This window comes from Epinephelus fuscoguttatus, linkage group LG13 (genome assembly GCF_011397635.1).
Source record: "Epinephelus fuscoguttatus linkage group LG13, E.fuscoguttatus.final_Chr_v1".
Taxonomy (NCBI): Eukaryota; Metazoa; Chordata; class Actinopteri; order Perciformes; family Serranidae; genus Epinephelus; species Epinephelus fuscoguttatus.
The window spans coordinates 27,196,885-27,485,242 of NC_064764.1; the positions used below are offsets into that span (position 1 = coordinate 27,196,885).

At 41.4% G+C, this 288,358-nt stretch overlaps 5 protein-coding genes across 6 annotated transcripts; 2 read left to right on the top strand and 3 right to left on the bottom strand.

Moving 5' to 3' along the window:
- The first annotated feature begins 60,866 nt into the window (after nucleotides 1-60,866).
- On the top strand, nucleotides 60,867-137,849 carry LOC125899876 (beta-galactoside alpha-2,6-sialyltransferase 2-like). Its single transcript, XM_049594530.1, has 7 exons — nucleotides 60,867-61,088; nucleotides 95,124-95,180; nucleotides 95,268-96,314; nucleotides 110,562-110,659; nucleotides 115,390-115,491; nucleotides 121,858-122,032; nucleotides 135,575-137,849. The coding sequence occupies exons 3-7, from the start codon at nucleotides 95,351-95,353 to the stop codon at nucleotides 135,820-135,822; spliced, it is 1,587 nt and encodes a 528-aa protein (XP_049450487.1). The 5' UTR covers nucleotides 60,867-61,088; nucleotides 95,124-95,180; nucleotides 95,268-95,350; the 3' UTR covers nucleotides 135,823-137,849.
- On the bottom strand, nucleotides 127,935-180,903 carry tmtops2b (teleost multiple tissue opsin 2b). 2 transcript variants are annotated; one of them, XM_049594551.1, is made up of 4 exons: nucleotides 179,988-180,902; nucleotides 148,080-148,405; nucleotides 140,887-141,120; nucleotides 127,935-130,823 (listed from the first exon to the last, which is right to left on the bottom strand). In XM_049594551.1, the coding sequence occupies exons 1-4, from the start codon at nucleotides 180,352-180,354 to the stop codon at nucleotides 130,596-130,598; spliced, it is 1,155 nt and encodes a 384-aa protein (XP_049450508.1). In that variant the 5' UTR covers nucleotides 180,355-180,902; the 3' UTR covers nucleotides 127,935-130,595. The 2 variants fall into 2 exon arrangements, with proteins under 2 accessions (XP_049450508.1, XP_049450510.1); XM_049594553.1 differs by lacking the exon at nucleotides 127,935-130,823 and adding an exon at nucleotides 134,336-135,218 and having other exon boundaries at nucleotides 179,988-180,903.
- Nucleotides 180,904-209,754: 28,851 nt separating this feature from the next.
- Nucleotides 209,755-268,299, top strand: uxs1 (UDP-glucuronate decarboxylase 1). The gene is made up of 15 exons (XM_049594538.1): nucleotides 209,755-210,586; nucleotides 215,238-215,265; nucleotides 218,188-218,236; nucleotides 220,777-220,820; nucleotides 221,547-221,607; nucleotides 224,324-224,504; nucleotides 232,174-232,278; nucleotides 235,228-235,287; nucleotides 237,565-237,686; nucleotides 248,151-248,270; nucleotides 249,778-249,821; nucleotides 260,754-260,814; nucleotides 260,955-261,012; nucleotides 264,608-264,711; nucleotides 268,023-268,299. Exons 1-15 carry the CDS (start codon nucleotides 210,496-210,498, stop codon nucleotides 268,152-268,154), a joined length of 1,260 nt encoding a protein of 419 aa, XP_049450495.1. The 5' UTR covers nucleotides 209,755-210,495; the 3' UTR covers nucleotides 268,155-268,299.
- Nucleotides 268,300-268,924: 625 nt separating this feature from the next.
- Nucleotides 268,925-277,599, bottom strand: ecrg4a (ECRG4 augurin precursor a). Its single transcript, XM_049594588.1, has 4 exons — nucleotides 277,441-277,599; nucleotides 273,023-273,070; nucleotides 272,763-272,932; nucleotides 268,925-270,299 (listed from the first exon to the last, which is right to left on the bottom strand). The coding sequence occupies exons 1-4, from the start codon at nucleotides 277,508-277,510 to the stop codon at nucleotides 270,150-270,152; spliced, it is 438 nt and encodes a 145-aa protein (XP_049450545.1). The 5' UTR covers nucleotides 277,511-277,599; the 3' UTR covers nucleotides 268,925-270,149.
- A 9,012-nt stretch (nucleotides 277,600-286,611) lies between these two features.
- otos2 (otospiralin 2) lies at nucleotides 286,612-287,033 on the bottom strand. Its single transcript, XM_049594593.1, has 2 exons — nucleotides 286,970-287,033; nucleotides 286,612-286,833 (listed from the first exon to the last, which is right to left on the bottom strand). The coding sequence occupies exons 1-2, from the start codon at nucleotides 287,031-287,033 to the stop codon at nucleotides 286,613-286,615; spliced, it is 285 nt and encodes a 94-aa protein (XP_049450550.1). The 3' UTR covers nucleotide 286,612.
- Nucleotides 287,034-288,358: the final 1,325 nt, after the last annotated feature.

Sequence of the window (288,358 nt, forward strand, 5' to 3'; positions counted from 1 at the left end):
CAGAGGAGAGAGTGTGTGAAAATAAGTGAGAGAGAAGGAGAGGGAGCAATTGAGTGTGAGTGGGCGGTGGCTGTCAAACGAAATCTATGTCAGTACCACTGTTTTCTTAGATGTTAAATTAAGCCTCAAGCCAGGTTTCGTCCAAGATGTCTCCCTCCTCTGCTGCCTGGTACCAAATTGGCTGCACCGGAGCCTTACCCACAATGCTCTCTGTGTGCTCAGCTCCCCTGAAAACCTCCAGGAGCACTCCTCATCTCTGAACAGGTGGCACAGCGCTCGCAGCACATGGCACAACACCCTCAGGGATTAAGTTGCTTTTTCATATTTTACAACTCAAAAAAAAAATCTGTTTCTGGTAGGTTTTATTTGTAAGTTTCGTTTCTTTGTTTCTGGTGTTGCTCATGCGTTGCTCTCGGATTGTGGCACATTTGGAGCTCCTGTAGCTCTCCACATTAGCAGCTCGTGCGTTATGCAAAGCTTACATCATACAAACATTGATGTATTTATGCCTCGGGGAGATTGTGGTGGCAACGGGAGCAGAAGGAAGACCACTGACACAGGGATTACCACAGGAAACTCTCTCTTCCAACTGTAGCAGGAAGAAATAGCAACATTTAAACATTTAAACCCCACCAGACGACATCCCCTACAGTTTTATTAAATCTTTATACTGAGGTTCTCTTACAATGCTGTGCTGTGTTTGTGTGTGTGTGTGTGTGTGTGTGTGCATGTGTGCGTGGAGCTGAGATGGGGAGCAGGGAGGAAGTTTGCTATTTCTGCTCTCTGTCTTCTGTCTTCAGTCTGAATCGTGCTGTTATTTAGCATCGTTCACTGACAAGACTGTTATGTGTAATTACAGCAGAGTTGGAGGATGGAAATGGTTTTGCCACTACACACACACACACACACACACAGCGTCCTGTCCTCCTGCACAAGCAATCAGTCAGGACTTTAACTCCCACAGCCGCACTGTGCTTCTTATTTGAGCTCAGATAGGAACAGTGTAGGCTGGGTGTTATACAGATGAAATGTTTTGTCTGTGTATTTATGTTTAGGTGTGAGAGAGAGACTGTAATTTGAAAACATTTTACGTTATCTGTGCCCTGAATGCCAATTGGGTTTGTTAATAGTTGATGTATTCAAACAAAAGCATGATTAACAAGTCGGTAAACAAATCCAATCAACAGATCTGATTTTCAGTGGAGGCACAATTAAAGAAACATGTAACGTTAAACTTACAAAGTCTCTGAGAGAAATCAACGACACTGCCGACTTGCATTATTTTCATTATTGATTACAGTGCAGATTCATTTCTCAGTGAATCACTTGATCTTTAAAATGTCAGAAAAAATAGTGAAGAATAATAGTTCAGTCAGGAACACTTTATTTCCATTTGTAATATTACTTTTGGCAGTATGGCTCTGTTCTGGGGCCCCTGCCTTTCCTCAGGCCTACGCAGGAAGCGTCTTCCACACACCTATGTGGAAAGCCTTAAGGCAGAAAGAGCCCAACAATTTACCTACATGTCTTTGGACTGTGAGAGGAAGCCGGAGTACCCGGAGAGAACCCACCCTGACTCAGGGAGAACATGCAAACTCCACACAGAAGGGCTCCCCCAGGAACTCTCTTGCTTTGAGACGACAGTGCTAACCACTGCGCAGCCTAAAATGATTTATCCAAAATATTTCAGATACATTTTTTGCAACTCCACAATGCATATATTTAAGCCTGGGAAAAAGAGCTCATGCTTTATTTCCTTTTACATCTAGTCTGCTGCCTGTTCAAACAAATTTCCACTTGACCGGGCTCGCTTTGGGCCAGTCACAGCCATTTACCTCATATGGGGTTGGTTTGAAATGATGACTGACAACTTGCAAATGTTTGCACTGAACACAGAGTTTGTGATGACTCCAGTTTTTTCTCACACACCCTTGCACCGGGATAGCAAACATAAACCTAGCTTAGCAAAAAGAGCAACACTGCACACTAAGATACTGAAGGCATGACCCGCCCTACTCTCCCTCTTGTTGGGTGGGTTGGTTGGGTTTAAGCAAGAAGACTGAGACTGGATAGAGTTAGGGTAAGAATGTCAGGGTTAGCCAATCAGAGGCAGGCTAAGGCAAAGTAGAGCGAGTCATGCCTTTGCTGTCCTAGGAAATGCAAATGTGCATGTCTCAAAAACAACCCAGATGGCTGCAACTGATGCGGAACTTCCTGGTGAAGTACTGTTTTCAAATTCTGATGGAAAAAACGGCACTCAGCATTTTGATGCTTCACCATCGCAGCTCATCTCTGCACACTGTAGTCTGTGTACATTTGTCCGTCGCTCACGTTTTGTTGCTCTGAGTGGTTGTAGGCCTGTTGCTTCCAGAGGCGAATGCCCCTTGGAAATCAAAAATGAACTGAGAGGTTTCAGACTAACTTGTGAATTGGTCTGGCGATGTCAGGCTACGTAAATTTTGAAGACTGTTTTCATTTGAGAAGAGCAGCAATTCACAAATCTCTCATCGGTTGTTTAAAGCTGCTAGAAGCAATTCTTAACCACTATAGGGCAGAGAGATATCTGACACTCATTAACAAGTCGAGTCTGCAAGATGTTATATTGCATGATTCTGCCTCACAAGCCTTCTTCCACACGTCTGATTTGCTTCTTAAATCTTGTATTTGTTCAGTGACTCAAATATTAAAAAACAAATGAAGTCAGACGACTGTTGTACTTGATTTACATCCTGTGTGACCTTTAAGTTGCGAGGCAGAAAAATAAGTTCCATTTTCTTTTCGGCTCTTTTGATCTCCACCAGATTGTGAGAAAAATGTCTCTGTCTTTGCCTGCTTGTTGCTCCTCTTTTGTTTACTGTGTAATGATTTCATGATAGACAGGAAGCTTTCATTTGATTTGTCTATGAGCTGGTTTACAGTTTTTACACTGTGGGTTGTGAAAGCCATCACAATCACTCATACAGTTTATGTGCAGCCAGAAAACCAAAACAGTGAAATATTAAGCTGTTGAAAGCTTCTCAGAGCTGGTTTAAGCTCAATGAGTTCCTTGTTCTCGGTCCAGTTGACATGAAAATGTCTTAATGTAATTAGGTGCACATTTACAAGCAATAAGAATCCACACATAAAAATCTCGACAGCCTGAAACATAAGAGGAGACACAGTTTGCCAGTGATTACAATATGTTCTGAATATCCTGATAGCAGAATCAAAACCAAGCCTTGGATCGGTTATGTTGAAATTGCAGCGCAGCACCAAGAACAAAATGTTGGCATTGTACGTTTCTGCAAATCAGTGATAAGTTACATTTGTTTCAGAAGTATCATATCAACATTTCTATAATAACGAAGTTCCGATCACATGTATCTGAGCTGACTGGAGATGGAGGGGATGCTGGATGGTGTGACACCTAGGCGAGCCCACTTAGGCCAGGCTCAGACATCTGTTTGAGACCAACAAACAGCAAAAGTTCAGCGGCATTTACAATTGGGATTCTGACACCAAAAGTGGGTGTTTTCAAGCGAGACATGGTCAGCATTTCTAGCAGCAGTTTTCCACCAAAGTCGATGTTTTTGAGTGAGACATTGGTGGCATTCCCAGTGGTGATAAAGTCATGATGAAGAGGGAGCTGAGCCGGAAGGTGAAGCTTTCGATTTACTGGTCCATCCACGTCCCAGCCCTCACCTATGGTCATGAGCTCTGGGTAGTGACCCGAAGAATTAGATTGCGGATACAAGCAGCCAGAATGAGTTTCCTCCGCGGGGTGGCTGGGCTCAGCCTTAGAGATAGGGTAAGGAGCTCGGACATCCAGAGGGAGCTCGGAGTAGAGCCGCTTCTCCTTCGTGTTGAAAGGGGCTGAGGTGGTTTGGGCATCTGATCAGGATGACTCCTGGGCGCCTCCTGTTAGAGGTATTCTGGGTATGTCCTACTGGTAGGAGGCCCCGGGGCAGACCCAGAACATGCTGGAGGGATTACATTTCTCATCTGGCCTGGGAACACCTTGGGGTCCACCAGGAGGAGCTGGAAAGAGTTGCTGGGGAGAGGGACGTCTGGGGTCCTTTGCTTGGCCTGCTGCCGACCGTGACCTGGCCCCAGATAAACAGATGGAAATGGAAATGGAAAAAGTAAAGCAAGCGTTGTTTAGGAAGTTATCAGCGGCATTTATAGGTTTGGTTAGGTTAGGTAAGGTAAGGTGCAGTAAAGTAAGGTGCGGTAAGGTAAACTTTAATGTCTCCGGTGGGCAACCTGAGATACAGACAGTAGTCATGAGTACAACAGAACAGACAATACCATTGTGCCTTTGTAGTAGCTGCTTCAAAGCTTTGTAATAGCCATCTGCTCTCTATCAAATGCTCATGCTCCATTCAAACACAAGATTGTTTGAAGCGGTTTTAATATTTTAGTATTTTATAATCTTTTTTACGTGTCCTTACCGGTGTTATTCTGTTTTATATTTATGTACATTTATATTGCTATATATTTGTGCGTCTTTCTTTTAATTCATACAGCACTTTGGTCAACTGCGGTTGTTTTTAAATGTGCTACATAAATAAACTTGATTTGATTTGAATACATAACACACAGTATCCAGTATCACACACTGTCAGGGGTAAATCATTGACATTAGCGGTCACTGCTGGTTATGATAAGTGATAGCAGATGGGACAAAGGACGATTTGTAACGCTTAGTGCTGCATTTAGGGAGGCAAAACCTTGGCCCTGATGGAAGCATCTGAAAGTCAACATAGGGGGGATGTTGAGAGTCTGAGACAGTAGACCGAGATTTAGAGGTGACCCTCTCTTCATACGGATGCTGTAGGCTGTTAAACACCAGTGATCTTACAACACAACTTGACTTCTTTTTCCAACCTGATCTCGTTTTTGAGGCTCAGATTACCAAACCAACAGGCAATTTTAAAAGAAAGAACAGACTTGATAAAAGCAGAATAGAGGAGAATAGAATATAGGCATGATTGTACCACTGAAAACTGGCATTTTAAGCCAAATCATAATCTTTTTCTTATCAGACCCAGGTGGTTTTTCTGCCTAAACCTAACCACACATTAACCATAGTGCTGTTGAAATATAAAGCAACGTTTAGTTTCAGCATATCCACTACATAATAACGGCCAAATGTTACAAATCCGTGCTTTGCAGAAACGTATACTGCCAGCATTTATCCTGGCGACTGGGTTGAAAGTGGAGCATGTACACAGCATAAAGTATGCAGACTTGTCAGATGTCTGCTCTGCTTCTCACTGCCCATCAGTACCTCAGATCCTTTGCTGCATCGTGCTATTTGATAAGACTGTTTAGCATTCAAGAGGAATCCTCAGCACTCAAGTACTCCCAGTATTATGCTTTTAACTCATTCCCCCCAGAGGAGCAGAGGGATAGAGAAGAGAGGAGGGAGCGGAAGGAGAGGCAGAAACAGAAGGATCCTTATGGGAAGAGTGAAATTTCACAGGACAAAAGCCCGTTATTGAATTCCTGTCATGATTCTTTGGATAATAACCTCCACTATCCGACCCCCAAGACACATTTAAAGGCTTGCACAATCCCACTCCCATCTGATTTCACTGGGTGGAAGTGTGTGACTGCATACAAGCCGCTCCACTGTCCCACCACTTGCTGGATGCTACTGAACGCCTCTGTGTTGGATTAGACTTTCCGTCCCTTGAGCAGAGCTTAGAAAACATCACAGTGCATCCCATCAGTATGTGGAACGCCAAACAACCGTGGCTTTTCCCGGCTAATGGCTGGATAAAGTCACACCCTGTTAAGAAAAAACGGATGCGAGATGTACCTGAGTGTTAAGCCGGCACTGATCGCCTGGCCACAGGAGCCATGATGAGGCCTGATTGCTGTGCGATTTGAGCATCCTCCGACCCAAAGCTCATCAATATCCCTCACAGCTCAGCTCTGTAACACACTGCACTGCAGCAGGACGCAGGAATCAGCAAGATGAATATTTATCAAAGCCATGAAAAGGCGCAGGGAACAATTTATCCGTCACAGAAAACGGGCAGAGACCAAAACTCTCCTGGACACATTTTTGAAAACAATGCTGTAATTCAAACACGCAGGCTGCCAGGGGATTGTAACGATACAAGGTTGTTTGTACGCTCCCTGGTAGGACACATTTTCACCATGTGTTGCAGTTGATTGGTGAATAAAAAGAGCATCAGGTTTAGTTGAGTGTCCCCCGGAATAATTGTCTCTGCTAATCTGCTGGGATTCATTAAAATAGACGGATTTGACAGCCACCAGGATTATAAAGTGGAGGGTGAGTAGCCAGCAGAACGCTGCCTAAAATGCGAGCAAACACGAGGAGAGATGTCTGGTTTTATGTATCCTCCCTTCGTCCATCCTCACCCTGCTTTCAGTCTCATCCCCTCCCTCTTTTCTCCCTCAGCCCTCCTCAGCCCAGTGAGCTGTCTGAAGACAGGATGGAGGGAAAACAAAACCCCCAGCTTATTAAACCCCCGAGTCTACAGGAAGAACCTCTCATGCGGAAAAGATTTACGTAAGGAGGAATTTACTCAATTCTGTCCTCATTTCCGTATGCTGTACACACCAAATCCCCTTCTTCATACAGCATATTTGAATCTGGCTTTTCCACAGCATTGTTCTGGCATCCACCAACTTTTCTCTGTATTTCTTCGCTCTGATTAACTGAGAGGGCGTTTTCGCAACAGGCCATGTTTGATGTGCTGGCCCTGATTAGAACATGTTAAAAATACCACCATCCTGCACCCCTCCATCTTCTCGATCCTGCCTTCTGTCTGGTCTGTCTGTCCACCTCTCCCACTCTATTCTGTCTTCTTTCTTTTAATTTCTCATCCACGCAGCTCTCCTTTGTCCCTTCTCTCCCTGTATGATTAAAGGTTTTACTTCAGACTTTTTCTTTTTTTTTATGAAATTCCTCGCTTCCTCGCCGTGATTATGTTGTTCTTTCTTTTCTTTTGTCACGCTTTGTCTGTTTTCTGCCAGAGGTCTATGTTTGATTATAGCTTCGCTTTCTCTGATTACGACCTCTTGTCTCGGTGAGTGGTGTTGTCTTCCTCTCCCTCCCCATCAGCCAGAGTGACCTTGGCAGAATAATAGAGCCAGAGATAGTGACAAATTCAACAAAGTCTTATCTAGGTGCAAATGAAAACTGAGGAGGTTTCAAAGCATCTGAGAAAAACAATGCATTTATAAGGATTTTATTTAGTGACAGAAAAACATGCTCATGTGCTCATGATGATTTCATGCAGAATATATCATGAATTCTAGTTGCTCACTACTAAAAAATAATAAAGTCTGTGATCTATGTGATTAGCCAACATTTTGGGATAATCAGTTAATAAATCATAAAGGGATACTCTTCCAATTTTCAACCAGCTTTGTGTCATATCAGTGAGGGTCGTATGTGAAAATGAACTCTCCATCTTACCAGCACCCTGCTTATCTCTCAGCTCAAATCCGCCAGATGCAGAGTTTTGCTGCGTGGCTCTAGGGCTGTTACTTGAACCATAGATTGTAGGTCCTCATTTTCATGTGCCCGACACCACAGACACAAACAGTATGGAAGCGGATCAAGAGAGAGACAAAACAATGATATCAAACAATCGGGGTTGTCTTGCTTTGGTCCGAATCAGGGACTAATTTTTTTTTTTACAAAGCTGCATAATTGCCTAGGGTTGGTTCGTGTTCTCACGGAAGCATTTACAAGCAGACCAGATCAAATGCCTTGCACGAGAAAGCTGCTCATGATTGGTCACAATTTCCATGTGGGATAAATCCAGGAAGTAAAGCAAACGTTGAAGAAGAGTACACTTGCAAGATAAATGTGACACTTTCTAATGTCACAATGGAGGGACAACTACGCAGGTTGATTTTAGCGCTGCTCATCGTGGACTATATTGCTGTCATTGTTCATTTTAGTCAAACCATACAGTTTGAAAACGAGGCGCGGCTCCAACTAGAAAACAATGTTTTGATGCATTGGATGTGCTGAATGTGCATATTAAGGCAGTACAGGAGGAGGTGCACATTAATAATCCTCCAGGACTGTAACATGCTCATGTTTAACCCAAACAATGTGTCATGTGACTGCAGTTGGTTCAGATCCAGGTCGGAACACGTTCTCACCACAAATGAGCCGCACCAGAGTTTGTTTGTAACCGGACCAAGACCACCTCTTCAAGAAGGTTTTGTCCGGTTGTTTTGGTGCACACCTGAGTGTGATTGCTGTGTTCACACCTGCCCAAACGAACCACATTTAGAGGGCAAAAAAACTTGAGTTTGATTGAACCTAACCAAACAGGGCAGGTGTGAAAGCACCCCAAGACTCTGTTTCTGTGTTGCCTATTTCTCACCTAAAATGTCTAAAGAAACATATTTCAGCTTATTGTTTAGGTGTAATTCCAGATCATTTAGACTGCCATCACCATATAGACCGAATCACTGTGGCATCTGGCCATTGTTTTGAATTGCAGAGATTTTCTGTTATTTTCAGCCTTAACTGTAGTGCTTAAAGATATATAATTAACATGGTGGGCTGACCTGTCTGACCTTACTGTGTTCCTTTGCTAGCGTCTGATAAAACCAACTCTACCAGCACAGTAGCTGAGCAATGTACTACTGTGCATGGAGGACTGCAGCAAAATATATTTCAGCCACCTAAAAAGATCCACCCATGAAAATGAATATTGATTTAAATGTATGCCATGTTTGGAATATTTTCACCGCTTTACACACTAACTGATTGAGGCAGTGGTAGACGAGCCACTCCTGGCTTCTAAAATAACTTTTTGTCAGTGGAGTCTGGTGGCTTTGAGATAATGGCTTCAATTCCCTACAAGGAAAGGCTGTCTGACGACAAGGTAGAGACGTGAAAATATTCTAAATATAGCGTACACTTAAACTGCTATAGATTTTTTAAAAGGACTTTTTTAGGAAACTAAAAATGAAACAACTGAGGCAACATCTGCTCAGTTCTGTTTTATTTCATGTCTGTGATGTGAGGTTTCTACCTGGAAGTTACAGTAAACAAACAGTGTGGTTTGGTCTATTGCTTCCTGTGTCAAAACGACCAAGCTCAGCAGTCCTACCTCTTGAGCGTAAGTGAATGCTACAGCACCTTTTTCTCTGTTTTCTGTCATGTTGTACCAATTTCAAAAGTATTTTCATCTTTCTACTGTATAGGCATGAAAAGACCATCTTTCCAGCACTTAAATATTTCTTTAACCCACATTAAACTGCTATCACAGAGTTTTATTAAGATTCATGCATGTGGTTTGTACCCTAACTGTAAACAGAATCAACAACCAAATTTTCATGTCAAAAACTATTTTGATCCTATGAGACCCAAATTCTATATTCAGTCAACAGTCTGGTGTTTAAGTGGGGTTTGTGCTCCCTGAGACCGCATTTAATATTATTTCCAGCTTGTCGTGCATGCTCGTAGACCTTAACCCCTCCTCATGATATACGAGCATACGGGTAGAGAATAGATAGCTAGCCCTTGAGCATAGCATTTGGCACTGTCTTCAAGAATATCAGAGAGATTTGGTGCCTCTCTTCCCCTGTCTCTCCTGACTCTCCTGCTGATTGCACTTCCAGACTTATGATTCCGCTGCAGCACAGGCAGGGATCCATCCAACCAAGGACAATATCAGAACTGTGTGTTATGTCTACAAATTGTGTTACAGGCAGGAAGGAGAGCGAGAAAATTAATGTTTGCCCAGAGGAATTACATTCTTCCCTTTGCACTGTACCTGCTATTCACCCAGAGAAGGGGAAAAAAGTAATGAACGTGACACACTGAATCGCTGCACGTATGATGTTATCGGCTGCACGAGCTGCAAGCTGCTGATGAACTGCGACAGTGTGCCATTCATTAAAAAACACCAGAACCACAAACAATGTGTGATTGAATATATTATAGCAGAATGTGAGACAAAGAGACAGTGTGTGTGTGTGTGTGTAGAGGACGCTGTGCAGTGTGTCGTCAGGTAATAAAACTTCCTGTGTGTCAGTGTGCAAGTGCACTCTGCAGATTTGGGCAGAGCAGGCAGAAAAAAGATGGAGATGAAGAGAGTTCAGACTTGGTTGTTGAAAAGCTGTGCTGTTGATTGAGTGCAAAGGAAAGCACTCATCATTGATTGGTTGTTTTATCCCTCAAACAACCACCAGCCTTCTGTGGGTACTCCTTAAAACCCTTGCAATGAATTCACACATCAAGTTTTTGCAGACAATAGCTGTTGGACGACCAGACTCTGAAGGTTTGGACACTCCTTATATGTTTGTTTGTATACATCCATGGCCACTGACAGGTGAAGTTAATGACATTGTTCATCTTGTTACAGTTCAGTGTTCTGCTGGGAAACCTTGAGTCCGCACTCATGTGGATGCCACTTAACACACACCACCCACTGTAACACCGTTTAGGACCAATTACCCCCTTCAAGGCCACGGCACTCCCTAATGGCAGGCCTCCTTAGCAGAGCAGTGCACCATGCCACAGCACAAACACTGCTCAGGAATAACCTGAAGAATGAGACAAAGAGTTCAAGGTGTTGCCCTGAGTCTGATCTACACTGGGGCCTGCTTGGATCAGGCTTGGCTCTGACTTGATGAGGTATGGACACAGGACCTCTGGGTGTGTTCTGAGGTGTCTGGCACCAGGGCATTGGTAGCAGATGCCTTTAGTCCTGTAGGTTGAAAGGTGGGGTACTGACACGTCCCATGAATGTTTGATCAGATTGGGATGTGGGGAATTTGGAGGCCAGGTTGTCACCTTGAGCTGTCATGTTCCTTGGGTCATTCCTGAGCAGTTATTAAAGTGTGGCATGAGGCATTGCCCTGCTGGGGGAGTCAGTGACTTTGAGGAGCGCCATTGCCATGAGTGGTTGTACTTGACCCAAGGTTTCTCAGCAGAACATTGACTTGCACTGAGATGATCAGTGTTGTTCACTTCACCTGTCAGTGGTTTTAACGTTGTGGCTGATCAGTGCAATTAACTGTAGGCATTACTTTTACAACAGGAAATCAATACATATACAGTATCATCATGCATCTTTTATAATACTAGAAGTGTGTGAAATTCCTACACAGGCAAACAGAAGGAAAGGGGGAAAGAATAGTTTGACATTTTGGGAAATATGCTCATTTTCCATATAGGTGAGAGTTAAATAAGAAGATTACTACCACTCTCATGTTTGTCTGTTCAATATGAAGCTGTAGCCAGCAGCTAGTTAGCTAATCTTAGCACAGAGACGAGCAACAGGCAGAAACTTCGCCTGACTCTGTCCACAGGTAACAAAATCTGCCTCCCAGCACCTTTAAAGCTCATTAATTAACATGTTATATCTTATTTGTTTAATCCGTACAAGCCCCTGAGTTTAAAACCAGAGTGTTGAGGGGTAGCCTGACATCGCCTGATCAAATCACAAATGTGAATTAGTTTGGAGCTTCTCAGTAAATTATTATTTCTAAGGGTACAGAGATGAGCTTGTATATTATAAGTTGGTTTATTAAACTTTTGCCAAATGCTACAGCAAAAACATTTCTTCAGAAGAAAAACTTTAAAGGAGCAGCGTGGAGGGTTCATAGTATGTACTGGCATCTGAGGATTGCAACTTACAAACAGCTGAAACTTCTCATGTGCCAAGCGTGAACTCACGCTTAGGATTCCTTTAGTGTTAATTGTTCAGGGGTTTTTTATCGGGAGCCCTGTTATCCACAGAGGTGTCCTCATCTCCAAAATAACACTGTTTGGCTTGTTGCATACGAGCCACTAGCCCAGCAGTCTCTGATACCTTAAGATCTGGACGTTCAGGAGGTTTTAACCAGGTGCTGAATTATCTGCAGAGATCTGTTCCTCTCCAAAACAAATAGACCCACTAATTTAAACCGGTAAAAACACTGTATGAAGCAGTTCCTTGTCAGAAAGTGTTTTTCTGGAGCTTCTTACTATGGTGGCTGATGCAAAAACACTAATGACTTTAATTAGAGCCAGTGTTTGGTTTCTTTTGTAGCAGAACCACTTCACCAGTATTCTTCAGCTCGCACTCTTCGATCAAATACGCTACATTTGTTGTCTGTCGTTCAAACTCGCCTTACGACACATGGTGTTAGAGCTTTTGTGGCTGTAGCACTTAAATTTTGGAATGCTCTACCTGCTCCCTTCGATCTGCTGATTCTGTGGTTTCTTTTAAAAGCCAGCTAAAGACACAACTGTTTAGACAGGCGTGTGAATTATTCTCTTCTTTTGTTGTGTGTGTGCAAACAGTTTTGCTAGTTGTGCACTTCTCACGATGTGGCTCACGCAGTCTCTTTGTCTCTATGATTGCTTTCTTGTACATTGCCCCGGTGAAGCACTGTGTGACTTATGTCTGTGAGAAATTGTACTTACTTACTGATTTAACATACAAAGTTGTACATATCCCATGTATCTTATAAGCCTGTGATCATGTTACCAGCGTGCTGACAGAAGTAAACAAAGAAGTAATCTCCAGTGGTCTTTTAAGGAGGCAGGTTGGGGGGGTGGATGGGTCACAAAAATGCAGACTTCCTCTCTGGACATTCCCCTGGAGATGCATGTTTGTAACCATACATCCTGGTATATCCTCACTATGTTTCTTTTCCTGAACCAAACCACAGTAACTTAATTATTCAATAGTATGTTAAGGATGTAATCACTCATAGTGTGCTAATTAGTAGAATATTATAGGAACTGTTGTACGAGGATATATTGTATTCTAAGATAACTAAAACAATGACTCTTCTGTGCAGGGAATTGTATACTAAAGAAAACAGTCATTGTATTATAATCCACTTCTCCCGATACATCTCCCTAAACCCTACACACTGTATGGAGCTATATTTGTGTCTTTATTACATGGGAGAATGTAATGATATGAGAGGGAAAAAAATGTTTGAGAGAAAAAGAAAATATTTGAGAGAAAAAGTTTTCACACTGATAGCAAAAAATAATAATATTTGAGACTAAAAAAGGTTTTGAGAGAAAGTATTTCATCATAGAATATTCAAAAAAATAATTTGAGATTTAAAAAATGATTTCCAAGAAAAAACTCTCTCAAAAAACTTTTTTTTACTCTCAAATATTTGCTACCAGTGTGAAAACATTTTCTCTCAAAAAAAATTGTTTCTCTCAAAACCTAAGTCTTTGCTCTTGTGTCAGGATTTTGCTCTTACTGTGAAAATAATGCCATGGACGGGGCCACGTTCCTATTGGCCAGTCAGAGGTGCGGCCTCTCTGTTTTCCACTGCTGTTCTGCTGGTTTTCCACAGACTGATTAAAGCACACTGTAACGCGGCTGTGCATTCATGCGGCTTTGGACCTCTGTGTTATATTTGGAAGTCCGTCTCCTGTCCCCATATTTACCAGTGTATGAACCTGTGTGACTTTCTGTTGTTAAGAGTAGTCTACAGGTTTGAGTGTATTCCCTAGGGTGCAATTCCACAGGTGGAGTTGTCGGTTCATTTCCCTCTCCTCTCCATTTGGCGACACATGCATAACGTTAATGGATGCATATCCACTCCCAAATAACGCAGCGCATCTATGCCGTTGAATCCACCATGGTGGATGAATGATTCAGTTGAATTGGACTCCCAAGACGATGGAACGTGGCCCTGCCCATGACATTATTTTCATAGTGAGAGCAAAATCCTGACACGAGAGCAAAGACTTAGGTTTTGAGAGAGAGAAGAAAAATTTTGAGAGAAACAATTTTTTTTTTGAGAGAGAGAGAGAAAATGTTTTCACACTGATAGCAAAAAAATAATATATGAGAGTTAAAAAAAAGGTTTTTGAGAAAGTTTTTTTCTTGGAAATCATTTTTTAAATCTCAGATTATTTTTTTTTATATTCTATGACAAAATACTTTCTCTCAAAACTTTTTTTAGTCTCAAATATTATTATTTTTTGCTATCAGTGTGAAAACTTTTTCTCTCAAATATTTTTTTTTCACTCAAACATTTTTTTTCCCTCTCGTATCATTTATTTTCTCCCATGTAATAAAGACACAAATATAGGTCCATACACTGGACCTTTAAGTGCAGTTGATTGTTCTTCTTTAGGCAAAAATATACCATCCAATTTGTTCAATATAAAGTTCCACATGATGGAAATGGAAATATGTCCAAAATGAAGAGGGACCAGATGAGCCTAGTCTCACCCTCCGACTTTGTCGAAATCCGATGCTTGGGCAGTGACCTGCAGCGCCAGAAACTGACAAAAAAAAGGCATCCTTTAATATTGGCATGATACGCGGTTGGCGTCAGGGGCAAACGTGGTGAGACAAGGACGAAAGTTAAGGTGGCAAAAGTCTGAGTGGGGCAGGCAGGAGGGGTGGTGGATGGGTCCAACAAAAAGACTTTCACCTTGGAGGGCGGTGTTTGTGTCCCCTTAAGATTCTAAAGCCAAACCCTGATGTTTTTTCCCCAAACCCAACCATATGTGTGTTTGTTGTTGAAGGGAAAAAAACTTCAATATGCAACATCCAAGAACGTCAACAACCAACATACCCAGGGTACTTTGCACGTCGTATGTGCACGAGGAAAGTCCATGACCAAAACGTCAATATGTGACGAGGTTGGAGTGAGAATGTGTTGACCAGATGCAACATGAGCTCGCAGACTTGTGATTCCCAGGCATGTTCAGCAAGGTTATGTGCTAAACTGTTTCTTCTTTTCAATGTAAAATAAAACAAATTTCCTGAAATGTCAAACTATTCCTTTAATAAGGTTCACTTACATCAGCTGTCATCTTGTAGCTCTTAAGAAAAGATTTTTCACAAGAGTCTTCTCTTGCAGTCGCATAACAAGCAACCATAGCGTGACTTGAAACTAACAAGAAAATAAAGAGTCACTGTGATGCTTTACGTGTCTCAAGCTTGATTCAAGTCTCAGTCCTTTTCAAAGCATTTTCAAGTTAATGAATGACCGGAAGGTACATGGCCTATTTTGGAAAAGCCTTGGCAGTAATACAAAGTGTCTGACGTTTGTACTCAGCGGATTAAAAACCACTGGTAGTGTCCTTTAACAGACTGTAAAAAGAAGGATTGATAGAGGGACGGGCAGAGATCATGGGAGGACAGAGGAGATGGCCGCAGAGGCTCAGACCCACAGGGAGGCCATTCAGAAGGAAGTCTTGCTCCCACTGTAAATGGAAGCCATCTATCTTCCTTTCATTGCGGATGGGTCTGAGTTATCAAACATTCTCCTTTTTCTCCTCTCTCCATCTGTCATATCCGTCTCGCTACATCTATCACTCACTGTCACTGCCGGCTTCTGACTCCACATCTATCTGCTGTCCCACTTTTCCCTCCACAATATAGTGTGAGCTCTGTCTACACTCTGTATTAGTATTAGTAGTGGTAATAGTATTCATCTGTGTATTCAGTGTTGTTTTATTGTGTGTTTGAAATACTTTGATTCTAAGACATTAATGGATGAATGTGGCCCTTCTGCTGATGCTCAAACTCCATTGCGATTTAGGCAGGGCTGCAATGTTTATTTATTTATTATTAATTATTGATTAATATGTCCTTTTTTTAGTCTTACAGTCTGTAAAATGTTCTTAAATAGTAAACAAGATGACAGCTCTAGTAGCGGCTCTGTGAGGCTGTACCTAGGGACTGTATGGAGAGGTGGCGGAGGGTTATGTATTTTAACTTTTTCCTAAAGTTGGAAGATTTTTTAGGAGGTGTCATCAGGACAGGATGTTTCAACCTTTACTTATCCCAGAAATACTTTTTTCCCCCCACTCATTCTGGGGCCAAAATATTGCTGTGCTGCACCAACAGGCCAAGTTCACACATTTGATGGCTATAATGGGAGACTTAAACAGTTGTTAGAGTGGTTGCATTTTCACTATTATGTTATGTTTGACATGGAAATATTCTTTTAAGAATCTGGGAGGAAGGTAGCCTGGAAATCCAGACTCCAATCTAGAAAGATTTTGAGTCTGGCCCTCACCGATACACCCTTCCTACCCAAGGGGCAGCACTAACTGAGGCATTTCAAATGCCGCTGCATGCAATCGGATAGCACGATGGCCAATCAGAGCAAAAAACAAGCAAGGCTATTCAAGAGAAGGCTGAGACACGGGGTCAAACATGGGGGGATTGCACATGCGCAGTAAAATCTGGTCTGCACTTCCTCAAAGGCTCAGTAGATGGCGTGAGACCGCGGAATAAAGGGGATGTGCATGCATGTCATTTTCACAGCTTATTACTGGACTGTCACTGGTGGCCTGCGTTGTGGGTGAGAATGACAGAGATGCAATTCTGACAACTTCAGGCAGCCGCCGTCCAAAAGTCCAAGCAGACCGCACCAAGCGCACTCCTTGATTGCCTGAGCGGATCCTGCGCTTTTTATCTAGCGCCCCTGCTGTCACCCTCCAGCATCGCAGCTCAAGTTACACTGCGTATGTGCAATCCCCCCATGTTTGACCCCGTGTCTCAGCCTTCTCTTCAATAGCCTTGAAAACAAGGTGACATATTCATTGCACTAAGCCCCATTTGTTTGCCGAACAGTGGGGCTAACTGATATATTATGCTTTTGCTGTATCCCGTCGGCAAAACAGCAAAAACGTCCTTCCTGGAAGCGAAGACTTCTAGGGCAGTCTTCTGTTCCTCTCTCAAGGAAAAAGATAAGTTTAGTTGGCTTAGCATTTCTTCCAAAGCTAAATTGAATGGACGCGGTCCTTCGGCAGCTGCCATCTTGGCTGTTTACTTTTCGACTCCGAATCATGTTATGCCCGCCCAGAGCCCGCCTCTGTCAGATAGACTGATCTGATTGATCTGATGGCAATTCAGCGGGCTATGCTTGTCGGGGCCAGATCCTTGTGCAGTGCAAATTCAAATTTGCTAGGGGTGGGGCATCTGGATTTCCAGGTTAGGAGGAAGGTATATTTTTACAGTTCAGCTCTTTTTTCAATAGAATAAAAGATTCTGCTCTTCAACCCATTGACATTCTCAGAGCCCCCTGATGAGGGTGGGGCTGTGGAGGAGCGAGGGATGGATCTGACTCACAGACTGTAGCGACACCTCTCAGACAGCCTGCCAGACAAAGTTGTCTGCCCTTAGTTATGCGTAACTTTAAGCCCTAATAAAATGTAAGAGGGTGAGCCACCCTCAAGTGGCCATTAGAGGAACTGCAGTTTCATGTTGGCTTCATTTTTTTAGACCTGGAAGTTGCAGCTTGGTTTTGATGTGGACCAACGTAACGACTGACGTTGCCATCTCTGGAGCACCTGTAGCTGGCTAAAAATGTCTAAGAGTCCAAAATGATGTCTCTGAATTGCTTGATTTGTGAGACCAACAGCCGAAGACTCAAAATTATTTGATTGAAAATGATATATAACAGACAAAAGCACCAAATCGTCACATTTGAGAAGAAAAAAAACATCTCAGAATTGTTGATGAAGTTACTGCCGATGAACTAATAATTTCAACACTAGACCATCCCCCGTAAACTTCACACACTCACAAAAATACATACCCTTTATCTACCAAAATTACCTACATGTATACAGGTTTTTTAGTGGACTGCTTTCCCATTGCCCTGCAGTAGATGAGTATGCCTGCTTGTTTTTCCCCTGGCGTGTTACATTCGATGTCACAGATGTGCTGGAAAGCAGGTCAGTAGTAGAAAGCAGAATGGAGGCCAGTGTAAGTGTTACTGTAATTACTTTTATATTTTATTTATATCTGTACTGATTCATGCTGTCTATCAAACTCAGCGCAGACTACATTTTAAACGATGTTTGAGCGCTGCTTAAACAGAGACAAATGATATTTTATTGCAGCCCATTATTGCATTGCACCATCAAATGAACTAAAATTACTGTGTCCACCTGGGTGACATATTTCCATCACTGCCAATCGAAGCTGACCGGCACTGTAGCCGATAAATATCCGTGACCGCTGCAGAGCAGTTTGTCCTGGGAATGAATGCTGATTGTAACCTTTCCCATTAAATACAAAAGCCTGATATTCATGGTTGTTAGTGGGGTTTTTGTCCAGTGGGAAAAGAGCCACAGACACACATCCTCTCCTTACTTTCTCACCCCTTACATTCACCCTTTTGTTGTCTCTTTATTCAGGACTCTGACACCCCCCTTCTCTCCCTCACCCCATGTCTCCTTTAGTCTGCTCCACCCCCACTCCTCTCACCCATCACCCCACCTCACATTCAGATCTCTGTCTGGCGACCTCTGGCACTCCGTTGTTTTACTCACCCATACATCACAACTCACTCACCCCTGGCCGTTTACCACTTTCCGTTTCCCCATCTGCTTCACCCGCCCACCCCCCCAAATCCCTCTGCCCTCAGGCTTGAAGTCAGGACAAATCTGTAACCCCTGTCACTGGTTCTCCAGGCAGCCAGGAAGTCACACAGGAAGTGTACTTACAGATGCTTCAAACAGGAAACCGCAAAGACGAAAATTATGTTTGGGTAGGAAGACATGCCACATATGAGCCGACGTATGCGAACATGACGTCAATGGTACAGATCACAGATTACGATAATTGCAGTGATGTTAAATGGTGACATGGAACTTCAGTTTGAATCACTTTTATGCCTCAACTGATTCATCCAAAATTATCACTGCCCTCATATCAGCAGATACATTTTAGTTTCTGCTTTTAGCAAGATAGTTCTCTTCTCTTAACAAGATCCATTTCACATCTGTGGAACATAATAGCGTATACTTAAACAAGCGGGATTTGCTGAGTATTTTTGCATTTGGTGTTTTCTTTTATTTATTGGAGCCTTTTTGGTTCACTTTTATTGTGTTATGTTTTGTACTGTTATTTTAAAATGTTGGCAGACCCCAGGAAGAATAGCTGCAGCCTTGCTGTAGCTAATGGGGATCCTAATAAACAATAAACAATAAACAGTAAACATCATAATATAATATATTTGGGGGGCTTTTAATGGTTTTAACAATATTTTAAAGTTGTTCCTTATAATAACAGACCAACGTATCATGTTATAACCAAAAAAGTTTTCTGTTTTAATGAGATATGTTGACTTTGTGAAATAACAAGAACATTTCTTGAAATAAAATGTGATTTGTTTTTATAATAGAAGTTTAACGATGAAACTTAAAGTTCCAGTGTGCAGGATTTAGAGGGATATACTTGCAGAAATGGTGGATGAAATATATGTTTTCTTTAGTGTATAATCACCTGAAAATAATAATTGCTTTTTTATTTTCTACCTGAGCCATTAATATGTACATAGAGAACAGGTCCTAGTGGGTGGAGATTGCCATGTTGCACCGCCATGTTTCTACAGTAGCCCAGAACAGACAAACCAATCACTGGCTCAAGATAAGACATTTTTTTGTTTGTTTTTTGCATCAGCCACTGTTGTAAGAAACCCATTTGCAACAAATAGCGTTAAGAAAGCACTGATTTGTAACGTGAAACTGCAGGACCTCTGCAGATAATTGGGCTCCTGGTGAAAACCTCCTAAACGTCTAAATCTTAAGTTACACTGTGAGGGTCCAAGGACGGAGGGTTGTCGTATGCAAACTGTGATTTGTGATATTGGGCTCTATAAATAAAATTGAATTGAACTGAATCATCAGAGAAAAGGAGGGCAAGCTGCTCATCTCTGACATGCCAAATCGCACTGAAGAAACAGTGATTTGTAATGTAAAACTGCTTACAGTTAAAACTTCAATTAAAAACCTAGTCCCAATAAAACACCCAGTCCCTTTTACTAGCTGTCTCAATTTGCATTGTCTGGTTGTCAAGCAGTTTATTTTTTTAACATTCTTTGGATGTTAAGACCAGGTTGTTGGCTACTCACTGGAGCTAATGTTAGTTAGCTGCTTAGATCACACATACAGATTTAAATGTATAAGCTTTTGTCAATATGGAGATGCTACATATTGTTAGCTCAGTCAGATTCTCCACATTTCAATCAGTCAGTTAATTTAACTGAAACCATGAGCACCGAAGAAGATCGTAATTCATTCGGCTTTACCAACATGACGAAAAATAAAAGGTGACTCCCTTCCTCTGGAGCTGTGTCCATCCCTGGATTACCCTGTCAGTTATTCATATTCCTTTAGTCCGTAAGCGTCCACCAGTCAAAAGAACGAAAAGGGTTGTTCTATAAAAAATAAATCCAAGTTGTGATTATTTTTTTAACAAGATGAAGTGGTGTTGGGTTGATATGTTGGGTGCTGTAATCCTCAAGTGCTGCAAAAAGAGTGTCATAATTCTCTTTCTCTCAGATGCTCTGTCTGTCAGAGCAAGATTATATGAATGAATTGTAATTGATGTGTTATTCGAAGCCTAATTTTTATACAAGTAAAATTCATACTGGTTCAAATAAACAATTTGATCGTATTTCCCGATCTTTGCTGAGCAACAGTTTTGCGTAAAAGGAATTAAAAGCCTGTTCCATATAGACACCTGCTCTTACGGCAATACAGTGTTTTCACAGGTTTAAATCACCGGGTCTGTTTGTTTTGGTGAGGAGGAGACCTCTATGGATAATTCAGCTCACAATAAAAACCTCCTGAACAATGAAAAAATTCTCACTGGGAGAATTATTTTTTTTTAAAGATATTTTTTGCCTTTAATGGACAGGAGAGTTAAGTGTGAAAAGGGGGGAGAGAGAGGGAATGACATGCAGCAAAGGGCCACAGGCTGGACTCGAACCCAGGCCGCTGCGGCAACAGCCTTGTACATGGGGTGCCTGCTCTACCACTAAGCCACCGACACCCCGACTGGAAGAAATTTCAGCTGGTTGCAATCTGCATTTCTCACCACTAGATGCCACTAAATCCCCCTAAATCTTACACAAAAGACACAATGGCAGTTCTGTAGTGCTGAGACAGCTGTTATACTCTGATAACACACACACATACACACACACACACACACACACAAAACACAGCAGTTTTTTTGGTGAGCTATGCAAACTTTCTGCTGATCAGTGTCCTGTCGGAACAGGAACTTTCATATCTTTTGTTATGAAAAACATTCTTTCATTCTCAGATGAGAACGCGATACTGTAGGGAAATGTTTCGAAAAATACTCAAGGTGGATTATCTCGTAAATGAACTGTGAAAAGTACATGCACACATGCAAAGGAAGGAAAAAAAACGCACTGGGAGGGCGAATGACTGAAGGGAAATGTTTTAGAGTTAAAGCACACACAGGCAGTAGTGCACTGACTTGTGGTTGGGTGGGGTCACTGCTGCAGATGAGCTGGACCTTAAGGTCATGTTTTTCACCACGCTATAATGCTTATTCAGCCTTCTCCCTGTGGTGCGTCTGTAGGAGTATCAGAAGCGGCAGCCAGGCCTTGAGGGAATGTTCATTTCATCCAGCTGCTCTTTCATGTGACTGAACTCATCTCAGCAGCTACAGTCTCTGAATCCCCACAGAGTTCTGCTGTTTTTATCAAGGTTAAAGAACACAGACATAAAGTGCAGCTGAGTATCCAGGTCTTGAGTGTTGCAGTTGCGTATATTAGCCCAAGGAAAACCATGGGGAGCACTAATATAGTGCAGCGAGGAGACGTTCTCTTCTGATCGATACCAGTGAGCAAGAGCAGATTAAGTGAAATTTGCTATTGCTTTATTACCATCAGAAACCAAGTTGGTGAGTAACTTCAAATACCAATCTCAATACACTCCTTGTCCCTACCACTTAGCCTTTACCCCTATGTTCTGTGTGTTCACATTGAGAAGTAGGGTGCTCTGATTCTTGTTGGGATAGAGAGGTAGGGTGAAGTGTTAAGCAGGATTTAGACTTCTGTGTCAAAGCGGCAGAGCCTACGCCGTATCCTACACAGTAGCCTAACGTGCGCTTCCCCTGAAATGTAACTACACATTACGGCGGCACCGACCTCCTGTCTATTTCTGCAAGCTGAAACAATTTCTCTGGAAACAAAATTTTTATTTACTTGAATTTCACGGATGAGAAACAATAAATTGTGAAGACAATAAAGCCTCCACAGAAATAGCATTTAAGTCTTGTGTGTGTTTTATCCTGGCTTCATATGAGCAGAGGAAATCTCCGCTGGTCGCTAGGCTAATTTATACAATGCAAAATGCCATAGGCTTATGTAGGGGTAAATGAGAAATGGGATTGGGCCCATGTAGTTTCCCACTGTTCATGTGGTTTTGTATCCCCCCCCCCAAAAAACAGAACAGAGGTTACTTAAAGTCACCAGCATTTGTGGTTTTCCTATTTAAAACCTCACAGACACTTATGCAATATCGGCTCACAAAACATGGGCCTTGTGGATATTTTTGCAGAAAAAAAGTGAAGTGAAGGTGATGTCGCAAAGCTTAAAAAAAATTGCTCTGAGATAAGTCTGCTGTAAAAATATTTCAGTATCCTTTAGTACTTCAACAACTTCTGTTTCTCTGGATTCTAAAGTTTAAGTAACACAAGGTTAAACAGGGACTCATCTGAGTGATCCCAGCGCCTGCCTCGTCACGGATGGTTCTACACAGCTTTGCTTTTTGCTTAACGTAACAATGTCACTTAAATTCAACTCGTTTTAAGGTTAGCTCCATAAAGCCACTTGAGTGCACCCCGACCTCTCCTCTTTGTGTTAACTTTAAATGAATGCATGTGTAAGTGGCTTTCTGCCGCTCTCTGATACACAGATGCACATAAAACCAACACTGACCAGTCTGCTGAACCCTTGTTTCTTTCTCTAAATGGATGCTTGAATTATTTATAACACAGTTAACATCTTTAAGCTTCTTTTTTTATGAATCTCCTTAACCTATTACATGCAGTTGCCCAAGATAAAAAAAAGAAGAAGATATTTTTCCTCTTATCTGTTGTGCAATTGACCCTTTGCTATGTCCCGTCCCCGGACGCAGACTGGCCAATCAAAACGTAGCATCGGTCTGTCAAAAACTTTCAGATTTCCTTCATTTTCAGGCTGGTTTTGTGGATTTCGAGCTCAACATTGTGTCTGGGGCACGTTGTTTATTAATGATACTCGTTACCTGTAGAGGCTGGAAAAAGTGACACCTGCCGACTGCATGACTGTGCAGAAGGAAGCGTGCATTTGCCCACGGATGAGAGACTCGTGCTCGTGACAGCGTGAGATGTACATTAACGGCGTCCTCCTTGACTGAGCTGTAACGTTAGCTACCTCAGTGGTGCTAAGTGAGCTAGCAGTAGATGCACGCTTCTTTCTGTGCAGTGACAGTGTTGGCAGCTGTAGGTTATTACACTGTAGTAGAAAATAGTTGTAGCTTTATGAAACTGCTCACAACAAGCTCTGTGGATTATTTTGAGTAACCAGGTCATGATTTCTGGAAAGAGACACTGCTGTTGAGTTTTTCAAATGTTTGAGCACCAAGCTGAGTGCCATCTAGTTCCATTATATTGGAGGGAAGGCAGACATCCTAATGGCCGATATCTCCAACACTCTGCAACTCACACTAAAACAATCTAGATCAATTACTAGCACTACAGGTAAGAGGAACCATATGTATTTTTGATTTTGGGGTGACTGTCCCTTTAACCCTATGGGCCCTAGGCCTTTTTTGGGTATTTTTGCTGCCTTTACTTTTAAGCTCATATCACAGTCATTATAAAGGCTATATACACATGCTATATCCTGTTTTTTTTTTTCAGGACAATGTGGGCTATTCAGATTTGCCATCATTCCATGTCCTCCTATGTGCCTGTATTTTATATTAATTTTTATATCAATGAAAAAAAACAAATCTCTGTTACTAAATTCTTACATTTTTACATGTATCTCAGCATAGCAAGTTGGAAAATGACATATTCTGCCATATATGAAGAGGGGAGACTCTCTGGAATCTGGCAATATAAGAACCATGATGGTGGGACATTCTGTCACTTCACAGCTGTTCAAAACATGTGGTTTGTGCCAGGCAGACATGATTGCCAGTATTTTTTCATTATTGCAAGAAATTCCATTGACTCATTCACAAGTCAAAAATGTGTTTTATCTGAAGGAAACATGCAATATTTACATCTAAGATCATAGAAAAATAGTCAACCAAGTGCAATGATGTCCTCCAAGATAAAATTTGCCACTTTGTTTGCGGTAAACAAAGTCTGTTGTTGTTTTTCAGTTTCAGTTATATATTGGGGGGCATTTTAGGCATTGGGGGGGGACATGTCCCCCTCAATGTATATGGTGACTACGGCCCTGTTATGCATGCATACAAAGTTTATGGAGTGTCAACTGGACAATATGGAGATATTTGCATCTTGACAGCCGGACTACAAATGTGGATAGACAGGGAGAAACACACGCAAGCCTAAGACGTGGTAAGATACGATATTCCTCACTATATGAAGTGACTGACAACAAGATCTGTATAATGGATTGTAAAGAAATTCGTCAGGTTTTTATTTTGTAGACAATTAATCTGTATTTATAGCATGATGGGGTGTCACAGTGATGTGTGGTATCATTGGAAAGCTCTGCTCCTGCACTTTCATGTGATATGCATGGCATTTCTGTGCGAGCCTGCATTCGTGAGTAATCCATCCAAGAGTAATGTGTGTGCAAAGCTGTATGAAAGCTCTGTTATACATAATTTTAGTGTAACTTTATCATTGTTTTTCGCTGTGAAAACATTGGACTACCGACTACCTATGCGTTGTTGGGGCCCATAGGGTTAAAATGATACCACACTTTTTGAGGTGTAGCCTATATCAGCTCGTCCCATCTCGTTAGTGAGTGAAATATTAATTCCCAAGACTCTGTTTTTATGACTGCATCATTTCATCAAAGAAAAATCCTTGGGGATTATTTAACTCACTCCTACATATTTGTTATTCCTGGGATCTCCACTAGAATTTAAAAATAAGTTTGATGTGTTTGAACAGTGTTTGGCAGCAGAGCACTGAAATGACTGACCAACTGATGGGCTGCTGCCAACCCTGATTAATACGAAGAGTCTTAGATGGTCGTCTTAATCATAGTCACACCTGTGACTCAGTTTTCCTTTAACCCAGAAACATAATCTTGACAGTGAGGTCCTGAGTAATTGAAGGCCAACATCAAAGCTTTTATTTCAAAGCAATCCATTAATGTTTAAACAGCTTTCTGGGTAAAAAACAATAATCTGGAGGAGCTCCAGTCAGGCATTTAGACATACTACACCACAGAATCCACACACACCAAAACAATCACATTGTCAGTTCTGGTTGTCATTGATTATATTATGAATTCATGAAATGTTATGGTTAAGTGTCTCAGAAATATAACCCTTCTGTTGGTTCGGTCACACCAAGCTTCATACGTGGTTCCTACAGAGAGATACTTGTTTATATATTTCTGTGTACAATAAATCAATGTGCAAGTAATCACTGTCTAAAGATGAGACAGAAATACTTTTACTTGGCTTAGAGGCCAAAATAGATGCATTATCGACAATCTCGGTTTTCCTTTCATTTTTCAAATTGAAAACATTGGCACAGCCTCTTCTGTCATACCAAAAAGCTAAAATAATGACTGCCTCCATCCCAGCCACCATAATTATTCATCTTCCTCCCTTTTCTCTAAAAACTCTATTGCAATACAATCAATGGTGTGGCGCTGGACCAGGACCTACGCGGGTGCATATCACCTTTCATCTAAGCTTCACTGTTGCTTATAGAAATGACTTTAAAGGGCTAAATGGCAGAGCGCCAGTTTGCATTGCAGACGCCCTGTCGTTAAATGAGCCTGCGTGATCGCTCAGATCATCCACTGTGGGTTTGTTAGATGTTCACAAATTAGAAGTGCAGCTATTTTAAGCTCTGCTCCTAAACTGTAATATACAAGGCTATTAGGCAGGGATCCTCAGTGAGCAGCTTGATATTTCAAATAACTGTCAAATAGTCATTTACCTAGTCTTCCTGTGTCTGTATCTTTGTTTAGTATTTTATTTTAAAACTCTTACTGATGTTACACAGACGTTATGCTTCATTAATTTATCTCTAAAGCACACCGAATACACTATAAGATTCAAGGATCAAGGTTCAGTTTATTGTCATTCAAACATGTTAAAAGCATTCATCCATCCATCCATTTTCATCCACTTATCCAGGCCCAGGTCACGGGGCAGCAGGCCAAGCAAAACACCCCAGACGTCCCTCTCCCCAGCAACACTTTCCAGCTCCTCCTGAGGGACCTCAAGTCATTCCCAGGCCAGACGAGATATGTAATCTCTCCAGAGCATTCTGGGTCTGCCCTGGGGCCTCCTACCAGTGGGACATGCCCAGAACACCTCCAACAGGAGGCGCACAGGAGGCATCCTGATCAGATGCCTGAACTACCTCAACTGACTCCTTTTATATGAAGGAGGAGTGGCTCTACTCCCTCCGGATGTGCAAGCTCCTTACCCTATCTCTAAGGCTGAGCCCAGCCACCCCACAGAGGAAACTCATTTCAGCCACTTGTACCCGCGATTTCATTCTTTCGGTCACTAACCAGAGCTCATGACCATAGGTGAGGGTTGGGATGTAGATGGACCAGTAAATCAAAAGCTTCACCTTTCATCTCAGCTCCCTCTTCACCAAAACGGTCCGGAGCAGCACCTGCATCACTGCAGAAGCTGTACCAAACCGCCAATCCATCTCATGCTCCATACCCACTCTCGTGAAGAAGACCCCGAGATACTTGAACTTCCTTGCTGAAAGGAATTGCCACCTTAACGTGGTGGAGAGGTTAAGACTAAGGGCGATTCAAGAATACCTTGATGAAATGGAATGTTAGGACTTTGAGCACCTCGCCCGGTATGGGGACACCGAGACACCGACTATAATAAATACAACCCATAGTTAAAAAAAACGAATGCATGTGGCATCAATAGCTACATGCAGTTGCAGAAGTATAAAGTGCAGAAGACAGACTTTGAGTGTTCATAAGCCTCACAGCCTCTGGGAAGAAGCTGCACTGAAGCCTAGTTGTTCCGGCTTTGAGGCTGCGCAGCCTTCTGCCTGAGGAGAGGGGGGTGAACAGTTTATGTGTAGGGTGGGTGAAGTCCTTCATGACATTGACATATCTATCCCCTTACAACCCACCCTCATCCCCAGGCGTCAAATACAACACAGCTTGATCAGTAGCACTCAACATCCAACGCACAAAGCACCCTTTGGTGTCCATGTGAGACATGCTGGGCTTTCAACTAAGTTAGCGTAAACCTAGTCTGAGTGGGTGGAAGTTCGCTGCATAGATCAGCCTCTCATTGGGCGGAACGAGCCTCCCGCTGAAGTCCCGCCCTACCACCTCCAGTTGTGTAGCAGTTTTCAACCATTTTCAACACGTCCTTTACTAACTTTTGCAGTCTTTGGTCTTGCGGGGATGTAGCCATTTTTCTGCTATGGTTCGCGTCCTGTAGGCGATATTTTTGTGGGCATGTTACACCAAAACCTGTTTCCCCCCCGGCAATATTTTTTGCAAGCGCACCATTGCTGTGGTAACGCCCAGAACGATTGTGATTGGTTGAAAGAAATACAAGCAGCCGGGGAGTTTTTTTCTCCAATCTTAAAGTGAGAGTCAGCCTAGCCAGACCTTTCTTTTCTTGAGAAAGGTCTGGTGAGCGAGACTAGCGTAAACCCATCTACAGCAATGATGAAGCATAAACAGAGAAAGCGTGTAAAGGGTGTGAGAGAGGGGTGGAATGTTGATCAAACATACACAGGAATTTTACCCAGGAATTTGCAGTTTGTGTCCTTGGACCTTTTTTTTAATCTTGTTTCTTCTTTGTAAAGAACTTTGAAGTACATTCTTTGTATGGAGAGTCCTATGACAGAGAGAAAAAAACAATAATCTTTATTATACACAACACTACATTTGTTTCTTTTTATAATCCTTATCCCTTTGTTGGTATTATCAATGGACCAATCTCGACTCACAGTGTGTGAAAATATTGTAATAAAAGGTGAATCTCTAATCAGGCATAATCTTAGTCAAACACCATATTTATCTCCTGAGTAATCGTTGCAAACACCTCTCAAATTAACTGCACACAGTCTCCAACACAGGCAGTTTATCAGTGGAACAAACAACACTCCTCTGTGAAAATGGCTCAACAGCTGATTCAAACAGTGACAGTGTGTCCTTCTGTCTCTACACTCCTTCACTTCATACTTTCTCTCACCCTGGAGACTCTACGTACCAACTCCTGCTTTGTTGCTTCCTTCTTCTCGCATCCAAAGTAGTCCAGCCAAGCATGAGATGGTTGTATAAATGTTATCTCATGGACTGGTGACCTTTCAGGGGCATCATGCCAGGCGAACACTGCAGCTGAAAGCCCTGAATGGATCTGTGATGACCCATGTGTCCCCCACCGCAACTAGTCGTCACACTTGAGTGAGTGCGCAGAAAGACCTTCTCATTCCAGGCCTGTAATGGCCGCCTCTGGGCAGCCTGAAGCAGGAGGTCACAGAGATGCTGTGGGGAAAAAAAACGTCAAAGCGTGCTGGAGCTTTACTGTAGCTGTAAGTTTAAGGAATATATTTCCAAGTGTCAGTTTTCCACATTGCACAGTGTGTGCCACTGAAAGGCCTGAAATCAATCCTGAGAGAGAAAATGAGAAATCCAGGGGGCTGCAGAAAAACTCCCACATGGTTAAAAAATATAATCTCATACTGTAGGTAGGTGACGTGATTTTAGTCAGGAATGTCAGTACGTTATGGATGAATTCTATTATAAGACAGAAATAGTGAATTTAAATTACCAGAAGTGGCATTTGGAGTATTTCTGTTAAGTTGTAGAGTAGAGGTACATTTTTCTTATTTCTATTTCACAGCTTGGTGTCACGGCTGAACTGTAGGAGTGAGTGAAAAAAAAATCATTTTTGAAAAGCTTAAAAGGAACTCTTTTCAGGTGGGAAATAAACATGGTGTTGTAAAATACCTAAAGAACTTAAAGCTGAGGTAGGCAGATTAATTTTGGCATCATTGGGCAAAATTTCCATAATGAACTTTAAGCATGTTGTGATTTAAGTGGACGAAGAGTAAACCAGACTTATGCACCTCCTCTTGGCTCTGATTTCATTCTTTAGAAATGCTATCCCGTGATGGGAGACTTTGGCCAATCACAGATCATGGCGAAGAATCCCGCAGCGAAAGTTACTATTCCAAAAGGACAAGTCTGACCTCGTCACATATTGACGTTTGGTCATGGACCTTCTATATCCACATACGATGTGCAAGGTACTCTGGGTGTGTTGGTTGTTGACGTTATGGGATGCCGTGTCAACTCCTGCCTGTTACATGCATTGTCTTCTTTCAAACTACACTTCTGTTTTCACAGGAAATTTAGCGTTTACATACAGTCTCTTTCAAAATAAATACACTATGTCAGTATAGCATTGCAAAACTATGTTTTTTTTTCCTCCAGCAACTGACGTATGTGGTCGGGTCAAGGCAACAAAAACACATGGTTAGGTTTAGGAAAAAAAGAACAGGGTTTGGCCTTTTAATCTTATGGGACGTGAACACTAAGCATGGTGTCACTCCTAAGTCATTGAAAGCCAGTGCTTGGGCAGTGACATGCAGCGTCAGAAACCAACAAAGAAAGGTGTCTTTAACGCCGGCATGATATGCGACCGGGTGCTGTTATAGTTTAACGGCGCCTGCCGGCATCGGGAGCGTATCTATGTTTCCCAGGTTCTATGTTTCCTGGGTTCTATGTTCCCCACTTAACCCTGCAAAAAAGGTTCTATGTTCCCCGGGTTTTTTTAGTAAGTGGGAAACATAGAACCCTTTTTGGGTGGTAAGTGGGGAACATAGAACCCGGGAAACATAGAACCCGGGAAACATAGGGATGACCCCCTGGCATCAGGGGGAAACCTAGCAGGACAGGGACAAAAGTTAAGGTGGCAAAAGTCCAACTGGGGACAGTGGTAGGGGTGGTGGATGGGTCCAACAAACACCAACTTTCACCTGAAAGAGCGGTGTTCATGTCCCGTAAGATTCTGAAGCCAAACCCTGTTCTCTTTTTCCTAAATCTAACCACATGTGTTTGTTGTTGAAAAAAACGTAAATTTGTGGTGTTGTACTGACGTAGTGCATTCATTTTGAAAGAGACTATACGTAAACGTTAAGTTTCCTGTGAAAACAGAAGTACATTTTGACAGAAGACAATGCATGTAACAGGCTGAACTTGGCACGTTGTCCCAGAACGTCAACAACCAACGCACCCAGGGTACCTTTCACATCATATGTGGTCGTCGAAAGTCTATGACCAAAACGTCAATATCGAACCTACTTTGACTTTCATCTCCTTAGCTTGTGTTCTTGTCCTGCTGCGGTTCCTCCAGATGCCACTGTGCACCATTGAACTATAACAATGACTGGTCGCATATCGTGCTGACATTGTGGATGACTTTTTTCGTCAGTGTCACTGCCCAAGCGCAGGATTTTGACGACTTCAAGTGGGACCGGGTTGAAAAGGAAGACGAACTCATCAAAAAGAGAATCTGACTATATATTAAATAGACACGTGTCATTATTGGTGAAGCATTTGCTTCTAAATGTTGCTAATAATTTAGCCTTCTGCTAACCAGAGCCAGAGGCTCGCAGCTGCAGCTTCAAGTTCAAGTTTATGTGGCTAACGTTACCTAAAGCCTTGAATCACAGTGTGTCTCCGATGTACTGTAGAGCCTACGCCGTAGGTATGGCATTGATTCAACACATAAGTATAAATCCTTCTTTAGACCGAAGTAACCACAATGGTAGATCGAGCAGATTATTGTAAATTGTAAACATTTAACTGTGTAAGAAAAGCAAATGTGTTCAAATATATAGGAATTCCTCTCTAAACTTTACAGCAGTAATAAAAGTATAAAATTACAACAGGCTTGACCTTTAAAGGTCTGACGGTGGTCTGGGAATGCAATAAAGTTAAAAAAAAAAAAAAGAAAAAAGCAACTTAACATTAGGTTGTAAAGATTTGAAATATTAGTATGAAAAACACATTTAATATTTTAAGGTTGGCATGTTTTTTCCAGTGCTAGTCTCAGGCATTCCGAAAATAGGTATCAATAATTGGTATTAAGGTATTAGGCATTTAGCGTCCTGTTACTTCAGGTTAGTTTTGACTGATTATTTTTAGAAAGTTGTTTTGGAAAAGCATTGAAGTAGTTAACACTGTCAGAGGGTTAATGATCATTGTTGCAGGCATGTTATTAAAGACACCTTGCCACTCCCTGCCACACAGTGTTGCTCTGGCTGCTTCATCAACTCAGCCCCACATCACAGTTTTTTAATGCTATACACACCTTCATTCCTCACATCTCAGTGACACGAGCCTGTTGGGTGTTATTCTGTATATCCGAGAGAGACTCATCGTGCTCCCCGCTGAATCTGCTCCTGCTGCTGGATTTATTTGTGGATCGAGTTCCTATTTCACTGTAACTGTAGAATGTGTGCAATAAATGATGCAAATGTGTGATGTTTTTGCTCTAGATCTGTTGTGTAACAAGAAAAAAAAAGTTAAAACTGCAAATTTGTGTTACATAAGATTAATTCTGCGGCTCCATATTGTATAAATAACATTTGCCTCCTGGCTTTAGATGTGTTGTTATGAGATGGGTTGTGAAGACAGTGAAGACACTGAGATATCAGGTGACTTTTGACAAACGTCTGTGCCAGATTCAGACCCTGAAAGTCAATTAAATCAACCCAGTCACCAGAATAAATGGTGGCATTGTCATTCCTGCAAACCATAGATATGTTACAATTGTACGTTATTATTTAGACAATATGTTGAAGTTTATGTTTTAACAACATTGCATTTAATGTGTGTTTATGTTTAAGCACAAAACCACTTGGTTATGGCTCAGAAAAGATCATGTTTTTGTTTTTGCTTGATTGCACAAACTAGGTTTATTGTTTGTTGGTGTAAAACAGTGGTCTGCAGCCTGGCAGCCGACTCATTAAGGCATCACGCCATCCACTATTCCCTCCACCTCCCGATGGCAAAGTGAGCTTGTATACATGTAATCAGAACTATGTCACTTTAGAAATGCTGATATGACACATATGAAAGCATATCCATCGTCTGCAGAAATGAACAATGCCAACATTTTCCTTTGGTGACTGGGCTGGCTTCATGTCAGGTTTTTTGCTTCTGCTTGCATTTCATAATGATTAAAAAAGCTATTCTCTAATTTCAGCCAAATGAGCAGCATTGCTTTTGGGATGGCAGTGTCAGGTGGTTGTTCTGGCATGGCTGTAGACTCTGAACATTAAAGGTGGGCTATGCAGGATTGCTGACAGTTTGTAAATGTGCTCGGCAGTGAAAGTGAAAGTCAAAGCCAACCCTAAATTCATTCTCATTTGGCGTCTCACCTCATTACATTTGCATTTGTTTTGGCACTGTGTTGTTTTTGATGGGTGCTGCTTATGTTCTGGCACCTGTTCACTACCTTTTTAGTAAAAGCCCCGCCTTCACCTGAGCACTGTGGGGGTACATTGCCATAAATGTCTTGAGCGATATCCTCCTGAGACCCTGTGTCCCCCTGTGAGGACATCACACTTGGGTTTACTTAACCTTATACTTTATTGTGCTTAACTTAGACCTGTTGTCAGCCTGCAGCTGATCCTGACACAAAAGTGGACAAGGTCCAAAACCTGATCACATTTTATGGTTGAAACATTTTTTTTTTATTTATGATTAATAATGTTTGTAGTTTGATATGGCAACAAATGTGACCAATTTTAGCAACAGTAACAAGCTGTTAATTAGGAAGTACTCCTTTGAAGACATTGGGACTTTATTATCATCTTGTTTGAGGACAGTGGAATTCTATTATGGTCTCGTATGAGGACATTGGGAGTTCATTATCGTCTTCTTTGAGGACATTGGGACTTAACTATCATCTAGTTTGAGGACATTGGGACTTTATTATTGTCTCATTGGTTTTTGGGAAAATCCTTCATAATATATACGTTTGTCAGAGTACATTCAAGAACAGAACATGCGGTGCTTTTACAGACAAGCTGTTACCACTTGTTACAACACATAATACACAGTGATGGAGGTCTGTGAGGTTAGAGTGCACGATGGTGGCATATCAGTTCTTAACAGTCATATGAGCATCATGCATTTTCCATGCATTTAGAATTAATGTGTTCGAGGCGAGCCGACACTGGGATGCAATCTGTCGTGCATACTTTGCTAATTAGAGTGACAGCGGGAGAGAGACAATTAGCTGGAGAAAACATTCACATGGGCTTAAAGGCATCTTGTGAGGCTTTGTGCTATGAGCATGTGGCGAGGATGTTAGTTATGCTACTGATGACAGATCAAGCATGAAATTTTAAGATTTTGTGAAGCAGTGCGCCTGTGAAGTGTATGTTATTGTGCATTCTTCTCACATAGGACTGCTGAGCGATCCTAACTATGGGGCACGTCGTTGGAACAATCTGTTTTTCTGCAGCGTAATCTCGCAGAGTTGTAATTTTCTGTCGTGAAGAACTGTAGTTTAAGCTGTGCTAGCGTTTCGCTCCGGTATAAATAGACGTTAAAAAATCTAAACTCACTCCATCCCTTCTCTTGGGCACCACAGCTAAATATATGACTGCCATCTAAATGTGTCCTATTACTGTCTTCCAATCTCTAATTCTGCTGGGCTAAATCAGTCCTTCTGTCTCTTTTAGTAGCAGGGAGTCTTGCTCATTACCATTTCAAAACCTCTAGTTTGGCTTCCATGTTCCCTCATTATATCTGATGGGGAGTCGGGCCAGTTTGGGAAGAGGGAAGCAGGCGCTCAAAGCCTATACAGGGACGTGAAATTACACAGCGCTGCTCAAAACCGCACAGTCATAAAGCAACAATAGCGACTTTGGTGGTCAACACGGTGACACACACCGTGTCTACGGGATTTTATGTGTGCTTCTCAGTGCTCTGTGTCGTGTCGCATACATGTGGAGGATGTGAAACAAGCTGTCTCGCTGCAAAAATAATTACAACTGTGCTCTCCTGCAACCGTCAGCTACACCGGGGATGAATTATGTATTACTCACAGCTCTGACTACCAATCACATTGCACACGTCTGCCTGCCGCCGCTTTACCTGTTGTGCTTTTCATACTTCAGCATAGCACAATGAGCTCGTGCTGTGAAATTATGCAGGAGGCCGGGGCAATTTCATTCAGTCCTCCATTTTATCTTAATAGCATTTCACGATGTTTGTTTTGTCATGCAAATCCTCATGGCCTGAAACTTCTTGATGGATTAGACAGGTTCTTTGTCAACGAGGCTTACAGCACACAGCCGCATTATTCCAAGTAGGCTACCTGTGTCACAATAAGCCTGTGAGAGGATGTGCATTATTAACAGGGGTATTTTAATTGTGTGCCCAAATAGAAACACACTTTAACGTCAGGTGTACGCTGAGGAAATTACATTCACCATCTTAAATGCTTAATTTGGATTCATCAAGTATGTAGGTGTTGGTGAGTATGATCATGCAGCATAAAACTAGCTTCCTCTCTCGTGTGTGGGTGTGGGGGTCCTGCTCTTCTTGTGAATTGCTAACCAAGGCATATGGTGTCTGTGACCTGCAGGTGTTGAGTCGCAGGCGTGCTGAGAGTCCAACAGGAGGGGAAATCACACTGTCAAACATACACCCGCTCAGATGCTCAGATGCTGATGTATAATTACAGTTGGCTGCAGTCTTTTTTTTTTTTTTTTTTTTTTTTTTTTTAAAGATGAGGCTGTCATTGTTGAGTACAAAAGTGAACCGTCATTGGCTGTTTCCTAACAACCTATGGATAACGAGTGATAGTAACAATATGTATTTCATGCACCGTGCAGCCAGTTGAGAGAAGATGTAGGGAAAAGAAGTGAAAAATCTCATCCTACTCACACAGTAATCCTTTAAAGAGGGCTTTGCTGCCTCTCACTGCCAAACACTTTGATACATCCCTTTTGAAAATAACTGGGGGAAAAAAAGGCTGGAACAGAGTGATTTTAAGGGGATTCAGGAAGAGAGAGAGAGATTTGCAGTTATTTCACATTTCTTTTCAGCATGAAAAAAATCAAAATGGTCTATTTTAGAGGTAATGAAACTTGCAGGATATACAAGACTGCTCAGAGCAACTTACGCTGACGGACTTTAAAATCTTCCAGTGTCTCAATGTTGAAACCAAAGATGAGTAAACCTTTCTTAACTGTGTTGCATCAATGCCCATAATCTGACTGCATACATTAGTGTTTTTTTAACATTAACTATGGATGCATTAGAGTATTCAGATAATTTACCTAAGTATAAGTAGCAATACTACCATATAAAAGTACTTCACTGCAAGTAAAAGTCCTAAATTGAAATATCTGTTAAGTAAGAATTTGTAACGAATGACAAATTAAAGGAAAAACCTGAATACATGAGCATGAAAATGATGCTGTGGCCTTTGCAGTCACCAGATCTCAACCCAGCTGAACACTTATGGGAGATTTTGGATCGATTTCTTAAGGCCTTGACACACAAACCTGAAAACTAAGAGCTAGTAGAGATGAAGATGGACTGTTTCATCGCCTCAGGTTGCCTGTGTCTCGGCCAGAATGTTGTGCATGAACACACCGCAAAGACTACAGCCGCTGGCCAACTAGCGCAAATGTTCTGCACCTATGTGATAAGAAATAACTCTCCATACCAGCAGGTGGCAGTAGTCTGTATTTGTCATTAAAAAGGGAAACCAGGATGCTAGTTAGCCAGTTAGCATTAACAACTCGATCAAAAAGTAAAAGGATACTTGCTGTGCATTAGCGAACAGTAACACACACAAAAAATTACAAACCATTTCTGCTCAGTGGCTAAAAACATTTCTTACCTCACAAAACAAGTTTGTTTTGACCTCACAACCTCTTGACTTAAGTTGTTTGTCTGCTTTCCTCGCTTCTGTTTCTCTTCTCTGCCAATCAGAATGATTTTATTCAGCTCCACCATCTCCAGTGCTGAGTCAACACGCTGAATCAGCCAAAAAAAGCCGCTAAGGACCGATTAGTGCCAACTGTGCAGGACACACCACAAAAACTAGGGCAACAGACGCTAACCAACAGCTTGGCAATGACCAATGGCCAGCCATTGGCTTTGTCTGTCAGGACCCTTAGTGCTCCTCACCATCGTCATTAAAAACCAAATAAGGAAATGTCTTTTTGGAAGAGAGGTGTTTATCCCTCCAGTGGCGTTAAAAGACTGATTGATGCTGCTCTGTTGGCACATGGTCATCAAACACCTCAGTAAGACACTTAATGTTTGTCTTTTCCTTATTGTATCACATATTTTAGTACGTCAGTATCACTGGTAAAATGTACCTAAAGCAGTGTAGTTCTGACTGAGTTAAAAGAGATGGAGTAGGGGCCCCTCTACTATATATACTGTATTGAACTGCATTTTAAACTTAGTGAATGGAGGTTGTCAGGCAGAGGGCCGTATCAGCCTCGGGCTGCAGTCTTGACCTGTATTTGCTTTTCAGGTAGGCAAGGGAGGAAACTTCATTTTCACAGATAAGTTCATGTATATTTACAGACATGTAAATGTTTAAAACCCAGGACCTGGAGTATTAAAAGTAAGATCACTGATGGTCCCTGTGAATGTTACAATAGTCCCATTTCCACCAAACACTTTCAGTATGGTACCTTTGGAACCAACAGTAACCCTTCAGACATGGTACCTAGACCCTAGTGTTTCCACTGCAAACAGTGCTCTTAAATGTGGGCGGGGTTGTTGTCACTCACTGCTCTGTCCAGCACTCACTGTATTTCCTCCTTCATCAGTTTGCACCTCCTTTATCGTCCACAGAACACCAATATTTTCAGCACAAAATAAAACAGGCTGCAGTGAGAGTCTTTCTCCATGGGATGTTTAAAAATAGCGTGTTTGTGCATTTAGTCCTTCTCAGGCAAGCTCAGGGGTTTAGTGTTGGTGTAGCCCACAGGAACAACACTCACGCTTGTCACGTTTTTTTTTTTTCTCTGAGTGAGAATTTGGATATATGCCGTCCTGGAGGAAATTAATATATATTAACGCTTGAAGATCCACTCATTACTAAAAGTGTATGTATGTATACTCAAGTAAAGTACAAGTACCTCAAAATTGTACTTTACAGTAGTCCAGAACAGACAAACCAAACACTGACTCTAGATACGGCCATTCATGTTTTTATGTTATCGCTTCAGACACTGTGGTTCTCTTACACGCCAGGCACACAAAACTTTCAGTTCTGCAACCTCTCAACTAGATGCCACTAAATCCTATGCACTGGACCTTTAAATTAATTCATATCAAGGGACCATGTACAGAAATACATTAATGTCAAAAAACAAAAGAGCTAACTTGTACCAGATGCTTTGTTGCAGATTTAGCTCTGAGCTAATTTCCATCTGTAGTTCCTCGGCAGGTGAGAAGAAACAATGAAACACAGAGGAAAACCTATCATCACCACTACAACCCATTGATGCCCACGCAGGCATAGGCACACACACACACACACACACACACACACACACACACACACACACACACACACATAGAATAGACATATCAAAGTACCTGAGTAAATGTGGCCTATGAAGCTGTTTTTTTTCTCACCACTGAGCATCGAGTTGCTGGAGGGGATCTATCTTACCTCTTACTCAGTGATAACGTCACACAGAACATGAATATGCATTAGCACACTGCATGAGGAGACTCAGTGACATAACAGGTTGCCATGTTTTGAATCTGCAAGCTCGATGTTTGTTTATTTTCAGAGTGCTGTCCCATATGATGAAGCAAAATTTAGAGCATGAGCCAAATTTCACACGCCAGAGACTCAAAGTCCTTTGTATGTGCTGTACTGTGGCAGCGTGGGACCGGCTGTAAAAAAAAATATGAAGGCGTTTGTGCCTAAAAGTAGACGAGCTGAGTGTGGGGTATGAATGCGAGTGGTTTCTGCAGTGGCTCAACAGTGAAAGCGTCACAGTGCATGTACTGTATGCACATGCACATATGGAGGTACAGTCATGTTGAATCCTCAGCATCCCGTTTGGGTGACAGCAGAGGGTGGGAGCTCTCACAGCGGACCGACCATCATACACAGGCCTGTCCATCAAATACTTGGTCGCCATGGAAACAACCTAGTTCCAAGCTAGCGCGAGGCGGGTGCAGCGATATAATGGAGGACCAGACAGAGCCTGCCTGCCTAGGGATGTGTTGCTTTTAAAGCGACCACCCTCGTCCTCGTCTTTTCCAGTTAGACGAAATGAGACTGGGGAGAAACGGTGACAGTATCTGGCTGCTGTGCCCAAAATACACACAAAACAAGCTGATGTCTGCGCATTCACAAACACACAGCACCTTCATAAGTGGTTGTTTTTTACTGAAATAAACACTTAGGCCCAAAGCAGCATGACGTTTCTTTGGAAATGATATCATGGCTTTATAGAGGTTTATAGAAGAGTTTCACAGAGCTCACAAAGGCTTATCTTATTAACAACACGTAATCATTAAAGGTATTACATCCAGCTTACATCAGTCAGATAACGGGCAGATTACAAGCAGAGCCGGAAACTAAGAGAGACGGGGAACAGGGTGAAGGAAAGACAGAGTCAAAGGGAGGAAGATGGATCTGTCTTGCTAAGCTGCTGTTAAAAATGTAACACTAAAACAGACAGACTTGGTAAGCTTGCGATGGGACGACAGTAGAGTTTCTGAGGAACTGCAGAAACATGACATCAAACTGAAATCTTATCTCTGTGGTGACGATTGTGACCTCACACTGCCAGACATGTAGAAAGGAAACTAATTGCTTTATCGAAAAAGTGTGAAGCCTGTGAAGGGAATACACTGAGGGGAAAATAAATAAGAAAACAAGCGTGAAGCCCAGGAGACGGAAGGAGAGAGAGAGAGAGAGAGAGAGAGAGAGAGAGAGAGAGAGAGAACTAAAAGTGACAAAAGGTGAGCTGAAGGAGTCTGCCATTGCCGTATGGTGAGGCTGTGGGAACGGGGCTGCCTCTTCCACGAAGTGACAGGTACAGTGTGAAGAATCTCAGGGAAACCTCATGGGGTTCAACACTGCTGTGAAAACAGCAGCACAAATGAATATAGCTGCAAGTGACAGCATCTGGCAGGGTCCTAACACTCTGTGGATCAAGTGTAATAAATATCTGCATAAAAGTGTGCTGAAATCTAGAGTTTGAAACGCTTCCATCACATTGGCATTCTCACATCTGTTTTCAAAGGTTCCAAGTCATAAAAGAATCATACAAACTTCTTCAGTTATGAACTTTGGGAGTTCAGACGTGATAAAAGAGGACAACTTGCAGACACCAAACAAGAACTGAAGAGAGCAGATGATGACTAGGATGAGGCAGAGGGGAAAGTAGATGAAATGAAGACCATGTTTCAATCAACATCAACGCTATTTCAGTGGCTAATGCTCATCTGGAGGCCAGGCTAATAGACCAGGGAGGTCGAGCACAGAGAGATAAAATAAGGATTTACAGAATACCCACAGACAAAGAAGGCATCGACATGGCTGGATTTCTGGGTAACTTGTTAAAAACCACACGGACCTTCCTCATGACAAGGAGATCAGAATTGAGCGAGCACAACAAGCACTTGCACCGAAGCAGATTGGCCTGAAAACAAGGCCACGATCTGTAGTGGTCAAGTTCGGGAGTTACCAGATGAAGGAAGAGGTCCGCAGGAGTGCATGGCAGAAAAAAGAGGCGTTCTGCAACAACAACTACGCTTTTATGTTGACCATAATTCGCCTCCTGAAGTGCTGAAGAAATGCAGTGAATACACCAATATCAAGAAAGTGCTCAAACGGTATGTCCGGAAAGGATGACAAATGACGACAAATGACTAATGGTTTACAGTCGTATTGTAAATGCAGATGCAAGTTTGATACCTGAGTGATCCGCCCCATCTTGTTTACTTTCTGTCTAAAAGACCACCATGGAGCTTTCATACACTGGTATCTAGGCTTCCTACAGTTATATTTTCTACCCAGTTAAGCCTCTACTTCTAACTCCACACACAAGAAGAAATGTCTAACCAATAGAAAAATGACAATTATTTTGATCACAACTCACTTATTGAAGTCATTTATGAAGCATAGAGGTCAAACATTTCAACCCAACTGCCAGACAAAGGGTTGGCATTGAACATTTCTGCAAGCACAGATACAGTATGTTACATTTGCACCTTATTATATAGCAGATACACTGAAACTTTTGGTTTTAACAGTGCTTTAGTTACCATGTGGTTTAGGCACCAAAAAAAATTGGTTAGGAAAATATTGTGTTTTGGCTTAAAATATCCAGTTTGGGGCAGGAAAAGGAGTGATGTCTTGGCAAATAACAACCACATTTCAGGCCTAAAAAGTAGATGGAAAGACAGCGACGGGTTAATACAAAACACCCATGTTTGGTGTCTGACTAGTGACAATGGTGTGGGACACACCACATAAACTAGGGTGACAGATACTCATCGATGGCCGACCATCAGCTTGGCGTGTCAGGGTCCTACGTCTGCAGCCAATCACCCTCCATTCCCTGTGTGCATTAGGAAGGCATACCTGCTGGCAGTGCTAACATTAGCTGCTCAGAGCTGCTAACGAGAGTCTGTAGCTGCTTGGCAGCTTGTTCTGTGGCTCAGGGGTGTGTGTACGTTACTGTCCTACTGGGTTAGCTGCTTATAAGAGTCCGTAGCTTCGCAGCAGCTCGTTGATCAGGTCAGCTTCTTCAGCGGACACGCTACAAGTGTTTCAGAGTGTTTATCATTCAAATTTGACTGGGTGGTTGAGAACAGACCTTTCTGTGGTCGAACAAACTCAGAACACAGATTTATTTTTTGGTTTACTTGGACTTTTAACTGTTTATAAAGCGCAATAAAGCTGTAAAAATACCCATCACCATTACTAATATATCTTTGTTGTAGGATCTGTTGCAGGGTGGAGCAGCAGGGGAAGGCCAAGGCCAAGGGTTTCTCATAACTCTAAGCTTTATTGTGAAACATTTATTGCCCTTTATAAGCACAAAGCATGTTTAGTGCGTCACAACCAGGTAGGCGGTTAAAAAAAAAAAGGTTTGCAAGTCATAAATTATGATTTGATCAAGGCTCATAAATTGTACCTGATTGTTTTAAATGAGGGTTGGTTTATTAAACATGGCTGATCCAACAGTCTTGTCCACTGGCCACACTAAAGGAAAGTGTTCCTCTAACATCATATCGCTGCTTGTTGCCAAACGATCTTGAGCAGAGGGTCTAAATGTGGGACACGGCTCTTGTTTGAGAACACTGTGGAGGTCTTTGTCACATGCAGAGAGCATGCTGACGTGTCAGCAGTCTGCTCCTGGAACGATGACAGCTTTTTCCTATATTCTCCCCTCTTGGGTCATTGAGTTCATCCAGCACTGTTGAGCACTGGAGGAAACGTGAAAGCGAGCAGGTGGAGCCGGTGGCCCATCACATCCATCATCCGCTGGTCTTCCTAATGCACATGTAATATTTAAGTGGAGCCCAGTAGATGGTGGGGGGGGGGGGTGAAAGGACAGACAGCCATGAGTCTACCTTTCATTTATTCCTGCCTACATGATAAGTTACAGGGGCATGACTTCTTCCTTGCTCACTGCCACATTGGTCAGGTGGTCACAGGCTTTCAAAATATGTGGGATATGTAAGAATTTGGGTGCATTGTTTCTTGTAGGAAAACATGAAAAATGTCAGCCGTGTGTTCCAGTAGTGACATTTCAGGTTTATCTTCAACATTTTATTCCATGATCAGGGTGTGGTGCGCTGCTTGAGTAAACCTTGTGATTCTGCTGCTCTTCAGATGTGTTTAGTGTGCACAAATATATTCAAGCAGCAGAGGCAGATGAAGTGCTTGTAGATGCATTACATTGTTAAGTTAAGTAATTATTTGTTTTCAGGCTTATACACTTAAATCTTTGTTTGGACTTTGTTTGGTTGCAGTCAGCATGGTATCTGTCACATTGTGGTTGTGTTGGGCTCTTCAATGAAGCCTTCTGCTCAAGGCTTTACTTTCAACATTTTTTTCCCATCTCCTGGATGTCTTTGTGGAGTATGGGGAGGTTTAAGTGGTTCCTGTGGACTTAATTGACTGGTGTCTGCTTCTTCTATATTCTTTGATTCAAGTCCTTCTCAAGTTCTGCTCTCTCCTGTGTGTCTTTGTGTTTGTTTTTTTTTTGGTGTGGTAGTTGTGGAACGAGATCGAGCAAAGGTGTGTACAGCTAAAATAATAATGCTTTGTGTACTTTTATAATGATCACTTACGTGGAGGGTCACTGAGCGGGTCTACCGGGCGCAGGAGTAGGCTTGGGTTTAACCTTTGATGAGGTCATGAGAAGACTGTGGGCTCTAACAGAGTTTGGGCTGTTTTTGGAAGTTATTGCTATAATAGCTTGCAGGTGCTGGAAAGAGTTCTTCTCAACATGTCAATATTAACACTTGTGTTCTCTGGTGTGCTCTATTATTATACTGAAGGTCCCTCCTTTACACTGGTGACTCTCTGTACAGCTATCTGTTTCTTTTGCAGTCTCAATTACGCACGGCAGATATGCTGCCTATATTGTGTGCACCCGGCATGAGACTGTCATGAAATAACCACACATCCCCTGTGCTTATGGGCACATCAGACATGTTGTTTTGATAAATTACCCTGCACAGTTTCAACATGCATGTTGGAGATGGGACTCATTGAAAACAGTTCACACAGATCCACAAAAAAAATTTGAATCTCTGAACTGAGATGGTGGACGTAAACATGGCATCTGAACATCAGCATGCTAGCTTTGTCATTGATGATATCCTTTCTTGGCCTTTACTCAGAAAAAGATATTCCTACTTTGAGTGGAAGGTTATATTTCACTCATATGCATCTGTGCATACACCAATTAACGTGTTCTAACATGCTGTGTATCATGTCAAAATATAGAAAAGTGGAACGGCTTGAGCTGCTTATGCTATTTTGCTTTTTTGCGTCAAAAGTTTCTTTTCTTACATAGTTTTCCCCCAGTGGCAGCTGTGCCAACACAGCCTCCCTCGTTCATTCCTTCAAATACCCTCTTGAAAACCAGTGTTCCAAAATTTGCTCATGTAAAAAAAATCAGACTTTTAATAATGTTTAAAAGAAGGTATGTTTCTCCTTCCACAAAGAATTGTTGGCTTTTCTTTTGGGTATGCATCTCTGACTCAGCTTTGTCAGTGTACAGAGCTAACCATTAACAGGCAAGAGGCTGTGTGTTGCAAACTGTGGTACAAACCCAGTTAAGACGAATTCTGTATTCCCTGTAGATAGGTCCAAGGAACGCTCCTAAAAGCAGAATAATATCAGCATATCCATCCATCCATTTTCATCCGCTTATCCGGGGCCAGGTCGTGGGGGCAGCAGGCCAAGTGAAGCAGCCCAGATGTCCCTCTCACCAGCAAAGCTTTCCAGCTCCCCCTGGAGGACCCCAAGGCCTTTCCAGGCCAGATGAGATATGTAATCCCTCCAGCATGTCCTGGGTCTGCCCCGGGGCCTGCTACCAGTGGGACTTGCCGAAACACCTCCAACAGGAGGCGCCCAGGAGGAATCCTGATCAGATGCCCGGACCAGTTAACTGACCCCTTCTGACGTGAAGGAGCAGCGGCTCTACCCCAAGCTCTGTCTGGATGTCCGAGCTCCTTACCCTATCTCTAAGGCTGAGCCCAGCCACCCTACGGAGGAAACTTGGCCACTTTCGGTCACTACCAGAAACTACCACTACCAGAGCTCATGACTCACGTAGATGGACCAGTAAATCGAAAGCTTTGCCTTCCGGCTCAGCTCCCTCTTCACCACAATGGTCTGGTGCAGCTTCCACATCACCGCAGATGCTGCATCTCATGCTCCATTCTACACTCACTCATGAACAAGACCCCAAGACACTTGAAATCCTTCGCTTGAGGCAGTAACTTCCATACACAACCTGTATCAAATTCAGAATAATGTCATATTCTGAATAATCGTGAAAAGTGGCTTACATGGTGATAGACCTGATGATCTGGCTCTGTTGCCTCTCCGCACACAAATGAATAGTAGAACATCTTATCCACAGGTTCACACCTAAATCTACATTTCAAAAATAACAACCATGTGTTAAAATGAGATACAGAATTTGGTATTCTAGTCCTAACAACTCAACAGCCATTACCAGCAGATCATTTGGCTTCTCCTTCCTACATATTAACACCAGAGACAAGCTCATCAGACTCATTAAATGGCCACCAGACACAACTTTGTTCTGTCCAAAAAGAGCTAAGTTACCCCTCATTTCCCTACATCGTTTGCTGTTTACTTCCTTCTCTGTAGTTTTGAGAGAATTGAATATAAACCTGGCAAAATGCTCTCAGAAGCCCCATCCTTCACTCTGTCAGACCTTCATCAAACACCTCCACCAGCGTTTTGTTGATATGAACGAGCCCATTAAGTCAGCAAGGCGTCCGTGATGTGTTGACTCACATAATTTCCAAATCAGCCGAGATATAGCGATCAGGGGAAACAGATGGCATGAAATGACCAGGATATTTAAGGCTCGAAACACCCGAGCACATCAGTGTATTGCCATGGAAACCGTCACGCTCTCCCAGGTTTTTAATGGCCACAATTAGTTGAGGGGAACAGCAAAGTGGGGTAGATCAGAGAGATGGCCAGATGTTCGTATATGATTTTAGCGGTGGCAGAGAGCTTTGACTGCTCTGATTCATCTCAATCACACAGTTATGTGTCTCGATGATGATTACGCAGGTAGCGATGATGAGAGTACTGCTGGTGGTGTTTTGATTTTAACGCACAGGCAGAAGCCTGCATAGAAAACAGCACAGCAGAAGGAATGTCAGTGCTGGCTTTATGCACCGCTCTCCGTATGTTACAGCTTGCAGAAATGAGAGTGAAGACCTTCATTCTCATTAAAGGAGGAGTTCAGTCACAGACAGGTGACAAAGGAAAAGAACATGTGTCAAGTCACAATAGCTGAAAAGGAACATGGCAAAATGGTGTGTGTGTGTGTGTGTGTGTGTGTCATTATAAAGTTTGGTCATAGTGAATCTGTTTAGAAGTTATTCCAGTTGACCCTTTGCTAAGTCCCCCTAAATGCAGACTGGCCAATCATAGCAAAGGTCCGACAACAACACAGCTGTGCTCCATTGACTCTAATGCAGTCGGTTCAGATTTCCTTCATTTTCAGGCTGGTTTTGTGGATTTGGAGCTAAATGTTGTGCCTGGGGCACGTCGTGTATTAATGATACTCGTTACCTGGAGAGGTTGGAAAAAGATATACGTTTCTTCCCTGTTCCAAAACCAAAATCAAACCCTGAAAAGTGTAGGGTTAGCTAGCTAGCTACTGAAGATATAGCCTACTGAATTATAACAGCGGAAAAAAGACTGACCCTGCTGTACAGGATCCAGTGAATGGAAGCAGGGAAACTTTGCTGATATGCAACCAGCTGTGTGTCATCACAGTGTGTGCAGATGAACAGTGTTTGGCTTTAAAGTCATATTGCTCCCTTGCTTGCTTCCACTTGAGTTTCCACCCTAGTCTGTTGACACTCTCTGCCCCCGTCTTGCATTTGGTACCATGTTCGTTTCTTGATGGGCTAACATTACCTTCCCTTTATCATGGACAATTTCAAGATGGATGTTGCTTCACCATTTTTTCACTTCTGTTTTTCGCTGTCCTCTTCTGCCCTGTTCCTTTTTTGTTGTGGACATATATTTCCCACAAGCATGGGTGCTTTTGCCATTTGGATGCCCTAAGCATAATTGAATGAAGTATTATTTAATTTATTTTCATTATCAGTGTTACAAATAAGAAACTCTGAACTATATATACATACACATTACTACTTTTCAGTATCTTGTGCAATGTTTTTCTTCAACATCACTCATTCACTTGTCGGTGAGAAGTGATATGATTTTCTCAGTCATGTGCATACTACTTCTCATTTTATTTTTTTCCACCATTTTAGCTCACTCTAATAGGCACTGTTTGCTTCCGCTTCTTGAAAACACTTCTATCTTAACATAAATTGTCACTATATGCTGATGACGTGTTGCTCTTTTTGGCAGAACCAGAAACAACAATTCCACACCTTAAAAAATTGATCTCGCATTATGGCTTCATCTCAGGATATAAAGTTAATATTGAAAAAACCGAAGCTATCGACCTTAATGGTCAAATACCAGATCATATTAAAAATAAAAGCGGGTTTAAATGGAATAAAAGTATGGTGTATTTAGGCATCACTCTACCCCATTCCCTAGAACTATTATATGAGGCAAATTACCCCAAAATTATTAAAAGTATAAGCGAGGACCTGGAACGATGGACAACATTACCACTGACTATGCTTGGTCGCATCGAATCAGTACGTATGAACGTCTTACCTAGACTACTTTACCTGTTCCAAATGCTGCCTGTAGAGGTCCCAAAATTAGCGTTTGATAGATTAAATAAATTAATATCAAAATTCATATGGCAGGGGAAACGTCCTAGAATCCGATTTAAAATTATACAATTATCTAAATCCAGGGGGGGACTGGGACTCCCAAATTTACAATATTATTACTGGGCTGCCCAAGTGAGACCAGTGATCTCTTGGTTGGAGGATCAGGTACATACCAGGTGGATTAATATCGAAAAGAGCTTATGCTCAGTACCAATAAAGACTGTTCTCTTTTTAGATCTACCCTTGAAGAGTATCCAGATGGGTGTGTGGACAAAAATGACATTAAAAATTTGGAAAACTATACAAGTATTCTTTAATTTACCAAAGAAACTATCTACCGTATCTGAGTTAGGATATCTGGGGGACTTTATACCATCTCAAAGCGATATGGGTTTCAAAAACTGGTATCAATATGGTCTTAGGTATCTACACCAAATGTTTTCTAAAGGGGATCTTAAATCTTTTGAACAACTGAGAAATGATTTTAAACTTCCACAAACTAATTTTTATAGATACCTGCAATTGAGACATTTTCTAACAACACATCAAGAATATGAAAAGTTAAAAACCCTCTCAGCTTGAGCTGTTTCTCCAGGAAATACAATCAAATCACAATATTAAACGAGTAATTTCCAAAGTATATACTATATTTTCATCCATGGACCCAAATAATACTTTGCATATTAAAGATAAATGGGAGATCGAATTTGGTGCAATTATCCCAATTGAAACTTGGACACAGGGGTGTGAGGAAGCACATTCAGTGACCAGTTCTAATATTTGGAGAGAGTTTAGGTGGAAAATTATAACAAGGTATTTCCGAACCCCACATATAATAGCTAAATGGAATCAAACAGGATCAGATAAATGTTGGAGGCAATGTGGACAGCACATAGGGAACCATACTCATATAATGTGGTCATGTCCAAAACTAGAGGATTATTGGAAGGAGGTTTTTGACGCTTTAAAAGAAATTTTTCATCGTGACATACCTAAAGATCCCATGGTGGTTCTCCTAGGTATAATACCAGAAGGGGTTACTGGCCGAAATAATGTATATTTGTTACAAATCCTACTAGCCGCGGCCATTAAGTGTATCACATTTAGGTGGTTGAAAATTGAACCCCCTTCATATAATGATTGGATTTTGAAGGTATATGAAATCTATGAAATGGAAAAAATCACCTATGCTGTTCGACTTCAAAAAGAAAAATTTTTAAAGAGATGGATGCCTGTGTTGCCTCTGATATTGCAGTGATGTATTCCTGAGGTTTGATTTACGGATTCATGGATTTATGATTCACTCATTTTGGATATGGTATTTGGTATTTTTTTTTTTTTTTTTCTTTCTTTTTTTCTATTTATTTACATCTTATTTATATTTATTTATCCTTACCACCCCCCCCTCCCCTTTTTTTATTATTTCTAGCATTATTAGCTCTGATTGTGGAGTTTCTTATCTGAGCTAGGAGATGGCATTGATTGTATTTGTGAAGTGAGGCATATTTCCGTTTTTCAAACTATTATAACAAGGACTGGATTAAGGGAGGAGGGTGGGGGAGAGAGGAAGAAAAAGAAAAAAAAGGACATTTCAAATGAAAGGACTGATGAAGGGGAAAATGTGATGATTGTGGCAAGTTACTGGTGTATGTCTGTTGGTTGTTTAAATAAAAAATAAGTTAAAAAAAAACACTTCTATCTTGTATATTTGTATATTTTTTAGACATTTAATACTCTGGTATTCTAAAACTGGGCCCAATGAGTGACCCTGACCCAGGAAACCCACTGGTTGTCTGGTTGTTACTGGTTGTGAATTGTTAAAATTGTGGTTACTGTACTAACTGTTAATGTAATTTGATGCATTTTCTGGCACACATGCATGACATACCAAACGAAGTGCACACCATAAGGTTTATTTTCAGATGTGGAGGGAAGTCGCATCGCAACCAAACAGCGTAGAAAAACATTTAAAATTTGGGATGTTTATTCATTTGGTAATACTTCTGAAATTGCCAGAGCCCAGTAAAATTAAATAAGACAGTGGTGCCTTGACAAGATCTGTAGTAAAAATCTGGACCCATTCATGTTTTTATAACAGATGGTGCAGGGACTGGAAAGAGCCATTTAATTAGAGGGCTACTATATGAGGCGCAGAGGTTACTATTGACACTTTGTCATCACCCTGCAGATAAGTGTGTGCTGTTAACTGCTCTGACTGGCATTGCTACACACACTTTACCTGCGTCAACTATTTATTATTCATTCAGCAGTGGCACAGACATGAATATACCTACACACCTTTGGGTGTGGAAAAGATTAGAAGTTTTTGTGCCGTATACAATAAAATGCAAATTTTAATAGTTGATCAAATATATGTGGTTGAATTGATGGCATATATCAATTGCAGATTATACAACAGTTAATTATTTTCAGCACTCTGCCTATGGCCTTGTGCCTACAACCGGATCACAGCCATGCAGATATTCACTATAACAGTGTCATATTGCTTAATTATGTCAGATCAAATGAAGTGGTGATAATCCTCCATGTGGTAATGCAAGTGTGCTTTGCTGTTGGAGATTTCTCAAGTTACTTTCATTATAAAGGGAACCCACCGTATGTTGACGATATAGGTGTTAACCTGTGGTCGCATGCACTTGAAGATGTAGACTATTGTCAGGCTTAGAGACGCCTTGTTTGCAGTTATTACAAAGTATACACATTAATTAGGAGTACCAAAGTAAGCATGTGACGTAAATTTGTTAAAGAGGCGTGAAACGTGGTGAAGACACATCATCTTTGTAAACAAATGCTCAAGTTAGTAATTTGGAGCAATCATGAAAACATACAGAATATGGAGACATAAATGCTGTGGATTTTGGACATAATCAGAAAGCAGGGAAACATGAGGTAATGCAAGGACATCATATTAAAGTGTACGATACATGTTTGGCTGAAAAGCTAAAATGCATGTGTAATGTTGGCCAAAACTGGACAGAGGAGGAAACAATGTGCATATGCCTCAAGCCATTTAGTGACCTCGTAGTCTCTATATACAGACTCTACATTCAGTGAATGTAGAGCCCTGGTTTCCGGTGCTAGGCTGTTTGTAGTCCGCGTGATATTGACCAATCACGTTTGAGCCGGCTGCAGTCGTTGCCAGGTTAAACGCTCCATGCGGTGAACTAACAAGGTGGAACATAATTGGCGTCACTGCAAACTCTGAATCCATCGCAATGGGTCAGCGTATTTACTTAAATATAAACGAAAGTCGTAAATGGAAATTCGCCTTCTCAAACTGGAATGACAAAAAATCGGGGGTTTGCCCCCAGAGGCTGTATCGCAGTCTGCCGGAAGTCAGACGCCGAATACAGCCGATGGGTTTCCGAGAATGGTGACCTCGTGACCTCGCTGTGTCTTTGAACCGGCTTGGGCTTGTAAATTACATAAAGTAAAGAGAATTGCTGTAGATAGAGCTGTGGTGTCACTTTAAAAAATATTTGCTGCAAGACAGGCACATGTAGCACAAAGCTGTGTTACAGTGTATCAGGATGATAGTGCAGTTTGTTTGTGGTGAGAACGTGTTCCAACCTGGATCTGAACCAACTGCAGTCACATGACACATTGTTTGGGTTAAACATGAGCATGTTACAGTCCTGGAGGATTATTAATGTGCACCTCCTCCTGTACTGCCTTAATATGCACATTCAGCACATCCAATGCATCAAAACATTGTTTTCTAGTTGGAGCCACGCCTCGTTTTCAAACTGTATGCTTTGACTAAAATGAGCAATGACAGCAATATAGTCCACGATGAGCAGCGCTAAAATCAACCTGCGTAGTTGTCCCTCCATTGTGACATTAGAAAGTGTCACATTTATCTTGCAAGTGTACTCTTCTTCAATGATTTGTTTACTTCCTGGATTTTTCCCACATGGAAATTCTGACCAATCAAGAGCAGAAAGACGCCTGTAAATAGATCTGGTCCACTTGTAAATGCTGCTGTGAGAACATGAACCAACTCTAGGCAATTATACAACTTTATGACAAAATCAGTCCCTGATTCAGACCAAAGCAAGACAACTCTAGGTCTGAAAGTACCCAAAGTTTGACTCATGGCAGATTAGATCATGTGTACACAGCATTTGCAGCTTGACTGCATTGCTGCACAGAAACATAGCCACCTACTGCTTACTAATAGGAGTCTGTAAGTGGTTATACAGGAAACAGTTGTCCTCAACGTTCACCCTATAGCAGCAACAATCACACATTGGTTGCTTTGCAAGCCCAACAGCATGGTGGTGTTAGCATGTATAGTGCAGACAGTTTGACAAACAGCATTCTTTCAGTACCAGAAGGTAATATAGAATGTTTAGTCTATGTGTGTGACTTTGTGCCAAGGTCATCATAATGGCAGTGATTTACTGACCACCCTTTTATCCCTTGTCTTTGTTTAAAGCACATTTAGTTAGGTTAGGGATTGTTCATTATTTATGAGGGGATAAGGGGTGGTGCCAAAAGAGGGAGGCATGACAAATAATTTTTTGAGCACAGGGGAGGGACTTTTCATTCACAAATTTATTCACAAAAACAGATAAAGAAAAAGTACATGTACAATTCAAAGGAAATGATGAAGATGTGAAATGGAACACCATGATGGGCTTTCGAAAGCTTGAGAATAGGGGCCCAGACATGAAGCAAATTTTACTTTATAATGTGTTAATAAACACGTCTAGATTTAAGAAAAGACAGGGCATATAAGGACTCCTAAGACGAACATATTTTTGTTGTAATTGCTGTCTGAATCGCTTTTGAAAACAGAAACAGATAATGACATTTTTACACTGTTATCAATCTCATTCAATACCTGCAGACCTGCAAACCACACTAAACCTTGCACATTTAAGTTTACCTTTTTGCCCTTTATAAGATGTTTTTTCTACTCTTATATGTGTGACAGGATGACTTAATTGGAATAAGGTCACAGAGTCTGTTGTAGAGCTTAAATACTACCTGAAACATTATATAAGCATTGTGAAAGATGTGTGCTCTGAATTTATGAGCAGTCCAGTTTGTGCCAGTGTGCGCTCTGGCACCACTCGCAACATCTTGTATTGTCTAAAACAAGCCAGTAGAACTTGCTAGCTGTACTGTATTTGCTGAATTGTTTTGCCTCCAGCTAAGACCTGCCCACCTTTTTTTTTTTTTTTTTTCATAAGACTAGGGCTGTCTATGCAGTAAATAGCACATATACTTCTGCAACTGCTGCTACATGAGAGAGGTAGCAAACCAACAACTACCACAATTTACTGTGCTGAATCGGACCACAAAAAGCTCCTGCTGGTGGGTGACGTAATCGGAGCTGCCTGTCTGAAAACAATGCGGTGGCTGGCTGGTATCAAACACTATGCTGTATGCAGTATAGCTGTTAAACAGTTAGTTAAAATATGTTTCTAAAAACATTTCAGGCAAGACATAAGCAATGTATTAACAGAATATTGGTTGATATTTGTTCAGCACTTCTTGGTCTTATCATTTGATCTGAGTTTGGTCTCTTTGTGTCTGTGGTGGCAGCAGACACACAAAAATGAGGAAGTACAATCTGAAGTTACATATACTACCCACACATGGTTGAAGAAGTAACCATTTAAGAGCCTTGTATAGGTTTTAAAACAGATCAGCTGGAGAGGTCTCACAGAGGTCTTGGACTAGGAATGAGAGGCTGCTTTTGTCCCCCTCTGTCTGAAATCAAGGACACATTGTTTAAAAAATTACAACACATTTTAAAATCTGCCATCACTATTATTATAAATTGTATACATGCAATGCTAGAATGGGGAGCATGACAGACGGGTAGCCACCAGGGGAGCAGGACTCAGTGAAGGGTTAATTGGTCCCTTTGATCCTGGTCATCAGTCATTTTCAAGGGAAGCAGCTTTGCAGCTGGACTAAAAAGAGCAGGATTCACTTTCATGCACACATACACTACACACATGTACGCTCTTCTCCTGCCGTAACACACAAGCACACACTTTCACACACCTAGTTACACACCTCTTTCCCTCATTGTGAGATTCTTTTTCTTGGTGGACCACTACAAAGGCAGTGGTATAATGAAGTGTGGCTGACTGACATGCACCTGGAGAAAGACGATAAGAACCTGAGTCAGGTGTTCAACAAAGAGCTGCTGACCTGCTGGGGGGCGGCTGGGACGACTGTAGGAGACATTTCAGTACACAGGTCTTAACATATTGCTCTGGGCCAGAAACACAATTCCCACAGCCCACTCACACTCTCCATTTTTCAGTCACAGTCTCTGCGCACACCAGTGAGTTCGTGTGAGTCATCTGCCTCCAAACGCCCCGCTATTGAGCTTCACTTTGAAGAGAACAGCATGTGTGCAATGGAGCCAATAGCTCTGGTTGCATTATTTCGAGGCAACAGTTTGAGTATCCGTGCTAACTCCCTGATCCATATGCATGTGGATCTGGATCTTTGTGTGCGTGTGCTTAAGGGGAAAATTTCACGTGTTCCACCATTACAAGTGTCCGTCCTCCGTTCTCTAAGAGGCTATCTGAACATCCCCCAGAGTTTCAGTGGCTGGAGAGGTTGTTTCTAAACACCATGCATGTTTACTTTCCAGTTGGTCCGATGGTTCAAAGACAGCTGGTTAGATCTCTTTGTGTTGTGATTTATTATTCATTGGCACATTTGGCTGTGCAGCAGTAATTGCAGCATGCAGCAGCAGCGCCTGCATCTGATGGAGCACAAATGAATAAATAAATCTAGATGGTGGGGCCATTTGAACGTTTGACATTTACTGATGAGGTAATTAAGAAAGCAGCACAAAACGCACAGCCCGCATTACACTGGTTGATCCCTGCACAGCACAATAACACAATCTACGGACTGCTTTCTATATTTAACACACACACACACGCCCCTGGGAACAGCACCGAGCACCGAAGTCAATTTTACACTGCGGTCAAATGAGGAATTAGTCTGAGTTCATTGACTGATGTCATGTGGCCCAAAAACACTTTTCCCATTGACTTACATTATGAAAGAAAGTTAGCAGAGGGCTAAACTGGATGTTAGCTGCTCGGCTAGCGGCAGTCTCTGGAGCACTTGCTTTATTGTCTCCACAATGTGGAAGATTTGTGTAATTTCATGCTGCAGAAATCAAGCTTTTTTCATGCACCGCTGAGCAACTTTAACCAGAATGAACATCTGCCTTCAATGCAGTTATCTTTATACATCCACGCTCAGTGTCCATTAAGTAGCTTGACTGATCATATCATACCTATCACACGATCTTCACCATCAGATGGATGGTTTGCCCAGTTGTTCTGGAACTCTTTGAGCACTTTAAAGCAATAGTTCAACATTTTGGGAATATATTTATTTGCTTTGTTGCAAAGAAGTTAGATGAGAAGATTACTGTAAAACTTAAATTAAATGCCAAGGCCCTTTTACTAGGCCACTGTGGCTTCACATTTTGACACTTGTCACTTGAACACTTGTCTCAATTAGTCTGGTTGTTAGTCGGCTCTGATTGCATAGCAGTTCATTTTAATAGAAGTTCTTCGGATGTATAAAACCGGGTTGTTGGCTACCTCAAATTATGTGTCCATTCCTTGATTACCATGTAAGTTATTCATATTCCTTTAGTCCGTAAGGGTCCTCAGATCAAAAGAATCAAAGGGGATTTTCATAAAAATTAATCCAAGTTGCAAGTGTTGTTTTATCAGGATAACGTGGTGTTGTGTTGGTATGCTGGGTTTGGTAATCCTTAAGTGCCTTAACTCACTCCCTCTGTGATGCGCTGTCTCACATCTGTTTGGTAAATATAAGCAGCCAGCAGTTGGTTAGCTTAGCTTATCTTATCTTATCTCATCTTATCTTATCTTATCTTATCTTAGCTTAGCTTAGCTTAGCTTAGCTTGGCTGGGAGCAGTGACTTCCTGATGTGTCTGCTGGTTAACTGGCAACTGACAACAAGAAGCAGAGCGGTATGACCCACTGTAAAAGTTAACCTACTGCCAGCTGCTGCTTAACTTAGCATAAACACTTGAAACATAGAAAAAAAGCTAGCTGGGCTCTTTGTTGAGACTCCTTAATCATTTTATTAGCACCAGCATTTGCCTTTGGACTTGGTCTTGACTTGAACTTGACTGGATCTGGGACCATATCCTAAAACATTCTGACGAATACTCTCAAAGAGTAGCACCTAACTTAGCTTTGCGCAAGGACGGGACAGAAAGTTTATCTTAATTTTAGCTGCTGCGCAGCGATGGGTCGGGTCTGGGCATTTTCAGGCAATTCTGAGCAACAAGCAGAAGAATTGGAAGACATTTAGCAACACAATCTGCCCTTTGCATCAGCTGAGGCTTGAACTCACAACCTCTGAGACTAAGAATCAATTTCTATCTCACTGAGCTAATTAGTCAGTGACAATTCATGTGTAGCTTCACAAATTGACGAAGCCAGATGTGCAGGTTTAGCAGCCATTCAAGCATGGAAAAGCAGATTTCAAACCACTGTAAAAAATTCAGTTATTAAGACAAAACTCTGAAAATACACATATTGCATCTAGACAGCATGGAGATGTTGGTAATTTGTTTGTAACAATGATTGATTTACTCCATAAGTGAAAAACTGATGTTTAAAATTACCATTTTTACATTGACTCCAGTTGTTCACGAGAGCAAAATTTAAAATGCTGTCAAAAATTCAGTTTTTGAGATAAAATTCTGAAATTTGCCACACATCATCTACCATGACTCTAGAATTTTGTCATTTTTTTTATGAACATTGAAGATTTATTTAGCAAGAATTTGCATGTATATGTTTACAGTACCGTTTACAGTCAAACATTTTGATGCACTGTAGGCTCAATTTTTGATAAATCAAAAATCTGAGAAACGTAGTTTTTGTAGGACAGTCTGAAGATGCTCTGTAGCAAGTTTGGTGTCAACTGAGCAAAAATTGTGGGAGGAGATAGGTTTAAGAAGTTTTACAGTTTTTGAAAAAAACAGTGATGAACTTCATAATTTTTAATAGGTTTAAATGTACAAAACTTTCTTCAGTATTGGGGCTACAGTTTGATGAAAGTTGTGAAGTTGTAGCATGTATGCTTGATTTGTTATGAATTTTCAATATTTTGAACTTTAGACGCTTGCTGTGGCGCCACCATCAGGACTATTGACTTAAGTTTACAGCTGAGGATATCTGGCATGAGACTGGACCTTTGTGCAAAGTCTGGTGAGTTTTCACCCATGGGAAGTATGATTTCCTCGGAAGAAGAAAGAAGAAAGAAGAAGAATACCTAGGATTACAAAAGTGTCCTGACAGTTTAGCTGCCCAGACCCTAATGAGGATGTTTGTTTGACCCCGTTGCTAGGTATGATGCATTCTTTTGTGTGGTGTTACCGATATTTACAAACCTGGTCTTCTGTGAGCCTGCCAGGTGTTGTCATCCAATGGAAATGATACGCACTGAGTCACTATATGTGACCGGGCAAGTGCTGTAATTGTTAGATCATTGTGCTGATGGAATACTGTGACACACTCAAGTCACCACTGCTGCACTGACACATTGTTCCAGTTATCAGATATCAAAGTGTTGTGATCACTTTATTTCTGGCTGTGTATCGTTATTGCGTTGGGTGGGAGATGTGAGAGCATCTCTGATGATATCCAACACAAACATTATCCCTGCATGATCTAATCTGTATTGTTTCAGCATTATTTCTCCTACCTTTTTGTCTTCCTGCCATTTTCTTCTCTGCTTAGGAAACTCTTAATCACCTTAAAAGTTTAAGAGGAAATTCTAAAACTCTTTGTACCAGGAAGCTTAGTGAATACACCCCCACTTCCATTCTGATAAGCTGGAGCTAACTGAGCACATGACATGCTGTCTTTTCATTTAAAAGCAATTATGTTCAATATATCTTAAATCTCTATGGTTACTGACTTTTTTCCAGCCATCTTTTTTATAGATGTTGAAGTCAACATATGCACAATTTCCTTTCTGCACATTTCCTTTCAGTTTCCAAATCCATACTGTAAATGCCACTGTCAGTTGGCTCAAAACATTGCAGCAAGTTTTTTAACAAGACCAAAGGGACCATGTTAGACACCTCTTTTTGCCTCCCCATCTTTGGCTCCCTGTCAGAGTCGAAACTAAAATCTCTGTATTTGTTTATCAGAAACTGCACAGTCTAAAAACGGAAAAGCTTTCTGTCCTGATGCAACCCTGTCAGACACCTGAGGCCCTTTGAGACTCTGTTACTGTTTGGTGACAGAGGTTTCAGTTTCATCAGTAGCTGCACCGAAGTAATGAATCTCCCTCCCTCTGTTTGATGATTTCAACCCACTGACGATTTACAGTGGGAAACAACATTAAACACGCTTTTACTCATTATTTTTAATGGCATCTGACTTGTTCTAACTTGATTTATTTGCTTGCATGTGGGACTGGGACAGTAGGTGTGCTGCGTGAGTGAATCATGACTTTGTTCATCACTATCCTGCAATGCCCCGTGAATCAGCTAAGCAGTGATCTCCAACCTGAGCGTCAGACATCCCCTTGAAACGGTCACAAGATGAATCTGAGGGGTTGCAAGAAGATTAATGTGACAAGAAAAAAGAATAGAAAAAAATTTGCTCCTCAGTTTTGTTGTGTGTTGTTTTTTTCTTGTAAAATATTGGATAGTTTTGCCCTGTTTCCCTGAATGCACAGAATTCTGTGATGAGGGGTTGCAAGTAGAAACTCCTTTGTTGAAAGGGGTCACAGGCCAAAAATGTTGGAACTGGCTGAAAGCACTGAATAAATAAAACAAGGTGAACTTGACTTTTTTCTTTCCTTAAATTCTGGAAAAATAGCCTATGCTTAATTGCTTTCTTGCTGAGAGTTAAAGGAACAGATCAAACCCCCACTGTGTCTATCATAGCTCTAAATAAAAGGATATACTATGCTGTCAGACAACCCTTTGAGACAGGGAACTGAAGCTGCTATCTGAAAGCCACCTGATTTCATTGACAAAAACAATAATTTTACTTCCCACTACACAGGAGATACTGGTCAACTGCTGCCTCAATCAGTTAATGTGTAAGGTAAAGCCTCCTGTCCTCAGTAGAATAGTAGATTGTTTAGCTTCTGTGCCAGTAGATTTGGTTCATCAAAGATGCCAATAAAGGTACAACCAAAAAAGAGCAAAGCAGAAGCGTCCCATAAGCAGAGGAGTATCTTGGGGGCTTGTTCGTGAGTGAGGGTAGAATGGAGCGTGAGATGGATCTGGGGTTTGGTGCAGGCGCTGCGCCAGACCATCGTGGTGAAGAGGGAGATTTACTGGTCCATCTACGTCCCAACCCTCACTTATGGTCATGAGCTCTGGGTTGTGACCAAGAAAATGAGATCGCAGATACAAGCGGCCGAAATGAGTTTCCTCCGTGGAGTGGCTGGGCTCAGCCTTAGAGATAGGGTAAGGAGCTCGGACATCCGGAGGAAACGTCAGACAGTTCGGACCAGCATGTTTATTTCTTACAGTTACAGCTGAAAATGACAAAAGAAATAAAGAGTTTCCAGAGGAAAGCAGAATGGGAGCCAGTGAAAATGTCACAGTGGTAACTTCATTTTTATATCCATTACTTTTTTTCTATCTTTCAAACTGCAGACTAAACTTCAAACAATATTTGAGTGCTGCTTGGACAGACAGCATTTTGTGCCAGCGTGCCAGCAAAGGGGCTGATATTAGTGTGTCCACCTGGGTGTTGTATGATCCATTACTGTCAGACAGAGCCAATCAGAGCTGAAGCTGATAAATACCCACGACTACTGCAGAGTGATTTGACCCGGGACGGGAGTTTTCATTACGCTAACTTATGCTTCCTCGCCTCATATCTCCTCCTGTGACCTGGAAATCATTTCCCCTTGGCCATCAATAAGGATCTTCCAATCGCTGTAATGCACCTGGAGGAGACAAGGAGAGAGGAGGCAGGAGGCTCCTGGAGGAGCTCAGAGCGGGGAAACACCGCTGTATCCCACAGGTTTGCGTTCTGTGACATATGTGGCACCTCCTCATGATTCTTTATTCACACAGTTTATTTTCACATTGCTTACACTGTAGTGTCATGATGCAATGTTGCCTAATGCAGCATCAATTTGTGGAAGATATGGGATCATTTAATTAAATATAGCATCACACAAAGCAGCAGCTTGATTTTTGTTTGCTAATCAGTACAGTGGTTTGTTGACATGATGTTACAGAAGTGTATATTTAACGGATTCAGTGTGGACATGGGGCACTTACTTGCTGTTAGGACATGGTTTTAGGCCTACATATTTGCACAGGGCAGTATCTATACCCAACATTATGACAGGAGAGATTTAAATATGTTGAATTTAACAGATATTCGTGGTCAATGGCTGAATAACAGACAGCCTGACTGCAGCAGCGCTGATGATAAAGCTGCCTGTTGTGTGAGAGGGAGACAGAAAGGGAAGGAGAAAGAGAGAGAGGGAAGTGAAGGTGGAAGTTGGATAATTGCACAATGTTCCTTAAAATTATTAATGACTTAGGTTCCTCAGAATGCTTGCATCTATCTATCTATCTATCTATCTATCTATCTATCTATCTATCTATCTACAAGTTCTGGCTCCTTCATCCTCGTGTCTCGTCCTCGCCTCCTTCGCTCACATCTCCTGTGGGTAGGCCTAAGACGTGAGGAGAGGAAACGAGTGAGGGATGTGAGGAGACACGTTAGCATAAAGAAATGCACCCAGTGAATACCGATTGTAACCTTTCCCATTGAATACCAAAGCCAGATGTTAGCGGGTGTCACTGGGTTTTTTGTGCAGTGGGAAATGGGCTATAGACTGGAAACAGAGGGAATTGTCTGAAGTAACAAAATCTGCCTATTAGCACTGGTAGTGATCACTAATTACCATCTTCTGTTTGATTAATCTGTACAAAAAAACTAAACATAAAAGCAATAATTCACCCTTTCACCGGTGGTTATGCACCACACTATAGAGTCTGCCAGGGATGAGTGAACGAGTGAATGAATGAATAATATTCATACGGTTCAAATAAACTTTTTAGCCCCGTGTCCACCAAACACTTTCAGTATGGTTCCTTTGGAACCAACAGTAACCCTTCAGGCATGGTACCTAGACCCTAGTGTTTCCACCATAAACAGTCCCCTTAAATGTGGGTGGGGTTGTTGTCACTCACTGCTCTATCCAGCACTCACTGTATTTCCTCATTACCGGTGACACAGAAGGAAGTTTGCACCTTGTTTATCATCCACTGAACGAGGCATTTTCAATACAAAATAAAACAGGCTGCAGTGAGAGTCTCTCCATGGGATATTTAAAAGAAGCAAGTTTATGCATTTAGTCCTTCTCAGGCAAGCTCAGGGGTCTAGTGTTGACATAGCCCACAGGAACGACGCTCTGCAATGCTTTTTTTTTTCTCCAAGAGAGGATTAGAATATATGCAGTTCACATAACCTGGTCGAAATTGATACATATAAACACTAAAGATCCACTCATTACTAAAAGTGTCTGTCATATAAAAACTAAAGTAATGGTCAGCTCATGCATTGAGTAACATTACAAGTTAATGTTCCACCTTAAAACTCTCAGACAGTCGGCCTAGTGATTAAGTTATTCTTTCTCAGACTCCAGCTGCTGTGAGAGGCAGCAAAACATCCTTTCATTTTACAGTTACAGTCTACTATAAAACTCTCCACAGTATGAACAGTGGTTGAACATGAGCCTCAAAACCAGCCACAGCTCAGCCCTGAGCAGAGTGACCGTCCTCTCTTGACCAATCAACAGACTGCAGTGTTCACAGCTCCACCTTTTAGTACCAGATCTGTGTGCCAGGTACCCCAACAGAGGGGGGACCAATAATGGGGACGGTACACAACGGTTCCATTGGTACCATCCACAACTTTTCACAGTGGAAACGGAAAAAGAAGGCGTACCGAAGTGAACTGAACTGCTTGGTGGAAATGGGGCTTTCGATCTTACTTCCCATCTTTGCGGAGAGTTTTGCGTAAAAGGAATCAATGGCCTGTCCCATATAGACGCCTGTTGAGTTCAATGATTGAAGCAATTAATAGCCTGGGCTTTTTTTTTTTTTTTTTAAATACATAATGTTCCCAAAAGTCTCCTCTTTGAACTGGAACTGCTGTGAAGTCATCACATTTATGATAAACAATCCTTTCCTCCTCTGTCTCTTCCCTGCCTGCTGCTTCCAGGAAGGTATCAAATTCAATATCAATACACCTTTCCTCCCTCCCTTCCTTCCTCCTTTCCTTTCCTTCCCTCCAGGCCCCCCAAAAATCAGAGCCCTCTCTGACTCCGCCCCTCCAACTCAGTGGATGTGGATGCGAGAAAAAGGCCAGCAACAGAGTGACAGACAACACAGCCCCTGCCTCCGCGCCGCTCAGCGTAGTAGTGGATATCTCCTCTGTGAACGGGGAGCAGAGGCGAGCCAAACCGAGCCGCATGCTCGCTGTGCAACAAGGCGACCAGGAGCAAAATGGACCTCCGGACAGCAGCAGCAGTAGCAGCAGCATCCAGTGAGGACCGACACAGTTTTTAGGTAAGGCTTTGTTCGCTTTCCGCAGCATTTCCATACAGATCGACATTTGCTGCTTCAGCGCGCTTTGTGCAGGACACGGGGCTGCACGGGGGGGAGGATGTGCATGCACGATGTTTGCTTCAAACGATTGAATATTTGAGGATTCTCTGGGAGCGGAGCTGCAGATGAAACATGTAGCGGAAAAAAAGCCTTTGTCTGCTTACTTTACCGGATCGCGGTGATGATCGCGGGAAGCTCATTGAACAGCAGCTCGTTCGGCTCTGAAAGGTTGACACCAACGATTGCTTTAATACACATCAGGGGGGATAATTGACACATGCAGCAGAGTTCAGTGTGGATCAGTTAACGACGCTGCTGCCTCTGAGTCCTATTTAAGAAAATCGGGTTTCTCCAAACTGAAGAGTTCATTCACAGCTCACAGTGGAGGCAGGCCTGCACGTTGTTCTTCAACTTGAGGAGAAGATGCAGAGGGTTATTGTTCCCTGGACACCCAGGTTTATTTTCCCAAACTGCTCCATGCACATAGTGACACCCCATGCAAAACAGGAAACCCAGGCCAAGAGAGGAGCCCCAGCTGAAAGGGATATCACTAACATGCTTGCACCATAATTTCAGCCCACTGATTCATATAATATTACAGTGATAGTCTGTTTGATAAGAGCATGCATGCATGCATGGGTCTGTGATGGAAATAACCTGCTCCTGTGCCCCAAAAAGTTAATTTTAGTGGCAGTGTTGATGTCTTTATTTCACATGGCTGCACGTTTTATATCCACAGCTGCACCACTTCGCAACTGTAGCAGGCTTTTTTGTTTGGAGCAATTTAATTAGTGACAAAACCGATAACATCTCAGCTTTCGGACCAAGTGCTTTAAATTAAACACAAAGGCACTATGTTCCCTAATCGCCCTCACATCACACGATTGAGGCCAGTGAAAGCATTTAAAGGCAGAAGACAACACAGATGTGTCAAGGGCAATTAAGTGTCTTCTTTTTGTGTGGGGGGTGTTTGGAGTGTGTTGCCCTTTGAAGTGCCGTGAGTTGTCTGATATCAGCAACATCAGCAACAGGAAAGTGGAGTTTTAGCACTCAGAGCTGTCAGGACTTCTCTCAATGTCACCGAAACACATGATCACATCACCTTCAAGAACAGCAGCGGAGGTCGAGAGTAGACTGAAACTCATTACAATAAGACCACACACACACATTCACGCTTCACTGTAGTCCACTGGAATCAAAGGCACCAGTCTGTCCTTTGTAGTTTCTTCCCTGTGCAGCAAAACAGCACCGGGAAGAAAATACAAAGCCTCTCTCCAGGTTATAGTGACATTGCGTCAGAAAAGTGTCATTTTGTTTGTGTGTGCAGCTGCTGAATAACTATGTGCACCCTGGTTTTCAAAGCTTTTCAGAGGACGAAACTTGGCGGACGGTGTTTTTTAACCAGCAGAGTACAGCTGAGAGGACACATTATGTAAAACTAAAGCTAAATAATTTATCTTTTCGGTGCCAGGACGTTTTCTTTCATAGTGAGTGAACTATAGATGTTGCTACCCACTGCTCTTACGATGCATTATGAATGTGCTAATGGGTATCTGATAAATGCGCTCACCCACCACCAACGTGTGAAAAGAGTTGTGAGTCTCGCCGAACATCTGCATTATTGCTTTTACACAAAACTATGTAATCACCGCTACACATTGGCTGACACCTCTTTGTCTCTGCAGCTGGATATTTATTGTCTCAAAACGGGTTGGCCTTCCCGTAGCGTGTGCAGGCAAAGTACAGGTGTGTAGGAGACCGGGTTTCTTTGTATGCACTAACAATATGCCACTTTTATCTTACAATGGAGAGCCGCCATACAGCAGACCTGCAGCAATTTTCCATGCAGGCACTAGTTTGTCACTTTTTCCACTTAATCTATAAATTCCAAGCAAAATCTAAGACTTGCTTCACTCAGTATTGCCCCGTTAAGCAAAGAGATTCTCCAAAAATCCATGTGAACAGGCTATACAGACACAACAGGCGGCCCCATCTATATTAGGAGAGCACTTCATACAAGGTGACACCCATTTTTCTCAAAGAAAGTACTGTGCACTTAAATGACTCATAATGTACCAAAAAAATAACTGTCGGCACTAAGACCCACCCTGAGATGAGACAGTGTATGTTTGTGTTTAATTCTTCCCCAGACAACTCCCCGTTCTGATTAATTGAGGAATCGATGTACACATTGATGCATGCAGACATGCAGCTGCTGCCCGCTGAGAGGGGGTAAACAAGGATAAATTAAAGCAACACTGTGAGAATTTTTATTGTAAACCACAACTTCAGTCAGTGGCTTGAAAACAACTTCTCGAGGTTGCTTTTTTTAAAGCGACAAAAGAGAGAAGTGAGAGACTGCTGCTGTTCTAAAAATACCAATTGATAAAATGCATAAGTGCTGTCAGCAATGACCCAGTAACGGAGGTAACTAGTTAGTCAAAGATTGACTGCTCTGATTAACATGGCACCAGAGGAGGAGATTAATGTGCAAGAGTGTGCAGTGAAGAGACATTCTCTGTGGAGTTTAACATAAATCTCGGCAGGGTCGGGCTGATGGACGATGCCATTGTCAGTCAGCGACCACTGATACCACCAGAAGCCCCCCTCCCACCCACACACCAACACCAGGGCACAGGTTTGCGGTGGCGCTAATGGCATTCGTTGCAAGCTTAAGAAGTCACAATTTTATTTTATCTACCAGATGGACTGTGGGATGCCAGATAGGCACAGTGGTACCCGTTTTAGCAACCAAGTTTGTTGCTGCCATCATGAACATTTGCCATGTCACTGATCAGTATCTGCTCACGTCTGCTTGGATGAGTGCCTTTGTTTTAGTTCTGTGGCATATAAATATATTAGGGGTTCTGGCAGGTTGGTCAAAAAGTGACAAAAGAAGTGTTCTGAAATAACCTGCGCTCTGTTTCCACCATACTTTCGGTATGGTACCTTTGGAACCAAAAGTAACCCTTCAGACGTGGTACATAGACCCTAGAGTTTCCACCTCTCAGGCAAGCTTGGGGGTTTAGTCTTGCTGGAGCCCACAGGAACAACGCTCCATGACCATTTTTTTCCCTCCAAGTGAGCATTTGGATGTACGCTGTTCACATACTCTGCCAACTGCAGTGTTCACAGCTCCACCTTTTAGTACCAGATCTGTGTGCTAGGTAATCCAACAGAGGGAGGACCAATAATGGGGACGGCACAGAACAGTTCCATTGGTACCATCCACAACTTTTCACAGTGGAAACGGAAAAAAGGGTACGTAACTGAACTGTACCGTACTGCTCGGTGGAAACAGGTCATCTGTCACTCTATCTCTTAAGCACACACACTGGTGCTCAGTCTTTTTCTCTGCTCTTGTCTCAGTCCTGACAGTTGTGCTACTATAGATTGCTGCAGGGACCTGAAGTTAGCTTCACCCTGGTTCCCTCATCAAAAAGCCAATGGGATTTTTCCATTGAATTTTGGAAAATTGCAGAAAATAAGCCCTGTGGCAAACATACGTTTATGTTATCTACACGTTTTGTTCAGCAAAATAATCTTCACAAGCCTAAATGCAATTGTCTGAAGTGTGACGCTAACATTAGGCTATAAACAAACTACACTATGATCACATGGCTTAATGAGGCTGTAAAGCTGTGTTCAATGTGATAACGCCCTGTAGTTTCATTTAGCTACCAATTAGTGACCAGCTTTTTAAGACATCTGAAAGCCTAAGAAATCTCAAGGGGGGTATTTACTGTCATATTTTATGTCTTAGAACAAAACGTGAAAGTGTCCCAAGCTTGTCTTAACCACAGACTTTATATAAGGCATCTAACCAAAACCCACTTGACTTCAAGAGGAGGGAACTGAGAGTGCTAAAATGCTACTAGGTTTTAGAACTGATTCCTGTACCACTCTGTAATGCATAGAGTTAGCGGTGTGCAGGGTTAGGGTGGTTGATAAGCACATATTCTTGGGGTCACCGTTGGCCCCTAGCAATGATGATTGTTATCGATGTTTCACAGTGGACATCGTCACATGAAGCCAATGTCCACTGTTGTTTCAGATCACTGTATTTGGCTCTCCTCGATTGTTATGTATGTATGTATATTCTTATGTGTTCACTTGTGCCTTTTTATGTTTTTACTCACTGTACAACCAAGTGCCCTCCAGGGACAAATAGAGTTGAAGTTGAAATTGACATTGCCCAACCCTAAATCCCAGTGAAGTGAATTAGTTACATTCCTGCTCACATTAGTTAAATCAAAACCAAATCAAAGCAAAGACATTATGGGATATGGAAGTATTTTCTGAGAAATCACAGCACCTTGTGAAAGTGTGTTAGTGTTGAGGGGTGGGTTGTGTGACTGACTGACCTTACAGCATTGAAGGAAAAATGGAAAACAGATTCCAGGAGAGAAAAGGCAGGAGTTATGCCTCAAGGACACATCTCTTTACCGTCGGCACTCACACTGTAAAGACATACAGACTTCCTTTCTCTGAAAGACTGATACTGTATGCAGTGGTTGATCATCTCACCAGCAGCACAGTAATGCATCTTTTTTTAATATGGCACCATTGCAGATTTGAGGCTGCTCAGATTCTCAGTCTTATTGATTTAACCATAAGATGATATCGCCTGTCATAAGAATGAGTTTGGAAGCTGTCAGTTTAAATGTCTTAATAGCAGTTATTGATATTGACAGAAAATTGGGGTTTAAATATTTTAGGACTTGTTTTTGGCCACCTGGAGGCAGGGGTTAAGTTTTTAACACTGTATTGACATATCACCACTTTTTAAGTTGATGCAGTAGCCAATAGTTATTTACAGCATCATAATTTACATGTCTCTGGTCACCTGATGAATGTAAATAAAATAATGGATGGAGCCACAATGGTTTTGCTCATGTGGACTGCCGTTGTAAGCCTCAAGTTGGGCAATTTGGCCGTCGCCATTGTGGTTTTTTTTTTGGAGTTGTAATGGAGCTGAATTTTGTAACGTAACCTTTGTTAAATGTTGCTGTTGTTCCTGGCTTCATATGAGCAGAGGAAAAGTCTACTAGCTGTTAGGCTTATTTATACAATGTAAAATGCCATAGGCATGTGCTAAAAACATTAGCATGTTGTATTTGTGGGGAAAAAGTGTCCAGATAAAGACAAGTGCTTTGTCTGTGAATGCTGCGAGTTATAGTGAAGCTGATTTGAGTACTTGTGTTTGAAATTGTCTCTATTAAAATGTGTTTAATGTGTGTTTTGAATCAACTAAACTTTACAGCACTTCACAGAAACCCTGACGCCAACTAGTGTTTGGAGGTGTAACTGCAGAGTGACACAGACACACCACTGCACAAATATAAATGCTCACAACGGTGTAGGCCATGTGCGTAGGCTACGGTGTGGACTCTGCATAGAGCTGACGCAGTATAAAACCTGCTTCAGTCGACTGAGCTTGCTACAAGTCGAGCAGTCTTTTTTTAGTCAGTGTGCTGCACAGTGTACTTCTGGGGAAGTTTTGGCCCTCGGATTTTTCTGCAAAGTGAGCGCTCTTAACTCAGGTGTGGAAGTGATGTAGCAGTACAGAGGAGAGGAGAAGTTGCACCATAAAGCTCCAAGATAACATCTTCTCCCTTCTGCTTAGAAGTGGTGAATTTACAGTTCACAGCAACTTAATACAACACAGTCTCTGACTTTTGTTTGGTATCTGATGTTGGCATGAATTGTTGCACACTTCTGATCCGCCGTTCTTACAGTTAGCTTGTTTACTATATTACGTGAATGTCACTGAGCCTTGTTAAAACTTAAACACTTTGTATGGAAAAAAGAATTGTCTAATATTCTTATTGAACAGTCAAATTTTATTCAACTGATATAATTCTGAGTTGGGTACAGTCCTAGTTTTGTGTATGTTCGTTGCATCAATCAAACTTTATTTTGCAGAAACTGAACACGGTAGAATAGAAACCCCTCCACCAACTAATGTTTTGTAAGTGTAATTGCAGAGTGACGCAGACACACCAATGCAAAATTAACAATGCTCAAAATGGCGTGGGCTCTGCATAAAGCCTACATACAACTATAAAATAGCCTTGAGAACCTGAGGACACCACTGCACTAGCAACTTGTCAATCACAAGGTAGCCAAGGCCTAAAGCATACCCTGATTTAACATCTGTTTTACTCTAAATTGGACTCTTTACTAAATGAATTTTATGCCATATTGAGGAAGACTTGAAGCTAGTAACTGACATCATAAAGTCTTTACAAAAACGTTGTCTATACAATCTGACTTCTTTTTAGCTACTAGTGGAGTTGGCTTCACTTTTAAGACCCTGATATAACCCTTTGCCTAGAACAGAAAAAATTATGATTTTCCTGTCTTACTGCAAATCAAAATCCAGTGCTCAGTGGCCTACAGCTGCTCATGAAATTGCAAGGCCAAACTTTAAGGTCGAAACTGTAGCTCATTTTTACTTACTCCTAAAAATTCTCAATAATTTAATATTTTTACTGTCGGCCAAGGCTCGAGGTAGAGTTACATTTTTATCTGTTCCAGGCTGTATATTTGGTGATACAGTACAGAGAGGAGTGGAAGGATTGCATGGGCAGGGCACTCTGGGAAGGTGGAGGTGTAATTTCAGATGCGCGCTAACCGACCAGAGCAGCAGTTATCTGAGCTCAGCCTTCAAAAGCGGAGCGCTGGAGTCATCAAGACCAGCTGTGCCGCTCACTCCTGGCTGAGCGTTCAGAGGACAAGGCTCTCCACGAGAAACACATGGATGTCCGGGGTTATTAGCCATCTTCACGAGATTGTAAACATCCTGAGAGGAGCTGTTTGGGCGTTTGATGTATGGCGCTCGACTCCTTATGTTGAGTCTTCTTAAATGGCGACATGGGATGTTTGAGCAGCTTATTGCGGCACAGCTTTCATAGTTGCGCTATAAGTCCCTGATAGGCTGCTAATCTCAGTCTGTGTTTAGAAGTAAGTGTCCAGAGTTCAGGCAGATTATAGAGAGGTTAAGCTGTCTGAAAATGGCTGTAGAGCTGTAGATTAGTGGGCTTGTTCTCCGGCCTGGCAAACATGAATTTCTCCACAAATTCAAGTGTGGTGAACCCGATAGAAGCAAATCCTGTCAGCATTTATTTTGAAGCATTAGCATATGTGTTAACCTGTAAGATCTGCTCTGTCTGGATCAGAGAAATGTTGGTTTTAGCTCTTAAGAGTCGCATCATCTTCCTCAGCCCTGAGCAGGCAATTTAAAGTCTTGATTAATCTCTTCCTCAGTCAGACACAAATGGAGTGAGGGTCACTGTAGAGGGCAAGTAGTCATACAGTGTGATGGTACAAGCATTGTGATGTCCATTCAGCCTCCACAAGAAGGTGAACAGACAGTGAAATGAGCTTTAAGTGGACTTTCTCTACTTTCTCACATCAAACGCCCGCCTGCTGTGGGTGTCAGTGCTCCCAGCTGTATTTATGGGCCATAATGTGAGGTGTAGAGCTGCATTTCCTTCATAGGACCTTGCTGTTGGCAGGCTGTATTGGAGAGGGCTCTGTGCACCGTGAAAGCCTGTCATCAAGAACCACTGCCCTGTGTGATTTATCAGAATGGGATGTGCTTAGAAGGTCAGGATGATTCAACTCTTCCCGGCCCTGTGTTTTCGTCAGATGTCCTTTATTCTTAAAGTGGAGGTTACTTGTGTGACTCGGAGTGCTTTAAGTGCAGTGTTGTTGGATTCAAACTTTTAAGTCTTCCTCCTGTTTAGACGCGGAACAGCCAGTGGATGTCTGATGGCTGATGACTTTCTCTTGTCCGTTTCTCACTCGGAATGAGTCAGAGGCTTGTTTTCTCTCAGGGGCTGTGTCAGTAGTGCTGGTTTTAAATGAAACAACAAAACTGGTAATTACAAGGCGCATGAGCACTTCACATGGTGCTCTGATAGAAAGAGAGGGGCTAATTGGCAGTATAGACCTTGTCCAGGTGTGTGTGTATGTGTGTGTTGATGTGTCCAGGTGTCAGCTCGGTATTATGGATGTCTGCACTGCTCTCTGCAGAATGAAGGCCCATTGTGCGCACAAAGATGTAGCGTGTAGACCCAGCCGTATCCTCTCCGCATTGTGGATCAGGTGTGAATTTCCTACAGCAGATGGACTGTGACAGGTGTGTGTGAGAGACTTCCGCCGCCCAGCACCTCTTGGCCATTATTGGGTGCAGTCGCTTCTTCAGAGCAAGATTAATGAGTGTCTAAGCACGCCTTTGCAAAAATAGACATTTTTGCTTGGCTGATCTAATCGGCACTGTGGTTGAAGGAGGATAGCAGGGGACAGGACAGACCTAATCTGTCTCAGCGGGATCAGTCTTTAATGGAGTTAGTACTTTCTGCTTTGACCTTGCTGGACCTGGTATTACAACAGCATGAAGCCATCCCTCATGATTTCGCTACCACCAAGAGAGAATCGGGATGAAAGCTGTCTCGTTTTTCCTTTTGATCACTGACCAGGATTTGATTTTTCCTGTTTTATGCATCACATAGAGGGGAGGGTATGAAATATATATTTCCTCCTTTACCAGGGAGGCAGTGCAGCCAAGAAGAGTGAAACACACTGCTGAAAAGCTGATGTGTGACAGCTTTAAGGGCTACTTTTAAACTCCCACAAACCTATCAGACATCAGAGATCATCACTTCAAGGATCCAAAAACAAAAAAAAAAATGGGGCTTATGTGGAGTTTGTGTATTCTCCTTGCGTCAGCGTGGGTTTTCTCTGGGTTCTCCAGCTTCCTCATGCAGGTTAGGTCAAGTAGTTTCTTTAAATTCCCCATAAATGTGAATGTGAGTGTGAGTGGTTGTTTGTGTCCGCCCTCTGACAGTCTGGCAACGTGTCCAGGGTGCACCCCGCCTGTCAGCTGGGATCAGCTCTAGCCCCCCATAGAGCTCAAGCAGTTACAGAAAACTGATGGATGTTTTTGTTTATACATCCCGAAACTTCAGTGTTTTGATTCACTCTTGTCGCTCTCATCAGCCTGGCCAGCTGCTGTATTCAGCAAAAAATGCTTTCTCAAAGCCACTGTACACTACCTACTCAGCACCTGGTGGCAAACAGACCAGGTAATGACTAGCTGGTGAACATACTGGAGAGTTTAGCAGCTAAAGAGCAGCAGATTTCCCTCATGAGTTGATATAGATAAAGCTAGAGAGACAATATTGCACCTTTCCTTTGTCTTGAAGGATACAAACATGACTTTAGATGAATGATGATGTTGCTTCATGTCTGCTGGATGTTAACATACAAAACATATTAACTTTATCAGGTGATAATATGTCAATGTGCTTGTAGCTTGTGGCCGAACATTGTTAAATTTTGGCTGATTTAAAGCTTTGATAATATCAGATCTAACAGATTTAAGTTCATTTTATGTAAAATATTTCAATATCTGATCACATGATTTTGTTTTAGGACTATGAGTGATTAATTGACTGGGCCAAAACTTAGTGCAGATGTATCAGTATCTGTGTTAATGTATAAGTAAAGGTTAAGGTGTTTGGTTTTTTTTTTTGACAGCGAGCAGGTTGTTGCCGTGGCTGCCACCTGGAAATATTGGTGTTTTCTATTTCAAATCCCCGGCAGAAAACAATGTAGGTAGTGTCAAAATCAGCGTCACCATTACACAGTTGCAAAGAGCTCTGACAGTTTTGTTTTTGAACTGGAAAAAGTCGCAAAAAACAAGAACCAAAAACTCATTTAGGGGATTATCAAAAAATCTGTTTCTCAAACTCCAAATATTGACGTAGGTATGGGCCTTCAAAATCCAGTATTAGCTGTGATAAATTCTCAACAGTCAGTAATGTCTGTGAAGCTGGTTGACTTTAATCATTTTGTTAAGGGCTGCAACTTTATCTGTTAATCTGTTATTTTCTTGATCAATTGAGTAAATGTTTGGTCTGTATTACACTTGTGGGCATTCTCAGCATAGGATAGTTCATAAATTGGAAAGTAAATATAGTTACACATAGTTGGACATTCTGTCATATACATACGATAACACTTAACTGCACTTCATTTTCTATTGTTGGCTTTGCAATTAGCCAGTCCCTCTTGTCATTCACAGTGACAGGCTGTTTACAAAATCAACTGCCATTTCAAGAATACAGGATGTTTACACAGTAAACAATTTTACTATGGTAGAGAAATGAGCTGTGGTCATTCTTACAAACATAGTTGGTGTTTTAATCCGGCTGTGATGTTTCAATTCATTAAAAGTATCCAAAAAAGTGTCATGGTATTGGTAGAAACTGGCAGGGCTGCCCTCAACTAAGAATTTTCCTAGTCGACCAATAGTCGTCATTTAGGTCCATTGGTCGACAAGTTGCCTGCATGTTTATGATATTAATTTATTAAAGTATATATTTTGGGCGGGGCAACACAATGGTTTGAGTTGAAGGTGTGAGAAAGAATAGTATCAGTAACATTGTTAACACTGTGCTACATTACAGAGAAATACAAACCGTACTAATGAACCTTCATTAATATAGGCCTATATTTTATCTACAAGTGCACGTCACACACTGAGCGAGCCGCCTGTTAATGACGCTGTGGGCTAATGGGCATGTAGCTACTTCCATGTTTCAGATGATACGTCATGTTTGTAGTCGACCAATGAAGATGAGTTTACATATCACCTTGGGTTCGTCCTTCACCTTCTCAAAATGATCCCACACTTTGGATTTCCTGCCCGACATGTTATTAACTAGCCTGTGGAATAACTGCAGGTACCAGCCCTGGAAATTAGAGGCCGTACACATGGTGTGTCTTTAACCACTGCTGTTTATAAGTGTGTAGGCCTGTCGTCTGTGGGACAGATGTAAAGCTCTGGGTAGCCCTGCACAAAACAATCAACTTTTCTGTGATTATCAGGCTGAATAGTTACAGAAGAAGGGAAATATATCTGTCGGCTGTGATTGGTTTGTAACGTGACTCCTGTCTGACTGCTGAGTGTGGTCACTTCCTGTGTCTGTCCCTTCAAATCAGTCCAGAACCCACAGGTATTCAGTTCAGTGTCATAGACGATGATGAAAACCAGCAAATATGCACATTAGAGAAGTTGCAACTGGTACATTTTTGGCATGTTTGCTTTAAAAAAAGGACTTTAATGTTTGTTGTTTCTTTATTCTTTATGTGGGAAGTTAGATCATACCAACAGATCTGGATCTGGTAATTAACTGACTGAGTATCTTTGTTTATACATAAAAATACCACAGCTGACCTTTTATAGTGAACAAGCAAAAATGACTAACCATGGGTTTTTTTATGAATCATTCTTGAAAGCAGTGCCATCATACTGGTGGAGAGCAACACTGGTTGACCTGCATAACATTCAAGTCTGGGCATGCCTGGCTTTTTTTTTTTTTTAAAGGTTAGTGGCCTGCTCGGGGTTTCCTTTCAGCCTCTTTACTCATGAGGAGATGGATATTCCTTATTCCAAGTGCAGCATTTTCCAATGAAGACATGTGGGATACGCCAATATAAATCGAGTTTTAGGAACATGTATAAAGCGCATTTGGAATACGCAGTTTAAAACACACGACTTCTTGCTTGTTTACAGTCAGCTATGTGCATTTCCCACTTCCTGATGTACTGGAAACTACCAGATCCATACTGGAAACCCAGTTTGCAAGGCTGAGATAGAGCTGGCTGCCCAAAAGAAAAGCCCATATTTCTGGACTGAGAAACACACCTACTGTTAAACCTCATGAAAGACTTGGATATCAGCAGGTTTTTGGATATGCGGAAATATGTAGAATTTATTAGACGTACTTCAGGGGGGCCTTTTACATCAATCTGAGTAAGCACGGCTGCATGTGAACAAGAACATTGGTTGGAATATTCATTTTCATGAACCATGTAACCAGCTCAGTATGAATATTGTGGATTTTTTTGGAATAAGGACAGAAACCAGAATATTTTGTACATCTAAACATAGTCATTGCATCTGCGGCTACAGTCTGTGCTATGCTTTAGGTTCCAGAGCTGGTCTGTACTTAGCTGTACATCTATATGCATGTGTGCAGCCATGCGATTGCACGCTCTAGTGTATGTGATTGGCAGGCAGTTGGATGGCTGGAATGAGCTCTATTGCCTGCAGTGTGTTCTCGGCTCCACATGCTAGGTGCCAGTGGTGAGGAGCCGGTTGATCTACTGCTGGTAGTAAGTCACATTTCCACACAGAGACAGGCAGGCAGAGCAGTAGTACAGTAACTGCACACATGCACGTTTCCTCACGCCAACAGAGATGCAGCACGCATACAATATTCATATTTCTATTGCGCGGGGGAGACATAACGTTAAAATGACTGACTTCAGTACAAACACACGCAGATGCAAACAGTCAGTGGAGCGGTGTCTGCACTTACATCTGCATGCACAGCACCACAGTTAAATATAGGTCACAGAATAAGGCAGATGTGGGGGGAAGGAGAGAAGGTGAGCAGTGGAAGTGGAAGTGAAGGGAGGAGGAAGCCTTTCATTATGTCATCATGCTGGAGCAGTGGCAGGATTAGCTCTTGGCAGGATATATAGGAGAGTTTAACCCCTGAAATTTTAGCTTCTGCCTTGCAAGTTAAAAAGTAAAAATTCTTTCATCCATCAGGGAAAACAAAGATACTCTGTGTAAACAAAGACACTGTATATCACCAGCCCTGTCTTCTATTTGGCCTGGAAACCATGCTGCAGAAGTAGCATTAACGCTGTATTTAAAGCAAAAGACAAAACAGTTCTACTTGATTGTTTTAGACAACAAGACAGCACTTTAGCTCCGACATCGGCTTGTCTTCAGTTGCTCATTTATATAGGCTTAGGTAGCCAGCCATTCAGTCTGCAAGCTATTCTTAACAGCTGCACTTTGGGGTTTCAAGATGTGATGAAGTGCAGTGGACCCTTTGTTGAGCTCGGATGCTGGCAGTATAATTACACAGGCTGAAGTCTGATGTCCTGCTCGGTAATAACCTCATTGCCTCCTGAGGCTAAAGCAGGGTGGACCTGTAGCAGGGGGTTCATTAAGCGAGGAGAGAGAGAGAGAGAGGTCTCGGTTCATTTAGTTGCTGCATATGCTTCCTCTCTGTAGCTCAATTTTCTCACCTCAGTTCAAGACTTCAAGCGGCTCCTGATGTTCCCGTTTCAGTCATCCTTTGCTTGCGTCTGCTGCAGTGTCTAAGTTTTCTTGTCTGATCTGCAAGCGCACAAATTTTCATCTCATCGTGATATGAGAAAGCTCAGCGGTGCGTGTCGTACAGGGAAATATTATGCCTTGTATTGGCTGAGTTTGGGCGGTTCATATTACAGCGGTTCCTAAAAATGGTGCAAGATCAATACCTGTATAAGTGCCTGTGTGTTAATGACAGTTTTGTAACTGGAATTCCACTTGAGAAAAATTATTACTAGGATTAAATTGCAGATGGCAATTTTTCTATATCTGATGCAGCCCAGGAGTCTGGAGCATATAGATTTTTGACTTGTGAGACATCAGACTTAAGTGTGTAAGAAAGGTGTTGATCAGATGGCTAATTTACATCCATGTGATCTCCGTTTCATAAATTACATTTGACATGTTGCCGGTAATTCTGCGTAGCTGCTTCACAAGTTTACACCTTGTCGTCTTGCCTTGGGATTAATAGCTGATTTTTTTTCCTGTGTATGCAGCAGCTACACAGTCTCCCTGTTAGAATGATGAATTATTCAAATTCTGCTCAGCAAAGTCAAAGTTGGAATTTGCTCATTTAAATTTCAGAAGGTGTGGACTGTGTGGAATTCGGCAGATAGTACAGTCCTCCATTTTGACCAGGGGTATGTGAACACAGCATGAATCGGACACATCTTCATTGTCCGTGTCTTCACTTCTTGTACTCTTGAAACAAACTAAGTCGTACTGTGATGCTGCATTTTTACTTTATGGTACGGTTCGCTTGACCTTGACGTGGCTCACTTAAGTTACCAGGGGTCTTATTTATAAACATTGCGTACGCACAAAACAAGGCCTGAAAGAGGCGTACGCCACGTCCCACGCAAAAGTTGTGATGTATACAAACAGACTTGATGGGTGAAACTTTGACCCATGCTTACGAACACTTTGGAGACGTGAAATTAGCGACGCAGATGGTGAGGTCGAAGCCTGATTGTAGAAGTTGTGGAATATTTTTTGCCACACACCATTTTTGGCTTTTGTTGGTACGTACCTTTTTAGTATGGATCCTATGGATTTCGTTTTCCACTGTGGATAGTACCCCTCAGTGTAGGCGGGATTTTCAGCTGATCCCCATAGTCAACATGAAACTGCCGTGACATCACCTTCAACACGATATTCACTGAATCCTTTCATTGGCAGCCAAACAAAGAAATTTCTGCACTTTGTCAGTTGTACGCCGTAATGTCGGTACTTGACAGTTAAGATGAACTTTGGTTTGTACCCTTAAGGTACCGAGTTTGGTACCCAAACATAGTAGTGTATGGTGTAGTATCGCAGGCTGCCTTTTTTTTAATCTGCTTGGAGTGGATAAATGAATTATAGCTGCTATTGACTGTAGCTTTGCTATAAAAAAAAATGGCAGGTTTATGCAGGTTGTCTCGTGCTGTACAAGTGACGATCCTCTCTGACCAATCAGCAGTCTGCAGTGTTTTGACTCCACCATCTTTCAGCTCAGCTCGCTTGGAACGTCAATCAAGGGGGAACCAAAAAAGTACGAAGTGCCATCCAAAACTTCAGTAATGGACAACAAAAAAAGAGCAAGTAGACTTGAGCAGAGTTGTTCTGTATGCAGTGGGAGTGCAGCATTACTATGATTTGGTGGTGTTAACCCAAAAACACTCCACTCAAGCTCAAATTCATAAATAACCCTGGGCCCCAGTAGTGAAGATGCATACACCCACCCAGCGCCCACTTCTATTTCAAACTACAGCCTGTTTCTAAATGTGTCTCCCTCATGTAATGGCTTACTGGAAAATCAGTTTTTCTTACTTTTCATACATGGAGCACACACTGCATTAACATTCATTTCATGTTCTGTTCACATAATCCTGTGAGACTTGGCCTGGAATTTCAGACAAGTTCACAAATAAAGTCAGAAAACTAAAATATCTCTTGAACACACAGTTCATGCTTCTGTCTGTCCACAAATGCTTAGCGGAGCTCGTCTTGTTGGCTTTTTCCCCTCTAACCTCACAGTGATGTATTAGTGTGTAGCTGCTTGAACTGCTGCGAGGTAAATATTAAAGTAAAACGGCTTTATTTTTTAGATGGAGAACAACTCCACTCTTGTGTGTTCAATATTTTATGAGGAACAAGCCCTATGGTCAGTGTTGTATTTGAAAGAACGTGTACGCTTGCATCCTATTGCCATGCGGCGTGCAAAATAGAGAAGTACAGCTTGTTCTCTTGCAGAACCAGTCTGCTTTTGGGGACTGAATATCTCTCTGCCTTTATTTTATACGTCTCTTTAATTATTTTCTTTGTCTTTTGACGTGTTAAATGCCACAAATAATTTCTTTTACGCTAATTAGACTCTGCCCACTCATTGTGAATGACCATCAATTCTGTGCTCACGTACAAGCAAGCAGTGAGAACGTCCCTGTGAGTCAACCTCAAAGCATTTACTTTGGATTTTCTGTAAAGTTCATGTCTTGTGTTGATTTTCCTGTGCCAAGGTCAGAGCCTTCACTGTCAACAGAAACATCCGCCCCTTATCTAGGAATGTTTTTTTGTCAAGTATCATCTGATGAAAGTATTCATAACACAGCATCCCCAGCACGATCCCTCAGCAGAGCGTAGTAAAGTGGACTGAACTATTTTCAGTGAGCTGCTGTTCGGCTGCATTCCCTCAAGGGCTGTCCAAGCACTTACCTGGCAGTCAAATAGTAGAGTTCAGTACAGTCACCTCTGGCGATGCCTGGACTGTGGACACATTGAGAATATTACAGCAGGCAGCAGCAGGGCATGCTGGGACTCAGGAAATGTGATTACATAAAAGAAATAAATATATCCATAAATATAGTCTCTCTATTTTACTCTTCAGGTTCTGTTGTAGTTTTAGCTGCATTTGGCTGCCCTGAAGAAATCCAGAGCCATTATATTGTATTCATCAAGTATTTTTGTTAAAAGCAGTGTTAACTGTCGCATTTTGATTTTGTCAAAAATGTATTTTAGTTTAAGTCACATTTCAGTTATGTGATTTTTGTAGCAAAATTTTAGTCACATTTTTTTTTTGGTCATGCTTTTATTATTTTTATGTCCTCTAAGCATTTTTAGGCTTCAGCTGTTGCCATCTTTGTTGTGTACAGTTACCATGGTTACTTGGTAGACATGGGGTGGTATTGAAGTGTTAAGGTATACCAGGGTATTTAGAAGGTATGATTTTTCAGTACCATTAAAAATACAGCTGCTCCTTTTTCTTTTAAACTGATACAGAGATGCTGTATTGAGGTGATGTATTGTAGTACACAGCCAACACCACCAGAGGTCAGTCTCCACTGGTGGAACAGGCAGCCAAGCTGAGAAAGATGGTGACTGTGAGTGGTGGGGATAACGTTACAGGACTAGTAAAAAAAGAAAAATGGCCTTTGACTTGTTTGGGAGTATCGCCACCAGGGGAGGGTGATATGGCCTTAAAGTTTTATCACAATATTTCAGGGTATTTTTGTGATGATGATATTCTTGATAATATGGCAGAATACTGAAAATGTTTACTTATTTATTCTGTAAGAAAATACAATTGCAACAAAAAAGGTATTTATAGTTTTATACGTCAACATAAATGTTACAGTTTGCCTTCAGGTAGTCAGTAAAAATTAAACAGAAATTATCGAAATTTTTTATAAATGTTATTATGCTGCATGTTTTATTTTTTGTTCCAGCTGTTTTGTTGCAGCTGCTTCTTTAATTCTCAGTCAGTCGATGAATTTTTAGCCCACAAATCTGTTTCCTCCAAGAACTGCTCACCTCAGATGCCATTATTGACAGAACGTGCCAAAATGCGAGATGCTGTCTCAAGAGACATTTTTGGGCAGTGGAGGATACTGTTTTACTAATCAGGAGCTGTAGTGTGTGTGATTGCACAGATGCCCGCAGGCTGTTGAATAAGACTTTGCATTTAAATAGTAATTAGTGCTTTTGTCCATTCGCCTGTCTCTCACATTATCCTTTAGTTTTTATTCGTTGATATCCAGTGGTTACTTTTTAGTTTTTATACTGAAAAACTGATATTTTTCATAGTTTTTGTTGACAAAATTAGCACTGGTTTAGAGCAATACATACTGAAAGGAATTTACATCGGCTTGCTGCTGTTGACTGACAAGACAGACATGGAGGCATGTCAGATTATGTAACAGTCTGTACTCTGTATTTAAGATCAAATGTGCTGCAGGTTAAACATTTTGATAAAGATCTCCTAAAATGGATAATGCAAAAAAAAAAAAAAAAAAAAAAAAAGAATTTCCACCTACAAGAAGTGAAAGTTGATAATAAGGTCACAGGATGAAACCATTTTTCACTTTTGTTGTAGATTTTGTAAATCTACAAAGTACAACACGTTCAGAGAAGACCACAAACTATGCAGGAAAACCACCTCGGTTTGGTGCTCTCAGATGCTGCCTGAGAAAATGTTGGCCTGTGGGGCTTTTTGAAACTGTTAAGCGAGGGATTGATTTAACTTTATTGTAGTTTTGGAGGACATATTTTGTGGTGCCGTTGAATGGTATAGCATTATACTTGTTTAAGCTTTTTTTAATATTTTGAAAATGAGGCGCGGCTCCAACTAGAAAACAATGTTTTGATGCATTGGATGTGCTGAATGTGCATATTAAGGCAGTACAGGAGGAGGTGCACATTAATAATCCTCCAGGACTGTAACATGCTCATGTTTAACCCAAACAATGTGTCATGTGACTGCAGTTGGTTCAGATCCAGGTCGGAACACGTTCTCACCACAAACAAACTGCACCAGAGTTCGTTTGTAACCGGACCAAGACCACCTCTACAAGAAGGTCTCATTCCGGTTGTTTAGGTGCGCACCCGAGTGCGATAGCTGTGTTCACACCTGCCCAAATGAACCACACTTAAGGGACAAACGAACTTGATTTCGATTGAATTGTCATTTGTGATGTTGGGCTTTATAAATAAAATTGATTGAAATTGATTGATGAAAATATCAACGTCAAAGCATGATAAAGCAGCTTTCCAAGTAGGTTCCTAGGCTAATAACTTACAGAAACATTGCATGCAATAGTCCACCTTCCACCTTCTCTTCCCCCTTCTGTCACTCTCTCTGGCTCCCTCTCAAACAAATACACAGACACACACATACACACAAAAGTTAGAAATCATGTACTGCAGCTTGTCTCTGTCCTCAACCAATGCCTTGTGCTCTCATTGACTGTAGTCCCTGGCAGGCTGAGATTTTTAGCATGCTAGATATCAGGGGAGCGTCTGTGAGCTATCAGTGAACCTCTTGGCTTGCATCTTTGGATAAGTGTTTCCTCTATGCATTTAGCTGCGGCACTGCCCACACAGCCCACATGGTATCTTTATGTATACCAGTTCTTTCTCATCTGCATTTCTTCAGCATTTGAGTCGTTTTGTCTCTGTGTCTAGCAGCACAGGGTTGATCAGGGGAGGCCGGGGCAATTTTAGCAATTCTTGATTTTGATTTCATTACTCAAAACCAAATGGTGTTTCAGGCACGTCCCACTGGTAGGAGGCCCCAGGACACGCTGGAGGGATTACATATCTCATCTGGACTGGGAAAACCTCAGGGTCACCCAGGAAGAGCTGGAAAGCATTGCTGGGGAGGGGGACGTCTGGGGTGCTTTGCTAGGATTGCTGTCCTTGCGACCTGGCCCATCCCCCGACAAGTGGATGAAAATGGATCGATGGATGGATGCTCAAAACCTCTTGAAACTATTTTTTTATTTTATTTTTTTGTGGGTAACTTGTATCTGTGTTCTGTTGATTACAATCATCAGTTGTTATTAAAAGCAATGTTAGAATTACAATGATGGTTGAAACACAACACACTCTTTGCTGCTGCCCTCCCTGCCTTAGGCTTTCCAAGTAGACACATGGAGGGGCAGGGAGGTTTGCTCACTCTACCTTAAGGCTTTTGTCTTTTGCACTTTGGAGGGAAGAGAGGTGTGCTCTCCCCACCTTATGCTTTCCACGTGGGCACGTGGAAGGGGCTTTCTGCGTAGGCCCAAGGAAAGGCAGAGCGGCCCCGGAACAGAGCCATACCACCAAATATAATACTGCAAATAGAAATAAAGATTTCTTTGACTAAAGTGTTCCTGACTGAATTAGACTAAATTCAACATCTACAACTGTGTACAAATACGTGTCCAATGCCCTTCTCATGTTAGTGAACGCGCTAAATAGCTTCTTGCGCCACAAACTCAAACTTGTACTCTCCAGTGCAGCTGCTTTCCAAACCATAGGGGAAACGCTGAACACTTTACACATAACACTTTGCGAGCGCCAAGTCAAGGCCGATTCACCTCTGATCTGGGGCTTTTGTCAGGGAGCTCCCTAAACACAAGGCTCATGTTGTGTAGTGTGAACCTGGCATTAGCTGCATTTACATTGTTTCTTGTTCCTGTATTTTAGGTCAGTGGTAGTCAAAATTTTGTCCACGTACATGGTCGTTTTGTCAACTACCTTCCAACGACAGACACAAGGTGTACAACAGCTGAATTACCTTTCAGCCAATCTTCCTTGCATTATATCACTAATCCAATTACTTCCACCAGAGAATGATTTAGGCCGCTCATTTTAACCTGTACCATCATGCTCAAACGATCTGTATCCATTTAGAAGACGGAAAAGTAATTTTGACTGCTGAATGATAGTAGTACACAGTAGCATAGCCAGGAATTAGAGTGTGGGTAGGCAGACAAAGAGGAAACCAGGTGTGCGTCACCCGTCCAAGACAATTAGGCTCTGAAATGCTACTTTTGCCAAAAATAAGTACCTGGAGTTTAATCATACAAGTGAAATTACAGGCTCCAACATGCATTGCATCTGGTTGATAGCGCGGCAACATATAGCCTGGATTACACACCCACACCCACACACATACCCCCACGCACACAGCTGGCAGACACAAGAGCAGCATTAAATCACACAGAAAGAAGACTAATAGTAAAAAATCTACATGCCTACTGGGTGCACCAGCAGAACAGCCTGGCACAGCAGCCAAATTACAACACACAGACACACAGACGGCAGAAGCAGAAACACCCAGTGTTAGTATTCACTTGTGTTTTCAGATTTGCAAAAATTTGCATTAAAGGTTTAGCTTTATCCTTACAGTTTGGATTTCTACTACAATATGTTCGCTTGCATCAATGTTCAAAACCCATTCTTTCTGTCTGCCTGCATACATTGACCCTCTTTCTGAAGCGCTCTGTTTAAGCACCTGTCTCTTTAAGGCCCCCCTCCCAAAAAAGCCCAGTGTGGGCACGTTTCAGTCAAAAATAAAGTTAATCCACTGGGTCTGTGCATCTTTGGATGATGGGAGTACATGAGCACTTCTCTGTTTGGTCTTGCAGCCAATGAGGAGCTGCTTTGCTCCTGCCCCATTTACCATGTCCGATATGGAGTGGATATCACAATAGTGAGGTAGATTCAGCAGGTGGTGGGGATGGTCACCTAGCTGGCGGTGGTTCTATGGCACAGCAGTCCCATAAAGGTCATATCTAGCGTCCATTCTGACTCATTTTCTGATAGAAGGAGCAGGAAACAAAGAGAGTGGGTGGTCTTTTCTTGAGGGTCTCTCAAAACATCAGGAACACATCTATGTTGAGAAGCCATATAGTACTGTAGTCAGATGATTCAGTCACTTCTGTTTTAAGAAGTAAGGAGACACTTTTGTCCAGGAGTGTCAAACTAATTTGAGTTCATGGGCCACATACAGCACAGTTCGGTCTCAAATGGGTCAAACCACTAAAACCATTGTGTAATAACCAATAACCAAGACTCCAAAAATTTCCTTTGTCTCTTAGTGTGAAGACGTACATCTTGAGAACGTTAGTCCATTTACGAAACACTCCCATGTAGTTATATTGTCACCAGCACCCAAAACAAAAGTTGAAGCTGTTGAGGAAGCAGGTTAAGTCATTCCCTGCTGTACAAACCATTTACTATTCTAAAGTTTTGGTAGTGCCTTAGCAGCAAAGTTTCACCAATATTGTTTTAAAATAGAAGTCTGATACAGATTCTTTTGTACTGAAGCCGCTGACTGATAATATTTTGCACAATGTTCAATATCTTCAAATATGACCACAGTAAGTAGTCTTTGTTTTGTCAGAGAGCTGTATTCTGGTCAGGGTGGAAAAGCCTACGAAGCAGTATTTTAGCACATTCCTCTAACTTCCTCTGAAACCTGGCACCTCTTAACCTCCACAACTGACACAATATCAGGTGCAAAGTCACCCAGTGGGCCAGATTAGACCTTTGGCGGGCCGGCTTGGGGCTGTATGTTTGACACCCCTGCTTTAGTCTGTGACTTTAGCCATATATACTGCAACATGTTCCCTGTCATCGTATTGAGTCTGTGAGGATGCTTGGCCACAAGGGCAGGAAATGCACTGATTCTGGACTTCGAACCTTCGTCTTTTCCCTGACCCAATTGACAGTTTTTTTGAAAGGTTCTTAATGGTGCAGTCCTGACATCAGTGTTTACCCTATGAGCATTTAGCATAAAAATCTCCCCATGCAATTAACTCCCTATCTCTGTTTAAGGGGCCGTACACATGCCACGTCTTTAACCGCCTGGAAAACTTGGGGTCAGGCACAGGGATGCTACTTCTGTGCCTTTTGTGAGCCAGCTTTCAAGAGCATGTTGGCAGGTTGTGTCTGAGGTTGCCAAGCAACCTAAACAAGCACTGTATCATAGCCTATTTAGCTGAAATCCAGAGTGCAGAGCTGATCTTCTTCCAGGTGCTGTTTATAAGTGTGTAGGCCTATCGTCTGTGGGACAGATGTAAAGCTCTGGGTAGCCCTGCACTAACATGATCAACTTGGTCATATTACTGATACTGTCTGATAATTACGGAAGACGAGAAAGAGATCTGTTGGCTGTGATTGTTTTTTCCTTGTCACATGACACGCGGTGTGCGCTGCTGCAATCTAAAAGCTGAACTCTGTTTATCTCAGGGCGCAGCTGTCATGCCCTGAAAATACGCTGGAGTCACTCTGGTGTTTGAATGCACCTGCCGCACGTCTACATTGAAAACAATGAATTTAAGGGTGCAAAAAAAGGCAGCATGTGGATGGCGCCTTAAGCAGCCAGAGTAGGGATGAGCTAGGATTATAAATAGAACCCCTTACTACCCAGATAAGGGCGTTCTGATCGATCAGCCGCCAATTGTTAGTGGCAAATATTCATTCTAAATAGTTTGAAGGTCGATCAGAAAATCCCATCAGGTGACACAAAAGACACAAGTCAGTTTCTCTACACTGGTCTGGCAGTTTAACCTTAAGCTCACACTGAACACACACTGATACACTTGTGGTTAACTGCTGACCAGACGTCCAGCTCACCTTCCTGTCCCAGTGCAAACACATAGTCTCTCTGTGCTGGTGCTGAACGCTTCTGTAGAAGTTGTGATACACTCCGCTGTGACAGTGTTTACATTTAGCTTTGTTTTGCTCTGTTTTGTGCCCACACAACTGACATGGCATCTTTATTTAGCTTTATTCAGCTCCTTCTCATCTGCATTTCTCCAAGATCTGAGTTGTTTTGTCTCTGTGTCTGGAAACACAGGTTTGATTAGGGGAGACGGGGGCCAGCTGTAACAATTTTGGGGGTTTTGATGTCATAATTAAAAAACCTCTTGAACTATTTCGATACAGTTTTTCTGTAGGTAACTTGTATCTGTGTTCTACTTGTCAACAGTGATCAAAACACTAGATGTCATACACTGACATTGACATGATTGTAACAGCATATTGGAAGCATTTATTAAACATAAAACATCTTAACTCTCAAAATTCCTTCTTGTGTTAGTGGATGGGCTAAATATCTTTCAGCGGTGTAAAATAAATCTCACACACTGAGGCACTGCTGCTACAAAAAATCCTAGGAGAAACACTAGGGGTGGGAATCCAGAGGACCCACGGCATGATACGGTCACAATACAATATTATTGCAATATTGCGATATGCTGAGTATTGCGATACAGTATATTCCAAGATATTGCCATTTATTACCTTTACTTTCTGTGTTATTTTCAGAGTTGGATGGTAGTTTTAACAAGCTATGTGTGAGTTGATTTTTCGTTCCTTTTGTGTAGCATTAGCATGGCAGTCAGCTGCTAACGCTATCTCTTGACGGTGGAGTGTAAGATGAGCCCTAATGTTTGTAGTATTTGCAGTGTATTTGTATTTGATTGTATTATTCTAGTACCAAATGTTGTATTATTAAAATGTATTTGCAAAAATGAATAATGTATATAATAAACAATCGATATTTGGCACCCCTGTAAAATCGCAATACTATGCTGTATCAATTTTTTTTCTCCAACCCTAAGAAGCACTGGATATTGTCAAATTTTGCTGCGTGAAACAGAATAATAGAAATTGCATTTTCTTAATCAAACTATAAAATTACAGTGGTGGAAAAAAGTCTTTGGACACCCTTAAAATTTTACACAATCTCAAATATTGTCATGAAATATTTGTGGAAAAATCTTTTTTGTGTTTCAAAAGGTGTGGCTGCATTAGACAGATACAAACAAATACAAATTATATTGTTTTGTTTATTGTTTACAAGAAAAACTAACAAAACTAAATTCTTGACAGTTTCAATATGTCAGTTCTCAACATTGTCGCTATCAAAGTCAACAAATAACAGAGAATGTGTTCAAAACTGAACAAAAAATAAATAAACCATCACATCATCAAATTAATATTTAGTAGTCCTGCCATTGGCACGTAGTAGAGCTCTAATCCTGGCTGGCATGTTCCCCACGAGCCTTTCACACTGTTGAGGGGTAATCTTGTCCCATTCTTCTTGAATTACTGCTTTTAATTCTTCTAAATTCTTTGGTTTATGCTTTGAAACAGACCTTTTGATAATCCACCACAGATTTTCAATGGGGCCCATGTCCGGGGATTGAGCTGGCCACTCTAAGACCTGGATACTGTGCTCCTGCAGCCAAGTTCTACTGGCCTTGGATGTGTGGCAAGGGGCATTATCTTGTTGAAACATCCAGTTTTTACCTGATGGAACAGTGCACGCAGAAGGGAGCATGTGGGTTTGAGAATGGTACAATACTTGGTAGAGTTCAATGTGCCATCACAGACAGTGAGATGACCAACACCAGCAGCACTCATGCATCCCCAAACCATGATACTGCCTCCACCATGCTTGACAGTAGGTACTGTACATGCTGGAGATAATGCTTCGCCTGGCCTTCTGTGTACCCTCACATTAGTAGGAGGAAGATAAAGCTGGAAACTGGACTCATCTGACCACAAAATCTTCTTCCAATTCCTGGCTGTCCAGTTCTTGTGTGCCTGGGCCCAACGACGCCGGGCTAACCTCTGTCTCTCATTGATCAGGGCTTCTTGATAGCCTTGTAGGACCTTAAGCCATGATCTAAAAGTCGGCCACGTACAGTGCGGGTGGAACACTGGACACCAGTTTGGTTTGACCACTGCTGCTGAAGCTCCTGTGATGTCATTCGGCGGTTTTGCCTGCGCATGCGGATCAGGATGCGGTCATTTCTTGCTGAAGAAACCCTTGGACGCCCAGATCTTGGTTTGTCTTCCAAGCTGTTGGTTCGTCTGTATTTCTGCAGAGTGTATCCAACTGCTGAAGGACTGCATCTGCACTTCCTGGCTATCTGGTGGCAGCTGTACCCTTCCTGGCTGAGAATCTTTATCTTCAGGCGTGTTTCCTGCGTTAGGTTCCTCGTTTTAGCCATTTTTGTGTCTGAAGAACTTTGAAATGTGCTGGCTTTATGTAGACACGAAGCTCGGCAACAAAAATTGTGTCTTTTAATAAAAAGAACGACCTTCATCACTGGTACCAAAATGACCCAATACTCAAAATTTCTTATGTATTTTTATGGAACCAATCAATTTTAAGTTTTTACTGACTTTTTTAGGATTTATTTAGTATTTTGGCTGTGACTGTACTAAAAGAAATTGCACTTGAAGACTTAAGAGTGATTCTTAATGCAATATTTCACAAATGCATGGGGTGTCCGAAAACTTTTTTCCACCACTGTACATTCACATCAGACCATCACTTTGTCACAACAGTCAAATGCAAATTATTCAGCTGATGAATACTGCGATGTGCAATGTCAAACCTTGCCCAATCAGTAAACTTAACGTTTACATCAACAATGAAAATATCCTCGAAAATAAATGCTACAGTATTATCATTATTACTCTCTTTACATCGTCACATCCATGTTGCCATGAACTATAGTCTGCACCCCAACTGGACTGTCTGGAAGCCTGCAGAAAGTCTGCCTGAGGCCCCTTACAGACTTGATGAATTGCGGATTTGGACTGCCTGAAGCATTTGTGGAACTCTGGAAACTTGTCCGTTAAAGTCACAAGTCTGCAGTCCCCATGTTTGTATTCAGCCATAGACACCCTGTTTTTATCTCCCTGACAGTTGAGAAGAGTGATATCACTGTTGAGGTGATATCATGTGACAAAAGCCTACAGGATACAATTAATCTCGTAGCAAATATCCAGTGCCTCAACAAGTGATGGAAAGTCCCTCTCCAGTGAACTTTCTCTAAACAGCTGTACAAACACTGTATAGATTATACAGGTCTACACTGTGAAAGGAAAGTGTTTGCTGGCAGGTTGTTTCAGAGCTGAGTTAGCAGCCACTTTGGTTTACTTATTGGCTGATGGCACCTAATGAGGCGAGAATGGAGCCGGTCCTGAGCGTAGTTATTTTTGAGAATGTATTGAATTTAAACTTGGTGCTGCTTGTGTGCTTGACTGTTTCTTGGCCCGGAGCAGTGACTTCCCAGAGTCTTGTCATTACTGTTGGGTTGCCAGGCAACCAGCGGAGACTCCCAGCCAAGAAATATTACCACATGAAACCCCCTGTAAAACCACAACATGCTGGTTTCACACTTGGGCTTTTGTATGGATTTGAGATATAATGTGGAAAGCAGTAAACATAAAATGCTCGTAGATGTTTTTGGGGTTTTGTTTTTGTTGTTTTTAACCTTTAAACAAAGCCAGGGTAGTACTCCCCCCCCCCCCCACCCCCCCGGTTTGTGATTTTTACGCTAAGCTAAGCTAACCAGCTGCTCTTTAGCTTCTTATTCACTGCACAGGCATGATAGTGGTGTCAGTTGTTTTAGATCTAACTCTCAGCAAGAAAGTTAATATGTCTATTTGTGTTTTTGTGTCGGACACTATTATCAGCAGCCCCTCTGCAACAATCCGAACAGCATTGGAAATGTAATGTGAAATACCCTTATTAAGAGTTTACTGGTTTAAATCACTGACCTCTGCAGACCTCTGCAGATAATTGGACTCCTGGTAAAAACTTCCTAAAGGTCTGGATTTTAAGTTAAAGCTAAAGCTGAAAAGATGAGCACACATTAACAAATTGGAGAAACACTAATATGTAACATGAAACTCCTCTATTTAGTGTTGTAATGTGTAACCAGGTTTAATCACCTGTTATGTTGGTTGTGGAGAGGAACAGACCTCTCAGGATAATTTCGGTTCCTTGTAAAAACTAGTTTGGACCAGAAATTTAGGCTTGGAGCAGGGTAGAAGTTTTAGCTGGTTGCAATGTGCAGTCAGTTACAGCTAGATGCCACTAAATCCTACACACTGCTCCTTTAAACCTTCAGTTAAATTAGGGAGGACCCCTTGTTGAAGACAAGGACATAAACCAAACCGTAAATCATTTTAAGAATCATAAAGAAAATGTTTACTTTTAGCCCTGCAAGTCACAAAATCCAGACAAAATTTGTTTATTTTTTTAAGATTTGGGGGCTTTTTGCCTTTATTATACAGGACAGTGTGAAATGGGGAGACAGAGAGAGTCGGGGGGGGACGACATGCAGCAAAGGGTTGCAAGCCAGAGTCGAACTCACGACCGCTGCAGCGAGGCATCACCTCTATACATTGGGCGCCGGCACTATCCACTAAGCTACCGACGCCCCAGACAAAATTTGTTTTTAACTGACTGTAATGATCGTCAACAAAATTAGTGGTGTAAATCACCAGTTTCATCACGATACGATATTGTATCGATTCTTTGAACAACGATATATTTGCCAATATTATAAATTCTGTTACCATACGATTTCTTTTTAATGTGATTTAGGGGCCTACGATTGATATGAGACGATATTATCTGCCCAGAAAACACAGTCTTTTACAGAAGAGGCAGCCACCTCTTTCTTTTCTGCTTTTGGCCATAAAAGATAAAAACAACACATAAATGATGGAGATAAACTTTTCCCAACAGCCATAAAACACAGATTAACAACAACATTGTTCAACAAAATTGTTAAACTCAGCTCAGTAATAACTGTCAGGGTTCATGGACACAAAAAATGCTTTCTGATAGTCACTCATTATTAGCTTTAGCAGGTTTACATAGCATAAATTAGCCTAGCCGCTAGCGGACTTTTTCCCTCTACTTATAGCTTAAGAGATTACATGTGATGTAATTATTTTGTACTCACAATTGGTTAAAGTAACTCCATCTCCCGACTGAACAGCCCGCTTGAATTTCAACATTGTTGAAACAGAGCAGATAATTTTACTGTAGTGAGTCGGCAGAGGGAGGTGCCCGTGCAGGCACGTACTTTATCTCATTTATCTCACTGCTGATTTATTCCTAAGTCAATAACATTATCATCCTTGTCTTTCTATTGGCTGCTTGCCATCTGCCTGCCGTTATTTGACAGTAATACAGACTTTCAAAATAAAAGCGTATCCCAAAGATGACGATAATAGATTTTTATTTTGCATCGATGATACTGGATCGTTGAGCATTGAATCAATATATCAATTCAATGATCAACGATCGATGTATACTTCTAAAAGAAATGCGAAAAATGTGCTTCCTTTCTTTGTTTCTGATCATCTTTTGGTTTTGTTGGACAAAACAAGATAACTGAATATGTGACCTTGGGTTCTGTTAAGTTATTTCTTTTATTCTTCCATTTTTTACATTTTCCCAGCGTAAAGAACTCATCAATAAATTAGAAAAAGGCAGATTCAGCTATGACCCGACATGTCTCCTCTCTGTTCTCCGCTCATTTGCTCACTTTTCCTCCCTTTTCCTCTCACGCAGGTCGTAAACCACATAATTATCCTCCTGAGGGCAAATGACCTGCAAACATTTAACCAATCTCCTCTTCCCTATTTCAAAAGCTTCCTCTCTAACATATTGGATTGGAGTTTTGCTCTCTACGAGATGTTTGCTTTATATTCTATCAGGCTCCTTTGTTCATCGCCATCCCCTGCTAACTCCCACTAAGTCATTTAGTCGTCCTTTGCTGTCTGGCAGTGGCTCATTTCCATGTTTCCCGTTTTGTACTGTTTCTTTGTGTAGCACTCACAAGACTAGCTCTGTCCTCCACCCCCGCCTCTCCATCTGTGCCACGCATTTATGTTGTTTCACCGCAGTTACTGAAGCACACATCCTGATTGCTGCCAGGTGAGGCAAACTAGCTGTGCACCCGCATCCCTGCACGACATGCCTCAGGGCACAAACACACACACACAGGGCTTCTGTTGAGCAGTGGTGCATATAGATGCCATTTGTTTGTTGACAACCTTGTCATTGGGCAGCTGTGTGTTTTCCTGCTTGTTTTTTGTCTTTCTTTCTTTGTTTTATTGTGTGTGTGTGTGTGTGTGTGTGTGTGTGTGTGTGTGTGTGTGCGCGTGTGCATGCTTCAGGCCAGCTGTTGTTATTTCCAGGTGTTAAATGGCATATTTTCCACTGAGTAACCTTTGACCCCAGCCTGGTAGACATGTTGAGACTGCTACACAGGGGATTACTGACTGACACCTACCCCACCTGTCAATTGCTTTCAAGCCTTCAGCAGAACACGCTGCAAGTTTTCAGAAAGTAATCAGGTTGTCGTGTGTGTGTCAGTGTGTGCAGATGTGTGTTTGTCTGAGTGATCGCAGTGCAGTTATTTTCTTTCTCCCATACCGTCTCTGCTCCCTCTGGCCCAGTTGCTCCCTGCTGGTTTCCCCCAGCTTGACCAGGGTCAGTGGATGAGCTTTGGCCTCCTGTGTGGCTGCAGGGCGGGAAGCCTGGATGTGTGGGTATATACGGGGAGGGGGGACCACAGGGGCTCCTGAGATCACTTCTGGTGCACTCTGCAGGACCTACCTACAGAGACAGGAAGCTGTAATTAGGACTAGAGGAGGCTTAACACACACAGGAGCGTTTTTTTCTTCTTCTCCTGCCTCACCCTGCCACTCTCTCTGGAGAAACGCTCCCACATTAAGACACCAAAACTCATAATTACGTGTGGTTGAGAGGATTGTAGTTCCTCTGATGTGAGGCAATTTAATGCTTCGTTTAATCACCTTTATTGCTGTGTATTTCACTCTGTAAACCATTGGTGAATCTATCGTGTTGTACACCTGAGTATCAGAGGAAGTCAGGCTGATAATGATAGTCTTATTTTTAATCAGTGTGAGGTTTTCCAGTGGAATCAGCAGAGGTGTCATGTTGATGCACATGTTGAAGAAGTCCAGGTATTTGAAATAGTGTCATACTGTAATCACAGTGTGTTTCAGAGGAGCACCTGAACAGTGGTTTTTAAAATTGTGACAGCTAATGGGAAGCCAAAATCAAAAACAGTCAGCAATTCCTCATCTAATCATATACCACCTTCTTTGCAGAGTTTGCATGTTCTTCCTGTGTCAGTGTGGGTTTCCTCCAGGTACTCCAGCTTCCTCCCACAGTCCTAAAACATGCAGGTTAACTGGTGACTCTAAATTGTCCGTAGGTGTGAATGTGAGTGCGAATGGTTGTCTGTCTCTATGTGTCAGCCCTGTGATAGTCTGGTGACCTGTCCAGGGTGTACCCTGCCTCTCACCCAGTGTCAGCTGGGATAGGCTCCAGCTCTCTGTGACTGAATGAATAAATGAGTGAATGAATATACCACAAATATTAGTCATATTTATGCTAGTATTGTCATAGTTGTTGTTTCAATTAGGGCTGTCAAGGGATTAAAGAAATTAATCTAATTAATTACATGCTCTGTGATTAATAAATCTGAATTAATTGCATACATCAACTTTTGTTGTAAAAAAATGTAATTCAAATGAATTTTGGCAGATGTGTCGTAGTAAAGCTGCTGGATTTTGGACACTATTGTCCCCCTGTCCTCTACCACCCAAACTGGTCTGCAGTCCACTGCAATCCATTTTTCAAGGGAGTGAGTTAGTCAGTCAAAGGTAGACTTACTCAGTTTGTGTCTGAACGCCTGGTCGAGTGTGACCTGACGAAACTGGCTGCTAGCGCTAGCATCAGAGGCTGTGCTAGCTCAGACATCTGGGTTTGCCACTAAATGCGTTGCATTAAGGTGATATTTCAGGCTTGAAGTAAAGAAGATGTTACGAAAACGTCTTACTGCAGAAAATGCAGAAAACAAGGCTCCTGTGAACAGTTCATCTGGGTGTTTTTTAAATGCTCCATCTTGTTATCTGCCTCCATCTTGTGCCAAAGTCACTGAGGCCTTCAATGAGGCACCCGGTCAAAGCAAAGGGCACCATGGAATGTGATGAATCAGCGTTAATTTTTTTTTAGTTTTTCTGTGATTAATTGATCAAAATGGACGCATTATTTTGACAGCTCTAGATTCTATGCATCTCACTCTGTGTTCCTCTATGAATCATTTTGTCATATGGATCGTCTATACTGTTATTCAACCACGTTAGCCTGTTCTGTACACACGACATCTATTCCACATCTGTCCGTCCTGGGGAGGGATCCCTCCTCAGTTGTTCTTCCCTAAGTTTGTCCGTTGCTTTCCTTGTTAAAGGATTTTTTGGGACAAGTTTCTCCTTATCCCCTGCAAGGGTCTGAAGACGGAGGGTGTCATATGTTCTAAAGCCCTCTGAGGCTTATTGTGATTCGTGACATTAGTCCATAGATAAAATTGATTTGAACTGAATTTCAAGAAGAATGTGAGGATTTGCTGCTTTTTTTCTGTCATATGTCACTGTAAATTTTTTATTTTGGGGTTTTGGACTGTTTGGTTTGACAACTCAAGTTATTTAAAGACATCAACTTGGTCATTTAGAAATTGTGAGGGACTTTTTTCACTGTGTCATTGTAAAAATAAGCAACGTGGTTAATCGGTAATGAAATGAATTGTTAGTTGCAGCCCTAGTCTCCGAAATTATCATGAAATAAATTTTTGCCTTGTCAAGCCTCAGGGAAACTGTGCACTGGCGTAACGCCACACAGCAAAGGCCATCATTAAACACATGATTTAATGAGTGGGGTGATTGTAATAACCGTTAACTCATAACAATACAGTAAAACAGTTATGATATAAAGTCTGTCTTCACAGGAGAAGTTTTAATGGTTTCACTTAAGTGTCCCTATTTGCTTACAGCCACATTATAGTGTATCACAAAGCACTTTAAAAGTTTTTATAGTGTCTATGAATGCTAAATAAGGCAGGGTGTGACAGTAAAGTGTTACAGGTAGTGTTTGTGAGAGTTTCAGTTCTGAGTTTTCACACGCGGTCACAATCAACAGTTGATCAGTTTCAGCTGGAAACTCTACACTGCCAGTCAACTTGAAGACTAAGTTCCATGAAGTATATTTGTTTTTTAATTTGGGGTTCAGGCCCATCAGGTGAAGCTGTCGTCCTGGCTCACACTAAAGCCCTTCAAACATGGTGTCGCATCAGCAACATAAATAGGAATTGTGCAAATTTGCAGGAAAGCTCAATCAGTCTTTTTTCAGCATTGGCAGTATAAAAACAAAATCGGGGAGTGCAGCAAAATGCAGCCTACCTACTTTTGTTCATACAGAATGCACCTTTTTCGGAGCAATGGGGGGTGTGAGCAAGTAACAAAATGCATAGCTCAGCGTGTGACGTAAACAGTGACGTGGGAGGGAAGCTGCGGCTAGTCAGTCCTTCGGCGATTCTCTCGTAAGTTGGCCTGTTCTTCACCGCTCTTGTCATTTGACAGTTAATGGCCTCTTTGTTTGCGAGGACAAGGAGGGCGTGCAATTCCTTGTCTCCCCAGTTGTTCATCTTTACAGTGTCTGTCAGGTTTGCGTTTGCCTCTTGCTACTAGCTGCTCGCTAATTCCTGCTATCAGCTATTTCCTGTTTATCCACCGCCAGTGGGTCGCACGTGCGGCGTCATCAACAGCTCCTCGTTCTTTTTAAAACAAAAAGGTTCCGCCAATATGACTACCCTACGAGGTGGAAAATTGGGGACCTCGGATCAACTCGCCAGTCCGGCTCTGTGTGTCTAAACGCTCACAGCTTGCCAGCAAAATGGCCCAACATTCGCCAAAAATCTGGCAGTGTAAAAGGGGCTTTTGAAATGAATGTGGCCAAGACTATTTGCACGAAACAAGATCTAAAGACAGAGCCAGTTTCACCCGATGGCCAACGTGTTGAAACTGTGGAAAAGGTAAAATACCTCGGTACAGCTCTGGATTCCCATGTGAGCTTCTCTGGAAATACTGAATATATTTTCAAGAGACGCTCACAACGACTTTATCTTCTTAGGGAACTCAGTGGCGTCGGTGGTAGTCAACAGATTTTACAATTAGTGTACCACACTGTGGTCTCTCGGCTCCTGGTCTCTTATCTGCTCCATCTCCATAGAGCATTCTCACATACTTAATGGTCTATCTGAACTACGCTATCAACATTTGATTATTCCTGAACAACAAAGGCAGCCACACAACCAGTAGGCATAAAAGGAGAGATGATAAAGAAAAGCGCTATGGCTCCCATATGGCAGGTTGGGGAGAGCGTGCTCGCTCTGTGTGAAGCAGCCGAGCTCACCTTCCTGCCTGGTTCGGTCTCCTTAACTGTACATCCAAGAGTAAACTCTCAAGGATTGTGACAATGGCAGGTAAAATAGTTGGCAGGCCACAAAAGCCCTTGACCCCACTGTTAACAGAAAGGACGAGGAAGAAATCGAGGTGTGTCTTCGCAGATAGCTCCCACCCTCTCTTTAGCCAGTTTGAGCTCTTGAGCTCCAGGAGGCGCTATAGAGTCCCTCTGGCAACCAAAGATGTATTTACGAAGTCCGTCATCCCAAGTGCCATCAGTATCCGTAACTCAACAAACTTACTGATGAGTTTTAAACCACAGACAGACTTTATATGTTTGTTTTACTATTTGTCTGCTCTTTACAATGTTGTCTTTTGTGTTTGGTGAGACAAAGACAAATTTCCACCCATGTGGACAATAAAAATGTATTCTATTCTATTTTATTCTCATAAATGAATCACATTTTGATCGTAATAATATGTTTTGCAATATTAACATATTAAAAAGATGATGGTTGATGATTTTTGTGGGGATCTGTACCAAACAAAATTGTTTTCTTAAGCTAGAACATCTGTGCACCACAACAATATTAAATTAAAAATGTTAAAAAATATTTTGCCTCTGTGATTTGAAAATTGCAGAAGGCCATATTACAATTTGAATTAAATCTTCAGCCCTAATTAAAATGTTGATTCTTTGTTGTCTGAGAGGACCAGTGTCAGCAGGGTTTTGTTCTTGTTGTGACGTAAATGCTGAAGATTTAATGAGGGAAGGTGTGTGTTTGAGTCCAGTTAACAGATGCTCGAAAATGAAATGTCCTTTTTGTAAGAGTGGAGAGCAGCTTAGTGCACTGCAGGAGGTGTGTTCCTGTGGTGTGTCTGTGTGAACAGTGTTTTTTTTTTTTTTTATGCACTCACAGCCTCATGTATGCATGTGCACTCTTGACTCCACTAATTTGTACCACTCCTCTTCTCAGGGTCCTGTTACATCCTGGAGGACTCACGGTCATGACGAAATAGAAACATCAGTTGAGGTGAGTGTCTCAAACTTCTGCTGTACCTGTCCACATTTTCCCAGTCTCTCCCTGAGTGGTTTCATCCTGAGCTTTCTTCTTTTACAGGCCCTCCAGCTGACCTCTGGGCCAAGTCCTGGGCTTTTTTGTTGGTGGGCCAACTGCACAGGGGTGTATGTGAGTGCAAGGTAATGAAATCCAGTATGAGGCACTGGCGGAGGCTGGTGCTGGTTGGAATGCTGGCCTGGGTTCTCCTCTTCCTCGCCCTCTTCTCTTACTTCCTGGATGCTCGTGTGAATGAGCCCCTGACCTCTGTCGGCTCTTTACTCTTCGAGCACCCTGACACTCGTCGTCTGACCTCGATACAGGCGTCCCATCAGCAGCATGCAGACCTGGGCTCCCGACCTGAACTGGCTTCCACCTTAACTACAACCAACCCTGGAGATGAGCCAGAGCCGTCTGCCACCTCCACGACCCCGGGGCTCAGCCTGGAGGTGAGCCACAGTCCCAGCAGCGCTCCTGACGCCATTTATGTTAGCCGGGAGACCAGCCACCAGGACAGCCTGGACCCACAGAGCCTGGCTGCCTGGTCTTCCTTTGGTACAGAAAACGTGGGATCTCACTCGGACCCTTCAGTCCAGAGTCGGGAGAGGACTTCTCAACACGGTGGGGAGGAGGAGGAGGAAGAAGATGAGAAGGACAATGAAGAAAATGAGCAAGGACACAGAATGAGGACTACATCCGGCAGGAGGGTCGGTGATGACTCTGCTAATCTGGAGGAATATTACTTCTCCAAGTCGGCCTCTATGTTGCAGCGGCTGTGGCGGGGTCGCGTGTCCGGCAACATGCTGAGTCCTCATTTGCAGCGCGCCGCGAAAGACTATATTAATTCCAACAAATTCCGTGTCTCCTACAAGGGGCAGCGCAGGACCAACCAGAGTGCTAAAGACGTGCTGTGTCATATGAAAGCCCTGGCCCGGCCCAGGACAGTGGACGGGTCGGAGGAGCCCTTCTCCTCACTCGGGTGGACTAGTTTTGTGCCTTCTACTCCCCTGGAGCAACTGCCAAGGCGGCAGGACCAGAGCAGCTACAAGACCTGTGCGGTGGTCGCCTCGGCTGGATCTATCCTGCGCTCAGGACTGGGCAAAGAGATCGGTGAGTAGAAAGAAAAAATTATTTGAGTAAGGTTAACAAGAGGCTGCAGGGCTGCTGCCAAACCTGTACACCTTTTTGGTACCAACTTAAAGTATCTGACATCTGATGCTTGCTCCACTTTGTACTCTTCTTCCCTTGTCCTTTGATCAGAACATATTATTCAAATCATGATTTTCCCAGTATGTGTAGGCTAAAGTCCTAATTGTGTTATGACAACATTTTAATTTTACATTTCTGGCTTCTGGCGTTAATTTAAAAAAAGGGCCTTTGTAGAAAAGGCACGTCAAATATTCCTCAAAGCAAGCTATGAAAAATATTGTTTTTGTATCAGTGCCAAAACATTTTATAGATGCATTCATATTAAAAAATATGGATTTTTAAATATGCTGTTTACCAAGAACCTGCAATGTTCATAACACCCTGCGGTCTCAAAGTGTTGGACAGAACAAACAAACATCTGTTGAACCTTATTTAAAATATAAGTCCTCCTGTCATGAATGTGTTCATCCTGTTTTTATGTCCATACTGAATTTGCACATAAAAAAAACATGAGTGGAAATGCTTTAAATATGTTTAAAAAGTTGTAATATTTCAGCTTTTATGCTTGGTGAGGTGGAAAAGTCGGAGTACAGATAAAGGCATGAAGTCTAATGGAAAAAGTCCCAGCAAATCATTCATGACATACATGATGTGACTTTAACGCCCACAGAAATTTCTGCTCCACCAAAGAGGTGGAAAATTGAAGCATATGAAAATCAGATCAGATCTGTGTGGACCGACGAGTTTAGATTTGGTTAAAGATCATAATGAATTTGCATAGAACCTTGGAAAACATGTGGTCATTTCAATCAAAAAGATTGCTGAACTCGGACACGTTAATGTTTTACCGCATTTTATATGTAAATATATAAAGCACAGGCTGCCTTTACTACACAGGGCTCGCCTTCCAGGAAGCATGAATTTACTCAGTAACTTCAATGGCATGAGATTTGGATGTTTCTTGTGTATGAGTGGAAATTTTGGACTGTAAATTTTATTTGATTCATATTTGAGATCCTTTGTCATGGACAGAGCTGTCACAATATTTTCTTCGCTTAACAATAATAGTATTGCCAACACCAGCAGAGAAATAGCATTATCATAAATTCTCAAATAATTTTAATTTGAGACAGACTATCAGTAGAAAGTATGGTGGCAGTGGTTAGCATTGACGCCTCACAGCAAGAGGGTTCCTGGATCAAACCCAAGTTGGGCGAGTCCTTCTGTGTTTGCATGTTCTCCCCGTGTCAGCGTTGGTTTTCTCCAGGTACTCCAGTTTCCTCCTACAGTCTAGTCTCGCTCACCAGACCTTTCTCAAGAAAGATTGGAGAAAAAACGCCCCGGCTGCTTTTATTTCTTTCAACCAATCACAATCTTTCTGGGCGGTGCCACAGCAACAGTGCGCTTGCAAAAATATTGCCGGGGGGGAAACAGGTTTTGGTGTAACAGGCCCACAAAAATATCGCGTACAGGACGCGAACCATGGCAGAAAAATGGTTACATCCCCGCCCAGTGAGAGGCTGATCTATGCAGCGAACTTCCGCCCACTCAGACTACCTACAGTCCAAAGACATGCAGGTTAATTGATGACTCTAAATTGTCTGTAGGTGTGAATGTGAGTGTGAATGGTTGTCTGTCTCTCTGTGTCAGCCCCGTGATAGTCTGGTGACCTGTCCAATGTCAGCTGGGATAGGCTCCAGCCCCCCTTCAACCCCCAACAGGATAAGTGGTTACAGAAAATATAAAACCCGCCGGCTTATTAGAAAGCCTGAAGGAATAGTTCACCTAGAAGACTATAAATTGTATACGGTCAAGGGCATGGTATTGGCAGTAACCCAGTACCACGTAGTATCGAAACATCTCCAGTCAAACAATGCCTGCATTTCATCCATCTTTGCGCTGGGGGTCTGGTTCAGGACCATCCCAGCAAGCCGCTGGATCAGCAAACTTTCTGTTGCTGCTGTCTCCGGAGTTGCTCTGATCCTAGCAAACAGTCGATTTAACATCTACCTTGCTAGCATGACCTAACAGAGCAGCAGCGGCTAACATCAGACTCCAAGCTGTTAAACAGTCCCTACAAAATCACACTGACCCCAGAACGACTTGGCAGTGTTGCAGCAGGTACAGCCCATACAGTCTATGGTGTTGTGAAGTCAAGCGCGGTATATTGGCAGAGTCTGCAGTTAAGCGTACCGAGGTGCCACCAAAATGTTCACAATAATGGCCGTACTATGCACCACTCCATTCCCATCATGGCCTGAATAAGTCTATGGTGTCAGTATCACTTAAGTGTATCCTCTAGGGCCTGACCGATATGGATTCTTTGGGGCCCATGCCAATTCGGATATCATGGAATAAAAAAAATCCGATAACTGATATATCGGCCAATTAAATTTTTACATTTTTCAATTTAAAAACCCCAAAATACCTCCTTTTGATGGCTTAAATATAGTTTAAACACTTGTTACAAAGATGTAAATTGAAGGAAGAACATTTTACTATTTTGAAATACTTTTATTATCAGAAATTGTGTGGAACAAGCAGCATATGAACAATTTGAACACAAAACAAATCAAAAATATGATGTGCAACAAGGCAGTAAACCTCTGGGTAATAAAAGAATCATGCAAAGTCTATATGAATTAAGACATTCACATGTATGTTCACAGTACCAGAGTTCCTCTTATTATTGCCAATTTAACAGAGGTAGGTTATAGTGCAAAAAGTAACACAAGGACATCATTTCTAAGTAAAACACCATATTCCCTGCATTTTATTAGTGATGAAAATATAAGTGTTAACATCAGCGTCAATCGGCCAACTTTTGGCCGATTGCCGCTGATTCTCTAATGGCTATAACTGGCCGATTAAATCGGCCGGCCGACAATCTTCATCCTATCTTCATCTTCATCCTAATAAAACTATTTTTGCTATTGCTGAACAAAGCATTTGCATGTTATCCTCCAGTGAATTAGTTGTGCAAGCATGCACACAACTATTCCCTTCAGGGGAAATGCTTTGCTAGAAACAGGATACTTGGTTAATGCTGCGAAGGGATTTTCAGACAGTTTTTTTCAGATGTTTTAAACCTTTTGGACTCCATCAAAGTCTGTTTGCACTGATCCACTTTTCATCCAGTAGAAAACTTTTCTGTAGCCATAAAGGGCCTAGAGAGGTGAGATATACACAGTTTGAGTTGATCTGGGGTGAACTGTCCTTTAATTTGTTGTTACTTTTAACTGGAGACAAAACCAAACAATATTAAAGGTCCAGTGTGTAGGATTTAGGGAGATATATTAGCAGAAATGGTATGTATAATGGCCTGAAAATAAGAATCATTGTGTTCTTGTTACCTTTGAACAGTGGCTCCCAACTGCTGCAGCCACAGGGTGCAGATTTCTCCTTAGCCATTAGGTCAAATGCCACATAGTTTGAAATATTCAGCATCATACTAGCATTGGGCCATGTTGTCAAGCTAGTTTGCTGTCTCCATTAAGTAGCTGTCTGTTATTCACTCAATCTACAGCAGAGAACGAAACTTCAAAATAAAAGCTATGTGCAGGAAATTCACTGTACTTCAAAATAAAGTGTGTTTTTTAAAAACTTAACATTTATATTTTCATAGGGAGCGAAACCTCCGCTACAGAGATCACCATGTTGCATCGCCATGATTCTACTGTAGCCCAGAAGGACCAAACCAAACATTGGCTCCAGACAGGGCAAGGCGATATGGACAAAAATCCATGTCTCTGTCTTTACTGGCTTATTGGCGATACATGATATACATCTTGGTATTTTCTATGATACGGGCGACATGTTTTCAGTTCCAAGTCAAAGCCACATTTAAGATGTCACAAACACTTTTATGAACACAGTCTGTGACTGCTATATCTGTCTTGTATATACAACATCTGTGTCGTCGCTGCATTTTTTGAAGACATCTGTCTGAGAAGAACGGCGATGTGCTATAATCCAAACTAGCAGCACAGTGCTGTACTGCGCGTGTGCTACTGTGGTCAATTCATTAATCACACAGACTGATTTAGCGTAGCACGTGCAACTCTAGACTGATGTGTCTATATTGGTGTTGATGGAGAACTTCTGAGTGAGTGGGGCGGAGCTGTGCAGAGAGTGTGAGAGAGAAGAAATTTACACTGGTGTGTGTTATGTAACACAACTTGACCCTTTATTGATATAAACGTTGGTGTCTAAATTTATGTCTTGCTTGAAAATAAACTGATATATCACTGTTGTTATATCGCCCAGCCCTAGCTCCAGATGCGACCATTCATGTTTCTGTGTCGGCCACTAGATAGAAGCCTATTTGAGACGAGCAGTGTCAGACAAAACACTCATTTGTAACATGAAACATGAACATGAAAGTGTTTTCACCGGTTTAAATCGCTGCCTCAGAAATAGATTTCTGGATATTCAGCTCCTGGTGAAAACCCCCTGAACAATGAACACTGATAGATTCTACTAAATCCCCTTATGTCCTACACACTGGCTGCTCTAGTGTTAAACTCCACACACTTTCACCAGGTCAGAGGTCATCCTGCTCACTCCACCATGAAGTCTTTTACTATGAAGGTGATGCAGCATGTGTAGAGTTTCATCAGGAGCAGCTTAGCATCTAAAAAGCACTACAGAGGAGAGCCACAGTGCAAATAGAGTAGCTCTACCGGAATAGTACAGGTGTAACAAGATTACTTAGATCCATGTTAAGATGTTTACTGTAGCTCACCAACGACTCCAGCACAAACACAAGTGACCCAGGTAGCAGGTTACCACACTAGTGCTGAAACTACATCATGCATTGAGACTAATTTAGCTTGATCTACAAAGCTTTGAGCCCAGTTACATTTTAAAGGTCAATGGATATCCACCTGCACCTGCAATGATTTGCACTTGCTCAGTTTTTTTTCTCACGACATTTACTGATTAACTTGTCAAGCTGATCGTGATCAGGCTTGAGCGTGTGCCTAGTAGGGTATATGTCTTTGCGTTTGAATGTGTGTGTGCTCTTGGTTTAGAGACTTTGGCAGCTATTTGGTAAGTGGGGAGAGTGTGAACTCAATGACAGATGGCTTGCTTGAAAAAAAACAGAACCCCCTCTGGTAACCAATCAGGCTCCTTCTCATCACGTATAGCTTCCTTGCGTTTCCTTGTGATTTCAGCTGCTTAAAGAAAACAAAAGATTTAATATTAAGTGCTTTGGCTTTGAGCATTATATCTCTATATCTGCATAATATGTCTCTATACTGATGGCTCTACAGACACTGGCTGGCCCAGATAAAGGTGTCCCAGAAAGAGAGGCACACCAAACAACTATTACTGAAAATCAGATGCGGGTAAGTGATGCAAATCTACATCTGCACTTGACCCTGTGGTCACATTGGGATTAACTTGTGGTGCTGTGTCAGTGAAAACATCAACGCTGCAGTCTTTCAACACGGGCGCCTCCACTCACTGCAAGTTCCTCTGTTGCAAAGGAAATCTGAGCATTGTGAGGTCAGCTTTATTTATGTAGCGTAGGTGCAAACAGGTTTGCTGCAAAGTCACGGAAACACAGAGTAAAGATGCATTCAGGTTCACCTCCCGGTGAATGTTGTTTGCCTTACTGATGGATATTAAAGTGTTTGGGCTATTTCTGGTTGCTATGTTAGTGCTGCAGGATGAAGAACATTCGACTGAGGGGTATTTCTTATTTTAAGAAGCAAAGAAAAGAGAGGCAGTCTTCAGTTTTGGGCACCAGACCTTGGTCTTAAACTCGGCAGGTGCTTCTAAATCTCTGTTGATGTATCATCATCCCCCCATGTTTGTTTTTGGTTTCGGTCCAGTAATGTGACCCATATGCACATGCACATGCTCATAACTAAAGGAAGTGAATGTGACTCTTCAGCACCACACAAGCATCACTGTTTTGTCTGTTTTTAATCATGCATACCTCATTTCTTTATTATGCAATCAAACAGAAAAGGGTAGAGAGCACAACTTTCCAAACGACAGTCAAAAAATAGAAAGGTATGTTACACAAATCCAAAGGTTTTGCTTGCTGTTAAGCTGGATCTTGTGGGTGGGACCTACACTGACAAATGTAAGACATCTCTATATCAGTTGGCCTCGACTGGAGTGGCAGCTTGGCAAAATCAACTGTAGTAAATGAGAGATGAGTTTCAAAGTCGATGGATAGAGCAAGAGTAGAGATGGCAGAAAATCTGAATAATATGTTTGAACTGGTGTGTCTAAACTGCTGTTGTTTAATGATCTGTGATAATGGGTTAAAAATACATATTATTTTGTTAGCCAGTAGTTGCTCCATGCTTACTCGACAGCTTGACGGACCATCATAAAGGGGTGGTGCTTAGCGAATGGTCAGTTAGCTAGTCGCTCATTGTTCATTGGCAGGTTGCATGTTGAGCAGAGGTTGGACCAAGTCATTGTTTTGGAAGTCACAGGTAGATCTCAAGTTTTTACACTGAAGTCCAAAGTCAAGTTCCAAGTCCTAAACTATAAGTTTTTAGTACTTAACAAGTCATAATGGGCTCCTCTCCAAATGAAATACCATTTTAAAAATAGTAATGATGAGTAATGATATATGAAACTTAAAATTTTGTTTTTATTTGTTAAAACAAGTGCAACTGAATTGAACCACAAAACAAAGTAACGCTGGCATTGTACTTTGATAGCATGTAGCACCATTAACCAACAAATGAACTTTGTTTGTTTGTGCCCCATCTTCTTGTGTTTAACTCATCTCATATTGAAAACGTCTGTAACTTTCTGTTTCTAATTTGGCTCATGGGAAGGCACGAGTTGCTGTTGTTTAAGTCTAAGTCGAGTTGCAACCTCTGGTGTTCAGGCAGCCAATTAGCCTGCATGACATTGTGCATGTAGCAAGTCGTTAACATGACTGTAGTAGTCAAAAAGTGATGTGCTGTATTATTATCAGGGTGTCTACAGGTCATTTAAAAAGTCTTAAATTGTCTTAAATTCAGATTTGTTGGCTCTTAAATATTTCTGGTCACAACACTGGTTAAATTTCTCCAGCCTGAAGAAAATTTTTTTTTCCCCGCAGTGTTTCTCTGAATGTTGCAGTAATAAATAGGGTTTATGACAGTGATGAGATTTTGTTATCTTTTCACTTTAAACACATTAAACTTAAACTCACCCAATTGTTGTCATTTTTTCTTACTGTTCATTTTTAACTGACATTACTGTGTTTACATATACGTATAATGTGTATGTCCATTCGCAGGTTTGGTGTTAAATTTCGTATAAAGTGGAATTAAAAGGTCATAAAAAGTCTTAATTTTAACTTCCTTATATCTGTAGACACCCTGATTATGTCACCCTGCAGTCAGCTTAGTTAATGTTAGGCACTGTCCTCGTCATGCTAGCTGAGCTGCAAACAGCCCAACCTTTTGGATTTGCAAACATAACGTATTGAAGTGCAAACAAAAGTTTTTTAATTGACATTAATATGTTTTGAATTACAACTTAATTTTCTTGCAGTAGAACATTTCAAGTGTCGATTGTTTTGTTCTCAGATCTATATTTTTGATTGCAGTGTGGAAAGTTGTGTTTTCAACCCATTTCTATTTGACTGTATGATAAAGAAAGAAAAATAACTCCATAACATTGACTATTATTATGAGAATATAGGAAAGTCGTCAAATGAAGAATTGTAATTCATGAGCGCGTCTTCTCTGAGGGCAAACACATCCTTATGTCAGGGTATTGGTTCAGTGTGTCATCATCATCATGGCGTTCAGTTCTTAAGAAAAGAGATTTGGTTTGACAGCGCGATTTAATGACTTGACGAATGAGATGAATGTTATAGAGCTGATTAATTATTGAACAGCGCTGGAAAAGCTCGACTTTGTTACATTAATTCTCAGGCTCAGCTTCAACAGGAAATCAAAGGGCATCGATCCCACTCCGTCTACTTCTTCTCACCCTGCTGTCCTCCCGAAACGCTGCACTGCATCAAAACCTATGCAGCTGTGAACTGTGACAAATCTCTGGAAGATGAATGTGACCATCGGACACTTTCACCGTGCCACTCACAGGCTGGCTGACATTTAGATTATCGGGTTTCTCTCAGTGGCTGCAGCACAGAGTTCATCCTGCTTTGGAGCTGTGGTTTTGGGTTAGGTTCGTTTGGTGTTTGTGATGTGAGGCTGCCATCATGTGGTGAACAGGATAAACTACATCCACAGTACAAGATGGGATGGTAGAAATAACAGGAACATGCTGCAAAAATATTCAATAAAATGCCCTTCAACAAATATTCTTTGTGAAGTTCATAGTCTTTATTTTATTTATTATATTTTTTATTTCATTTAACATAATTTGATTTTTTTTTTAAATTTATTTCATTTTATTTTGTTGAACTTAATTTAACATAATTAGATTTTTTTAAAAATTTATTTCATTTTATTGAACTTAATTTAACATAATTCGATTTTAAAAATTTATTCCATTTTATTTTGTTGAACTTAATTTAACATAATTTATTTTTTAAAATGTATTTCATTTTATTTTGTTATACTTAATTTCTTTTTTAAATTTATTTCATTTTATTTTGTTGAACTTAATTTAACATAATTTAATTTTTGAATGTATTTATTTGTTTATTTATTTTTAGTGCAGGCAAATGAAACAAATAGCATACAGGACAACATGATGTTATGACATAATAAACTCACAAAAAAAGGGGAGGGGGGCAATTGGAGGAATAAAGAACAGCAAAGTAATTAAAACAATTAGGTTGATAGTAGTGGTACCTTTAGAAACTGAAATATACATATAACAAAAAGATCATAGCTAGATTTCTATATAGTCTGCTCTTCTCTAAAGGAAAGTCTCTCCCATTTCATGTTGTGTTGTGCTGCTATGGTTTGTACTTAGCAATAATTATTTCCATAAGAAAGTGACTTTGCACTGTATTTTGTAGGATCTTTAGATTCAGATTTTTTCTTTATCGAGCTTTAAATATAAATATTTTACCTAATAAAGTAATTGTATTTATTATGTGGGGACTATTTTCATCCAGACCGTCCAACGTAATGCTTAAAGGTGTAAATTCAAAATACATTTTTCTGGCCCCAGCCAACCTTGGATATTAGTCCATGAATCTGCAACAACTGGGCAATATAAAAGTCAACTCAAATCAATACAGTTTTATTAATACAGCCCATTATCACGAATCACAATTTGTCTCAGCGGGCTTTACAGCATCCAAAAATACAAAAACAGGTTTGCATGACAGAAACTGCTCTTTCTGGAAATTTAATAGTATTACCACATGTGACGTTTTGGGCACCAGCCCTTCGTCAGACATGAACAAAATAAGGAGACACACCTCTATATGTGGTCGCCCAACAGATCATATGATAACACATTGCAAAACCAGTATCAAATTACACCACAGGAATACATTTACAAAAAATGTATATTTCTAAAAGGCCAGCAGTGCCTAGAGTATCACCTCGAATATCACATAGCTGAAACATCAGTAAAAAAAACTGTATGAGGGAAAGTGGTAAGACCTCTACCATGTAAAATTCAGTATTTATCTTTGTTTTGAATATCCATTTCTGGCAGTGTTATAGAGTTTATTGGTTTTTGACTCAACTGACAGGTCATTTTTATGATCATAGCTTTAAGCACTGTTGAGTAAATCTCAGTCTGTTGGTGAAGCCTCTGTCAGCTGTCCCTCTCTGTGATGTGTTTTTTTTTCTGTACACTTGGCCTCATGATTTTAGATTTTTTGTGATGTAATTATGTGATTTGTGTTGTTGATTTCACTGTAGTTGTGCAAGATTCTTAACATGCTGCCCCCTGTGGTCGTATTAAAAAAGACACTTGCAGAGCTGCCAGCAGGTCTGACCTGAGGACAGAGATATAAAAGGTTAAAGGCAACACACACTGCACTGATTTTCACTGGGGTTGTGTCCTCTTTCTACAAACAAAAAAATACACCATTAGAGTAATTTAATTCACAAAGGCATACATCTTCAAGTAGCATTCAGTAGCAAATTTGTTCTATTTTAATGTTGTTTATCTGTTATTTCATCCACCTACATTGTTGTCATGCTGCTGCTCTGCCTTTAGACGTCACATTCTGTGTGCATGGAGACAGAAACTGTAATGTTATATCAGGAAATGATTATTATTAGAACTGTGAAAAATAAGCAGCCACATTTCTAAATCAAACAGAGTCTTATCTGAAGAAGAAGAATAATAATATATACTTCATGAATCCCCAGAGGATTTTGGACCTTGGACAGGTGCCCGAGCAGGTAGGGGTTTGGTGCCTTGCTCAATGGCACCTCCGTAGTGCCCAGGAGGCGAACTGGCACCTCTCCAGCTAGCAGTCCATACTCCATATTTGGTCCGGACAGGGATCTGAACTGGCGAGGCATTGTGGCCTCACAAGCAGGGTGGGGGAGCCCTTAGTGTAGGTTTTCTCCGGGTACTCCAGCTTCCTCCCACAGTCCAAAGACATGCAGGTTAATTGGTGACTCTAAATTGTCCGTAGGTGTGAATGTGAGTGTGAATGGTTGTCTGTCTCTTTGTGTCAACCCTGCGATAGTCTGGCGGCCTGTCCAGAGTGTACCCCGCCTCTCGATTAATGTCAGCTGGGATAGGGCCTCATCTGCTGCTGTTAGACGTCTCTCAGGCTCATAATGGGTTAACTGGTTGTAATTGGAACAAGGCTTTTTTAATACATTTTTAAAAGTCAGCTGTCATGTCAGTTTATAACAAGGCGCCAATGCAAGGTGGCAACATGTTACAGTAATGACTGGAGCCATGATTGATGTCAGAATATTGCATTGTGATAGTTAAAGTAATGGCAGAACATTTAAAAGGCTGCTTATAACCTTGTCTGCCTCTCCCAGGTTTTATTTGTCTGGCAGAAACATCTCTAGACATAAAAGACACCTGAAGTAATGAAATCATGACTGTACAATCAGCGACACCGGGTCGGTTATATTCAGCTGAAAGCCAACAGTGTCGTCTCCACAGGGGGTCTGAAAATCAACATATCTATATTTGAGTTTACAAAGCGACATGACAAACAAGAACAGACTCCGGCACAGTCAGTCTCAATAATTCATCCATCATGTGACACGAGGAGGAGAACAACATGTCAAACATGGACAAACTGCATCAACGGAGGAGCAGTGAGCTCAGGTTTAATCTCACTGAGACACTGATCGATGCTTTCTTTACCTTTAGATGAATCAAACTCTCTGACGGAGTGTGAATAACGGTGTTGTGATACGGCGTCACATGCTTTATGGCTACTGAGAAAATGCTTCCCACGTAGAAAAGAGAAGTGTTGGAAAAGTATGTTTTTCTTTTTCATTAAATATTCTTAGTCTGAAGGTGCATGTGTGAAACATTAATGTCAGCCTCCTCCACAGTGAAACAAACCTCCAATGACAAAGAACGATCTCTGCTTTAAGAAAACCATCCTGAAAATCAATCAGTCTGGTGCAGCCCCGCAGGGAACTGACATGTTTACAGTGTTATATTGGAGCAGCTGGGCAAACTCAATGTCAGGCTGGTTTTGTAACGGTCGACTGGCTGAAGGAGTATTAGATCAAAGGCTGGAGGATCATCCATTCTGGTGTCAGATCAACACATGTGGAGGATCCCTGGGACTGACGGATCGATCATCAGACGTTAGGAGATTCTAATTATTACTACAAACATCCATCACGCTGAGGATTTCATGTTTGCGTGGGAACTCTGATGTACACAAACAAAACAGAATGTGGTCAGAATGAAGGTTGAGGCTGTTGTGTGGTAGCTCATCAGTTACAGGAACTAACCACTAGAGAGCACTTTGGTTTTACGTCTGTGAGCCTGACACACGTTGTTACCACTGTGTGATCATACAGTAATTACATCACTGCAGACAGCGTGTTGTTACAGTGACTACTGCCACGAGCACTTTGATGATGTGTCAAACTCCAGAAAGCATTGATCTAACTACAGAAAGATGTGTGTTTGTGTGTGTGTGCCATGTGAGCTGGAAGTCATTCATATGCAAACAACTGTGTTCTTGTTTCAGTGAGCCACAGTCTGCCTTCTCATGTATTTTGTGTAGTTTTTTATTTCTTGTTTTTGAAGTTGCCTCTAAAATGTAAGACTAAGAAGCAGTTCTGAAAGACAGCGGTGAACACATCAAGACCTTGACAAGCTCAGGCTGATGTGAAACACTTCATCGGTTTGTCCTACTTTACATTTATCTGAACATCTCAAGAGCTGGGTGTCAAACCTCATGACTTTTTAAATACTATTAATGTATCATCTGATTTTAAAGTCCCAGTGAAGTGGAAGTTACAGCGTCTTTAGCTTCTGTACTGTGACATATTTCCCAGTGTATATTTCAGGGCTCAGAATCAGAAATACTTTATTGATCCCTGAGGGGACATTATGATTTGTTGCAGCTGCTCTGATGTAAAGAATAGAGAATTATAAGAAGTAAGAATAAGAGTATGAAACAAAAGTGTGTAAATATAAAGCAATAAAGTAGAAATGAAATGTGCATTAAAATGAAATAACAATAAAAGGCACATTATGCTTCAGTGTTTAACATGAGTACTTAAGATATAAAATTAACATATTGAAAATAAGATATATATCGTCACTGTGAAAAACCACGATATACATCAGTAGAATAAGAGTAAACATAAGTACTGTGTGTGTCTGTGTCTGTGTGTGTCTGTGTGTGTGGACTGAGCAGCTGGATATCTGTACTCAGATGTCAATATGATCTAACAAAGGTACCAGGAAGTCTGGAAATTTGAATGTAGAAAAGTATGGAAATGGAAAATGTGTAGGAACCCTGATATTTGAGTGCTGTACAGTTACAAGAAGGGTTTTAACAAATCCTTTGCATTCGATTGGACTGCTTAAAAGGTGGCGGGTTTGGAGTCTAATGTGATATGGTGCTACAGTGGACTGATGGCTCTCTGATGGCACATCGCCCTCGCCATAAGATCAGATGAGGAGGACAAGGGAGAGATGACTGAATTAGACTTCCAACACAAGTTTTTGGGAATGAAAACAAAGGTTTCGCCCTCTGATATCCAAACTCACTTCTCTTCCTGTCTCTCACCATACTGCTCTGTTAACTAATACAAGCAACAAACCGAGAAGTGCGGTGTAATATGACCAGCGTGGCTAGCTAATCACCCAAAGTCTCATTTGATTGGATGAACTTTGGTAAACGTCTCTGAGTGCAGGGAGAGTCATCGAAAACTTGAAACTATTTTACCTGGTTTTATGGAAAGAGAATAGACTGGTGTTGATGTAAAATCTTTGGCACTGTTTTTTTCTGAGGCCATGGTTCTCAGCCAGAAACTGGTGGATTGCCCCCTCCGGGTTGGGAGAGAGTTATTGCCTCAACTGAGAGAGTTCAGGTATCTCAGGGTCTTGTTCACGAGTGAGGGTAGAATGGAGCATGAGATGGATCGGCAACAAACCGTCGTCGTGAAGAGGGAGCTGAACCAGAAGGCAAAGCTTTCGACTTACTGGTCCATCTACGTCCCAACCCTCACCTATGGTCATGAGCACTGGGTAGTGACCGAAAGAATGAGATCATGGACATCCAGGGGGGAACTCGGAATAGAGCCGCTGCTCCTTCGAGTCAGAAAGAGTCGTTAGAGGTGGTTCGGGCATCTGATCAGGATGCCTCCTGGGCGCCTCCTGTTAGAGGTGTTCCAGGCACGTCCCACTGGTAGGAGGCCCCGGGGCAGACCCAGAACACGCTGGAGGGATTACATATCTCATCTGGCCTGAGAACGCCTTGGGGTCAAGGAGGAGCTGGAAAGTGTTGGTGGGGAGAGGGACGTCTGGGGTACTTTGCTTGGTCTGCTGCCTCCGCGACCTGTCCCTGGATAAGTGGATAAAAATGGATGGATGATGTTTTTTGTTTTTTTATGTATATGTGGCATATAACAAGAAATAAATCAACAGTTATTAAACGCACAGGATTCAAACTGGGAAAATGTATTTTTCATTTCACTATTGTGTCGGTTTTCATGGGAAAACAAAAAAAAGTAATTTTGTTATCATTTTGATGCTCAGGTGTCTCATACATTTTCTTTATTATTGTCACAACAATGTGTATACCTCAAGGTCAGTTCATTACCTGCTTCAAATGACGGTTTGTGTATTTTATTTCAGACACTCATGAGGCAGTTCTACGGTTCAACGCTGCACCTACAGAGGGATACGAGAGAGACGTGGGGAGCAAAACCACCATCCGCATCATCAACTCACAGGTGAGTGAGAGTCTGACCTTGCATGTTGCACGATGATGAATTATTGATAGACATAGAACTCTGAGGCTCGTGTCACTCTCTGAAACGCGTGTAAAACATATGGAATGGCAAATGTTGAAAATATAAATGATTGATTACGACTGTGGTCCACTTATTTTTTTGACATTGAGTGAATGTTGTTTTATTGATCGCTTGTTTACATTCTGTGATTCTCAACCACCAGTTATGAATAGGAATGATTACCTATTAATAATACATGTGTAAACTTATTTGCACATTCTATTTATGTAATAATTTTAGAATATAAACATTTTTATTTGAGGATAATTCATGTTTGTTATGCTGCATTTCTCAACCTCCATGGTTCTTGAAATACAGTCTATACAAGAACACAAATTGGAGCTTAAAGATTGCATTACTTAAAGGTCCCATGTGTAAAATATAGGGGTCTATATTGGCAGCAATGAAAAATAATATAAGTATGTTTTCTTTTGTGTATAATCACTTGGAAATAAGCTTCCTCATTTATTTGTTTGCTTTAGAATAAGCCACTTATATCAACATAGAGAGCAGGTCCTTGTACACAGAATCAGCCATGTTGCACTACCATATTTCTGCAGTAGCCCAGAACAGACAAACCAGACACTGTTTCTAGGTAGGGCCATTTGCGTTTTTGCACAGGCCACCTTAGGTAGCCCCTTCCGCAACAAGCTAAACAGCCTCAGATTGAACTGTGTATTCTATTTGTCTATTTGTTTAGGAGAGGAGAAACCTCTGCAGATAATTTGTGCCCCAGTAAAAACTAGGGCTGCCCCCAACAAAGAATTTTCCAAGTCAACCAATAGTCGTCATTTAGGGCCATTAGTTGACTAGTCACCCGCATGTTTACAATATTAATTTAATTATCAAATGATATATTTTGGGCGGGGCAACACAATGGTTTGAGTTGAAGGTGTGAGAAAGAATAGTATCAGTAACATTGTTAACACTGTGCTACATTACAGAGAAATACAAAACCGTACTAATGAACCTTCATTAATATAGGCCTATATTTTATCTACAAGTGCACGTCACACACTGAGCGAGCTGCCTGTTAATGACGCTGTGGGCTAATGGGCATGTAGCTACTTCCATGTTTCAGATGATACGTCATGTTTGTAGTCGACCAATGAAGATGAGTTTACATATCACCTTGGGTTCGTCCTTCACCTTCTCAAAATGATCCCACACTTTGGATTTCCTGCCCGACATGTTATTAACTAGCCTGTGGAATAACCGCAGGTACCAGCCCTGGAAATTAGGGGCTGTACACATGGTGTGTCTTTAACCACCAGGAAAACATGAGGTTGGTCGCTACATCTTGTGCATTTTTTGTACCAACTTACAAGAGCCCTGCAGCAGGTTGCGTCTGAGGTTGCTAAGCAACCTGAACAAGCATCATATAGCCTATTTACCTGAAATCCTGAGTGCAGAGCTGATCTTCTTCCAGGTTTTGTTTTTAAGTGTGTAGGCTTATCATCTGTGGGACAGATGTAAAGCTCTGGGTAGCCCTGCACTAACATGATCAACTTTTCCATATTTAACAGACTGAATATTTACAGAAGAAGGGAAAGATCTCTGTCAGCTGTGATTGGTTTGTAACGTGACTCCTGTCTGACTGCTGTGTCTGTCCTTTCAAATTAAATTCCCACATGGTCCAGTTGTATAGGTTTTGATGTATTTTGACAAGGTGCAGCTTCTTATCGAGTTTCACTTTCGTTTTTTGTTTTTTTACTAAGCGACCAATGAAATCTTGCCGACCAATGACCTTTCTAGTTGACTAATGTTTCGTCAAATATTAGGGGGCGGCCCTAACACCAACCTCTTGAACAATGAACACTGAAGGAATCCTTACCAGGAATTCATGCTTGGCACTTGGGAGCGGTAAAGATTGCACATTGCAATCTGCAGTCCTCAAAACTAGATGGCACTAAATCCCACACACTGCTCCTTTAAAATGAAAAGTTCCAACTTAACTTAAAATTGTGTTGGTAGCACTTATGGTCAAGACTCTCTTCTCCAAAGTAAATGTTACCCTCTTTTAACAACACACAACATGCTTTTATTTATCAGCTCAGAGCTGAACTGTCCCTGTGATGTTAAATTTATTCTGTTAAATCTGCACAAATCAGTATTTTTGGTATTTACAGTACTTGTAAGGATTATATGTCCTGAGAGAGGTGTAGGTTGTAGTGACAAAACTAGAAATAATCATCAGTTTTCCCTCACCTGTGGAAATAGCCGAGAGGCAGCTTTTCTTTTACCTTTGTACAGAGCCAGGCTAGTTGTTTTCTCCCTGTTCCCAGTGCTTATGTGAAGCTAAGCTAATTAGATGCAAGTTTTTTTTCTGCAAACTAACTGATGACAAACATTTCTGTAATCAGCACCTCCCATCCATGCCAGCCTTTACTGTAGAGAGCAATTTGTCCTGATTGTGTGTTATGAATGGCTCCACAGATTACCTGCAGTTAGGGAGGAATTCTCTTAATGTGTCTTTAACAAGGTGCCAGTGTAACATTGATGGATACTTTGCAGATTTACAACCAGCTTTGAACTACAGGCTGTACTTACGCATTTTCGTTTTGCTCGCCACTCATGCCACCACTGCAGACGCAAAGAGTATAGACACGGGTCAAGAGACAGAGCTGCTCCTCCCTCAAACTCAGACTGAAAGCCGATCAAACGGTAAAACTTGGCAGTGCTGATGGAATATAAACCAAGAATAAGTGACTGCACTGCCTGTTTCTCACCTCAGATGTATTTAGAAACATATTTTAGCTTACAGTTAAAATTGTTGTTGCTGGCTGGCCGCTATTGTGTGAAAAGAACCAGCTGTGATACATCACCTACAAGCAGGAGTGTTTATTCGCCCGGTGCAGCGCAGTGCATTCTGATAGTTGTAGGTTTTCTACCTCTTGAGCAAAAGTGAACTTCAGAGCCCCTTTTCTCTGTTTCCTCTGGTCATTCATTCATTCATTTTCCATAACTGCTTATCCTGTTAGGGGTCACAGGGGGGCTGGAGCCTATCCCAGCTGACATTAGGTAAGAGGTGGGGTGCACCCTGGGAATTATCTTACAGCTAAATGTAGCATAAACAATCTCTTCTCATTTTGAGGTTAATGTTCTTGTGCATGGTTCTTTTTTAATGATTAATAATGATTAGGCGTCTCCTGTCTGAATCACAAGTTTTATTTCCAGTACTCTTGAAATACTAGATTTGCTCCACATGTCTTATTTTGGAGGAGCCTCAGATCAGCTCAAACATTATTAATTTTCATTTACCTTCCATATATTTGCTGGAAGATCCACAAGTGAAAATTGTAGCATGGAAGTCAGTTAGTGTGGCCTGCAAAACAGGATATCAATATCTCAACCTTTTCACAAATAAGTCCAGCAAACAATATTCAAAATCTGACTGTAAGCATCTTGAGAGCAATAAATAAATAACCTTACCGTATCACACAGTCTGGCTTTCTCTGACTCTCTCTGTCAAATACAGTCATTTGTCCTGATGATGACTCATCCAGCACTCAGGGGCGTCTCTCATGGTGTTGATTTACCGTTAAATTGGCACTTGACCACTCTGGGCAACAGTGCATCCGTCAGCGATGACCTCTTAATGCTCTATTGGGTGTGAATAAAATGTCCAACCCAATTATGTCATCACAACTTGCCTTTCTGCCCAAAAGTTATCACAGGTCATGCTGTTATTCTCAGAACTGAAGCCCGCTGGGTTGGAAATAAACCCTCAGTGAGGGATGCTCTGCCATTATGTTTTAAAAAGAAGTAACTCAATTTCAGGAAGTAATCAAACCAGTGCCTTATCTCCACCAGGCGTAAGACTCAAGGGGATCATGCCTTTGGTCATGTGTGCGTATTTGTATTGAGTGTGTGTATCTGTCTGTAAATGGCCTATCAAGCTAACTACCTTCTCAAAATGATCCCACACTTTGGATTTCCTCCCCGACATGTTATTAACTAGCCTGTGTAATAATCGCAGGTACCAGCCCTGGAAATTAGGGGCTGTGCACATGCACTACCCAGCAGGTTGCGTCTGAGGTTGCTAAGCAACCTGAACAAGAACCATATAGCCTATTTATCTGAAATCCTGAGTGCAGAGCTTATCTTCTTCCAGGAGCTATTTATAAGTGTGTAGGCCTATCATCCATTGGGATGGATGTAAAGCTCTGGGTAGCCCTGCACTAACATGATCAACTTTTCCGCATTTATCAGACTGAATATTTACAGAAGAAGGGAAAGATATCTGTCGGCTATGATTGGTTTGTAACTTGACTCCTGTCTGACTGCTGAGCATGGCCTCTTCCTGTGTCTGTCCTTTCAAATTAAATTCCCACATGGTCCAGTCAGATAGGTTTTGATTTATGTTGACAAGGCACAACTCCTGGTAGAGTTTCACATTTGTTTTTTTGATTGTTTTTAGCTTGTTTTTGTTTTTCTGTGACAAAGCACCCTATAAAATCTTGCCAACTAATGACTAGCATTAAGTTGATTATTAGGGGGCAGCCCAACTTATTATATTATATTCCATTTCTGAAAATATATCCCAGTAAATCCAATACACGAGACCTTTAAGGAGATATTGGCATTAATGTTGATATAAGTTGTGTAAAATATTTGCTATTATGTATATTGGCTTTAATATTCACAGCAATGTTTGTTTCCCTTGGCAGATTGTGGCCCATCCTAAGCATCGATTCAAAACAACCTCAATCTACGAGAATGTGACTCTGGTGGCCTGGGATCCTGCACCTTACACCCTCGACTTACACAAGGTAGGTTTTCTTTGTATCACACAAACTATACAACCTCCTCTTTAAGTTGTTTGTAGCCCAGCAATGTTTACAGCTCAGTTGACTTTAAAAGACAGTAGAGGAAGACATGTGGATGTGACACCCAAGTCATTATGTTAACATTTCTAATAACCTACAATAAAGAAAATGTAGCTAAGATAATGAAGTAGTTTATCACTCCTCAACCACAGGGACCACAACAGTCATTTCAACCACACAAACATAACAGCAGTGCTTATGAAACCTGCTGATGACCCATCTCCCCTCATCACTCCCCCCTCTCTCATATCCTGTGGCTGCTCTCATATACCTCTGCCCCCTCTGTCTTCCACCTGCCCTTGAGATGCCCTAGAGATGGTTCAGTGGAACAGTGGACCAGCTCTTTACACCTGCAAGGCTGCTGGAGGGGTCGTGGGAGTAGGGAGTAGTAGTTGGAGAAGGCTTACAATGGCGTTCCTTGGGGAGTCTTGTGGGGGGTACTGCAGATAACCGGTATCTGGCCCGATGCCATGAGCCATCCAGTCCCTGTACTCAGCGCAAAGTAAAACACGTTCTTGGTGGGTGTTGGCCTCCATCAGGGGTGTTCCGTGTCACCGATCCTGTTTGTGATATTCATGGACAAGATCTCGAGGCCCATCCGGGGGGAGGAAACGGGTCCAGTTTGGAGACCTCAGAATTGCATCTCTGCTTTTTGCAGATGATGTGGTTCTGTTAGCTTCATCACACGTGACCTCCAGCATGCACTGGGGCAGTTTGCAGCCGAGTGTGAAGCAGTCGGGATGCGAGTCAGCACGTCTGAGACCATGGTTCTCTGCTGGAAAACGGAGGATTGCCCCCACTGGGTTCAGAAAGGGTTACTGCCTCAAGCAAGGGAGTTCACTCAGAGTCTTGCTCACGAGTGAGGGTAGAATGGAGTGTGAGATGGATTGGTGATTTGGTGCAGCATCCGCAGTGATGCAGTTGCTGCGCCAGACCGTCATGATGAAGAGAGAGGTGAGCCAGAAGGCGAAGCTTTCGATTTACTGATCTATCTACGTCCCAACCCTCACTGATGGTCATGAGCTCTGGGTAGTGACCGAAAGAATGAGATCATAGATACAAGCGGCCAAAATGAGTTTCCTCCGTGGGGTGGCTGGGCTCAGCCTTAGAGATAGGGTAAGGAGCTCGGACAGCTGGAGGGAGGTCGGAGTACACCTCCTCTGTGTCAAAGGGGTCAGTTGAGGTGGTTCGAGCATCTGATCAGGATGCCTCCTGGGCGTCTCCTGGTAGAGGTGTTCCAGGCACGTCCCACTGGTAGGAGGCCCTGGGGCAGACCCAGAACACACTGGAGGGATTACATATCTCATCTGGCCTGGGAACACCTTGGGGTCCCCCAGGAGGAGCTGGAAAGTGTTGGTGGGGAGAGGGGCATCTGGGGTGCTTTGCTCAGCGTGCTGCCCCTGCGACCTGGCCCGGATAAGCGGATGAAAATGGATGGATGGATAAAATGATGAAGTGATGACATTTTATATACAAAAAGGCCAAAGATCAACTTCACTGTGACATCATAATGTTCTGCAAAAACATTGTTAGGGCCATTACTCAACGCCATAACTCAGAGCAGAAGGGGAGACATTTGGTCAGATACTGAAGTGGTGACACTAACCTTCCACCTTGAAACTGTGCTGATCGTATTGATCTTCTGTGCTGACGGGTTGAAGATGTTTGTGAAGCATCTCTATTTTAGCATATGTAGCTTCCTTGCAGCAGAATCCATATTTGAAGCATTGTCTACTATAAAAGTTATACAGGGAATGGTCTGCTGCCACAACCAATTAGATCCAAGACCTGTGTGAGCGCTCAGGCATTCAGGCTGATAATGTAAAAATCACACTTTGCAATTAAAATTGATTTGCATGCTGCATGTGTAGCCGTCTCTCTGAATGATTTCCATTATTCAGCCACTTTCTATTATCTTGGAATATTAAAAAACTTCCGTGAGTGCTCTTATTCATTTTTTTTTCACAAGCTAATAATAGAACCACTTGTTCTTCTAAATGAACACTGACACTGAACACTACACACTAAATGAACACTGACGAGTTTTCAGGCTTTAACCTTTAGTTCTCTGCAGGAGCAGGGGTCGTTGTGTGCAGCCTTTCATTGCATCTAATATGTTACAGCCATATCACACAATACAATGTTGTTAGATGGAGGTGAAGCCCTTTTTTCTAATCCCATAATTGAAACAGCTCATTTGAGAAAAGACTACTGCAAAAGGCTGATCAGTCAGTGTGGTACTGCTCTTGTAAATAATAATAATAATAATAAAAAAAAGCCAGAGTCCTAACATGTGTTAGGCACATTGTTATGGTGCTACAGCATGCTCCGCATTAACAACAGACAAAGGATGACTGAACAAAGCCAACAGTGACACAAAAAGGTAAAGGAAAGGGTACTTTAGTGACAAGAGTAATGGGATTGACCTGACCTTTTTCTATACAACTGCACCACTCATTTTACCCAGAAAAAATGGAAATACGGATTTGAGTGTCTGTGGTGCCTCATGATCAGTCTCGTGGCCTCGTCTCTCCAGGAAATCCAGATGATCCAGGTGCTTTGGTTGGATTAAGAATTGATTTCTTCACAGGATTCATGGCGAGTTGCAAGATGACACTATGAACTGATTGTCTTGACTGTCGTGTTTAAAAAAAAAAAAAAAAAAAAAAGAAATCAAAAAACCCCAAACAAAATTTCCCCAAACAAACAGGCCTTCACAAATACAAAGTTCAAATCAATGGGGTATTAAACAACTTTATCAAACAATAAAAAAGCTAAGATTAACCAAAACCAGGGCAGTTAAAGATTGTGACCCTGTGGCATCTTTCATGCTCCACACTTCAATTAAATGTTCCCAAGATGCCAGCTCGGGTGGAGCATTCGAGTGACTCAAAAAATAATAGGAAACTAGGACTTGCTAGATATGGCTCTAACAGCCAATAGGAATGCCCTCTCTCTGAAATGACCTGTGATTGACCAAAGTCCCCCGTCATGTCTTAGATTTCCTAAAGCCTAAGAAACAAAGCCAGAGGAGGTGCAGATCTTATTTTCTCTCTGTTCACTTAAATAACAATATCATCACAGTTTATTATGGGATTTTTGCCCAGTAACATCAAAATTGAATTGCCTACCCCAGCTTTAATTCTCTGATTCAGCTTTTCTTTGTTCCATATATTTGGGTTTTGGCGTCCGTCTGATAAAGCAAGCAGTTTGAATACATTGACTTGAATTGTAATGCCTTTTTCCTGTTTTTGTCTATTTTATAAACCAACATTAACAATTCTGTTGGGTGAAAAGGCAATATTTTCTTATACAACATACTGCACCTACACAATTAATCACACTGTAGATAATGTACTGTATGTATGTGTCATAAAAAAGTATTGTGTGTAATTGGAGCTTCATTTAATAGCACTCACAGTCATTTATATTCCAAGATAGTTATGATGGATCAGTGCAAAAGCCACCTCTTTCATCAGGCTCTAAAATCAGAGAAACAGTTCTATCATTTTGTAAAATTAGAGGTGGTAATATTTATTGAAAATACACAATGTTGTGTGGAGTCTAAGTGGGATAAATTATATGATGATGTGTTTCTTCCTAGAATCTATTATAATCGATCTTCATTCCCATCAATAAGTGAGGTGCTGATTACATCACCATGCTTTGAGTCTGAACCATTGTACTGGTAATGAGACAGAATTATTGAATAGAATAAAATCACCTTGATTATCCACAGAAGCAGAAAATGTGTATTTTGTTCAGTGCATAAAACATATATCTACATTATTTATCTTTAAGGGTAAGAACAAAAATCGTGAATAAATGAAACATCAGCCCACTTACTGTGACAGAATAGACACACATCACATGTAGTGCAGAGCCACGGTTACTGTACAGCCACACAGCACGGCACAAAATGGCAGCAGGACATGTTGTACCTTATATAATCTCCTTTGAATAGAAGTCATTGAAAAGTACAACTTCCTGATGTGTTCAAATTCATTGGCCATTAAAGCATTGTGCCTTTCTCTGAGGTTGCTTAAAATAATTTGCATAAAAGAACACACATTTCCGCTGCTGGGAGGACGTAAATGATAAGTGGTCTCGGATATTGTCTTTCCACACACAGAAAAATTGAACCAATTAGATAGAATTTCTTAAAATACATCTACTTATTCTCCCTCACTGAAAAATCAAAAGCTGTGATTATTCAAATAGTACCCAGTCCAAGAGTTTAACTGTTGAACCGAACATGAAAAACTGCTCTTATTCAAGCCTTACTCTCAGATTCAAGGAGAGCACAGAGAAATGTTGTGCCTTCAGAAGATGAAGATGAAGACAGCGTTCTGGTGTCAGACTGCACTTAAATCATACTGCAGCGTGAGGTTTAAACATCATGATTGCAGTCATTTTTAAGTCTCCATGCCAGCGATAGCCATGGCCGGAGACATTATGTTTCCAGGATGTCCGTCTGTTCATACATTCATCCGTCACATCCATGTCAATGCGATATCTTGAGAACGCCTCCAGGGAATTTCTTTAAATTTAGCACAAATGTTAACTTGGACTCAACAATGCACTGAGGTCTTTGGTGGTCAAAGGTCAAGGTCACTCTGACCTTGTCTGTCTCATTCTTGTGAACACGATATCTCATGAACACCTAGAGAAAGTTTGGTATTAATGTTCACTTCGACTTGAGGAGGAGCTGATTAGATTTTGGTGGTCAGGGGTCAAAGGTCAAGTTCACTGTGACCTGTATTATCTCAAGAAGAGCATGAGGGATTTCTTCACGTTCACTTAGACTTGTGGATGAACTGACTATATTTTGGGGGTCAAAGGTCAGGGTCACTCTGACCTTGCATTTGTTTCATTCTTATGAATGCAATATCCCAAAACAGCTTGAGAGAATTTCTTCAGATTTGTATAAACATCCACTTTGATCCAACAATGAACTGATTAGATTTTGGTTGTCATAGGTCAGAGGTCAAGGTCACTGTGACCTTGTCTGTCTCATTCTTGTGAATGTGATATCTCAAGAATGCCTTGAGGGAATTTCTTCAAATGTGGCACAAACGTTCACTTGAACTTAAAGATGAGCTGATTAGATTTCAGTGGTTGAGGGTCAAAGGTCAAGGTCACCGTGACCTTGTCTGTCTTATTCTCATGAATGCAATATCTCAAAAACTGGAATTTCTTCAAAGTTGTTATTAATGTTCACTTAGACTCAGCAATGAACTGATTCGATTGTAGTTATCATAAGTCAAAGACCAAGGTCACTCTGACCTTCTCTGTCTTGTTCTCAAGAGCATGATATTTCAAGAACGCCTTATGGGAATTTCCTCAAATTAGGCATAAACATTCAGTTAGACTTGATGACTGATTTGATTTTGGTGGTTAAAGTCACGGTTGTTATGACCTTGCATCCATCTCATTCTTGTGAATGCTGTATTTCAAGTACAGCTTGAAGATTTTTTTTTTTTTAATTTGGCATAAACATTCACTTGGACTCGAGGATGCTGATTAGATTTTGTTGTTCAAAGGCCAAAGGTCATGGTCAGTGTGACCCTAACTCAAGAATTCAAATGTCTGATAGGATGAAATAATGGAGTGATGACTTTCTGTATCCAAAAGGTCAACTGTCAGCTCAAGGTCATATCTCAGGAACATAAGTGTAAACATTTGGTCAGATACTGAATTGGTGACACTAATCTTTGGTGTCCACTGTGCTGATTGTATAGACTGTGTAGATTGACTGGTGCGCGGAGGCATACAACACCGCTAGCTATGTTAGCTATCGCCACCTGCTGGCAGCCAGAAACAAACATAAATGATCCACTTTGTTTGAAAATCCAAACAAACAACATGTATATATGTAAGGGTGCTTTTATCTGTATTTTTTGTCTGCACCTTAGAAGTAGCCCCTGCAATTTCATTGTATATGTAGCATCCTTTTGTTCCTGTGCAATGACAATAAAGGCTTTCTATTTCTATTTCTATATCTAGAAAAAACGCTGCTCCCTCTATTACTTGTATTTGTTTACAGACAAGTCTTTCTCTCTCTAACGTAGCGGCGATGCTGATGTATAGCTTCAACGGGCTGACACAGTTAATACACCGTCTACGTATATTTGCTTCGTGACTACCATATTGATTTCATTGGGCTGTGTGAAAAAATATAAAAAATGTTTATTGATCAGCGTGAAGAAGAGTAAACTAAAAACCCAGAGGAATAAGAGTCAGTAAAAGTCCAGACAGCGTTTTCATCAAAGGATTGGACTTAGTTGTTTGTCTCTCTTTCTTCATCAGTGGTATGACAGTCCAGACTTCAACCTTTTTGGTCCATACAAGGAGCACCGCAAGCTCTATCCAGACCAGCCCTTTTACATTCTTCACCCCAGCTACGTGTGGGCACTCTGGGACGTGATTCAGGGCAACACTCAGGAGAATATCCAGCCCAATCCTCCCTCGTCTGGCTTCACGGGTGAGTACACACGCACAAGCATACATACAGCCGCTATGCATGCAGTGTACGTCGATTCTCCTGTAGTTTCCTCTGTACTCTTATCTTGCCATTTCCTTGCCTGCACCTGGAGCAGATAAAGATGCAAACACACACACGCGCTAAGTCATGATGAAATATTTATCTTCTGTATGCACAGCGACATTATCAGCATGCAGTGTGGCGATGCAATGCACTCCAAAGCAACACATTCATGCAGGGGTTAGCAGGAATGTGACCACTGTCAGCTCATCTTAGGAATGCTCCAGCATGTCAATATCCTCTCATGTCAGATGCTACCAGTATAATTTTCAGACATTTCAATATGCTTATGCAGTTATATAACGTAATATATCCAATCACACCAGGTGCAAGACAGACCATCATTCTTACGCTTGACTCTCAGTACTGAGTGACATTTTTACTCCTGATATTGTATGTAGTTGTTGAGAATGATTTCTTATTGCCTCGGAGCAGTGTTAGGTTGTCACTATAATGTTTGGTAATACAGATTCTGTATTGTAAAATGTAACAATAGAGTGACGTAAACCTTGGTGTTTTTAGATTCTGCATGCCTCCCTTCACTTGCTCTTGAATTAAAACCTCAATGTAGAGAATTATTTTTAAAGGAATTTTAGATCTGTGATTTAAAATGATGTTCTGGAGCAACATAACAGTGTAGGGAATGTGAGTATGACGTCATGTCTTGTCTGAAAAGGATGCGCTGTGTTATTGTGCCAGCTATGGTGGTCAAACTAATCACAATAAACAATATAGAGTCTTATGACTTGGCAGCCAAGGGTGGAATACAGACTCTGATGCATTACCTCCACTCACAAACCTGGACAATGTGAAGTATGTCTTAACTATAGAGATAACAACGTGCTTACTTCAGAGATGGTGTCCTTGTTCCACAGCGTGATGTACCTTCACATTCTCTACACAGTAGCTAGACTCATTGGACTTCTCTTTTTGTATTACATCAATTGAGTCATTATTATCTGTCATTCAGTTGCTTTAGTAGGAAGAGAACACTGTGTGCTCGCTGACCTTAGTGCTCGCCCTATACATGTAAAATGGACAGCTTAACAGTCCATTGGGCCGTGCACACTGATCTTGCCACTGACAATTGTCAATAAAGAATTGTTGTAATGTTTCAAGGCTGCAGGCATGGTGAAGTGTGATTGCTATTGGAGGTAGGGTTCACAATGACAATAGCGACAGATCTCAAAAAGAGCTTATGAGTCCATTTCTGCAGAAACAGGTTAGTCCAAGTCTTTATTCCCCCGCTCCTCTGTCATTTCAATTCAATTCAATTCAATAACCATTATTGGCACGACATTTCTTATATGTTGCCAAAGCACAATTATAATTTAACACAGTGAAAATTCAGAAACAATTAGCAACAATGTCTTATTGCAAATGTGTAGACAAACATTTTAAAGGAAAAAAAATGTATTACGTGAATGAGTAAATAAAAAGGCAGAGTGTGATCTGGGAGGAGGTGAACGATTTGTTGTCGTGTTGGTTGTCTCTCAGACTGTGACATACACGCTAACATTATTCTCTCCAAGCATTTTAGTCTGGTCAGAGAGTGAATCAAAATCTTGGAGTTTACATTTCATTTTTGTGAAGAACTTTGCTTTGATGCCTTCATATGTGCTACATTATAGCAGGAACTGTTGCTTTGTCTCGACCTGTCTCCGAGGACAGAGCTGACACAGCCTGTCTTCTCTAGTCTCCCTCTGTCTTGGTCTCTCACCAACACACACACATACACAATCACACAAAGGAGCAAGTTAGCAGCGGCAGTGAACTAGCTGCACCGACCTTCGGTAAGCGACTCCTAACTCAGCTTCAGCTGTGCAAGAGCCTGGCGATGGCCGACCAGAGTTTTTGACATGTCAGAAATTCATCCACGTGTCCGACAGCCATTTGGGAGTAGTTGATTGGGCCACAGATGTTCCTCGCTGTACACTGCACGGCAAAAAACTCCTGATGAGGCTGAAATTTAGTAGGACTTTAAGATTAGTCGTGTGGCTCAAAAATCAGTTCAAACAGGCTCAAATCATAGTGTATGCCCAGTGGGAGGCTGAGGGGAGCTGAAGATGATAATTCTCTGTATTGTCTTGTTGCATTGTTTTGACATTGTCATTTGATAGAACGGGCCTCATTCACCAACTGTTATTAAGGAGAAAATTATCCATAAAACCCACTTTGGCAGTGTTTTTACAAAGATTCCTACATTCACCGATGTTTTCTTATTTGGGATTTCTTCTTCGGTAAAAATAAAATAAATAAATAAATAAAAATAATTAATAATATCTTTAAGAATTATTTTCATTATTTAAAAAAGGATTATGGTCTTTTAAAGTAAGCACAACACTAACTCTTGAATTCACATCAGTTACGTTAAAGGGGACCATGCCATCTAATGATTAGTCACTGATTACGCTCTAAAATATCACGGGTAGTTTGGGTGGGCAGGCAAAAAAAAAGACAAAGCAGCATTCAGAGTAAGTTATTAATAACTTACAGAAACATGCCTCCCCCTCTGTCTGAACACACACGCACTTGTCTCTCTCCTCCGTCCTGACAGTTGTGTGACTGTAATGGGCACAGTTTGTGGTTTTCTGGACGAGTGGTTGATTAATGCGTATTTTTAGCATCCCGTGCATCTTTTTGTGTGATTTTTACATCCACTTCTGACACTTCTTAATATGAAAGCGTGTTTGGTGTTCACTTTCTGCAGAAGTACCTCCACTTCATAACAGAGGGGTTTTTTTAATGGTTGGAGTCTGGTGCTTCACCCTCTTCAAACTTAAGGCTGTCTTGACTTAATTAACTTCTTCGGTTTCCGTATACACACACACAGCCCTGCAGTCTCATGCCTTTTTTGGGGGATTATCAGGGTATTTACTAATACTAAATAGGATCAACTGGCACACGCTTTCAAGTTACGAAGACAGTGGGATTATCATTGCAAAAAATTCTGTCATTTACAAACACATCTTGAATCTGACTTTTCTTAGGACCTTTGTTAAGAGCAAATTTAAAAAGAAACATAGGGAGATAGTTGTGAATGAGGCCCATTGTTGTGAATGAGGCCCAGTTATAGCTGCTTTAAAGAAAAGGCTGATAGGAGTGCCATTAGTTTTCCACAAAAGTAAATCTCATGGTGGCACTAGTGGAAAAGTCAGGTGATTGCCAAAGCCATTAGTTTAAACACTCTGGGGACCCTGAATGTCTGTACATTTCATGGGAACCCATCCAGCAGATATTTCAGTCCGAACCAAAGTAGCACACAGACTGACTGACCAACATTGATTAGACAAGGCTAAAGGCAAATATATGACAGGAAAAACACAGATTATTGACCCTGTCACACACACAAAAAAAGATGTATTATTGACAAGATACCAGTAGGTTATCAGAATCTATCTCTAACACTGATAGACGACACCACCTGAGTCCACACAAGCTCAGTTTAACCACAGAGGAGACACAGGTCATACTTCGATCTGTTGGAACTGAATCAAACCTTGTTTTCTGTCCTGATTGTAGTAACTGATTGCAGATAACTTTATGTAGTCGCTGATTAGATGGCTTGAGTGAAAGGCAGCAGGGCTTTAAACTTCATCACAAACCCTAATGAATTGTACTGCCTCACTGCTCGTGTCGTTATTAATCAAACTGAAATGTCACCATGTTCCTCGCATGAATCTTTTGTTTCTATTCTTGTCATGTTACTTTGAGTGTAGGCTGCACATACTGCAAATTAGACTGCTTACTGATTCATTCTGTTATAAGCTGTATGTATAAATTATTTTTTTTACCCAGCTGTTAGCCTTTAGTAGAGGACAAACAACCCCCCTCGCCATTAGAGACTTGTCCATTATTTGGGACCATCTATGAATAGAAACTGACATCACGTGTCACCTATTGCTGTGTTATCAAAGCGTGCAAATTGGCCGGTGTTTTCCTCCAAACATTCATTACTTCACACTACATTCATTTGGCAGACACTTTTGTACATGGTAAGTTAAATTAAGTACATGCAACTCTCAACAGGAACAGGAGCCAGATTTTTATTTATTTAGTTTTTTACAGGAAATTAGTATGTGGGGCGTCTCTCTCTCTCTTTCCGCTCGGGTGCCATGGCTGTGTTTTAAATGGAGGGCGCTGTGGTCTTTTTTTGTCCTTTTTGAAGAAATACAGTCATTATGGCTAAAGAGGGGAGAGACGCACTGCCATCTGTTAGCAGAGATGCCATGGGGGAGGATCTGTCTTCTTTCCACAGAAGGACTCATCACAGAACAAGCTTTGTCTACCAAAACACAATCATTTGACTTAAAGATTAGTGTTGCAAAGATTAGTGTTGCATTTTAATGTTGAATTTATGTAGATGTGCAGTTAAAGGGACACTTTGCTGATTTTCAACAACCTATCATAGCAATGTGGATAGTATGTGTAAATGAACTGTGGTAAACTCCCTTCCATCTTAACAGTGCCCAGATCTCCTTGCTCTTCTGCTATGCCCACCACTAAAGACACAAAGAGTACAGAAGCGCATCAAGAGAGAGCTTTGCCCATTTCTCACCTTAAATGTCTTTAGTAACAGACTTTAGTTTAGTTTGGCTGTAAAATGAGAATTTGTGAACATGAAGTGAATGCCATACTTTTTTTCCTGTGTTACCAAAACGGAGGCTGGAAAAAAATGAGATCAAACAGTAAAACTAAGCAGTGCTGATAAAATCAGATGTGGTGGAATGCATTCTTGTAATTGTATGTTTTCTACCTCTCGAGCAAATGAATGTGAATGTTTTCAGGTTGTCTGTCTGTCCCATTCTCGTAACCAAAATATCTCAAGAACACTTTGAGGGAATTTCTTAAAGTTTGGCACAAACATCCGCTAAATCAGTGAACTAATTATATTTGGTGGTCAAAGGTCATGGTCACTATGGCTCCATCGGTCTCTGTTATTTACGTGATATCTCAAGAACACATCGAGGGCCTTTTTTTTTTTTAAATTTTGCACATATCTTCACGTGAACTAATTAGAAGTTGGTGGTCAAAGGTCAAGGTTGCTGTGACCTCACAAAACATGGTTTTGGCAATAATTCAGGAATTCATAGGCTATTTCTGACAAAATTTCACACAAATGTCTAAGAAGATAAATGAGGACCTGATGCCATTTTATAGCCAAAAGTCATGGGTCAACTTTACTGTGACATCATCACGTTGTGCAAAGACACTTCTCTGGCCATTACTCAGTGTCATATCTCAGGAACAGAAGGTGAGACATTCGGTCGAGTACCGAATTGGTGACACTAATCTTGGGTTTCCACCTTGAAACTGTGCTGATTGTATGGATCTTCTGTGCTGTCGGGGGAAGATGTTTGTGAAGCATCCATGGATTGCATCTATCTGAGCCTTAAGGCTGCATGGAAAGCCTTAAGGCAGAGAGAGCACAGCTCTCTGCCCTTCCACATGCAAACGAAGAAAGCCTGAGGCAGAGAGAGCAAACCTCCCTGCCCTTCCATGTGCCTAAACAGAAAGCCTAAGGCAGGGAGAGCAGCAGCAAAGACCCCTCAGGAACAGAACAGAGCAGTATCAATGACAAACAAAAATGACATTGATAAGTCAGACACAGCATGAGAAGGAGGAGCTGGGGTGGAGGTGGGTTGCAACGCGGCTTGCAAAGGAATCAGTAACAGTAGGCAGGCCAGAGCAGTTTAATTAATTGTTAATTAATTGCTGTCAAAGTTTAAATCTTAATGTTCTCAGAGCTTCACATCACCTTTTAGAAAATTGCATTTTTCTCAGACTCATAGTTTGTTTTTTTTCTCATACCATTTTCACAAGGACTGCCAGCCTCTTTTGAAATACAGCAACACAGTAATCCTCTTCCAGAGCAATGACATTTATTAAAATAACTAAAACCAACAATAAAATACAATAAAATGACCACTCTGCAGTGAGTTCAGCCGCCACTGTTTCAGAGCAAAGCAAAAGCATTTCGAGTTTGTATCAAACGTGCGTTACCTGTTTCTCATTTCTCTCAGGGACATTTAATTTCAGCAGCCTGTGTGTTCCACTTCCCTGTACTGCATTCTGTTTTTTATGGTCTAGAACGCAGTGGACAATATAAAGAGAGACCCTCTCAACCTCAGATCAACACACATTCAAGAAGCTTTTATTCTTTAGGTTAGCTCTGTGTGTGTTGCATCACAGCCTGCACAGTGTCCTCTGTGCACACCATTATTCGTTGGCTGGTCGGACTTGAGACGTCAAAGTCAAACGTTGCTGCTTTTCTCCAATCTCAAAGTGGCCTCTTCTGAAGTATGAGCCTGTAGTCGTCCCATAGCCCCTTCCTTGTGCTCCTCTTCCTTTAACGTGATGGAAACCTCCCATAGCCTCCACTCTCTCCCTAGTGAGACTACGGGTGTGACCAGTCACTCCCAGAGAGGGTGAAGTTCTTTTACTTAGAAACATAAGTAACAGTCTCTCCATGACTTCTGATCAATTTCGAATTTAATGTACAAGGACACAGTCCACAAAATCATGCAATAACACAAAGTAACCACATTAAAGAGAAAACACTATCACAAAAGTAAAAATAAATAAAATAACCGAGCAAAGTCCCATACAAGTTAAAAGATGAATTCAGTGTGAGAATTTTTTACAGTCAGAGCATCACAGAGGCTTGAAGTAAAGAAGAAGGAAAGGACGGCAGTTAACTGATGAATACATCAATCCATTTAAGACACACTGAAGAAGCACGACTCTATGGCTGACTAGCCTCGGCATTTACAGCAGCACAATGACAAACTGACTGGATGGCAACAGAGAATAGGCACCGGGTTTTTGCTTTGTAGAAAAAATGGTTGGAAAAAAAACAACTGTATTTCATATTTCACATAAAAAATATTATTATATATTATAATTTGTAAGTTAATCGGATTTTGTAGTGATTACATTTTAATGGTAAAGAAAGGTGTCGTCATTCTAAAATTAACCCCACTGAAGTTGGTGTGCACCTTGGTTTGGAAATCCTCAAGAAACAAGAGTTGGGATGAACCACAAAATGCTTAAAACTTAGGGTGCTTTCAGACCTAGAGTTGTCTTGCTTTGGTCTGAATCAGGGACTAGTTTTGTTACAAAGTTGTATAATTGCCTAGAGTTGGTTCGTGTTCTCACGGCAGCATTTACAAGCGGATCAGATAAATTCCTTGCTTAAGAAAGCTGCTCTTGATTGGTCAGAATTTCCATGTGGGAAAAATCCAGGAACACTGAAGAAGAGTACACTTGCAAGATAAATGTGACACTTTCTAATGTCACAATGGAGGGACAACTACGCAGGTTGATTTTAGCGCTGCTCATCGTGGACTATATTGCTGTCATTGTTCATTTTAGTCAAACCATACAGTTTGAAAACGAGGCGCGGCTCCAACTAGAAAACAATGTTTTGATGCATTGGATGTGCTGAATGTGCATATTAAGGCAGCACAGGAGGAGGTGCACATTAATATTCCTAAATAATTCTTTTGTAACCGCACCGAGACCACCTCATCAAGAAGATTTCCATCCCATCGTTTTGGTGTGCACCCAAGTGCGATTGCTGTGTTCACACCTGTCGAAACGAACCGCACCTAGGCAGCAAACGAACTTGTGTCCGATTGAACCGAACCAAACAAGGCAGGTGTTAAAGCACCCTTACAGATTTGAAGATATTTCCCAAAACATTTTCACCTTGGTTCCATTGTAAATAAGAGAAAATGTGCTTTGAACAACATTGATTAAACCTTTTAATATCAATTATTACAATTTGGAATTGATCAAACAATGACTATTTAAACAATAGTATTTCCTGGATGGATAGACCTATAAACAAGGGTTAAGCACTCTATATGGCCAAAAGTAGATGTCTGAATATTGTTGTGTACTTTTTGTCTTGTTTGCAGTCTTTCTTTTGTACACACGACAATATTTTAGACATTATTTTGCATTTTTCCGAGAGCATCCTTTACATTACATATCCCTTGTTCACAAGGCAAGAATCTTAGAGAAATGGTTTTCGGGACTCGGTGCAGAGAGCTCTGACCTAAACCCTTGAAACGTCCTTTGGGATGAATTGGGAGCCGAATCTGAGCAAGGTATTATCACCCATCTTCAGTGCTGGAACTTGCTTTGCAGCCAAATAGGAGCAAAATCTTGTAGAATCTTCCCAGATACGTGGACACTGTTATAGTAGCTGCTGCCGAACTGCTTTTCATGGTTTAGGAATGAGATGTTCCACAATGGCATAAAGGTTCAGGTGTCCACATACATTTGGCCATATAAAATATCTATGCCACCAGACATTTAGTTCTGTTGTGTGTTGTACATGTCAAAAGCTCAAGGACAAACACAAACTCACATATAACGTACATTTACTTTCTAAATGCATCATGCTTTAGTTCACATTCAATGGCAGTTCACATTGTAAGTGTAGCTGTGAAGCTGAGCAATCACTGCTTCATCACGACTTGAGTTTCCTGTCTGGTCACGTTGTTAATTCAGCCTCAGGTAGTGACTTCGGGGGGGTTGTGTGCTTGGTGGCCGAGGTGCTGCAACACTGGTTGGCGGGGGAGATCTGGGCGGTGCAGGCTACCGTGTTGCTGTAGACTCTGCGGTTCAGCTGGATTACGGTGGTCTTGGAGGGCATGGAGGTGTTGCCGTTCTCCGCTGACCAGTGATCGCAGTGAAACAGAATCAGGAAACACCTGTAGAACTGCGAAGGATATGGAAAGACAGATAATGTCAGCACAACATACAGCACCAACCCAAACGGAGAGTTCTTGTACTCAACACTAACAGGTTGATCTTGGTTTCATGCTCTCAGAGAGATTCGAGGTCTGCTCAGAGTTTGATTGGGCAGAAATCATGCCGTAGTGCACTTTCATGTCCTCACAGTCCACAGGAAGTGCCGCTTGAGAGGATAAAATGGTCCCCTAATGTCTTGTTGTACTTGCAGAGTAGGTGGTCTCATAACACTTAGTGGTTAGTTTGACCTTCAGTAGTTTGAACAGTTTGAGAGCTGCTGTCTGAAATAGAAGTGTTTGCTCTGTGCCTTCTGAATGCTGCGAGGGAATGGCTCATGTCATATCTTTTTTTCTTTTCCCTTTGGTCATCATTCTTTTGCTTCCGCATAAATCAGTTAAAACAACTCGAGTAATGGGTTTGTCAGCACTTAATGCTTGCACATTAATGGGAGACATTGCTACAGACAAATATGATACAAATTCTGAAACGGTATCTTTGTCGCGCAATAGCCATTACTTCATCACTTTTTTACTGATTGTAATGGCTTGAGTGATAAACCCAGAAGAACAAACACATCGGGCTACAAATTTCTATGCACCTCAGGATTTAATTCCAATTCAAATGGCTATGATGCCATTATCAGACGATTATTTGTGCATCTTGATGTATCAGAATTTTTCATTTCTATACATGATTTACTTCTCTCAGTGTGACTACTTGCTACTCTTAAAGCACGGTGTATTTGTAATAATCCATAATTAAAAAAAACGGATGCATTTATTTCCATTATTAATGTGCTAGCTTTTAAGCCAGGGGTTGTCAGTGGCATTGAATCCGTCTGCGGTTGCTCACACTGAGCCATCCTCACCAAAACCTAGAAGACCTTAAAGACCTTAAAGTGTGAACACATGGGGTTTTAAATTTCTGGGGGCGTATTCACAAACATTCAGAGAGCTCCCAATCTAGTCTAAAAACTTTTAGTAAGGAGTCCTAGTTTAGAAGTGATTTAGGAAAGTTCTCAGAGCATTTAATTTACTCACTGTCATCCAGTGTTTGGAGAATATTTTTCTGACCTCAGTGTGTTTCCACCATTTTCTCCTCTGCATCATTATACATCTAAGAATCTAATGTTTTTTTCAACACACCTACAAACACAGCTAATTACAGTGTCATTTCACTGGAAAATGTGTTTTCATTGGTTTTTGGACTGTGTTGTAAGGGCTAATCAGAATTTACAAATGCATATTGCACCTGATGAGATTTTCTTTCAATTTGATCAGTGCGCTGATAATTATGAGAAAATTAGGTCAAGATTGGACAATTTAGAAAATCAGTCGAGAAAATGTCAAAAATTTAATAAAAATGTCCAAAATTAAATGTCAGAAAAAAATGTTGACTAAATGTCTGAAAAATATTATTCACAAAACATGTGAATAAAAAGTTCAAAAGAATGTTGATTAAATGTCCGAAAAATATTATTCAAATTTCCGAAAAATGTTATTAAAAATGTCCAAACAATATTAATACAATGTCTGAAAAAATGGTAATGAAATGTCCAAAAAATGTTGCGTCTTCAAGAAATTGTCCAAAAACAAATTGATCAAATGTCCAAAAGATATAAAATGACTAAAAAAATATTATTAAAAATGTCCAAACAATATTAATACAATGTCTGAAAAATGGTAATAAAATGTCCAAAAAATGTTGATGAAATGTCCCAAAAATACTATTAAAATGACTAAAACATATTATTAAAAATGTCCAAACAATATTAATACAATTTCAGAAAAAAATAAAATGTCCAAAAAATGTTGACAAAATCTCTAAAAGATATTAATAAAATGTTTTTGAAAATTCCAAACAGTATTAATAAAATGATCCAAAGAGCTGTTGATTACATGTCTGAAAAATACTATAAAATGACTGACTATAGCAGTTTCAGGGGGCGCCACAGGTTTTTCTTAATTTACTTTGATTTAATTAAAAATATATGGAGCTGTTAAAACTAGCTTGATAATATTAGCTGTGCAACAGTTGTAATCTGGCAGTTAGTTATGACCTTATTTGAGGCCTCGGGGCAAAGATTTGCTGTTGTTCCAATAAATCATATCACCAAAGGTTAATTAACGCACAGTGAAACTGGGGCTGAATTAGATCAAACTTCTGGATCTTCTGAAGAAAGCAATACGAGGCCAACTGGGTTGCAAACACACTACAGAGAAAATGCTGTAGCAAAGAACACAACATGCCTATATATTCTGTAGGAAGGATTTTGCTTTGTTATTTTTGGTGATTGTGATCCTGCTGGAGAGCAACAACGGAGAAGGAGAGTTGCAAGCAGAATAACAATCACCAGAGAGAAAATGCTAAACTGAAATCAGCAACATTGTTCAAAGGGAAGTGGAATGAAAAACAACAAAGGCTAACCGCATATGTGGGCGCTGACTGCTCTCCGTGTTGGCACAGGCAGCATGTCAGCGTATGAAAGATACCATGCAGAACACGCTGAGGCAGGCACCGTCTCCATATTTTATGTATTCAGCTCTATTTTTATCTTTATCTAAAGTTGGGTTTTTGCTGAGCATGCTCCTTTTCAGCACAACCGAACTTTACATTTACACTTATCGTGACATATGAACATTTGAACTGCCCAGTGTACTGTAATTGCATTCCTCAGCTTCTGAAGCTGTGCAGCTGCAGTGGATATTTTACAACCAAGGCTTTTCCCAAAGGAGCACGTGTAGCAGATGCTGAGGAAGACTTTCCCTAATCAGATGTGCATTTTAGTATCGCTGCATGTTAATACTAACCTATATGAGGACTGGTGAGGTATGTACATGTACAGTAAGCTGAAAACACCTTTTTATTTTTGCAAGACCATAAAAAATACATCAGTGTGTAGTCAATGCAGGGCCTTAAAATCTGTCAGAAGTATCGCTGGTTCCAGCATCTGATTACCAACAAACGAGACATGATCACATGACTCCAGTTTCAGCCTCTTCACACCGGCTCCCAGTATGTTTTAGTATAGATTTTAAGATTTTACTGATTACTTTTAAGGCTCTTCATCTCTGACCTCCGTACACGCCAGGACATAAGTTGAGGTCTTCGGGCAGCAGAGGTCTTTTGTCTGTTCCAGCTGATAACTAAGGGGGACAGAGCGTTTGCTTTTAGGGCCCCGAGGCTCTGGAACAGTCTGCCCAAGGAAATCAGGTCGGCCGAGTCAGTGATCACTTTAAAGTCCCTTCTTAAAACACACTTTTATCGGAGAGCCATTCCTGATTTTACTTGAGTCTTGTCTGTTGTAATTATTGACATGTAAAGCACTTTGTAAATCTGTTTTATTATTATAATCTCATCCACATTTGTTGTCATAATTCCATTGCTATTTTTATGGATGCATCTAGGTGGCTAGCTAGCTACATTAAGCAGAAAGATTGTTTATCCTGTCTGTCAAGCTATAATAGGTCTGAGATGTGAGCAAAGATTCAGAAATCTGGAGGCAGGCTACAGATTCCTGTACAGGCTGTAGGATTATTGCACGTGTGTGTGTCCTGTGGTGACTCAGGCAGGATGTTTTGGTCAACAACCAGAACTGAGGAGAAAAACAACAGGTCAATATCGACTCACGGGAGATTCTGCATAAGCATGGCATCGATCTTGTTGTTCGAACTCTAGGCGAGAAAGCAAAATTGGCCATTTTCCAAAATCTCAGTCTTTTCCGTTAATCCCCATTCGCTCTGGTCGAGCTGCCCACTGACCAGCAGATGTGTTTTCTTTACGGTCCAGCTTTAAGGTGTGAATGTGTATGACTGTGTGAATGTGAAAAGAGAGCACTGCTGAACTTCTAGCTGAAATTAGGGGGAAAAAGATGCAATTTAGAGGTCGAGAAAAAATGGCAGCTCATAAATTGACACTTGAAAGTAAAATGTGGTATTGATTGAACAATAATGATACTGCATTTTATTTATAGGCGCCTTTCAAAGCACTCAAGGACACTTTAAAAGACACAGTGGAAAAAAGACACAAGCAGTAATATGTCCATAGATCATAAATTCAGACAATTCTGCAATATACAATCAAAGTTAATAAAATGACCAGACAAAAATTGTAGTCATAAATATGAGGTATAAATTCAGTGCAAGTCTCAATATGCCTGTCACCAAATATGCCAGCTTGAAAAGGTGTGTTTTCAGATGAGATTTGAAAGTGGAGAGGGAGTCAATACTGCAAATGTTGTGGGGGAACAAGCTCCAGGGGTGGAGGCAGAACGGCTGAAGGCTCTCATGGTAGTCAAGATGGAGGGGGTCTGGTTGTGAATACAGGCAGCTGAATTCTGGACCAACTGGAGTTTATGAAGACACTTGAGAGGAAGACCAAAGAGGACAGAGTTGTAATAATCAATATGAGATGTAACCAAAGAATGAGCAAGGATAGCAGCGCCCATCACTTAGACGGGCGAAGACGATCAATATTGCATAGATGAAAGTATGCAGACCGAATAACATTATTGATGTGGGCCTCAAAGGACAGTGTACTGTCTAAGATGACACCTAGACTCTTAACCTGAGGGGATGGACAGACTCTTGAGACCGTTGAATCTTTATTACCTTAAACTGGTTTGCAGTGTGAGCATCAACAGGTTTAAAGTCGGGAAATACTTTTGAATATGGATGCCTGAACTTTCTCTCTCTGTCTTTCTCTCTGTTGCCATTGCAGGCATCCTCCTGATGATGGCGCTGTGTGAGCAGGTGCACGTGTACGAGTTCATTCCCTCCATGAGGCAGACGGACCTGTGCCACTACCACGAGCGTTATTATGATGTTGCCTGTACACTGGGTGCCTACCATCCCCTCCTGTTCGAGAAGAGCCTGATCCAGCGGATCAACACGGGCACCGAGAGTGACCTCAGGAGGAAGGGACGGGTCACTCTTCCGGGCTTCAGCACCGTCGACTGTGACATCTGAGATATGAAACCTGAGCCTCTGAGCCTGAACATACACACACACTCTGGCCTTTTCTGGCTGAGTAAGGGAGAGGTGCAATAAAGCCACTGGAGACAAGGAGGCTGGAGCATATAGGTTTTAAATTAGACCCATGAAGAACATAAGCCATAGCCCTCCAGGAAGGGATCAACGTGGAGGCTTCTGAAAGAACTTGTCTCCACTGAGATGGTTTACTAGACCAGAGACTGGCAGGAAGAGTCTCCGAGGTGGAGCTGGAAAAGACGTTTCTCTCTGCTTTAGCTGAGCCACGTTAGCTGTGGAGCTGACTAGGGTAGCAACAGATCTGTTTTTAGATAGACGAGTACATTTTCAATAACTGGGTGTGTTTCATTGGTGTAAACTGTGTTTTTTAAAAGTACAGGTGGTCATCCACTTAAAGGAAATGCCACTGTTTATAACGGGGGATATTTGTGATTTTTTTTTTCTCCTTTTTTACTGGTCCAAAGGGTTGTGAAGCAAAGACGTCATCCATGCTGAATGTCATAAATGCAACACGCACACACACACACACAAATATACACACATTCACACATATACATAGAGCAGCAACTCATGCAGAAGAACGCACAGTGTGAAAGACAGCTTAGGCGTCTCCACAGAGATGGAGTCAGGCTGTCACAGCAGTCATGTTACTGTGTGTTTCATCGCTCAGCAGCAGGTGTTCCTGTTTGACATTCCTCTGATAACTTCATGTGCAATCAGAAGTCGTTTCGTGTTTGTCACGAGGGGTTTATTTCAAACTACTGATGTTGTTGAGCTTAGTACAAAATTACTCTCCTGCGCATGCCATTTTGCCGGCTCACTCCTACCAGTCTGTTGCTCCTTGTCCACACGTTTAGGATGACTCCTCATTCAGTGTCAAGAAGCCTGTCTCAGTTAATAGCCCACAGGAAGTAAGGGCACTGGTTGTCCTTTTTTTTGGATTCACCCTACCTGTAGTAACATTTTTTACTGACAACGCAGTTAAATCAAAGCAAACGGGGCCAAAATGGATCTTTAGAACAAACCGGTGCTCAGAACAGCCGTAACCCTGTGCCTGGTGGTCGACTGAACACTTTCCTCGGGTTGCCTTGTGACTGTTCAGGTACATGCAGTACATACTGTGGCAGGACTGCAGTAACATGGAGTTTAATTGCCGTGAGAGGTGTGGAGCAGTTGATATTGCTGAAGTGAGCTGTATCAGGGGATTCTTAGCTCTGCCTCAGCAATCACCAGCCCCTGTTTTTGACGGTTCACTCTTTATTGAATGTAATTTTACCACTGCGTGTAACGGCCAAACCCTCCCCCGAGCTCACCACTGCAGTATGGGCTGCGTATGTGCAGGGTTATTTCTCTGTCATGTAACAGCACGAATCTCATTTCCTACAACTACTAATGTTTCATACTTCCTGAATCCTCTAATATTGGTCTGTACTCGTCCGCAGCTCAGAGTGGAGATGGAATTTGAACTGGTAATATCAGCAGATTTTCTTTGTCTCCAGCTAGGATGATTTTTATACAGTCAGTCAGTGCCACATCTGTGGTTATTGGTTCAGTGTTGAGAGGGAGGTTGGTTTTTGCTACAGACAGTCACAAAAATCTTGCCTATAACAGAGATTTTTATAGCTAAGTGTGCTAATCTACAAAATGTTCCTGTGCCATTGGTTGTGGTTCTATATAAGATGTGAAAACTTGTCTGATGTATATTGAATTAGATGGTTCTGTAGTAGTTATATGTAGTAGATGATTATGGGGCTTAACATTACTTGTTGTTGAGTAGGGCTGGGTATCACCCAAAATGTGTCAGTACTTCTACAAACTAGTACTGTGCTGATACCAAATAATAATGCATTTTTTAAAAAAAAAAAAATTATTTAATTTTTTTTTTTCACAAGAACTTTTTATAACTCAGGCAATACCTGATTAAAGGAAACAAACACCTGCCCAAGTATTTTGCGCCAATTTTTGATACTTGACAGTCAGGGTGGGCAATAAAGATAAAAACGTCTACTATGGTATTATATATTACATCATTGATACATGGTGTATCCTGATATAGTAAATTCTGTAAGTTCTTTTGGGAAACTACATTGTCACTAGTTTATTAGGTACACTTTGCTCAAACTAAGTCCAGTAGACAAAAATTAATCCATCAAAGAGGACCTATTGTGCTCATTTTCAGGTTCATACTTGGTTTGTACACGAACATGTTTACATGATCTAATGTTCAAGAAACACTTTGTCATCCTCAAACTGTCTGTGCTGAACACCTGTATTCACCCTCTGTCTGAAACGCTCTGTTTTAGGACCTGACCTTTTTAGTCCCCCTTCAGACAAGGCCCTGTCTGCTCTGATTGGTCACCATTTCTGGGTCTTTCATATCTCGGCGTCTCTCTAAAACCCCCCAAATAAAAGCTACAAAAACACAACAGCAGGAATACGATGCAACACTGGGGAATAATTTACAACATCGGTAACCAAGCTTACATGTTTCCCTGACATTACCATGTAGCTACATGTAGCCATCTACCTGCAGCTGGGGAATGACTGTGTATAGCAGCACTGTCTCCCATCACCAATGAAAGCTTCTAAACACAACTGGACATCTTCCAGAAGGAATATGATCTGAAATTAGGGAGATATTTATAACTTCTGCAATCAAGTTTACATTTTCCCTGATGTTAGCATATAGCTACATGTAGTCCACTTGCAGCTGGGGAGTGACTGTGTATATGGGCACTTTCTCCAGTAACAAATCGCCAGTAAAAGCTTCTAAACACAACTGGTCATGTTCCAGCAGGAACATGATGCGAAATTTACAACATTGGTAGCCAAGCTTACATGTTTCCCTGACATTGGCATGTGGCTACATGTAGCAGTCTACAGTCTTGACATGCTTCAGCAGCAATGTGATATAACACTGGGGAGAATTTAACAACACCAGCAACAGAGTTTACGTTTTCCTAATATTAGCATGTAGCTACATCTAGCAGTCTACCTGCAGCTGGGGAATGACTGTATACTGGCACTTTCTTCAGTTACAAGTCACCAGTAAAAACTTCTAAACACAACTGGACATGTTCCAGCTGGAATATGATCAGAAATTGGGGAGAAATTTAAAACAAATGCAATCAAGTTGACATGATCCATGACATTAGCATGTAGCTACATGTAGCATTGTAGAATATGTAATCTAAACACTTGCAAAAGCATGCCTGGAGCAGATGACCATATAAAGAAATCTGACACAATCTGCCGTCATCTTGTAGCCAAAGTAGAAATAAACAAACACTATTCAGAACAAAGGGATTTGTTTTACATATGTTTACATTGTTATTTGAAATTTTGGTGGCGTTTAATATGAACATCCGACATTGTAACATTATTGAATATGACAGAATATAACAAAGAGCATAATAGGTCCTCTTTAAATTAAATCGGAGTGGACGAAATATTAGAAATACTTCTCAGAATAGATGATACCGTTCATGAATACAGGATTTATTGCAGAACTGTTGCATTAGAAAAGGTAACTTTTAGCTAGGTGGCCCTAAACTGGAACCTGAGTGTATGTGGAGTTAAAATAACCAGATGGGAGTGACTAATTCAGTGAATTACAGGTATTTCATCACATTGATGCAAAATTCTGTAAATCTAATATTGCCACAAAGCAGTTCTCCTCATTGATTTGCAGCTATCTTGGTAGAAACTGTATAGAAGTATCTTGACAGTAAATGGTTTCTTGGTAAATTTGTGGTCATGTCGCCCAGCCCTACTCTACAGTTTTAATACTCTACGCTATGGACGCATTTTGAATGCACACAGTAGTTAGGTTTGATAACCAGCCCCAGTTTCAGATGGACTGTTTGGCATGTCATGTTAAAAGATTCTTGGAACAAGGAACCTGATGAAGTCAGCAGCTGTAACAGAGGTTTAAAAAACAGCCTGAACAAACCAGTTTATGAAGCTTATGGAGATTTCTCATTCATTTTGAATCATGCAGGTTTTCAGCCCTGCTATAGGTTTTATGTTTCTCAGTTGAGGTAAACGATAAGATGTTTTATTGCTTGTGATTGTAAACACACTGAAGGTGCAAAAACCCTGGACATATTGTACATGTATATTTCTAATAACTTTGAATTACTTTCGAAATGCACAGAGCATGCAAATCAGGATCAGGGCTAAGAGTCTTAAACTGTCTGTGCTGTACCGTGCTGCAAGTAGACACCATTGTCATTAATGTTGTGAGAGGCAATTGTGCTATAAGATTTTTTTTTATTATTATTTCTTAAGTGGTGTTTTGCAGATTTTAGTGCATGCTTGTTGACGGGGAAATCACATCCAGCTGCGGTGCAGCTAATAATGGTTCCCTGGGAGCACTTGTTTCAGTGCAATGTATTCTGGCACCTTCATCTTTGCATCTTAATATTGTGCCAAATTCATTTTTAATTATGTCTCAGCATGGTGGGTTGAAGATTCAGAGTAATAGCAGGACTTCTGAGGTGCTATTGCTTCTCTCTGGGAAGGTGGAATTTAATTGAATTTTTATTCTTTGAGACAACAGTTTTATTGACAGGGTTAGATACAGGACGTTATGCTGAAACATGCGAGTGGTGAGATGTGAAAACACATTCACAGATACTGCTCATTAGGTTTTGCCCCCTCAGCCTCTTTCTCACCACTCTTTACTCTGGAGGCCTATTTTTCATGTCTTGTTTTTACTCAGTATCGTGGGAATTTCTGCACCACACTGCCTCTAAAAGATTGTTCAACATTTTCTTTTTGTACATGTCCCTCCTGCAGCTTTCTGAAAAGAGGAAGAGAAAAAGAAGTATCCATGATTGAACATAAAGAGTGAAGGTCTCGTTTCACTCCCAACAGCCTTAGGGTGTTCTCTTTAACTTTGATTTGTCAGTGAATTCTCTTCTTACACTTGAACTGATATTTAAATAGACCATTTGTATGATTTCAGCTGTTGTAAATTGTCTTTTTTTACTGTGTAAATAAAGCTGTTGTACATGTCAGACTGTCCTGTCGTTGACTCACCTGTTTGTTCATGAGTATGTAGATGAGAGGGTTGATGACAGTGCTGCTCTTGGCCAGTAGTGATGGCACCACGCTGGCCACTGGGCTAATGATGTTGGGCGGGCCGAACGTCGCCATCATGGCCACAATACCGTAAGGCATCCAGCACAGCATGTAGCAGGCCGCTGTGGTCAGAACCATGAACAGTATGTGGAACTCTCTCCTCCTGGCTGCAGTCTTTCGGATTTTACCCACCTGTGGATGAGTCAGAGAGGCTTCATGAAGCGAGAGCAAAATATTCAACCTGTAGATCTTTTCATATTTCAGGTCCTGTGCACACTTAAAGGACTATTTGTCAAAGTGTGACAGCTTGAATTTATTTACAGCTTTCATGGCAGCTGGTGTTTTCTTCTCATGTCACTTGACTTCGTTGTAAACTCTCCTTGTTTGTGCATTCAAGGATGTTCTGACATTCAAGACCAAATGACTGCACAAGCTTGTGTTGCTAATTCCAAAGACAAAATACACAGAAATTTGAAAAAGTTATAATTAATTTTGTCGTCTGTGTTTCTGGAAAGGCATTAATTATAAAGAATTTTAATTAGTCCCTGCTTTTTATAGCTCTGGCATGCAAATAAAAGAAAAGTAATAAAAAAATAAAGGCACTGACCTGTTTATTGGGATGTACTTATCTCAAACTAACTAACTTTCTTTTAAAAACTAACATTAATACTAATAATAATGTCTGTGTGGAGAGAAATTGCATAGTGAAATTGGGAAGCAATGGCTGCACAGATGGTGGAAAATCAATTTAAAAAACAGTGTTATTATTTTTATTACATGCAAATGTCATGTCTAAGTTCCAATTAAGTACAGTGTGCTGGAGTGAATTTTTCTTGGCCCCAGGTTTCCGATGTGTCAGATTTAATTGAACACAACTTAATGTGAGAGCATTATTCATTTGATTACAACAGAGATAAAGGTATCACAATTAAGTGCTCCAGGAATGAGTCCCAAAACCCTGAAAAGAGTTAGCATTTTACCATTCCCAGCTCCCTCATCACAAAGTCAGTGGGTACTTTCATGGGGTTTTTGGTTAGATGCCTGAAATAAGGTTAACACATGCTTAAGAGACTTTTATGTTTTGTCCTATGACATAAAATACATCAGTAAATACCCCACTTGTGAACTTTGAAGCTTTTATGTGTCTAAAGATGTTGCCAACAAGTGGCTAAATCAGACTACAGGACGTCATCAAACCAACCATGGCTTCACAGCCTCGTTGGGGTGGTGACGTTAAGTCATGTGACTGTGGTGCAATTCATTAATAGCAAAAAGAATGTTGGTGAAGATTCTCAGTCATTCAGGTTGTGGTAATCTTAAGTGCTATATTGTAGGCAACTGGACTTGCTAGAGTTTCTTAAAGACGTTTCACCTCTCATCCAAGAAGTTCTTCTTCAGTTCTAACTGACCGGTGCGGAGTCGCAGGCTTTAAACTCTGTGTGGGTGTGAACCCTTACAGAGTTGCTGAGGTCACACGTGAGCTCCGAGTTTCAGAATCGTAAAGGTCACATGTGAGTTGCTGACTCACCAGGCCATCATGTGTGTCGTTAAGGTTAGATGGGTCCAGGTGTGGGTGGGTGTTAAGTCATCTGGAGAGGGATCCCAAGACTGCATTGTAGGTGCGTGATAAGTGGTGCGCATGGCATAGCGCAGGAGTGCCGGCTCCTAAGCTCAAGACTTGGCTGTCCATTTACATCTAAAGGAGAAGGGGCATTTCCCTGAGGAACGCAACATCAGGTATAGATAGCATCAGATATTTGTATCATTCTTTCCTTTGTGTTCGCAGTGGTGCCTTAGGCAGGCACCTATGTCTCCTATAGGAAGACCTATCACTGCTTTAGTGGTGCAAATTTCACAACAAATTCATATTTACTCACATTACCTAAACTAACTTTCATACAGTAAACCTGGAGCTTTTGAGCCCCCCTGGATGTGCAATAAACGGCAGAGATCACAGTTCACAAAAATACTTTCTTCAGTGAACATCTTTCCATCCATCAATTTTCCTCCACTTATCCAGGGCTGGGTCACGGGGGCAGCAGGCCAAGCAAAGCACCCCAGATGCCCCTCTCCACAGCAACACTCTACAGCTCCTCCTGGGGGACCCCAAGGAGTTTCCAGGCAAGAGGAGATATGTAGTAGCTCCACTGAGTTCTGGGTCTGCCCCGGGGCCTCCTACAAGCAGAATGTACCCAGAACACCCGTAACAGGAGGTGGCCAGGAGGCATCCTGATCAAATGTCCGAACCACCACGACTGACCCCTTTAGACACAAACAAGCAGTAGCTCTACTCCGAGCCCCTCATCCTATCTCTAAGGCTGAGCCCAGCCACCCTTCTGAGGAAAGTCATTTCGGCCGCTTGTAGCCACGATCTCATTCTTTAGGTCACTACCCAGAGCTCATGACCATAGGTGAGGGTTGGGACGTAGATGGACCAGTAAATCGAAAGCTTCACCTTTGAGCTCAGCTCCCTCTTCACCACCGGTCCGGCGCAGCGCCTGCATCACTGCAGATGCCACACCAAACTGCTAATCCATCTCTTGTCCTTTCTACCCTCTCTCGTGAGCAAGACCCTGAGATACTTGAATTTCGTCGCTTGAGGCTGTAACTCTCTCCCAACCTGGAGGAGACAATCCTCCGGTTTCTGGCAGAGAACCATGGCCTCAGACTTGGAGGTGCTGTCTTTCATCCTGACCGCTTCACACTCAACTGCAAACCGCCGCAGTGCCTGCTGGAGGTCATGGTGTGATGAAGCCAACAGAACCACATCATCTGCAAAAAGCAGAGATGTGATTCTGAGGTCCCCAAACCAGACCCCTTCCTCCCCCCACCTGTGCCTCACGATCCTGTCCGCGAATATCACAAACAGGACTGGTGACAAGGGACAACCCTGGTGGAGGACAACACCCATAGAGAATTTGTTTGACTGTATGCCGAGTGTGCAGATGCAGCTTTCACTTTGGTCATACAGGGACCAGATGGCTCATAGCAGCAACCTCGGTACCCCGTAATCCTGAGGGATGTGGTCATAAGCTTTCAATGAACAAATTCAACAAATTTACTTTCACTACTTGTCTCTTAATGTGTATTTTTAGGAGTTTTCATCTTGCTGTGTCTTACTCCTACTCTAATAAAAGTTATCCTAACATCATTCTTCCAACACAGATGGTGTTTCTTTGTCTTAGCCCTTCTTTCACCCCTCTGTTACGTGGAGAAGTTAAAACAAGTTGAAACGTAGTGGGGGAGGTTTTTTCCACCTCACTACATTACACACTTCAATACTTCACACAGCCCACTGAGCCCAGTTCTTTCCCACAACTTTAAAAGACCCTCGCACACTAAATGCAAATGATCCTCTAGTTTTAACGATCACCAGGGATTTTACTGGGCTCGTGCCAGCTGGAGCTCAGCTCTGCTCATAGATGTGATTACTTCAATAGAGCGCAATAGTTACTCATGCAGGAGACGTCCAATTCATTCCTATTTAAAGATGGAAATTAACACATCATTTCATCATTCTCCCCTGCAACATGAACAAATACCATCATTTTCTTGCTATGCCATCATGTGTGTGATATTTTCTATCTTGTATAAAGAAACTGCTTTCAGTCTTGTTTGTTTTGTGATCAGGTCTGTTTAGTTTGAACTGACAGCTGCTCAGATAGGGCTGCTTCTTGACGTCATCCGAAAATGAAAACCATTTGTTAAGTCAACAGGTTGCTCCATAACACTCACAGCGTGAGACTGCTGGGTGAAAACAGCGAGCGTGTATGACCAAAGGCGCATATCCAATTTCCTTTCGCTGATCCTTTTGCCTACTGAGAATAATTATGCAATTTAAGATTAATAATTTGTATCATTAAACCTCAAATAGGCTGCTGGAGGTTTTAAACTGCGGTGCTAATTGCGCAAAACCGAATATACACCCTGTGAGCCAATGTGACTGTGAAATTACTTACTGTATGTGAAGTGTTATTATGTCTGAAGATACAGCCAATGAAGGAGGGGTCAGTGTGCTAAATGAAAGCGGTGAACATTTTTTAGGGCTGCGCAGGTTGTTCAAAAAGTAATGAGGTAGTGAAAGTGAACGAAAGCCAATTTACTAATGTGACGCCCTGAGGTAATTACAGGTGAAGGGCACTTTGTGAAAGCTGCTTACTGATATCAGAGGGTTGTTTCAAACAGACCATGATTTGTTTGGCGAGAAGCCACCCAACAATCAGAGGATAACACGGACCACTGGAGGCAGGAGGAACATCCCTGAGACATGAGACATGCTCCTGTGGAGCTTTACAGCAGTGCCAACAGTTCTCAGAGTCCTCAGAGTCAGAGGTTGTTTACTGTCCGTCTGTGCTCTTGTACTGAACAATTGTCTTCTAATAATCTTTATTTGGATAGAGCTTGAAAAACTGATGTCCAAAGTGCTTTACAAAAATATCGGATTAAAGTGACTGAAGAAGCAAGATGTGAGTGGCTTTAGGCTTTGTCACAGCAGCTGATCTTTCTGAGGCGTAATGCTGTGATAATCCCCCTGTCCTGCTGACCCCCTCTGCACTCTGGATAAACAGTCCAAATCCCAGGGAGTGCGAAGGATTTAACTTACTTAAACCAAGTAAAGTCTCTCCCCAAAACTCAGTACATCACTGTTACGGATACTGAAAATGTGCATGATATTTGGTAAAGCAGAGTGGGGATTTCTGGCTCAACTTCCAAGATGCATGAAGAAGGGAAATGTGTGAAGAGCTCAGAACTCAATTAAGTTTAGTACTTCTAACATTTTGACTTGTATGTGACTCAGATTTGCTTTTTCATAACAGTGTGAACAGCATAAATCACACACAATCTGATCTTTTCAATTCTGACACTTGTCCTAGGTCTGATTTTTTTTTGCAATTTGACCTTAGTTTCAACAGTCACTTTGAAATTCATGTGACTTTAATGTCACTCTGGGAGACTGCCAGGAGAGTCTTGTGGTGAAGCGTTAACATATGTAGTTAAAAGTAGCCCTTGCTTTGACATCCTGACTTTTGGATGAAATCTGTTTTAATGAAGCTGTCCACATCATGATCCCTCCGCTCTTGACTCTGCATCCACAGACACCTCCGCACAGGAGAAGCAAAAACAATTAAACATTAAAATTTGTCTTTCTCTCTCCCCATCCTTTTCCTCATTACCACACGCTCACGAAAATGCTTGCTTTCATTGCACACCAACTTAATTCAGTCAGGAAAACTCTATATCCATTTACAGTATTATATCTGGTGGTATGGCTCTGTTCTGGGGCTTCTCTGCCTTTCCTCTGGCCTACACAGATAGCCTCTTCCACACGCCTGCATAGAAAGAACACACCTCTCTGCCCTTACACGCGCCTACTTGGAAAGTCTTACGGCAGACAGAGCACACCTCTCTGCTCTTCCACATGCAAACAAAGAAAGCCTAAGGCAGACAGAGCAAACCTCCCTGCCCTTCCATGCGCCTACATGGAAAGCCGGAGAGTAGCAGCAAAGACCCCCCCGGGGAACAGAACAGATCAGAAACAATGACAAACAGAAATGACATTGATAAATCAGACACAGCATGAAAAGGAGGAGCTGGGGTGGAGGTGGGTTGCAGAGGGAGCAGCAACAGTAGGCAGGCCAGAGCAGTTTAAACAGGGCACCCTGAATGAGATTTGCCAATTGGTTGCATAGAAAGGAATCATGTGATCTCAATTAATAAAATCATGAACGCTGCCTCTCACCCAGTGTCAGCTGGGATAGGCTCCAGCCCCTCTGCGACCCCTAACAGGATAAGTGGTTACAGAAAATAAATGAATGAATACAAAGAAATGAAATGCTATGTACTGAATTTTATTGACTGTTTCAAATACAGTCCAGCTGTAGGGCCCGCTTAGGTGGACACTACACAATCAGTCTACTTCACAACGACAGCTTTGACCACAGGTACTTTCACAGTGCACATTCGTTTTCTGTCTCAATCACTAGCAGCCACGACTGTTTCTCATTGTCTGCGTAGACTTAACAAGGTAGCCTGAGGAACGCCAAGTTTTGCTGCTGCTCTCATTGGCTTGTTTTTGGCAGTTTGCCTTTGAGGACACTTTGTGTTTTACTGAGTGAAAATGACTTTACCATGATGATTTCACTGTGCATGCAGCACCAGCCTCAGATAGCCAGCTGGGTGCAGACGGGTAACCTCGAAGTATAACGGGAGTAAAAGGAAAGAAAAACAGTATTACCAGGTTTGTATGTTGTTATGTATGAACACTGTGGGAAGACAATTTGATAAGCAAATTATTTAACAGACTTTGCTTAGGAATGAGCCTGTCCCAAGCTTTTTGATCCATATAAGCAGTTAATCACTGTAACTGTGATCACTATGAGCAGTTTCCACTGTATGAAGAACAACTTAATTGTCAGACTGACATGTTTTGGCTTGTGGCCTTCTTAGAGGCTATGACATGATTTCATCAGGTGTGAAGAGCAGTCAGTTATGCAGTCTGAAAAGATGGAACAAACCCTTCTGTATGCCCAGAGCATTTGCTTCTATTTTGGGATATATCACCTTCGTTCACTGTGGTGCGAGAGACACATGTCATCCCAGGAGGGAGTGGACACGCCCTCTGGCAAATTACATGGGCTTGTCCAGAAAGGAGCTGTTTCTAAGGTCCTGGCAGAGGACAGGGAGGTAAATATTCCTGGACCCTAAGAAGACCATAAACAATTCTCAAATGCCTGCCTGTAATATTGAAGATTAAGTTTATTATTAGTCTCTTTGAACAAAAGTGAGGTCTTCTACCTCCAGCACACTCCACTGGGCACTGAAATATACCCTCTTTTTTGTGGATGTGTTGATTGAACATGCATTTTGTGCATGTCTTTGACTTCCATGGATGCATTGAAACTTTTTCCACCTTAATAATTACACGCTGTTGGAGTCGGTTTTACATTACATAAATTCAAGGTAACCACCTGCTGTTCTTTGTGAATTAGCAAACCACAAACTATTTTTAACCTCCTTTGAAGCCAACAGTGTTTGCAACTCAAAGGGTAAATTTTGACGGAGGATCCATTCAAGCAGTCTGTGGTTTTACTTTCAACATCAGACAGACAAAATAGCATAAACACAACACACACACTTTGATGTCTCTCTACCTGTTTGACTGCCCATAACAGCCTGGAGTAGCAGTAGATCATCACTATGATGGGTAGACCCAGGCAGAAAATGAAGAGGCAGATGATGTAAGCATGCGACTGGGCCGTCTGAACCGTCCAGGACACAGAGCAGCTGGTTCCTGCCCCCTCTATGCCGTAGCTGCTCCAGCCCAGCAGAGGGGGCACTGTCCAGAACAAGGAGTATAGCCAAGAGCCCCCGACAGCCAGCAGGGGCTTGCGATAGTCTGGTCCACGCTTGTTGTATACAGTCAGAGTGCTGTAGCGGTCGTAGGAGAGGATCACCAGAGAGATCAGTGACACAATACCTGAAAGACAGAGAGGTGGAGGAGTGAGAGTGGGCAGCTGTAAATCTTACGGACAATACTTTAGATCAGCGGTTCCCAACTGGTGGGTTGTGGTCCAAAAGTCGGTCACAGGTCTTTTCTGAAAGAACTGCAAGTGACCTACAAACGTGTCAAGTTTGTAAAAATCACATTTTATTTGTTATTTTGAAGTGCCGTTTCCTGCTGTAGAGTGAGTGACTTGGACAGCTACTTGACAGAGACAGCAAATTAGCTCAACGATATGATCAGATGCAAGTATGACGCTGAATGGACCTTGAACTAATGACTAAAGAGAAATCTGGACTCCAAAGTCATTAGGGCTCATCCTCTCGGGACCATCAACATCCACACAACATGTCACAGCAATCCACAAAATAACAGTGGAGAGGGAAAGTCTGGACCAAAGAAGTAGATCAACCATCATCCCTGGAGCCAAACTGCCAGACCAGAGACTGTATAAAATCATGGATGTAGCTATCGTGACATCACCCATTAGTTTGTGGACTGCTGTTTGAAGCCTTGAGTTCAGCATTTCGACCATGACCAACTTGGTTTTTTGGAGCCAGAAGTGACCATATTTAGAGTGCTTTCAGACCTAGAGTTGTCTTGCTTTGGTCTGAATCAGGGACTAATTTTGTTACAAAGTTGTATAATTGCCTAGAGTTGGTTTGTGTTCTCACGGCAGCATTTACAAGCGGACCAGATAAAATGCCTTGTGTGAGAAAGCTGCTCTTGATTGGTCAGAATTTCCATGTGGGAAAAATCCAGGAAGTAAACAAAACGTTGAAGAAGAGTACACTTGCAAGATAAATGTGACACTTTCTAATGTCACAATGGAGGGACAACTACGCAGGTTGATTTTAACGCTGCTCATCATGGACTACATTGCTGTCATCGTTGCTGCCCATAACTCAGTGAAATCGACAGTTGGAGATCTGTGACAGTGAATTTTATTCAAAGTGTTTTGATGTACCTGACCTTAGGTAAAACCTGCAGTCAGTCATGATTCAGATAATGGGATTATTACCGGGTGACAAAACAAACAACTACTCCACTCCCCTCACACCATTGCCTTTGTTTGAAACACTTCATTTGAGGCATTTACTGCCACTCCATGTAATACCTGACCATTGAGTAATTAATCAGATATGGCTCATCACTGCGAAACACATGCACTTATTGGCTGTTCTGTGGTAGTTGGGCTTGTTTTGTTGTAGATAAAAATATGGACGACGTCTTTTGTTTCTGCTTCCTTTGTTTCATTTTTATACACATTCACATGACATGTATTCTGGGAAACATCACTTGTCATCTTGTTCTTACAGTACATCTGAACTCACTTTGAACCCTGAAGGCAGTGCGATAAGACAAGCAAACAAAAAACATTTGTCGGTCTTATGTAGTGATGTAAATCAAGGACAATAACATGATGACATCAGAAGAAGACAACCACAAAATGTCCTTTAATGCAGTGAAGATAATAATCGCAGTGCAGTCATGACTGTGTGCCTGCATGTAAGCATGTACCAGATCCATGGACTATGATTCTGACTACCAATGAGGAAATGCCTCCTTTCTAACATCTCTGATTCTGACTTGCAGCATCAGTTCTCATTCTCAAGAGTCTCCATAGAGACAGAATACAGAAAGTAACCCCGGGAGGGGGGAGGCGAAATATTGATACTGCATGCGAGTCCTGTCTCTGCCCTGCAGTCATATTGAGTACTTTCACAGCTCTGCTGGTCTGGGGGCAAAACTCCACCGGGAAGTCAAAGTCACTTTATATCAGCACTTCATTTAGTCTTAATACTCGAGAAAAAACAGTGCATCCAACCATTTACAAGCTGATTACCAATCCTAAGTGTAACACATGCTGACCATGTCTCAGAATGTTGCATCATCTGACATGTATGTCAATGTTTGTAGCACAAGCTGAGCCCATAAAACAGCAAGACGAGGTTGTCATGGTGTGATGTGCTTAGCTGCGAACTCAAAGTAGAAAAGTGCAGTCAGTAGAGTGCAGATCTCCGCCAGGTGTGTCTGGAGTGTGTGGTTGGGGAACAGGGAGTACAGGGCAGGCTGTGTGTCCAGTATACATAACAGTGGTGAATGAAGGGGAGACAATGTGTATGTTATCAAGGAGTAGTTAGAATGCACACACTATATGGAGACAAATTTTGGACAAAATGTCCAGTAAGACCCTTCCCCTACCTCCATCTTCTCTCCCTAACAAAGAAAAGTTGAATCTCGCTTTTCCCTCTGTCTCAACAACACATTCTCACTCCGACCTCGTCACATATTGAGGTTTGGTCATGGACTTTCCACTTTCCAGATACGACCTGCAAGGTACCCAGGGTGCATTGGTTGTTGACATTGATGTCTGCCTGTTACATGCACAGTCTCTTTCAAAGTAAACACACTACGTCAGTACCCATAGCTCATGACCATGGGTGAGGGTTGGGACGTAGATGGACCAGTAAATCAAGAGCTTTGCCTTCTGGCTCGGCTCTCTCTTCATCACCACCCCGCATGCACCTGCATCACTGCAGATGCTGCGCCAAACCGTTAATCCATCCAAATACTTGAACTCCCTTGCTTGGGGCAGCAACTTACTCTAAACCCGGGGGGGCAGTCCACCATTTTACGGTAGAGAACCATGGCCTCAGACTTGGAGGTGCTGACTCTCATCCCGACTGCTTCACACTCGGCTGCAAACCGCCCCAGTCCCTGCTGGAGGTCACGGTGTGATTAAGCTAACAGGACCACATCTTCTCCAAAAAGCAGAGATGTGATTCTGAGGTCTCCAAACCGCCGAGTGTGTGGACACAGCTCTCACTTTGGTCGTAAAGGGACCAGATGGCTCATAGCAGCGACCCTGGTACCCTGTCATCCCGCAGTTCCCCCACAAGACTCTCCAAGGGACATGGTCATGAGCTATCAGTGAACAAATTCAACAAATTTACTTTCACTACTTGTCTCTTGATGTGTATTTTTAGGAGTTTTCATCTTGCTGTGTCTTACTCCTACTCTAATAAAAGTTATCCTAACATCATTCTTCCAACACAGATGGTGTTTCTTTATCTTAGCCCTTCTTTCACCCCTCTTCACCCGGACCTCTTCACACTCGGCTGCAAACTGCCCCAGTGCATGCTGGAGGTCATGGTGTGATAGAGCAGAGATGCAATTCTGAGATCCCCAAACTGGACCCCTTCCTCCCCCAGGCTGCATCTTGAGATCCTGTCCATGAATATCACAAATATACAGTGCCCTCCAAAAGTATTGGAACAGTGAGGCCAATTCCTTTATTTTTGTTGTAGACTGAAAATATTTGGGTTTGACATCAAAAGATGAATATGGGACAAGAGATCAACATGGTGTGTTTTGTTGCCCAGGTGTCTCCCAATTACATTGATTATTCAAACAATAAATAGCACTAAATGTCTGAGCTCAGTTTCAGATTGGGTACGATAGAATTTGCCTGTGCAGACTGCATTTAGAGGTGGAACCAACATGAAAACCAGAGAGCTGTCTATGGGTGAAAAAGAAGCAATTGTGAATCTGAGAGAAGATGGACAATCAATCAGAGCCATTGCACAAACATTGGCCATAGCCAGTACAACCATTTGGAATGTCCTGAAGAAGAAAGAAACCACTGGTGTACTAAGCAACAGACGTCGAACAGGTAGACCAAGGAAAACATCAGCAGTTGATGACAGAAACATTGTGAGAGCTGTAAAGAAAGACCCTAAAACAACTGTTAGTGACATCAGCAACAACCTCCAGAGGGCAGGAGTGAAGGTATCACAATCTACTGTTCGCAGAAGACTTCATGAACAAAAGTACAGAGGCTACACCAGAAGATGCAAACCACTCATTAGCAAGAAGAATAGGAAGGCCAGGCTGGAATTTGCCAAAAGGTACAGAGATGAGCCTATGGACTGATGAGACAAAGATTAACTTTTTCCAAAGTGACGGAAAGGCGAAAGTTTGGAGAAAGAAAGGATCTGCTCATGATCCCAAACATACAAGCTCATCTGTGAAACACGGTGGAGGTAATGTCATGGCTTGGGCTTGCATGGCTTCTTCTGGGACGGCCTCTTTCATCTTCATTGATGATGTAACACATGATGGCAGCAGCAAAATGAACTCAGAAGTCTACAGAAACATTTTGCCTGCTAATTTAAAGAAAGATGCAACCAAACTGATTGGGAGATCCTTCATCATGCAGCAAGATAACGACCCAAAACACACTGCCAAAACAACAAAGGAGTTCATCAGGGGCAAGAAGTGAAAGGTTTTAGACTGGCCAAGTCAGTCTCCAGACTTAAACCCAATAGAGCATGCATTTTACCTGCTGAAGAGGAGACTGAAGGGAGTAACCCCCCAAAACAAACAACAACTGAAAGAGGCTGCGGTGAAAGCCTGGAAAGCATCACAAAAGAAGAATGCAAAAGTTTGGTGATGTCAGTGGGTCACAGGCTTGATGCAGTTATTGAAAGCAAAGGATTTGCAACTAAATATTAAGTCTCATTCACTTTAATCTATTTTAAGTTTATATTTTCCAATACTTTTACGCACCTAAAAATTTTGTGTTCCATTACAAATAATGCTATCTTCTAAGTTGTGTATCAGATCCAGATGTAAATACCTGGAAATAAAAGCTGAAATGTTGATCTCTTGTCTCATATTCATCTTTTGATGTCAAACCCAAATGTTTTCATTCTACAACAAAAGTAAACGAATTGGACTCACTGTTCCAATACTTTTGGAGGGCACTGTAACTGGAGACAAGGGACAACCCTGGCGGAGACCAACACCCACCAAGAACGTGTTTGATTTGTGCCAAGTATGTAGACACAGCTCTGACTTTGGTTATACAGGGACCAGATGGCTTGTAGCAGCAACCCTGTATTCCTGTAGTACCCCTCACAAGACTCTCCTTGGAGATGTGGTCATAAGCCTGAATGAATTTAAATCTGATTTTTAAACACTTCTCTTTTGTTGCTGTGAAGTAGTCAAACCTCCTGGCAGGAGACACAACACTGAAAATCTGCAGAACTGACTTAAGCCTGTTTATCCTCAAAATCCAAAACGGTTTTTAATTTTCCAGTATTTGATGTATCCCAGAAGAAACAGTGTGTAATGGTTTTTGTTCCATCCATTTCAATCCAATTTACCATTAGTGTCACGTCTGTATTTTTTTTTTCATTATGTTGTTGTAGTCTGTTTTCCTTCAGTGTGGCATCACACTGTAGATGATAATAGATTTTGAATTGTGCAACCCAATTTACAATTGGGACCGATTGTGAAGGTGATTTGTTTGAAATATATTTTGTTTCTCCATTGCTGTCCCATAGTTTCTCTGCTTTATTATCTGCAGCTGATTGCAGCTGTATGTCGCTGGTTTCCACACAATACACACACTGTGATGGAGCGGCTGTCACCGCAGGGTAGCACCAGCATGTGTCTTGTGGGATTTGTTGTGCAGTCAGAACAGATAGAATTGATTATTTAGGGGAGCTAAATTCAATTTCATAGAGGATTAATGCTTCCTGAAATGGCTATTTCACTGCCTGATATTTTCAAATCCAACCCTGTGACCCATCTGCTGTTGTATCTAGCTCTCTGAAGCTCTTGACCTATTTCATTTCATCCCATTTCATGGCATCATGATGTTACCAATAATTGACATTATAGCTCAGTGCAACAAGGAAGGACTAGTGAAGAAACCGCCTTTCTATTGGACATAGAAGGCAGTGTTATTGTAATACCCCATGGTTCCAAATACACCATAATACCATCTGGCATTTAAGGAATGGGGAGTTAGAGGGCATACATTCCTGTGTGTCCAGGCAAGACACCAGGCAAACAAACCAGTTGAAGCATGAAAAACAAAGATTCGAAAACATCTTTCACTGTTACCAAGAATTTGAAATATCTTGTGCTGCTTGAAATGAGTTGTTGTACATCTGAAGGACAGCATACCATGTCTAATGGATAAACAGACAGCTTATAGCAGGGCAAGTCACCAGACTATCACGGGGCCAACATGGCATAGACAGATAAAATACATTCACACCTACATGTGCATTAGAGTTTCCAGTTCAACGATCCTGCCTGTGGGGAAGCTCACGCAGAGAACACTCAAAACTCCATACATTAAATCCCCACCTCCCGTTCAAACTTCGTTGATGTGAGCCACCATAAGTCACACTCACATTTTAAAATGAAATGTTCCAGAATTAATTACATGAGATCAAAGGGTGTTGTAGAGGCGGCGTGTCAGCTGACTCATTCTCCGCTTGAAGAGGCTTCAGCATACAGTGTGAACTTCACCATACAGAATATGAAATCCATACAAGGTGTAATGAGAGCAGTTCAGAGACAGAAACATCTCTTTTTGCTGTTGGGTCGTACTGTACGTGCAGCTCACTAACAAGACAGGCTGTGTATCTGTGGTGGATTATTTTCTTTACTTGACAAGAGTGAGCTAACAAAGGGTGTGCACGTGCAGATAATCAGACAAGGAGTGAGAGAAACCCACTGTGTTGAACTTTTACTTGACAAATAATATCTGACAGCCTTCCTTGCCCCTGCCCTTCTGCAAAGACGACCTCCTCCAGAAAAACAACTGTTATTTGCTCAAACAGATCAACAACATTATGTTTACATTCTGTATAAACAGAATTTTTTTCAGTTGCCTCTGAGTGGTGCCCCAGGCTGCTGTCATTATTGCCTGAGGGAAGATCTGCCGCTGTGTATCAAGCAGGATGTGTATGACATTTTATATTAAATCTTTTTGGTTGAGGAAACATTAAAACCACTGGCTGGTGAAGTGAACAACATTGATCATTTTGTTATGGTTCAATGTTCTTCTGAGGAACCTTTGGTCCTGCCATTCATGTAGATGTCACTTGACATGCCACACCCACCCAACTGACATTACAGACCAAGTGCACCCCCCTACTGGCACCAGCACTCCCTGATGGGAGCCACCTTCAACAAATCCGGGCTCCGTTTACGCGAGCTCCAGGTGGTGACCGTGCCGATACTACCTTTCCGAGCACATTCACCATACCATATTTCACATGTTACATATCATAGCTCCAATATAAGCTAAAGTTAAAGGAGATAGAGAAGATAAACTCTCAGGTTTTCTCAGCCCAAACAGCACTGCCACCTTCAACAAACTTCTAAAAAAGAAGAGTAGAAGGTCAGATAGAACAAGAACTATGAATGTGTAGAAGTACATGTACATTTACACCACGTTTACACATAGCCGGGTATTTAGAGAAACATATATTTCCCCCCCTCCGTTTTCAATAATAACATCGTGTATACAACATCATTTTCAAAAATGTTGTCATTTACATGAACCCGGATAAATACGCCGTCGAGTGCCGTCATAACTATGCCAAACCTATGGGCGGCAGTGTAGGGAGAAGGATGAAGCCATGCAAGCCAATCAGAATCCTCAGAATCGACAACGACAACAACAACAACAACAACGAATAAGACACGCAACTTCCTGTTCCTTTCAAAACAGTAAACATGGCGAGAGGTTCGTTTGTGTAGACTGACAGTGAAGTGGAGCTACTCCTAAATGTCGCTTTAAACGCTGGATTTCCACTGGATGCGTGTCCGTTGCGGAACGGCAGCGCTGGTTATCCGCTGCGTGCTCCACCGTCAGTCAGTACGCACCGACTGCGTTTGCTGTGCGGAGCGGTGCAGCTCCGCCGGAAGACATCTCGGTGCACTGCCATGATTAATATTTCCTCGTCCATGGTGTTCACGGGGTGAAATGACGTCTTAAAACCTCTGACCTGTTGACTTCAGGCCTGCCTCTGCCCATTATGTAGTTTTCAAGGTGTAGTGCAGGGAAATATGATCCGCCGTCAACACTGTGTATTTTATATTGAAAATTAACCGGATGCTTTATTTTGTTTGTGTGCACGACTTCCTGCCCCGCACGATCTGCTCTGTGCTGAATTGCTGCGTTGTGCTAAGGCGTCCGGCAAAAATAGTAGTACTGCGTGTCTGTTGCTCTGGAGTGCCGGAGCTGAGACGGAGCCGGAACGCAGCACAGCCGCAGCTGGTGGAAAGATACACATTGACTAGAATTGAATCCTATTGGCTCCGCTGCCGTTCTGGAGCGGAGACGCAACCAACACACATCTGGTGGGAAAAGGCCGTAACAAAGCATTTGCACAAACGTAAAAATGAGTACCACCTTAACAGCATCCATGATCAGTAGCCAAACAAAGTGTAAACATAGGTCGCTCACATGACGTCAAGCATTTGCTGGCGCATGCTGTGACGTTTCAGAACCTAAAACCCTGTTTCACCCAGTTTAGACGGCAACACATAAACGGCGTTTTCAGAAATCTCCACTTTGGCTGGAGTTTTTACAAATGATCGTTTTCCATGAAAAAAACTCAGTTTGCGTGTAAACAAGAGGCCAAACCGCATGAAAATCTGTGCGTTTTTCCTATGTGTAAATGGGGTATTAGATGCACTGTGTTATCCCACCGGTCACTATTGTTGTCGTCAACAAATTCTTTGACAAACGTGACTAATTGCAAATGCACATAACAATACTAGGCGCCTTAAAGATAACGCGTACCAAAAATGTATGTCTTATCTTTATCTTAACACACTTTACTAACCTTTTGTTTGGTAGCTGTGATGCAGCCATCCTCATCTCATGGTGCAACCAGGAAGTAAACAGCTCTGGTCATGTGACAATTTACACTAAACATGTGAAACTGCACGGATTTCATTGAGTCCGTTTGTTATTTCAATATTTGCTGGAAATGCATTGATACGTCATTCGGTAACATTTTGAGAGCCTTATAAGTGATATCTTTTTTGTGGTCATTCATTATTACAAATTTGTCCTCGCTTTAGAGTTAAAGAAACAACAAGCAAACAAACAAATAAGACAGGTACACAAATATCCCCTCATCCCGCCCCCTTCTCAACGACTTCATCTTGTCACTCCAAGGTTGTTGTACAACTATTGATTTTGAGTATGAATGTATGGGAAGAGGGGATGCCAAATCCTAACTGTTTCAGTTAATTTAATAGCAATAAGTGTATTCTCTTCAGGTGAATTTTTAATTATTTCTTCTAATCATAATTTGACAGGTGCCTTTTCCTTAGTTCTAATATTGTCTCAGGAGACTCAGATCTTTCAGCGTCTATGGAATCACGTTGCAGATGTGTTATCACTTAGCAGTAGCCAGCATCATCTTCTATGCTCTAGTGTTCTGGCGTCAGCAGGGTGAAGGACACTGATGCTAACACACTCAATAAGCACATCAGGAGAGCTGGTTCTGCATGAACTGGAGTCTTTAGTGGAGGTGTCAGACAGGAGGATGCTGAGAAAACTACTAAGTATTCTGGACAATGCCCCTCTCTCTCCCAGCATGCCACTCTGGAATGATATTAGAGATCATTCAGCCGTAGACTGAGACCGCTGAGTAGCACTATGAAGGAGGTCTTTTCTACCTGTGGTGATCAAACTGTGTAACTCCTCCCCCTTCTGTTGTAAGGAGAACTGAAATGAAGGACACTTAGAACAATATTCACCGACGTCAGACGCACTATTACCTTTACATGATGTACAATACTACTTTGGATATCTTGTGCAATATTTTCTCAACATCATGTGCAATATTACTGTTACCATCTCACCCTTTTCCCCCTTAAGGGCGGTGGCCTTGTGGGTAACCTGTGTGGGTGTGACATGTGCTTCAGTGTGTATGTGGAGGGAAGCAGCTCTCGGGGTGTCATAGTGAAGATGGCAGACGGCAAAGAGTGATGATAGTCAGCAGGATTAAGTGTCTAGATAAACTCAGGGCTGCTGGTAAACCTCATGAGAGGGCCATGTTTGTTGTTTTATGGTGAAGACTGCAATACAGTCATTGTTGGTGAATGGCACCCGAACTTCTCGCTATCCATCCTTCGAAGCTAAAATTAATGTTAATAAGCCAGCGTGTTCCTAACTACGGTCCGGAGCCGGTAAGCTGTAACTGAGAGAAGAAACATTACTTTTCAATGTCATGATCACTCGTCAGTGTTGTGCAATACAATTTTCTCAAACTCATGTGCAATACTTCTCCTTATTGTCATATCATAAACAATATAATGTTGATTATCAGGTGCAGTCTGCTTTTTTCCACCATTTTAGTTCATTTTTAGTAACTGTTGTGTGTATCTTACTTCTATGTTACTTTATTAGGCACTGGATTATGTTTTTGCTCCTTAAACACGTTATATCATCCATATTTTGAATATTTTGCCTGATATTGAATACACTATTGTTTTAAAAACTAGGCCCAGTGTGTGACCCTGACCTGGGGAACCCTGTGGTTGTTCTGGTTGTTACTGGTTTGTGATCATTGATTGTTAGCCCTGTTTCCACCAAACACTTTCAGTATGGTACCTTTGGAGCCAACAGTAACCCTTCAGACATGATACCTAGACCCTAGCGTTTCCACTGCAAACAGTACCGTTAAATGTGGGCAGGGTTGTTGTCACTCACTGCTCCGTCCAGCACTCACTGTATTTCCTCATTACTGATGACACAGATGGAAGTCTGCACCTCGTTTATCGTCCACAGAACGAGGCTGCACGCCGACATTTTCAGGACAAAATAAAACAGGCTGCAGTGAGAGTCTCTCTCCATGGGATATTTAAAATTAGCAGGTTTGTGCATTTAGTCCTTCTCAAGCAAGCTCAGGGGTTTAGTGTTGCCATAGCCCACAGTGAGTCCCCGAGTGAGAATTAAAATATTTGCAGTTCGAAATCAATATACATAAACGCTTAAAGATCCACTCATTACTAAAAGTGTATGTCATATAAAAACTAAAGTGATGGTCAAAGTTGTCACATGAAATTTAAGGTGTGCTGATGGATTCATGTCGTCAACTCATGCATTGAGTAACATTATAGGTAAACGTTCCACCTTAAAAGTCACCGGCAGTCGGCCCAGTGAATTTAATTATGTTTTCTCAGACTCCAGCTGCTGTGAGAGGCAGCAAAACATCCTTTCATTTTATAGTTAGAGTTTACTAATAAAACTCTCCACAGTATGAACAGTGGTTACATGAACCTCAAAACCAGCCACAACTCAGAAGACTGCATTGTTCACAGCTCCATCTTTTAGTACCAGATCTGTGTGCTAGGTACCCCAACAGAGGGCGGACCAAAAATGGGGACGGTACAGAACAGTTCCATTGGTACCATCCACAACTTTTCACAGTGGAGACGGGGCTGTTGTAACTGTATTTTGTGTTACTGTTATTGAAGCAATCTCTGACACAAGAATTTCCTTCAGGATAACTAAAGTTCTCTTGAATTGACTTAAAACATTACAGTAAGTTTCCTTGCTACGCTAAGTGCATAAGATAGCAGTTGCCGACATTTATTAAGCAGGGAAAACTGATCAGAGCCTTCAAACACCACCAGAAGTGGGTTAGGTTCCATTATGTCACGAATCTGATCAAATTAAGAATACATTAATAGGAAATGAAGTTGTCTTAGGACAGGGAACAGGATGGGTTTGTCACACAGTGGAGACACATCTGGAGAGATTTTGTGTAACTTTGTTTTGGCGTAATGAAGTCTGTGGATAATCCTAAATTGAGTACGACAGTTGCCTAGAGTTGGCAGAGCATTTTGTTCTCTGGAGTGCTATCCTAAAGATCATCATCTATCCCCGCCTCCAGCTCCTGTTTCCCAGTGTCTGTGTGTGTGTGTGTGTGTGTGTGTGTGTGTGTGTGTGTGTGTGTGTGTGTGTGTGCAGAGTAGAGATAACAGGTGTCATCCATCCTAATGCAAAGTTCATGTCATAACAGAGTTATCATAAATATTAGTTTCCGGCTTGTAAATAGAGTTCAGGTCCACTTCCACATCATAATTACCTGCACCACCTCACATTAACCAGAGACCATTATTGAATGTAATTAAACCTAAATATAAAGGATTTGGTGTTATAGTGTCAAAGCAATACAACCCCCATTACCACCTGGATGACACTCGCAAGTCGTTGACGTGAGTATCTTTACCATCTCTGCTGTCACTGAACCACCACAGACTTTAAATGACGTCACCTGTGTGTGAGCACTGAATGAGGAGCAGGGCAGCACTCTGTGACGGCTCCTTGGCCTCTGAACTACTTTGTTTGGTTGCCTGGGATATGGGGAATGGCTCATTAGGAGAGATGGCTGACACCTGATTTGGTGTGAATGCTCACCTATTTATACTGGGGCCTGAGCATTCAGTCTCTCTCTCCTCTTTGAGTTGCTGGGTTTGTTTGATCTTGGGTTATTTAGTTTTTTATCTTACATCTAAACACATTCACACACTCAAACACTTCAGACATTACTGATAACTCACATACACATTTAAGTTTAGTTTATTTAAATAAATTAGTTTTTTCTACTTTAAAGTCATGTGTGGTCTCCATATTTTGTCTGACCTTTGAGCCAGGTCGTGACAACTCTGTGAAATCACGTGCATCAAAGAAGGCATGCTTGTCAGTGGCCTTTATCTTCTGTTACAGCGCATTCTCACTCTGAACTCGTCATATATAGATGACGGTCATGGACCTTCCACGTCCAGATATGATGTGAAAGGTACCCTGGGTGCGTCGGTTGTTGATGTTCTGGGTCGCTGTGTCAAGTTCTGCCCGTGACATGCATTGTCTTCTTTCAAAATACACTACCGTTTTCACAGGAAATTGGAAGTTTACATACAGTCTCTTTCAAAATAAATGCACTATGTCTGTACAACAATGCAAATTGATGTTTATTTTCCTCCAACAACTAACGCACATGGCTAGGTTTAGGAAAAAAGAACAGGGTTTGGCTTTAGAATCTTATGGGATGCGAACACCGCTCTCCCGGGTGAAATTCAATTGTTTGTGTTGGACCCATCCACCCCTCCCTTGGACTTTCACCTGTCTATCTTACCCTGCTGCATTTCCCCCCCTGATGCCGCAGAGCTCCGTTAAACTATAACAGCAAACACCCGCGTATCATGCCAACATTAAAGGATGGCTTTTTTCATCAGTGTCTGACGCCGTAAGTCACTGCCCAAGCACTAGATTTCAACGACTTCGGAGTGAAGCCAGGTTGTCTATACTGACGCACACCTTACACCTTACGGCATCTGTATGAGACACTCTGGTTTTTCAGCTAACTTCAGTGTAATCCTGTCCGCGGCAATAGCACAGTAAAGAGCAAGAAAATCCCATGAAGGATTGGATGGTGGACGGGTCAAACACACACCCAGGCATCTCCTTGTACAACAGCTCATGTGATATCCTACAAATTAGTGCCCCATGAATGACATTACAAACTCAACATGAAGTTATGGAGATTAGGTTTAAGCAAGTAAGGTTACTCTGGTTATGTTTAGGAAAAGAAACACGATGACAACCAATGTTGAAATTCACACCAAATTCACACGGTTCTGAACGCCGGCAGTGGAAATGTGATCGCAGCCTTCCAAAATACATGGGTTATACACACATTCCTGGAATAATTTTAGTTGCTGGAAACAGTGCATGAGAACAGTCTGACCCAAGAGACTGGTGTTTGTGTCTCGTGTGAAACCAAAAGTCCACTTGAGTTTTTTAATATAGTTACTTGCGTATGTCATGTAACAGTCATCACATAGTTGTCAAGTCACATACTCGTTCAGTCACTGTAACAAAGGTTATTTGAACCCAACCATGATCATTCTTCTAAACCTAACCAAATAGTTGTGTTGCCTAAACCTTAAGTAGATTGGAGGTTCATTTTGAAAGACACAGGAGCATGTAAAGAGCGGAAATTCACATGGACATGTCTTATAGTGGTGGCTGGATGGGACCACACCAAACCAAAAGCCATCACTGAATCTCAGGAAGTTGCTTATGCTATTATAGTATACATTCATTCATTTCCTCAGTCGTTCATTTTCCGTAAGTAGTTATTTTATTGGGGGTCCCAAGGGGCTGGAGCCTAATCCAGCTGACATCGGGCGAGAGGCAGGGTACACCCTGGACAGGTCACCAGACTATCGCAGGGCTGACACATAGAGACAGACAACCATTCACACTCACATTCACACCTACGGACAATTTAGAGTCACCAATTAACCTGCATGTCTTTGGACTGTGGGAGGAAGCTGGAGTACCTGGAGAAAACCCACACTGACACGGGGAGAACACAGAAGGGCTCCCCGACCACAAGGACCTTCTTACTGTGAGGTGATGATGCCAACCACTGCACCACAGTGCTGCCCATTGTAGTACACAGGTTAGGTGAAAGCTAAATTAAGGATTCATTTTGGTTTCTTGTTTTACACTTAATGTTACTAATTATATGTTATGCATGGACTAGTAGGCAGCAATTGTGCCCCCCTTGGGGCATCACTGAGGGGAACCTTGAGCATCATAGTCCGAAGCATAGGACCAAGTTACCATATTTGATGAATTAGAAGTGATAATGTGTTTTCTATATTTAGTAATTGATTGATTGATTTTTATTTTCTTCGAAGAGTGTCGTGCACCGAATTTAGATGCCCAGCCCACATGGACTTGTAAGACACTACAAAAACAAAACAGGTTCAAGACAGGAGACATAGTACATAAATGGCTCAAAACATTTGACCACAGCGGTGAAGGCAAAAGGCAAAGCACAAACAGCTTAAAATAGCCATAGACTAGAGTCTTTTACGCCTTTAAACATAAAGGGCTCTAGTTTCCCGGCGCGGCGCAGGGTGGCGAACCCCACGCAGAGCTAGTTTCGAGCAGCGCAACCCGAGGCGCGCTCAGTTTGGTAGTGTGGCAGACCGACGTGCGCTGAGATGGGTGTGGTGGCGCTGCAGTGGGAAGTGTCAACAGATCCAGCTTGGCGCAGCGACAGTTTCGTGCCAAAAGGCTTCGCCGAAGGTGTGCTAAATGCTCGCCAGCTGAAACCAGGTCTACTGACAGTGCAGACGGAGCGCAGCCGGTGTAGCGGAAGTTTGGCTGACCGGCGGACAGTGTGCACACGTCCTCAAAACCTCACAGGCAGGTCTCCAGGATGTCAGGCACATTAACGATGCAATAATTAACCACAAAAATCACTATTCAATGCAACTATCTGCAATCAGCACATAAATGTATCTCTATGTCAACTGTCCCGTCACATGTGATCAAAGGGGATTGGCACCGTTTGGCACGTTTGGCACGCGTAATGGAAACCGAACCTGATTTGATTAACACAGTTGCAAACTAATGAGTTCACATCCCTCTCAGCCAACCACAAACAGCCACAGCATCAGATAGGGAGTATATATTCAGCATCTGTCATCTTAGAAAAGTCAAAAGAAAAGAAACAGAGTGAGACTGCGAGAGAGAAAGAGAGAGGCTCTATTTTTGCGAAAGCCATTTTGTTCATCTACTAGCAAACTAGATGATTCCAGATAATGATATAAAGCTCATTAAGAATACTTGAATAAAGTTTATAGACACAGCTAAGAAGGCTTATCCCCATATAATTACTCTAAAATCACTATTATTGGATTTAGGGATTGGTTTTATTATAGCTTTAAGCCAAACAGAAGGGACCAACTGGAGCTCAAAACAGGTGTAAAAGAAGTTAACCAAAATTTGAAATAAATAAGGTATTTTCAATAATTCATTTGTTATATTATCAACACCTGTTGCTTTTCTCAAATTAAGTCTGTCAGTTGCACCTTTAACTTCCACATCTGTGATACTAGCATTTAAAAATGGGTTGAGCGAATAAGAGGCCTGCTGCATATTCCACTCCAGAACAATATTAATTGAAGTATCTGTTCAGTTCAGGCTTATAAGCAAAACAACACACAGTGTTTGTGTCGTGATATGGGATGGCATGCAGGTGTGCAAAACTGACATTTGAACCTACTATTTATTGCTTGTCTGAGGTGGTCAATCCTACTTTATTGCTCAGATTAGGTCTTTTTCTTTTCTCGTAACCTGAACTAAACCAACCAGCTGTTCCAGGAAATTACTTAATCTTCTCATAAAATGGAAACTATGTATTTGTGATCTGTTTTTAATGATGTGTGTCTACAGCAGGCCCGAAGGGGCTTGAGGCTAAGTGTTATAAACAGGGTGGGGGCAAAGTATTAGGAGAAAGACTAATGTATTGTTGCTTTTGGTCTTGTCATGGGATTTGTTGGCAATATAAAAAAGTAGAAAATAAAGCCAAAATTATCCTTTAAGTGTGGGAGCAGCGGATCAGATAATGCTTCATGTAAGACAAGGTTACATAACATTTTATTTGCATGCTGGAAGAGAACTTTCTGCCTGACTAGTTAAAGAAAGCATCCTGACTGTCCTTGTTAGCTTGAACTCTTCACATGTAGTGTATTCTTCTGGCTTCTCCCAGCTTACGACATAGAAAACACACCACAATGGAAAGGGCAATGTTTGAAGTTATTTGGAGGAAACAGAAACCATTGTGGAAAAAAATAGTACTAAACTGAAGAAACAACTGTTGTCTCATTAAAATACATCCATAGCACCATGACAACAGTCTTATTATCTTGGTGTGTTTCAAACATGCCTTGCATTATTCACAAGTTGGAAATGAGCTGGTGTGCCAATAATATTGCACAATGATGATAATCATCACCATAAACAGGCAGAATTACTCATGCAATTAGTTTGTCTTTCATGTGGGTGACCTAGGCAACCTGGACCCTTTTTCCTCATGGTTTTGTGTCTGAGTGACTAATAGGAACAACAATTTCTTAAACTGGTCAATTACTGAGCAAGACTGCATCAGAAAGGATCACTACAGAGACAGACCTTTTTGTTTTAGAGTAAGATCCTTTTTATTTAACCAGAAACAGCACCACAATTGCTCTCATCAAACCAACCAGACTCCATTAAAAAAACTGTAATTCAAAATCAACAGAGGCAAAATAAAACTCACAAAAGCCATCTTGGGTGGTCTTTTTCACTGCTCCAACAATCACCAGCTCTGATTTGGTTGAAATAAACCCATAATTCACCCAGTTAGATGTGAAAATATGCTGGCTCTATACAAGCTAAAATTACTGTTTATTTAAATGGAGTCTGGTGGGTTTGGCGAGAACGCTTTTGGGGCTGTTTCTGGTTAAACAAAGAGGGCTACCTCTGTGAGGATCCTTTTCATAATATTGTCAGACAGTTATAATAACAGTCTGAGCCTGTCAGTGGCAAAAACAAGCACTTTTAGTGGATGTAAATTGATGGTGCTCAATTGCCCCAATTGGTTACACTCTTGCCTGTTTTGCATCTGACGGCTGCAGCAGTCTCAGTAAATACTGGACTGGTTGCAAAAATTATTGTTCCTATTAGTCACTTAGACATAAAATTGTGGTAAAATAGGATACAAGTTGAAAAATACCAAAGTTACCCTTTAACACATGCTGCAATTGAGTTAAAGCGAGCTGTTTGTTATAGTTTGGTGAGGATTAAAGAAACTAAAACAAGAGAAATGTTACCCTTCTTATTACCCACAAGCCAGAAGGACTGGAAAGTGCCACCGAACAAAAAACTGGGGTTATACATGTATTAACCTCTGAAGAATATCAACATAGAAAGGTTTTATCCAGTCCTATAACCTTATAATTAGAAAGAAAATCTTTTGACACATGGCACAGATTAAAGCACACCTCATGACTTAAAAAATTAAGCATTGTGGCACTTGAACCCCCCCAATTGAAAATGGCAAAGTAATATTTTATTACACTATTACACTGACTTGTGCTGTTTCATCCGGGGTTCATCTCTTCATTAGTATTCTAAACATGTCGCTGCAGTCGGTGTGTTCATTGTGAAATCATCTGTCTCTGTGATACGCTAAACAGACAAACAATGAGGATACTTCCGCTGATCAACTCCCGATTCCTCTCTCATGTATCATAATTAACTCTCCATGAATGGCTGGAAAAAATAGAACAGCAACATGATTGTATTTTGTGGTCTCGTCAAATCCCCTTCTAATGAAAAACCCAAACATGATGGATGTTCTGTCACTCTCACTGTGGCCAAGTGAACCAAACAGTCAGTCAACCAACGAATCTGTTTGTTGTTCTGACCTCAACCTGTCTGATATCATTTTTCATGGCACCATCTGTAATGTTTGTCTGTTTGAGCTGATTAAAAGTGCATGACAGTCCCACTGCCTTCCCTAACAGTATATGCTTAACATGACACCATGAAGCACGTCTGGACCAAGACTTGGAATATGTGTTGTCAACAATCCCCATCAAACCATGAAAGCATTATTGTGAAAATTGCTAGCCCAAAATGGTGGCACCCCTAACAGCATTTTCCCCTTCTTGCATCAAGTGTGTGGACCTGATTGTTTCTGTACATCAAGTCTGAACTCTAGTGAGAATGTAAAGACCAAATGTAGGAGCTATGAAAAAACACATCCAACTATACACACACACACTGTCTGGAAAATGAGCGCGTGTTGATCATGTGGCAGTAAATAAAGGATAACTGGGAAAGAAAGGGACATTTGGTTTGTTGGTTCTGGACACCTTGCAGTGGACTTTCGTTATCAGCCAACCACAGCTTTTTAAAACTATGGTGTTAAAGAGTCCCTTTCAGACCAGTGAATTCAGTTCAATTTACTTTCATTTATAAAGCCCAATATCACAAATCACAGTTTGCCTCAGAGGGCTTTACAGCATACGACATCCCTTACAGCGGATAAGTAAAAACTCCCCACAAAAAACCTTTAATGGGGAAAGAGCAACTGAGGAGGGATCCCTCTTCCAGGACGGACAGACGTGCGATAGAATGTTTGCAGAATATTTTCAAAGGATCTCACGTCACTTCCATCAAGGTCAACGTGGCACTTTAGTAACATAGATCTTGGTTAACTTTGAATCTGCCCACTCCACAAGCTGACTCTTTCGTCTAGCATCCTGACATGAAATGGCCGTTTCTCAACTGAAAAATAATTGATCCGGTAAGTGTGTAGGGAGACTAATGATTAGCCAATCAGCAGCACAAGCAGAACTAACAACGTTCTCAAGCGTTCTTAAACACTGTCAAGCAGTGCAGTGGAACCAGTGAGGAGTCACATCAGACTCAGAATCCCAATCACTCAGCCTAATTATATGGGAGCAAATACTGTTCTCCACTGATCAGGCTGTCATTTAGAAATTCAATAGATACATTTAGCACACATTTCAAACACATAAACCATGTAACAAAGTGCTAATGCAGCATATGTGCAATGTAGAGTAGAAAAATGTTGGTGCATTTGTTTGCATATATCATCCCATGCTGTTGGAGGGAAGGATGGGTGGCAGCATTTGGAGAGTGTTCAGAGTTCTGATAGCTTCGGGGGAAAAACGATTGCAGTCTGGCAGATGTTGCACGGATGCTCTGGAACTTCCTTCCAGATGGCAGGAGCGCTATGGGGGAATAGAAGGGGTCAGTCATTATTTTGGTTGCCTTCCTGACACAGGTGCATGTAGATATCGGCGACAGAAAGAAGAGACACACCTATGATCTTTTCAGCAGCTGTCTTTATTCTCTGCAGGGATTTATGGGTGGCCGCTGAACAGTTCTCATACCAGACAATGATGCAATATGTTAGGATGCTCTTGACAGTTCCTCTGTAGAATGCTGTCATGATGAAGAGTGGGGAGTTTGCTTTTTTCAGTCTCCACGGAAAGTGGAGGCATTACTGGGCTGTCTTGGGAAGCGGCGTAATGATACACCACTGGACGGCGTCAGTTTGAAACGCTGCCGGTAATGATGTAACATTAGCAGATGGAGATGTAACTAGTGGACTCTTGTGATGTCTGCCTTGTGTAAATATAAAGAGGCCCAGACCTTGATAATCTTCACAGGTGGTCTCCGTTTATTCCTCTCCTGACAGCAAGTGGCAAAAACAAAATCCTCCGTTGAACATAACCATGCAAACTCCAGCCCCTCTCCTACAGAGCACAACAGCAAACGGGGAGAGGCAAGGTGGTAGACACCCCTTTATTGGTGGGATACCCCCAAAGGTGAACGTAGGGGTACAGAATGGTGATGGACAAAGTGTATCGCTGAGAGGAAATGATCTGAATCACTCAGGTATCAGGGTTACGTCGTTCACCAAGTGATTCGTTCACCAAGTGATTCGTTCACCGAGTGATTCGTCACGCGGCAGTCCCTCCCTGCACCCTGGCTGCCTCGCGACTTTCTAGTGATTCATCGTTCGCACGGACCGAATCGACAGTCCCACTCCCGGCCTGCACACTCTCTGCTGAGCTCAACTGAATTGAGAAATTAACAAATCAGCTCTGGAAGTGATTCAGTTCAGTAAATTCACTCAACAGATTTGTTCTTTTGAACGATTCATTTGCAAACGACACAACACTAGCACAGAAACTGGATATCAAACATTCCACATATTGATATGGAGGCCTACTGTAAGCATGTCAAGTAATAACAACTGAACCAAATTTTGTGAATTTATAACACTCAACATTACAAATGTACATTTGACTTGTCACATATTACTACTGCACAAGTGACCCTGTTACAGAGAGCTCTTATAGGGCAACCAACTCCTTAGTCTTCTCACGTTTGAAGAGAGGTTGTGGCCAGTTGCTTTACCTCCTCTCTGTATGGTACTGTCGTATCATCAGCAAATCTGACGATGTGGTTGGAGCTGGACCTGGCAGAACAGTTTTTGATGAACAGGAGTGGGCTGAGCAAATAGCCCTGAGGGCAGCCAGTGCTCAGTGTGATGGTGCTCGAGGTTTTGCAAAGAGGTACATTAAAGTCCAGTGTGCTCAGCTTCCCAATCAGCTGTTGAGGAGTGATGTGTTGAATGTAGAGCTGAAATCAACAACATTCTGATGTGTGAGCCCTTTTTTCCAGCTGTTAGTGCCAGGTGCACGGTGGTGGATACAGCATCACCTGTGGAGTTGACCTGTGGGGGTCCATAGTTGGGTGCAGTATTGTTCTGATGTTCTGGCTGAGCAGCCTCTCAAAACACTTCATGATTGGGAGTGTCAGTGCAACAAATAGTCTGTAAGGTATGATACAGGGGAATTCTTTGGCACATTCATGATGGTGGCAGACATAAGGCACTTTGGGACAACAGCATCAAGTGTTAAAGATGTCTGTAAAAACATCTTTCAGCTGCTCAGCCGGTCCCCAAGTGCCTGTCCAGGTTTGTTGTTCTGTCCTGCAGCCCTGGGGCTAATCTGAGACAGGACTCTCGTCACGCTGGTTGGGCCGAGACACAGAGCTTGTTCACCAGGCTGTGGCAAAGCTTTCAGAGCAGGTATATTGTTTGTAGCCTAAAACCATACAAACCAAACCATGCATAGAAGTCATCCAGCTGGGTAGGGAGGGATGGGTCGCTGTCACAGACCCATGGGGGGGCTTTGTAATCTGTGATGACGTGGATTCTCTGCCACAGACTCCTTGTGTGTCTGTCATTAGTGAAGTTGTTGTTATTCCACCAGGTGCACTGTCATTTTGCTCTCATGATTTCCCAAGACAGATTGTTCCTTGCAGTTCTCAGAGCTGCCTCATCACCTGCTCTGATGCTACAACTCAGGGCTTTAATGGAGAGTGAACCTCCCCAGTAATCCATGGTTTCTGATTGAAGTGCACAGTGATTGTCCTGGTTTCTGTTTCATCATACGTGCAGTTGTTGATGTAATCCATCACAGTCTCTGTGTACGTCAGTGTGGTGTTTGTGGGTGGCTGCGTCTTTGGAGATATTCCTCTCTGGCAGTCCTGTAAAGCTGGGGTGCTCCATTCTGGCTACACTCTAATGTATTTCTAATTTATTTCTATACAAGTTTAACCAGTTTCACTTGAGGTCTGTATGCAGGTGTTAGCACAATGGAGATGTGGTCTGCAGCGGCATTTATATATGTGTGTCAGTTCTAGCCTGCACACATGGCCTATGCCGTTGTGAGCATTTATATTTGTGCAGTGGTGTGTCTGTGTCACCCTGCAGTTACACCTCCAAAACACTAGAAGGTGGCGGAGGATTCTGTGAAGTGCTGTAAAGTTTAGTTGATTCAAAACACACCCAAAACACACATTAAACATAGCTTGATAACTATAACTCGCCTATGGTATTTTACATAAATTAGCCTAGCGAGAGATGAGGTGAGAGAGGATAAATCACACACAAGACTTAAAATGGTTGTAGAGGCTTTATTGTCTTCACAATTTATAGTCTCTTATCTTAAGTAAATAAAAACTTTGTTTCCACTGAGGGAAATGGTTTCAGCTTACAAAAATAGACAGGGGGTCTGGGTCGCCATGGCGTGTTGTTACATTTCTGGGGAGGTGCATGTCAGGCTACAGTGTAGGACACAGTGTAGGATACAGCTTAAACTCTGTGTCAACGCAGAGCCTGGTACAGCATCTGTTTTTAGGTTTGCATGGTTAAAATCTCCCAGTACAATGAAAAATGCATCATTATGTGCAGTCTGCTGCTCACTGATGCTGTCATGTAGTTCATTCAGGGCCTCCTTAGCATTAGCTCTGGGAGGGACATACACGGTCACCATAGTAATGCTCGGGACTTCTCTCGGCAGGTTGTATGGCTGCGGTTCAAGAATAAAAACTCAGTTGGTGGTGAGCAGTGCTTGAAGACGACAACAGCATCCCGACACCATGCTTTGGTGATATAGACACAGAGGCTGGCTTCGCAGCCAAACAAAAACACAGCAGTCTCTCATCTCATGATCTCATGCTGAGTTGTCCTCTGCTTTCTCAGGTGATCCAGTTTATTGTCCAGGGAGTGTATTTTTGCCAGCAGGATGAACAGTCCAGCCGGCTGGTGGGGGCTAGCTTTTAGCCTAGCCTGGATACTCCTGTACTTAACACACTTCCGGGCTCTTTCACACTGCTCTCAGCACTTCCTCACACCGGCTGTGGCCAGGGGGGAGGCCATGGTCTCTGCTGGTTGGTGCTGCAGTCAGAGCAGCTGTAACTCTCCCACAGGGACGCTCCTATAGGCATGGAAAGGCAATCTTCTGATATGTAACAGAAACTGTCGACTGTACATATTTACCAGAGCTGTCTCCATGACAACAAGTCACAGACGCAGACGTAGAGATTAATATAAAATACCAACTCAGGAAAGGCTGCTGCAACTAGGTGTGTCGCCATCTTGCCAGCTCAGGTTGGCAACTGCTATAGACAAGATAAACGTTGCTTTCAAAGCTGTAAACGTACGTCTTCTCAACATTGCCCGACATCATAGTTTGTTTTTAACTTTGCTCCGCTTTGCTCTTGAAACCCCATCAAAACCAGTATGTTGGCATGGCTACCATGGACGTGCCTATGAAAGTTGCTCAGTGACACAGGAAGCCAAAAAAGTTCAACTAGCCGGGTATAAAATTACTCAGATCTCTTGGATCCCTGGGCCAACAGAGCAAGCGTACTAGAGACTTTCAGCAGCTGAACAGCTAACCTATGCTAATTTGAATGGGGTCCAGGGATAAAATGATTTAATCATGCAGCTCCTCTAGACTTTTGAGATGTCATCTGACCAGTGGATCAAATCCTGCGAGTGAAATTAGTCAGATTTATCCATTGATTTGCAGACATATCTTTTCCAAAGTCAATGTAGAGGAAAATGTTTTTTGAGGCCCAGTGGCATCATGTGATGGACCCGAAAGTTGGAATTTCCAGTTTGGCTATTGTGTAAAACTAGCTTCAAAGCTTGATGCTGCTTCTGGGGTCATGATGGCTACTCATCAGTGTGAACTGAAAGCATCCTGTTGTTCTTTGGTTTCCCTCTTTGAATGACAGTACAGACTACCGCCACCTGCTGGTATGGAGAGTTATTACCTCTCACGCAGATGCAGAACATATGTGCTGGTTGGCACTTGGCTGTAGCCTATGCAGTGTCTACAAGTGCAACTTTTTTGCAAAGACACAGGGGATGTGAGGCGCCACAACAGTTGGCCTTTATCACTACTAGTTCTTTGATGTCGGTTTGGAGTGTCTGGGCCTTTAGAGGGACTAAACAGGGGATCACCAGTCAGTAAGATTCATCCTCTGGGGACCATTAATGTATATACAAAGTTTTATGGAAATCCATCCAGTAGCTGTTGAGATATTTCAGTGTGGACCAAGTAGCCATGCTGCTGGTCATCATGGACTATATTGCTGTCATTGTTCATTTTAGTCAAACCATACAGTTTGAAAACGAGGTGCGGCTCCAACTAGAAAACAATGTTTTGATGCATTGGATGTGCTGAATGTGCATATTAAGGCAGTACAGGAGGAGGTGCACATTAATAATCCTCCAGGACTGTAACATGCTCATGTTTAACCCAAACAATGTGTCATGTGACTGCAGTTGGTTCAGATCCAGGTCTAACCACAAACAAACTGCATCAGAGTTCATTTGTATCCAGGTTGTCTTGGTCCGATTGTTTTGGTACGCACGCGCGTGCAATTGCTGTGTTCACACCTGCCCAAATGAACTGCACTAAAGGGGCAGACGAATTTGAGTTCAGCTGAACCGAACCAAACAGGGCAGGTGTGAAAGCAACCTAAGAGAACTGTTTTTGCTTCGTGCCATGAATGATATAAAAAGACAGCACATACGCCTGTAAACAGTGTCTCATCTTGTTTCAATAGAGGCTGGTTTTCTGATGGCTAATGCATTTCCTCTCTTAGTTGTGTCATAGGTCCTAAAAACATCTGTAAAGCTGCAGTAAAGGACTGTAACAAGTAGACTGAATGAACACGGGTGAGTCATCCTGCGTCGCTCAGGTTTCCGGTGCTCTGGTTTCCCTCAGAAAATCAGAGGCAAGTAGACCTTTGAAAGACCAAGGGGGCTTTCTATGTTTTCTCTGCTCTTTGCAATACAATGTCATCCTTTACAAGCCTTTATTTTTTGTTTGAACCTTGCTGAAGTGTAGCCATGGGTAGGCCAAGAACAAATGGTGATCAGTCATGATGGAACATATGAATTGTGAGTTCGTGCTCCTGCAGTGACGTTTAGAAGCAGCACCTCAGCTATCTCCTCTGAAGAAAAGACAACAGGGGTGGATATGTTGGCAGGGAGATGTACAGATGAATAATTCAAGTCAGGCATTAATATGGGTGTTTGCAGTTTAAGCAAAGCACTCTGCTATATTCACGTGTTAAAGCGTAACCATGCATCAATGGGCATGTGAAACAGATGGTGTAATGTTCTTTTAACAATGCTATGGCTGGGGAGAACAACATGTCCTGAACCATGTGAGCATGCTGGATGTTGGTGAACATGTAACCACATTAACATGCTCCATTCAAGTACGGGAGCACTTATTGTGAGGGACGATGTGAGATTGCTTGTGAATTAATTTGTTTGTGTGTTTACTTTTGGGCATTATACCGTGTGAAGCAGTTTGAAACCGAGACATCACATGTCAGAAAAAATAAAAGAACACGTGGACAAGGAAACAAATAATACACCCACAGACACACATACAGAAGCATCATTTGTGTAGTGTCACTTTTATTGATAAAACTTGATTAAAAAAATGAAAATCATCTAGTTGTATAATTTATTTCTATTTGAAGGATGCAAATCAAAAGCTGAGGACATAATTTCTGCATGAGTCTTTACATGGTACACAAATATGCACAACGAGGTACACACAGTTATTTACATGCAGACGCACACAAAGTATTTGTTAGAATGTCATAGTGATATTATCTTTATGTATTTTGTTCACAGTGACACAAATATGAAGCAAGAGAAGAAATAAAGAGATAAATGTCAGTGTCAAAATGAAAAATAAAAATTGCTTTCAGTGCTATCTGCAGCATTCAGAGCCATGTTGAGTCATGTCCTGTGTTCTGGAAAACAGAGCCTAGAGGAGCCCAGAGGGTGACAAAGTCAAAATAATCACCTGCTGATAGTAATAAAATGTAAATGTGTCTCAACAAAATCTGCCCCCCCTTTTTTTTGTATCAGCGAGGCATAACAAAGCACAGCAGGTGAATACACAGACACAAATTTCACAAAGCATACATTTAGACAAAGGATATTATTGTCAGAGGGTAAGGAAGGAAAACTGAGAAAATTATATTAAAAAGGGAACGAAAGGAAAAATAAATCAACAAGCATAAGAATGCTGTAGATTAGCATCCCTCTAACCACTATTGAAAATGAATGACTGAAGATTGACTGTCAAGAGAGACACATGCAGTGTTGGGGTTGGATTTTTTGAAGTGGGGTTTTATGAGGTACTTATTCATAGTTAGTGTATTACATAAAGTAGAAGTTGGTTGGTACGCGCCCAGTTTATAGAAGTAGGCAGGTTTATCTCCATGAGAAGCTGTAAGCAATGTCCTGCTGTGGACGGGGGCAACAGTTATTTAATTATTTTAGCTACCTATAAAAGTCTATCCAAAGTTGGGTTGCAGGGACAGCAGGCTAAGCAAAGGACCCCAAACATCCCTCTCCCCAGCAACACTTTCCAGCTCCTCCTGGGGGACCCCAAGGAATTCCCAGGCCAGATGAAATATGTAATCCCTCCAGCGTGTTCTGGGTCTGCCCCGGGGCCTCCTACCAGTGGGACGTGCCTGGAAGACCTCCAATGGAAGGCGCCCAAGAGGCATCCTGATCAGACGCCTGAACTACCTCAACTGACCCCTTTCGACGCGAAGGAGCAGCAGCTCTACTCCTAGCTCCCTCCGGATGTCCGAGCTCCTTACCCTATCTCTAAGGCTGAGCCCAGCCATCCCACGGAGGAAACTCATTTCGGCCCCTTGTATTGGCGACGTCATTCTTTTGGTCACTACCCAGAGCTCATGATCACAGGTCAGGGTTGGGACATCGATGGACCAGTAAATTGAAGCAGCACAGAGCCCACTTCACTGCGGATGCTGTGCCAAACCGCAGATCCATCTCACACTCCATTCTACCCTCACTCGTGAACAAGACCCTGAGATACTTGAACTCCCTCAGCTTGAGGCAATACCTCTCTCCCCACTTGGAGGGGGTAGTCCACCAGCTTCCGGCAGAGAACCATGGCCTCAGACTTGGAGGTGCTGACTCTCATCCCTACTTCTTCACACTCGGCTGCAAATCGCCCCAGTGCATGCTGGAGGTCACGGTTTGATGAAGCCAACAGAACCACATCATCTGCAAAAAGGGGAGATACAATTCTGCGGTCTCCAAACCGGACCCCTTCCTCCCACCAGCTGCGCATCCCAATCCTGTACATGAATATCACAAACAGGATCATAGACCAGGGACAACCCTGGCAGAGGCCAACACCCACCGAGAACGTGTTTGACTTTGCGCCGAGTATGTGGACACAACTTATCTATACTTTCGGCTGATGAACCACTGCCTTAATTTGTAGGTAGTTTGTGTTATTGTGTGACTTTGGTTTTTGAAAGGGTTAGTTCAGATTTAGCAAAGTCACACAATAACACAATCTAGCAATCGAATCAGCGGCAGACCAGCAACTCCCATGTTCTTACAACACAAGAAGAGTGGTCACTGCCAAACCCAGAAAAGCATCAAAATGGTTTTTTTTTATCAAAAGTTTAACCCAAAACTGAGCATCCTGAAGATCTGTAAAACAGCCTTTTCACCTTAAATACGGAGACGTGAATCCTCTGTACAGTATCAAAGCTAACAGCTACAAAATTCTTGGGAGCCTGTATCTCATTTTAAAAACTCAGTGGATCGTAGACGAGATTAATATCTACAGAGAGCACAGAAACACATCCACAAGAATCAGTGAGTCATTTCTTCTTATCTGATACTTCAAAGGTTAGGAGATGTAGGCATGAATGTCAGTGCATTGATTGTCTTACATTATTACTCCACCTCCTGGTGGGCGCAATAAAACCACTGATAGAAAAACGTCATTCAGGTGAATGAAATATGAAAACATGTACGTTTTTATCTTGATGCACAAAGAAGGTAACTCACACAAGGTTGAGGGCTTTTGTCCAGGATGTTAAGAAAAAATCTAACATGGTTTATTTTGATAAGAAGCCTGCAAGACAGGGCAGTCATGAGTCAACACTAGGGTGGACCAAATCTGCACGCTTTTTGACACTCTTGGCAAAGTATTATTTTCACAATTACAGCTTCAGTGCAAAATGGCATATTGACGATAACATATTGGCTATTTGTTAACTGATGCACAGAATCTATGCGTGCTAGTTAACGTTCTGACAGCTGTTTAGCATAACACTGGGAGAAGATAAATTATCGTTTCGTAACACTTCACAAAAACGATCAAAGTCAACAGTGATACAGCCTCTGCAACACTCGTGTTAGATTCTAGTTTACCACTTTTTAAAATGGTGGTTCCTAAACGGTGGGTTGCAGGTCCATTCTGAATGGACCACAAGTGACTTGAAAATGTGTCTAGTCTGTAAAAATCAGAGTGAGTGACTAACAGACAGCTATTTCACAGAGACTGAAAACTAGCTCGACGACATGGCCAAGTGCAAGTATGGAGCTGAAAATACAGACGGAGCCTTCTGTCCATGCTCCGCGTTCATTTTGTCCGTATTTCTGCACATTTCCATAAATCTTACGGATACGGGCCAAACGGAGCAGTACCACCAGAAACCGTGGGGGCAGTGTTGCTGTCACTACCCGATACGTAGCTCTAGTGAGACATGAAGAAGAAATAACAATGGCGGTTATCAAATGCCCTGGCGGACATCCTAAAGTACTGGAAATGACACTCGTTGTCAATTTCTCTCATCGGCAGTACTAGAGACTTTGTATTTTATGCAAGAGGTACATTATCAGTATCTCCTCCACAGTCGCCATGTTTGTTTTTGAGTTTGTTGTTGTCATAAACTTTTGACTCTGGTCTGCCCCCTGGTGGATATATTGGTTAACATCCATGCCAACGTAAAGGACGCATGGAAGTATGTGGGCAGTGACGGTAACATTGTTTGAAACGGACGTATACATTTTTGTACGTAAAGGGAGTATAAATGGGCCTTAAGGAGAAGTCTGGACCCTGTGGCTGGACCAGTTGGGAACCACTATTTTAAAATGCACTTGAAAGTCATGAAATAGAGAGAGAGTGTAGTGTTTGACATTCATTATGGGCCTATTTACTCACAGCAGTTGATCAACGGCTTCTGCTGGGGTACAGCGACACCACTTGTACAAACCACACACAGAGCTGCAGCAGAGTGCAACACTAGATCCCTAATGGCAGTTTGTTAAATTTATTTATGATTATGATTACATTTGCTCATGATTACTTTGGACGGCTACTTGGTGTGTGATAAATTGGGGTGGGCATTCTGAGCATATTAGGCAGGGATGTGCCCCTCCAATTATATATTATGATTACTGCCTTTCTGTGAGTTGTCATAAACAGTGTGGTGCATGAATATAATTATCTGACTGCAATCCCTTTTGCATTTGGTTGGTAAAGGTCAGAATGCAAAGCAGAGGGAGTGTTGGTGGCTTAGTGGTAGAGCAGGCGCCCCATGTACAAGGCTGTTGCCGCGGCGGCCCGGGTTTGAATCCAGCCTGTGGCCCTTTGCTGCATGTCCATTAAAGGCAAAATGGCCCAAAAAATATCTTTTAAAAAAAGAAAAGAATGCAAAGCAGAGCTAGACTGATCAATCTGCTGGGCCCATATTATTACAGATGTATCAGCATGTTGTTGGCTGTTAAGTAACAAGAAATGATAGTACCGTCATGGCAAACTAGACACAGTGTCACCATTACATAGTTAATCCACTGGAGAGCTTGATTTTCCAACTGTATAATGTCCCACTCAGTAAGAATCTTGGTTATAGTTTTAAAAATAGGCTGTATATGTCAGGGGTCCAGAGCACGAGTCTGTCTTTACGTTGTGTGTTCTAAAAGTAAAGTGATGTATAGTTGGCTGATACTATTTTCAGCTTGTGTGTCTGTATAAGTGCGTCATCAAGGCAAAATGTAGTCCAGACGAAATCTATTGTAGTAGAACTACCACTGAAGCCATTTTGAGTATTTTGTCGGGTTTTTATATGTCTGTCTGTGCACAGATTTTGTCAACACGCAACCTGGTCTTACTCCAAACTCGTCGAAATCCGGTGTTTGGGCAGTTACTTGCGGCATCAGACACTGACGATAAAAGGCGTCCTTTGAAGTCAGCATGAAACGTGGCCATTTGCTGCTATACTTTAACAGCGCTCGGTGGCGTCAGGGGGAAACACAGCAGGTCAAAAATGAAAGTTAAGGCAGTAAAAGTCCGAGCAGGGTCGTGGGTGGGTCCATTGAACACTGACTTTTGTCCGGGAGGGCGGTGTTTGCGTCTCGTAAGATTATAAAGCCAACCCTATAAGGACCTACCTAGTAGACGGTAAATTTCCTGTGAAAACTTAAGTGTATTTTGAAAGGAGACAACACGTGTAACAAGCAGAATTTGACACAGCATCCCAGAACGTCTACAACCAACGCACCCAGGGTACCTTGCACGTCGTATCTGGACATGGAAGGTCCATGACCAAATATCGGAATGTGACAAGGTCGGAGTGAGAATGTGTTGCAATGCGATAACGTCGTAACAATGCAAGTTAGAGTCACAAAACTTTACAGATGTATAGTTGAAGACCAAGATGAAGACCAAGGTTGAAGATGGGCGTGGTCTGAACAAGGACACCAGAAGTAGGGAAGGAGCCACTGGCCACCTCACTTTACACCTCTGGCCAACATTCCCTTTAAATTCCATTCAAACCACTGTATCATGGCTGGAGTGATCCCATCGCAAGATGAGCTCTAATTTTATGCTGCTCTGCCACGCTCTACTGAAAACATTAATGCATCCAATCCCCACCAGTCCTCATAGTCACTGATGCACTGCAAAAGCAATGAAAAGCAAATAACTGGGGCTGGTGATATGACAATATTAGGAAGATGGAGATTTGCTGTGCTGTGTATACTAAAGTAGCTATCCCTTTAATTTCTCAGGTTGTATCCACTGTGGGGAAAAGAAGTCATTTTCACTTCCGCTTTTCTTAAGTGAGTTTCCAAAGTATGTATTATAGCATGATATATATAGTTATCAGCATAGTGGAGTGATGTAATAAATGTAACTGTAATCACTTACAATTATTTGGGAAAAAATTGTAATGAAAAATCAAAAAATATTCTTTTCGGTAAACAAAAGTAAGTAACAATAAAACATACACTCTATCACTTTGCATCATTCGCCCAACTTCACCCAATTTTCCAGCTTTAGTGCCCAGATTAAAACATTTGTCAGAAAAATAATCAAAGAGTATTTAAATATAATAAGTTAGGCTTTATTACATTGGTGGAGTAATCAACTTATTACATTTTTTAGAGGATAACTACTGACCTGTGACCTTCCTGAATTCCAGAAGTAACTTCCCCATCACTGATAGTGCTATGGTTATATTAATAACCACTAAACTGGAAAAAAAAAATTAGGCATGCAATCACATACCAGAAAGAAAGGAAAATGTGTTTGTGAGGAGTTTCACAAACATACCAGCCTAAACAGAGTTTCTGCTCAGGCATCCTTGAAGTATCAGGGAACAGGACTGACTTACCGAAGCAGGAGTTGATGAAGCCGTACCAGCTGCAGCCGCTGCGCCCCAGCAGCCACCTCCCCCGGATACTGGAGGCGAAACTGAGCGTGGTGCCGAAGACACACACCAGCATGTCACTCACACTGATGTTGAGCAGCAGCATGTTCACCGGCGTCCGCAGCTTCTTGAATTTGCAAAACAGAAGCAGCACGATGAAGTTGTTGAGGAAGCCAAAGGTCATGATGAAGCCCAGCACCACGGACAGCACTACGAAGCCCGTCGGGGAGAGCTTCCCTCTGCCCGCCGGCGCGTCCACCAGCTCCCGGTCATCGCTCAGGTTGAAGCTGTAATTCAGACCAGCCTGACCGGAAAACATCCTGCCGTCCATTCATCGGAGCTTGTCTTCACTTTGTAGCCTATTTTTTGGTTGGTTATGGTTGGTCACATTGCTCACGTGGAAAGTTTATGAACAGCGGTTTCCTTCTCAAGTCTGTCTCCATGATGGTTTTCCTTTGGGACATGAACACTTCGCACATTCCTCCACTGCTGCTGAGAGCATACAGCTGCCAAGTCTCTCCCTCTAAAACTGGAGCTGACACAAAGGCTGAAAAACACCCTGCAATCACAAAGTGCCACCTGTTACCACCGCGCGTCCTCTCTCCATAATCAGCATGTCATTGCGCGCACCAGTTTCTTTGGACGCGTGAGTAGTTTTGGCAAAGCTGTCATTATTCATCACACTTCATCACGAGACCACCCTTTCCTAACTGTTGTTTTATATTTGTGGGAGTCTGTCATGTCCAAGTCACCACTTTTTGGATGAGTTGTAATCCGCGCGCACAGTGGAGACTCCCGCAAGATGAAGAGTGGAGCGTAAAGTGCGCTCTGCTCCGATATCCAGCATCTTATAAAGGCGACTCTTACGTCACGAGACATGACATCGTTATGACAGGGGCCACGGGGGATATGTGCTTGTGTGTGTGAGACAGAGAGGGAGAGAGATAAAGAGAGGCTGCCTTAACTGTATCTTTAATTACAGCAGGGTAATTATTTAACGGACACAAACGCTGCTTTCAGCCCACGTTACTGATGTCCTCTGTGAGGAGACATCTCCAACAACCCTGCAATTACTGTTCAATTATCACACGGTTGTGTTTACATTAACTGCACATTTAGTCTCCTGCCAATTAAAATCCATTCATAGTTAAATGTAATATCTGTCACTTGTGTCTAATTTCTGAATAGGTTCAGTCACTTTATTGTGTTTAGTTTACCGGACTACCCATAACCATGTTGGCCTGCCCTGGATAATGAAGAGGAATATTATTCGAAATAATAACTAAAAGAGCCACGCTAACTCTATTAAAATACCCGATAAGGACATGAACTGCATGTTTCTTTTCACAAATGGTTCTTATTCTCTGCTCTGACAGTTCAATTTGTATCCTCCCAAACTCTCAGGGTTTTTACACACAAAAGACACAAGGCTCCTACTTCACACTGACAGTGAAGCAAAACAGACTTCTTTATATTTTGGATTTGACTGGTATGTTTGCTTGACAAGTACCAGCTTCTACAGTTTCCACAAATTTGTTAAAATCGGTTTCAGTGAGCGCTTCTCCTTTTCCACAATCCATCCACCTGACAGATGTGGCATCTCAAGGTGATGGTTAAACAGTGTCAACAGTGGACTCAAAATAAAAGCCACTCTAAGGCCCTGTCTACAGATATTTTTGAAAATGTGTAAGTTTTGGCCTCTCGTCTACATGCAGAGTTTTAAGCCATTAAAATGCAGATTTTTTAAGAATGCCTTCTAAGATGGAGATTTTTCAAAACTGTGACTGTGTATCTGTGGAGACATGTAAAACGGAGTGTCATCTCCTCAATTTGCACTAGTCAGTTATTGCTTTACGCTCACCAGCCACTTTACTAGGTACACCTGTTCAACTGCTCATAAAAGCAAATATCTAATCAGCCAATCACGTGGCAGCAACTCAATGCACTTAGACATGTAGACATGGTGAAGACGACCAGCTGAAGTTCAAACTGAGCATCAGAATGAGGAAGAAAGGTGATTTAAGTGACTTTGAACATGGCATGGTTGTTGGTGCCAGATGGAAAAAAAGAGGAAATATCCAGTGAGCCAGAATGCCTTGTTGATGCCAGAGGTCAGAGGAGAATGGCCAGACTGGTTCAAGATGATAGAAAGTCAACAGTAACTCAAATAAGCACTGGTTACAACCAGGGTCTGCAGAAGACCATCTCTGAACCAACAACACGTCCAACCTTGAAGCAGATGGGCTACAGCAGCAGAAGACCACACCAGGTGCCACTCCTGTCAGCTAACAACAGGAAACTGAGGCTACAGTTCACACAGGCTCACCAAAACTGGACAATAGAAGATTGGAAACACGTTGCCTGGTCTGATGAGTCTGGATTTCTGCTGCCACATTCAGATGGTAGGGTCAGAATTTGGTGTAAACAACATGAAAGCATGGATCCATCCTGCCTTGTATCAAGGGTTCAGACTGGTGGTGGTGGTGTAATGGTGTGGGGGATATTTTCTTGGCACACTTTGGGCCCCTTAGTACCAACTGAGCATGGTTTAAACACCACAGCCTACCTGAGTATTGTTGCTGACCATGTCCATTCCTTTATGACCACAGTGTACCCATCTTCTGATGGCTACTTCCAGCAGGATAACGCACCATGTCACAAAGCTCAAATCATCTCAAACTGGTTTCTTGAACATGACAATGAGTTCACTGTACTCCAGTGGCCTCCACAGTCACCGGATCTCAGTCTAATAGAGCACCTTTGGGATGTGATGGAACGGGAGATTCACATCATGGATGTGCAGCCGACAAATCAGCAGCAACTGTGTGATGTCATCATGTCAATATGGACCAACATCTCTGAGGAATGTTTCCAGCACCTTGTTGAATCTATGACACCAAGAATTAAGGCAGTTCTGAAGGCAAAAGGGGTCCAACCTGGTACTAGCAAGGTGTCATCATTTGCTTCATGCAGTGCAACATACCTTCTTCGTATAGAGTTGATCAGGTTGTTGATTGTGGTCTGTGGGATGTAGAACTCCTCTTTAATGCTGTGTGAAATTACTGTATATTAGCAGGAAGTGGAACATGCTGTCATACACACCAATTCAGAGCATCACATCAGTGGGTGACATGTCTGGTGAGTGTGCAGACAAGGCAAGAGCTGGGCTGTTTTCAGCCTCCAGGATGTGTGTGTGTACAGGTCTTTGCAGCATGGGGCTGAGCATTATCATGCTGCAACATTAGGTCATGGAGGCAGACGAATGGCATAACAGTGGGTCTCAGGATCTCATCACAGTATCACTGTGCGTTCAACCTGCCATCAGTAAAATGCACCTGTGTTCACTGTCCACACCAGCCCATTCCATAACCCCACCGCCACCATGGGGCACTGTGTTCACAACGCTGGCAGAAAAGACCTGCTCACGCTCATGACACTATACGTGCTGCCATCTGCCCGTTACAGTGTAGACTGGGATTCATCTGTGAAGAGAGCACTTGCCAGACGCCATCTAAGGTGAGCAGTTGCCCACTCAAGTCTGTTACGGTGACAAACTGCTGTCAGGTCACAATCTGGTGAAGAAGATGAGCACACACATGAACTTCCCTGAGGTGGTTGCTGACAGTCCGTGCAGAAATTCTCATGCAAACAAATTTTTGCACCAGCTGTGCGTGTGGCTTGTCTCACATGATCACGCAGATGAAGATGCAGGATGTGGAGGTCCTCTATGGGGTGCCGTTTGTAAAGTGTCTCACGCTGAAAATAACATCAACATTTTGCCACATTTAGCTTCAAACAATGTTTAAAAAAGTATTGTGATTTTTTTAACGTCACCTTTTACCACATTTACAGCAATATTTGTTAACTTAGAAATATATTAAATAGTTAAATCTAAATATTAAATGTGGCACCTAAATTTTAAATGTTAAATCTAAATATTAAATCTAAATCTAAATGCTAAATCTAAATCTAAATCTAAATGTTAAATCTAAATATTAAATCTAAATCTAAATGCTAAATATAAATCTAAATATTAAATCTAAATCTAAATGTTAAATCTAAATGCTAAATATAAATATAAATGTTAAATCTAAATATTAAATCTAAATCTAAATCTAAATGTTTTGGGTGAAACTAAATATTTAGCTAATATGCAAATTCACACTGCCGGTCACCAGAAGTACCAAAATAAAAGCTTGAGATGGTCAGACTGTTTATAGAATCAAATAACGAATTAAAACCAACTTATCGGGGGAAATGGACACTTGAACATACATTAGCGTGATAATAACTACCTAAAATAACAAGAAACGTGTTTGGAGAAATTTTATTTGACGTGTACTTTGAGTTGTTAGTGTCCTTCGGAGGATTAACAACCTAAGCTAAGCTAACAACCGTCAGCTCTTAGCCCCGTTAGCAGTGTCTGTAAAGACTCATTAACTCTTAAACGGTCCGTGAAAAAATATTTTTTACCAGCGGATGTCTTAGTTACAACATGATTGAGCTAGCAAAGCAGTTTTGTGTTGCGATGTGTGGTATTTATTCAGTTTTGGGAAATCACAATGTCTAGAAAGCATCAGTGGCTGCAGCAAAGCTATCAGGACGTCATCTGTTAAATGTCTCCCATTGTCGGATACGACATGAAACTACTCCAGTTAGCTCAATCATGTTGTAACTAAGACATCCGCTGGAAAAAATATTTTCTTAATGGACCGTTTAGAGTTAGTGAGTCATTACAGACACCGCTAACGGGCTAACAAGCTAACAGTTAGCCCGCCAATCTATGATAACCATGTTATTAATTTCAGACCGTGATAGTAATGTTTGTTCAGTCATAGTGTTTATAGGCTTTACAAACACCAGATTAGTCTAAACGGTGATACAGTGACGTGAAAAACGTGAGATGTGCATATATATATGTTGCTAAACTCCGCTGGTTTTCTACCCGGAAGTATTTGTAAACAACAAGGTGATTCCCTCAGAAGAGACACTAACAACTCAAAGTACACGTCAAATAAAATTTCTCCAAACACGTTTCTTGTTATTTTAGGTAGTTATTATCACGCTAATGTATGTTCAAGTGTTCATTTCCCCCGATAAGTTGGTTTTAATTTGTTATTTGATTCTATAAACAGTCTGACCATCTCGAGCTTTTATTTTGGTACTTCCGGTGACCGGCAGTGTGAATTTGCATATTAGCTAAATATTTAGTTTCACCCAAAACATTTAGATTTAACATTTAGATTTAGATTTAGATTTAATATTTAGATTTAACATTTATATTTATATTTATATTTATATTTAGCATTTAGATTTAGATTTAGATTTAATATTTAGATTTAGATTTAGCATTTAGATTTAGATTTAATATTTAGATTTAACATTTAGATTTAGATTTAGATTTAATATTTAGATTTAGATTTAGCATTTAGATTTAGATTTAATATTTAGATTTAACATTTAGATTTAGATTTAGATTTAATATTTAGATTTAACATTTAGATTTAATATTTAGATTTAACATTTAGATTTAGATTTAGATTTAGCATTTAGATTTAGATTTAATATTTAGATTTAACATTTAACATTTAGGTGCCACATTTAATATTTAGATTTAACTATTTAATATATTTCTAAGTTAACAAATATTGCTCTCCAGCCCCCCCGCGACCCTCAAGAGGATGAAGCGGTTAGAAGATGAATGGCAAAATGTTGATGTTATTTTCAGCGTGAGACACTTTACAAACGGCACCCCATAGTCCTCAGCTGGTGTGGTTACACCTGAGCTGGGTCCCCGTGAATGTGCTGCCAAAGTCATGGGATTGACATTGGAGACAGGATGTGGTAGTGATATGAACATTCTGTTCACGGGCAGCAGCTCTGGTGGAGATTCCTGCAGTCAGCATGCCAATGACAAGCTCCCTCAAAACCTGAGATGTGTGTCATTGTGTTGTGTAATTAAACCGCGCATTTTAGAGTGGCCTTTTATTGTAATCACCACAGGTCGCACCTGTACATGCAGTTTAATTAGCAGATTGATATGCTACACCTGGCTGGTGGGTGGATTATCTCAGCAAAGGTGCAAATGCTCACTAAAATGTGTATTTATATATATATGTGCATCCACTGTGTGTTTGTTTGTCCAGCTGTTATTGTTTACATTTCTCACTCAGTCTCTAGCTGTTTTTAATACCAACTGTATTTACAAGTGTTTCTGCTTTTTATACCTGTTGATGTGAAAGGCACATCTGTCTCCGTCTTCATTTGTTTTGGCATCACATCTTGAAATATAGTACACTGTATTTGTGTTAGATACAGTGTCTCTGATGGATAGGTGGGAGAACAGATTGAAAATAGCCCTGTGTTAAAAAAAAAAAAAACAACAACACAAGCCTGTGCTGGTGTGGGTTTATTGCTACAGGTAGTGGTGAGAAGATGAAAAACAAAGCCCAGGTTGAGTCATACATTTATGAATTTTAAGGCTCGTCCAGAACATTGTACAATCAGTTTATGATTCTGTGTGGGTGGATCCCACAACTCTTGGAGGTTATTGCGCTGAAAATCGTTTAATCCGCTGTCGTGATGATGGTGATATATGGTGGAATTACAGCTTTCGAATCACAACATAACCTACCAGGACTGTGCTCTTGCAAGATGACACATTGTGTTCCAGCAAAACGTAAACCAGGTTCAATATTATACTGCGTTTTCATTTTTCATTTACTTATTTTGACAGAGGCCTCTGTGTTGGCACTTATTCTGCATCAGTACAGTGGACATGAAGCTGAACATGTTATGCAAAGCTTTAAGGATGGTATGATGTAATAAAAAGAAAAAAAAAACACACTTGTAGCTTCTTTTTAGCATTTTGAAAGTATTTGTTAATTAGGGTTGCCCGGACACTATTGTAATCCGAGGTATTCTTCTTCTTTCTTCTTTCTTCTTTCTTCTTTTTTCTTCCGAGGAAATCATACTTCCCATGGGTGAAAACTCACCAAACTTTGCACAAAGTTCCAGTCTCATGCCAGATATCCTCAGCTGTAAACTCAAGCCAATAGTCCTGATGGTGGCGCTACAGCAAGCGTCTAAAGTTCAAAACTTTGAAAATTCATAACAAATCAACCATACGTGCTACAACTTCACAACTGTCATCAAACTGTAGCCCCAATACTGAAGAAACTTTTGTACATTTAAACCTATTAAAAATTATGAAGTTCATCACTCTGTTTTTTTCAAAAACTGTAAAACTTCTTAAACCTATCTCCACCCACAATTTTAGACTTAGACTTAGACTTAAATATGACTTCATTAATCCCTTTGGGAGGTTCCCCCAAGGAAATTGAAGTTCCATATCACACACAGCACATACACATAAATAATATAAGACAAATAACACAAGAATAGAGAGAAATATATATATATATATATATATATATATATATATATATATATACACACGTGTGTCTATATAATATATATAAACTGTACATAGTATTCAGTATTCACAGTATAAACAGAACACAGTATTTGTATGTTGTCTGTTCATCTGTTCGCCCTCCTCCCCCCCAGTGAAGAGCTGAACAGTTTGATGGCACGGGGGACAAAGGAGTTTTTCAGTCTATTTGTCCGGCTCTTTGGAAGGAGCAGCCTGTCGCTGAACCGGCTCCTCCGACTGCTGATGACAATGTGCAGAGGATGGCTGGCATTATCCAAGATGCCCCACAGTTTTGCTCAACTGACACCAAACTTGCTACAGAGCATCTTCAGACTGTCCTACAAAAACTACGTTTCTCAGATTTTTGATTTATCAAAAATTGAGCCTACAGTGCATCAAAATGTTTGACTGTAAACGGTACTGTAAAAATATACATGCAAATTCTTGCTAAATAAATCTTCAATGTTCATGAAAAAAATGACACAGTTCTAGAGTCATGATAGATGATGTGTGGCAAATTTCAGAATTTTATCTAAAAATGACAGCATTTTGAATTTTGCTCTCATGTGAACAACTGGAGTCAATGTAAAAATGGCAATTTTAAACATCAGTTTTTCACTTATGGAGCAAATCAATCATTGTTACAAACACATTACCAACATCTCCATGCTGTCTAGATGCAATTTGTGTATTTTCAGATTTTTGTCTTAATAACTGAATTTTTTACAGTGGTTTCAAATCTGCCTTTCCATGCACAGATGGCAGCTTTCCTACACAACAGTGAATGGCTTACTCAATTTGTGAAGCCACTGTTGAGTTGCTACTTGTCAATTAGCTCAGCGCGGTAGATAACAGTCTTAGGTTCCAAAGGTTGCGGGTTCAAGCCTCAACTGGTGCAGAATCCACATTGTAATGTAAAAATCTTAATCATCTTCCTGTGCTCCAGTTTATTGCTTAGAATTGCCTGAGCCTGACTCATCGATGTTCAGCATCTTCAAGTCTTCTTCCTGCTAGAAAATCTGCCTTCTCATGCTTGAAAATAAACCAAACTTTGCACAAAGATCCAGTGTCAATACTTCAGTGTGAAACCATCTGAGGCTTCTCACTTTGCACATAGCTCAACTAGTTAAACATCAGTTTTTCACTTATGAAGCAAATCAATCATTGTTAAAATAAATTACCAACATCTCCATGCTGACTAGATGCAATATGTGTATTTTCAGATTTTTGTTTCAATAACTGAATTTTTTTTACAGTGGTTTGAAATCTGCTTTTCCATGCATGGACGGCTGCTAAACCTGCACGTCTGGCTTATTCAAGCTACACATGAATTGTCACTGACTAATTAGCTCAGTGAGATAGAAATTGATCCTTAGTCTTAGAGGTTGTGAGTTCAAGCCTCAGCTGATACAAAAGGCAGATTGTGTTGCTAAATTCCTAAATGTCTTCCTAGTCTTCTGCTTGTTGCTCAGAATTGCCTAAAAATGCCCGGACCCGACCCATTGCTGCGCAGCAGCTATAATTACTCTTTGTTTTCATTTTGCACTACATTTTGCTGTTTTTCAATTAGAAAGGCCTGGAGGTCAGAAAGCTGTTGTAATGTTGAGTACCAATTTGCTGTATAATGTTTGTTGGTCTTAACACTGGCGCCCAAAAGGGGGGCAGGGGGTGCCATGGTCCCTCTGATATAATCCCTAGCCCCCCTCCAGTGGCTCCCTCTGGTGAAAAAATAATTAGAGGATGATATTACTGTCTCTAAGAGGCTGCATACTTATTAGCGTAGCTTCTCGAGAAGGGGGCTATGTAAGGCTACTAAGCTAAATTTTAGCGAGGACTGGTATGGCCATTTCAAAGGGGCCCCTTCAACACGTTCTCACTCCGACCTCGTCACATATTGATGTTTTGGTAATGGACTTTCCATGTCCATATGCGACGCCCAAGGTACCCTGGTTACGTTGGTTGTTGACATTCTGGGACACTGTGTCAAGTCCTGCCTGTTACATGCATTGTCTTCTTTCAAAATACACTTCTGTTTGCAGAGGAAATAAAAGCACTACGTCAGTACAACACTGCAAATTGACGTTTATTTTCCTTCAACAACTAACGCACGTGGTTAGGTTTAGGAAAAAAGAACAGGGTTTGGCTTTAGAATCTTATGGGATGCGAACACTACTCTCTCGGGTGATGATAGGTTCTATGGGTACCCACGATTACCCCCTAAACTTAAGGAGGCTTGTTCCCAGTAAATGTTTGCCTCCTCACAGTTATAGTACTCCTTCAAAATAAAGGTGTATATTTGTCTTTTTAACCCTTTAATGTCCTGCTCAGTTGTTTGGTAGAGCACATTTTGATTCACTATGTCATAACTCAACCTGTTGAAGCTATCTCTGCCATTTGGTTTGGATTCGTTATGCCAAAAAATCCACTAGCTGTCACAGTGTCTTTAATTAGAATGTCTTTTCAGTTCACCTCCTACAGTAAGTTAGCAATGTCCCTAGGAAAAGTCCTTCCAGACATGAGGGCTCTGTGTGGTGGGAGTTTCAAAGGTAGGCATGTTGAATCAACATGTTACAGTTTCAGTGACCTTACTGAACAGACTGATGCAACTTTATATAATAAATAAGGCTAATCAGGGTCAAATATTTTTTTAAAAACATGGTGCACCACCAACGTGGTGTCTCTAGAGTACCATAGTTTGAAGCAATAGGTGACTGACATGACTTTTGTTCAGTCTTCCATACATTCTCTCTTCTCAGTGGTTTGGAGGATCAGCGAAAGCTTTTATATCCCTATGTTAAATAAGTAAAGCTCTGTGCATTGACTGCCGTCATAACCTGAAGTTTATTTAAAGATAATGCTGAAATGTGCCGGCTGCTGATAAGTCAAGCTTCCTGATATCTTAAAGTAGGAGTGAAATACGTTTGTTCACAATTTCCTCTTTGAAGGAAGCAACACAGAACAGTGTAAGGTAATTTCAAGCAGGAGCCTGTTCGACAGATGCTTTAATTTTGAGTGTCAGTTTCCTTAACAGCCTCCACTGTTTGATTGCATTTTAAAGGGCGTCAAATACACAATTAAAATGGTGCATTCAGACTTGCAAGCTAAGCACAACCTATTAGTGCTGCAGCGAAACATACAGTAGCCTGCTGCAATCAGTGAGCCTGAGGCATTTGGATCCATTTACATGATGATGAGCTTTTCTTGTATCATCTAATAGTAGCTAAAGGCACACTTTGATGCTTAGCGCCTTTGTGTTGTCAGAGCTCAAATTTGTAGCCTAGATAATGTTTTTAAGTGTTAACTCTACTGTACTACACGTGAAAATATATAAACTGGCACATTTTGATGATGTGAAGTTTTTGGTTCATTTCATAATGCATCAAATGAGCAGTAGATCGATGGCTGTGCTGAGTCTATGTACTTTGCACCCTGGGGGAATGTCATGTTTTTTATGACATGTATTTGGCATGTAATGGTTATTTGTAAAACTGATCAAAATTAGATTTGGCAAGCACTTCTGTTAGTCTCCTCAAGCTGGTAATATCTGTTGTCCTGCAGGCCATGTGTGCATGTTCTCACATCACACCTCTGGTATAACATGATGCTTTTAATGAGGCTGCCTGTATGTCTGTTGTTCTTCTTTATTATTATCACTGGGTGAGAGCTAAATTACGTTTAGATGTGTTTTAGTTTGTTTTGTTTAGATAAATAGGGTGAAGTCAAGTAATTTGGGATATCAAGTAAAATAAGGTTTTACATCTTGGGCTCTTTGAATATTATCAGCCAGTCACCAAAGATGTTACTGCATTGTTGTCCGTTACATGAAACCATCACTTTTGATTGGTGTGAGATGACTAGGGTGGGCAGAGCAAAGATTTTTTTTAAAACAGCTGGTCCTATAACTTGCGAAGTATGTGGTATGTTGATTTTCTCTTTTTGGTAACAAGAGTACTGCAGTTAAAACAGTAAGGGTATAACACCAAAAATGGTTGTCGGATGTTAGATTTTAATAATTGTTTGACTTATAATCAAAATATTTGAACAATACACTTTACTTTTTATGCAAAACAATTTTGAGTAAGTGTCCTATTTTAGTGCCGCACGGACAGTGGTGTGGTGGTTAGCACTGTTGCCTCACAGCAAGAGGATTCCTGGTTTTCTCTGGGTACTCCGGCTACCTCCCACAGTCCAAAGACATGCAGGTTAACTGGTGACTCTAAATTGTCCATAGGTGTGAATTTGAGTGTGAATGGTTGTCTGTCTCTATGTGTCAGCCCTGTGATAGTCTGGTGACCTGTCCAGGGTGTACTCCGCTTCAATCAATCAATTTTCAATCAATTTTATTCATAAAGCCCAATATCACAAATCACAATTTGCCTCACAGGGTTTTACAGCATATGACATCCCTCTGTCCTTTTGACCCTCGCAGCGGATAAGGAACAACTCCCCAAAAAACCCTTTAACGGGGAAAAAAAACGGTAGAAACCTAAGGAAGAGCAACTGAGGAGGGATCCCTCTTCCAGGACGGCCAGACGTGCAATAGATGTCGTACAGAAGCCGAGTTAGTGACATCCAGAATGGCCGAGTTAGCAAGATGCAGTAATAGAATACAAGAGAGAGAGAGAGAGAGACAGAGAAGGAGAGAAGGTGCCCGGTGTATTATAGGGGGGTCCTCCGGCAGACTAGGCCTAAGTCAGCCTAACTAGGGGCTGGTACAGGGCAAGCCTGAGCCAGCCCTAACTATAAGTTTTATCAAAGAGGAAAGCCTTAAGTCTAGTCTAAAATGTGGAGACGGAGTCTGCCTCCCGGACCGTAACAGGAAGATGATTCCACAGGAGAGGAGCCTGATAGCTGAAGGCTCTGGCTCCTGATCTACTTTTGGAGACTTTAGGGACCACGAGTAACCCTGCATTCTCAGAGCGCAGTGTTCTGGTGGGATAATATGGCACTATGAGCTCTCTAAGATATGACGGAGCTTGACCATTTAGAGCTTTATAAGTTAACAGTAGGATTTTAAATTCAATACTGGATTTTACAGGGAGCCAGTGCAGAGAAGCTAAAACAGGAGAAATATGATCACCTTTCTTAGTTCCTGTTAGTACACGTGCTGCTGCATTCTGAATTAGCTGGAGAGTTTTTAAGGACTTACTAGAGCTACCTGATAATAGAGAGTTACAGTAATCCAGCCTAGAGGTAACAAAAGCGTGGACCAATTTTTCTGCATCTTTTCGGGTCAGGATAGGCCTAATTTTCGCAATATTACGCAGATGAAAAAATGCAGTCCGTGAGGTTTGTTTTAAATGAGAATTAAAAACAAATCTTGATCAAATATTACTCCGAGGTTTCTTACGGTAGCGCTAGAGGCCAGAGCAATACCATCTAGAGAAACTATGTCATCAGATAAGGAGTCTCTGAGTTGTTTGGGGCCAAGAACAATAACTTCAGTTTTGTCTGAATTTAACATCAGGAAATTGGTGCTCATCCAAGTTTTTATGTCTTTAAGGCAATTATGGAGTTTAGTTAATTGATTACTTTCTTCTGGCTTCATCGATAAATACAACTGAGTATCATCTGCATAACAATGGAAATTTATAGAGTGATTTCTAATGATGTTATCTAGGGGAAGCATATATAGAGTAAATAGGATTGGTCCAAGCACAGAACCTTGCGGAAATCCAAAACAAACTTTGGTACGGAAGGATGATTCATTATGAACGTGAACAAATTGAAAACGATCAGATAAATAAGATTTAAACCAGCTCAATGCAGAACCTTTTAGGCCAATTAAGTGTTCCAGTCTCTGCAGTAGAATTTGATGGTCAATTGTGTCAAACGCCGCACTAAGATCTAATAAAACAAGTACAGAGACAAGTCCTTTGTCTGAAGCAATCAGAAGGTCATTTGTAATTTTAACTAGTGCTGTCTCAGTGCTATGATGCACTCTAAATCCTGACTGAAATTCCTCAAATAAATTATTATCGTGGAGAAAATCACACAGCTGGTCTGCAGCTACTTTCTCAAGGATCTTTGACATAAAGGGAAGATTAGATATTGGTCTATAGTTGGCTAACACCTCTGGATCCAGGGTGGGCTTTTTTAGTAGAGGTTTAATTACAGCTACCTTAAAAGACTGTGGTACATAGCCTGTTAATAAGGATATATTGATCATATCTAATATATGAGTGTTAACTAAAGGAAAGACCTCCTTAAGTAGCCTAGTTGGGATGGGGTCTAAGAGACATGTTGATGATTTAGATTTTGACTGGGCTTTAGATTGGGCTTCTCGCCCAATGTCAGCTGGGATAGGCTCCAGCCTCCCCGCGACCCTCAGAGGATAAGCCGTTACAAAAAAGGATGGATGGATGTCCTATGTTACCTGAACGCATTAAAGTTAGAGTAAGCAACTTATTTTAGAAGCATTTTCCATCCCTGTACCAATCAATAAATATGGTATCTGTGGCTTTTTGGGCAAAATGAAACAGCTGGATACCTTACTTGTCTATCGGAGAGATGGCGTTCCTGTTGGCTGTTCTATAAATGCAGATGCATATGCATGTCCCGTCTGTGAAAGCCTGATTCAATGGCATAGAATCCTGCAGAGAAAGGTGCTATTCCAGCACTGGCAACAACTGCCTACCCTGCAAAGCAACCCAAAAAAGCGAGACCATGATGTCGTCGACAAATGATTTAGGCAGCACAAGGCTCTCCTGTATGACCTGCAAATCACAGATGAGTCTACACGCCTCTGGAACTGCGATAAATCTGAGCTGCAAGGGAGAGACAGCAACAATCGCTGCTGCTCTGAATGCTGTGAGAGTATATAGCCTGACAATGGTAATCCCTAAGGGCAAACATCTGAGAATTGAGTGGCTATATTGCTGCTCAGTCAGTGTTGTTGCCAAGGTTTCAGATAATGGCTGGATTAACGCAGATCTGTTCGTTGAGCTCTAGATGACCCCAGGCCTGGCATTCTCCTTCTTAAAGGCCATAGCATTAAGGTTTACAATATGGAATTTCTCCAAATGATGAAAAGGCACAACATACATATAATATGCTCTCTGCTGCACACAACATAACCAGCTGACAGAGCACTCTTTAACAGCCTCAAGCATTACTAGTATGAAGAAGCAAACAAGTGGACCAGGGGATAACAAGACTGAAGCTGCTGAGATCTGAATCTTTCAAGCTCCTCAGTGAGGCATTGAGCAAGAGGGCAACCACAGAAAATGATCAGGCTGGATTCAAGGAAACAGAGATGTTCCCCCTGAATGACCATCTAATCCCTGATGAGGGGTTTGCACACAACAGAGAGAGAGATCTGACACCTGAACTGTTTCCAGCTAGCGGTCCTGGTCAACAACCTGAAGGAGGCCCAGCATTTTGCACAAAGGGAAGTGACCAACTCCCAGTGCATCACCCTGGATGGTGAAGAGATCTGCAATCTTGAGAGTGCTGAGCAGCCATTAACCTCTGAGGATGCTGAGCAGCAATCAAACTCTGAGGTATGTAGACATTTCATCATATAGGCCATCATGGTAATGTTAGAGATCATGTGGATAATAATGTCATGTCCTTTTGTTGAGAATATGAATTGATTTTAATTTTATGTGAACTGTCAGCCTAATCAGTCTTCTCTTTCAATCGTCTTTTCCAAATGTCCCCTTTGTTTGTTCTTATCATTGCAAATCCTGCAGAAGTGACCTTGAGGCCACAGAGGACTGAATGTCCAGTGCATAATGTGGGGCTGCACGGGGGATAAGGGGATCCTGGCTGATGCAGGCTACATGTGCAGTGTGTGTGTTCAGGTGGGTATAGATTTAGGCTAATATTGTTCAGCTTTGTTCATGCTCTTGTCTAGTTTGTAAAGTTAATTCATTGGTTCTTTTCAAAGAGGATGATGTGACAATTAGAAATTAGAAAATTGTGGGCTAATTATACAATATCCATCTCTCCATCTTTTTTTAATTAATAACGTGTACATTAACAATTTAATGAATCAATGACTAAACTTAAAAATGGATTTAAGCATTTGAAAAAAAAACTCACAATAAACGATATAGAAATAGAAAGAGTATCTGAAATAAAATTTCTTGGAGTAATAATTGATAATAAACTATGTTGGAAACCACACATTAATTATATTAAAAATAAAATATCAAAATCAGTCGCAATGTGTCAAAAGTCATTATACCTTCTGTACTGCTCATTTATATTTCCATACATAACTTACTGTGTGGAGGTGTGGGGGAACACGTACAGTACCAACACCAAATCAATATTTACACTACAAAAAAAAGCAATAAGAATAGTAAACAAAACTACCTACAGTGAACCGTCAAACCCACTCTTTATCAAACTAATAACACTTAAATTTAAGGATTTAGTCGATCTCAAAACTGCACAGATTATGTATAAAGCTAAAAATCAGTCATTGCCACAAAATATTCAGAATCTGTTACGAGCAAGAGACAAGCATCATAACTTGAGAGGATCTGACATGTTCAGTAAACCCCCGGTAAGAAGTAATTCCAAATATCACAGCATCACAGTCAAAGGAGTCAAAACATGGAATGAATGTACAGACGAAATGAAAAACAGCCGCACTTTAAACAAATTTAAAAGATTGTTCAAAAACAGTAGATTGCATGAATATGAAGCACAGTGGGCATAGTAAGTACCTTCCTTTCATGGGTATCCAATCCACATTACAGCTGGGTTTTCTCATGTCACTTACATATAGTTAGAACCAGAAGTGTCCCAACTCGCATTTGTGATTGTACTTCTTTGATTATGTATGCATCTCTGAATCTATATTTATTTGTAGCAACATGACTTGAAATAAGGGGTAGGTCAAGATAAGTGCATCACATCTACCTACTCCTTTTGAAGGCTAAATGTTTACCTCTGTTACTATGATTGTTTTTTTGTTTGTTTGTTTATTGTTTTTCTTGTATGACTGATTACCTTATTGATCACCTACTTTTTGTGCTATTTTATATGTTCAAAATAAAGATTATAAAAAAAACCCACAAACAAACATGAAATGTAATTGTTCTTCAATTAAGATGAATGTTTTTACCAGCTGTCCCATTTTACTAGAACACGCCATCAGAGTGAGTTGGGGTTCTTGATGTGTTTCCATGTTTCTAAAGTGTCTTACTTGACAACATGTTTTCATAAAAGAAATATAGCATAGGTCCACAGCAAGCTCTACAACTAACACTTAAGGTAGTCTTAAGAAGTTTAGGCAGTTGTCTTGATAATCTATCAAAAAGTGTCCCAAATTGCCTAACCTCTTCCAGCGTTTTCATTCAATCCCCAGGTGATACATTGATCGTTCATTGAAGGTAAATAATAGTGATTTCTTTGACAATCACTTGATTGAATTAATTTTGATGGAAGTATGTTATTCTGAAAAAGGCAACACTATATAAGATCTCTGTTTAAAAGGTGATGGGTCACCTTTCTTTAAGAGAAACAGGTCATTGAGGTGAATTTGTCAAAATGTGGCACAAGCCTCACAGCAAGAGGGTTCCCAGTTCGAACCCAGAGTGGGGGGTACTCCGGCTTCCTCTCAAAATCCAAAGACATGCAGGTCAGCTTAACTGGTGACTCTAAATTGTCTGAAGGTGTGAATGGTTGTCTCTCTCTGTGTCAGCCCTGCGATCGTCTGGTGACCTGTCCAGGGTGTACCCTGCCTCTCGCCCAGTGTCATCTGGGACAGGCTCCAGCCCCCCCGCATCCCCTAACAGGATAAGCGGTTACGCAAAAAAGAATGAATGAATGATTTGCTGATAAAAAAGAACTTACCTTCGATACTTGATACTGCAAAACTGTAGAATAAAAAAAGTATGTTTTATCCCTTTTGCATGGAGTCCTGTGGAAGTAGTAACTGTAATCGGGTGGCTATGCCCCTCCCCCTAGCCCCACTCGCTCTCACTACAAAGTCATCAAAATCTGGCACTTGGGCAGTGACTTGTGGCGTCAGACACCGACCAAAAAAACGTCCTTAATGTCGGCATGACACACAGGTGGTTGCTGTTATAGTTTAATGGTGACCGGAGGCATCTGGGGGAAATGCGGAGGGACAAGAACAAAAACATAAGCAGCGAAAGTCTAGTAGGGTGGGTGGATGGTTGGTGTGGTGAATGGGTCCAACTAACACCGACCTTCACCCGGGAGAGCAGTGTTCAAGTCCGGTGAGATTATAAAGCCAAACCCTGTTCTTTTTTCCTAAACCTAACCACGTGTTTTTGTTGCCTAAACCTAACCGGGTCCGTTTGTTGCTGAAAGAAAAAACATCAGTTTGCAATGTTGTCCTGACCTGGTGCATTTATTTTGAAAGAGATTGTATGAAAATGGATAATTAAGCAATATCACACAAGAGGGAGTGATGTTATACTCATATATCGTCACAGCTGTCATTTGGTCAAAAGGCAATCACAGCCGTGACGATATATGAGTATCACAAGCTCGAGTGTGATATTGCTTTTATACAACAGTTCAACAGTTAAATAAGCAAGGCTGATTAAGAAATGTTGAAAAATGAGGACAAAATAGATAATTTAAGCAATTTATTTGTCTTCCGCCAACAAAAATAGTTCCCTCAGGACTCCGCTGTCACTGTTGCTATGTAACGCAGACAGGGTGCGCCAGGCACTTACTCTTTATACACATTTATCTGCACATTTTCATTAATTGTGCAGCCGGTGAAATAAGTCTCTGGTGACTGCATGGAGAACTGTCGCTTCACAGACACAGCCGACACTGCCTTCTGATCTGACAGTATGTTGCTCCATTGTTTCCTGCTCTCCATGGATGGCTTTCAGTAGCTTTTTAACAAGCTCTCAGACCTGCAAGACAAAAGGTATATTTTAGGGCCCGACTCCTAATTAGAAGACTAACTTAACACATAGGCTACGTTAAAACAACATCATACCTGTGCCCACTCACTGTCATGATCTCCCTCGCTTCAAGACCCGCATCTGACAGCTTCTGTATGGCAGTCGCCCTGAGGCTGTGATTGGTGTACATAGCTGTTGTCCCCGCCTCTTTACACATCTTCGGCAACATCTGTGCGAATGAGTTTATCCCCAGCAGAGCTTTAGTGTACCAGATACTGTCTGTGTGAGCTGCTGTCATCCTGGGCTTCAGATAAAGGGCATTTGCATCTGGTGAAGTTTGTTAAAATACTTTTCCAGGGATGCAACGCAACTGCTGACCTAACTGACACTAACCGTCAGTTTTGATTTGATTGTTGATTGCAATCAGCTGTGAGGCGGAGTGATATATACACAGTGAAATAACCGTGATGTTGTACTCCAACATCATCACGGTTTTACTGTCTCTCGACCAATCAAATTACAGGGCCGGACCAACTGTTGTATAATTAAGCAATATCACATGAGAGGGAGTGATGTTGTACTGTATATCGTCATGGCTGTGATTTGGTCGTAGGCGAGGCCTTTTCCTCGTCCTCTCCTGACGACCACTCATAATTTAATTCAAATGTAATTTTGGGGAAAATATCCATCTACTTGGTGTAACGCTATAGTGTCAGTTTGTGTTATACTCTATATCAACACTCACAGAATGCTTCTCGTCCAATCAAGTTTTTCCCTCTCAGATTAATGTACACAAGTTAAGTCAAGGCAATCGTTGAGCTTTAACCCCATTGCATGCTGCTCAGTAGTTTCTATACCATGACTGTCCTGAAGGCAAAGTCCAAGCATGAGAGTTGCTGATGTTGTCCACTTGAGATTAACATTAATCAGATCCTTAACTCTCTCAGTCTGAGGTCCACAGTACAGTTAATGTGAGATGAGATTCATTAGTGAACCTTTACAGTGCTTCATGAACTATGTCATCTTGAACCACAAAGACAGATAACAAATGTCAAACTCAGATGCATTCAGCTCACTCTGGTGTTATGGCAAAATTATTTAAAAAATCTCGGCACAAAGTGTTCAGAAACATTGAAATATTTATTATCCATAATGTAACATTCATTTTATCCTGATGCTTTTCTGTTTTGGTTGGACGAATGATAGTGTTGTTATTTTGACCTTCACATGTTTTCCCTAATTTTCAATCACAAGATACAGATCTTGTGTTATGTAATTTAGACACATTAAAGGTATAATTATGGGAGAAATTCTTTTTCTTTGATGAATAAAATGTGCTTGGTAAATGTCAACATATGAAGTAAAAAGGTAGCTGCCTCAGCACAGACAGATAAATTCCATTATATTTCTATTTCAGTTGCCATATAGCCTAAGAGATCAAAAGAAAGAAAACACCAGCTTTCATCTAGTCAGAGTAGTTTTCTTAAGCCTGTGGTTATAAAAAATGTGTTCTCAGTCTTGGTACATAATAAAGCACATTATATAGAAATGCACGTGATCCATTACCATAAGTAGACTTATAACATTAAGGTTATGTGTACTACTACATGCTCCGTACACTGGATGCATTTTCTTTTCTTGTGAAATATATTTATTTATGCATACATGTTTTTGACTCAAACACTGGAGTCTGAAACAACAGTAGCTGCTCTGTGAGACACAGCAGTGGTTTGAGCTAAATGCTAACATCAGCATGCTAACATGTTTACAATGACGATCCAATCAGATCCAAATTCATTTATAAAGCACATTTACAAACAGTTGACCAAAGAACACAGGAAAATACAAAGACACTAAAAAAAGAAAACAAGAGAGAGAGACCATATAAACAACACCATAGAAAGACAAAGACCAGTTTAAAAGACAAAAGGACATAAATATAGAAAGGCAACGCTCACAGGGAGGTAAAAGCAAGAGCAGGCTTTGTACTTCTGCACCTAATCGACACTGTACCTGTGGTGTAGCCTCTGTGTCAACGTAGAGCCTATGGCGTGATGTGCACCTCCCCAGATATGTAATTACATGTTGCAATGACACAGACCTCATGTCTATTTCTGTAAGCTGAAGCCATTTCCCTCAGTGGAAACAAAGCTTTTATTTACTTTAATTTCACAGATAAGCTAGAATAAATCGTGAAGACAATAAAGCCTCCACAAAAAAAAGCATTTTAAGTCTCTCAAGAAGCTTCAGTATATCCAGAATTCAGCTGCTCGTCTTCTTGCACACTCCCACCCCCACGACCACATCACCCCCATCCTTCATAACCTCCACTGGCTCCCCATCCCCCAGCGTATTCACTTCAAACCCCTCATCATCACTTACAAAGCTCTGAACAACCTGGCTCCCCCCTAACTGTTTGAGCTCCTCCACTAGCACACTCCCTCCTGCACTCTTAGGTCTGCTGATGCCAACCTCAGAGACTCCCTCTCACTCTCAACCTTCAAGAAAACCCTGAAAACACACCTGTTCAGAACTGCCTATAAAGTGAGTAGTGAGTAGATACCTCATGTAAAATACTGCCTCTGAACGAAAAGACTCGGGTCAAGATAAAAACATGTATAACCCTTTAAAACCAATAAAAGATAAAAAGGAAGCAATGTTAGATAGCAGCCTCGGTTAGAAAATGCTAGATTTTATCACAGACTTAATGTGCTTGTCTTATTTCAGATCACTGTCCATTATCACAGTCAGATTTTAAGCAGTAGATTTCATATAAGGTTCCAGGGAACAAAGGTCCGTATGATGGGCATCATACAATGCAAACATGTTGATGTTTAACAGGTATAAATGTAACAGGGTCAACTGTGCAGCAGTAATATGTGTAACAGAGTCAAATGTACATTTGTAATATTAAGTAATTACACAATATTTGCTCCAGCTGTTACTACCTGACATTTAGGCTGCTATAGTCAATATATGGAACGTTTAAAACTTAAGGCCAGTTCAGACCAAAGATTCCAGATGCAACAAAAGGTTTCAGGACATTGCAAGGAAAAGCTTTAGTGGTCTGAATGACTCAGTTGCATATTGGCTCAGGTTGGCTCATGCAGTTGCAAGGGATTCAACCTGTTCAGTCGCAGGCAATGCGTCACAGACTATCTTGAACCTTGTGACCAATAAGCGGCAAGCCCGTACTTTTTTTTTTTTTTGCACAGCTGGATACCCATGTGGGCTGTATGCATGGCACACACTGTGGCGAAGAAGACAATGCAATACAATGCAAATAGAAGGGTATCTAATTAAGATGGATGCGTACAAGAAGAGTTGAGTGCTCCTTTGATGCATCTATGTGCTCTCTGGAGTTTGTTGTGCTGTTCAGCTTTACGTTACATCGTCACGTACCTGTTGCTGTAGAAACAACAGCAGTCTACATGATTTCGCAAGAGCCAGTCTCAGCTCGGTGCCTTGGTGTGAACTGTACTGTTGCAAGATGTTGCAAAGCCATTTAGTTGCAAATGGGTGCACGTAGTTGCAAGTTGCAAGACATTGCAAAGAGAATCTCTGGTCTGAAGGCTACTTTCTGTGCCCCTACGTTCAGCTTTGGGGGTACTCCTCCCATAAGGGGGTGGCTCCTGCCTTGCTACTCCCCTTTTGCTGTTGTACTCCATGGGAGAAGTAAGAGACATTGCTCTTGTAGTAATTTCCGTGTTCTCGCACTGTTAAGCTATGTTATGCATATTCTCCCCGTGTCAGCGTGGGTTTTCTCAGGGTACTCCAGCTTCCTCCCACAGTCCAAAGACATGCAGGTTAATTAGTGACTCTAAATTTTCCGTAGGTGTGAATGTGAGTGTGAATGGTTGTCTGTCTCTATGTGTCAGCCCTGTGATAGTCTGGTGACCTGTCCAGGGTGTACCCTGCCTCTTGCCCAGTGTCATCTGGGATAGGCTCCAGCCCCCCTGCGACCCTTAAGACGATAAGCAGTGAAGAAAATGGATGGATGGATATTCCTGTGTCACTTAATTTGAGTAGGGGCTCGAGTTAATATGGTTGTACTGTAAGTGATGGAGGATTTTGTTTTTACCTCTTGCTGTCAGGAATAAACAGAGATCGCCTCCAAAGATATCCACACTTTGGACCTCTTCATATCAACACAATGCAGACAACACTAGACTCCACTGGTTCACCTTCTTAGTTTGGCAAGCCAGCATGTAATCATTTGCGAATTAGCACTAAGCACAAAGTACAAATACTGTGGCAGATGTTTGGTAATATTTACCTGATGACGGTGTGAGATATAGACTCAGAGTTCATTTAGTTAGTTAGTTGATGAGGCATTTCACTTAAAACCACAAATGTCAACCTCATGGTGGTTATTGCAGCTTCCAAATAAGTTCATAAATAGCCACCCACAGACACCATAATGGGAGATATGATGAACTCACTGTCTTTAGTTTAATTGTACTCACTGTTTGATGATCCGGGTGCTGCGGTTGGTTTAAGAGTTAATTGATTTGCAGGATGTATGGAAAGTCACAGAATGAGGCTGTGAACTGATTGTCTTGACTACAGTGTTGGAAACGAAAACAAAAATGCCCCATATAAACAGGCCTTTACAAAAACAAAGTTAAAATCAATGGGGTATTAAACCATTTCTTCAAACAATAAAACTGAGATTAACCAAGTACACAGCGAGTTTTCATGTCTCCCGTTATGGCGTCTGTGGGTGGCTACTTTTGAACTTATTTGTAACCTGTAACCCCGTGGTGTCTTTCATGCTCCACACTCACTTCAGCACACCTGTCTTTCATTAAAGGTTGCTGAAATGCCAGGTCAGGAGGTGCTTTAAAGTGACTCAAAAAATAATAGAAAACTAGGACTTGCTAGACATAGCTCTAACAGTGGTGCTAGAGGAAAAGTCAGAGAATCACCAAAGCTAGGGTTCATCTTCTGGGGACCATGAATGTCTCGCAAAATTTCATGGCAATTCAATCAGTAGACTCTGAGATATTTCAGTCCACATTAAAGTGGCTGACTGACAGACTGTCACTGACTTAAAGAATCCCTTAAATCTCTGAGATCTGAAAACTGTAGGTTTAAGGAGTAGGATAAGTGTCAAGTAAAATAAAGTGGGTGATTTCCATTTCATTTGATTGTAACTGTATTGTCCCCTGCAGCTCTGGTATTTGGTTGCCAGTGTCAGGTCCCCCAAGTATTTAGTTTTGATGATACAGCATGGTCACAAATTACAAAACAGAAGCTCTGTGTCGACTGTTTTCATGCCAATCCCCACTACAAACAGCTGTCAGATGGCCCGTTAACAAACATCCCTCATGACAGATGGGTTGTTCAGGAAATCATCTCTGAGGGATTTTATCAGATACGACCATATCAAAAATGACAAAAAACAAAACAAAACAAAAAAATGGACAGAAGGCACTGGATAATGCTTCCTCATGATTGTCTTTGATAATAAATCATAAATGTGTCCCTCTTCCTCTGACATTTAATTTGCATTTAGCCGAATGCTTTTTGATATGAGCAATTTGAAAGTAACTTGCAATTACGAATGTGAGACAAAATTGCTTCCGTTTGTTCCGGTCTGCTCCAGTGAACGAACGAAACCTCCTGATGTGAAATAAATAGTCATTCTAGACGTGCTGTAGAAGTTCTATTAAAAAATCAATTCAATTAATCATGGCGTGATCTTTGAGCCTCTGTTGCTAATTTGTGTTTGTCTAACAGTGGATGGCAATTTGTGAGCATCTCTCATGGTTTTGAAATAACATAGTCAACTAGAAAGTCTAAGTGAATCACAATGGAGAGCTGCATGCCAGGAGAAAAAGATGAGCTGCACCATTCAGGATGTGAACAACTGAATTATCCCCTGCTGAGTGCTCATATCAGTGCCTTCTGCCAGGTCTCCGAGTACAAAGACAGACAGGAAATGAATTGTTGAACTGTGACTGTCTTCAGCTCATATTTATCAAAATCTCCCTCCATTTGGCCTCTAACGGTGCGGACACACCAAACTGTCATCAAAGAACTAGCGGCGACGAAAGCCAACTGTTGCGTTGCCTCACGTCGCCCTGTGTCAGTTGCATTTGAACACACTACATGGACTACATCCGATGGCCAAGTGGCACGTACGTTCTGCGCCTGCGTGAGAGAGAGCGGAGTGACAGAGTGGTACATCCTCACAGCCGAGGGGTTTCCAATCTGTGCAGCCGAGCACCGCAGCACCTCCACGGACTATTACATCCAGACGGTCCCGGTGTTTCCTCCGCAGGCTCCGCTTCACTCAGCTGTCCGATAAACCCGCTGCTTCTTCCCACTTGAATCTGAATAACAAACCAGGGCTCGGTGCTCCGGTTGGATCCAAACGGAGAGCCGGGGCTAGCTGGGAGGCTAGCGGAGACTAACTGGCTGTGCTTCCCTCTGGTCATGCTGCGGCGAACGCTCCGCTAGCCTCACAGCTAGGCCTGTTTTGTTATTCAGGTTAAAAAAAGGGATTCTGTCGGGCAGTTGAGTGAAGTGGAGCCTGAGGAGGAAGCACCGGTTAGCCAGTTTCACTACAGGCAGATTCACTCGCTACAGGGGCGAGAAAATAAAACCTGAACAGCCAATCAGAGTGATCTCTCTCACCGACAAGCTCTGCCACCGACTCAACATGCTCAATCTGCCGAAAAGCCGCCGACGCCAAAGTGCTGATGGTGCAGGGCACACCGCAAAAACTAGGGCGACAGACGCTCACCGACAGCCCGACTTTGGTCAACAGCCGACCGTCGGCTTGGTGTGTCAGGGCCTTAAAGGCTCATTTATACTCCCTTTATGTACAAAAATAGATCTGTTTATTTCAAACATTGTGAGCATCAATGTCCTCTTACTTTGATGCATTTGCTTCATGCTTTCTGTTGGCATAGATACATCCACTTGATGACACTAGAGGGCAGACTTAAAAGTCTCTGACAACAACAAATATGGCCATGGTGATGAAGGCCATGATAATGGGGGCGTGTTCTGAATTGCATACTTTGTCTTTTTACTTTTAGTAGGCACTGCTGCTGTCCCTAAAAAGTACGTACTGTTAGATGCAGTATGCACACAGGACATAGTACTTCCTCATAACATTACGCTCTGAACTTTGAACCTCTTGCAGTTAGATCTGTTACCTTGGAGATAAACAAACGCCACTCACCGAGTTCTCCACAGAGAGTCCTCTGTCATTTGTATTTTTATAGCTATGTCCTGTTGTTGTTTGTAATATTTATGACTATCTTGTTCACTGAAACAATCAGTATTGCTATTATTACTGTTCGACTGGTCATCAGTTACTTGAATGCGCTGTCATCCGTCATTACGACTCCTGTCAGCTGTTAAGCTGTCATCAGTTTGTGGCTCAGTTGACGTGAGGTATCGTCCACTGTACAGAGGATTGTGGGTCAGAATAGCCAGAAAAGCATGCTGGTTTACATACTGCAAAACTGGACCGGATGTAGTAGAACATCCTGGTATTTTTGGCACACTGTATTTCATTCACTATGTATTGCGGACATCGTAAATCTTTTTCTGGCTTACTAAATAGTATGATAGTATGGGTATTGAAATGCACAGTGTGCCTTGTTAAAAAGGAAGTGATGTAAAATGTTTTTGTTGTGTGCTACGGCCGTGTCTCGCTTGAAATATGTTACGCTACCCCCATGATTTCAAGTTGTGCTGCTCCATTTCGTCCATGTCCATACGCTCCTACAAAATGTGCTCAAATATGAACAAAATGAATGCACAGCACAGAAAGAAGGCTCCATCTATTTCCTTAAATGTAGGCTGTCTAGCACTGAGCATAAATGAGCCTTATGTGTGCATTTACAACTGCCTTCATTTCATTCCTGTTTATCCTGTTGGGGGTTACGGGTGTGCTGGAGCCTATCCCAGCTGACATTGGGTGAGAGGCAGGGTACACCCTGGACAGTTCGCCAGACTATCACAGGGCTGACAGAGACAGACAACCATTCACGCTCACATTCGCACCAGAGTCCCCAGTTGATGTAAAATGTCTTTGTTGTGTCCTAGGGTCACGTCTCGCCTGACATATGCTACACTGCCCCCATGATTTCCAGTGGTGCTGCTCCGTTTCATCCATGTCCATAAGCTTTCAGAAAATGAACTCAGAGTAGAAACAGAAGGCTCCATCTGTGTCCGTATATGCAGGCTACCTAGTGTTGTCCATAAATTAGCCTTATGTATGGATCTACAACTGCCTGCACATTATTAATATACTGTATATATATGTATATCTCATGATGGCGCTAGATGAGAAGTCATTGAATCACCGAAGTTAACTACAAAATGTCTTTGAGGGGACTTGAATGTGTACACCAAGTTTCATGGCAATGCATCCAATGCTAGTTGCTGGGACATTGTCATAGGATTCATCTTCTGGACACCATGCATGTCTGTCCTAACATTCATGGCAATCCATGCTGTAGTGGTGGACCCTTGGATGTATAAAGAGAACTGGATACAGTGTTAGAGGTGGGGTCCCCTGTTCATTCCTATTGAAGTTGATAAGTGGTGCATGATGCCAAAAAAGTTTGATTTTTAGTATAAATTTACCTGGATCTTTTGCATCCATGGGCCACTGCAAGTCCTGTTTAGCCCTTTGCTAACTTGAATGCAGATAAAATAATCTAATCATGCACCTCTTCCAGGCTTTTGAAATGTTATTGGACCCAGTAAATCAAATTATGTTGTTTTTTTGACGAGAGAACCAGGGCTATGCTTACTTGGGGGTACCCAACCTATAAAAACATGTCATCCCTGCAGCTCTACTGCCATCCATTATGACTAAAAATGAAACTGCTACCATTAAATCTTCATTATTTTACAGCTGTTTCTTTTTTGTAATGGTTGTGTATGGAAAGAAGTTTCTCTGGTACATGCATGTCATGTGACCTGCAGTTTTGACAGTTTAAGTAGAGTGCTTAAACAGAGCTTTGACTATGTTTAAGAAACTATTCTCAACTACTCTGGAGTCTTTAAATATACTGGAGGGAGGCATGTTGTGAAATTGTCTGTTATTTACTTGGTTGTTTACACCGGGTGTGCTTTGTATATTATAGCAAAGTATAAACATCATATTAATTTCACAGTAAATCCTTGGGGTATACATTTGTTTGTGTTGGTCAAGTCGCCATCTGATGCATCTGTAGTCAAGTGGGAGTGAAACTGGCAGAATGTTTACACAGTATGTTGTCTAATAATCTCTGAACAGATACCTGCATATAAATCGTTGTCAGATATATGACGACTGCTGGGTTCTCAGATTGTATGTCGCTTGTGTGTGTTGGGGGGTGGGCTATAGTTACGAAGATATTTCATAGAAAAAAATACAGCAAAAAGTGATTAAATTCATCAACATATTGACTCATAAATATGGGATAGGATACCTATGAACCGTTCTGTGAGAATACGTTAACCTGCTTCAGGGTTGGGAACAGGGGTGTCATAGTGGGGGGGGGGGTTATTACCCAGGGCCCCAGCAAGAGAGGGTCCCTTGAAAATCCTGGAATAAAAAGTTTGGTTTTATTTGCAATTTCTTTTTCATTTCTAAGTAATTAGTGCCATGAGTAAATTACAATTGAAAGACTGACCTTTTAAAAAAAAGAAAAAAAATAGTGGAAGCTCCTTTGGACCGCTGTCACTCCTTAAAGGTGCAAAATGGTTTAGTCTGAACCTTTTAGGACCCTGAGGACATCTGGTGCCGGCCTACTGACCATCCCAAGAGTCAGAACAAAACATGGTGAAGCAGCATTTTGTTATCATGCTGCACAAACCTGGAATAACCTCCCAGTTAATGTTAGACAAGCCGGACTCTCAACACTTTTAAGCAGGGGTGATTGCTCTGAGACAACAAGGGGGGCTGAACTTCCCCTAAAATTTCATTTAAGAAATGGCCAAATATGCACTATTGAAATTACATTAAAATAAGAATTTACATTGCATTAAATGTGCACTAGGATGCGTTTAACATCATGACTATAATGTCCAAACGTCACAGTCATTGGATAAATGCGACAAAATCGTCACTTCTTGTGAGGCTCAGCTTCCCTGGGACCTAATGGAGCGGTAGGCAGGAGAGGACGCTCGGTGTCTGCATGATGATTGGAGGAAATGCCTAAAAGGCTGAACCCCTTTGTGACTGACAGCGCTTTTGAAATACACACTGGCATCGTCGCATTTCGAGCTCAGTCCCATGCCGATATTTGGGAGTGGAGTCTTCTGACAGAGTGCAGTCTGGAGTTCCTGCTGTGGTTCTATGGCTTGAGTGTGGTTGAAAAATGACTTCAATTAAATGTTCCTTTTATACGTTACTGCCTCGCTACAATATGACAAATTTTATGATGTGAACTTAATGTGAACTTCTCCTGTTTGAAAGACCAGCAGCTGCCACTGCTTTTAAGTCGAAGCTAAAAACATTCCTTTTTTTATTTTAAAACTCAATTTTAAATCATTCTAAATAATTTTTTGCACCTCTTGTCCGCACTTTTGCTATTTTTAATGGTGATTTTTTTTAAATTGTAAATCATTTGGTTTTTAATTTTACCCTTTATATCTTCTTTCTCTTTGCTCTTTTCTGTATCCTTTATTATGTTTTATATTTTATTGCTCTGTAAAGTACTCTTAATTGCCCACATGTATGAATTGTGCTATACAAATAAAGTTGTCTTGTCTTGTCTTTGCCTATGTTGCTGTAACACCATCACACACTGTCATGTCTTTCCCCAAAGAAGGGAAATTGGGGTTCCAAAAAATAATTTGATTTATTTATTCAGTATAGAGTTAGAGAATTGAATTTAACTGAATTGAAAGAAATGAACAGAAAAGAAGCAAACTGAAGGGCAAGGGGACCCACAGAATTGGTGCTATGCCCCTGGTTCAGGAATAACTTTAATTAAGGGGAGGAGATTCCATTGCAGTACAAGATACCTGCAACACAATTGTGTAGCCTAATAATTAATGAATATTATCACTGAGGGGATCTCATATTTTAACCAAACACAGTGACAGTCATATTTATTTTGCAGTCTCTCTGGTTGTCTGGATCTAAATAACACCTGCAGTATAGTGACATGCACTATGCATTTAGCAAATGCAAATACATCGCACCATAGAAAAAGCTCACAGCGCCAAACAGGTTAAGGTGGTTGAACTGGGAAAATCAACCAGGTATGAACACTTCACTGCACTGTGGAAAGTTTCCTGTGATGAATGAATGAGCCATTGTGTCAGTGATGGAAATAAATGGCAGAAATTAAACTTAAAAGCTTCCCCCCATGCAAAATGATGAATATTTGGAAAGCTATCACACTGTTCTAGCAGTCTACAAATACCAACGGTCTTCTTAAATTCATACACATAAAACAAAACGTGTTATTGTTCGAGGCAGGAGTCAAACGAGCGTCACGCAGTCTGCGGGGAAAGCCAGGCTGCTAAATCGAGCCATGACTTATCGCTCATCATCTACTCCTCGGCCCAACTGAGAGCAGCAAACTCCGACATGTATCCGTTTGTGAGCCGCTGAAATGAACAGCTGTTTTATTTTCCCGGTGCCTACTTGAATGTAAATGTGAGGACGGAATCGCGTCTGTTGCTTCTCAGCGGCAGCTATGAGCGGAAGAAGAATGCGCTGTCAGTTTAGTAGCTAGCTAGCTAGCCGCGGCTAACTGCTAATGTGGTGCTAACGGCTAACCATACTGGGTTCACAGTGTTATTTGTTGCTTCCGAAGCTTGTAAATGTATCTTTAAGATATCTGTGTACGTGAGAAATGAGGTGTTGCAGCTAACATAACTGTTTGCTTAGTGAGGGGACAAATGCCGCTGATAAATAAGTTTATATGTAGTTGTGAGTGTTGACAGTACACAGTGTAGCCTGCCACCTGGTACCTGTGTCTAACAGCTAGCCACGTAAACTGCTCCTGCTTGGTGTTGACGTAGCAGGAGCAGCTAGCTTGTCTCAACTGTCAAGCTAGCTCAGTTTAATGTGATTTAGGAGCAGTAAATCACTGACAGTCTGCCTGATAACCCAAGACATCCTGAAGACCGAGCCCCACATAGGATATGAACTATTGTGACTCAAAATGCTATAGCTGGACCTGAATGTGGCTCGTTGGGTTCCTGGTCCTGTTGCATTGTGCGGATGATGAAGCGGGTCATCTGGCTGATATCAGGATTAAACAGAAGAATGATGAAGCTGCTTTTTGCCCTCGCTTTGATCGCCTACATTGCCTGTAAGTGCATTCATTTGTATGTCTCACCTGTTAAACTGTTACCATTCCTGTGACTTCATTTTCATCCTTGACAACCTAGTGGTAAACTTGAGTGAGTAGTTAAAACTTACACAGCACACTGTTTGGTGGCCAAGCCCCCACAATGTGCAGTACAGGACTTTTAGGACTGAGAGGACATAATTTAAAACACCCAAGTCATCCAACTGGACAAGTGTTAAAGCAGTGAGGGTCAGCATACTGTTAAAACCAGTTGCATTTCAGGATAATGTACCATCTAATTTTATTTTATTTTTTTGTGATCAAATTTTTGTTTATTGAAACAGTGTGAGTACAGGTGTGAATAATACATACAAAAAATAAATATTATTAATAAAATAAAATACAGCTAAAATCTAATAAATATGAACACAATTAAAGGGAAAAAAGTAAATAATTAGGTGAAATAATGACAGGAATAAAAATTATAAACAAAATAAAAATAAAATAAATATTAACACCCCAGGCACAAACTTGCTGTTTGTAAGAGTAAATTATTTAGAAAAAAAAGGTCCTTTAGTCATCCTGACTACGGTCCTTTAGTCATTAATATTGATCCATAAAAATCAATTGATATGTGATCAGTATGAAAATTTGAATTATTCATGGCCTAATGATTTAAAATCCACCTGTCAGACAGTACAGTTGTAGCAGGCAAGAGAAAAGCAAATAATTCCTCAATAGTCTCTCTTTGGAAGTTTTGAAATTTATTTTTCTAAGATTACCTTTGGGGCTTTTTTGCCTTAAGCTGATAGGACAGACTTGAGCATGAAGCGGGAGAGAAAAGGGCTGCGAGTTTGAAACAAACTTGCGGCTGCTGCTGCAAGGACATTGCCTCTTTGCATGCCATTGTACATGCTCTAACCACTGAGCTACTGACAGCCACTCATTTGCTTTAGACACACTGACACTGCGCCATGCATGCACTTTACATACATAATGCAAGATGCACCAATATGACTTATTTTACTCTCGATACAGAGCACCAATCTGATACCAGTGTGAAATGAATATGCTGTATGCCCCACTGTGACAGTAGCCATGTTTCCATCAGCCTGTTTAGATGCGCATCTAGAAGTATCGCATCGGAAAAGTATGATGGAAACGCCAAAATTTGAATTAAAATCCCCTGAGTCGCACAAACTAAATCACGCTCGCTTTAGCCGGGTTTTGGTTGATTAAAAAAAAATGTTGATTCGCAAAACGGGGGATGGAAACAGTTATGTTCAAATTAAGTCTGACGTAGCGCACCTCTTTACATGGTGATATCCACACTCCGGGTCGGGAAGGCGGTAATGCATTTACAAGCTGGTTGCCAACCGCCAGAAAACGTAGAAGAAGAAGAAACTTGCGAGACTTGTTTTGTTTCCGGTTCTGCGGAAAACTCACGCGAGTTGGTAGTTTTCACCAAAGTCCATACATTTAATGGAAACATGCAGGATTCGTATTTCTTTTAATGCACATTTCCCAATGATTCGAATCACTTTTGGATGGAAACATAGCTAGTGACTGGATCATGCTTTAATGTGTAAGGCAACATCAGGCTTGACCTAAACATATGAAGTGATTAGAAATGAAAAACTGAATTGAGTCATTGCAAATTGACAACAAAAAATATGTTTAAGAGGTCATTTTGGCTCTGGGAAGATTTGTGGGCCAATTTTCTCCATTTTTCAATCATTTGTTTAGTCTTTAAAATGTGAGAAAATAAACAATTGGGATGAATGGAAGTAATTATAGGTTGCAGCTCCACTGATATTGAACATGATGTAATATGGCTGAAACAATCCCAGTGCCACACCACAGTTACAGTGCTTTCCACTGAAGTAAATTCCCAAACTATACATTTTGTCAAGTGCCAATTATGGGTGCAAACTGTCAAACAATGACCTTTTTTACTTTTATGATTGGCTGGTATTGATAGAATGTTGTTTTTGTCTGCTGTGGTGAACAGAGTTGTTGTTTTGTTGATTGTTTTGCACAATGAACATGGTGTCTGTAAAAGCAATGAAGTCATCCTTTGTGCCAGTCAGGTGATGCGTCAACAAAGTTTTACGATTACAACCTTGAGTATATTTATTAAACAGGTGTTATTGCCTGAATATGGCAACGAGGGCTGGTATTTGATAAGTGGCTGAGCTTCTCATTTTATCTGAGTCTCATCATGGGTGATAATTTAATCTAGTAATGCTCTGTAAGGTTGAACTGACATTTTAACTGTGGCAGTGTGGCTGACAAGTAAGAATAAGTGGTTTCAGCAGGGTTGGAGTCAACAGCGCCCACGCTATGTCCAGAACAAAAACAAGATCATGCAAAGTCAAGTCTGAGTTACAACCAAACACAAACAGACCAGAATCCTCTACTAAGACTGAGTTTGACCAAAGATTTCACCAGCATCCTCACAGTCATTTGCTATAACATCTAGAATCATTCATAACAGTTTGCTTTCTTTAAACATGTATTATCAGAAAATCACCAGCAGTGTTCTCCAATTTGGGCAGACTATAAAGTTGGTAATGTAGTTACGCTTGCAAACAAACTGCACTGAATATTCGGTAACCGAATATATTCTGCCTAATATTGCAAAAAAAACACACATTCGGTATTCCGTGGAATAAGTGAAAAGCAAGGCTGAATAATAGCGGCGTGTTTTGATAACGCAATCAAACAACTTGTGGTGACGGGACGGAGTAAAATGTCGGCAGTGTGGTGATATTTTACTCTATTAAAAATAAATCATTCAGCATGCTGTGCGAGTGCATACTTCAACCAACAGCAGAAATCCCGCCAGTTGTGGGATGAACGGGGGTCACAGACACAGACAGGAATACGTATTCCTGTCAAATACGGCGGCCATAGTGCTCTGCGGCACAAGATAATGGCTTACCAGCGACAGAGAGGCCCGGCTCCAATAATGTCCTCTTCTGGCGTCATGACTGCCCAAAAGTACCTGGACAGCCGAGCTGTGGCAGCACACACGTATGTGACGTGTCAGAGGAGAAACGAGCCGTTCACATTTCTCTCTTTGTGGCAGGTAACGGCCCACAAACCTCACCGCACTTTAGGGACTGTTCTTTACTTGTCAGGGGAGGAGGGTGGCTGGTTGATTTTTATTTTATTTATTTATTTATTTATTTATTTTGATCCCCCCCGATGTTAATCACTTATAGATGCTGTTTTTGAAGTATGAATAAGTCAATAAGTAATTTATTCCATTGAAATATCATTGATGTATTATAGAAAAGTGATTTTTTTTTTATTTTTTTATAAATGACAAAAGGCACATCTGCGTAATTTTTGCTGTGGTATCGTGATAGTACTCAGAACCATAATATTTTCACTGGTATCGTACCGTGGTTCCCAATTTTGGTACTGTGACAACACTAATCTGGAGGGGGTTCACTTGCAAAACTAATGAAAAACTAAACAACGATATTCGGTATTCGGTATTCGGCCACAAATTTTCATTTCGGTGCATCCCTATTTATTGCCTGAGGATCCTTGAGAAAATCACATCAGGGTGGCTTTGGTCAGTGTGTATTAATCTTTTTTCCAAGTCCTGTAACATGTGAGACAAAATGGGCTAGTGCCAAGGATGAGACTGATGCTCCAGTGATTTTAAAACATCTATATTAATCTGATGGTCAGTGTGAGGATTAAATTAAATAAGGATAGAATAAATCAATAGGAAAATATCCAGATTTAAGAGACAGGATGTTACCTGGTGGGATTTTTGTACTAATCAATTTTTATGGATCAGTATGAAACTTTGAATTATTCACAGCACAATGATTTACAGTCCACCTTTCAGACAGTACAGCTGTAGCAGCTGAGAGAAAAGAAGATGAATGCTGGAGCTTCTTTTCCTTAATTGTTTTCATTTGAAAGTTTTCTTGCACTTTTTTTATTTTAAAGATTACTTTTGGGCTTTTTGCCTTTAGCTGATGGGACAGACTTGAGCACAAAGGGGGAGAGAAAAGGTCCACAATGTTTAAATAAACTTGCAGCCACTGCGCCAAGGACATTGCCTTTGTACATGGGACGCCTGCTCTAACCAGTGAGCTACTGGCGGACGCTTACATGCTTTGTTAGACAAACTGTGACACTGCACTATACATGCTCTTTACATACATAATGTGAGATGCACCAATTTGACTTGTTTGTTAGTCCCAATACAGAGCACCAATCTGATACCAGTGTGAAATGAATATGCTGTATGCCTCACTGTGTGACAGTGACTGGATCATTCCTGAATGCGTAAGGCAACATCAGGCTTGACTTGATTGCTTTTGAGTTGTTATTTTGTATTAAAGTAATAAATTGTGCACCAGCGACATGGTAAAAATACATCAAAATGAACAGGAGCATCAATTTAAGTGTAAACCTGACATTAACATTCCAATAAAATAATATAACTGCATAAAATTAGAACAAAATGTGGTCTGCTGGTTTGCTGCTGATGCATGACATAGTACTAAGACGTGTAATCCGCTATAAAAGTAGAATTAAATTGAAATAGTCATACCTGATCCAGCTATTTCAGTCCATATCGGCGTGATATTGCGCTCAGATCGGTGCATCACAGTTAATAATGTTTTCTCTGTCTCTCTTGCAGCTGTCTGGGGAACATATACGAACATGAGGTACAGTAAATAATTTCTCTATCACCTAACTGCTTTTAAATTATACATTTGCCATACTGCATTGTAACTGAACTCATGGTTCTTGACAACATTTTCCCCAGCTCCTCTGTGATACGAGAATATTCTGTAAAAAAAATCATGTCATAATAACCTTTGCTTGGTTGGCGATGTTGTTAATTTCTCCTCGATTTTGAATTATATTCAGTGTCTGTGAACGTAGGCGTTGAGTTTATTTATTTTTCTCAGCAGCAGTTTCTTGAGTTTGAGTGCAAGGATGGAGATATGATCAGTCTGTTGGTGGATTGATTAGAGCTGATCAGATCATGGATTAGAGGAGGAGCCACTGAGTGAAAGCAAACTTTTAGACCCAGTGCTGCACTGCAGGTGTGCAGTTTCTATGGGAATGTAGCCTGTTTAATATAAAGTAGGTTGGAAAAGAGATGGACAACATTAAAATGAGAGTGCTATTGTTCTAAGACAGTGGTTCCCAAGTGGTCCAGCCACAGGGTCCAAATTTCTCCTTAGTCATTAGGTCGAGGTCCACATAGTTAATTACATTCAGTGTCATACTTGTGTTTGGCCATGTCTTCGAGCTAGTTTGCTGTCCCTGTTGTGCCGGGTTCACACTACACAATATCAGCCCGATTCTAGCCCGATGCAGCGACATACGGTGTCAGCATGGATCGTGAACGACAAAGAGTGTCGGGAGAAGTCATGAACGACAAAAAGAAAACTAAACATGACACATCTGCTGTCGTTTACTATGACACTTGTGTGTCGTACACGATAATCCATCGTTTCATCTTGTGTAGTGTGTCATAGTTAATGACAGCAGACACCATGTCTGGGACGCCTCACGATGTTCCAACAGAAAGTCTAGCATGTTTGATTTTCTTTTTCTCATTCACGACTCCTCCCATCAAAGCTGTCACTTTGACCAATAGGAACACAAAACGATCTGCTGCCGTGGAAACTATACGACAACAACACCCCTGGGTTTTAGATATTTACTGTAGAGATCTTACCACACAGAGTAAAAAGGGAAAAATGATGGCGTGAAACAACAAAAGCACTTTGGCAACCTGGTGAGTACTACCATTAGCATCAAGCTAGCAAACAATGTTACTTCTTCATAATGGGAACAGACATAAAGTAAGAAAATTAAAAAACTGGGGCACACAAGTTGGAAACAATTGCTCTAAGAAATAGACCTAGAATTAGAGTTAATGAAAAGTTAACTTTCCTTTTGACTGTGCGTGGTGTTCTGCTGCTCCACCTGTGCCCAGACTATGGTCTCCACTGTGTGGTGCTGTTAAAAATTGAATGGTATATTCCAGTTGTGTTCTTAATGAAGGTTCCAGCTCCAAAAATGAAACATCAATATGTGGCAGATCGCCACAAATACGTGAATGTGTGGGAAAACCGTGATATTCCAGCTGGAACATTTTCAATTGTGAAAATGTTGGCTTTGAAGCTTTATAGGTTATTTTTCCTGACAGAAAGTGCTGCTGTGCTTCGTCACATATATACATACAGTACATAATCCAGAGATGAAAAACCTGGAGACACTGACTAACCAGTGCAGACTGGTTATTTTCAGGCAGGGGGCTGAAAGAGACAGGTGCTAAAACAGAGCATTTCAGACCAAGGGTGAATACAGATGTTCTAGTACTGACAGTTTGAGGACAATTAAGTGTTTTTCCAACACCAAAGCATGTAAACATGTTCGTCTAGAAACCCAAAATACAATTATGAACCTAAAAAATGAGCATTATAGGTCCCCTTTAAACTAGTAAGTGTCGTCTAAAGATCACAGCTCCATCTTTCTCTCTGCCTTTGCATGCTGTGAGAATTCATGCGGTGATTGTGCTGATTAGGTTTATGGTAATGACGCGAGACTATATAATTTTTTTCAGCTGTTTGCAATCTTTGGTTGAATTGGGCCATTATTGGCAGTGTTGCAGAATAATGAGCAGAACTGCTTTATGGCAGTATGAGGTTTTTATGTGTTTTCAGCATTATTGTGATTAATTATCTTGATTTGACAAACATTCATGGTGTGTTTTATTCACTCAGTGAACAGAAAATTGACGGTATCAGCACAAAGATATTGTGATATAATTAAGCAATATTGATATTGCTTTTATACAACAGTTCAACAGTTAAATAAGCAAGGCTGATTAAGAAATGTTGAAAAATGAGGACAAAATAGATAATTTAAGCATTTTATTTGTCTTCCACCAACAAAAATAGTTCCCTCAGGACTCCGCTGTCACTGTTGCTATGTAACACAGACATGGTGCGCCAGGCACTTACTCTTTATACACATATATCTGCACGTTTCCATTAATTGTGCAGCTGGTGAAATAAGTCTCTGGTGACTGCATGGTGGACTGTCGCTTCACAGGCACAGCCGACTCTGCCTTCTGATCTGACAGTATGTGGCTTTTCTCCAAGTCATTGAGCTCCGCTGATGAAACACTAACCTGGATGTGTGCTCAGATGGATTCAGCTTCTCCTCTCCCTCATCTTCCTCTGATGACCATTCATAGTTCACTTCAAAACTTATTTTAGGAAATAAATCCATATTTTTGGCTGTTTGACATTAGATGAATTAATTAGCCTGCAACGCAACTGCTGACCTAACTGACACTAACCGTCAGTTTTGATTTGATTGTTGATTGCAATCAGCTGTGAGGCGGAGTGATACATACACAGTGAAATAACCGTGATGTTGTACTCCAACATCATCACGGTTTTACTGTCTCTCGACCAATCAGATTGCAGGGCCCGGAACTAACTGTTGTATAAGGTTGTATATACTGTGATAGAGGATCTTTACTCTTAACAGATGAATTTTCTCTGGCTCTGTGGTGACTGCTGCCATCATCTCATCCCCCCTTTGTCTTTGTGTCATCATAGATCAATACAAGAACACGGAGAAATGAAGATTGATCAGAGAATTGACGAAGTGAGTGCAACATGTCTTTAATAGGCCCAATAAGCTCTGCTGTATGTTATCAGCTAGTATTTCTCTTCCTCATGCACATATTATCACACATTTACTGGAATACAGCCTTGTAAAGACAGGCATGAGGACATTCTATTGATTTGCATTGATTGATTCTACATTTACATTCACATACTTACTCCGCACGTCTTTGCCTAAGTTAGATTTTTGATTGGGTGCAAAAAAATGTGGAGCAGCCCAGCATGTAACACACATAATTTATATTGTAGGATTAATGGTCTTTACATTGGAGTTGAAAAAAACCTTTTCAGTGCTCCTCTGCTTGTTAAAGAACTGAAGTCTTTATTTACGTGAATTTGCTCTACCTCGTCACACATCCTGGAACGCCTGCCGTACAGGTTGTAAAATACGCCATTTATAGGCAACAGTAGGCTTTTGTTTTGTTTGTCTGCTCTTTTTAACATCGTTGCTATAAAAATAATCAGGTCTTTGTCTTTGTGCAGCACTTTGCATCAAGCACTTTGAGTGGCTGCTTAAAACCACAGGCAACAGTAATGTCATGGCTATAATAAGACAAATCACTCTCTCTGTTGCACCTACATGCATAAAGGTTCTTATTATTTTGTTTGATTGTGTCGACAAATGTGTTTATTGACATTTTCACATAACATATAAAAGCAACACACACACTGAACAGACAAGGTAAACCTAAACAAAACACAGAAGCCCTTTTTAGATAGCAACTGTGCAAATTTGCAGAAAAGCCCAATCACTCTTTTTTCAGCATTGGCAGTATAAAAACAAATTCGGGGAGTGCCGCAAAATGCCGCATACCTAATTTTGTTTATACAGAATGCGCCGTTTTCGGGGCAATGGGGAGCATGAGCAAGTGTGACGTAAACAGTAACATGGGAGGGAAGCCGCGGCTAGTCAGTCCTTTGGCGATTCTCTCGTTAGTTGGCCTGTTCTTCACCGTCCCCGTCACGGTTAATGGCCTCTTCGTTGTGAGGACAAGGAGGGTGTGCAATTCCTTGTCTCCCCAGTTGCTCATCTCTACAGTGTCTGTCAGGTTTTTTTTTTTTTTTTTTAAAAAGATATTTTTTCGGGCATTTTTAAGCCTTTAATCGATAGAACAGATGAGTGGGGGGGGGTGACATGCAGCAAAGGGCCACAGGTTGGAGTAGAACCCGGGCCATTGCGGGAACAGCCTTGTACATGGGACGCCTGCACTACCACTAAGCCACCGACGCCCCAGTGTCTGTCAGGTTTGCGTTTCCCTCTTGCTACTAGCTGCTCATTCCTACTATCAGCTGTTTCCTGTTTATCCACCGCCAGTGGGTTGCACGTATGGTGTCATCAACAGCTCCTCCCACAAGTCATCAACAGCCCCTCCCGTTACGTAAGGGCGCCTCAGTCTGTTAAAACTGAAAGGGTTCCGCCAATATGACTACCCTACGAGGCAGAAAATTGGGCACCTCAGATCAACTCGCCAAGCCGGCTCTGTGTGTCTAAATGCTCGCAGCTTGCCAGCCCAACATTCACCGAAAATCTGGCAGTGTAAAAGAGGGCTATAAAGGCACTTTGGATACAATGGTAAAATAAGATTTTATAAGAAATTGAAATGCAATACTTCATGACATCAGTCATGAAGTACTTCTCCACCCGTTACTTCAGCAGCAGAAAGAGTCTTACATTACGCTAAAGTGTTTTATGTGACATATTCATCATCATCCAACTAATCAGCGAAAATACTCTATACTAATGTCACATATAGCCTTGTGATAGCTGCATGAAATGTAAGTCTTGGATGACAGTGAATCTTTGGATAGTGTTATCAATGTTTCTAGGTCTTCCGTTTTAAGATTACAGAGGATCATTTACATTCCACGCCACTGACATTTTACTGTCACAGACACTTTAGGTACCATTTCATCACATATCATATGAAGCAGCCTACTTCATTCATGGTTCTGATGATGTCACACACAATTAACAACCCTGCCTCTTTCACATGAACACGCTCGTGGCTGGATAGGAAAACCCAGAGTGGACAGAACTAGTAGATAACCAGCTTTGTAGTAACAGTTATCCAGACGGCCAATGTTAGGGTCAATCAAACCAGATAATGAAAAGATATCCTGGGTAAGCTGAACTGGCTTCATCGTACAGGCCTCAGGTTGGTTGTTTTGTTGCTGTTATCCATGTCCCACACATCAGCGTTTTGAAATCTTAATCTTGGTTGTCTGATAAAATAGTAGCTTTTATATCAAGATCTCCTTCGTTTTCTGCACCAGCAATATGAAATATGATATCAACATTTGTGGATTATTCCGATTTTTTCCCATGAATGTCCTACATGTTTGTGAAGAGACACATTAATGAATGATCATGACTATAACATGAACTCAGCCTCACCCTTATATTAACATGCTGCTGTGATAACGTGGCCTGTCAGACACACTGTAGGATCAATTTAGTCTTAACTAATTATTGACTTATGCCCTCACCTCACGTATCTCTCACTTCTCAACTCACTCTAGGCTGTGGCTCCTCTCAGAGAGAAGATTCGTGACCTGGAACAAAGGTGTGTATCCCTTTTTATGCACAGATGTGTACACACATACACACGCTCAGAATTAGTAAGAAGACAGTGTTGAGAAACTTGTCTGCAGAGTTGTGGATTAGCATTTCTTTTCACTGACAGTATAAGCAAATATTCATTATTGCTATAGCAACTCAGCACCAAGTGAAAAGGTTAATGAGTTATTTATTATTATAATTAAGACCTGATATTACATGCATGTTTTAATTATGACTTATAATTGTTGTCCCCAAAACAATCTAATTTTCACTTAAAGCTTAACTAGAACAGCCAGTGTTTCAGATAACATGAAATGAGCCTTTAAACGTGCAACAGTGCTACATTTGACCAGTTTGAAGTCCACGGCGGAGCAGCAAGCTGTGCTGATTTGCATAGCTTTCCTCCATAGTTACCAGATATTTGTTACTGTGATATTAGAAGTCATGTTACTTCCACATAGCTGGCTACCCATACATGTATTCAATACTGACTGTTCCACTGCAGCTGCTGATGACACATAAAGTCTGCATTTAGAGGTTAATTATTTGTCACCTCTTACGCCTCGAATGCTAATGAGACAAATACAAAGCCACTTGTTTAAATTATTGCGTCCATTACCCCTTGTCCTCATTGTCTGCTGGTTTTACAAATGGGATTTACATTCAGCTCCTAGATATTGTTCTGCTTCCTTTCTAATATATTTTTTTTTTGTCTTTGTCTTCACTCTAGTTTTTCTCAGAAGTACCCACCTGTGAAATTCCTGTCGGAAAAAGATCGGAAGAGGATTTTGGTATGTGACAAACACACAATTTCACATTCATAATTATACTGAGAACCTAACCCTGAGCCACTCCAACAGCACTTTGTTGCACACTATATGCAGATTAAATCTCTAACCTCAGCTCTATCTCATAGTTTGAAAGGAAATCCGGTTTTACGCTAGCAGTGTGGTATTATGGACAGCAATGTCTGTCCATAGCTCAGCTTGAGAATGTAATATCTCAACAAGTAATTGATGGATTGGTACTAGGGCTGCACGATTTTAGGAAACTATGCAATATGTGATAACACTGAATATCGCAATAACAATATTACTTGAAATAAATAAACAGATATCAAAATGTACTCTGTTCTGCTTTTCTGCTGCTCTCAGTATACTGTTTAAATACAACAAATTGGTTGTTGGATCAAAAAAATGAAAGTAAGTTACGTGTAATATTCTTTTATTCAACAAATTAAACAAAGAACGACCTCTTGAGCTGTGGCTCAGGAGGTGGAACAGGATGTCCACTAACCAGAAGATCAGTAGTTAGATCCCGGCTCCTCCAGTCTGCATGTTGAACTATCTTTGGGCTAGATACTGCACCCCACATATCTCCTGGTGGTTTTACTATTTTTGTGTGAGTGCGTGTGAATGGTTAAGGCCCTGATCACACAGAAAGCCTTTTTGCAATTGGAGGCACCTTTCTGTAATTGTTTTTATTGGGAATGAAGCTTCTTGCTCGCTGTTTTTGCGTTGTGACCTGCCTCACTTTTCTGCGCTCGAGGCGCCTGTTGTTTTTCTGGAGCGCTCTGAAAATCATCTTTCATCAACTTTTTTTCCTCATCGTCCAATCGGATGATTTAAGAGGCGGCGGGCTGTCTGTGATGGTCATGACAACAAGTTTACAGTTTGGAGAAAATGGTGGTAGCAGTTGCTGGATACCCAGAGCTTTACAGGCCAACGATAGACAGCAGGTTGTCAAACTGCCCCTGAGTCATCCTAAAACATACCTGGAAACGGCCATCATTGAGGAGAAGCCCCTGGAGGTACTCCCCGTGAACCACCTTTTTTATTAGGGTCTCATATACCCACATAGATCTCTGTTTCCCTGTGCCCAAAAAACTATTTACTGACAGCCTCTCACTCTCAACCAGAGCTACAGCAAGTGCCCTCTGCCTCAACATTTTAGGAGCTAGATACTGATTACTGTCAGATGACTAAAATAAATAAATAAATAAAAGTACTAGAAAGGCACTATTCAAATATAAACCCAAAATGTTAAGTGCAGTATCACCTTTTGTGATATGTTGCGCAAGTTAACATCACGATGACAACAAAAAAAACAATAAATTGTGTAGCCCTAACTGGAACAAATGTTTCCACAGACACTCATCATTCCAGCAGGATGAATCTTACCGACTTTGGTGACTTTTCATCAGCACTACCATGAAGTTGACATTGTTGGGTTTAAGTGAAATGTCTCAACAGCTATTAGATAGATTGCCATGAAATTTGGCATGGATCTGATCCCCAATTGGATGATTTTTAATTGCTAGGGTTACCACCTGACTTTCCCTCTAGCACAAAGAGCAGGTCCACATTAAAAAATTTCTGAAACTTAATATGGCCGAACACCTGCAAAAGTGTGACAAGCCCATCAGCCTCAGCTGCACTTTGTGATTAGTGATAATTGGCAGATATTTGCATCCTGACTTTACCACTTAATTCAAAGCATGACTGTGCTTAAACACAATCTCACAGAACTTTTAGCTCTTCTTGAACTTTCAAGACTCGTTAGTCTTGTTGTAGTTTTGGCCATCAGTCCTATCAGAAATATGAATAATGCGTTCACCAGGTTGATTGATGAGATTGGTGAGAACACGGCAGCATTTCTAAAAAGAGTTCAAATGAGCCAAGAAGCTCAAGCTGTCAGGTGATGAGACACCAGGTTAGCCAAACCTGTATGAAATAGAAAATAAGGCAAATGGTAAAATTATAACCCAGACTGACCGGTCATACATTCACTCTTGTTTACTGATTCTTTGATCACATATTCCCTCATTAAATAAACATTTTTCAGCTTTAACACCTTTTGAATTTGATGTATACTTGGGGTTTGCGAACAGTTGAAATTTAAGAAGATTGGCAGCCTTAAATGAAAAATCTCTACTTCAATGTAAAGTAAGGTATTGAGGTGTTTAGGTGTCGGTGCTGAAATAGAAGCAGTGTGTTTCCAAACGATTTAAATGTGTACATTTTATTTATTTACTTTGTGTTCTATCATCTCCAGATGTGTTACTTATATTTCTGTAGTCTTGTTATAGGCTTCACTTGCAGTCAGTCAACAACTAAGAATTCTGATTTTTGAAAACTAATGTTTAACTGTAATTACAGCAATTACATTGTAACATGTCACAGTAGGAAAATCGCAGGTGTAATTATGAAATGAATGATGGCTGAATTACACATAGCTGTCACACTGTCATGGCTTAATGGCACACTTGAATAGGACAGTCATCGTAAATGTTGCTAATAAAACCTGAGCTTTTGTTGCTGTGACAAGTCAAAATATCTGCTGTGAAAAAGGCAGACTGATTTAGATGTCACTGTTTCGTTAGTCCACAGACAGCAAATGATTACCATATCTTACCGTAAGTGTTTTATTGCTCTTCTATGAATTTAACCCTCAAAAGGACTAAACATCCTTCACTGATGTTATCATACATGTGTATTCTTCTGCTAGATCACTGGTGGGGCTGGTTTTGTGGGTTCCCATCTGACTGACAAGCTGATGATGGATGGCCATGAGGTGACTGTGGTGGATAACTTCTTCACAGGAAGGAAAAGAAATGTGGAGCACTGGATCGGCCACGAAAACTTCGAGCTCATCAATCACGACGTGGTGGAGCCTCTCTATATCGAGGGTGAGCGTGAGAGTAAATGTGGGAAGTGATGAATTAGGTTTCATTTACTGTTGGGGATCTGAGTAACATCGGGACCAGCTTGTCCAGAACTAACTGAAAATGCTCAGATTATGTGGGAGTCGAGGAGGGTTCAGACATCATTTTATTAACAAAATTTATGCTATAATCAAAAATATTATCTGCCCTTGTTATGCTATGCACGTAGATGCACAGCTATACAGCAAGCTAAACACACTGCTAGTGTAAGTAGAAGAAAAGACAGTTGGCCTTTGAAGTTTTAGCTGGAGGCAACTCTTTTTCCAATTGTTTTTTCCACCTTCAAGACAAGATGACATCAAATCGTGACAGATTTCTTTGTATGGTTGTCTGCTCCAGGCATGCTACTGCAGTACTTTATATTATATAGCCTACACCGCTACGTCCTAATTTCAGGGAAACATGTAATCTTGGATGCCAATATTGTTCATTTCTTACTGATTGCAGACCATAATGCTGCTGGAAAATATCCAGTTGTGTTGAGAAGCTTTTGTAATCATTTCCAGGCTGCAGTGAGATGCGGAAGACCTGGAAATACTGACCAATCAGAGCAGACTGGGCTTTTTTGGGAGGGGGGCTTAAAGAGATAGGCCCTTCAATGTAGGGTCTCAGGCCATGTTTGCACGAAAATGATCTGCTGAAAACATAATTGTTTTTCATTTTTGTTTTGAAAAAAGTTCTGCGTTCAGACAACATTTTGATGACAATTGCTGTGCACATGGATCCACAAAAAAAAACAAAACACTGCAGTATACATGCCAGGCCAGTAGTTGGCGGTGTGACTTCGCAATGAAACAACACACGCCTGCGCACATGCGCTTCCTTCTACAGAGCGGTGATGTATAAACAAACAAAATGGCAACTGCACAAACATTTGTCTGGACGGACGACGAGGTGGAGTTGCGTTGATAAATTCAGTAGGGCGAGCAGCACAAACGGAGCTTGGGAGTCCGCCATTGTTGTTGTGATAGTCAACTTTCTTGCGCATGCCTTGTGACTTGAACCGTAATGCCCATGTGCAAAAAGTCTCCGTTTTCAGAGGAACTGCATATTGCAAGTTTACATGACAATGGAGATGGTGCTGTTTCCAAAAAATTGCACTCTGGAACCCGTTTTCAAAACGTTGCGTTTTCAGGCACCCAAAACGCTGCTGTCATGTCAACGATCAGCCAAAACACAGCTAAAGTTTACCATTTGCAGTTGAAATCGTTGTCGTATAAACGGGACCTCAAACAAAGGGTAAATACAGCACAGACAGTATGTGCTTCATACAAGGAAGAAACAATATATCACCAGTGAATTATTCAGCAGTAAGGAAATATAGCACAATAACTAATCTAGCAAACGTTTACATTAAGGCAATGAGAGGAAGGGTAAAAAGAGTGAAATAATTTGGGGCGTCGGTGGCTTAGTGGGTTGAGCAGGCGCCCCATGTACAAGGCTGTTGCCGCAGCGGCCCGGGTTTGAAACCAGCCGGTGGCCCTTCGCTGCATGTCATCCCCCTGTCTCTCTCCCCCTTCACGCTCACCTGTCCTGTCCATTAAAGGCAAAATGTCCTAAAAATATCTTTTGGAAAAAAAATAAATAAATAAGAGTGAAATAATTCAACATTGGCCTTGGACAGCTAGTATAGTGGCTAGCTAGGTTAGCAGTAAGTTGATCATTACAAACTAAATAAAAAAATAAAAAATAAATATCCTAAGTCGCAAATTAAACATCAGAGTACCTACAGATAATGCTACATTAAAGATAAATGTTGCCCGTGAGTATTCGCTTGGACACAAATGATGAAGACAAAAGGCTGAGTGACACTGACAGGTGAGGCCAAAAAACACCTGTGGCAAACAGTGTGCATCCCCATTATTTTCAATGTACAACCCCACCCTGGTTGCGGCTAGAGGTGTGTAGGTGCTCCTGAACATCCCACCCCACGGCACTCAATACTGTCCTATTTCCAGCCTCGCCGCCACCAGAAGTAAATGCATTTTCCCCCTACTTGCTCTCTGCTTGTACAAACCAGCTCCCCTAGCAGCTCTTTCTCTCTGCTCCTATGGCAGCTCGTCACCTCTTTTCATCATTGATGTATAAAGAGAACTCAGTTGTTGTTGCTTTGTCTTGTGTGTGATGAAGAACTTGCTCTCTGCTAGAAACCAGCTCCCACAGTAGCAGCTCTTTCTCAGTCATAGCTCTATGGCAGCTGTCCACACGTGATTTTAAGCTATTGCATGGGTGGAAGAGGTAGAGATCTTTTAGTAGAAGTAGTAATAACTTTGTGTGGTCGACGAGCTGCGGTGCTTTGCCTCTGGTGTGTGCTCAGTTTAAGCAGCAGCTGCTTTAGAACGATGCCAGTAGTGGATGCTACTCACAACAGAGCCTCCAACTGATACCAACTTCAAGTCCGTGTAATATGATTAGGTGTTCAACTTTTATTATCCACTCCAGTAGACTGAAAAGCGTATTATGTTTCAGCCTCTCACACCTAATACACAACAATAAAAAAGCTCAGAAATTACATTTCACAATTATATAAGCAAACACAGCAGTGCTGTGGGACTTTAGCTTTCCTTTAGAAATAACATTGTAATTAATAATTAAATTGAAAGCAATATCAATTAGTGTAATTGATATCACTGTTTGGATTCATAATGATATGGATCAAATAAACACAGTTTGTTCTAGTGTGCCTTCCACTTCACTCTGGTTTCTCAGTGTGTACACATCTCCAAGGGTAGACACAGCAACAGGCACACCTTGGATCTCATTAATTGCACTAGGTTGGGTGATATGGCTAAAAATGTTATTTTGATAAAAGAAACGTTATATCAATCAATATCTTACTATATAATGATGAAAACTCTGTGTGTAGGTCTGTCTGTGTGTCTGTTCCATGTTTTTCTCCTCACTGACTTGATCAATACATGTGAAATTTGGCACAGTGGTAGAGGGTCATGGGAGGATGCGAATGAAGCAATATTACATCAGTTGGCCAAAGGGGGGCGCTATAGCAACCGATTGAAATTGCAAACTTTGAATGGGCGTATATAATGCCCTGTATGTCGTAGAGACATGAAACTTTGCACAGAGACACCTCTTCTTGTGAGGAACAAATTTGCCTCAAGAACCCAAAACTTCCAGTTATATGGATTTTCCACCATTTTAATTTAAAAAAAAAAAAACCCCACACTTAAAATCGACTTCTTTGTAGGAAATTTGACCGATCTGCATGAAACTGGGTGAACATAATCTAGGGACCAATATCTAAAGTTCCCTCTTGGCAAAAGTTGGAAAACTTACTAAAACTGAGCTTCTATAAGGCAATGAATATTGTGGAGGGCGTGGCTCATCACATAAAGGTGTATAACATCTCAAGTGTTTCACCGATCACCACGCAACTTTGTAGGCATATGACCACACATAATGTGAGGGGACCCCTCCATTATTGACCCGATCAAACAAAATGGGGGCGCGAGGGAGCTAATTTCTTATCTAGGCCTGACCGCCGTATTGATTTTTACTAAACTTGGTGGATATGTAGAACAGGATGCCTCAAGGTGACTGGAGAAATTTAACTCTAATTGGCAACTGGGTGGCGCTATAACAACAGAAAAATGCTTAAAAATGACTAAAATGCGACCAATCGCTGTGGCTCCCCCTGTGGACCAATGTTGTTTTTTTCTCATTTTTGGTATGACTAAGTCATGGTATGGTATGCTGTACATAATCACATAAACTGTCAGTGTGTCATTCTTTTTTCTTTTCTCTTTTAAAGATATTTTTTGGGGCTTTTTAGCCTTTAATGTATAGGACAGACAAGCATGAAGGGGGGAGAGAGAGAGGGAGTGACATGCAGCAAAGGGCCACAGGCTGGAGTCGAACCCGGGCCGCTGCGGCAACAGCCTTGTACATGGGGCGCCTGCTCTACCACTAAGCCACCGGCGCCCCGTCAGTGTGTCATTCTGTCAGTCAGTCATTCTGTCTGTCCCACGTTTTTCTACTCACTGATGTGGTAAATCTATGTGAAACTGCACATAGGCATTGAGGATTGGCATAGGTAGAAGGTGACAAAGCTACCAATGGGTATGGACTAGTTGATTATTATTCAGTAAACGTCAAATCATTATTTAAAAGGCTGATTTTTGCACCTGATTTCAAAGTTAAATAGAAAAAGAAACTTTAGTTCTGCTCAGCAGCATGTCAAACTCTGTGCAGATGGTTTCAAACATCTGAGCAAAATTCTGAATGAGACCTTTTATTCATGTTATTGACCAGAGTTGTAAGCACATGTTTCATTTCTGCTCAGTGTGAGAAACTGCTTGTTTGTCATCTACGGCGCATGGTGTTTGATCACCCTGCTCGAGGGAGAGACGGAAAAGCTCCTCAAGCGGAACTACAATAACAGTAGTAAGAGTTATCTCTTAATAGATCTGCGCAAAGAAGTCCAGATGATGAAAGTAAACACTCATTGGAACACAGCTGATTTAGATGGTTCAGACACAGGCTGCACTAAAGCAACAAACACTGGAAAATACTCTGTTAAATGGACAGAGAAGTTCCCTTGAGACAGTGACAAGGCCAAAATGAATAAAGGGAGGATTTGTTTTTTATCCTTTATTTTGTATTTTAAAAAACAAACAAACAAAAAAAAAAAAACACATTAAAGAACAGCTTAGATGCAGTTTTTTTCATGCATTGTAGAGCTATTCAGTTGTTAAGCATGAAGGTCTACATTGGATTCATTTCTCTAATTTTAATCTTCTAATCTTTTAAAGGTTGTTTCATAAATATGTGTGATTGAATTTTAGCTCATTCAAAGACAGTCTTTTATTATAAAGATTTATTTTTCCCCTCACAAAAAAGCTAATGAATAGCAACCAAAACAAAATAAACAAACAAAACAGTGATATTGATACGGTGATATACTGTTTAGTGGTTGTTATGTATTTTATGATACTTGATACCTTATCTTGTTTTACTTTTTTAATCTGCTGATATTTTCTCAATCTTTGCCTGTAAGGTGACCTTGACTGTCGTGAAAGTTGCCTATAAACAATATGTATTATTATTATTATTATCTTTATTTATTTTATTCTATTTATTATTATTACATTGGCCCAGAAAGGTCATGCTACTGGTGATAATTTTAAAAAATTGTCAGTACCACAGGGGACAAGGGCTACAAATGGGGTGTGACAGACAGAAAAATATCTTGCAACCGCACAAATATAGCTTAGCTCAGCTCCCTGCAGAGGTGGGGCGCTCATTAGTGGTTTAGGATATTTTGGTGCTCTAGGCGAACTCTGTACCTTGTATCTGTTGTTGAAAGCTGCTGCAGCTTGTTAGAGCCGTTTAGATCATGCAGCACCTGAGCTTCCAACAGAATCTGGGCCTGTGATGCCGGAAATATCCTAGGCAGAGCCAAGCGTTTTCTGGAGGCTGTGTATTGGGTATATAAAGCCTGATCCGTTCCTGATCTTCTGTTTGTTTGCTTTTGACCAGCTGTCAGAAGCACCCTGCTGAGCTCTGTTAGGCTCAGAGACTACAGGTGGAAGTTGGAAAGGGTTTGGAGTTGGGGCTTTTGAAATGCTGAAACAACAGCGATGGCAGCATTTTTTCACATCAGAGGTGGAATATCAGGCACGGAAGAGAAAAAGAGAAAGCTGAGGATTGATGATGCTCAGATAACACAAAGCAGCTGCGTTGAATATCTGCTGCAGTAAAAATATTATGTCTTTGTATGTAGCAGTGCACTTGAGTTGTCCGCCTTGAACCTGCCTGCAGGCTTCACACAGGTTTATGGTTAGAAGACCTTGAGTTGCGTCATTAGAATAATGTAATACACGGACAGTACAAGTGGTGCACTGATTCAATACAATAGATTATTATCACCCAGAGGCATCTGATTTGCAGTAAATACAGTCACTGTTTCATTAGATAGCTCCCATGTCTGTCGTCAGAGTTCTAGCCTTGAATTTGGTAGGTAAAAGAAAATTAAAATAAAAAGCTGAAAACGGAAATCATTTCGAGAAGTGTACCCTACGCTGATTAACCTGAACAGAGGAACGTTCAGAGAGCGAGTGTAACAAGCTGTGAAAATGGAAATGTTTTGAGTCACGTATCAAGAAGTCAAGCCTTCAACAGGTGATTGCATTCACCTTGAAAAGAGAAGACAGGAATGAATTGGTGTAGGAATTGGGAAGATGATAATGTGTGGCAGAGAATGGGCCAAAGATGAATGAAAACCTGTTGAATACATACAAGGTCATTACACTTTATCGCCAGGTCCGTGTTTTCAAGCCAAATAAGCCACTTGTACAACAGTCTTTCAAATCTGGGTTCATACAAGGTATCAAAACACTCATGCCGGCACAGTGTCAGCTGTTTTGAGCTGTAATTCAGCAGTAAATAAGCAGCTGTGTGTGTGTGAGTGTGAGTGTGTGTGACTATGGATAGTTTAGCTATTGAATGGATTTGTGGAGATTGTTTGTTGCAGTGGAGACTAAGCAGCGAGTTGCTGAACCGCAGCACCTCCTTTGTTTATCACATGGATGTATAAAGAGAACTGGACACAGCAACGGAGGCAGGGCCCTGTTCATTCCTTTGAGAGTTGCTCAGTGGTGCGTGAAGCCAGAGAAGTTCAACTTGCGTTTGTGAAATTACCCTGATCTTCTGCTCTGCTTCTGCATCGTTGGGCCCATAGAGCAGGTGCACCAGAGAGTTCCCCCAGCTGAGCGACTAATTTTCAGTGTAGTCTTTCACTAACTAAAATAGTGGTTTCAAAATCCAGGCGGAGGTCCAGGTGCTGGCAGCAGCATGGGGGCGAAGCCAAGCGCCATTCATCTGCACACACTGTGATGCCACACAGCTGGTTCAATATCAGCAAAGTTTCCCTTTATATTCATTGTCTTGTGTGTCGATCAGCAGTGATGTGGTGGTTCACTTTTACACTGTGATCTGTAGCCTATAGTTCGGCTTTAACTTCTAACTGTCTTTGTCTTTTTAACCTGTTGTTGCTGCTGAGTCAGTTTGACATCCTGGATATATCCTTCAAACACTGTAGACTGTAGACCCCTCTGTCTGCTTCTCTCTGTAATCACTGTTTCATTTTCCAAAAAATATGATAATATTTCTTCAGGGAATGCAGTTACTTACAGTGTGGGCTCCATGCTTACTCTGACAGCTTGACGGACCATCACAAAGGGCTGGGGGTTAGCGAATTGTCAATTCTGTTGACAGACAGACGCACAAATGCCACCAAAAACATGACCTCCTGGGTGAAGGCAGCTGTGAAGTATCAAAGTGTGTGTGTGTCACCTTAAGCATGTTTTCTTTGTTAGTCATGACTACCAGAAAAAAAGGTTGACATTTCTGTGCTCTGAGCTACATCAAATCAGGTATAATATGCTTCCCTCAATTGTTGACTTTAGACTCACCAGACACTTTTTTGCGTGACTCATACTCTCTTCAGCATTAATCTATTATAGTAGTTTTTTTCCTGCTCTAAGTATGGCTGACTGTCAGTAAAAGCATTGAGTTCAAATGCTCTAAAACAGCTGTAGTACTTAGTGCAAGTGAATTATTTCCTGTTTTGTTTTCCGTCATTTGCTGAAACAGATTTTGCTTTTGCTTTTTACAGTGGACCAGATTTATCACCTGGCATCTCCAGCCTCTCCTCCCAACTACATGTACAATCCCATCAAAACACTCAAGACCAACACCATTGGCACTCTTAACATGCTCGGTGAGTACGGTACATTACGTGCACCCAATACAGCGTTCAAGATTTGGAGCTGTGTGGGCTATTTTTCAGTACACATTTAATGCACTCACCCTCATATGACTTCATCTAAGGGTCTCAAAAACAAGGCTAAAACTAAAGCATGATGAAAAGTTGTGGATGGTACCAATGGAACCGTTCTGTACCTTCCCCATTTTTGTTCCCCCCCTCTGTTGGGGTACCTAGCACACAGATCTGGTACTAAAAGGTGGAGCTGTGAACACTGCAGTCTGTTGACTGGTCAATAGAGGACGGTCACTCTGTTCAGGGCTGAGTTGTGGCTGGTTTTGAAGATCATGTAACCACTGTTAATACTGTGGAGAGTTTTATTACTTTAACTATAAAATGAAAGGATGTTTTGCTGCCTCCTGCAGCAGCTGGAGTCTGAGAAAAAAATAACTTAATTCACTGGGACTACTGCCGGCAACTTTTAAGGTGGCTTTGACCATCACTTTAGTTTTTATATGACAGACACTTTTAGTAATGAGTGGATCATCAAGTGTTCATATATATATTAATTTGGACTGGGTTATGTGAACTGCATTTATCCCCATCCTCACTTGAAGAATAAAAAAAGCGTCGCAGAGCGTCGTTCCTGTGTGCTACAGCAACACTAAACTCCCGCGCTTGCCTGAGGAGGACTAAATGCACAAACCTGCTAATTTTAAATATCCCATGGAGAGAGACTTTCACTGCAGCCTGTTTTATTTTGTTCTGAAAATGTCGGCGTGCAGTCTCGTTCTGTGGACAATAAACGAGGTGCAAACTTCCATCTGTGTCACCAGTGATGAGGAAATACAGTGTATGCTGGACGGAGCAGTGAGTGACATCAACTCCGCCCACATTTAGGAGTACTGTTTGCGGTAGAAACGCTAGGCGCACCTAGAGTCTAGGTACCTGTAGACCATGTACCAGATACCTCAGAAAGTGTTTGGTGGATACGAGGCTATAGACTGCAGGTGCCAGGGATGGAACTAGTGACCTTTTGATTGGATGACTGCTCTACATCCTGAGCCACAGCTGCCCCACAGCCTGCACAGTGTGGAGCAAAAGAGGAAAACAAAACTCAGAAAATCATTTCTTACCATACCATTATTCTCCTTTATATCCATGCCAACTTCTTATAGTATGTCAATGAAAACACTTCACGGTTTGAATGAGAGTCAAAACCTTGCGTCTTGTTGTTTTGTTTGGGGGCTGTCAGACTGGTCAACAGAATCCAGTATTTAATGAATAATGATACTGAGATGATTTATCATAAGAAGCACAGACAAGCTTCTCTCTCACAAACAATCATGTATTTTCTAAAGGCAAAGTGGAACGTCTCCTGTGAATGACCACTTCAGATTGAGTATGTTCAAAGCACTGTATAAATATCAACTTGAACTTGTTAAGCTTAGAAGACCGTTCTCACTTTGTTCAAGGGAAAGAAAACAAACTGGAGCACTTGTATTGATTTTCTGACTTTAAAGGAATACTTCACCTCCCAAATGACCATGACCATTTGTATATCAATCATTCTCACGCTGTGATGTTGAATTTGTGAAGAACACTTTGTTTTTCTCGCATGCCTCCACAGGGAGTGAGGAATCCAAAAACAGAGAGAATTCTTGATGAATTGGTGAAGTGCTCCTTTAATTGCACAAACACACAGTTGTTTGAGCACTTCAAGCAGGGATTCTGCAGATCTTTTTACGTGTTAAAATTGAACTGATTCATCTGCAAGTAAGGCCTTATGTAATATTAAATGTCTTAAATCAGTTTTTTAAAATTATTAAAAAATGCTAAGACATGAGATGAAGGGATTTAGGAATTGATTTTTTTTCTGATGTTGCAGTGTAAAATCTCAAGATAATACTTACCAAACGCCTGTCACAGTCATGTCACACAGATCAAGATAGCGGAACCAGCAACATTCATATTTTGTTTTTTGGCCTAGATGCTCAGAGCAGAGGATCTACTGTCTGCTAGCTAGTCTCGCTCACCAGACCATTCTGTCTCGCTCACCAGACCAGTCTGGCTGGGCCGACTCTCACTTTAAGATTGGAGAAAAAAAACGCCCCGGTTGCTTGTATTTCTTTCAACCAATCACAGTCGTTCTGGGCGGTGCCACAGCAACGGTGCGCTTGCAAAAATATTGCCGGGGGGAAACAGGTTTTGGTGTAACACGTCCACAAAGATATCGCCTACAGGACGCGAACCATGGCAGAAAAATGGCTACATCCCTGCAAGATCAAACACCGCAAAAGTTAGTAAAGGACGTGTTGAAAACTGCTACACAACCGGAGGTGGTAGGGCGGGACTTCAGCGGGTGGCTCATTCCGCCCAATGAGAGGCTGATCTATGCAGCGAACTTCGGCCCACTCAGACTGTCTGCTAGCTAACTGTCCCAAGTGCAAATTCAATGAAAATTGGCCATTTAACCAAGATTTTGTTGCATGGCTGAAACCAATACAAGGCAATTTATACGAGGCTCTGTGTTCTTTATGCATAGAGTTTGTCAGTCTCGGCACGAGGGGAATTTAACCAGTGGTATCCCACATGCAGAGTGAGTAATGCAGAATTGCCAAGAAAACTAGCTCCTCCAGCATTGCATGGTTTATGTTATATTTAACACTTGGCAAATTGTCCCTAGCCTAAAGTAATAGATGTCGGTTCATGTTTTTTCCCCCTCTATTTTTGGTTATTTTAAAATTGGTCTTGAATTAAATTTTGAGTGCCATTAAAAAGGTCTTGAATCTAAATTGCCTTCAGCTATAGAAACTGCAAATCAATCAGTGTGCTCAAGCCCCCTTATTTCCCTTGACATTTTGCTATTCCTGAGCTGAGAGGCACCTGGTTCAGCTGTTGGTTGCTGAAGGACGCACGGAAAATCCCATTTCAGCTGTTCTCACTGTGTTGTTTGTCTCCAAGGTTTGGCCAAACGTGTGGGCGCCAGACTTCTCCTGGCTTCTACTTCAGAGGTTTATGGAGGTAAGGAACATGACTCCCGCTCATCTTTAAATATTCTGGTGCTGGTTATGCTCTCTATTGAATTAATGGATGTCTTAAGGCAAGATACTCGATGGATATGTGGTTGCTGCAACGAATACATTCCAAGACACATTTTTGAAATTATTAACACTTAATGGATTTATTCACTTTAGGTTTCAAAAACGCTGTTAATTTATCATGCGCTAAGCCCAGTGGTGCCAGCAGGATTATATTTCATTGTACACACAGGAACCGCCCGCCCACTTGTAGGGCACCGTTAACACGTAGGTTCCCACGCATGGACGTAAGCGATCTACTCGGTAAGTGAGCAAGAGATTAACATTAACATTACAGACGCAACACTATAAATCTCTGATTAGCCACGTGAATTTCAAAGACAAGCAAATAGACCTGACAACAGCCAGCAAAATAATAGAATACAATATAATAAACTGAATGTAGCCCAGAGGCATTTAGCAGACAACAGATTCCCTCATTTTGCAGCAGCAACAACATCAACAGTTATGTACAAAAAATATACAGCAACAATATGTAACACAAAGCCCAAACCAAGCTGCTACAATAAACAATAAAAAGGCCAGATGAGAAAATTAAGTAGTATTCCTACCTGTTTGAAGTTCATTTGCGTCTCCCTGTTGCATCAAACTCCTGCAGAACGGCCTCTGCATCAATTTCAATATCATGATGATCCCAGGACTCATCGCTTTGCAAAGTAGAACATGTAGCTGGCTGCTAGCCTCTGTCATTGTAATGATAATGCTAGCAGCAGTAACGTTAGCAGACTCGGTGCACGTACTGCTGCTCTCTGCATACTCCCCGCTGCTGAGGCTTGTTCGCTTTCTTACTTCAAAAGCCTGAAAAATGCTCAGTTGTTTTCGTTTGCTTGTTTCTAACTTCTTTTGTTTGCCAACACATAAGACAAGTAACACAATATTGTAAGCATCACAACTGAGCGCCAGAAGTGTTAATCATTCGCTAGTCTCTGTATACAGACTCTACATTCAGTGAATGTAGAGTCTGTAGGCAAACCCCGGAGATCTTGCCTCAAGAAGAAGAGCGGAAGAGCCCTGGTTTCCAGTTGTAGGCTGTTTGTAGTCCGCGTGATATTGACCAATCACGTTTGAGCCAGCTGTAGTTGTTGCCAGGTTAAATGGCCCGTGCAGTGAACTAACGAGGTGGAACATAACTGGTGTCACTGCAAACGCTGAATCCATCGCAATGATTAAGCATATTTACTTATATATAAACGGAAGTTGGAAACGGAAATTCACCTCCTCCGCCCAAATCAAACCGGAATGCCAAAAAATCAGGGGTCTGCCCCCAGAGGCTGTATCGCCGTCAGACGCGGAATATAGTCAATGGGTTCCGAGAACCGAGAATACGCTGACCTCTGGCCTGTGACATGTGCACCAATCAAACACACACACACACACACACACACACACACACTTAGCTGTCCTATCAATTAAAGGCAAAAACGCCCAAATACATATCTTTACAAAAAAAAAAGATTTCCGAGCTTTTGTGAGACATTCTCCAGAAACAACTCTTAAGAAGCAATGAAGTAAAGGGAGGAAAGAAAATAGAAACCATAGGATAAGGTAAATCACACCCAGGACAATTTATTTGTCTTAATTGTTGGAAGTTACACTTGCTTTATATTCACCCTGGATTGTGACATCCTGAAGGAGAGGCAAAGTGGTTTGGAGGGTTGTTTGGGAACTCAGACTTGACCAGTTTTTACCTTTGCTTGATACATGCTACTGTAGTTTTGTATTCAGTAGGGCGCACAGGATAACGGCTGCTGGCACCACTGGCTAAGACTCTCACAAGCACGGCCAGCGCAAATAATTTTAAGAAGCTAACTGTCTGCTGAATCTGGCTCTCTTTGTGATCGCTGTATGTATTTTATCATCATCATTCATAAACAGACAGCTGCTCAAATGTAAAGTAATGATGCGTCTAAATTCAACAGCACAGCAATTATGGTGAACCTTGTTTAAGAGGTTGCGTTCAGGACTATAAATTACTGTCTATACTCACAACACAAGCAGAAAAATTTGTACAAGCAGTCACAGAGGAAGTCATTATCTTCATCCTGAAAATCAATCACAGTTTAGCAGGGAGTCGTTCATTCTCTAATCTGCTGAGCGCTTAAATGCAGTTAATATGTTCATACGTGTGTCAATCTGTGTGATGGAAAACGTTTACAAATCGCTTAGCTTTTAACATGTGTCTTAAATGTTTCTGTTCCAGATCCAGAGGTGCACCCACAAAATGAGGAGTACTGGGGGCATGTGAATCCGATCGGTCCTCGAGCGTGCTACGACGAGGGGAAGCGTGTAGCAGAGACCATGTGTTACGCCTACATGAAACAGGTACCATTACTGGAACTCTACAGTACACAATTTTAAAAATAACAGGCTTGAGAGAGGTGTTTTTTTTTCTTTTTGATTAACGGTCACACTAGTCACAGTGTGATTTTCATCAGTAAAAGGCTTTGGAGGAACAATACAACTCTGCATGTGTAGTCATTACACTAAGCACTGAAATAAGAGCAAAATTCCACTCGAGTTGATTTCTTGAATGTAACTGCTTGCTTGATCAACAAAATCCAAGGATCTCTAATGTTGAAAAGCAGAATTTCATCATGTTCAGACTGGAAATCGTCACCCGCATCTAAAGTGTAAAGTGCACTCCTGACTTTTTGTTCTACATGCACAAAAATAATGGTCTTGAATCCGCACAATCTATGAGCATAAATATGTTTATTTAATCAGGTTTAACAAAATAAATTGTGTAACCATGAAGCTTATCATGTGAATAGACTGTTTTTGGAAGATATATCAGTGAAACTTATGTTAATTATACAGATCTGTGTTTCTCTGCATGTTTCCTTAAACATCCAGATGAGGCAGAGATTTTTTTTTTTTTATCATCTTCCCCCTGTTGTGACTTGATTGACGCCAGCCTTTGATGATCAGATATGATTGACTTGCCTTGCTTTCCCTCCAGGCAGGTGATATTTATTAATCTGCCTCGTCTCCTGCTCCTCCTCAACTGCTCATTATTTTTTTCACACTTACAGGGAGAATTCTTAGAAAATGCCGGTTTTCAGTACCCAAATGTCAGTCGTTTGTGCACAGGGACAAGAATATCACTCATTACATCTGCTGCCCAGTCATGTAATCGCAATTCGTTAACATTTAAAAACTGATGAGTGCATGTTATGCAGCCGAAAAAGCACGTCTTACATGCTCCTAAGACATTTGGCAAACATTATGTAGATGGGAAAGTGGTTGAGTTACTGTTGCCAGTCAGTATGATGCAGTTAAACAAACTGCATCATACTGACTGGCAACAGTAAGTATGATGCATTTAAGCAAAATGTATCACATACAAGGAAAGTATGCACAGCGATAGGTAAACTGTGTTCAGATTTAGGCTGTGTCAGAGCACGGTGCTGTTACGCATGACCATTCTTCATTAAATCACCTAAAAACGACACCAGACTGCTTCAGTGTAACCGTACAGACCTCTACACACGTCAGACTGCTTTGTTATAACTCGACGTTCTGCTCTTTTATGAAGGAGACGTCCAGTTACCACGTCGCATCAGAGTTTCTTAGGCAGCCTTCAGACAGACAATGCAGACTGATTTACTGCACTGATCTATGAATGAATGTGGGTGATTCTTACACTATGTGCCGTCCACAGCTGGTTTATACTCGATGAAAAGCTTCTCCTGCAGTTCATGAAATCTCTGCAGCATCTGAAGGCAGCAGAGCTGATATGTTGATAAATCTGCCATCTCTTAGCAGAGCGGTGCGCCAGAGCTATAATTCTAATGTGTCTAAGACAACAGTGTTTCCACCGCAGTTTATTTCAAGGATAAAACATGAGAGGCTACTTTTGCTGAAAAGAAAGTTGGAAAAGAGCCTCTGATGAGCCCTGATAGCAGCCGACCAGCGTACGGAACCAGGTATTAAACAGGCCCCTGGGCTAATTGATAAGCTCCAACATTATTGGTGCTTTTATCAGTAACTTTTAACATTTTGGTGTAATTTATTATGCTGCAGCCTCTCACCTGCTCTCTGTGTTGTAGCTGAGCTCCTTTTCATACACACTAAATCAAACACACAAACACAACACGATGTGAAGGCCGCGGTGGAGACGAAGTGGCGATAACTCCAAAATTACTCAAGTTGTTGACAGCTGCTCTCGTTACTGTAAGTGCAATAAAATATGTACAAGTAAAAAGCCAGTACTATATTACAGTAATACTATTGTTCAGCAAGCTTAAAGATGTAGAAAGAGATATTTCAATCTGCTCGGTCCGCAATCTCTCATCTACCGCCATTATGTATGTATGTATACACATGGCCCTCCTCAACATGATGCAGAAACAGAATAAAAAAGAGCTATCAATGCACAGAAGCGTAATAAGTGACATTAACAGTATCTAATAACACACTCTGTCTCTCTACCTCTACCTAGTTTTATACAGGCCATGTTAGCTACAGTCATGTTTACAACAACAAGCCACCATAGAAACTCAATAATATCTGACTGGAAACAAATCTAGCATGTCAATAAAAGAAATATTCCGTTTGCCGAGCCGAGAGGCTGCATGTAGGCTGCATGAAATGTTAAAGCATTTTCAAGCATTATATGTGAAGTTATTACATATATTTGAGTTATCTACAAGTTTACTGTACTGTTTGTCATCTACTCGCTTTCAAATGTCTGCCACGGACATTTATACATACATGTCACAGATAAACATGGGTAAATGCATGAAAAAAAAATCATCACATATCACCTCTGATAATGGTTTATTCATTTAAAAACACATTGTGCTCGTTTAGCACACTATTTTATATAGTTTTTACCTGCTGGAGGGTCGCGTAGGGGAGCGTAGCGCGACAAAAATAGAAGAACCATGTAAAATGGAAAGTTGTCGCTCGACAGACGGGGGTTGTCGCGCTGCTCCCGTTGCCGGTGGAGCCGCTGTAATTGATTAAAAGGGGGGCGAGCTGCTACGGGACTCGCACTGCAGACGTGTTGCGCCGCTGACATGCGTGGTGGAGCCCGGCCATTAGCCTACATACAGACAGCTTTCATTTTAGTTTGTGTTTAACACTTTGCTGTTAGCCCCAGGCCGGTCCGCAGGCCACTGATTGACTAGGCCTATATTCTCAGTTGATTTGGGGTCCAGCACTCCACTCACTGTGAATCCCATCGTCTAGCGCAACCACCCACCCCATTAGACATGGCCATAAAACAAACATTTGTTTAACAGGAAATAAATGCTGACAAACTTGTCAAAATTATAATCCCAAGACAGCTGACATTGCATTGACATCTATCTGTAGGATCTTCAGTCTTCTATCCATGAAAAGGGCGTGGCCTTGATGTTTTACAGAGTACCTGTATTTGCTAGTCTGGTCTATTGGCATATGCAGCTCAGTGGCGGCTGGAATGTCTAACGAGAGTAAAGTTAGCAAGCGCCTGGGAAGTGTGTGTTTAACAATATGTGGCTGTATTGCTCTAAAGGCGTACTCAAAGTCATGGAAATTAAGTAAAATATTATGGAAGTGTTTTTAAAATTCATTGGGGAAAAATGAGGAACGGTAACCCTGTAACCTACACGTTGTGGGCAGGTGGTTCCTGTGCTTATACATTTTTTCACCTTGCCTGTCAGTGCCTCTGTAGGGCCCTTTTAAAAACCATGGAGGTGTGATTATGTGTCATCATTAACCACCTTTGCAGAGCAGATTGCACGGGATCTATTCACCTGCTGTAGTCATGAGGGACAGGTTGAAATGCTTGGAATAGCAGCCTGACTTCTGTGACACAGCGAATTAAAATGTATGAGCATAACAGTTGTTCCATTTAACAGGAGTAACACTGGCAAACTAATGAGAGAATATATGCAACCTGTTCACGTCCCTTAATTTTCATGATGAAAGATGGGAGGCAGCTCTGATGCACAAAACAACATAATGGCACGACCTAAAGTCAAAGTAACACTCATCATTAAATAAAAAAACTCCATAGTTACTAATTACAGCATCAGTTAAAACACAGATACAAATGTTGGCTTACTGTGTTGGTCTGATGGTCTTAGTGCTGTCAGATGAAACAACTCGGGGCATAGTAGAAACAGCTGTTAACACCTTGCAGGTCTCTCTTTCCCTTCCCCCTCTTCCTCGCCTACTACGGACAGCAGCACGATCCATGGTGCTTGTGCCTATGCAGTAGGGGTGGCCGATGTAACGACTGTGCGATTTATCAATATATTTTCAAGTGAGATTTAAATTTAGACAGCACCGTTAATATCGATATAGGGTGTGTTACATGACGCATACCACTGCGCATGTCAACTCTCTCACACTTTCCACCCCATTCACTCATAAGTTACAATAAAGCCTCCACAAAAATAGCATTTTAAGTCTTGTGTGTGATTTATCCTGGCTTCATGTGAGCAGAGGAAATCTCGGCTATTCGCTAGGCTAATTTATACAATGTATAATGCCATAGGCTGGCGCTAATAACGTTAGCATGTTGTATTTGTTTGGAAAACATGTTTAGTATAAGACAGTTGTTTTGTCAGTGAACCCTGCGAGTTGTTTATTGTTTATTTGTTTATTTATCAGGGACAATGCCTATTAATGAACAGTGAACTGTAAATATACCTGAATTAGCCAAAAGGTTAGTTTTCATCCGCAGTCCCTGGCCAGATCTGAGTTGGCAGCCTAAGTAATAAAAAAGTTAGAAGTTTAAAACAATATCATTGCATGCAGTTTAAGATATAAGATAAAAATATGGTAACAGGTAAACATAGCAACAAAAACATAAAAGCAGAGCAAGCCAAGACTCAAATAAATAACAATTACAAAGCAGCCTAATTCACAAGAAACAAACATAGACTGCAGCAAACAAGACAGACATAAGCAAAAGAATATGGCAGGCAGGCAGTTGTTAAAGAGCAGACAAAGGCAGCAGTTGAGTATTAATGTGTACAGGTTTGGTTGTTGATGAGCCATGATTTCAGCTATTTTGTAATGGAGCCAAATTTTGTAACGTTACCTTTGTTAAATGTTGCTGTTGTCCCTGGCTTCATATGAGCAGAGGAAAAGTCCGCTAGCTGCTAGGGTAATTTATACAATGTGAAATGGCATATGCTTGTGCTAAAAACATTAGCATGCTGTATTTGTGGGGAAAATATGTCCAGAAAGACAAGTGCTTTGTCTGTGAATGCTGCAAGTTATAGTGAAGCTGATTTGTGTACTTGTGTTTGAAATTGTTGAAACATGTTGCCCATTTTGTAGAAAATACCTATATATATATATATATATATATATCGCCAGTCAGCCTGTAAATACTGAGATATGAATTTTGTCCATATTGCCCAGCCCTCCTATAAAGTAGAATTATGCAGGTGCCACTGCACAGTCCCATTATGTTTTACAGTGGACTTTTTAGCTAGTTAACTAACTGCTTTCACTTATGCTGCATTTGCCTGAACTTTCAGTGTTTATTTGATCTTGCTTGTAGTGCTTCATTATGCACAGCGTTCTCCCAGCCTAATGAATGTATATCTCCCACGTAGGAGATCATATCTCCTTATTAAATCCGAAACCATTCAGAAAACCTGTTGAATTGATTTCAGGGTTAGTTTCAACTTTTGAAAGTAACTTTAAATTATTTGATAACTAATAATGTTGGCTGAGAAAACAGACCCATGAGTGACAAACTAATCAGTGTTCACAATCTGTGGATACGTCCTGAAAATGTGATGATCAGCAGAGGACATGACATGTTGATTAAATGTGTATCTGACACACTCAAATAGCAGATGTAGCTTAGATACTTTTTCAGACCTTATTTTTCACAACCGTCATGGCCTTACTTGATTCAGAATTATTAAATTGAAAAGCTATAAAACTATTGATATCATAGGAATTAAAGTTTAAGCGGAGACTCTGAACATCATCTGATGTGATGCAGTCAGCAAGAAATCAGCAGTAACTCACCACTTTGTTGGCCTTGTTGGATTATAAAAATACAATCCTCTTGTGATCGCACAGTGGTGTTCGAGTGTTGTTTCTATAACAACCATCTGTGGTCTCAAACTGAACTGCAGAGAGCACATAAAGTGCAATACTCAACTTTTGTCAGTTACTTACATAATTGATGTTGATTTATAGATTTGCCAGCCTTGAAGATTTAGACCAGGGATGGTCAACTGGCGGCCCACGGGCCACATCCGGTGTGACAGAATGTCCCAGCATCATGGTTCTTATATTGCCAGATTCCAGAGAGTCTCCCCTCTTCATATATGGCAGAATATGTCAACTTCCAACTTGCTATGGTGAGATACATGTAAAAATGTAAGAATTTAGTAACACAGATTTTTTTTTCATTGATATAAAAATTAATATAAAATACAGGCACATAGGAGGACATGGAATGATGGCAAATCTGGGTAGCCTAGATTAAAAAAAAACAAGATATAGCATGTGCATGTAGCTTTTATAATGACTGTGATATGAGCTTAAAAGTAAAGGCAAGAAAAATACCCCAAAAAGTGAGTGCCCCCAGACCCTCTGCAGATTCTGTATCTTTCCAGGTTTTCCCCCCGATTTTAAATCACAATCAGGCGACCATGTAAATATATGATTTGAAAGTCCAGCCCCCGCAGTGTCTACTTGAAAAAATTCTGGCCTTTATATAAATCAAGTTGATGATCCAAGCTTTAGAGAGTCCAGGGGTCAGATACGTAAAACTCTGTAGATTCACGACTTAAACTGTGTGCATGCACAAAGGCAGAAGTGTCCATGCACATTCTTTTTTGTCAGATTTATAAAGCAGTGCGTACACCTAATTCTCTTTCATAAATCTCGATCATTGTGGAGCTGGGCGCACATGCACAAGCCTCATATCTACACCCACAGTTTGCCATAAATGGATGTAGAAGTGCCCTTAAAAAATGACTGCACATCAGTACTTGTGCCCCTCCACCACTTGTTAGACCTATCAGTGAGAGATACAGTAAAGAAGAAGCAATTTCACCAACTCAAACTGTGCCAGTGCAGCTGTCATTATGCATGGCTGTAGATATTTGTAGCATCTGTGCCACTAATTCATCACATTTCTGCAAACCATAATTGTGGTAACATCTCAATTATGGTTATTACCAAATGTCAAGTGGATAATGAATGATACATTTGTCATTTTACAGAACACTGTGCAGCCTACAGAAACAATTACAGTCAGTGAAACTGGCAAAAAACAGTGTTATCCCTCTCCCAGCTTACATTCAGTATCCTTCATATCATCTCTTAGCTATCTCAGCTTAAACTGTGTGCACACCTGGGGCCATATCTTTTAGAATTCCCCTTAAAGTTAAGACTAGGTCCTTGTAAAAATAAGTTATTCACAGAACATCTTAGACCTTAAAAGGGTCAAAAACTGTTAGGAGGAGGCTTAAGGGTTTCTTGTGAAGAGGAGAAAATGGTGGAAACACAAACACTGGATGACAGTGAGTTAATGAAATGCTACAGATTAGATCGTGCAGGGAGAATATGTGTGGTTGATGTCATCAGTGGTACGCACGCATTTCCCACCTAACCCAACAACGTTATAATGCCTGAAATAAAATGATCACAACACAAAGATATTTGGAAAACTGAAAAAATGCAACGATCAGCAGTGATGACTTGAGTCTGTCTCAACCTTCCATCAGCAGAGTGATCACACATTGACAACTTTTTGACAGTCAGCAGTTCATTTCATTTCCACTGGGTGTCCACACCTTTCAGGATCACAAAAGCGTGTGTCTGTGACAACCAATCACATCTGTTAAAAGACTGCATCATACCTAGCGACAGGGTCAACCACACCTCCTCACTAAGATTAAAGTTTCTGTCCCTTCCTTGCTCAGAGTTGCTCTGAGAACTTTCCTAAAACACTCCTAAGTTAGGAGCTCTCCGAGAGTGTTCTCAGTCCCCGGTTTGAAGAGTGCATGAGGTGCACACATTCTCACCGCTCATTCTTCCTTTATAAATACCAGATTATGCTGGGAAAAGGTGTAGGCATGGTTTTTGTGCATACACATTGTTTACACATCTGGCCCCAGGTATTCTATCAGAACTCAGTTTCTGGCAGCACATGTGAGGAGATTGCCTTCCGGCAGAAATCGATTCATTTCAACCCAAACCTAACCAAGAAAGGCAAACTTCTCCCAACAGCTTTCTGTCTGGTATCTCTTAATAAATTATCACATTCTTCCACTCATTTCTCTCACATTGGAGAGCCCTGACTCTGCATAACCTTGTATGCTGACACCTCCTCAGTCTTGCACTAATGGCCTTTTCTACAGGCTCATTTAGTATTGCCCACTTAATCTGCACCTTCGGCCTCACAGCTGGGGCCACTGCGAGTACTGCAAGCAAGCTCTTTCTGTAGCTTTTATTAGATAGTGATAGTAGAGAAAAGATGGGAAATGAGGAAGAGAGATACAAGATAAGTCCCTTTTCAAATTCAAACCAAGGACATTGTGGTTTCACGGTCAGTGTGAGTCAGGAAGGGAGCCCAACAAACTGGAAGTGTGGTTTATTCATTCATTCATTGTGTACTGACACACAGAACACCCACACCTTTGTGAATTGAATCTCCATCTCGGCACATTTCTATTCAAACATCACAGGCACACAACAAGTAAGCTGCAAATAACAATTGTCATGTCACATTGACACATACATGTGCTAAAGAAAAGACCCTGAGTGAGTTTTTGAATTAGTTCCTGTAACTGTTTAAAATCCCCATCTCCTGGTCATTACATTGACATCTCGTGCATCAATTACATTTACCTTTTACACCTCCTATTTGTTTATGTATTTATTTTTGTCTCTTTCCTTTTATTCATGCTTGTTGGGATGTCTGTCTCTTAAGATGTAACCCATGGACAGCAATGTATGTGTAGTTTTAATTATCCTCAGGCAATTAGGAGAACATGCTTAGCACTTAACAGTAGATGGAGTAACACAGATGCGCAGCATTTAAAGGACAAGCAACATGACACATTCCTGTGTAGTGGCAAGCAATAGCTTTGTTTCAGTTAATTTAAACTGTTGTGATCGCTTCTTTAAGCTGATTCCTTTTGGTAATTATGATTAATAATCAGTATTGGTGTTAACCTGCGATGTGTTGTAAGACTGAAACAAGCCCTCCGGGTACATGTGTGCCTGTGCACGCACCATCTTTTACATTTACACACCTTCCAAGACCTCTTCATCATGTTGTCCTCATTGTGTCCTTGTTCCTCACCTTACTGAATATATTTGCAGGTTGTGTGGCCGTGGAATTTCATGTTCCACATGTTCAAGAGTGCAATCTACATAAATTTTATGTTTTTATTCATGTTATGTGACCTAAAACGGATTCACATCTCAACTGAAGTTGCATGTATTGATGCATGAGGCTGACTTATGAAGGCCACAGATATTTTTAAAAAGGTAGGTTTCTGCATGTGTATGATCAGTGTGAGTATGTATGATGTAGTTGGCCTCATTTATTTATTCTTTGTTGGAGAGTGTGCAAGGAGAGCCACGTGTCACACTTTCCTGGTGCTTACACTCTGCTTCCAACACGTAATGGTCGATGTAGGAAATGGCTCAAGGGAGAAGGGAGCGTTTGATGCAAATTGTAATTGTACCCTTTTAAAATGACACAATTTAAACAAGTGCTATATTCAGAGGGACAACTCCTATTGATCAAGGGGAGTGAACACGTGAACCAGAGGTGCTGATGTTCTCGCGCTGTCCCAGGCCAGATGCTAAGATCAAATTAAATCTAATTTGCTGCTAAGAGTTAACATGCATTGGCAAATTTCCAAGTGATAGATCTTAACACACATGCACGCAGACATGCATCAATGTTAAACCAAAATGACTTGCAGGAAGCTCAAAATTAAGAGGAGTTATTGGGCATGAATCACAAAGATTACAGGTGGAGAACGTACAATATCCCAAGAGGGAGCGAGACAACCTTCCAGCTCAGAGGACGTAATTAGCTTTATGAATCTAGTCATAGGTTCAGAGAACAGATTTTAATAAAGTGATGGATGGTTTTAAGGGAAAAGGGCACACCACAAACTTAATGATTAAGGATTTGCTGTTCAAGATATGTTTTGTCAGACACTGTGACTTGGTGACAGCCACTACTTGATTCAGATTTTGGCTGACTCATAGACCATACCATACTTCAAAAAAATTCTCTGTTTTTCTATAAAAAATTATATGACAAATACATTTTTGTATTGGATACCTTGTGTACACCTTTGGCGTTGTAAGCATCTAATATTATAAATTGTGTATGAAACTCAACAAATGACTCGTTTGTAGTTGAGTTATATTTTTCATGGCGCGCAGCAGGCTATTCATACATGCTACTAATATCTTAATCATCAGGGGCTCTGCTGCTGTGCACAGTGTTGCTGTGTGGGACACTGTAAAACCAGCTCATTTATCTTGACTTTCAGGCTAATTTATTGGTGTCATCCAGATTAGCATTACACCGCTACTGGCTGCTATTTCTGTGCACATGAGTTATTAACGCGTGCATACATATTATTTCAAGGGCATAGACTACACTTTTTTTTATTGATATGAGGTTTATGTTCATGTTCCCTTAAAAATACAATGCTGTAAATAAACTACAAAGATGCAGAATAATAAAACAAGTAGTCATAATGAATAAAAACCATTAAAACCAAGGAAGAACAATGTTCATAAATGGCTAATGAGTCATCCAAATTGTTGTTTCTTTGCTCACAGGAAGGAGTAGAGGTGCGGGTGGCGAGAATCTTCAACACGTTTGGCTCCAGAATGCACATGAACGATGGACGAGTCGTCAGCAATTTCATACTGCAGGCTCTACAGGGAGAACCTCTCACTGTACGCACTTTAAGATTTCTGCTTATTTATTAGGCGATGTGCACATAATCAGCCTCAGTGTGATGATGATTGATTACTGTTGTTGCATCTTAATGATATGAAAAAGAAAAAAACAAACTGAAAAGTCAGACTCTTGAGTGTACCTTATCTGGATGTTGGTCTGTTTAGCATAATGAGATATGTGGAATATTTTAAATAGGGTTTAATATAGTGCTGGGCATGAGTACTTGAGTTCTTGATATGGACAACAGCATTTGTTCAACATATAAAGTAATCCTATATGAATCAGAATCCTGTACACGTCTGATTTTAAAGAAGCGCTCCCAAACTGCAGCATGCAAAACCTCACCCATCCCACCACCAGCAAATATGACTAATTAGATTTACAACCCAGCCTTACACCACAAATCCTATAATAACTATGCCCCGTTAAAATATTTAAGTTAGGTTGCACATTTAAAGTGATCATTTTGGGACATTTCAAACTTATGAAACTGAGATAATGTATTTTAAAGCAAAGGTTATTCAGGCAATATAATTCAAATAAATATTTTGTGCTTATTTTTTAATATTGAGCAGTACATCTCCACAGTTAACGTGCCTGTTAGTAATGCACCTGACTGAAATGGCAAAAGACAGAGCCAGCACACAAAGTCAGAAGTCAAAGGATTAAAACCTTAAATTAAATAAATATTATTTTCATTTATTGTAATACATATGTCATCCAGCACTTGCAATCCAACCAGCATGTTCTTTTTTTCCACCCAAAACACGACTCACTAACTGATATTTATGAATATCTGCACAGATCCATATAGATGGTAAATGACTGCACTTGTATAGCACCTTTCTAGTCTTAGGACCGCTCAAACCACCTACACACCACTGAGTCATATTCACCTATTCACACACACATTTACACACTGGTGGCCAAGGCCACTGTACAAGGTGCCACCTGCTACTCAGTAACCATTCACACGCTCTCACACAGCAGCACAACAGCCATTAGGGGGAAATTTGGGTTTCATATCTTGCCCAAGAATACTTCATGTGTGGACTGGAGGTGCCAGGGATCGAACCGCAGATCTTCCGATTAGTGGATAATCCACTCTACCTCTAAATCACTCAATCTAAGGTTACAGGCAGAATGGCAACCGGACTTAAAGTTATATTTTGACAAAATACGTGAAATAAATGCGCGGTGCAAGTTTGATTGATGCTCAATACTCAGAATAAGATTTCAAGAAAAAGAAAAAAAAGACATATTTCCCAGTTTTATTAAGATTTGGGTAAAGTAAAAACCCCACACTGCACTGACCTGTTGAGTTATAATGATCTGAACATGATCGTGCACAAAATAATCAAGTAGACTTGCTCATGATAAAACACACACACAAAAAACTTTTCTATTCTCCTGAGTAGAAATGTTTTTTTATGCATGGTAACACATTAATTTGCTTCATATGTGTATCATGCAGAGATGATAATCAGTTTTCTGTTGTTCCAGGTGTACGGTACTGGTTCCCAAACAAGAGCCTTTCAGTATGTAAGGTAAGATGGCTTAAGTATTTGTCATGGAGAATGTTTAATTTTGTTGTCAACCCCCTAATTATGAAACAACACAACAAAACATGATGTAATTAACAATAAATCATGTTAATTACATTCGATTAATTACAGCAATTAAAATTGCAATATCATATCACAGTATATTTAGTGTTAGTTGTTACTTCTCTATTAATAATCAAATTAACGTCTTCTCTCCACTGAGACCAACCACACATTAAACAGAGTGAATTATTCCCCTGGTATTTAAAGTACTGTATCAAAGGTATGTGTGGATGCTGATGCTTACATGGCCTAGTGAATTTTTAATGAGGCGGTAGAGTAAATTGAATTGGACTTTGAAGTTTATTATTAAATACCAATGTGTGCATGTGTCTCTGCCTGGAAGTAACGTGTACATGGCAGGTTAAAAGATTATTCCTGGGTTTGTGCACAGGCGATAATGAGATTAATTTGATCAGTTCGAAGAAGAGACATCAGAGACACGGAGCATTTGAAGCGCCGCTATCTCTTCGAAGCATTCAGCCGCCGTCCTGTATGACATTCGTGTTGTGTAAACAGTGAAAAGTCAAGGTCTTCTCTTTTAAAGGGACAGCACCCCAAAATCCAAAATACATATTTTTGTCTTACCTGCAGTGCTTCTTTATTAGTCTAGATTGTTTTGGTGTGAGTTGCAGAGTGTTGGAGATAACCGCTATAGAGATGTCTGCCTTCTCTTAAATATAATGGAACTAGATGGTACTCAGTTTGAGGTGGTTAAAGCACCAAAAAAAAAAAAAAAACATTTAAAAAATTCAACAGCAATGTCTCTCTCTAGAAATCATGACCAGGTTACTCAAGATAATCCGGAGACCTTGTTGTGAGGAGTTTACGTAGGATCTGTTTTCTTTTACAGCTACACAGAAGGAAGTGTGCATCTACTGCTAGCTCACCTAGCAACACTGTGCTAGCTAACATTACACCCCAGCCGAGGAGGATGCTATTAATGTTTACATCTCGTGCTGTCACAAGCACAAGCCTCTCGTCCGTGTGTAGATGTACGCCAGGGACTGCTGATAAACCAAGAGGGCTTATTTTAGATTCATTTCCTGTATTTGTGTCATGTGGGTTTCGCCAGTGCCCCATCCCTTCAGGAGACAAGCGGCAGCTCTGAGTCTTTTCATTACAATTGGAAAAGTTAATGTGAGAACTGCACACAACAAGGTCTGTAGATGATCCTGAGCTGCAACATTAGCTAGCTCAGTGTTGCTAGGTGAGCTAGTAGTAGATGCACACTTCCTTCTGTGTAGTTATACGGTTGGTGGTTGTAAAAGAAAGTAGTTCCGACATGAAACTGCTCACAACAAGGTCTGTGGATTATCTTGAGTAACTGAGTCATGATTTCTGGAAAGAGACATTGCTGTTGAGTTTTTCATATGTATTTTTTGGCACTTTGAGCACCACAAGCCGAATGCCATCTAGTTCCATTATACTGGAGAGAAGGCAGACATCTGGCACTTTGAGCACCACAAACCGAATGCCATCTAGTTCCATTATACTGGAGAGAAGGCAGACATCTCTACGGCTAATATCTCCAACACGACTCACTCCCAAAACAGCACTACAGGTAAGAGGAAAAATATGCCTTTTTGATTTTGGGGTGAGCTGTCCTTTTAAGTGAAAGTCTGGGAAAACCTTAAATCAGGGGTATGGAACATACGGCCTCAGGGCCAGAACCAGCCCGCCAAAGGGTCCAATCTCGCTGGTCTGACTCACTTGAGATCCAATTGGGCTGTGTGTTGCTCATGAACTAAAATGAGTTTGACACCCCTGCCTGAAATGATTTGGTTAAACAATTTATGTGGAAAAGCCTCCCCGACCCACAATCATATCTGCTCTTCCTCTATCAAATTTTAATGATAAAATTTAGAAGCATTCTGTTAAAATTTGCTAGTAAACAGTGTTTATGACTTGAATGTAATTTGACCACACACAGAGCACATAAACAGTGTTTACTCACACATGAGCGCTTTAATTTTTGATGATATTGGGATTTTATTTCCCAGGTGGATGTTAATTTGGGTGTTTGTTTCACATAATCTTTAGCTGAATTTTAATATTATGCAGGTTGTTACTTAGTTCATCTCATATCTAGAAAATTACAGGAGCCATGTCTTTGCAGGAAACTGTGCTCCACTCACACAAAGGCATTGGGTGCCATTTCATAAAGAGAATAGACTAGAAGACAAGTTGTAAAAGTGAGACAAAGACAAATAGTCGTGTTGTCTTTTAAGTCAGTGGCTAGCTGCTGTTGTCAAGTGTATTTCATCAGAGCTAACCAAGAAAAGCTAATCAAACATTAAAATATATTCAGAATAATAAATGAAATCTGTCATTAAGTTCCACGAGGATGTGATTACACTGCTCTCAACATGAGGGTTTTAAGCAGGAAAATGCATAATGAATTAAGTGGACTTGGGCAACATTAAAATTAAATGGAGCAGGATCTTGACACCACTAGCCTTGAGAATGCAGGTGTATTGAAATTATGCTTTGGGCGATATGAAACCTTCATTATGAGTCCAGATCAAGTAATACTTGCACTTAATTAATCGGTCTGTCACAAATAAAGCCGAGGAGACAAGGGAGAGAAGTGCAGAGCTGAAAGAAATCACGAGAAGAGAAGTAAAACAGAGGAAATAACATTCTCACTCTTCCTTGTTGGTAGCTGCTAATTAAAAACACTTATAATCAAATGTTCAGTTTTATCTCAGACAGCGAATTGAATAATAGTAATCACCATCTGTCAAATAGCAAACATTAAAACTAATTTCAGTTAATTGAGGTGTGCTTCCTGGTAATTTCTGTTAAAACTTGAACATCTGGTACCGCTGATAACCATGTCCATTTATGGTGGATTTGTCCAAGTGCCATCTAGGACAGTAAATATCACATGGGTATAATTTTGAAGACAGCGTCACAGTCCAGGTGTGACAAGAAAAGAGAACAGAAAAGCTCCTTTTCTTTAAATTCATGTGAGTCTGTTAAATTAAATGGAGATTCTGTGGTTTGTTTGTCAGCTTTAAAAACCAGCAACCCAGGATGCTGGTTTGAACCCTGGGGTTGGGGAGCCCTCTGTGGGGAGTTTGCATGGTGTCCCCATGTCAGCGTGGGTTTTCTCTGGGTACTCCGGCTTCCTCCCACAGTCCAAAGACATGCAGGTTAATTGGTGACTCTAAATTGTCCGTAGGTGTGAATGTGAGTGTGAATGGTTGTCTGTCTCTATGTGTCAGCCCTGTGATAGTCTGGTAACCCGTCCAGGGTGTACCCTGAGTCTCGCCCAGTGTCAGCTGGGATAGGTTCCAGCCCCCCGTGACCCCCAACAGGATAAGCAGTTACGGAAAATGAATGAATGAATGATCATACATAGTAAGATAAATTCCTAAAGTTCTTTGTGCTGCTACATTTGTTTTAAAGTGCACATTGCTCTGTGCTGCAACCTACTTACTTTTAAAGTTCTTGCTGACTAATGCTTGCTACAGGTACTACAGGTGCCTGTGTTTCAGACTGTAGTAAAGTATTGACTGGTCCCATGATATGTTCTGAGGTGAGATGTTCTACACCTGAAACAAACGACATGAAAGTCTTGTATTATATGTGTACGAAGGCCAGGGATGCTTTCTGTTGCTCCTTTATGAATGCTTTCAAAAAGTGGTTGTGGGAATTGTAAAGGAGTGCCCGCTTTTTCCAACCACTGCGAGTGGCTCATTCTACAATCCCCAGTGCCCTAAAATGGGATGAGATTATTCTCAGAAGACAGGGGTCATCATTTCTGCCTTAGAAATTCAGCATTACGCCTCTTGTCCTGACCCAGTATTGCACATACTGCTGTAGTCTGCAGCATGTGCTCTTAGCTTTCACCTTTCCTCCATCAAAGCAAAAAATCTGAGCTTGTCAGAGGTCCCCCACTAACACTGCCAGTAGCTGGGGAAATGCATTGCTTTCATCTCCCTATGCTGCTACAACAGCTCCTTCTTTAAAGCTATTTACCTCTTGAGTACAGGGTTGGGTACAGAACTACTACTACTGAGTGCACCTTAAATGAGTTGAAATATATGTACCTGAGAGCGCATCTGGGTGATAAAGTGCATCTTGTTTCAGCAGCAGTGAGGCCACAGGAGCTGAGAGAGCCCCTCTTGACAACGGAGGATTGAACAAAACCAGTTGCAGCCTTAACGCAGTGCAATAGAGCCAGGTGGAAACCTTCAATCAGACAAGTTTTTCACCCGCACGAGACCTGAAAATTTGATTTACGCTTCAAGTCTCTTTTTTGGCAAAGGCACCTAAAACAAAAGCTCAGTTTCCACCAAGTGGTACACTGTGCTTTTTCCCGTTTCCATTGTGAAAAGTTGTGGATGGTACCAATGGAATTGTTGCGTACAGTACCAATTTTGGTCCCCCCCTCCGTTGTTCTGGTACTAAAAGGTGGAGCTGTGAACACTGCAGTCTGTTGATTGGTCAATAGAGGACGGTCACTCTGCTCAGGGCTGAGTTGTGTCTGGTTTTGAGGCTCATGTAACCACTGTTCATACTGTGGAGAGTTTTATTAGTAACTATAACTATAAAACGAAAGGATGTCTTGCTGCCTCTCACAGCAGCTGGAGAAAAAAATAACTTAATTCACTGGGCAGACTGCCAGCAACTTTTAAGGTGGAACGTTATTTGTAATGTTACTCAATGCATGAGGTGACGATGTGAATCCATCAACACACCTTAAATTTCACTGTGACAACTTTGACCATTACTTAAGTTTTTATATGACATGTGCTTTTATTAATAGGCAGATCTTTAAACATTTATACACATTCATTATGGCATGGCTAGTGGGGCCCGGCCCTCCTGGGCTGAGGGTTGAAGCCAGGGAGCCCATTTACATCATGGTGGTTTGGCTGGATTCCCGGTGTCCGGGGGGTCCCGCGGCCCTGTGGCGGGTGGGCCGGGTGGCACCCTGGGGGCTCTGTGGGTTCCTGCCGGGGTTCTGCCTCCTGACCGGCTGTGGTTTATGGGCCCTCTGCTAGGGGGTCCCGATGGGGGATTGACTGCTCGTGGCGGTCCGCTCTCTCGTGTGTTGGTGGGGGCCCATCCTGGGGGGTTCGGGCGGGTGGCCCTTCGCGGTCCCCTGGTTCCCGATGCGCCGGGGACATATGCCTTGCAGTACCACCGCCTCCTTGCCTCCCTCGTCCGCCCGGGCCTGGGTGGGCACTGTCCGGTCCGGCGCTGGTGGCTGGCGCTCGGTGCGGGCCATGTGCGGTGCTGGTTCTCCCGGGCGGTTGGGGGTGGTGGGGCGGTCCGCTGGTGTGGTGGGCGGGCCTCCTGCCCCGCCTGTCTGGGGTGTGTCTCTGGTCTCTGGGGTGCCTGGGCCACCCTGGGTCCTTGGGCCTGCAGGTGTCCTGCTGCCTCTGCGGCTCCTGGTCTTGGGTCTGGGCGCCCATGCGTGGGATGCCATACCGCACTCTTCACTGCAGAGGGCTGGCCCTGGACCCTGATCATGTGCTTTCATAAACACATTGGGAGGGTTCAAATACACGCATGCATGTTCAATACTTCAGCCCCGTGACGCATCGCAAAGAACCGATGGATCACCCAAAGGCTTCATGCCTCAGACCTACCACACCGCGCTGGCAACTCTTCTCTGCAATCGGGCTTTCCCCCTCCACCAAGACTCTCACATTTTTGGTGTTCAGTATAGACTTCTCTTTTGTTTTTGTTTTTCAGTACAGTATAGTAGACATGTATATGTTTATTTTTGATAATCTGCATGAAGCACAACCACCTCAAGGCTACAATACATCAGCTACACTGCCTGTTTCTCCCCTGTTTTTTTTCTTTCTTTCGTTTGTTTGTTCATTTGTTTGTTTTTCCTCCTTCTTCTCCGCATGCACTGTCACTATATAACTCAGGACTTAAGCACCTACCCCCTCCCCCTTGCTTGTTTCCTTACTTTCCCCCTGACACACTTTGGTGTATCACGGCCCTCTCTGACTCATATTAGGAAGTTTTTCCCAAAAAAAAAAAAAAAAAAAAAATACACATTCATTTTGACCAGGAAAGCATTTATCCCAATCCTCACTCAGAGAAAAAGAAAGCATCGTGGAGCGTCGTTCCTGTGGGCTCCGGTAACACTAAACCCCTGAGCTTGCCTGAGAAGGACTAAATGCACAAACCCCGCTATTTTTTAAATATCCCATGCAGATAGACTCTCACTGCAGCTTGTTTCATTTTGCTCAGAACATGTCAGCGTGCAGCCTCGTTCTGTGGATGATAAACATGCAGCCATCCATGTTACCAGTAATGAGGAAATACAGTGAGTGCTGGACGGAGCAGTGAGTGACAACAGCCCCGCCCATATTTAGGAGTACTGTTTGCAGTGGAAACACTACGGTCTAGGTACCATGTCTGAAGGATTACTGTTGGTTACAAAGGTACCATACTGAAAGTGTTTGGTGGAAATGGGGCTTAAGTTATTTATCTACACACATGTCAAGTTGATTGAGATTTATAAAGGGAAACTAGCATGGGACATGCGTGCACACTGTTATAAATCAGGATATTTGTGTATGTAAGCACTTTCTTTGCTTTGTTCGTATGTTACCTTTAGTCACTTTCCTGCGCACAGTTTTATAAATGAGGCTCCTGATCATGTGCAACAATCAGAAAAATATTTATGAAAATAAATCCATCATTTGTAGCTATTCCCTTTTTGTGTTATGGGGTTATGATGGTTAAAGTATTTCTTCATTTGCATACGTAGCCATATGTTACAGCCTTGCAATAAATCCTGGTAGTTTATATTAAAATGTTTTATAGGAAGGTGTTGGTTTAACTTGATAGCCATTTTAAAGGCTTTAGTTTGTTGACATGTATGGCATTATACTGAGAGGTGTTTTGAATATCAACACCTCATTGGTGTATATGGGATGTTTAAAAAAAAAAAAACATCTCCTTTAGTATGTAACAAACATGTTCGTGAATGCAAATGTGACATTTGGGAGAAAGTATAGCTCAGTGATTTGTATATGGAGCAGTGTTAGGATTAAACTTTAATAGCAGACCTGCATCCCTTATTCCCCGACCTGTGGTAGGTTAGGTAGCATGTCGTATCATTACTTCTGTTTGCAGGCACCTTCTAATGTTAAAGTCTAATGCACGCTGACAGAATTGCACTAATGAATAGTGTGTGCAGGCATCATGTGGTCACACTGGGAAAAGGTGAGATGGAATATTTAAAGTCCCCTTCCACGCAAAAGTGTCTTATCTTCTTTTTATGTCCACTTAAATGTCTGACCTCAACTATACTGACTTATATCTGTGCAGAGTTTGTCACTAGAGAGGTGATGTAACATTCATCTATTGAGGGGGGTGATGTCTGTGCATTTTGCTAAAATCTGAGATTAAAACTTGCAGGGCAAGCTTGATTAGGTATGTCATTAATACAAGAGCCAATCGCTGTCTAATATGGGAAACACGAATAGACAGGGGAACAGGCTTCAGTGTAGAGTGTGCAGACCCTTTTTCATTTTTTTTCTCACCTATTATGTGCGAAACCAATGTTAAATGAAATTGTATAGAACATGTATAGAAGGGGAGTTGAATAAGGCTTTATTTTAATTTCTCCCCAAGGTTAAAATTACACAGTATATGTATCATAAGCAATTCATGAATTTTGTTGTAGTTTGTTTAAAATGATCTGATATTAATTTATGGTGTCGTGTAAAACCCAGGCTAAATGGGTATAATGGTATGCATGACACAAAAAAACAAACAACAAAAAAACCCATTTAATCATCTCTTGAATGCATTTTATTGCGAGTAAATGACAGTGTGCAGGAATTTTCATCTCTTACCTAGGGACATTTTTCCACAGGTTATTGAAATTGTGCATGAGCCTCCACATTCTACTAATTGGCAACATTGAAAGAAAACTTTTGTTGCGCATGAGTTGCTGCAGGAAATGAGACATGAAGAGAGAGTACATACTGCAGCTGCCATGTCCCACCTGGCCTTGGAATGATTTGTTCCACTATAATGATGTAAACTATGAATGGACTGCAGTTATGTGGCCTCTCTACCTCTCTGGCCAAAGGCTTTACAATTTCCACTCATTCACCCATTCACACAGATTCATACACCAGTGGCCTGCCCATCAGTTCCTTGCTCATTGACATTTTGACATGCAGGTATGGGGGAGCTAGGGAACCGCCAACCTTGTGATTTAAGGACAGCTTGCTCTTCCTCCTCCTTCCGCCCCAGCGTGGTGCCAGGTGGTCTGCCAACCGGTTTGTAATTCACGATGAAAATAAACTGATTCACACAGCATATTTTTTTTGTACTTGAAGGGTAAAAATGGATAAAAAAGGCATTAAAGGAATACTTCACACACAAAATGACCATCTGCTAAATCATTTAGTCATGCCATGTCACCTTGAATTTATGAAGAATAAGTTTTTCTCATATGCCTCCACCCAAAACAGACTCTGACAAGACAGATTTGGGACAAGCGTTCACATGCATTTTCACTACAACCTTAAAAATGAACAGAAGGTCAAACTTATCTATGCTCTCCTCAAAGCCAGAGAAAATGCTTGTGTTTGGGAAGCACTGAGCATACAACCAGGGGAGGGTTACAACAAACCAGACAGATGTCCCGCCTAAGTCCCAAATGTCCTCATGTCCTGGAAATGCCCTTTCGTACTAAACTGACTGGATTTGCCTCTTGGCAAAGATGAGTAAGGACAGCCAACATCGAAAAGTTAAACCAGGCGATTCATTTGTCATATGTACTGATAAATATTATCAGTGTTTGTTAATTAATGAGCCCTGGCCTCCTGTTGTTTTGCAAAAGTGGCCCCTGGGCAAAGCAAGTTGAGTATCCCTGCAGTAGAGGGTCTAGGTCATCTTAGAAATTATGTGAATTTTATTATATTACACTCTAGGGGTTGGCGTTAGACCAGCATCATAGTCATCCCAGGTGGCTAGCAACATCTGATGCATACATGGCACCGGTTCCTTGCTGACAGACTGTGTTTCTGGCAAAGAACATGAATGGCTGGTTTCGTCTGAGTTCTAGTTTGTGTTTGTAAAAATACTAGATCCATTATTGCACTTTTCTTGAATTGTTAGATTCCAACTTTAGTTTTGGGTGGGCGACTGTGTCTCAGGAGAACAAGTAGGTTGTCTACCATTTAGATTTCAATCCCCAGTTCCTTCAGACACATATTGACGTGTCCTTGGGCAAAATACTGACCCTCAATTCGCTCCCTGTGATTGTGTGTGAATGTGACTGAATAGCAGGTTGCACCTTGTATGGGAGCCTCTCTCAGCAGTGTATGAATGTCAAACCATTTTGCGTGATTGGAAAACTCGAAAGCGTCTTTACAAGTGCAAGTCCATTTACCATTATTGTTGTATACTGGTAATTTCAAGATCTAAATGAATATGAGCATGTTTTTATTTAAAAAAAAATGTGCTTCGTGCTTTGGTGTTCTCAGTTCAATTATATTTTACGCAAAGGGTTTTCTCACAATGACACTTCACAAAAGGCAACAGTCAAACAAGCCGTGGGCTTCAGCTGCAAAGAAGAACTCCCAGTGTGGAGAGAAAAATCAGCTCTAACCTTTTACTACTGTACCTCTATAGAAAATTGGGGGGTTTTGCAAATCTCGGGTATGCTTGATAAGGAAGTTTTGGTTTTTTTTGTTTTTTTCATTTTTCTTTTATTGGACAGGATGGGTCCAGAGTGGAAGAGGGAGAAAAAGAGGGGATGACATCAGCAAAGGGCCACAGGTTGGACTCCTGCGGCCCTTTGCTGCAACAAGGACATAGCCTTTGTACATGGGGCCATATCATCAAAATATTAACTTTATTTTCTTGGGCTGCCCCCAACCAAGAATTTTCCAAGTCAACCAATAGTCATCATTTAGGGCCATTGGTCGACTAGTCGCCAGAATGTTAACGATATTAATTTAATTATTAAATGATATATTTTGGGCGGGGCAACACAATGGTTTGAGTTGAAGGTGTGAGAAAGAATAGTATCAGTAACATTGTTAACACTGTGCTACATTACAGAGAAATACAAAACCATACTAATGAACCTTCATTAATATAGGCCTATATTTTATCTACAAGTGCACGTCACACACTGAGCGAGCCGCCTGTTAATGACGCTGTGGGCTAATGGGCATGTAGCTACTTCCATGTTTCAGATGATACGTCATGTTTGTAGTCGACCAATGAAGATGAGTTTACATATCACCTTGGGTTCGTCCTTCACCTTCTCAAAATGATCCCACACTTTGGATTTCCTGCCCGACATGTTATTAACTAGCCTGTGGAATAACCGCAGGTACCAGCCCTGGAAATTAACCTGACTCCTGACTGACTGCTGAGCGTGGCCTCTTCCTGTGTCTGTCCTTTCAAATTAAATTCCCACATGCTCCAGTCATAAAGGTTTTGATTTTTTCTGACATGTCGCAGCTTCTGATAGAGCCTCACATTTTTTTCATTTGGACTAAGCGTCCAATATAGTCTTGCCAACTAATGACATCTCTGGTCGACTAAAGTTTGGTGGACTGTTGGGGGGCAGCCCTATCAGTTTCATAAAGGCACAGGACAGGCTACTCCTCCCTAAAATGTCAAAGTAATATTGAGAGATAACGTCGCCTTCCAAATATTGAAAAATACCGTAATATTAATTTTTGGTCATATCACGCATCCCTGTCACATGTCCAATATACATCATGTTCTCATTATCAAATCTCTGCATGTAGACCTCATGCTGAAGCATCGTCCCTCACACAAGGCAAAGCTACAGAGTAGAATTTAAAAAGACGGACTCCATTTTAATGTCCCTGCTTCTGTGTCTGATTTGTCCTCCAGCGATCTGGTGAACGGCCTTGTGCTGTTGATGAACAGCAACATCAGCAGTCCAGTCAATCTGGTGAGTTCATCACTGCCCTGCTGTGTTTCACAGATTGAAATCGAATTCAGTGTAGGCAAATAATTTACCAGTTGAGTCGGTGTATGTGTCGGCCTCATGTTTACACTGATGTGATGGAAGTATATGAAATCTGCCTGCAGGGGAACCCGGAGGAACACACCATATTGGAGTTTGCTCGTCTCATCAAAAGCCTTGTCGGTAAGGCGTCTGATCGATCGAGAAAGTTGTCTTTGTGTGTGTCTCTAAAAACTCTTGACTCGTGCCATCTCTTGTCCCTGCACAGTCAAACATTGCTTACTTGCCTGCACATCTCTTATTGTCCTTCTCCAGCTTTACTCGTCCTTTTGTCTGTTCTGTCTTATGCATTCTGTTTTAAGTGGCAGCAAAGATATTTTCCAACCTGGACCCTATTTTCCTGTGTTTCTGTGTGTAAGTGGCTAATGGGAACAACAGTTTCTGAAATTGGTGCAGTATTGAGCAAGAGCGCGGCAGCTGGCAATGTCCAAATAGGCTGCAATTTAACCAGTGTGCTGTTTATTCAAATGGAGGCTGGTGGGTTTAATGATTGTGATTGTGGAGCTGCTCCTGGTTAACCAAAAAGGATCTAACTCTGCAACAAAAAGGTCACCCTCTGTGGGGATTGTTTCTATAATGTTGTCAGACACTTAAAATAATCTGTGTAATAATCAGTGGCTGAAACAGCCATTTTTAGTGAATGTAAGTTGACCGTGCTCAGTCTCCTGTAGGGAGCACAATGCAGCCTGTTTCATCTCGTTCAATACTGGACCAATTTCAGCAATTGTTGTTCTTCTCGGTTGTTATTCCCATTAGTCACAAAAACATGGTAAAACAGGGTCCAGAAATGGATCTGTTTCTATGATATTATTATAGCAATGGATGTGTTTGATGCTATCAAGCCGTATCTTGCAGTCATTATACTGTATACACAATGTAATTATATTTACATTCTCCCATTCATCATAAAGAGAGACAATGAATATGAGGAGTTTGCACAGGTCTGACTTTGCTAGATGACTTAATACAGTGGTTCCCAACTGGTGGGTCGCAGTCCAATAGTGGGTCATGGGTCCACAGTACAAAATAAGTGATATAGTTTCACAGTTTGCCTTCAAATATCCAGTAAAACTAAACAAAAAATATCTCTCATTTCTTTAGTTTGTGAACAACAACAGTAACTCAGAGTGAGATTCAGATTCTGTTTACAATATTAATAGTTCAACAAGATAAAATCTATCTCAAATGACACATTTAAACAGCTCCCCAAAAAAATGTCTCCTAGGATCTATATATATCAAAAGGTGATTTACGTCTTTTGGCAAAATCCTAAATGATTGAGTTGGTTTTTTTTCCAACTGGACCTTTTTGCCCTGCCATTTCTCCTCTAATCATCACACCGTAACCTGTGACAGGCTGTTATGACACCACAACTATCGCACATTCACATATATGTAGTGTTTTTGTCAAGCCGCAATCACACAGACTCCCGTGTGCGCACTGCGAGAGAGGAGAGGGAGAGACACTGTGCTGCTGCTGGATAGGGCTGTCAACGAATATTCTAAATTCGAATTTAAATTCGAATTTGAAAAAAAAATGGACCTTCGAATGTGAAAATTGATATTCGATTGTGGAGAGAAAAAAACCCACCACCGCAGCTGTCCTCTTTGCGAGTGGGCGTTGGCCTGGGCCGCTGGACGCGCTGGACAAGCGGTTCTGCTCCCAGCTGTTGTCTCCGTCACCCGGCTTGACACATCCGCTTGCGGCTCGCGCAGAAAATAGACCAGAGCCGGCCACGGAGCTGCATGGCGCTTCGAGGCTCTTCGCAGCGCTTCCGTGAGCGGTGTGGCCTGACGGGTCAGAGAAGGGGGGCAAGTGAGAGGTCCATGGTTGTTTCTAACTTTATGTTATAGATAATTGTTTTATGTATTTTAATGTGTAGGTATGTAAATGTTTTCAAAGACGTTTATGTTGAAATAAAAATACCTACAAGTGGTTATGTTTCCTTGTATTAATACATATACAAGTATGTTTCCTTATATTAGTTTGCCCTCTTGTGGACATAATGCGAAAAAAAAAATTCGAATGGTTCGAACCTATGAGTTATTTTTAGAAGAAATATTCGAATGTCATTTTTGAGCAATTTTGACAGCCCTACTGCCAGAGGAGCCGCTGAATGAGTTCCCTCTGAGCGATAAGTCACTAAAAGAGTCTGAGAAATGCAGGGCTGTTCATAAAACATTCAGGACGCCACAGTTTATTCCACACTACTGAAGCTGCTCCACTTTTTGTAACCACTGCGGTTGTTGCTTGTTGTTGCCGTGGGTAACAGTATGACGTCACATGACAAATCAAATTATTGCGAATATCACGATATGAATTTTTCATATGATATTAAAAATATATATACTGGTTTTATCGTGAACAAGATGATATGGCACAGCCCTGATTTTAAGTACGGTGAATTTCTGGTGCTGAGCTTTTATTTTGAAGTGCTGTTTCCTGCTGTGGAGTGAGTAGCCCTTTTTAGATAGGAGTTGTGCAAATTTGCAGGAAAGCCCAATCAGACTTTTTCAGCATTGGCAGTATAAAAACAAAATCGGGGAGTGCAGCAAAATGCCTCCTGCCTACTTTTGTTTATACAGAATGTGCCTTTTTTGGGGCAATGGGGGACGTGAGCAAGTAACAAAACGTGTAGCTCAGCATGTGACTTAAACAGTGACATGGGAGGGAAGCCGCGGCTAGTCAGTCCTTCAGCTATTCTCACGTTAGTCGGCCCGTTCTTCACCGTCTCCGCCATCTGACGGTTAATGGCCTCTTTGTTTGCGAGGACAAGGAGGGGTGCAATTCCTTGTCTCCCCAGTTGCTCACCTCTACAGTGTCTGTCAGGTTTGCGTTTCCCTCTTGCTCCTAGCTGCTCGCTAATTCCTGCTATCAGCTGCTTCCTGTTTATCCACCGCCAGTGGCTCGCACGTCCGGCGTCATCAACGGAAGGCCGCCTTGGTCTGTTTAAACTAAAAGGGTTCCGCCAATATGTCTACACTACAAGACGGAAAATTGGGCACCTCTGATCAACTCGCCAATCTGGCTCTGTGTGTCTAAACACTCGCAGCTTGCTGGCAAAACGGCCCAACATTTGCGGAAAATCTGGCAGTATAAAAGGGGCTAGTGTCTAACAGACAGCTACTTGACACAGACAGCAAACTAGCTCAACAACATGGCTGAACTTAAGTATGACGTTGAATTTATTTAACTGTGTGGACCTTGAACTAATGACTAAGTAAAAATCTGGACCCCATGGCTGGACCAGTTGGGCACCACTGACTTAATATAAACTTGTCTTACAGCACTTAAAATGAGAACAATAAAACACATTTTTTCTTTTTGCATTATGTTGTTTTTTTAAACTATGAATAATTTCTACATGAAGGGGAAAAAGCAAGCAGCCCAAACACAGCTGTAGTGATCTAATGAGCCATTCCTGGAGCCAGGGGGTGTAATTAAGTTTTTTTGGGAGGTGCAGCCACCTCTGGCAGAGTTACTGCACCCACACATGAAGCCACCACAACACACAACACACAGAGTCATTGATCTGCCGTGACTCATCTCTCACCTTCAAAACTGTTTATGTGACATGTTCACCAGCAGTAATGACAGCAGGAGTCAGAGGAATAATAACATGTCCTTTTCTCTGTACACTTGTACCTGGTCATGAACACACTCTCGTGCCCACACACACACTTTCCACACTAACTCTCGCTCTAACACACACACACAGTGAGCCGAAGTCAGATCCAGTTCCTTCCAGAGGCCCAGGACGACCCACAGAGGAGAAGACCTGACATCCGGAAAGCAAAGATGATGCTCGGCTGGGAGCCGGTGGTATGTGTGACACACGACACATGCACACTTTGAAGAGCGAGGTAGTAGTGTGCTCGAGGACTGTCTTTGTCATATGAGACTCCAGAAAACACTTGAGTGCTCTTGAAGAGAAGGGTCAGCACACAGGAAGAAAAATCCACTTCAGGAACGCAGGGAGAGACAGGATGGGCCCACCAGTCTGTGTGGATTTAGTATTGATTTCTCCTCCACTATTGTTGTTGCGATGTGACAGTTGGTCTTTGTGGTAGACTCTTTGTCCTGCCCTTCCTCCCCTGTGATTGGACAGCTGGGTAGAAAGTGACAGCGTCAAGTGGCTGCAGTCTTTTACCTAAAGGTGAATATTTTTTTAAATAGGGTTAGAATTAGTACCTCACACTGCTGCTACTTGTAGCAGAGTGTAAATACACAGTTATTACAACATTCTATCCATATTTTTCATCCAACTCATATTTAACCAGGTAAGTCCCGTCGAGGTCAATGATGTCTTTTATAAGGGAGACCATATCAGTGTGTGACTGTAAATCCCCTTTAGGTGCTCAAAGTCACACTGTAAAACATTCAACTCAGTGGAATTACTCTATCAGATGATTTTTTGACTCTATATCCAAAAATTATGGCAGTATTTTTGATAAAGATCCATGTGTTTTGTTTTGTTTTGTTTCATTTTCGCAAAGATTTGTTTGTTTTTTATTAACACATACTTTTCCTTTAATTTATATATACACTAGTCTATACCTATTGAGTGCACAGTTGCCCACATACAGTTTCATACAGTGTGTTTAGGATACAGGTCATAGGAAATTGCAGATTAAATAGTCAATTGAACCCATTAAGAAGAGCAATGTATTCAGACAGAGTTTTGTGAATTTGATAGTACGATTGCTTTATTGAAAGTACAGTAGTATCATTGCCAATAGTGGGATAGTTAGTGGGCTAAAACTGTACATTAGTAGTTGAGGTAGCACGTTGACAGACAGATAGTTAAAGTGTTTATATGTTGTACTGACTTAAAAGTGGGGCGCACTGGTAGAATGAATGACTGACGAATGAGTTTCCGTGATTATGCACAGCATACCATACCATGACTTAGTCATACCAAAAACTAGAAAAAACAACAACAACATTTGGCCACAGGGGGAGCCACAGCAATTGGTTGCATTTTAGCCATTTTGAAGCATTTTTCTGTTGTTATAGCGCCACCCAGTTGCCAATTAGAGTTAAATTTCTCCAGTCACCTTGAGGCGTCCTGTTCTACATATCTACCAAGTTTAGTAAAAATCAATATGGCGGTTAGGCCTAGATAAGAAATTAGCTCTCTAGCACCCCCATTTTGTTTGATGGGGTCAGTAATGGAGGGGTCCCCTCAGATTATGTGTGGTCATATGCCTACAAAGTTGCATGGTGATCGGTGAAACCCTTGAGATGTTATACACCTTTATGTGATGAGCCTCGCCCTCCACAATATTCATTGCCTTATAGAAGCTCAGTTTTAGTAAGTTTTCCAACTTTTGCCAAGAGGGAACTTTAGATATTGGTCCCTGGATTATGTTCACCCAGTTTCATGCAGATCGGTCAAACTTCCTAGGAAGAGATCGATTTTAAGTGTTTTTCAAAAAATTCAAAATGGCGGAAAATCTGTATAACCGGAAGTTATGGGTTCTTGAGGCAAATTTGTTCCTCATGAGGAGAGGCATCTCTGCGCAAAGTTTCATGTCTCTACGACATATGGGGCATGAGATATGCCCATTCAAAGTTTGCATAGCGCCCCCCTTTGGCCAATTGATGTAATATTGCTAGGGATGAACCGAAATGAAAATTTGTGGCCAAAGCCGAATAATATTAAACGCTTGGCCGAATACCGAGTACCGAATACCGAATATTGTTGTTTAGTTATTCATTAGTTTTTGCAGATGAACCCCCTCCAGATTAGTGTTGTCACGGTACCAAAATTGGGACCCACTGTGCGATACCAGTGAAAATATCACGGTTCTGAGTAGTATCACGATACCACAGCAAAAATGAGGCAGATGTGCTTTTTGTCATTTATAAAAAGATAAATCACTTTTCTATAATACATCAATGATATGTGTGGGCCGTGAACGGCTCGTTTCTTCTCTAACACGTCACATACCTGTGTTCGGCTGGCTCGGCTGTTCAGGTACTTCTGGGCAGTCATGACGCCAAGAAGAGAATATTATTGGAGCCGACTTCTCCGTCACCCGGTAAGCCGATGGCCGCTGTATTTGACAGGAATACATTACTGTGTGTGTCTGTGACCCCTGTTCAACCCACAATCGGTGGGATTCGCCTTTCGTTTCTGCTGGTGGTTGAAATCTGTAGGCTGCTCACACAGCGTGCTGAATGATTTAAGCCTATTTTGCTCGCTCAAAACTATTTTTAGTCGCAAATGCCAGCGCGGTGACGGACGGATCGCCACACTGCTGACATTCTACTCCGCCCGTCACGGCACACTGTTTGACTGCGTTATCAAAACACGCCGCTATTATTCGGCCTTGCTTTTAACTTATTCCACCAAATGTGTGTTTTTTTGCAATATTCGGCCGAATATATTCGGTTACCGAATATTCGGTGCATCCCTAAATATTGCTTCATTCGCATCCCATTGTCATTGTCATTATATAGTAAGATAGAGGATGTACTAAACTAAACCTAAGGGACATTTGGACGTACAAACGTGTTAACAAACTCACAAATGGATCAGAAATCATCAAAGCTGAGAAAGAAAAACAAGAAGCTGTTCAGCATCAGTTCACTCAAGGAAATATTGCCTTCGTAACTCCAGCTATTTACTTAGACACAAGAATTATTAACCAACTGTAGGTCTCTATATGAGAATTTTACAGTATGATCACATGGAGAGACATAAATAACATTGAATTAATGCTAAAATCAGATTTTTGTACATATTTAATGTTTTGAAATTTAATTTTTATGCAGAAGACGACACGTAATCATTATTTTTATTTTTAAGTCCACCAGCTGTCAATGAAATTCTACACTGACGTGTATTGATTATTTCATTTATTTATTTTAAGATGAGTCAGGTGCGTTAGAACAGACTTAGTGCATTAGTTATACTGCAGGGGAATCTCTGACATACAGGAAGTCTTAAGACAGCGAGTTCACAAGTTAATAAGCATGTTATTAGCTGAGTAAATGAGTTGTTCAGCTGTGTTTGGAGAGCAGCCTCCATCAATCATTAAGGCTACATGACTGCCTTATATATTTACAGCCAGTATCTGACATTGGTGGTATTCTCATGTTGTATGTGTTGTGTCTCGTGTGGACAGGTGCCTCTGGAGGAAGGCTTGAACAAAACCATCCAGTACTTCAGCAGGGAGCTGGAGCACCAGGCCAACAACCAGTACATCCCCAAACCTAAAGCCGCCCGCATGAAGAAAGGAAGACCCAGACACAACTGAGGTTTCCCACCACACACACAGGATATTAAGACTCCTCAAAGGACCCTTGAAGAGCAACTCTCTGAAATACACTGTCAAGTAGAGCGCTCTGGGATATGGCGTCTTTTTTTAATTTTTATTTTTATTTTTTTGGAGAAGCAGAGACGACTTTTAAGAGTGTTGTGTTGCCTTGCGTTGGAGCTGCAGCTGCACTGTGGGGTAAGGGCTTTCCACACCAGAGCTTACGTGTTGGATGGACAAACTTGAATCAACAACAGAAATCTGAGGCGAGAAATCTAAAACCCAGCCTACCTTTTTGGTTTTTTTTTTTTTTGGTTTTTTTTGTTTTTTTTGGTGAATTTATGCTTTTGCTATTTAAATCGCAGACGTGAGAATCTTGCAAACGGCTCGTACCGTGCATCAGTGCTTCGTGTTTATTTTATCAGTTTCATGGTGTTTTGTCTCCAGAGATGAGCGGCCTGATAATGTTTTTTCCACTGGATGTTTTGTCCTCTTATCAGCGGCGTGTCAGTTAGCACCCTGTTGGCTGTTGATGCAGCACGCCGCAGGACTGGGTGAATCTTCTAGAGAGACTGTTACAGCATCATCATGTGTTCTGCTTTGTGAAATCTCATGTCCGGATGTGCGTTATCAATTTCAGATGAAGATGCTATTTTAATAAAATTTGTCCAATATTTTGCGTATGACATAATTAGGGAAGGTGATATTTGTGTGTGTGCATGTGATGCGTGTGTTGTTTAGTGGAAGTAAAAAAGCAGGAGACTCAGACAGTAAGAGCCGCATCTTTATTTACAGTGACCTTGTGATGAGAAAAGAGCCAGACATCAGATTTTAACAGTATTTCATACAAATCAGCTGCCTCAAAATGTTGCTTACAAAATTTGTAAATAGCACGCATAATTGTGTTTGTGCTGTCACTGAACATCACCTCTGCTCTGTAACTAATACGTGAGGATGGTGACAAAGAGTGGGTTATACTAGTTGATCTAACCAATTAAAACAAAGAAGCCGGAGCAGCTGTGCAGGGTTCCCACGCTCATGTCATTCCTGGACAAGTTATGAAATTAGAAAAACTGATTTCCAGACCTGAGGAGCTAACAGAAGGTTTTGGAAAAGTTTTGAACATATATTGTTTTGGCAATTGCTTAAAAATGTTCATAATAATCCCAAAATGCAAAATACATTCCTTCTGTTACTAATTTAAAAACTAGTGCTGGGCTGTGTCACAGTTGAAACACCACCAGTATCACATGATACATCGTGTCATTGCCAAGCCCCGCCTTTTCAGGGGTAAAGAAGCACATTGTCACATGAGGAGAGAAAGAGGAAAATGCAGAAAAGCTCTGATGAAGGCTCATGGTATGCAGAAACATGTCAGCATAGTTTAATTGCAATGTGAGCCAATTAAACAAATGAAATGTGACTATTTTGTCCTCCTTCACTTGGGAATTTGGCATGTGTTACCTCTTCGCATTTTTTGGAGTATGCACCCTTGGATTTGGGCTCAACACTCTGCTTACTGAGAACGCCACTGTTGAAGTGCTGCCTCCTTTTTTCTTTTTTTAAACAGTTCCAAAACAATTAGACTCGTCCATAAAACAAATATTCATTCAACAAGAAATAAATACTTACAAACTGTCACATGTGAAATTCCACTGACATCTAGGATTTTTAGTTTCTCTCCTCCAAAAAGGGGCGTGGCCTTGATGTTTTTTGCGAATTACCTATTTTGGGCATATGTTGGTAGTTGGCGGCTGGAATGTCTAACGAGCTTGTAAAGATAGCAAACGCTAGCAGTTTGCAAATGCCTGGGAAAAGCGTATTTAATAACTTATGGCTGCATCTCTAACTACTTACATAAAGTCATGGATATTGGGAAAAATATTATGGATAAGTTATTAAAATTAATTGGTAACAATATGTGGGAACCCTGACTTAGGAGTACTTGGATACTGGCAGCTGCACGTCAGGTGTAAAACCAACAGACTGTCACAGTTAATAGTAATCATAGTTGACATTAGCTCCGTGTCTGTAAGCACTGGGGTCACGTGGGCCAATGGGGGCATTCTCATCATAGTGGTGTTGACGCCCTTGGTCACTGGCGCGAGCCTGGTCCATCCAGTATGACAGGTCAGTCTCCAGCCTCTGGTGAGGAAAACACACGGCACAGACGTGACTCGTTTGGAAACTCAACAAATCTCAAGCTAATAGACACAGAGGCAGCTGATAAGGTGTCCGCTGAGTCTGTCAGCGGGCACAGCTGCGGCAAATAGACATGCATGAAAGGCAAACATTGAAAAGGCCAATGCTTTCACAGCTTTGGCCTTTTAAGAAAGCAACAGTAAATGGCACACACACACACACACACACACACACACACACACACACACACACATACAAGGTGTCGTGACTGGAGCTGCGTGAGAGTCACTGCTATACTCGCTGAAACGAAAATGCTGTCAGCTGCCAGAGACGCTGGCAGTGAGGGGTAATTCTGTGCACTCTGCTCCCTCCAGTCCTCGCTGTCCCTGGTGAATTAAGACTGAAACTGGCTCTGCAAATGGGATTATACTTGTGTGGGAGAGAGTGAATTCATGTATGCAATGTATTTAGTTCCACGTTTGTATTTATTCACTCAGTCAGACAGCAGCATTGTGAGGATAACTGTGCCTTATGTAAAGATTATCTTTCAGACATCAGACTACAGTTTACACCAGCTTTGTCACTCCACAGATCTGACATATATAAAGATCCAGATTACACACATTTTTAATGTCCGCTTGTCTGTTTTTGGGTTTTCATTTCATTTCTTTTGCATGGTTTATTCTTTTAGCCCTGTTTACACCCCACCTAAAACTTAAACTCTAGAGAACAAACGTGTCTCTTTGTTTGCGTTGGTGTGGTTTGATCATATTTGATTGACAACAACACAAACAACCCCACTAGTGTCAACAAATCTACATTCAAATATGGTAAAATCCCAGCTGGTGCACTTAAAATTGCGACAAGATTTTTCCAGCTGAGCCTCGCTGTGAACAAGTGAGAGGAGCACATTGTCTGAGCCCCATTTTATTTATTTATTTATTTATTTATTTATTTATTTAACCAGAAAAACCTCTTGAGATTAAAAACAGGCAGCAACATAAGTTACAGACAGACAACAGAACAAAAATACAGAACAAAAATGTACAGCTCTAAAACAAACAATATAAAACACAAAATAAGATTACTACAAAGAAAAGCCAAAACTTATGTTAATATAAACTAGAAATGAACCATAAAAACACAAAAACAGCAACTACACATGATGACAAAGACCAGGTGAGACACACTGTGACATTGGCATATAGAAGATTGTATACAAAAATCCTGCAACAGTTCTTCGAAACAGCCGAGAGCCAAAAAGTGCAATTTCAAGTCCTTATGCAGAAGATTCCACATGAGTCACTTCATTGCCCCATTGCAACCCTGTGTGCAATGCAATGGACATAAAGCTTGCATAGCGTCAGTTAACTATGCTAAATAACACAGTATCACAGATTTTTTTTTTTAAAAAAAAAAAAAAGATTGTAAAAAGTTGGGGCCATCTCAGTTTTGATTTGTAGCACGTTACGCCTGTCCCCAGTGACAAGTGTCAGACATCACTCTGACTTCATGTCACCAGCTTCTTGTAGCCTGTTGCTGTGTCGCTCATAGTGTGAACACAGCATGAGTCTACAAATATAACACACCAGAGGGACTATAGTTTATACTGAAAGAAGATTAAAAGAAATAGAAAGTGAAATATTTTGTCTGTACGTTCATTAATAGGACATGTATTGCTTGATAGATACAGATAGTTCTGAAAAATTTAGCTTTTTGCTCAAGGATTAGATTCATGATTATCAAATTTCGTCACAATAATAAGCAAATTAATCAGATAAAACTGAACATAGATTCCTGTGAAAGTTATATAAAGTGATGGGAGATACGATCAGCAATAAATTATTGTTGCTTTGGCCCTTATTAATTTTTAAACTGTCATGCAATGTTGCACTTTTATCACCAAATAACTCCAGAGACAAAAATATTACAAACTGGATATATGGTCCAACAAAAGAAACAAGGTGCATTATGGGAAGTGTAGGATCCAGGGTATTTAGAGTTTGGCAACAAGTCTGAAACTTGGCCTCTGCTGCTTCCATTTAGATTTCTTAGTTTTTATATCTGTCTTGTGTCAGAAAACAGCTAACTGTTACAAACATATTGGTAGCACGTATTCTTGGTTCATGATATGGAAACAGGCGAAAGACATTTTGTGTTTCTGCTCTGTGTGTTCTTTTGTTCCTCAAAACCCAATGTAAAGAGTAATTTCTCACAACGTGATAAATCTGTGTCACATTTGTGCCACGTTTGCTTTGCAGAATCCCTAAGATGTTGACAGCTCCACTGGAGATTGATTTCTGTTTTTATGGTGTGTGTGTGTGTGTGTGTGTGTGTGTGTGTGTGTGTGTGTGTGTGTGTGTGTGTGTGTGTGTGTGTGTGTGTGTGTGTGTGTGTGTGTGTGTGTATGTGTAAGACTTTAGGAGTGCATAGAAAACCTGAGCGCTTGAACAAACACAAACCCACCTGCTCATCGAATCCCATGTACATAAACTGCATGATCCACTGCTGCACGTCCGGTCTGCTGCGATCCCAGAGGTTCCTCTTGGTTCTGCTCAGTTTTGCGAGGAACTCTTGAGCCTTGGAAGACGGGACGGCAACAGAGGACTTTGAGGGGGCAGTACCAGCTCCTGCCACTGGATGGGAGCACAATCGGGCAAAAGGATGAGAAGGCATTTACCAAAGCTGCTCTCAGGTATAATCACACTGTTTAAGTGAAGTGTTACCATCTCTTTTCCTCAAGATCTTGTGCAAGCTGCTTTCACTGGATGCATCTGTTAAGGAGAGTGGACAGAGAGCTGCAGTGTGAGTGTCAGGTAAGTTAGACCCTTGAAAATAGTAGAATACAACTGAATTAAATGTCATTTATTTCTAAACAGCCACTGTGTTTATGTTTAATGGACAATCTTTAAGCCCGACTCTGTACTTGTATAAGGTGTTTAAAGGTCCAGTGTGTAGGATTTAGGGGGATGTATTGGCAGAAATGGAATATAATATAATAAGTATGTTTTCTTTAGTGTATAATCACCTGAAAAGAAGAACCGTTTTGTTTTCGTTACCTTAGAATGAGCTGTTTATATGTACATAGGAAGCAGGTCCTCCGCTATGGAGATACCATGTTGCACCACCATGTTTCTACAGTATCCTAGAATGGACAAACCAAACATTGACTCTAGATGGGGCCGTTCACTTTTTGGCATCGGCCACCGTAGTTCAAAGCCCCTTCACTACAAAAGCGTTGGAAAAACTGTAGACTAAAAATAATGTATGTAGCTATTGTAGCTACTGTAAATTCTGCCACTCAACCAATTTATAATTATATCTTGCTTTTATTTTTTACTGCTTACAACCAATCACAGGGGTGCAATGAGTACTGTTAAACTGTGCAATATCTATACTCCCTCCATCAATAATGTACAGTAAAATCAGCCAGTCTGTCTCTTTATTATATTCTGCTTCTTTTTGATGCTTCCTTATATGTCCCCTTGTGTTTTTATACAGTTTGCTCATTATATTGCTCTTTGTTTTTGTATCCTTTACTTATTTTACATACTTAAATATTGCCTACTGATGCTTCCTGTTTGTACTCTCCCTCTGCTGCTGTAATGTTGTAGATTTCCCCACTGTGGGACGAATAAAGGATTATCTTATCATATCTTATCATACTGTGAAGGCATCCATTGGTTTGGGACTCCTGTTTTGAAGTCTTGAGTTTGGCATTTCAGCCATCACCGTCTTGTTTTTGTGAAGCCAGGATTGACCATGTTTGGACGAGAGGCTGTTTATTTCTGCTGTAAAGTTGGGCATATTATCATGTCTGTGGGGATTCACTGGCTTCTGGAGCCGGCCTCAAGTGGCCGTTGAAAGAACTGCAGTTTTTGGCACTTTCTAGTGTCCGTCTTTTTTTAGCCTTGGAGGTTACTGCTTGGGAAAAGCACAGTTTTTTTTAATGTGAAACTATTCATTGTTTCTATCGGTTTAAATTACTGGGGCCATTTGTTTTGGAGAGGAAAAGACCTCTGTAGTAAAAACCTCCTGAACGTTTGGATTTTAATCATCAGAGACAAAAGGTGGGCACGCATTAGCAGGTGCTGGGCTAGCAGCCCGTCTCTGACATGTCACACAGCGTTGGAGGAATACTGATTTGTAATGTGAAACTGCTTTATTCAGAGTTTTTACCAGTTTTGACCACCTGGTCCGTTTGTTTTGGAGAAAAACAGACCTCTGCGTATAATTTGGCTCCTGGTAAAAACCTCCTAAAGGAATCCTAACCAGGAGAAGTTTAGACTAGCTGCAATTTGCAATTCTTACCACTAGATGCCACTAAATCTGCCACACTGTTCCCTTAAGTCCTCTCATATATAGATAGTTTGTCAAACCTTGAGCTTCATTCTTTAAAAAAACTGCATTACAGGTTCTGATTATTCTGCTTGTACTGCTGCGAATTTTCTAATTAGCCTCAGGAGTTTTAGACTTTCAGTTTTCATTAAAGCTGCAAACATCTTTGGCATTCAGTGTGGTTAAAGCAGAAGTTGCCAACAAACATCCAGTAACACTAGCTATTGGCCAATTTGCATGTAAATATAATTACAGCCACTTCCCTCATGCTGCTCTGCTCTCCCACCGGAACACTGGAGCTACACTGTGTGCAGTGAATGTTCATGTAGACAAAGAGCACTAATGAGTTGTGCATCTTTGCACACAGCCGGGTCAGTCAAATAACCTTCGCAATACTTGTAGTTTTGTGGCAATTTACTGTTCTCCCAGAGCACAAATGCCTCACTACATCTGGACCACATTTCCTTTAGTGTTAGACAGTTTAATTCTCTTTTTTCTGAAAAACTAAAACTTGGATCTGAGGTTTTTCTAAACTTACCTTACCTCGCACTCTAAGAATATGCACAGAAAGCAATCCATTTTTCAAGTGGGCTTTGTCTTGGCTTATGCACTAAACTTTTGCACTGTAGGATACAGCTGGAAAAAATGGCTTCCATCTGGTTTTCCTCCAGTATGTTTCAACTGAGCTATGAACAACAATATCCCTGCAAAATTCTTGCCATTTTTCAGTCTGTTCAAGACATGTACTGTACGAATCATTCCTCCGAGAGCTTTTCTCCGACACTCATCATTAGAAAGCAGTGAACTCCTTGACTCCATCTGTAACACTGCATTTATCAGCTCCTCATGTGTGTTGCATGCATTTTAATATATGTTGGCGGTGTTGGAAGGTTAGTCATTTGAGATAAAAATATCTCAACATATGTTGGTTGGATTACCATGTAATTTTGTACAGATGTTCATGGCCCCCGGATGATATTTCTTACTGACGACTGATCCCCCGACTTTTCATCTACAGTGTCGTGATGAGGTTGACATTTTTGGCTTTGCGTGGAATGTTTCAACAAGTATTAGATAAATTGCTGTGAAATTTTGTGCAGACATTCATGCCCCCCAAAGGACGCGTTGTTCCTGTGGGCTCCAGCAACATGAAGCCCCTGAGCTTGTCTGAAAAGGACTAAATGCACATACCTGCTATTTTTAAATATCCCAGTGAGAGAGACTCTCACTGCAGCCTGTTTTATTTTGTTCGGCATGCAACCCCATTCTGTGGACAGTAAACAAGGTGCAGACTGATAAAGGAGGAAATACAGTGAGCGCTGGACGCAGCAGTGAGTGACCACAAGTCTGCCCACATTTAAGAGTACTGTTTGCGGTGTTAACGCTAGGGTCTAGGTACCATGTCTGAAGGGTTACTTTTGGTTCCAAAGGTACCATACCGAAAGCGTTTGGTGGAAACAGGGCCTTAGTCTTGTTAAAATATTTCCGTAAGTAGTAATTTCGTCTTCTGAAAACATCTGTTCAAAAATTAAAAAGGAAGGGGACTTAATGCATTTTGATTTTAAGACCTCTTTCTGGTTGCAGTAACATTTTGTTATTCATTGTCACCGGAGGACATAAAGATGTAAAGTAGAATATCTAGAAATCTATCTTCCCCACTGTGTCACTGTATTGACACTGCTATGTTATATAAGCAGTGGTCCTAAAGTAGAGCCCTGAGGCACACCACAAGGGATTGATTATCAGGACTAGATAAGAAAAAATTCCTGAAATAATTGAGTGCAGTGCAACTCTGCAGCTAAAGGGATAGACTTTGGGTTTACTACAGAAGTTAATGTTAAATTAAGTTAATGTTGTTGAGAACAAAATGATTCAAGCTATTTTCCATCTGAGGGAGTGCAACCTCGGCTGTCTAAAGAGTGATTGGAGAGAATGAAGCATGAGTGTTTACTCATTAAAGATCCATTCTGATGTTTTGCATGTCTTATCCCATTTCTACCTGATGTACTTTCCATGACAGCCACTTTCCAAAGCATGGCATATTTGTCTTTTGTAGATTTTTTTGATGAGTTTGTCTCACAGAATTGTGCTCTAACTTTTAAATTCCAAGCAAGCAGAGACTTGAAATGCACCTGGAATCATTCTGATAACGTAATCCTGCAATCATTTTTTAATATCATACTGTCTGGCTGTATTTATTTTTCCTATAAGTATGAGGTTACAACATGACAGGGCATGTGTTGTGATTAAATCTACACTTTAGCTGCATTATCACATAGCAACAGAGTGATTCAGGCAATATTAGAAGCAGATGCAGTGTTCACTGTGATGGATTTTCCATCTCAACTAAGTTTCAAGTCTTTATAGGTGGAGTTTCCCACCAAATTTAAATTAATACCATTAATAAAAATGGAATATCTACATGATGGGCAGCGGAAATGTAGATTTCACTGACTGAAAGTGAAACATAAAACTATTGCTGTGGCCTTTAGAGCCTGCTCTTTATTAGCGAGTCCATAGTTTACTGTATTTTCAGTTTCCTTATCAAAGTTACTGTAGTAAGTGTGGCTGCTTTTTCCTTTTCATGTTTTCTAAGAGCAAACGTTCCTTTAAATGATACCTCTCATACTCTGACATGCAGCTGCTGTTCTTTTTAACTGCTAGTGTTTAAAGAGCTACCACAACAGTATAAGGCCAGATGGTGAAGGTAGTCTGTCCTTCATCATCTGTCTCTGTGCTGTTGTGTTTGTGTAGATGGAAAAACCTTTAAATGCAAAGCAGAAGAAAAGAACAAGATTGAGCTCACCTCTCAGTGCAAAGAGTGTCAACAACACAGCCAGCCCCATTATCCTCAAGTAGAGCTGCTGGGATGCCATCTTGAAGCCTTTTAGTCTTTACAGAGCTGCTTTAAAGCAACAACTGTGCATAAAACTGCTGCACGACCAGAGGGAAGAGTGGGCGGCAACCCAGACTTTCCAAGTGGAAACTGGCCTATGGGGGTGGAATGTCATTTACCTCCTTGCCTACAGAAACAAGCCTGCAACTGGGAGATTTTCCGCTCTTAAATGAATTTTCATGTGTGTCCCAGGTACTTTTCCATCTCCCGTGCATACAGTGCACACGGAGCAGTGAGAGGGAGGAAAAAGCTAAGTTCCAGTGTACCTGGATGTGGTTTGTTGTGCAGGTATGATCTGTGAAAAGATATTCAGGATTTGGAGGGATTACAATTTGTAATTTCTGAAGCAAGGAGCTGCAGTGCTACAAAAAATACTGTATTGTTTTCAGAGGGGAATTTCTGGGGAGCAAATGTAAAGCCTGAGCCAAGCAGCAACCTCAGGGGCTGGAAAATGAAGCCAAAGCGGGAGTGCCAGAAACTGCAGTTCCTCTACATGTCCACTTGAGGCTGCGTCCAGCAGTGAGTCAATCCCCACAGACCCCCATGGTAAAATGCCTAACTTTAAAGAAGAAATAAACATGTTTACAGCCTGGTACAAAAAGCAGATTTGGTCTCTATAGCTAATTCCTCCCCCATCAGGACAACAGTGTGGGGGATGAATTTGTATACAGCTCACTTTTTTACATTTTATTAAGGCCTAAATGTATGCATAATTAGGGTGTGGCTGCTTTGAGTGACAGGTGGGTGCAGTCCGCTGACAAGTCATTACAACAGAGACAGTGTTGGGTTATTGTTATTAGATAGCATGCATTGTGTAACCCCAGATTTACACAGTATAGGCGTAGCCGAAGTAAAGTGTAAATAAATTGAAACACTTTGTTCGTCTTAAGTCTTGTTCAGAATTTGGTTGCACTGAAAGGCCCTCTCAGGAGTCGGATGCTCAGTTTTCCTGGTAAGTATGTATTGTTTCAATAGTTTTAGGTCCGTTAATTGCTGGTGATAATTATCATTAGCATTATCAGTTTACCACAGCTGTAAATGAACCGTGCTAACCAAGCTAGCAGGTAGCTTAAAGTCCCTGACACACCAAGCCGACCATCGGCCATCGGTCAATTTCTAGTCTTTGCAGTTTGTCCTGCATCACTGGACCTCATCGGCTCCTGTCAGGTTTTTTTTTTTGTTTTTTTTTTTTTCCCCCAGCCAATTCAGCATGTTGAGACAGCAGAGCCTGACGGTAAATGAAATCACTCTGATTGGCCATTCAGTTCAGTGCACGAGAAGAGATACAGAAGTGAGGCAAGTAAACAACTGGCTAGAGTCAAGAGGGAAGGAGATTAAGATAAACTTGTTAAAGAAGATAAGATTATTTCACTTTAGCCACTGAGCTCTATTGCGGAAATTTTTCGTGATTGTGTGGCTGTTAACTGGTGCACAGCAAATAGCTTTGTTCTTTCAACACTGGTTTGTGTCTTTGGTGTGCTAATATGCTAACTAACTGGTGTCAAGACGGTCTTCCAATTTCCCTTTTTGAATGACTAATACAGACTAGCGCCACCTGGTGTGGAGAGTTAATGCCTCTCACGCAGGTGCAGAACATACATGCTGGTTGGCCGTTGGCTGCAGTCTTTGTGGTGTGTTCATGTGCAACTTTATGGCTGAGACACAGGCAACGTGAGGCGACACAACAGTTGGCTTTCGTCATTACTATTTCTTTGAGGTTGGTTTGGTATGTCTGGGCCTTTAAGGTTATCTCCACCGTCTTGTCCAAATATGGTCACTTTTTGCTCCAAAAATCCAAGATGGTGACGGCCAACATGCCAAATTTGAGACTCTAAAAAGGAGTCCACAAACCAATGGATGATGTCACAGTGGCTACATCCATTTTTTTATAGTCTATGCCTTTAGCGCAGGGAGATAAAACTGTTATCCACCTCCCCCACTGCCTCAGTTCAACGCTGTGCAGTTTATCCTCCCTCGATTTTTTTTGTTCATCATTACAGGTCTTCTCAGATAGTTGTGTGTTTGCTACAAAGATGGCGCCCTTTCACTTCAATGAAAATTGCTCTTTGGGCATTAGACATATAATGAACTGGATACAGTATGAAAAACATGATGAAAATGTACTCTGCAAAATATTGTGAGAGACATCTTTTGTCATTTCTGTTTTAAGGTCTGTGTGTCTCCTTTGTAATGACAAATTGTTATAACTTAAAGGTTCAGTGCAGAGGATTTAGGGGGATTTATTGACAGAAGTGGAATATAATATAATAAGTATGTTTTCTTTAGTGTATAGCCTTCCATCCATCCATTTTCATCTGCTCATCCGGGGCTGGGTCATGAGGGCAGCAGGCTGAGCAAAGTTCTCCATATGTCCCTCTCCCCAGCAACACTGTCCAGCTCCCCCTGGGGGATCCCGAGGTGTTCCCAGGCCAGATAAAATATGTAATTCCTCCAGCATGTTCTGGGTCTGCCCCTGGGCCTCCTACCAGTGGGACATGCCTGGAACACCTCTAGCAGGAGATGTGCAGGAGGCATCCTAATCAGATGCTTGAACCACCTCAACTGGCCACCTCACTGCCTGAAAATAAGAATTGTTGTTTCCTTAGAATGAGCCGTTTATATCTGCGTACTTACTGAGTGGATCCTCTTCCAGAGAGTCTGACGTGTTCACTGCCATGTTTTTAGCCTAGAATGGACAAACCAAACACTGGCTCTAGACAGGGCCATTCACAATTTCACGTCGGCTGCCATAGTTAGTTTTGACACAAGCAGCATTTGTTCAGCTTTTTTACCTGTTTAAATTTCCAGGTCCATTTGTTTTGGACAGGAAGAGACCTCTGTGTGTACTCCAGCACACGGTAAAACCTCCTGAACATCTGGATCTCAAGTTGTCAGAGAAAAAAGCTGAGTACTGAAGCAGGTGCTGGGTGAGTGGTCAGTGTGCGACAAGCTCAACAGTATTGGAGAAACACTGATTTGTACCATGAAACTGCTTTGTTGTGTTTTTTAAAATCACCATGTCTGTTTGTTGTACAAAGGTAGAGACCTCTGTGGATAGTTCAACTCCTGGAAAAACCTCCTGAACAATGAACACTGAAGGAAATCTAAGCAGGAGTTCACACTTGCCATGTGGGAGAAGTTTCATCTGGTTGCAATCTGCAATCCTCAACGCCAAACGCTTTTAAATCTAACACACTGTTCTTTTAACTCTTTAGTGTTTACTGCACATTTAGTTGAGTGCTTTGCCGATAAAATTTCCACCACACGATAGCTAACATAAGCTGCTGGTTGTACCACGCCAAGTAAGGATTTATCTGCAGAACCACTTATGAATTCACATTTGAGAAGTTTGTTAAACTGTTCATGAAAAGTTACTTAATCTCACTTTAACGACTGCTGACTGGAGTCACTGCGTTCATCAGTACAGAGCAGCTGTACATACAGTAATCGCAGCCTTTCTGATGCTAGATTGAATGATAAACTCACTTTATAGAGGTTTCATTCAGAAATCCTCCCTCGACTGGACTTGAACTTGTAATACGATCAATGTGTGTGTGAGAGAGGGAAAGCATTTGGCTGTGAGCTACAAACAGTCTCTGAGCTGGAATGCAGGAAACCCAGAAGCTGGCAGACGATCGCACTGCTTTCATGATGGGTTTAGAAAGAAGGTGAAGTGAGCAACGAAACAAAAGACAGAAAGAGGGTTGAGGTGAAAGGCAAAAGAATACAGATAAATGAGCTTGTGTACTTTTTCTTTTCTTTATTTTATTGATCAGGCTCTGACAACAGTGGCTGTGTCCTCTTTATGAACTCTGCATTCCTCCAGCTTTCACACAGGAGCAGGATTCAGCTGCACGCTCTCACCGGGCATTAAAGAGAAAAGGTCAGCTCATTCTGAAGTGGATTGAACCTGAGAAATCTTGAGTCATGGCTGGTGTGCTGTGAAGCTCCGTGAAAGGCACAAGCCTCAGCGCTAAGCACAGACATGCCTATAGATATGATTTCCCTTGTGTTTTTATTCATTGAAAGGGAGCAGGCTGAGATCTTGACTCCTACTTAGCGAGTCTTAGTGAAGGCTCGCTGCCCTCAGGCGCATATTTTCCTTGCAGATGAGCAGAAAGGGAAAACAGATGTCTGTGGATTTATGAGAAAAATTTGAGATTCAGAAATCTTTGCTTGAAAGCCTAAAAACATCATGACTCATCTGACTTCCTGTTCGATCTCTTCCATCCAAATGTACAGTACCCCACACTGAGCTGAGAAGAAGAGCAAAACCTCAGCATATACGATGACTCAGATCGGGTGCAAAGCTTCTTTTTGTTTGTCCACTAAACCGTGAAATGAACATGTCTGCGTCAGAGCATTCTGGGACTAAGATAAAGCAGAATAAGGTAATCCTCTCAGACATGTCAACGTGTTTGTGTGTTCGTTGCAGAAACTGAAACACCCTGAGATCAGAAATATACATTGAGCTTTAGTCCAAAACACATTTTCCTCCTTTCATTCCATAACTTTCTAAATCTTTGTCTCTGCTTCCATTTTTGTTGGAACCAGAGTTGAATTAATTTAACAGTCTGACACTTTTATTCATCTTTTACATCCCAGAAGCCCCTCAAAGTTCACACAAATCCCAAACTCAAAGTCAGACTACAGTCAAAGTCTTTTATTACCTAAAGCTGTGCAGATGTGAATTTTTCAAGTTTAATTTTCCATTTAACCCGAGCTTCAGGATGGGTGCCCTACTGCAAAAATATTTACTATGAATATGAGCTCATACAGTTACTGAATCTTGTGTGGGAAATTTAGCTATCCCCGCCCCCTCACTCACATGCGAACACCAGACACACACACACGCACACACACAGTTCTGTCAACTCAGTGACTTTCTCGCTAGACATAAGCCCTGTTTCCACCAAGCACTACGGTATAGTTCATTTCGGCACGCAAGGTGTGGATTGTACCAATGGAACCGTTCTGTACCGTCCCCATTTTTTGTTCCCCCCCTCTGTTGGGGTACCTAGGACACAGATCTGGTACTAAAAGGTGGAGCTGTGAACACTGTAGTCTGTTGATTGGTCAGTAGGGGACGGTCACTCTGCTCAGGGCTGAGTTGTGGCTGGTTTTGAAGCTCATGTAACCACTGTTCATACTGTGGAGAGTTTTATAGTAAACTGTAACTATAAAATGAAAGGATGTTTTGCTGCCTCTCACAGCAGCTGGAGTCTGAGAAAGAATAACTTAATTCACTGGGCCGACTGCCGGTGACTTTTAAGGTGGAACGTTTACTTATAATGTTATAATGTTATAATGCATGAGTTGACGACATGAATCCATCAACACACCTTAAATTTCACTGTGACAATTTTGACCATTACTTTAGTTTTTATATGACATATGCTTTCTTGCCAGACTTTGAGACATTCCAGACCCATTTTGTTACCTGCTGCTCAGAGTAAAATGTATGTAGCATCCATGACATCATTGTTTTGCAGACTCCCATTTTGAACCGTCAAGTTTGGAATTTTGGCTGTTGCCATCTTGGAGTTTTGGAGCCAGAATTGACCCCTTGCTAAGTCTCACCCTGGACACAGACTGGCCAATCATAACGTAGCATCAGGCCGGCTCAGACCAGGGTCTGACAACAACACAGCTGTGCTTCATTGACTCTAAAGCAGTCGTTTCAGATTTCCTTCATTTTCAGGCTGGTTTTGTGGATTTGGAGCTAAATGTTGTGCCTGGGGCACGTCGTGTGTTAATGATACTTGTTACTAGCGTGGAAATCCAGACCCAAATCTAGAAAGATTTAGGGTCTGGCTATGAGTAATGCAAATGGCCCAACTCGAGGGGCGGCACCGAGCATTTGAAAATATCACTGTGCGCAATTGGATAACACTACGACCAATCAGAACAATACACGGGGTGATGTATCCAGAGCTTAGCTACCAGTGGAGCTAACTGGTAGATTAGACTCTTGCCATATTCGGTCGGCAAAACAGCAAAAACGTCCTTCTTGCAAAAGAAAGATTTGAGCGCTGTCTTCTGTTCCTCTTTTAGAGAAAAAGCCAAGTCTAACTCGTTCATTGTAACGGCCAAAGCCGTTTCAAACAACTGGTGTCCGTAGCCATCTTGCAATGTTTACTGACTGATTCCAGACTTCGTCGTCGCAGCGCTGTCGTCATCTGTTTAGCTTGCCTCTGGCCCGCCTATATAAGATACACCAATGTGATTGGTGCAGCTCAGCTCCAAGGGCATGGGTAATGAGCATCATTACTGATTGCCAGAGTGACTCTCTGAGCAAATTCAAATTGTGCTCTCACGAGAACTCTGGATTTCCAAGGTAACTCGTTACCTGGAGAGGTTGGAAAAAGATATACGTTTCTTCCCTGTTCCAAAACCAAAATCAAACCCTGAAAAGTGTAGGGTTAGCTAGCTAGCTACTGAAGATATAGCCTACTGAATGTATACACGTGCTGCTTTTGCTTTTTAATGATTTTAACAGTGAAACAAAGACCGACCCTGCTGTACAGGAACCAGTGGAGGGAAGCAGGGAAACTTTGCTGATATTCAACCAGCTGTGTGTCATCGCAATGTGGGCAGATGAACAGTGTTTGACTTCTGCCTGTTCAGTACCACGTGGGGGAAGCCACACACCGTTCATCTGCACACACTGCGATGCCACAGAGCTGGTTCAATATCAGCAAAGTTTCCCTTTATATTCATTGTCTTGTGTGGTGATCAGCAGTGATGTGGTGGTTCACTTTTACACTGTGATCTGTAGCCTATAGTTGGGCTTTAGCTTCTAACTATCTTTGTCTTTTTAACCTGTTGTTGCTGCTGAGTCAGTTTGACATCCTGGATATATCCTTCAAACACAGACTGTAGACCCCTCTGTCTGCTTCTCTCTGGAATCACTCCTTCATTTTTCCAAAAATACGATAATATTTCTTCAGGGAGTGCAGTTAGTTACAGTGTGGGCTCCATGCTTGGTAAATTCAGTCAGCAGCTCCTCTGGCACACACACTGTTTCTCCCTCCCTCTGCTCTCTTGTGTGCACGCAGGCAGGGGTGAGTTACTGTAGTTAACCTGCAGCTTTCTTTAGAACCGCTCATAAAAACAACTCCACACTTGATGCTATGTTCCTTAGGAACAAAAGTATTTATTTTAAAAGTTACATCACAGATGTTTAAAGAGCGATGGAGAACGATCTGTACCCAGCATCCACAAACCCCCTGCAGCCCTGCCCCCGCTGCTGCACAGAGCTCTGTTCACTTGTTCATGCAAAATTTATTAATATTGAACATGTTGCCTGTTCACATAGCAGCAGATTCAACATTGTAAGTCCAGGGTCCCCAGCAATATACCCGCCGAGTGTGAAGTAGATCAAATGAGTCAAATCACACACACATACAGAGGTAACTTGCTTTAGAGTTAGATGTTCTGTTCAAGTCCTCAAACAGCTGAATGAAACCACTGTTTCACATCCTTGACATTTCACTTTTCTTGAGTTTACAAGAATTTCTTATGAATAGGATCTAACTCATAGCATGCTTTAAGAGACTGCTGCAGGAAAAATGATAGATTACTTTGGTTTGGAGTGTCTGAGTCCTTGAGGGGGGAAATAAATATTCAGAATGTTTACTCATGTAAAAGTGCCAATACAAGACATTTACAAATGTAAGATGACTCCATTAGGAGAAAAGGGCCTGCATTCAAAATCCTTCGCAAATAAAGACACACAGGATGATCAGCAAAGTAAAGTCAATTGCCAGTTTGCTCAGCACACTTTGCTAAATATGATGCAGTCTAAAACAAAATTGCTGTTATATTGTATTCCATTATACAGAGAGGTGTTTCTGTCATTTATTCCATCGCCTCCATTGATTTAAATAGACTGAACAAAGAAATCGACACAGCACCACACCTCCCAAATCTTAACTAAATGTATCTGGATATCTGTCATCAGACATTAGACCTCTCAAAGGTTCCCAACCTGGGGGTCGCCAAAGATTCACGAGGGGTCGCAAGGCCTTCTTGATTCAGAGGGGTGTAAAAAAAAAACTTTTTTTTTTTAAATACAGAAGCCCTATACCTCAGCATTCAATTTATTTCTTTGTAGTCTAGCTCAAAATAATTTTCAATGTAGAAACTCAAATAAATCTCACAGGATAAGGGCACAGTGAAGACCACAACACAAACTCTGTTCACACAGTCTTCACTCGCCACTAAACAGCTGCGTCCTGCATTAGATAAGCACACAGATAAAACAACCAAAGAGCTAACAGACCAATGCCCAAGGGTCAGGGAGAGGAAAACACAGAATTTGTCAAAAAAGAAGCCTTTTAAGAATGTATGCTTGTTAAAAATAGATACATAACACAGGCAGAAAATTATATAAAAAGTTATTAAAATATCAATATCAGGGAAACTCATCTCTGATGCAACATTCAGGAAATGATCTGCTTAAAATTCATCCAAGTTGCTTGTTCAACACAAACTTCCTGCATTAAATGTGTTCACCATTTGGGTTATTAATGCAATACATTATGAAATATCCATAAAATATGTCACTTCATCAGAGGTCATTAGTTTACCCAAGGATGAGGTCCATTATGGAAAAAGGCTGGGAACCACAGGGCTCAATGACACCACACATTTAATTCTATTCAATTCAATTTTATTTATAAAGCCTAATATCACAAAGCCTCAGAGGGCTTTACAGCATGCAACGCCACTTTGTCCTTTGACCCTCACAGCAGATGAGGAAAAACAAAAAAGACAGAGGTGCAATAGATGTCAAACATGATGTCATCACTGAATAACATACTGTACGTTTCTTTGTATCTGAATTTTTGGCAAGCAAATAATACACTATTGTTTATGTATAACTCATATTTTCATTTGAATGTGTGAGCTCAGTCTGTGGCAAATGGAAGGGATACCACTTCAGTACTTGCAACTCTCAATGTTGGATTTTGATAAGGTTAGAAGACAAGAAAAAAATGTTACAGAAAAAAAGTGATGAACTTTAAACATCATTTTAAAGTCGGCCTCAGACTTTTAAATCTCTTGTCTCTGCTCTGCCTCATCTCTCAGGTTCAGGGTCAGACTCTGGACTGTCGTAGCCCAGCTCACTGCCGATGGGGAAGTGTGCCCAGAAGGTGCGAGCCAGGTCCTGCATCCCGTCGTGAGCCGCCCGGGCTCGCAGCTCCTCCAGCCACCCGAAAAAGTCTGACGACCACAGGCCCCAGTAGGGTAGGCTCCGTTTCTCCCTCACCTCCCCTCCTCCATCACTCTCCTCTGCTCCTGTCAGAGGAGACGGTGACAGAAAGAGGTGTGAACACGATTTCACAACTTGTCTGTCATGTCAGAATGAGTGTTTATTATATTGTCAGGTCCGTTCGTGTGTAATGGCGTGTATGAGCTGCTGATGCAGGCCTACCTGTAGGAGGCAGGAAGCCGAGGAGAAGAAAATAGAGCAGCGCAGACACATACAGAGGATTCATGCTTTCAGGAGGTGAAAGACAAAAGTATTTATGTCCTGTAGACTGCAAGAGAAATATATGTGTGTGTGAATTCAGATGCATGTAGATCACATTTTGTATGTTCTACATTTCACCAGAATGAGTATTTCCATGAGAACAGAATGTTCTTTAAAACCATACAGGCTACAACATAACTGCATGTATCTATGAAGAAGCAAATCCATTTGTAAAGAATATATTTGCTCCAACAAATATCATCTTCTGTCTTGTCTTACCGGATCAGTAGGAGATTACGCGCGTGGTCCTGTCCTTCGTCCTTCTGTCTCAGACTAATCTCAGGATGACGACTGCACCTGGATTAGAGGGAAGCAGAAAAGGCGGACATGTTTGTTTTTCGCATATTGCCTCTTTACACCTGACTGTCTGAAACACATCAGAGAGCCTCTTCCACACCTCTCACGTCTGTGTGCTTTGTTTAGAGGAGTATGACGTCATGATCTCTAGCCAGTGTCCCAGTGTGTGGTTAAGATGTTTTAAGGCAAGGTTAGGGAGTTTAAAATTAGATGACACATGAGGATCCAGCCGCTGGCCTTTAAGCTTCCTAATTACTTCTACTACAATATATATTTAACCATGTTGTCACATCTGTCAGGAGCTCAGTGTGAGATTTTCAGCCCGGAGCTGCGTGGAATGATATGGATTTCTCTTTTCAAGGTGAAAGAGGAGAGAAATCAGAGGGAGGAGTGGATGAAGGCGGATGGAAAGAAGTATGTACCAGACAGTTTTCACACCTGCTATCCAGACAGACTGTACCGACATTCAGCCACAGGGCGTAAAGTTAGATGTGTGAAATTTTTTTTTTTTTTTTTTTTTGGCCCATCCATTTCACTGTTATATGGATGTTTGTGTCTCTCTGAGGACATCGGCAGAGAGAAGAGAGGTTGTGACCGAATCCCTGCTGTGTCCGTGCACTCAGCCCCAAACTCATCCTTTATTACTGAAGAAAGTATCTTTAAAAACAGAAAAAGAGTTAAATAAACTCCTAAAGGGCCTATTTTTTAGTTATATGGGAGTAAATGGTGCATTTATTGGAGACTATATTAAACCTTGGATTACTACTGTTTACTTAACCTGTGCTTCATCAGGAAAGCCTTACTGAAATTAAAAATCTTTTTCAAGAGTGTTTTGGCCAACATCCACAGTATGAGCAGTAAGTTACAGGCAAATAACACACCCTAAAGAACCCAAGATGTGTCATATTCTCACTCTGAGCTCGTCACATATCGACATTTGGACTTTCCATGTCCAAATACAATGTGCAAGGTACCCTGGGTGTGTTGATGTTG

Excerpts from the sequence above, each read along its gene's own strand:
- LOC125899876 (XM_049594530.1), top strand. The coding sequence starts at position 95,351 with ATGAAATCCAGTATGAGGCACTGGCGGAGGCTGGTGCTGGTTGGAATG. Across the intron at positions 115,492-121,857 it reads ACACCCTCGACTTACACAAG|TGGTATGACAGTCCAGACTT; the intron begins GTAGGTTTTCTT and ends TTTCTTCATCAG. Across the intron at positions 122,033-135,574 it reads TCCCTCGTCTGGCTTCACGG|GCATCCTCCTGATGATGGCG; the intron begins GTGAGTACACAC and ends TTGCCATTGCAG.
- tmtops2b (XM_049594551.1), bottom strand. The coding sequence starts at position 180,354 with ATGGACGGCAGGATGTTTTCCGGTCAGGCTGGTCTGAATTACAGCTTC. Across the intron at positions 148,406-179,987 it reads CTTCATCAACTCCTGCTTCG|GTATTGTGTCACTGATCTCT; the intron begins GTAAGTCAGTCC and ends TCTGTCTTTCAG. Across the intron at positions 141,121-148,079 it reads TGTTATGGGCAGTCAAACAG|GTGGGTAAAATCCGAAAGAC; the intron begins GTAGAGAGACAT and ends ACTCATCCACAG.
- uxs1 (XM_049594538.1), top strand. The coding sequence starts at position 210,496 with ATGATGAAGCGGGTCATCTGGCTGATATCAGGATTAAACAGAAGAATG. Across the intron at positions 224,505-232,173 it reads GGAGCCTCTCTATATCGAGG|TGGACCAGATTTATCACCTG; the intron begins GTGAGCGTGAGA and ends TGCTTTTTACAG. Across the intron at positions 237,687-248,150 it reads GTTACGCCTACATGAAACAG|GAAGGAGTAGAGGTGCGGGT; the intron begins GTACCATTACTG and ends CTTTGCTCACAG.
- ecrg4a (XM_049594588.1), bottom strand. The coding sequence starts at position 277,510 with ATGGCATCCCAGCAGCTCTACTTGAGGATAATGGGGCTGGCTGTGTTG. Across the intron at positions 273,071-277,440 it reads GACACTCTTTGCACTGAGAG|ATGCATCCAGTGAAAGCAGC; the intron begins GTGAGCTCAATC and ends TCTCCTTAACAG. Across the intron at positions 270,300-272,762 it reads ACATGGGATTCGATGAGCAG|AGGCTGGAGACTGACCTGTC; the intron begins GTGGGTTTGTGT and ends TTTCCTCACCAG.
- otos2 (XM_049594593.1), bottom strand. The coding sequence starts at position 287,033 with ATGAATCCTCTGTATGTGTCTGCGCTGCTCTATTTTCTTCTCCTCGGC. Across the intron at positions 286,834-286,969 it reads CGGCTTCCTGCCTCCTACAG|GAGCAGAGGAGAGTGATGGA; the intron begins GTAGGCCTGCAT and ends CTCCTCTGACAG.